This window comes from Grampus griseus, assembly GCF_964374135.1.
Source record: "Grampus griseus genome assembly, chromosome: 4".
Lineage (NCBI taxonomy): Eukaryota > Metazoa > Chordata > Mammalia > Artiodactyla > Delphinidae > Grampus > Grampus griseus.
The window spans coordinates 114,775,510-115,063,867 of NC_138997.1; the positions used below are offsets into that span (position 1 = coordinate 114,775,510).

The 288,358-nt window shown below is 39.3% G+C and overlaps 2 protein-coding genes and 1 long non-coding RNA gene across 5 annotated transcripts; 1 reads left to right on the plus strand and 2 right to left on the minus strand.

Annotated features, from left to right (window-relative positions):
- Positions 1-29,480: 29,480 nt before the first annotated feature.
- On the minus strand, positions 29,481-193,140 carry LOC309822157. Its single transcript, XR_014296710.1, has 3 exons — positions 193,092-193,140; positions 94,604-94,716; positions 29,481-29,536 (listed from the first exon to the last, which is right to left on the minus strand). It is a non-coding gene; the product is annotated as an uncharacterized lncRNA (long non-coding RNA).
- On the plus strand, positions 65,537-174,856 carry ENPEP (glutamyl aminopeptidase). The gene is made up of 20 exons (XM_082653865.1): positions 65,537-66,353; positions 80,448-80,589; positions 82,842-82,973; positions 111,499-111,619; positions 113,937-114,091; positions 114,521-114,634; positions 119,060-119,194; positions 121,037-121,102; positions 126,088-126,153; positions 126,290-126,441; positions 143,210-143,289; positions 153,274-153,410; positions 153,535-153,590; positions 160,383-160,533; positions 161,860-161,933; positions 162,045-162,149; positions 162,238-162,408; positions 164,289-164,429; positions 172,972-173,050; positions 174,080-174,856. Exons 1-20 carry the CDS (start codon positions 65,713-65,715, stop codon positions 174,224-174,226), a joined length of 2,865 nt encoding a protein of 954 aa, XP_082509991.1. The 5' UTR covers positions 65,537-65,712; the 3' UTR covers positions 174,227-174,856.
- Positions 193,141-219,206: 26,066 nt separating the features above from the next.
- PITX2 (paired like homeodomain 2) lies at positions 219,207-238,949 on the minus strand. 3 transcript variants are annotated; one of them, XM_082653380.1, is made up of 5 exons: positions 238,629-238,949; positions 234,772-234,827; positions 234,167-234,304; positions 222,862-223,067; positions 219,207-220,443 (listed from the first exon to the last, which is right to left on the minus strand). In XM_082653380.1, exons 2-5 carry the CDS (start codon positions 234,815-234,817, stop codon positions 219,880-219,882), a joined length of 954 nt encoding a protein of 317 aa, XP_082509506.1. In that variant the 5' UTR covers positions 234,818-234,827; positions 238,629-238,949; the 3' UTR covers positions 219,207-219,879. The 3 variants fall into 3 exon arrangements, with proteins under 3 accessions (XP_082509506.1, XP_082509507.1, XP_082509505.1); XM_082653381.1 differs by lacking the exon at positions 234,167-234,304 and having other exon boundaries at positions 238,629-238,945; XM_082653379.1 differs by lacking the exons at positions 234,167-234,304; positions 234,772-234,827; positions 238,629-238,949 and adding an exon at positions 223,922-224,150.
- Positions 238,950-288,358: the final 49,409 nt, after the last annotated feature.

A 288,358-nucleotide genomic window follows, 5' to 3' on the forward strand; every position in this document is an offset into this window, starting at 1 on the left:
GGGGGACTTTAACACCTCACTTACACCAATGGACAGATCATCCAAACAGAAAATTAATAAGGAAGCACAAGCTTTAAATGGCACAACAGACCAGATATATTTAATTGATATTTTTAGGACATTCCATCCAAAAACAGCAGATTATACTTTCCTCTCAAGTGCGCATGGAACATTCTCCAGGATAGATCACATCTTGGGTCACAAATCAAACCTCAGTAAATTTAACAAAACTGAAATCATATCAAGAATCTTTTCTGACCACAACACTATGAGTTTAGAAATCAATTACGGGAAAAAAGCGTAAAAAACACAAACACATGGAGGCTAAACAATACGTTATTAAATAACCAAGAGATCACTGAAGAAATCACAGAGGAAATCAAACAATACCTAGAGAAAAATGACGATGAAAACACAACGATCCAAAACCTATGGGATGCAGCAAAAGCAGTTCTAAGAGGGAAGTTTATAGCTATACAAGCCTACCTCAAGAAACAAGAAAAATCTCAAACAATCTAACATTACACCTAAAGGAATTAGAGAAAGAAGACCAAACAAAACCCAAAGTTAGCAGAAGGAAAGAAATCATAAAGTTCAAGGCAGAAATAAATGAAATAGAAAAAAAGGAAAACAATAGCAAAGATCAATAAAACTAAAAACTGGTTCTTTGAGAAGATAAACAAAATTGATAAACCATTAGCCAGACTCATCAAGAAAAAGAGGGAGAGGACTCACATCAATAAAGTTAGAAATGAAAAAGGGGAAGTTACAACAGACACCGCAGAAATAAAAAGCATCCTAAGAGACTACTACAAGCAACTCTTTGCCAATAAAATGGACAACCTGGATGAAATGGACAAATTCTTAGAAACGTATAACCTTCCAAGACTGAATCAGGAAGAAACAGAAAATAGGAACAGACCAATAACAAGTAATGAAATTGAAACTGTGATTAAAAATCTTCTAACAAAAGTCCAGGACCAGATGGCTTCACAGGTGAATTCTATCAAACATTTAGAGAAGAGCTAACACTCATCCTTCTCAAACTCTTCCAAAACCTTGCAGAGGAAGGGACACTCCCAAACTCATTCTATGAGGTCACCATAACCCTGATACCAAAACCAGACATAGATACTACAGAAAAAGAAAATTACAGACCAATATCACTGATGAATATAGATGCAAAAATCCTCAAGAAAATACTAGCAAACAGAATCCAACAACACATTAAAAGGATCATACACCATGATCAAATGGGATTTATCCCAGGGATGCAAGGATACTTCAATATATGCAAAGCAGTCTTGAGTGAAAATAACGAGCTGGAGGAATCGGACTCCCTGACTTCAGACTATGCTACAAAGCTACAGTAATCAAGACAATATGGTACTGGCACAAAAACAGAAACATAGATCAATGGAACAAGAGAGAAAGCACAGAGATAAACCCACACACCTATGGTCAACTAATCTATGACAAAGAAGGCAAAGATATACAATGGAGAAAAGACAGTCTCTTCAATAAGTGGTGCTGGGAAAACTGGACAGCTACATGTAAGAGAATGAAATTAGAACACTCCCTAACACCATACACAAAAATAAACTCAAAACGGATTTGAGACCTAAATGTAAGACCAGACACTATAAAACTCTCAGAGGAAAACATAGGAAGAACACTCTTTGACATAAATCACAGCAAGATCTTTTTTGATCCACCTTCTAGAGTAATGGAAATAAAAACAAAAATAAACAAATGGGACCTAATGAAACGTCAAAGCTTTTACACAGCAAAGGAAACTACAAATACGATGAAAAGACAACCCTCAGAATGGGAGAAAATATTTGCAAACGAATCAACGGACAAAGGATTAATCTCCAAAATATATAAACAGCTCATGCAGCTCAATATTAAAGAAACAAACAACTCAATCCCAAAATGGGCAGAAGACCTAAATAGACATTTCTCCAAAGAAGACATACAGATAGCCAAGAGCACACGAAAAGCTGCTCAACATCACTAATTATTAGAGAAACGCAAATCAAAACTACAGTGAGGTATCACCTCACACCAGTTAGAATGGGCATCATCAGAAAATCTACAAACAGCAAATGCTGGAGAGGGTGTGGAGAAAAGGGAACCCTCTTGCACTGTTGGTGGGAATGTAAATTGATACAGCCACTATGGAGAACAGTATGGAGGTTCCTTAAAAAACTAAAAATAGAATTACCATATGATCCAGCAATCCCACTACTGAGCATATACCCAGAGAAAACCATAATTCAAAAAGACACATGCACCCCAATGTTCATTGCAGCACTATTGACAATAGCCAGGTTATGGAAGCAACCTAATTCCCCATCAACAGACGAGTGGTACATATATACAATGGAATATTACTCAGCCATAAAAAGGAACCAAAGTGAGTCATTTGTTGAGACGTGGATGGATCTAGAGACTGTTATACAGAGTGAAGTAAGTTAGAAAGAGAAAAACAAATATCGTATATTAATGCATGTATGTGGAACCTAGAAAAATGGTACAGATGAACTGGTTTGCAGGGCAGAAGTTGAGACACAGATGTAGAGAACAAACGTATGGACACCAAGGAGGGAAAACTGCGGTGGGGTGGGGATGGTGGTGTGCTGAATTAGGCGATTGGGATTGACATGTATACACTGATGTGTATAAAATTGATGACTAATAAGAACCCGCAGTATAAAAAAACCAAACAAACCAAAAAAAACAACTAATACTAAACTTTCTTTGATTATTTGATCGAAATATGTTAATATAAATGTTTCAGACATTACATGAAATTTCTAAAAATCTTTTATGTTCTGGTATAATGTTATAAGTCATAATTCTAGTTATTGCTTTAAAATGTATATCACAGAAATAACTAAATTTTCTTGTCAATTGCATTATTATGAACTTTCATCAAATCTTTAACCGTGGTCATTTTTAAGTCTTTTGTCATTTACAGACAGTTCTGGGTGTACTCTGATGCTTTTGCAAAAGTGTTCCTATAAAAGTGTTTCATTTTCAAGGAATTCATGGAAAAGACTCTGATGAGTACAGGTTTCTGGTAACTGAGTATACTGCTGAACTGAATGAATAAGCATTTTCAGAACTTTAATGGAAAACTGATGAATTCATAAAAGTGCTAACAAAAGATCAAGATGGAAAAAAAATTAATTACATGGGACTGAGTGACCTGATGAGGATGATTATAATTTTTGTGACTTTTTGTTTGAATAAAAAAAAAAATCCCACAAGGACTCAGAGGCAAAAAATATACAAATCAATTTTCACTGCAAAGTAAAAGCTGTTACAGTGGAGGATTACTGGACTGAATGTCAATATTATGACATAGTATGAGTGTGTTTCCTGTTTGGTAATTGCAATCATTGTTGCTTTTGTTGTGGTCATCCATTTACAATGCTTGGTGTCAGTTTATTTATCTCTTATAAAAATAAAATACAGTGTGTGTGTGTAAAAAAAAAATAAAATAAAATACACTCTCAGATTAAAGAGTTTCACAGTAAAAAACTTTGAAAAGTAGAAAATAAGACTAGCAAAAGATATATCAGATGAATGTAATAATGACAAAATAAAAAACAGGTATAGAAATATTCATATCACACCAATTAGAATCAAAGTGAAAAGCATTAAAAGGAAAAAAGCAATGTTTCATAATAATGAAAGAATGATTCCCAAAAGATAACAATAGTTATGAGATTTTATGCCTCTAAGTGCACAGTACTGAAATAAAACAAAAGCTGTTGGAAATACACGGATAATTGAACAAATCCACAATCATACACATACTTCTTTCAAAAATTGATAGATGGAGTAGACTAAAATAATAAGAAATGGTTAAAAATTTGAATGCTAAACTTAACTATCCTGACCTTATAGCCTAATACACATTTTTTCAACTGTACATAGTACATTTTAAACCTTGACACTGTACTGGGCTACAAAAGAAATGTCAACAAAATTCCAAAAGAAGAAATTATATAGATAATTTTCACTGGCATGATGAAATAATGTTAAAATTAATAACAAAAAGATTTCTAAAACTAAAAAAAAAGAAAACTAACAAAACTATATCTTTGAAAAATTTGAAAATAAACTTTAAAAAATATGAATCAAGGAAATTCTCAATGTTTAGAAATTAATAATGGGGGCATTATATATCCATAGAGTTCAGCTAAAGCAGTTTTCAGAGATAAGCTTACAAAAATAAATCCAGTTACAAGAAGGAAACCTCTGAGAGACCTGATTACATTTGCTAATCTACTCACTCTTACACTTTCCTAGACAATTCTTTCTCCTCCTCTTATTATTTCCTCATTCTTCCAATATTTGCTCCCTAGCCTCACTTTCAGCTGCTAACCTTGCTTCTGATTTCACTGGAAATATCCAGGCAATCAGAACATGTTCCCATTCCAACATCTACCAACCTCCCTGTTCTCCACCCATGAGCTTTGCTTTGTCTCCTCTCACTTTGAATGAACTGCCTGTGCTGCTGTTGAAGTTGGCATCTCCAAATTCAGCTCTCATCTTCTCATCTCTCCAGTAATTTCCCCCTTCCTCTCCTGTATCATCAAGTTTTCCCTCTCACTTAGATCATTTCTATTAGCATACTAATATTAGTTATTATCTTCCACCATCTAAAAAGAAAACAATCCTCTCTCAACCCTATATTCCCCTCCAGGTATGGCTCCATTTCCTTATTCTCTTTTACAGCAAAGCTTCTCAAAAATGTTGTCACGACTTTATATCTCCATTTCCTCTCCATCCATTCCCTAGTGAATCCACGCTCCAATTAGTATTGTGGTCCTACCATTTCACTGAGCAACTCTTATCAAGCTGGCCAATGACCTCTATGTTTCTAAACCCAATGGTCACTTCTTGGTCTTTACCTGTGACTTGGACAAACATCTTTGCACACTTATTTAATTACTTTCCTAGACTAAATTGCTCACAGTGGGATTGCTGGATTGAAGGGAATGCATAATAAAATGTTGCCACATATTTCCAGATTGCCTCCAGAAAGCTTGTCTGACCAAGGGAACAGATTTCTTAATCCCAAATACCCTTGATAATATGAAATATTATGTATCTTCTAAGCTTTTGGCAATATGATAGTTAGAAAATTATACCTAAGTTGTCTTAATTTGCATGTCCTTAGTGATAAATGTGGTTGAGACTATTTTAAGATTTATTAACCATTTATGTAATTTTGGGAATTGCTTGTTCATGTCCTTTGTTTTCTATTGGAACATTCATCTTTTTCTTATAAAAGTATTCTAAAGTTATTAGCATGATGCCAAATATTTTCAAAATTCTGTCCAACGAAGTTTTGTTAGAGCTCACTTTATAAACATGCATGGCTGAAGGCTAGCAGGGCTAAGTGACTGCACAACAAGTTAGTGGCAGGACCACAACTGACTCTAAGGGACCTGACTCCCAGCATAGGGCTTTTCCCACTTTGCCCCCACTGCATAAAAATAAGACATAAAAACATTAACATGTCAGTCATTGTTTTATTGGCTTATGGAAGCGAAGAGTAGATAATGTTATTTACCAATATTTTAGGATGTTTCTCATGAAGCCCTTAGAAGTCAGAAATTCTTGGCTATGTATTGCTAAGTTCTCTGAATCCCAAGGTTTTAGATATTGCAGTTTTGAATTAGTCAGAATTCTTTGGGTTATAAGTGACAGAGAACTAACTTAAATTAGTTTAAGGTAAACAGAAACATTACTGGAAAGATCCTAGGGCATGTCACTACCTGTGAAAAGGGCTGGCCTGAGATTAGGGTTTAGGACTTTGATCACTAATAGCCCTTCATCTCCCACTGAGTCCTTCAACCTTGAAGTACAAATGGGAGCCAATAGCTCCTGAACCTCACGCTCTTTGATTTTGACTTACTAGGGAGGGGCCTACCCATAACTTCTCTAGTCTTCAGCTTTTAAATGGCAGAGAATGATTATAATTGGTCAGTTTCTATCTGGTGTCCGTCCCTTGACTATAAGAACACAGCAGCACCCATTTAAGCTGTGTGCTCAGAGCGGAGAGGCACATTTCCCAGAAGAAGCAGGGGAGCAATTCTGTTAACAGAAGTAAATGGCACCTGCCACTATCCCAGTCTAGGTAGATTCATATGTTAATCTTCTCATTCCCAACCTTTTATTTTTCTATGTCAAATATACCTGCTAATCTAGTTCAGGGATAGCAGATGTTGACTGGTTAGTAATGGCTGTCTCATAGACCTGGATGAGAACGGTTCTGAGACCTCAGGGGAAGAGAGTGCTCTAATCAGTTTGTTATGTCTGCCATAAATGTGAGATGGGGAGGGGTAGCATTTTCCTTGGGTAGTTTTTGTACCTATTCAAGCTCTCCCTTGTAAATCTAATCAAAGGTTTAAAAAGAAGTGCTTCATTTTTTCCCCCGGTAAGTTGCTGACACTGAGAATGTGTTCTGTTGAGAACTGGACCTCTACCTGTCTCTCACCTTGTCAGTGTTAGTCTATCAACAGTAAGAAATGAGAAGAGGGGTGGGCATGATGTAGGCTGTATGAGTATGCTATTGTGGGTACCTGCAAAGACTGCTAACAGAAAAGTAAACTGCACAAGATTCCACATTCATTAATTCTTCCTTATGTTTCTTCCAAACTTTTATTCAGCACCCCTCCATGACAGACGCTGTGCTAGGATCTAGGAATACCAAAGAGAAAAAGAAATAGCTCCTATCCTTAAGGTTTCATCTGTTTGTGTTGAAACCTAAGTCGATCAAAGAGTTTCAACTGGTCAAGTAGAGTGACTTGTTTATCGCAGCTTGGGTGGTGATTCAGGAGCAGAGGGTGGGCAGCTAGAGCTAGACGGTGAAGGGGGGCTTCTCTGAGGGCTGATACCTGAGCAGTTTGGAAGGACAAGATGACGATGCAAGAGAGGTTGTGAAGGAGAATGAAAGGGCATCCCAGAGGAATTTGAGAGGGAGCACATTTAAATGTCATGGAGGCAGTACACTTTGTGACATGTAGAGAGGAGTTTTACAGTTTTACAGCAAGGTTGAAGGTGAGAGTGTATCTAAAGGCGTGGCAGGAATAAGATTAGAGAGACAGCCGAGGGCAAAGCATCAGAGGGCTTCCAATGCTAAACCAAAGAGTTTGACCTTTATCCTAGAAACTCTGCAGAGCCTTCCAGGTTCTTCCAGATTTGTAACTTAGAAATAGCTCTGGAACTCTAGAGGATTTGAATGAATTGAATAGGTGGAAATTGTTGGCAGGGAGACCACTTCAGAGACTCTTGCTGGAATATAGCCAAGATAAAGATAACAAGGTCCTACCTAGACCTGTAGCCTGGAAAAGGAAACTTCGGAGCAGGTTAGATTAATATCAGGCAGGCCGAATCCTTGGGACTAGGTGACTAACTGGTTGGGGTTGGGAGTAAGGAAAAGGGAACCATCTAGGTTGCTCTCCTGCTTCTGACGTGGACAAATGGCAGAATGCTGATGCCTGGTCCCAAGATGGAGAACACAGGAAGAGGTGCTTAATTGATGGTCCAGTATAAGTTAGGCCTGACTTTTAGAGGAATGTTTAATTAATCTCAACTAAAGCCTACAAAAGCTGCTGATAAGCCTACATTGTTGATGCAATTCTATTATTTTAATTATCTAAATTTGCATTTGTGTAGATGTTTACATTTTCAAAATTCTTTTTTTTTTTTTTTGCGGTATGCAGGCCTCTCACTGCTGTGGCATCTCCCGTTGTGGAGCACAGGCTCCGGACGCGCAGGCTCAGTGGCCATGGCTCACAGGCCCAGCAGCTCCGCGGCATGTGGGATCTTCCCGGACCGGGGCACGAACCCACGTCCCCTGCATCGGCAGGCGGACTCTCAACCACTCCGCCACCAGGGAAGCCCCTAAAATTCTTAATATATACTTCATCATTCCAGTAATAGGAAATTAGTGGAAAGATCTCATGGATCTTTACTGGAAAGATCTCCTAGAAGGGACTTTTCGCCCTTTGTTACTGCTTCCCCAGGTAGCAGTTTACAGAAGATCATTAAAGAGTCCTGATAATCATTAATCAATGATTTGGAGTTGAAGTTTCCAATTTTGTATTGATGGAAACTGAACATTAAAAGGCAATGATGTTGACTAACTGTAAGAGATCACTTCTTTTTAGATGACTCTAATACGTGACATTGAATTTTTCAGCTTAAAAAGGCTTTACATGCTAAGTATTTGCCTTGTGTTGGTTTCAACAGGGCCATCTAAAAAGAATGAAAGTGTCAGATTCCCAGTGCAGCATCAGAGCCTATGTAATAAAGCTCCCTCATAAAGAGCTGTCACCTCAATTAATAAAGAGGAGCCTACCCTCTCCTAAGCTAGAGACAGAAATCCAGCATCTTCTAGGATCTGTACCTTCTATTCTTCTCTGTCTGATATACTGACCTTTAAAAGATAAAAGTCTGTTGTTTTGCATGTTGGCTGAAATCCTCCCCACTCCCTGTGAGGATATAGATTTGGGGATAAGCAGAATCAACAGTGAAGAGTCTGTGTGCTTTACTCATGTGGATTATTTCTTTGGCCAAGAATGCTGGTTGCATCCCCAGCTCTAGCCTCCTTCTTTTCCTTAGCAACAGACTGTATTTGGGACAGCCATGTACCAAGCTAAATGACAGCATTTCCAAACTTACCTTGCATTATGGGTAGGCAATCAATGAGATATTTGAGGAAAGGCATTGTATGGCATTTCCTGGAAAGCTCTTAAAGGGGCCTGATTCAGCTAGGAGAAACTCCTTTTAGCCTTATAATAACAAACTGCCCTAATTTTTAAGCCACTGTAGTCAGGTCACATTGCAACAGCCAGAAGCAATTCCTAACTGGTAAGATTACATTAAGGATTGAAAAGAGTAGGATCCAGTCATTTAAATTGTGTTTCAATTCTTGTCTGAACCCTGAGGCAAATACTCACAGCATCTTTATGTGATACAATAGGGTAGATTCTGCTATTCACATCTGAAATGTGAGTTACAAGGGTCCCAGGGTGTGTGCCTTTTATAAGTTCCCATGGGTAAGGAACAGAAATTCTTGCCAAGGTGGAACCGGGGTCTTGCGTTACCAGCTTTTTGTTTTTTCACCAGATCTTTCAGTAACTAAAACAAAGTAATAAAGAAGTCTCATCATAAAGCCAGTTTATCTAATAGATTATTGGTTTATAATTACCATAGTTGTGTTACAAAGCACCTGTGAGGGAAAGCAGAATGGAGAAGTAGTTAAGAGTGCGTTTGGAAATCCCAGCTCACTCACTCACCAACTACAGGAACTTCGATCAGGCACTTAAAAAAATCTTCAGTTGCCTTATCTAAAGTGAAAATAATGATAGCAACCAACTCAGAACATTGTTGTAAAGATTAAATGAGGTAATAGATGTTCAGTACTTAGCCCTGAACTTGGAACTTAATGACCAACTAATGTTAGTTAGCTACTATTAGCAATGTTTTAGTTATAATTAGGTTCAGCTACAAGTAACAGAAAGCCATCAAATAATATTAGCTTAGACAAGATAAAAATTTCATTCTCTTCAATGTAAAAGTCCAGAGTTTCATTATACATGCCTGGAATGGGGGCTCTTCTCCATGAAGTTCTTCCTCCAATTTAAATATTATCTATACTATGCATCTTCACTTAGCCAAACCCTAATTTCTTCATAGTATATCTTTAGTAACTTAAAAAAATTGTGACTGTAAAGAACAATGTCAAAATATTAAGCAATTAAGATGATGTGATTAGAGGTGGGGAGGGATTAGAAATCTATATATGGCATCATCAGAATTGAAGTGAGAGGTGAAGCTTCTGGAGTTTGAAACTGGATATGATCAAGTCTGCCAGGAAGAGTTTTTAGAGAGAAAAGCAGAGAGTCAATTATTATTTGAAGAAATCATTGTTAGGGCGTAAGAGGAAGAGAGGAAATGTGCAAAAGAGTAAAAGAATGAAAAGTGAATATTCAACCCAAATTGTTTATTTCCAGACACATATAAACCCACTTTTTAGGAATACATGTAGATGCAATAAACCCAAGAACTGAGAAAGCAGGCAAGAAAGGGAGAATGTGAGATTCAGTGTGATAGTTACCTGGGGTGGAATGAGGCTGAGAAATCAGATGGAGGGGACTATGTGCTTATCTGTAGCAGGTTATGGACAGAGCCCTAGATTTTGGTTTCAGTAAGTGGTGGTTTCACAGGTACTTATGGACTTGGCCAAAAAGTTCATTCGGGCTTTCTGTATCATCCTATGGAAAAATCCAAATGAACTTTTTGGCAAACCCAATACTATTACTAATAACTCTTTTAGAAAGGTGGATACCAGAAAAGATATAAACTCTAACAGATCAATTATTACAGAAGAAAGAGCTTCCAAGACAGGGAAAAGATCACAGTTATGATATAAACAAAAAAGATACACTCTTAAAAATAAATTTAACAAGAAATATGTAGTCTTAGCACCTAGGAGATTAGGGTTTACAAGGCAGTTTTAGAAGTGGTGCTGGGACTCCCCTGGCGGTCCAGGTGTTAAGACTTCATGCAAAAAACACAACAACAGAAGTGGTGCCATTTCTCCGGACTCTGCATCCTCACCCAGGAGAACCAGGTCAAACAATTCTAGGATCTCTTTCAGCTTTAATATATCATGTCTATAGAACTTTCCCTGTTCAATGTCTTCAGTGAACTTGACTGTGGCATAAGCCATGTCATACGTCACATAAGACTTATGTGAGTCATAAGTCATTTCCATGACTTTTCACTGCCCCCCATAAATATCTTGCATAATTCTCCAGAACACAAAAAACACAAAAAACAAAAAACAAAAAAACATTGCTTTTAAAACCTTTTAAAAACAGGGAGAAGAGTTCTTCATCAGCTATCCTTGGATTTCTCTATTTTATTGGGGGGAAATAAAGGTCTAAGTGCCTGGGACTTGGGATCTCTCCTGATGGCTAGTATGATTTGTGGTGCTACATTCCTCCTGGCTTTATATGCATATACTTTGAAATTATAATGGAAGGTGGTTGTTGTGTAATAGAGAGGAAAATATATTTAGATCAAAAGAACTATGTTTAGGGACTTCCCTGGTGGCACAATGGTTAAGAATCCGCCTGCCAATGCAGGGGACACAGGTTCGATCCCTGGTCCGGGAAGATCCCACACGCTGCAGAGCAACTAAGTCCGTGTGCCACAACTACTGAGCCTTTGCTCTAGAGCCCACGAGCCACAACTACTGAAGCTTGTGCACCTAGAACCCATGCTCTGCAACGAGAAGCCACTGCAATGAGAAGCCTGTGCACTGCAACGAAGAGTAGCCCCCGCATAGCAACGAAGACCCAACACAGCCAAAAATAAATAAATAAATTAATTAATTAAAAAAAAAAAAGAACTATGTTTAAACTCCTGCTTTGCTGGTTAATAGCTATTTGACCTCATGTAAGTCAGGTAACTACCAAACATCAGAGTCCTGGTCTATAAAGTAAGATAATAATGCAATCTTTTCAGGATTGGTGTGAAACTGAAAGGAATAACATGATGTCACTTTATAAAATGTAAAAGTGCTATACTCTGTAAACTGTTTTGCTGGTAGATTATAAAAAGTCTACTTTTAAGTGATGTTTGGAAAGCTGGACAGTTACATGTAAATGAATGAAGTTAGAACACTCCCTCACACCACATACAAAAATAAACTCAAAACAGCTTAAAGACCTAAATATAAGACATAACACCATAAACATCCTTGAAGAGAACACAGGCAAAACATTCTCAGACATAAATTATAGCAATATTTTCTTAGATCAGTCTCCCAAGGCAAAAGAAATAAAAGCAAAAATAAACAAATGGGACCTAATCAAACTTAAAAGCTTTTGCATAGCAAAGGAAACCATCAACAAAATGAAAAGACAACCTATGGAATGGAAGAAAATATTTGCAAACAATGTGACCAACAAGGGGTTAATGTCCAAAATATACAAACAGCTCATGCAACTCAATCTCAAGGAAACAAACAACTCAATCAAAAAATGGGCAGAAGACCTAAATAGACGTTTCTCCAAAGAAGACATACAGATGGCCAAAAGGTATATGAAAAAGATGCTCAACATTGCTAATTATTAGAGAAATGCAAATCAAAACTACAATGAAATAATATCTCACACCAGTCAGAATATCTATCATCAAAAAGTCTACAAATAGGGCTTCCCTGGTGGCACAGTGGTTGAGAATCTGCCTGCTAACGCAGGGGACACGGGTTCGAGTCCTGGTCTGGGAGGATCCCACATGCCGCGGAGCAACTAGGCCCGTGAGCCACAACTACTGAGCCTGCGTGTCTGAAGCCTGTGCTCTGCAACAAGAGAGGCCGCAAGAGTGAGAGGCCCGCACACTGCAATGAAGAGTGGCCCCTGCTTGCCACAACTAGAGAAAGCCCTCGCACAGAAGTGAAGACCCAACACAGCAAAAAAAATTAATTAATTAATTAATAAACTCCTACCCCCAACATCTAAAAAAAAAAAAAAGTCTACAAATAATAAATGCTGGAGAGGGTGTGGAGAAAAGCAAACCCTCCTACACTGTTGATGGGAATGTAAATTGGTACAGTCACTGTGGAAAGTAGTGTGGAGGTTCCTTAAAAAAAAAAAAAAATAGAGCTACCTTATTATCCAATAATCCCACTCCTGAGCATATGTCCAGAAAAGACAAAAACTCTAATTTTAAAAAGATACATGCATCCCAATGTTTATAGTAGCACTATTTACAAAGGCCAAGACATGGAAACAACCGAAGTGCCCATGATTAGACGATTGGTTTAAGGTGATATACATATATATGTATCAACACATTATATATGTATATGTGTATATATATGTGTGTGTGTGTGTGTATATATATATATATATATAAAATGGAATATTACTCAGCCATAAAAAGAATGAAATATTGCCATTTGCAGCAACATGGATGGACCTAGAGAATATCATACTCAGTGAAGTCAGAGAAAGAGAAATATATGATGTCACTTATACATGGAATGTAAAAAATAACACAAATGAATCTAGTTACAAAACAGAAACAGACTCACAGACATAGAAAACAAACTTAAGGTTGCCAAAGGGGAAAGGGAGGGTAGGAGGGATAAATTAGGAGTATGGGATTAACAGACACAAACTACTATACATAAAATAGATAAGCAACAGGATTTACTATATAACACGGGAAACCATATTCAATATCTTGTAATAACCTATAATGGAAAATAATCTGAAAAAATATATATAACTGAATCACTTTGCTGTACACCTGAAACTAACACCATGTTGGAAATCAACTATACTTCAATAAAAAGTCTGCTTTTAAGACTTCCTAGGTATGCATTTCTTACTTAAATAATGAAGTATACTATTGCCTATGCAGTCAATGCCAGCTTGGCCCTACAGACCCATAATTGAGTGTTCTGGATTCCAGATTTTCAGGGTGTCTAATGCTCTCTCTTTCTTTCTCTCTGCTATTAACAGATGAGTTTATGAATTCCAATGTCTCTCCTGAATTGTCCTCCAAAATATTTGAAAAAGATTGCTGCTTATTTGCAAAGTTATTACAAAATAGAAAGACTACATTTCTGATAAAGAATGCTCACATGCTTAGATTTTGCAAACAGTGGGATCAATACTACTGGGATTAGGGTTTCCATCACCATTGCTTGGAATGTTATCAGACTCAAATGCCTCTGGGCATCAGGGCCAGGCAGGCAATAATTTACAATCCCCAGAGTGAGAACATTTAACTTTCTTCTTAATTGAGCAACAAAAACACAAGCACAAGCTCAAATGTTACCTGGCACTTTGGTTGATTGGGAAAGAGAGAATGGGATGGAGGTGGTATGAAATGCACTCCAAATGCTTCTCTAAAGAGGAGTGGCTGATACTCGGTGACAGCTGATTGTTTCCAATCTGATTTTTCAGAAAGGATGAGACGTCTTGATTTTTATGATATATTTCCCAGTTTTAAACTGTTGGTTAACAACTCAACTTCCAATACTGACCAATAATATTTGTGGGGGGAAAATGTCCTGTGCTGGATTCCAGGGGGCCAGTTAATGACTGCTTAGGCTAGAGAGATGTGGTATTGGGGCAAAACATAACATTTTTTTGCCATGAATAAGAACCTCTCACATTTCCTGTCTGCCAGAATTCTCTCTCTCTTGTTTTAGCTCTCATAAAACTGAATCTATAATTGTGTTCTCTTCTTAACTAGAAGGTAAAGTGGGTTGGGCAAGAATTAGATTTCTGAGGCCTCCAGGTCAGTGTTTCTTAAACATCAGTTCAACGGAAAATTTTTCTAAGGTCTCACCCACAGAGATTCTGTTTCCTTGAATCAAAGGTAAATCCTAGATAACACACTCTTTTACAGCCTCAGGATGATTTTGTTGAAGAATGATCCCATATGACACTTTGAAAAATATTGCCTTAAAGTAGTGGTTGTTCCATCATTTTCCTCTGCTGGCAAGGTCTCATGGACTATTCAGTTTACACAATCTCCATACATAAATGTGCTCACTCAATCTAGGCTGGTCATAGACAAAGAAGACTAATGTTTTGCACAATGCTCCTTCCTCCCCCTTGATGGGGTGGGAGTGGAGGTCGGTCTGTGACAACTGGCCTCCTTAAACCCACTGCTCCAAATGATCTAGCACAGAGTGGGGTGCATTATAGCATATAATTTTTCTTTATTGCTAATTTATTTTCGAAATTCACTGTTACACCAATGCAAGATTTTAAAATCTTCAGTTACAGGAGAGTATGTCAAGTTGCTTTCTTGTTTTCCTGGATTCTGCTAAGAATTCATGTACAATCTGAAACCTCCCCAGCATATTAACTAACACAAAGCATTGGAGATGCAGAGAAACCTTCAGTCATGGTTCTAGCTGTTTCTGAAAAAACCCAGTTTTGTCTGCTGTTATTTCCCAGGATGAAATTTCTTTCCTCAGTAAACTGGTGCTGTGTATTCTTTATTTCACATTGAAAGTAACATTTGTGTAAAGCAGCAAATGATTTTCATTTCATTATAAACAGAGATGCAGTTTAAATCTGCCAAGAGCTGAAGTAATAAGTATGCAAGCATGAGCCATTCAGTTTGTAAATATTCATATGGGAAATTCTATGCCACCTTCATTACCAACAAAGAAGAAATATTGCGAGAATTAATCGCTAATTCTGACCTCTGTCTAGCACAGTAATAAGGGGGAACAGGTAATTTGATTATTAAGTATAACTTTCTTTACAGAATCTGTGATATTAAATGATTGCCCAACACTCCATCCCGTCATCACTGGCCAAATCACTAATGTCGAATCTTTCATTATTAATGGACCACTTTGACATGGAAATTCACAGGCTTTCTTTTTATGTATGAAAGGAACTTTCAAAGAAATGCTCACCCAATTCCAACAACAACCTAGAAGGAAGGTTTTATTCCTCATTCTACAGGTAAGGATGCTACGGTTCCATGAGGCTAAGCAAGTTTTTCAGAATTGCAAAACAAGTCAGTGGAAGCGCAAACAGTCCTTAGGTTTGTTTGATTCCAAACTTAATGATTTCTGTAGCCGTACCCTGACAGAGTGGTTACTCTGTGGGACTTTGCAGAGGGCGTATCAACTGAAATTCTGGTGTTGCAATTAACAAGGACCAACGAGATTTTTGCAGTGGGTAATTCAGAGTCGATGGGAAGCTACAGAGCTAGGTGGGACCAAAGAACCAAGACAGGACCTCAAACACTCCCCAGATATCTAGACAGCAGGACACACTCTGGGACATACTTTTCAACCACTTTAGAATGAAAAGCTCCAAAAGTTGTTACTGTCATCATCTTAATTCAGTCTGCTTGTAATTCAAAGTCCCAAGAGAGATTCCTATTGGCCCAGGTGGAATTATATGCTTCTTGGCTCGGGGAGGGCAGAGATCCTGATTATAGTAGTACCAGGATTGCTTATACCTGGGAGAAGTAATTCCCACAAAAGGAAATAAGGGTGCTCTTAGGAAGGGGAAGTGGGTACTGAGATGCCCCCTTCCCTGCAAAAAGTCAACAAAAGTCCATATACAGTTGTCCTTCAGGACATTAGCCTCACATATTACTAAGAATAATCCTTAATTTCACTTAGTAATCTGTTATGCAGATTTTATATGTGGATTTTCTCAGATCTGCCATAAATTTCTTTTAATATTGAGCTATTACCACTGACTCATAAAATCTCTACCAGTAATTTTTACATAATTAACTTATGCAAAAAATAGTACTTCATTTGATCTAAATGACCCCTTTTGAGATTCCAACAGTGTCTGTATTCAGAATGTGACAACTTATGCCTCTAATTCATAGCCTTTGTGATTTGTAGAGTGTAATGATGTCATATCCCATCCTTGTATGTTCCTATCACATTTCTGGTCTTTGGCGCATCCCAGTCAGCTGCAACAGGATGAGGTGACCCAGTGACAGCCAAGCAAGATAGAGCCCACCCACCCAGATGGGAACAGGCAAAGAAAGCATTGTGTCCCAAATGTATGGCAAATGGTTTTAGCTTCCAAACGAAACTGGTGGAGAATCGTGATGAGAAATCTAAAACAGGAGATACCCTGCCTTTGTAGGCAGGTTGAGAATCAATTTCAGAAAAGTTTATCAAAGGTAGTAAGGTTGAAACTGTTAGCTGTGGTTCAGGAGAAAAAAATCAAGTCCCGCTAATGAATGAATAGCCCCAAAGCTACCAGGCTGTGCTCTTCAGTCAGTCCTTCAACCTGATTATTTTATTTGCTCTTCTTTGACTTTACTGGATCCATTATATCTTTTCTGAGGTGTGGCAATCACAAGTTCACATAATAACTGAGGTACGAATCAGCCATGTTTGTGAACAAGGCTGAGATGAAAATTTTTCTGGGAATTTTTCCCATAAAACTTATGGGCTTATTTAGCCCCAATAATAATAGCAGAATATCTGACTGCTGTGGGGAAGGGCAATAAATTATTGATGGATATAATGCTTCCTAACTCCTATTTTAAGAATCCCTATTCTTGAGACATTATTTTGTAAGAAAATTTAGATTATACTCCACCTATGTTTTTTCTCACCTCTTTCCTAGCCTTTCAAAGTTCTGAAAACTTCTGGCCATGCATTTGACAATTCACTCTTACAGCGGACTGCACAGTGGTGCTCAAGGCTTCTACTGGGCCAGCAGGCATGATTTTTTTTGTCATTACTATGTTTTTATTTCAACAATTCTGTATTTTTTCATATTGAATATTTTTAAGTTATAATTGCCTGTTCCTGCTTTATGTTTCCAACATTCTAACTTATCTTTATATTTATTTAAAATTACATTATACTTATAAAATTATACTTATTCAATTAAAATTCCCATTCTGTCTGTTCTATTGTTCTGCTTTCTCTTGAATAGGGTGTTCTGTTTATTTTCTGTCTGTTACATGGCTCTGTTCTTCAGATGTCACATAATTTCACACTGTGAATTTATCTTTATTGCCTTGAACAAGCACAGTTCCATAATAATACTGTGATTTTTAAAAAATATATAAAACACTTGGAATAATGACTGGTGAAGAAAGCACTCAATATTGGCTAGCTATGGTGTATTCTCTTTCTATGGCTGCATAATGGTTACCCCAAAACAGCAGCTTAAGACAACAACCATTTATTATCCCATAGTTCTATAAGTTAGAAGTCTGGACGGGCTCAACTGGGTTCTCTTGCTCAGGGAATCAAAGGCCGAGATCAAAGTGTTGTTTTGGCTCAGCTCTTATATCTGGCGGTTCTAGGAAAGAATCAGCTTCCAGGCTCATTCAGGTTGTTGGCAGAATTTGGTTTCTTGCTGGACTGAATTCCCTTTTTGTGCCTGCCATCAGCCTGACTGCTCTCAGCTTCTAGAGGCCTCCCTCAGTTACTTGCCCGTTCCTCCATCTCAGAGCCTGCAATGGCACATCAAATCCTTCTCATGCTTGGAATCTCTCTGACTTCCTCTTTTTTGTTTGTTTTTATTTTTTATACAGCAGGTTCTCATCTATTTTGTACATGTTAGTGTATATGTATCAATCCCAATCTCCCAATTCTTCCCACCACCACCCCCCCCAATCGCCCCCCCACCCCACCCCGGCACTTTCCCCCCTTGGTGACTCTGACTTCCTCTTTTGATGAAGAAAACTCTCTGCTTTTAAAGGGCTTGTGTGATTAGATTATGGCCAGCCCAGTAATCTCCCTTTTGTTTAATTCAAGTTAACTGATTAGTACATTAATTGGCTAGGGCTACCATAACAAAGTACCAGAAACTGGGTAGTTTAACCTACAGAAATGTATCATTTATAACATTCTCAAATCAAGGTCCTGGATGCTTTAGATCCTTCTGAGGGCTGTGAGGGAGAATCTGTTGCAGGACTCTACCTTGGCTGCTGGTAGCCTCAGGCATTTCTCAGCTTAATAGCTTTCTCTCTGAGTCTTCACATCACCTTGCTCAATGCATATCTGTCTCCAAAATTTCCTCTTTTTTATAAGGACACAAGTGATATTGGATAGGGCCCACCCAAACAACCTCATCTTCACTTGGTCATCTTCAAAGAACCTTTTTCCAAATAAGTTCACATTCATAGACACTGGGGATTAGGATTTCAACATCTTTTTAGGGGACACAATTCAACCCATAACAATTAGTAACCTTAATTACATCTGCAAAATCCTTTTTTTTTTTTTTTTTTTGCCCTATAATATTACATAATCACTGGAGTAACACTAGGGGTAGAGGTCCTTGAGGCCATCCTAAAATGGTTATTATCATTTTCATTTCTTCTTGTGCTTATCTATCAAAACATTTCTTCAGAACAAAAAGCAATATCTTCCAGACAGTAGAATACAGAGAATGTCTAGTTCTGATCATGTAGGGGGCTGAATGTTGAAACTATTACGTCACTTTCAATTCTCTTCAGTTGTTGCTGATGTTAAAATACTATAGCTTGCTTTAAAATTGTTATTTTATGTTAGGAAATATATATTCCAAATACAGAGTAGTAAGAGGTTAAGATATTCAGAGCTATGGTAATCATCACTGTACAAAGTTCTTTTATTATTTGTTGAATTTTAGTTTACATGGATGCTAATTGCAGTTGCTAAAATTTCAGCAGTGTGTGATGCCCAAGGAGTCCCTTTGACATTAGCAAAAATACATTTAAAGATTTTAGGACTTATATACAGACCTGGTAAATGTCCAATACTAAATAAAGTTAGCAGTGCTTTGTATAGCTTCTAGGTGAATTGCTTTTTATTTTAAAGAAAACTATATAGAAGAATCTATAGATGGCAATATGAATTAAATTTGAAATGTGTAGTTAGGATATTTTATTTCTTAGGGTCTTGATAACTTGGTAATTAGTAAGCACTATCTTTTTAGGAGGAAATGGAGTACAGTGGTTGTATTTGTTTGCTAGGGCTGCCATAACAAAATACCACAGGTTGGGTGGTTTAAACAACAGCAATCTATTTTCTCACAGTTCTGGAGGACAGAAGTTCAAGATCAAGGTGTTGGCAGGGTTGGATTCTCCTGAGGCCTCCTTCCTTGGCTTGCAGATGGCTGACTTCTCACTATGTCCTCACATGGTCATTCCTCTGTGTGCCAGCAACCCTGGTGTCTCTTTGTATGTCCAAATTTCCTCTTCCTATAAGGACATCTGTTATATTGGATTAGGGCCCATCCTAATGGCCTCATTTTAAGTTAATCATCATTTAAAAGACCCTGTCTCCAAATATGGTCACATGCTGAGGAGTTAAAGGCTTCACCATATGAATTTTAGGGTGACACAATTCAGTCCACAACAGTGGTTAAGCTTGTGGGTTTTAGAATCCGTGAGACCTAGTGTCAAAAGTCATGCTTTCACCACTGTATCAGTCAGAATAGGCCATTTAGGCTGCTGCCATACACAGCGCCAGTAGAGACAAAGATTTCTTTTTCGCTCACACTACATGCCCAGTGTTGATTTGCTGGGGTCTCTGCTCTGCATTGTCCCCACTCCAGGACCCAAGTTGACAGGGATGACATTAATAGCTGAAAGACTGATGGCAGGTGGAAAAAGAACCATGGTAAATTTCACATTGACTCCTCAAACTTCTGTTCAGGACTGACACACATCACTTAAGTTCACATCTCACCAACCACAGCAATTTACGCAGCCATGCTTAACTTCAAGGAAGGCAAGGGAACTGGGGAAACAAAATCTGACAAGTGCCTGAAGGAGACAAAAACTGTGAATAGCCTCAATATCAATGGAAACCACTTACTAGTGAGTGACATTACGCAAGTTATTTAATCCCTCTAGGCCTCATTTTCCTGAATTAGAAAGTGGGACAATACTAATATTAGTACCTACTATGTGAGGTTCCCATGAAGATTAAATGAGATAATGACAAAGATGCACTTAGCACATCCTTTTGGACGCACTTGGAAAGGGTGAAACACTCAATAAATGTTAGGTACTATTGTTATTACTATAAATAATATTAGAAATTTCCTCAGATAGGATGAACTATAGAGATCAAGTCAACTCTCTTTTTATAAATAAGGGATCAGAGGCCCAGAGTAGATAAGCGACTATCAGATGAAATAGAACCCAGGTGCGTGAATTCATTACTTCAGCCTACCATCCTCTATACTGTGTTGACTTTCACAGTCACTCTAAAAACTATATATATATATATGTATACACATTTATATGCATTTATTTATTTATATGGACTATAATGGTAATTTACAGAGTTTGGGAAAGTTCCAGATCCTTTAATGGACTGGAAGATGAGAAGTGCTTCAGGCAGAGCCTCTTTATTAATAGGTTAGTCGTTGTGAGATGGGGACAGGAACCCATAGGGAAGAAACCAGATGAGTGTTGAAAGTGAGAAAGAAATGAGAAGAAAAACAAGCTGTCAGATTTGGCAGCTGGCACCACTGCTCAAGAACAAGGAGTTGCCTGAGCTGACAGGTGTATATGAACTGAAAATAGAATACACTAGGGAAAAAGGAGCTTTACAAGTGTCCACAGCTACCCTCCTCACATACATGATCCTTTCACAACATATTTCCTGAACTAATAATTTCAGCAGGGAAGTGGTCTCTCTACTGGGAATAACAAACAAGACATTTTCAACAGCTCCTTGGGCGCAAAGTGCGGTCTGCTCTTTGAGGTATCTTGCAACATGCCCAGGAGAGAAGCACTTAACTCTTGCATGCTTCTTCCAACCCGCGAAAAACATCAGCACTGTAATTTAAAAGTGGGGGCTATCGAAAAGATGTGCTGACATTAAAAACTTTAAGGAACAATGCTGCAAATTTTCTGAGAGGGCCAGAATTATCTGGAATAAATTTGACACAGGCATACTCTCATTTGAAATCAGGCCAAGTGACCTGGGTTGTAACTCTGAACTCCAACCTTTTTGCCATGTGACATTATACAAGTTACTTAACATCCCTCAGCCTCCATTTTCCTATCCATAAAACAGGGATAATCGTAATACATACATACCTCATGGGGTTGCTGTAAAGATTACATAAGGTTGCTGTGAAGATTAAATGAAATCCATCACCAAGAACATGAGCTAGAGTCATTAGCCTCATCATCATTACACTTTCAGGGTCTCTTCAGACTCAAATGAACATTTTCAAAACTAATTTTTTAAAATAAAATTTATCTTTCCTTTGTAAATCTGACAGTGAATATAAAGCTTTTTAGTTTAATGCTTAATGATTTTGTCAGTTGAAATAACTCTTTCAGCATCCGAAAATTATGTTGATATTCAGGAAAATATTGTTTACTACATTCTGGTTAGAAATCTTGTAGTAAGTTCTCTCAGTATGAAGGCAGCCTGATTCAGTGAAAAGAATACTACATCTAACCATCGAGAAACCTAGATTTTATCCAAGAACATTGTCACTAAACAGCTGGGTGGCTTCACACTAGGGCCTTAACCCTTAGTCTCCTTTTTCATAAAATTTAGTAACTAATGAGGCACCAGTGGGTAAGCAAAGAAGTTTCAAGAGAAGACAGTGTCAATTTGAACATTTGTAAGAATAATAATACCTCTAACCAAAATATCAAAGTCAGAAGGAAAAACTAATCTGTTGTAAAAAAAATGAATTTGTTTTTAAATATGTCAAGTTTAAGGATGCTGGTGGAGCATTTGATTGGAAATGTTTAGAAATCACTTGGAAACCTACAACTGGATTTCGGCAGCAAAGGCAGAAAATGTCAATGTTAGGACAATTACTTAAACAGATACTTGACATTATTAGAGTGGTGATAATGTTGATGATAACTATGAAGATACAAAAAGAACTAGATGGCTGACAAATTATACTTGGGAAGAATAGTAGGATTAGAGGGGTCAGACGGGAATCATGACAGTGCAGTGCCATGAATATAAATGTAGATGCCTCTGTGGCCAGGAAGAGATGTGTGAAGCGGCAGGGGAGGTCCATGTGAACTTTTGAGGGCCTAAAATGACTAAATACAACCTTTGCTTGAAAAAAAAAGAAACGGAAGAAAAACTTTGGGCCTAACTGGGGACTGAGTAGGCCAGCAGCTTCTAACTCTTCGCATCAAGGGAAGAGAACATCAAGAAAAATCTGGAAACAAAATGTCAGTTATAACAGAAAATCTAAAGCATGAGACTTGAGAGTAGAAGCTTATTGAATTTTGCCCTTGATAAATTTTATGTAGCCTTCGACAGTGCTGATTCCTCAGTGGAGTGGACTGGTTAGAAGCCATCTTGTTGGGAATCAATGGGAAGGTGACTGATGAGGAAGTAGAGACAAACAGCATGAGTTCAGGAGTGAGAAGAAGGAAAGAGTTGGTATGGTTGGCAGTCAAAAGACATAAGAAGGATGGGGAGAGAGAAACATGCCCTTATGGAGTCAGAGGGAAGGGAGCCCATTTTGAGAAAATGGTTGCAATCAGATCACAGAGTCCATGTAATCAAGTGGAGCAAAACTCTGAAATGTTCTAAAACAGTGATTATTCTTTAAATATTACTCATTTGGCAGGACGATCAGCTCAGAAGCAAACTGTTAAAAACAATTTCCCAGCTTCTAGAATGTATCCATATCATTTTAAGGTAAAGGTAGCCTCCACCTAGACTAATTTATAAGTGTGCTGATGTTAAAAGGTGTGAGATTGTTTTATTAATTTGAATGGGTGGCCTTTTCCTCCCCAACTTTTTGTTTAGCTAGTTTTAACAAACCCCAGGGAGCCTTGTTTTCTCAACAGCTGCTCCTGATGTTGGCACTCAGTGACTTCACAACCTTTTGTAACCAGCCTTTATGAGAAGGGGGAGCTAACAAACTAATTAGACTGGTAGCTTAAGAAAATACAAAGCGTGGTACGCACCCACACCAAAAAGGCTTACATGCACAAAAATTGAGTATTTAGGCTTGTCCAACCATCCCAAACTGCTAACTACAGACTTTATGTCACACTTGGAAAATTGGTTCTGTTTTGCTCTGTTTTGTACTTTGGCACACTCTAGAGAAGTCTGACATATCTGTGGAATAAGAATTACATTTGGAACGACGAGATTTACATTGGAAAAATTATGTAGGAGAAGATACGGAGATATAACCCAACCATTTGTCATTAATAGAAACATGCAAATTCGCAAAATAGCAAAATTTGCTTTAGCTGTTAGAATTTTGAGAACTTTAAAAAGGGTTAACTTCTTGTGCCATATAAAGAAAAAACACATGTTTTTTAGTTGGCTTGTAAAATATGATATTTTATGGCCAGCTCCTATAGAATTGTCTTTGATGAACCTATCACATCAGTGGGTTTGTAGTTGTCAGTGTCAGAAGAGCGGCCAAAGAGAAGATACAGTATTTCTCAATCCATCAGCCACCTGCATCAGAATTACCTAAGCTTATTTATTTATTCTTTTAAAATGCAGATTCCAAGAATTCACCCCAGATCTACTACTGAATCTCTGTGAGTTTTGAGAATTTACTATTTTAAGAAGCTCCCTGTGATTCTTATGAAAATTAAAGTTTGTGAGCTAGATTTCAAAACACACCACCACATTTAGATTCATCACTGCTGAGAGGGAGTGAATATCGGCATATCCTTTACAATATGCCAATTTTTTCTTGCAATTTTTCCACCGAATTAAAAAGGTACACATCTTTTGACATAGCAATTCTATTTCTAGGAATTTATCTCAAGGAACAACTAGACAAACGTGCAAAGACATATGTAAAAAACTATCCATTACAAAATTGACTATATTAGTAGAAAAGTGTTAATAATTTAAAAGGCTATCATGAGATTTTGATTAAATAAACTACATACACTTATGTAGGATTATTATGTACAATGTTCTAAGCACTTCAGAAGCTGTAAGTCATTTAATCCTTATAACATTATGTAATATAATATAGTATAAGATGTTAATATAATAATGTAATAATATTATTACCCCCACTTTACAGATGACAAAGCTGAGACCCAGAGCAGGTAAGGACTTGTCCAAGATCACACAGCTAGCACACAACAGAGACAGGACACAATGCCAGGCAGTCTGTCTCCAGAGCCTGTGGCTTCACCCTGCACCATCTGCTTCTTTCAACATTCTGCTACCTTCACGTAATGATTATATGGAAGAAAACATTTTACAAAAAATTATGTTTGATATGATCATATTCATGGTGAAAATGAATATTTATATCTGCATTTTGAAATGAAAGATTTTTATGAAAAGGTAAAGAAAAGAATATACATTAGAGTAGGTACACCAAATTGAAGATAATGATCTGTAAGTGGAATTATGGATGTTTTCTATTTTTCTCCTTTTGCTTGTCTCTGATTGCTTTTTCCTTTTTATTTTTCAGTAATGAACATATACTGTTCTTATAAAAAGAGAAGAGTAATATGTGAATGGGCCTACCTAGCAAGCAAATATACTGTAAAGCTTGTGCTTTTTTTAAGAGTGGACTTTAAAGATAAACTAATTGAATTATAAACAGAGAGCAGGAAAAATACACTTTTAGATTCTCCTTCCTCCATGAGTCCACTGCGTTTCTAGCAGGTGTGTAATCACAGGCTTCTTTTTCATGAGCAAACTAGTATAAATGGCTTTGTTTTTCTTTTACTACTAAATTTTTAAATGATATATATATTTATTTTATTTTTCAACATCTTTATTGGAGTATAATTGCTTTACAATGGTGTGTTAGTTTCTGCTTTAAAACAAAGTGAATCAGCTATACGTATACATATATCCCCATATCTCCTCCCTTTTGCGTTTCCCCCCCACACTCCCTATCCCACCCCTCTAGGTGGACACAAAGCACCAAGCTGATCTCCCTCTGCTATGAGGCTGCTTCCCACTAGCTAAAGCTATCTATTTTACATTTGGTAGTGGATATATGTCCATCCCACTCTCTACTTTGTCCCAGCTTACTCTTCCCTCTCCCCGTGTCCTCAAGTCCATTCTCTACATCTGCGTCTTTATTCCTGTCCCACCCCTAATTTCTTCAGAACCATTTTTTTTTATTCCATATATATGTGTAAGCATACGGTATTTGTTTTTCTCTTTCTGACTTACTTCGCTCTGTATGACAGACTCAAGGTCCATCCACCTCACTACAAATAACTCAATTTCATTTCTTTTTATGGCTGAGTAATATTCCACTGTAAATGTGTGCCATATCTTCTTTATCCATTCATCTACCGATGGACCCTTAGGTTGCTTCCATGTCCTGGCTATTGTAAATAGAGCTGCAATGAACAGTATGGTACGTGACTCTTTTTGAATTATGGTTTTCTCAGGGTATATGCCCAGTAGTGGGACTGCATGTGTTTGTTGGCAATCTGTATATTTCTTTGGAAAAATGTCTATTTAGGTCTTCAGCCCATTTTTGGATTGGGTTGTTTGTTTTTTTGGTATTGAGCTTCATGAGCTGCTTGTAAACTTTGGAGATTAATCCTTTGTCAGTTGCTTCATTTACAAATATTTTCTCCCATTCTGAGGGCTGTCTTTTCGTCTTGTTTGTGGTTTCCTTTGCCATGCAAAAGCTTTTCAGTTTCACTTGGTCCCATTTTTTAATTTTTGTTCTTATTTCCATTTCTCTAGGAGGTGGGTCAAAAAGGATCTTGCTGTAATTTATGTCAAGGAGTGTTCTTCCCATGTTTTTCTCTAAGAGTTTTAGAGTGTCCGGTCTTACATTCAGGTCTCTAATCCATTTTGAGTTTATTTTTGTGTATTGTGTTAGGGAGTGTTCTAATTTCATTCTTTTACGTGCAGCTGTCCAGTTTTCCCAGCACCACTTACTGAAGAGGCTGTCTTTTCTCCATTGTATATTCTTGCCTCTGTTATCAAAAATAAGGTCACCATATGTGCGTGGGTTTCTCTCTGGGCTTTCTGTCCTGTCCTATTAATCTATCTTTCCGTTTTTGTGTCAGTACCATACTGTCTTGATTACTGTAGTTTTGTAGTATAGTCTGAAGGCTGGGAGCCTGATTTCTCCAGCTCCGTTTTTCTTTCTCAAGACTGCTTTGGCTATTGGGGGTCTTTTGTGTTTCCATACAAATTGTGAAATTTTTTGTTCTAGTTCTGTGAAAAATGCCAATGGTAGTTTGATAGGGATGGCATTGAATTTGTAGATTGCTTTGGGTAGTACAGTCATTTTCACAATGTTGATTCTTCCAATCCAAGAACATGGTATATCTCTCCATCTGTTGGTATCATCTTTAATTTCTTTCATCAGTGTCTTATAGTTTTCTGCATACAGGTCTTTTGTCTCCTTAAGAGACAAAAGGTAGATTTATTCCTAGGAATTTTATTCTTTTTGTTGCAACGGTAAATGGGAGTGTTTACTTAATTTCTCTTTCAGATTTTTCATCATTACTGTATAGGAATGCCAGAGATTTCTGTGCATTAATTTTGTATCCTGCAGCTTTACCAGATTCATTGATTAGCTCTGGTAGTTTTCTGGTGGCATCTTTAGGATTCTCTATGTATAGTATCATGTCATCTGCAAACAGTGACAGATTTATTACTTCTTTTCTGATTTGGATTCCATTTATTTCTTCTTCTTCTCTGATTGCTGTGGTTAAAACTTTCAAAACTATGTTGAATAATTGTGGTGAAAATGGGCAACCTTGTCTTGTCCCTAATCTTAGTGGAAATGGTTTCAATTTTTCACCATTGAGAACGAAGTTGGCTGTGTGTTTGTCGTATATGGCCTTTATTATGTTGAGGTAGCTTCCCTCTGTGCTCACTCTCTGGAGAGTTTTTATCATAAATGGGTGTTGAATTTTGTCAAAAGCTTTTTCTGCATCTATTGAGATGATCGTATGCTTTTTCTCCTTCAATTTGTTAATATGGTGTATCACATTGATTTGCGTATACTAAAGAATTCTTGCATTCCTGGGATAAACACCACTTGATCATGGTGTATGACCCTTTTAATGTGTTGTTGGATTCTGTTTGCTAGTATTTTGTTGAGGATTTTTGCATCTATGTTCATCAGTACTATTGGCCTGTAGTTTTCCTTTTTTGTGACATCTTTGTCTGGTTTTGGTATCAGGGTGATGGTGGCCTCATAGAACGAGTTTGGGAGTGTTCCTCCCTCTGCTATAGTTTGGAAGAGTTTGAGAAGGACAGGTGTTAGTTCTTCTCTAAATGTTTGATAGAATTTATCTGTGAAGCAATCTGGTCCTGGGCTTTTGTTTGTTGGAAGATTTTTAATCACAGTTTCCATTTCAGTGCTTGTGATTGGTCTGTTTATAATTTCTAATTCTTCCTGGTTCAGTCTTGGAAGGTTTTGCTTTTCTAAGAATTTGTCCATTTCTTCCAGGTTGTCCATTTTATTGGCATATAGTTGCTTGTAGTAATCTCTCATGATCCTTTGTATTTCTGCAGTGTCAGTTGTTACTTCTCCTTTTTCTTTTCTAATTCTATTGATTTGAGTCTTCTCCCTTTTTTTCTTGATGAGTCTGGCTAATGGCTTATCAATTTTCTTTATCTTCTCAAAGAACCAGCTTTTACTTTTATTGATCTTTGCTATCCTTTCCTTCATTTCTTTTTCATTTATTTCTGATCTGATTTTTATGATTTCTTTCCTTCTGCTAACTTTGGGGGTCTTTTGTTCTTCTTGCAAATCAAATGCGTTAGTTATAGGTAGGCTACTCGGTGGTATAATTTAGGAGAAGCTCAAGACTTATTGCTCTGAGCAGGAAAAACTGCCCTGTAAAATTTGGCTATTAGGGTTAAATGGTTTTTGAAGTTGTTTTTGATTATCTACAAAGGCATACACAAAGTTGACACACCCAAAAGCAACACTGTAGAGTGGAAAATTACTAGCTTGTAAATCAGAGTAACTGTTTGACTCTTCTTGCCACGTCCTCATGTATAAAATGGGGACAATGATACCGATCTCTACAGATTATTGGGAGGTGGTAATTAATGCACAGGAAATTGCCTGCCACATAATCAACTCATAATAGATGTTAGTTTCTTTTCCCTTGAACAATGAACATAAGTGGAATATCTACTGACTTTTCAATGCAGTAGAATTGTTTTTCATTTATTCTGAAAATATTTTTTAACAAGTCAGGGTTTGGGCATGAAAATAGATGCCACTCAATATATTCCAAGTAAGAGTATTTTTAATGCAGGGAATTAGAGGCTTACACAATGGTTGGAAGGAAACAAAGGTCAGGGAGGCTGTCAGTGGAGATCTCAGCCTGTAGCACCACAAAGTTCTCAAGTGCTTTCACCAAACACTCTCTGAATATGAAGAACCTCTGGGAGGTTCCCACCAAACCCTCAGGCTGCAGGACTGATGCACGTGATTCTCAGGAAGCTCACCTGGCAGCTGCTTAGACAAGTTCAAGATGAACAAATCTCCTATTCTGAAGAAGTTTACCATCTGAAACTGTGACCCAAAACATTTCTAACCTTATTTATCAATATTTCCCTCCTCATTGGCTCTTTTGACTCTGTGCCCCAGGATTCTGCACTTCATGCTAGTTTCTCTACATAAAATGCCCAACATGATAAATCAAAATGCTTCTCATGTTTTAAGTCCCAATATAAATTCAACTTTCCCCATGAAGTCTTTGTTCATACAATGCCTACCATCACCCCTCTGAATGTAATGTAATGAGTCCCCGTTCCAATGACCCTGTGGTTCTGTACCATCTCTTGTGATTTTTCTATACACTGGTCAGAGCTGGGATGCAGGTAGAAATAAGGGACTTACTAATAGGAAATAAAGGACTTAGGTGTTTAAGGATGAGTTTGGAACAGAATTCTGTAGAAAGAAATTCAACATGGCTGCTTGCTTTTCATAACCAAGGCCAAACTCTCTAAGGAATTAGCACATGTGTCTTAAATTTCCTACCTGAGACTGTGATTAAAATGGCTCCTTCCTCTTTTGTCAGCAGTATACCATGGGTTCTGGAAAAGAATAAAATTATGCGTGCTTCTTTAACCGCATTCCATAACTCAGACCCTCACTCTGTCAGTCTGGACTAATCTACACCTGGAATCAGTAAATAATGAAATAGTAAATACTCACTACAGCACTCTACTATTGCCAGGCTCTGGTCTGAGCACTTTACTAAACAATGTGTTTAATACAACAACCCTATGAGGTAGGTACTATTATTGTTCCCATTTTACAGAAGAAATTCTGAGGCCCAGAGAGGTTAGATAACTGGCCTAACATCACACTGCTAATACGTGACAGAGCAGGATTCAAAGACAGGCAGTTTGGCTCCAGAGTTAGCTCATCTAATCATATTGCGGGCAAGTAGGGTTTCAACATGTGAATCTGGGGGGAACATAGAGTCCATAAGAACAGGTGAGTCTGATGCATGACCAGTATTAAGAACCACCATATTTTCTGCAGTGTTTGTAGAGATATAGAAACATTCCTTCTTAATTACACAAATATTACACAAAATTTTAATTAAAAGATTCAAACAATATGGAAGTATATGGAGCAAAACAAATATGGATACATTTCCACTCTATCAATCACTTTGTTAACCTATTTCAGGTGTTTCTAGCACACAGTCTTATATCCACCGATTAAAACAGTTCTGTGAAGTGAGAATCAGATTGGTTAAAAGGCAAGATGGTAATTCTGTCAAGATGGATTGTATATATCCACTGGTGGAACATTTTGTATCTTTGGGCATCCTGTCCCCTCCACATGCTGATATCATTATCTTTCATATTCAGAAGTTCCTGCTGATTGTGTAGGTGCACAGGCAAGGTTGTGGAATCTGCCTTGTGACTCGTAATAGTTCCCTTCTTGATCTGTTCCTTGCTTAGTCATTCTTGGCAGGGCCTGTTGCTGTTTGCAGCTCTGCCTCTCTGCCTCAAGGGCTGCCTATAAGTCTGGCTTAAAATAACTTACCTTTTCTCTGACTTCAGTAAGAGACAGTGACCAATCTTCCCCAGGGTCTCCAGCCATTGCTGCTGAGGAGCTCATTTTGAATTTTCTGACACTTATGCTCATCACCCCACCCCGAGACTGGAGATACAGAGAATGAGGTACAGGACAGAGAAGGTCACTCACAAGCAGACCCTGACTGTACTGTAGCCTGATTAAGGTAGCTGCCTACCATAACATCCTCCTTACAAGAATTCCCAAGGACTAAGGGGAGAGAATTAAGGCTCCCGCGCCAGCTTAGAGATTGAACCAGTAAGAGTTCAGGAAGAGTCAGTTGGTCATCCTAATTCAGTGACTTTGGTCTATAAATTCATTCATTCTACTCTGAAGAAGGTCATCTGGTACAATGTCATGGAGTTTCTTTAACCAGTGATATCTGGTCAACAAAACAAACCTTGTTAAAAGTTTTTCCAAGAAATAATGAAAAGCCTGAAAAGTGCTATTGTCTACAAAATAAGGTAGAAAAACTGAACAAGGGAGAGTTTCCATGTCCCATCCAGAGTTCCTAGATGTGCGGAAGATCTCCTACGTGCCTCTCGAGATACACTCTCCACTTTCCCTACTGCTCTGTGCCCTGGGACGCTCATCTGTACGGGCACATCACTGCTCGTGGATGGGGACAATCCACAGAGACCACAGGCAGTAGATAAGGAAGGACAGTAAAGTTGAAGTATTTATTCCTTTGGGTCCCTCCCTTTGGGGTCACCAGGGACAAGCTGTACCCATAAACCAAAGGTCACAATGCCACCTGGGTGGCCCTGTCAACACAGCTCTTTTTCTACAAATTTTCTCCAGCTGCTCCCTCTTCTCTCCCTTTCAGCCCTTGATGATAGCAGAGCCCTACTGTCATTGGCACTGCAGTACAGCAGTCTCCCTGGTAATATCTCTACACACTGCTTATGCCTTTGTAAATCATCCCTTAATTAACTCCTCTTCTTAAACTACCCTATTTCAGTGTGACATCTTTCTGCTGGGACCCACAGAAAGCAAATAGAGAACATCTTTGTAATTCTCCAAAATATCACAACAATGCCTGGAAGAAAACCAGCATTTTAGATTATATAAAGTAGGTAGACTGGAAGGATGAGCAACAATATTCTCTCTGTATGACTCCCAGAAAGACACGCTAATGGGGCCTTCACATGCTCTACACTTCTAACCATACCCGAAGAAAACTTCCCCCTTGTGAATACCAGCCCCAACATGATTCAGCTACTTATTTATCCTGAAATGAAATTCTCAGGTTTCAGTAACTGCACTTCAGTCAGACAACCACAGAGGTGTCCAATTTTTAAATGACCTTTTCTCATTTTATTGATGAGTATATTAAAGATAACAAATGTATTCATTTTTTAAAAACAACAAAATGTTGATCCCACCATAACAAAAACAAAAACAAAAAAAACCCAGAATTATCTACAAAATCATAACTTTTCGTGAGAGTTGAGGTAAGGAGGCAACCAAGGGAACTGAATTCCACAGTGAAAAGTCCCTCTGAGAGACAAGGATACACGAACTGATTCATCTTTGGCAAAGCATAGAGGGAAAGGGCGCTATAATAGAAGTGAGTAAGAAGAAACCAGAAAAAATTAACAAGTCCCTAAAGGCTGAGAGTGGGTTACCGGATCACTTTAGAATAACAGGAAGTGCCAGACATAGGGAAGTTTGCAATCGCATGCTTTCTGCACAAACCTCCACCAGATACTTATGAGAAAGAGTAAGGGCAGGGCAGGAGATGAGAACAAGCCTCCTCAATGGCACAGGACTGCAGTGGTGACCTGGTGACTCTGACGAACAGGCATAAAACACTGCCTGCTTCTGTGGACCCTCCTCTCATAAAAAATAAAAGCCTTAAGCTGCTGGAGGAAGGACAACAGACATTCTTACCCCTTCCCCCCAGCACCTGGGGGGTGGGTAGGAAATCCTCCTTGCTGCCCCTAAGAACGAGGCACAGACCCATTGCTTCTGTAGGGAGGATAGAAACAAAAGATATCTTTCCTGGAGGATGTGAAGAAAACAGTCTTGTACCAGTATTCTGCACCAATAAAAAAAGATTGGGCTTCCCTGGTGGCAAAGTGGTTGAGAGTCCGCCTGCCAATGCAGGGGACGTGGGTTCGTGCCCTGGTCCGGGAGGATCCCACATGCCGCGGAGCGGCTGGGCCCGTGAGCCATGGCCGCTGAGCCTGCGCGTCCGGAGCCTGTGCTCCGCAATGGGAGAGACCATAGGGGTGAGAGGCCCGTGTACCGCAAGAAAAAAAAAAAAAAAAAGTAAAGATTTAGTCCTGCTGGGGGAGGGGAAGGAATATTTCTCCTGCCCCAAACCCACCACAGATTCAAGGCAGAGTTTGGCTGCCACAGAACGTAAGGGAATGAATACTCAGAAGGACACACTTTTGAAGCCTAGACACTGAGTCTGGACCAGGAAAACCAAGAACTTCTACTACCCCCACTACAAGTCCACCACTGACTAATAAGCAACAGCTGGGAGAGGGGCAAGACCATGGACTGAGGCAGGTGAGCCAGAGTGAATAAAAGCTGAGGGTGGAGAAGAAATACCAAGAAAACTTCTCAGTACCCCAAGCCCCACACAAAGGACAAGGTAATGACAATCCGCTGGTGGAAGATTTTGAAGTCTCTGATTTCACTGAGGGTGACAATAGCAATAATGAAAGCCAAATCTTGCTTAACAATTTATTGACCGGAGACATATTAGTACGCTTTTAGAGAGTGATACAATTAACATCACTGTGGGAAGTTGTCAGAGCTTAAAATTGATCAAGGTTCATTATACAACTTATGATTGTCGTTATCATTCACATTTTGCTCTGTTAGGATTTTGTTCCAAACTTGTGTATATTATAAATGCAATTTTATTATCATAAAGTTTTCATCATTCTGGTGAATGCAGTGACACCTGGTCCGTCTTGTGGAATTTGTAAAAGAACCCACCCACAAAGAGCCACCTTGTCGCCTATCAGGTAAAATAAAAGAACCAATTCTAGAGGAAATAATACCCACAGGACTAAAAAAAAATGCTGCCAGAAAGTGTTAGACTCTGCTCTTCCAGGGGAAATTGCAGTGAAACACGGTATATTTGTAATAGATGTTCTGTTCTCCTGCACAGAGATGCCTGCTATACTGCCTATCACACTCTAACAAAATATTAGAATGCTTTAGTAAGACATGTACAAAGTTTCAAATAAATACATTAAGTGCAAAAAAAGTTGTTGATATTTACTCAAACGTGGGTGTTTCAATATTCACTTACATAAAAGATCGCTGGCCACAAGTCCTTAGTTTCTGCAAAAATCCCCCAGTCAATAATATATTAAATACTGACTAGATTGATTCAATATCCCATGCTAATAACCTAACAGAAGAAGAGTGACTATTCCTAGATCTGATGCTATTTAACTCAAGGTCTATTATTATTCAACACACAATGTACACAATACATTAAAAAAAAAAAAGACTCAAAAAAGCAAGGAAAAAAATGACACATTGTCAAGAGACAAATCAATTAACAAAACCAGAAACAATGACCTAGATGTTGGACTTCACATAAGGACTTTTCTTTTTCTTAACATCTTTATTGGAGTATAACTGTTTTACAATGGTGTGTTAGTTTCTGCTTTATAACAAAGTGAATCAGTTATACATATACATATGTTCCCATATCTCTTCCCTCTTGCGTCTCCCTCCCTCCCACCCTCCCTATCCCACCCCTCTAGGTGGTCACAAAGCACCGAGCTGATCTCCCTGTGCTATGCGGCTGCTTCCCACTAGCTATCTATTTTACGTTTGGTAGTGTATATATATGCCCTACTAGAGAATGGACTTGGGGATATGGGGAGGGGGAAGGGTAAGCTGGGACAAAGTAAGAGAGTGGCATGGACATATATACACATAAGGACTTTAAAATAACTATAAATAATTTGTTAAAGTACATGGTGGAAAAGGTGGGCAACATGCACAAACAGATGGAGAATTTCAGAAAGGAAATGGAAACTATAAAAAATACCAAATGGAAAAAAATCATGATATAAGAGATCAAGAATTCCTTTAATAAGCACAGCTGAGGAAAGAATCAGTGACTTTGAACACAGAAAAATGAAAATTATCCAAAATTAAACACAAAGACAAAAAGGAGTGATGAAACAGAAAAGAGCATCCAAGAGCTGTGAGATGTCATCAGTCTAACATAGATGTAAGTATATTCCTACAAGGAGGAGAGAGAGAACAGGGAAGAATCACTTAAAGAGATAATGCCCAAATTTTCTGAAATTAATGAAAGACAAAAACCCATAAATCTAAAAAGTACGGAGAACCCTGAACAGGATAAACCCCTCCCCCCCCCACACACACGCAGGCACATCATAGTCAAACCACTGGAAAAAAATAAAGAGAAAATTTTCAAGGCAACTAGAGGGGGAAAAAATTATTACATAGAGAATAACAAAGAGAAGAATGACAGCAGACTTTTTGTCAGAAACTGTGTAACAAAAGGACAGTAGAGCAACATCTTAATGGTGCTGAAAGATAAAAGCTGTCCATCCAGTGAAAATGACTTTCAAAAATGAAGGGGAATACTATCTACATCAGCAGAGTTTGCTTTCTGTCATTTACACAAAACCACTGAAAATTCACAACACTTGCCAAATTATACTGCATGATATACACTTGTATACTTGTACCCTATACTGTATTATGATCTACTCAAGGATAGGGACTTTTATTTATTTCTTTCTCTAGTGCCAAATACAGTGCCTGGCACCCAGAATGTGCTTAATAAGTGTTTCTGATTGATCAAATCAACTTAAATTTAAGTCCTAAGGTAGATCATTTAAATAATCCTTATTAAACAAGTATTTCTGTTGCCTACCATGTGCAAAGCAGCATCTGTTAAATTGGGAGTTAAAACAATTTATTGAGGTGTTCTGAGACTTTTTGAGTATAAATAATGTCTTCCTATCTTACCATCACTACTACTACTATTACTACTACTGTAATATGTTATGCCCATATTATGCAGAGTATAGTACAATGTGATCTAGTGACATGTAGATAAGGCAGGATTTCCTTCTGCAAAAGATTGTCAGTCTAAGAAAAGAATACAGAAAATATTGAGGCTGTCTCCACACATTTTGAAGCAATAAGTTTTAATTAAATTATTAAGTTGAGATAGTATTCAGCAACGTGATAGTCATAAGAATGATATGTATTTCTATGTCTCTATTTGTGATATAGGATATCCTAATTCAACTAACTATACAAGCTGAAGTGCTTCAGAAATTGTGCTATCACTAGTTCTGCATAACACTTGAAAAAGGGCAGGATAATAAAAGTGATAAAGTAGTAAAGACACCCAAACTTACACATTACAATTGTGTATGCATCTAGGTATACACATGTACATATGTAAGTTTCAGTCTCCTTGGTGTTAATCATACATTTTCAGTTTATTATATGATTTGTGCAAAACTGAATATAACTATACATTTACATTAACGCATGATTAATACTTTAAGTAACTTTCAGGATCATACATTCATGCAATTATTGAGCACTATTTTGTACCAAGTAATGTATTATCCTAATGTTGGATGTTATTATTAACAAGCCTAGAAGGTAAGTTTTCCATTGTATTAAAAACATGCAAAGCAAATGATTTGTATTGGTAAACAATATATGTCTATATGTATACTTATACACATTAATAAGCAGAAGATAATATTAGGACCATTTTTAAACCTTGTTTTAAAATAAGAAGTATGTTTTATTTTGGTATTGAAAAATGTCAAAGAACAATACAATAAACACCCATATAACCTCACCTAGATTCATTAAGTAGTAACGTTTTTGCCACGCCTGATCTCCTGTCTTCCCTCCTTTCCCCACACTCAGATCTTCTTTTCTCAACCATCCAAAAATTAAGCTGCATACATCAGGACACTTCGCCCCTAAATATTTCAGTTCTCAAGAGTAGGTGATTCCTCTACACACTTCACACAAGTACGACACCTGAGAAAATCATCGTTAGTTCAATAACAACATTCAACATGCAGTCAGATCCAAATTTCCTCAATTGTTGCATCCTGTCTTTTTTGCTGGATTATTTTTTCAGCCCAGGATCTAATCAAGGTTGATTTATTTCATTTGGCTGTTATGCCTGTTTAGACTCCCTCAATTTTTATCTATACCATTGATTCCTCTGTTTATAATATTAAATCATTTGAAGAGTCCTGCAGAACATTCCATATTCTGGATTTGTCTGTTTCCTTGTGTTTAGGTTCAAGTTGAACATTTCTGGCAAGAACACATTGTAGGTGATGCTACATACCTCCCATCACATAACATCAGGAGACAGGACTTCAGACTATCCCACTAGTGGAAGTGCCAAGCTCCATCACCTGGTTAATGTGGTGATCTCTCCATTATAAAGGCCCTAAATATAAAATTATATTTTGTCCCTTTGTAATCAATAAGTTATCTGTGGGCTCATACTTTAAAACTGAGAGACTATCCTGTTCTCCAAAGAATCTTTCCCCTACTGTTTAAAGTGAAACATCTATTCTTGATGATCTGCATCGATTTTTACACTGGGGGTCAGACAATCGTGATTTTTCTCATTCTTTCCGTCTTTCTGCATTTATTAATGCTTTAAATAAACACTGAATAAAATGATAAAATTTCATCAACCAAACAGTGTTTTAAATTTTCATCACCAGGCCTTAGTACTTCTGAAACTGATCCCAGCTGTCCAACTAGTTTCTCCAAGTTCAAATGTAGATGATGACATCCAAAAGTGTCTGAGATACCTCAGGACCTCAGCTCATTTTCAATTGGATGCCACCCTGAGGTAAGCCAAGCATGTTCACAAGTTGGGTTGGGTGTCACCCCCTCCAAGGAGCCGTTCCTCACTAACCCCAGGTGGAGACAATTGTTTCATTTGTGCCCAAGCTTTGCCCTGTATAAACCTCCTTGAGAACACCTCTGACACTTCCTTACACATAATTATGGTTGTGTTTATTTCCCTCTTCTGGATAAGCTCAGGGAGGACAGAAACCTTGCCTTATTGGTCTTCTTACCCATAGCACCTATGACGATGCTCAATGCATACTGCATTAACATTGAAGTCACACACGATCTACATCATGTAACAAAACCCCTGAGAGGTCAGTAGGGCACATGTCCCTTATTTATTTTATATGGAGAGCAACTCAGAGAGGTTAAGTGACCTGTTTTCAGGAGGCTGGTTTCCCGTCCAGTGATAGCAGACTACTGCCTATCACAATTGCTACTTGAGAATAAATGCCAGTGATACTCATCAGTGGTTTAGGGATTTCCAGAAATAGGAAAACACTTGTTTCTATCACAAAATGCCTTGCCCATTTTATCCAAACCTCCTTTTCTTGTATATTTTTTCCATTTTTCTAAAATTATTAGAGCTATCATTTATTAACTCATTATGCAAAGGTGAAACAGAAGCAAGGAAAGACTAAATAACTTGCTCCATCACATTCCTAAAAATCAAAGGGGGGCTTCCCTGGTGGCGCAGTGGTTGAGAATCTGCCTGCTAATGTAGGGGACACAGGTTCGAGTCCTGGTCTGGGAAGATCCCACATGCCGCGGCGCAACTGTGCCCATGAGCCACAACTACTGAGCCTGTGCGTCTGGAGCCTGTGCTCCGCAACAAGAGAGGCCGCAATAGTGAGAGGCCCGCGCACCGCGATGAAGAGTGGCCCCCGCTTGCCACAACTAGAGACAGCCCTCGCACAGAAACGAAGACCCAACACAGCCAGAAAAATAAATAAATAAACAAATGTGGGGTTTAAAAAAAAAAAAGAAAAGAATTTAAAATTAATCAATACAATCATAAATAGCATGTAGGTCAAATAATAAAGCATAATTAAAAAAAAAAAATCAAAGGGGCCAGGATTTACCCAGATGGTCCAGAGTGTAGGCTGTAACCCTCTCATGATGGTGCCTTAATCATTGCTTTCGAGCAGACCCAATGTCAGGGCCCCTGGCAAAGAACTACTTAGATAGGAATTATTACTCTCCTCATTTACATAGGAGGAAGTCAGTCTTAGAGAGGGGTCAAGCAACTTCAAGCAATAGCCAGTAACTAGCAAAACTAGACTTTTGAACACATGTGACCTTACTCCATGGCCAGAGCTCTTAACCACCGATCCACTTCCTCTTTAACTTGCTGCTTCTCCCATCAACGTTCAAGGGCACTCTCCTTCTTACACAATGGCCTTTATAGAGGAAGGGAAATCAGCAGTTGTGCCAAAAATAATAACAGGCAATATTTACTGAACATTTACTATGTTCCAGGAAGTGTTCTGAGTATTTAAAATGTATTATTACATTTCATCCTCATATTTACTCCCTAAAGTAGGTTTTGCTTTAATCATGGCACACACATTCTCATTTAATCCTCGCAACCAATATCCTGACAACCAATGATTTGTGAAAATCATTGAGATTTTATCTCAGGAGTACGACTGGTCCATGAAAATGTGCATAGAATATGCAACTTAAACAGAGAGCACCGCATAAGGACCGGTAGGGACGCTCCAAATTGGTTGTTCACAGAGCACTTTTTACTTGATGCAGTAACAATAAACATTAATCTAATGGCTTAAGAAAAACCGAAAAAATTATCTACCTCAGCAACAAGTTAAAAAGCAGAGCTCTGTCTTTTTTTTTTTTTTTTTTTTTTGATCACCAGTTTTGGGGCCTTATGATGAAACTACACTTAGTGGTATTTACTTAGTGGTATTTTCAACAAACTTTGTAGTCACATGTTTTTATTTAAAATTCTGTTAAATGCATATTGCCAAGTGAGAGAAGCCAATCTGAAAAGGCTACATACTGTATAATTTCAACCTTATGACATTGGAAAAGAAAAAACTGTGGAGACAGTAAAAGGATCAGTGGTTGTCAGAGGTTCCGAGGGAGGGGGAAGGAGGGATGAATAGAGAGCACAGAGGATTTTTAGGGCAGTGAAATCATTCAGTATGATAGTGTAATGGTGGATACATGTCAGTAAATATTTGTCTAAATCCATAGAACTTACAAAGAATGAACCCCAATGTAAACTATGGGCTTTAATTATTAATAATGTATCAATACTGGCTCATTGATTGCTACAAATATACCACACTGATGCAAGATGTTAATAAAAGGGGAAACTGGGGGTGGGGAGGATGGGGTATATGGAAATTCTATGTGCTTTCTGCTTATTTTTCTGTAATCCTAAAAGTGTTCAACAAATGAAGTCAATTAATTTAATATTATATATAATTATTATATATTAATATAAATATTCCTGTTGCAGATAGAATATACATATATATGTGTGTGTATATATGTAAGTTAGAAGTACATGAAGCTACTTCCCTCAGACCATCAAAATATCATTACTAATACAACTCCCCTCCTTACTGAGACAGAAACACCCCCTAGTTAGTTTTGCTGTGGGATATGGTCTTTCCTGTTGTCAACTCTGTGCAGTTCATTAGGAATAAATTTACAAGAAGTTAACTGAGAAGCCCAGTAAAGCCAAATTTAAGAATGTTTCACCATATGACACATGAGCATGTTGTAAACACTGTTCTTTCTTTGTCATACATCCCCATTCCTGTTGCAGATAGAGTACACACACACACACACACACACACACACACACACACATACACACACACACGCCAAAAGGATTTTGACTTCAAGACCCCTGGAGATTAAAGGACATGAACATGGCAGGTGGGCACAGAAGGTAATTAACCCTGAAAGAAGGACTAAAAAGAAATAGGAAGATTCTATTAACAAAGTTGTGTGCGTGTGTGTGTGCCCATTAGGCAGGAGAAGGCTAGGGGTGAAAGGTGGGGATGGAATGGAATTTTAAAATGGAAATAAGCCCCCCCCCACACACACACAAATACACACACACACACACATGCCTGGATCATATAAGAGTCTCTCTAGGGAATAATCTCTAAGAATGAAAGTGCTGGATCACAGGACATGCAAATCCTCAAATTTACCAAACAAAATCAAATTCTTTCTAATTTTATTCCTCCTAGTCTATAGCTTGCTTTAACATATTCTTTTTGGTATATTTTGAAGAGCAGAGGTTTTTAATAAAGTCTAATTTATAAACTCTTTTATATTTAATACTTGTTTGTATGTCCTAAGAAACCTTCACCTGTCCCAAATATTTTCTTCTAGGAGTTTTATGGTTTTAATTTTTCACTCAGTTCTCTAATCAATTCAAGTTAATTTTTTAATATAGTCAAGTATTATGGATCAAAATTCATTTTCTTCAATACAACTGGTATCTTCTATCTAATTATTTCAGTATTACTTGTTTAAAAAAATAAAAGAAAAACTATACCTACCTTGATATCTTTGTCAAAAATTGTCCATATGTATGTAAACATATCTAGTATATTCATTCTCTTTCATTGTTCTACACATCTATTCTTATATAAATACCTCACCTTTTTTGTTACTGTAGCTTTATAATAAATCTTGAAATCAGGTAGTGTTAAGTTCTCCAAAACTTTACTGATTCTCTTTCAAAATTGCTTTGGCTCTTATGGGTTTTGTGGTTTTATATTACATGTTGAATTGACATAAATTTCTATCCAAAAAAAGTCCATTAGGATTTTGACTGAGATTGAGTTGAATCCCAAGATCAATATAAGAGAACTGACATCTTAAAAATATTGAATCTTCCAATCTACGAACATGGTATATCTATCCATTTGTTTGGCAATTCATTAATTTCTCTCAATAAAGTTTTATAGTTTTCAGTGTACAGATCTTGCACATATTTTGATAAATTTATCCCTAAGTGTTTAATGTATTTGGAAGGTAGAGAATGGTACTTTTAATTTTATTTTTCAGTTTGTATTGCTGGCATATAGAAAAACTACTGATTTTTGTTTATTGGCCTTATTTCCTACGACCAGCTACATCAATTTATTGGTAGTTCCCTAATCCATTGTTCTCAGTTATCCTTGGCTCTGCCCTCCAGACTATCAGCTCTGCTTTCTGTGACATCTTTCCTTTTTGGTAAAAAAAAAAAATCTATGTTTGTAGCTGAATAGCTTTCTCAACTAGATTTCTGCTTCCTGCCCTCAGAAAACTGATGGACCAAGGGCCTCTTTTCATTCTGTATTGTCTTTCTTTCTTTACTCCAAACTGATGATATTTTCCCAACACAAGTCTTCCAAAAGCCCCTCCACGTAGCTTCTTATCATCCCTGTGTCATGGTCACAAGGCAGTGTTCTAAGAGGAGGACAGTAAAAGTTAAACTTTGTTCCAGTGTAACTGAATTCTCTCTCCCCTGTTCTGTGCTATTATTGTCTTATATGTCATAATTATTTCTTCGTACATTTTTATGTCTTTTAAAGAAGTTAAAAGAAAGGAGAAACATATAGTCTTTTACATTAATTCACATATTTACCATTTCTGATGCTCACTTCTGATGCTTTAGTTACTGTTTGATCTCATTTCCTTGTTTGAATATATCTCTATCCCCCACCCCACTTTGAACTATTATCGTCATACATATTAGATCTTTATGTGCTATTTGCCCAACAATATATTTTTATAATTATAGTTTCATGCAATGATATTTTAAATAAGAGAAGAAAAGAGGGAAAAAGTATATTTATACTGACTTTTATATATTTACCTATGTAAGTACCAGTGTTCTTTATTTATTGATATGGATTTGAGTTTCCATATTCTGTTTTTCCTTTCAGGCTTATTTAGTATTTCTTGTAAGCCAGGTCTACTAGCAACAAATATGCTCAGTCTTTGTTTATCCGTGATGTCTTTATTTCACCTTCATTTTTGAAACAGTTTTTGTGGTTAGGACTGGAACTGGTGTGAGGCAAATACGACACTCACCTTGGGGACAAAATTTAAGAGAAACCAAAAATCTCAGTAATCAAGAAATATATTTTAATGCAATATTTTAAAATCAAAATTGATGCAATAAAATCCATGAAGAGTAAAATATAAAATATTTTTATTTCATTCTTTTTTATGGCTGAGTAATATTCCATTGTATATATGTACCACATATTCTTTATCCACTCATCTGTCAATGGACATTTAGGTTGCTTGCATGTCTTGGCTATTTTAAATAGTGCTGCTATGAACATTGGGGTGCATGTATCTTTTTGAGTTAGAGTTTTCTTCAGATATATGCCCAGGAGTGGGATTGCTGGATCATATGGTAACTCTATTTTTAGTTTTTTAAGGAACCTCCATACTGTTCTCCATAATGGCTGCACCAATTTACATTCCCACCAACAGTGTAGGAGGGTTCCCTTTTTTCCACACCTACCTAGAGATTATCATACTAAGTAAAGTAAGTCAGACAGAGAAAGACAAATGTCATACGATACCACTTATACGTGGAGTATAAAAAAAATATAAATGAACTTACTTACAAAACAGAAATAGACTCGCATACATAAAAAACAAACTTATGGTTACCAAAGAGGAAAGGGGGTGAGGGATAAATTTGGAATTTGGGGTTAACAGATACAGACTATTATATATAAAATTGATAAACAACAAGGACCCATTGTATAGCACAGAGAACTAAATTCAATATCTTATTCAATATAACCTATAATAGAAAAGAATATGTAAAAGAATATGTATAACTGAATCACTTTGCTGTACGCCTGAAACATTGCAAATCAACTATATTTCAATAAAAATAAAAACAAACAAAAAGGAAACAACAGCAACAAAAAGAAAGTCCTTCTTCATTTCAAAATAATGAAAAAAAGTTCATAATTTCTTCAAAGATGTCTAATTTTGTCGTTTATGTGTTTAAATACTTGATTCATCTGGAATTGATTTTCGTGTAAGAATATTTTTTAATTATCCAGTTTTCTGAATATCATTTATTGAATAATTGGTCTTTTCTTATTGATTAGAATTGCCATTTTATAAAGAAAATTAAAGACAGGATCAGTATTACTCATTTTTCTTTGTCTCAGGCTCCCATAAGCTTGGCATGGCATGGCTGGATATAATTCTTCATTGAGAGATTTTTTCTTTTAGAATTTTGACGATGTTATGCCATTGCCTTTTGGTCACCACTCTTTCTAATGAGAAGTTAGCTATTCATATTAATATGGTTCTCTTGTACATGATAAGTTGCTCTTCTCTTGCTGCTTTCAAGATTTTCTCTTTGTCTTTTGGCAATTTGATATGTCCAGATGTTGAAATCTTTCTGTTTACCCCATGGAGTTCTTTAATCTTCTTGGATGTGAAAAGTAATGATTTCTATCAAATCTGAGAAATTTTCGGCTATTATTTCTTCCAAAATTGTGTTCATTCTCTCTCCTTTCCTTCTGGGACTCCCATTACACATATGTGGGTATGTAATGTATCCCACAGGTCTCAGAGGCTCTGTTCATTTTTCTTTATTCCTTTTTCTATCTTTTCTTCAGATTGGAGCATCTGTATTGACCTAGCTTCAAGTTTCCTGATTCATTTTTTCTGCCAGCTCAAATTTGCTTTCGAGATCCTCTAGTAAACTTTTCATTAAAGTTTTTATATTTTTCAACTCCAGATTTTCCATTTGCTTCTTTTTAAAAATAATTTATTTTTTCTATTGCTAATCTCTACTTGATAAGTCCCTGACATCATACTTCTTTTAATTCTTTAATCATACTTTTCACTAGTTCTTTGAATATATTTATGACAGTTGCTTTGCTTTGAAGTCTTTATCTTCTAAGCCTAGCATCTGGTCCTTCTCAAGATAGTTTCTATTGGCTTATTTTTTCCCTGTGAATGGGTCACACTTTCCTAGATGTATTTTTTTGCTGTCGCATAAATTTTGTTGAAAATTGGGCACTTTAGAGAATATACTATAGCAACTTTCAATTCTGATTTCTTCCCTGTGGAAAGCATTGCTGTTGTTTATTTATTAGTTTGTTCAATGACTTCCCTGGACTAAGTCTTGGAAGTCTGTTTCACCTGCAGTGTATGGGCACCAATGTCTCAGCTTTCTTTTCTTTTCTTTTTACTTTTAAATCTGGCTCCCTAGGATTTCTCCTGAATTAGAGTAACTCAGTAGGCAGCTAACGATTGATCAGAGATTTTGCTTAGAGTCAGTAAGGCTTCTACCCTTTGCCATTGGCTCTATGTGTGGCTTGGGGAATGCTTTGAAACTTCAGTCGGTTTAGAAATTTGTTCCTTATTTTACTTTAGCATGCATAAGGCCTCACGGCCCCATGTTCAGCCAATGATAACTAGATAGCTTGAATGCTTTCCAGTCTCTCCTGTGTGTATGTATGTCCTTGTGCACACATGCAACCTTCCTGAGCTCTAGGGATATGCGGGAGCTTATCAAACCCACTTTAGCTATCTCATTTCCTAGATCTCCTTGTTAAATTTCTGGCTGATCTGCTGATCTGTTACTTGTTCCAACCAGTGTGATCTCAGACTAACTGCAATGTTGGCCTTCCTGCATATTTGCCAGAAAGCGTTATTTTTATCAATACCCCCTTGGGCATATGTTTTTTGCATTCTGTTCCAAATCAATTGGCCCATTCAGGCACTTAGACTGCCTGTTCTCACAGTGTGCGCCACTCTGGTAGACTCTGTGCTATGGAGTTGATGGGGTATGGAATGCAGAACGGAAGTACCCCCAGTCTAAAACTCCACAGACTCTCACAGTTCTTACAGCACTTCAGTCATTTTTCCTGCATCAATACTGCTTAAATTGTGTGTCTCTGGTCAATTTCCAGAGTCTTTAAATTATTGTTTTTGAAAATTTTTATCCAGTTTTATCATTACTTTTTTTGCAGAGTATGTGCTAAGCTTCCTTCTGGAGAAAAGAGAACCTTCTTTATGAGGTTCTGTCTCCTGCGAGGCTTTTTAAGACTTAGCCCTTGAAGCCACACAATGTCACCTCTGCTTTATTCTATTGATCATAGCAAGTCAGAAGGGTAAACATATTCTGAGGATGGGGAAATAGGCCTTACCTCTTGATGGGAAGAGTGATAAAAAGCTATAGTGCTAAGTGGCAAGCATATAGGGACAGAAGAATTATTTCAATCATCTTGCCATGCCAGCAATCTATTACATTGTGAATAGATGGAGACAGAGATAAAATAGAGAGAGACAAAGATATGGATAAGGATATAGATATGGATTTAGACACAGATATACATTTAGATCATTATATCCTTATCCTTATCTAAATACTTAGTGAAAAGTGAAAAACATGTTAAAGAAGAGACAGAAGTAAAAGGAGTTGTTAAAAATAAAGCCTCTATTTTATTTTATTATTTTTTTAACATCTTTATTGGAGTATAATTCCTTTACAATGGTGTGTTAGTTTCTGCTTTACAACAAAGTGAATCAGTTATACATAAACATATATCCCCATCTCTCTTCCCTCTTGCGTCTCCCTCCCTCCCATCCTCCCTATCCCACCCCTCTAGGTGGTCACAAAGCACAGAGCTGATCTCCGTGTGCTATGCAGCTGCTTCCCACTAGCTATCTATTTTACATCTGGTAGTGTATATATGTCTATGCCACTCTCTCACTTTGTCCCAGCTTACCCTTCCCCCTTCCCATATCCTCAAGTACATTCTCTAGTAGATATGCGTCTTTATTCCCATCTTGCCCCTAGGTTCTTCATGACCATTTTTTTTGTTTGTTTTTTAGATTCCATGTATATGTGTTAGCATACGGTATTTGTTTTTCTCTTTCTCACTTAATTCACTCTGTATGACAGACTCTAGGTTCCATCCATCTCACTACAAATAACTCAATTTCGTTTCTTTTTATGGCTGAGTAATATTCCATTGTATGTATGGGCCATATCTTCTTTATCCATTCATCTGTTGATGGACACTTAGGTTGCTTCCATGTCCTGGCTATTGTAAATAGAGCTGCAATGAACATTGTGGTACATGAATCTTTTTGAATTATGGTTTTCTCAGGGTATATGCCCAGTAGTGGGATTGCTGGGTCATATGGTAGTTCTATATTTAGTTTTTTAAGGAACCGCCATACTGCTCTCCATAGTGGCTGTATCAATTGACATTCCCACCAACAGTGCAAGAGGGTTCCCTTTTCTCCACACCCTCTCCAGCATTTATTGTTTGTAGAATTTTTGATGATGGCCATTCTGACTGGTGTGAGATGATATCTCATTGTAGTTTTGATTTGCATTTCTCTAATGATTAGTGATGTTGAGCATTCTTTCATGTGTTTGTTGGCAATCTGTATATCTTCTTTGGAGAAATGTCTATTTAGGTCTTCTGCCCATTTTTGGATTGGGTTGTTTGTTTTTTTGATATTGAGCTGCATGAGAGCTGCTTGTAAATTTTGGAGATTAATCCTTTGTCAGTTGCTTCTAAACCCATGCACATATGGTCACCTTATCTTTGATAAAGGATGCAAGAATATACAGTGGAGAAAAGACAGCCTCTTCAATAAGTGGTGCTGGGAAAACTGGACAGCTACATGTAAAAGAATGAAATTAGAACACTACCTAACACCATACACAAAAATAAACTCCAAATGAATTAAAGAACTAAATGTAAGGCCAGACACTATCAAACTCTTAGAGGAAAACATAGGCAGAACACTCTATGACATAAATCACAGCAAGATCCTTTTTGACCCACCTCCTAGAGAAATGGAAATAAAAACAAAAATAAACAAATGGGACCTAATGAAACTTAAAAGCTTTTGCACGGCAAAGGAAACCATAAACGAGACGAAAAGACAACCTTCAGAATGGGAGAAAATATTTTCAAATGAAGCAACTGACAAAGGATTAATCTCTGTTTTATTTTCTAAAAATTTTTATTAGAGTACAGTTGATTTACAATGTTGTGTTAGTTTCAGGTGTACAGCAAAGTGAATCAGTTATACATATACATATATCCACTCTTTTTTAGATTCTTTTCCCATATAGGCCAGTACAGACTATTGAGTAGAGTTCCACTGCAATGAGACAGAAGACACTGTATTTCTGGAAACAGATTTACTTGAAAGTAACAAACTATTGGAATTTTTGAGGTTTGCATGTATGGGCAATTCTGTTCAAATTGGTACAATCTCTTTCTACCACTCCCTCTCATTCCTTTTATGAACTTTAGGGAAAAGTATTTTTATAGATCTAATGTTTTACATGGCTTTATATATAGTTACAACTATTTTTGTGTAACAGGCCCTAAATCGTTACATTCAAGTGCAAGCACGTCTGAATACTAAGGTTTTTGGAAAAGACAATCCAAATAAAGTTTCATCATGTGAAATCTACAAGTAAGTAATTTTAATTCTACATCAAGTTAAGTCTTGTACAGACAGCATTTATTTGTATTACACCCCATATTTTTCCCACAGGAAACGTTTCACATGCTGATGGTGTTTTTATTTTTAGGAATAGAAAAGGGTAGATTTGAGACGTAAGTGAACTGTGCTCAATGAGTTAACTCAATGTGTAGAACAGTGCTTGGCACATAATAAACCCACACATGTAGTAGCTACAACCACTCAGAATAGTGGCAGTAGATAAAAAGGGGTTATGGATTGGGTAAGAGTTGCAAAGTCATCTCAATAACTTCCTCTTTGTCACTCATGACAAAGCAAAATAATACATGAAGTTTAGTGGAATCTGAAGGCAAAGTTTAAACTGGGCAGAATTTCCATAAAATCTCTATTCTAGGATTATTTGTTCCTTTTTATTTGGTTACTTTTTTCTAGAAACATTTTAGCAGATAAAGAGCTAAGAAATATACCTCAACTTCTCCTATGTAACTGGAGTGTTTAAGTTTCAATTTGGAGCATAACTATCCATTAGGAGCAATAAGAGATAGTTTAAAGTATAACACACACGGCCACACTAAAAGGAACACCATAGTCTCTTCTCTGCTAGGTTCTCCCTCCCTTGATATGCCCCCAAATCCCTCAGAATGCTTACTTATTATGAAAGACCAGCCATGTTTGCCTTTGGCTTGCAGATAGAACCAGAATTGATTGTATCCTCTCTGAGAATGATGAACTCCACAAAGGCTATGAGAAGCTAAGCGTGCAGAATAGGCTACATGGCTTCTGCCTGTTAATGCAGCTGAAACCTGTAGAGTCCAAGAAAATTCTCCATTCACCACAGCCTGCACTGGAGCATGTTACTACTGCCTTCATAGTGATGGTTGCTGCAATCACCAGAGTGGTTCTTCAGGTACAAGATAGGAAAGTCATCACACAGCCATAATGTTAGCATTAAAATTGGTCTGAGCCTCCAACGTGACAGTTCTTAATTCACTCAGACCACCCTAAGTACAAAGGCTCCCTACCCCCTACCCCACCAAGGTGGATGACTAAGTTGGGAGTGGTTCTAGTGTCTGCGACCCCACAGACCCAAAACCACAGTTCCCCCTTGACTATACACTCAGACCAAGGATCAGCTCACCAATTCTGCCTCTTTCTACCCTCATGGAAACTTTTTTCCCTAGGAGCTTCCATGCCTTCCCTCAACCCAGTCATTATACATGGATCCATTAATTTTGAATAGTTTCTATTACCATGTCTTCACTAATCTTTTGCTTCTGCAGTGTCTAAGCTACTATTTATCTCATCCAGTGTATTTTTCAACTCAGACATCATAGTTTTTATCTCTAGAAGTTCAGTTTGGCTATTTTTATTTTTTCCATGTCTACTTAACTTTTTTTAAACATAGAGAATACAGTTATAATAATTGTTTTAGTGTTTTTATCTGCTAATTCTAATATGTCAGTTCTGGTTTCAATTGATTGATTTTCCACCTATTTAAATATTCTAATTTCCTGCTTCTTTGCATGCCTTGTAATCTTTGATTGGATGTCAGACATTGTGAATTTTATCATGTTGAATGTTGGATATTTTTTTATTCCTATCAATATTGAGCTTTGTTCTGGGATACAATTAAGATAGTAGGAAACATTTTATCCCTTTGGGTCTTGCTTTTAAGATGTATTAGGTGGGACCAGAGCCATGTTCAGTGTTTGGCTAATTTTTTCCCACTGCTGAGGCTAAACCCTTCTGAACAATCTATCTTATGTCCTGGGCACATTGAGGTTTTCCCAACTTGCCGGCTGGAAAAGGAACTATACCCAGCCCTGTGTGAGTGCTCATACTCATCTCTCTAAGTCTTCTGGGGGATTTCCTTGCCTCTGATAGTTTCCTCACACATATACAGTAATGAGTATACTGTTGCATAGTCAGGGGAACACTCTGTATATCTCTGGATTCTCCCTCCTCTTTAGTACTCTGTTTTTTGAGCTCTAGCTGCCTTTGTCTCCCTGGATTCTCAGCTCCATCAACACAACTCAAGGAGTCTGCTAACTCCTCCTGTGTTCCTCCTATTTGCACCACAGCCTGGAAACTCTTTTAAAGCAGTAAGCTGGGGCAAAAGTAGGACTCATCTAATTTGTTTCCTGTCTTTCAAGGATAACTGTCTTATGTTGCCTGATGTTTGGTGTCCTGAAAACCATATAATTTCATGTATTATTTTCCTTTTCTTTGTAGTTTCATATGGAAGGATAAATTTGGTCCCTATTATTCAATCCTGGCTATAAATGGAAGTACACCCAAATTTTGAATATCAGACAGACTTCAATAATTTTCCATCTTGAGAGGAATGATTTGAAGAAGTGGCACTTTGAGAATGTCTAAACAAGACAGGTTTATAGATGGCAATCTTATTGGAAGAAGGGACTTAAAGCTGTGTTTGCATAGCAGATTACATAATACTGAAATAATCCACAGTCTATCAAAAAATGAGGGAGATTATGGGGAGGGGCATAAACCTGGTTGGTTTTGCCTTCGGGTTGGGGTCTCCATCTCTTTTTTACCAATACAACTCTTGGGATTTTTAGGCAAATCTGTCCTAAATCTTTACATCAGGTTCAAACACCATATATGAAAAGTGTTTACCCACACATAATTAAAATTCTACCCACCTCTTCTCAACAATTCAACCCATGAGAAGGAGAATGCCTCACAGAACATAAAAACATAGCAAGTACTTCTGCTGTGGAACTTTGCACAGTCTGCCTGCTTACTTGCGGATCTGGCGTGGAATACAAAAGGGACACACTGTGGGCTAGCTCAGGAGTGGGATAAAGCTAACAAGAACACCCCTGCTGAAAATACATGGTCACGTTTGCCAGATTTATTTCACTACCCATACTTCAAGTGGATACAAAGCAGCCCAGCACATGCCTACATGAGGCCTGGGTGATTCTCCAGAGCAGGGCTGTAGAGAAAGATATCTTATTCTACCTGCCATGCATGAAGATGCACCAATCTAAGAAACCCTCGCTCCCCCTCTGAGTTCTTACAAAGGCTACTGTCTAAAGCAGATATTGTATTTTTCAAGAACCTATACTCACCCACATGGAAATTAATTCATCTTTTAATTTTTAAAATAACTTCACACAAATGATAGTTTTAGGTGCTTCAAAGAATACAGAAGTATCTGACAAGGAAGTGCCTATGATCTAGTGGGGAAGTAAGTCATTTATCTATTAAGAGTAGCACAAGGGAAGGAAAGGTAAATAAGAGGTAAATAACAATATGAAGTGCCAATAGAACAAATGTCATGGGTTATAAAACAAGTGGTAGAGAAAACAATCATATTCTTAAGTTCAGAGGGATGTGTAATCACTAACTGGGTTGGTTTAAAAAGGTCTCATGGAAGAAGTGGGACTTGTGATGTGCTTAATAGGATTTCGGTAAACAGATTTTGAATTTTTTCTTCTACAAGGTTCATTATGACTCATTTTGTTATAACTTTCACTTCACAGACTCACCTTCAAAGGTAAAGGAAAAGTTTCAAGAAAGGGAAGGTGTAAACAATTATAAAATTCAGCACTCCCTACAGTAGAAACTCTAAAGCATTACATCCTAGAGACAGCTGAATCCCAGCTTCTCCTGGGCTCTCCAGCTGTGGTGGTCCCACAAAATAGCTTCTAAACTCTTCTTTCACCAAGATGGGGAGGAAGAGACATCGTTCATAAGGCAGGTACTGTTTCATTGAGTATGTAATAGCGCGAAGAATCGCCCATCATTCTGATCATTACCTGATTCAGTGAACGTGACTAAATGAGACAAAGTTGTTTCGATACTGCTGTGTATGTTCATGCAAGATTGGTAGCATCATTTTTCTGCTGTCTGTGGAAGTATCCTATAGACTGGATGCTAGAAAATTGCTGAATGTGGAACTGCTTGTCAATGAAGCAGAGGGAGTGTGTTATTTACTCCTCCCTCCCCCAGGACACAGAAAAGCAATAATGTTCTACATATATCAAGAGAAGTGTTAAATAGAGCTAGTGAAAGTTAAGACTCATGGAATTGGACAAACGAAAAAAATTAAACCCATGAAGAAGGTAAATATAATGCTGCGTGCTCTCCTACAGCACAAAGGTAAATTGGGGCAAGTTAAAGAGAGGTACATGCAATCAGGGAGGTGAAAGCACTGAAAAGTGGTCATTACATTTAGAACATAATAGATGAACCCTCCAGTGCATGGCTTATAAGTGAAAGCCAAACATTCTCTTGGATTATGGGACCTTTTCCTGAACTGCCTCGATTTATATCCAAAATATAAAGTGTAATTTCAAAACATCTTAAATGAAGTTTGGCAATGTATTTCATAAAATTATTGTCACCATTATAATTAATCTTCAGATTGAAATTTAAGGAAGTCGTCTTTTTTTTTTTTTTTTTTTTTTTTGCGGTACGCGGGCCTCTCACTGTTGTGGCCTCTCCCGTTGCGGAGCACAGGCTCAGCCACTCCGCGGCATGTGGGATCTTCCCAGACCGGGGCACGAACCTATGTCCCCTGCATCAGCAGGCGGACTCTCAACCACTGCGCGCCACCAGGGAAGCCCTATCATATAAATTTTTGAATATTATGAGTGCATAGAGGATTCAAAGATATTTTTTCAACTATAATGCCAAATCTTTGTCATTATTCCAGTGCAAAATACTTTAAAGTCACTTCTGTGTGAAGAATAAGTATTGATAATTAAATCCAGGAATTCCACCTTTTTCCTTTTAGAAATAACTACCAATATGTAAATAAAATAACATTTCTATGCTATTGACATCAGAAGTGGAATTATATATATGCATTATGAATACAAAGATGGATACACATCCCAGGGTGTGTTCATCAGGCAGAGATGTGTGAAATGAAACATGTGAGAATCAGAGAACTATGTAAATTAATATTGTTTAAGTCACTGTGTATAACAGCCATGCTTGTGTTTTACAACCTCAAAAGACAGAGATAAATGAAAGCAACAAGACATAATAATCGCTATTCCATATTGAAGTCAAAAGCCTTAAAAATGTTTTTAAGAACTTCATGTTAATGTTTCATTCATGTATTGCCAATTTTATTGATTGCCTTCTATGTGCCAGGTACTACGATGAGAAAAATTATTAAATATTGCAAAATAGTTAATCCGATAACTAATGAACATTGACTTTCACTAGATGTAGTAGAAAGAGCGTTGGACTGGGTGTCTAAATGTGGCTCTGCCTTCACCTGGCTCATTGACCTTTGAAAGGTTACTTAGCCTCACCCTGGGTTTTAATATTCTTATCTATAAACTAGATCATACCTAAACTGCAATGCAGCTCTAAATTCCCATGTTCTTATGAAAGATAAATTTATCTTTATTTTTAAATAAGTTATGGTTGAATACAATTTTAAGATGAATTAGAAAAACTGGTTAGGCTGTGATGCTAATGAAATCATGCTAATTTCCATAATTGCCATTTTGACCTAAGTTCTAAAGCAGACTCAGTACTAAGTCCTACTGACCAACCTTGCAGAAAAATGCTGTGATTCAGGGGTAAGGCATAGATGTGATAGATAAGTGACAATCCAACTAAAAGCACACACCCTGCTGATGACAGCACCATAGTTTCACCTTTGTAGACCAAAGAACAACTGCGAGATTCATGGATTTAGGCTGATTTTCCATTACAGAAACTAACAGTTTTCAGGAACTTGTTGAAAGTCAGAAGGTAAAAGTGGAATCAGGACAATTGCCCTTTTGGTGGTGGCCTGAAAAGGCACTGACAGTTCAAGAATGGTGATAAATAGAGGCTAAAGGAATTGGGAGAAAGGACTTTCCCTGCTCAAAGATAGAAGGTCCTGAGCTGCAGATCCTGCAGCCATTTTTGGAGCCAACAAGGCAAGGTACTGTGTATGATTCAAAGCCAATTTTTGTTTAGATCCCCAAACAAGAGATATTTATTTTGTGCCTGCCATGTGCTGGCACACTTCTAGCAATAGGGATACAAGAAAAAGTTCCTACCCTGTGGAGCTTATATTCTACTTGGCAAGACAAACAATACACATTAATGAAAACCTAAGTGAAATATCTTAGTGGAGAGAAGGCTATGAGAACTATGATGTAATGTAATGGGATAGACAGTGTGAAAGAAGAGGGAGAAGGGCAGTGATAATGAAGCTAAGGTAGTCAGCGAGGCCCTGCCTGAGGAAGAGGCATTGGAGATGAGGCATGAATTGTGAGAAGGAGGCAGCCTTACAAAGGTGTTGGGGAGACATGTTTTAAGTAAGGAAATAGTCCCAAAATGGGACTCCGGAGCGTTTAAGGAACAGAAAGTTCTTGAAAAATGGAGCCTGAGGGATAAAAAGAAAAGATATCTTGGAGGTACTTGCAGGCCGTAGAAAAGTGTCTCAATGTTGTTTCAACTGCATTGGGAAGCCATTGAAAGTTGTAAGCAGGGAAATAATATGACTTATATTTTTAAAAGATTACTATGCCTTGGTGTAAATCATATTGTTCGGAAATGAGAAAAGTAAACTTTATAAAAAAAATTTTAAAAATAAAAAAAATTCATAAAGCTTTTCTTGAAGAAAAAAATCTGATTTTAAAACGTGAAACATTTGCTTTATCTACATATGTGTCTGAATGTGAAGATGTCTTTAATAAAGGCTTAATAAGGTATATCTGTTATTTGTCTGTCTTGTAATCCATGTTGTAAAACACAGTCTCCAAGGGGAGGAATAATGCTTAACAATGTCTGAAAGAGGGCCTCAGGATGGGCGGGGTGGGTGAGATGTGGGAAAGAAGATTGGAAGGAAGTGGATAATACATGGAGTGGAAATCTCAGCCGAAATAGGAGGTCAGCAATCAAAAATGTGATTTATGGAAAAGTGCAAAAAGGGGAACCCACATAATTTAACTTATCCTAATAAACTGGAAATATGAAATGATGACAGGAAATGGATTTGTACTTTCTAGAGACAGTATAAACATCTCTTCTTAGTTTATTTAACTTAATGGATCAAGATTTAGGAGGACAATTATTACACTACAGGGAAGTAACAGATGCAGATAAATATCTAGATTTTTCCATGAAAGACTTGACCCTGTATAACAATATGTATATGCGTGTTTTTTTCCTAAATACTAAATAACATATCTTCAGGAAAATACTCTACACAAACAAAATAAGAACAATAACACAAAATTGCAAAAGAAATTTCCCATAATTTTATATATCACCAAAGAAAATCACTGCTTTTAACACTTTGATTTATGCTTTCCAGTCTTTTTCTATGTATACATATTTTACAACAGGAGTTTCATATTGTATATATCACTTCGTTGTCTGCTTTTATCAGTTAATGTAAGGCCACATATATTACATTTTGTGCATTTTCTTTTTTTCTACCATAAACCTATATTAGATTCTAATTAAAACAGTTATATGTGGTATCATAATCAAAACTGGTTAATATTCTAGAGAGAAAATCTGAGAAAATGCTGTTATATAAACAGTTCAATTTTAAATTTATAATTAAAAGAGGAAATTAGTTTCTCTTTCAACTTAAATTTTATCTGATTATCACTCAACCACTCACTCTACCTGTATAATATCTTCTACGAATTTGGCACCATGCAATGCAGTGTGCATGTTGGGAAGGGGACTCTCCCAGTGTCCTGACAGGCCTGACGACCAGAAAAATAAGTAGGTCTTATGTGTTGGCTCTTGTAGTACATTTTTACTTAAAAACAATATTATAAATATGATTTGTTGCTTAGGCTAGCTGCAAAGACCTAGATAGTCCATAATGTACCTAAAATAAAAAATTATTCATGGAGAAGTCTGGACTAGCCCATAAATAGTACTAAATTCCTTCTATTAGATTTGGAGATAGCATGGTATGGTTAGTAGTAGCTGAGACCCATAATAACTAACTCATAGCATTGCTGGATGCATTAAAAAGACAGCAAATAAAAGACATCTGGTACCAAGTATGTACCATGAAGGTTGGTTCTTTTTCATTCCATTTCCTTCTTCCTTCCTTCCACCTGAATGCAGTTACCTTTACTTCCATTTGTTTCTATGGTATTCTGAAGTGCCAATAAACTGACCTTTGGAAAACAAAATAGGGAGTTGCTGTACCTAAGCCATCCCTAGAAGCAGTGTGGAACCTAGGGTAAATCACTTTATGTGCATCCCCCTCACAGTACAAGTCTGTTCAGGAAAAATCAAGTCAAAATAAATATTTAGAGCAGTGGTGATGGAAATAAGTATAAACTATGAGCATGTAGGTGAATAATGTTTATACGTGAAATTATTGAGAGAGAAGAATTGAAGAGAGAAGGCACTTTGCCTTGGATACGGCCTTAGGACTCGATAAAAATAATAGCAAATGGCACAGCATTGTTCTACATATGTCCTTCTTCTCCTTCTGAGTCACTACAGCATACTAGCAAAATCATCCTAAAATGAGGGGAGGCCAGCATGGGGCAGTCATGGCTAGCTGACCACCAAAGACACATGCTCCTCTCCTGAAGGCTAGAGTCGTTGTTGCCGCCTGCCTGTCCCAGCCCCTTTGCTTTTATGAAGAGCTGTGTGACTAGTTCTGGCCGATGGTTGTGACTGAAAGTAACTTCCAGGCTAAGGTGATTAAAAATCCAGTATGAGGGCTTCCCTGGTGGCGCAGTGGTTGAGAGTCCGCCTGCTGATGCAGGGGACACGGGTTCGTGCCCCGGTCCGGGAAGATCCCACATGCCGCGGAGCGGCTGGGCCCGTGAGCCGTGGCCGCTGGGCCTGCGCGTCCGGAGCCTGTGCTCCGCAACGGGAGAGGCCACAACAGTGAGAGGCCCGCGTACCGCAAAAAAAAAAAAAAAAAATCCAGTATGAGATCCTCTTGTTCTCTTCTCTTCCTGTGGCAACCTTGGAGCCATACATTGAAGAGGGCAACACCACAAGATGGAAGGAGCCTGAACTCCTGACTTGGAGGAGTGCTATCTAGGAGAGCTCACTAACAAAAATATCCACTTTGGATATGGCCTGTGTGAGAAATAAATAACATACTGGTACTGCTTGTTTGGGCAGTTAGACTACATTTACTAATACACAGAATAATCGGCCATTTGAGGACTGGACTAAAAATAAATGACAAATGAATGACATCTAGTGTGTTTACAGGAGGTAAAGAGGATTGACCATTTTGGTCCATCTGGATCAGTGAATGTTTGTTTACTTGAGAAGAGAGGTAAGCTGGGTCCTGAGAATGATTAAAAAGAGAAGAGGAAGGAAAAAGGGAAACCCAGGCAGGAGCATCAGCACAAGCAAATGTGTCATGACAGCAGTGGGTAATGTATGTTTGCAAGATAATCAACAGACCAATTTGGCTTGGGGTAAATTTGAAAAAGGATTCTGAGATGTCAGGAACTTTCTGGAGTGAAGGGAATTGGGGCTTTGAATACCATGTCATGAACTTGATCCTGTCGGTGAATGGGACTTATTGAAAAATTTTCCATAGTGCTACGGGGATGATTTTAGGAAGTTGCGAGGAGACAGGAAATAGGAGAGCCAAAAAAAAAACAACAAAAATAAACACTAAAAAACCACCACCAACAACAAAAATAAGAAAACAGAACAAAAAACCTTAAGTTGAGATGCTGGGAGGATGGACAGCAGGTAGAAAATAAGTAAGAAGCACAAACTTTCTGCTCTTCTCAGATTTGTCCTTCCCCTCTCCACAGATAAGATCTATTCAGGCAGTGTTTGTGCTCCTTGCTACGTGCCTGCAGTCTTTATTGTCTAGCCGACAGCCATTTCTCCGTTCTTATTTGCCAACAAATATCCTGAGTTTGCGCCAGCAATGTGTGCCGTTCTAGAGATAAACTGGTGTTGTTTCAAGTCAGTCTTTCTATCACATACCTCTCCACCAGGTGAAGCTACAGAAGGGCCAGGTGAGTCAGGACTCCTGAATGAAATGTCAGGGGAAGCCTGCTGAGGACCGCTGGGAAATTATTTTCTTAACTGATAAAAGGAAAGAACTCTTAAGGGAAAGAAACTTACTCTTTTCTTCCACCCTCCACATCTTGCTTTTGAAAGTGATTGTCATAGCCGTAACTGTGACAACCAGCTTGGGATCCCATAATAAAGGTGACGGAATGAATAGATAGTCATATGTTAGTTTCCTGATGACATTACAGAGCTGCCAAACCAAGATGCTACTCCCTACCTCCAGACTTCTTGTTATGGGAGGTCATTTGACGTCTTTATAGGTTAAGCCATAGTTAGCTAAGTTTTCTTTACTTGGAACTAAAAGCATCCCTGACTTATACACTCCAAAAGAAATTCTATCTCCAAAAGACATCTGAAATTTTCATATGCTCCAACCCATGGTAGGCTATACCTGATGATTTCACACTTGGAGATGTGTCCGAATCCCGAATAGAGATTTTAAGCAATCAAGCTAACCGTTGCAATATATGCATATAAATATCTTAACCACAGATGCAAAAGATATCAGATAAACCAAGAATAAAAGTCACCTGAAAGCCCTTTAAAAGCTAATGAAAATCAAGACATCAAAGGAAAGTGTCTAAATGTAGAAGTTAAATAATTCACCAGATTACCATCAATGACAAGAGCAGAAGTAAATGAGGCAACGTATTCAGAAGATAGAAGGAATTGTTACATCCACAAGAAACAGTATTATTATAGTTATTTGTAATTATCCAGTTATATTTATAGTTATCCAGTATTATTTTGCCCTGGATTTGCAACATCCCTGACCAAGAAAAGCATCTAGAATTAAAGCTTCCAAATCAAAAGTAAATATAAATTTCCCCCCAGATATAAACTTAATAAATGATTCAGATAAATTCAGTGGGAGTCATGATTTTTTTTTTTTTTTGGCCATGCCACGCAGCTTGCAGGATCTTAGTTCCCTGATCAGGATCCAACCTGGACCCACAGCAGTGAAAGTACTGAGTCCTAACCACTGGACCGCCAAGGAATTACCAGGAGTCATAATGTTTTTATAGAAACACATACATCCTATTCACTGAAGAAATAATTTGTGGACCCTCTTAACAAATATTCCATGGTGAAGGCAACTGGAAAATAAATGTATAAAAATCCTTTAAAACCTTGAGTAAGAGCTATATATGCTCCCGAAGAACAAAAACAGAGTTCTTAAGTGTATCTCTAGAAAATCAGAAGTGAATGAAAGAAGAGAGTATGCCTTGTCCCAAAAGCCAATATTCTATCTTATTCCAACACTCTTTCTACTTGAGAAAAACTCTTCTACTCTGAGACTGTTTTCATTTGTATTCTTAGTTAGTGCTTTTCGATCAGTTGAAATATATGGCACATTGTGGTTCTCAATAAATGTTTGTTGAATGAATACCTAAAGACTGTTGTATTAATTTCCTGTGGCTTCTATAACAAATTACCACAAGCTTGTGGCTTAAAAATGGCAGAAATTTACTCTCTCACATTTTTGAAAGCCAGAAGTTCAAAATCTGTATCACTGGGCCAAAATCAAGGTGTCAGCATGGCGACTCTTCCTCCAGAAGCTATAAGGAAGCATCTGGTCCTTGTCTCTTACAAAAGCTTCTAGTAGCTGCCAGCATTCCTTAGTTTGTGGCTGCATCACTACAATCTTCAAGACCAGCATCTTCAAATCTTTCTCTGCTCTATCTTCACATCACCTGTGTGTCTGTGCATAAAATCTCTCTCTGCCTCCCTTTTATAAGAACATGTGAGATTGCATTTCAAACCCACCCTGACACCTGATAATCCCAAAATAATCCCCCCATCTCAAGAGTCTTTAATCACATCGACAAAGACCTTTTTTTTTTTTAAACCATGTACAGTAACATTCACAGGTTCCAGGGATTAGAATGTGGATATGTTTTAGGGGCGCAATTTTTCAGCTTAAGGCACAAGCATACAAAGAAAGTAATAAACAAAAAACAGAATATATGCCAAGAAAAGAGAGCTCCAATAGAGAAACATTCCGTTGCTCATATGGATGTCTCGGATCATCTTAATGCAGCTAAAATCTTCACTTCCAAAAAAACAAAAATTAAAGATAACTTTATTAAAATTAATGTGGTACCTAGAGGGGTGGGATAGGGAGGGTGGGAGAGAGATGCAAGAGGGAGGGGATATGGGGATATATGTACACCTATAGCTGATTCACTCTGTTATACAACAGCAACTAACACAACATTTTAAAGCAATTATACTCCAATAAAGATGTTAAAAAAATTAATGTGGTAATAAAGAAATTTTCAAACCAGTCAGTGCTAATAAATAAAAATTGGAAAATTACAGGCCTTTCCCCTGAAAGAAATAATATTACTTAAGATGAAGAATGGGTCTAATAGAATTTTTGTGCGGAACGAGATCCAAAATCACCATTACTAGTATAATTCACTTGGATTCTTTGTGGGATAAAAGAACATTGGTTGAGATATTTTCTCTACGCCAACATTATTTTTGCAGACTTCTGCAGATAGGAGAGGAGAGAGAAGAAAATATTGCCAAGAATTTTGACAATACAAAAGGCTGAAAGGAAATGTTGAATGAATTAAGCATTTCAGGGAGTTTTAAAACTCAGACTATAGAGCTATTGTTTAGTGCACTGAGAAAATTGATAATTTTGAAATTCTTAGAACAGAAATCTAGACTATATTATCACTATTATTTTTCTTCTGCTGTTTCTATGTCCTGCCACTGTCTCCCAACGTATTATTGCACATTAGGGAATCCAATATAAAAGCAGTTTAAAATTATAGAAATAATAAAAATCCTTTCATTTTATTTTCTTTGCTTTTCTGAATATTTTCAAAACTTCTATTGATACATTCTAAGAACAAAGCAGGGGTTTACACACATGTCTTTACGAGTATTTATTAACATTTGTTTTAATGTCCACATTTTAAAGTTTATCCTAGAATTCCTTATCCAGTAAATATTTGTTGAAAAGTAAATATTTATTGAGTTAATATATATTTTTTGAGTGGTTGAATATTTGCTGAATGACTGAAAGGCAAATGAATGAACAGTGGCTCACAGACACTTTTTCAGAGGTAGGTAAAGTACACCAATTCTACCTAGAGCCATCCAAATGAGAAACAGGAATGTGATTCTTGCTTGTGGCTTATGAAACCCTGGTGCCCACGGACTATGTAGGTGGGGAATATCATGAGCACAGTCTGTGTGTCCAGAAAAGTCTACAGAAGGATTCTCAAATCAGTCTGGAAACAACAAAAATAGAGAAGACATAAACGTATTGTTTCTTTTTTTTTTTTTTTTTGCGTACGCGGGCCTCTCACTGTTGTGGCCTCTCCCGTTGCGGAGCACAGGCTCCGGACGCGCAGGCTCAGCGGCCACGGCTCACGGGCCCAGCCGCTCGGCGGCATGTGGGATCTTCCCGGACCGGGGCACGAACCCGTGTCACCTGCATCGGCAGGCGGACTCTCAACCACTGCGCCACCAGGGAAGCCCTGTTTCATTTATTTTTATTTTTTATTGAATTATGTTTGAATGTATTTTGGAAGTTTATTCTCATCAGTTTCTCTGAAAATGTTTCTTCCCCTCCTCTTTCTTACCTCTTGACCCTCTTCCTCACTCTTTTCCTCCTTGTCTTCCCTACTGTGTAGTTCCTCTTATTGTGCTACCATTGGACAAATTCATCATTATCAACCAACAAAAGTTAGATGTGGCCTGATGAACACCTTCTGCCTGACATCTGCAGCTATTTTCAGCTCTTGGAAAAAGTCAGAAGAGATCACTTAGGTCTTAAGACCAACTGAACGTTTTAAAACAGTTGCTGAGACCACACAAAAGATGACGAATAGAAAATAAAATAAAATATAATTGACCAGGATCACAATGAACATTGCCAATATGGATTTAGAATGCATGGTCGTCCAAATCAAATGCAATGGTACTCTCCTTTTGTAATTCCAACTAAACCTTTAAAGTTTGGAAATACTTGGATTGACCATGGGGTTTATAGAATTGACATGGTTGATAATTGAGACCCTGTGGCAAGATGGAAAGAAACTCATTCTGATTCTCCCTGTTCCTTATATAATATAGCCCAATTTGCAGATTCTGCTTCTTCTATTGTGATTCTAGCTTGCCATTTTTGTTTTTTCTCCTGAACCATTCAGCTATGATCAACTAATAGGAGTGAAGAGCCAGTCAAATAATCACATTGTGGTGTTAGTTATTGACAACATTTCTGGTGATGCTCTGAGTTCTCTGGTCAGCCAATAGCACCCCATGTACATAGAAGGGTATGTGTAATTCCTGAGACTTAACAGAAGAGCTTTAAACTGAAGCTCCAAGTGAAAAAGGGAGGTATATGCTGTGTATTCAGTATTATGGTGGGTCTCCTGCATCAATCTACCTGCTGTGGGAAGGAATTAGCCAGGAAGTTCCTTATCTTCTCAAGATCAGGAATGATTTTCAAGTCCTCACCTCCAGGGAACTTCTTTCTAGTCATTATTGCAATTTGAACTGAATTTATTTTATCTCAACATTTCTGGCATATTATGCCCACTAACCCTTCCCATTCTGGATTCTTGGTGTTCTTTTTCCTCCTTTTTATTTATACATTCATTTGTTTATTCAAAAAGCAATCAATGAACATTTATTGAGTGTCCTATATGGGAGAGATATTGGATTGGTACTTGGGGTACAAGATGGTAATACACATTGTCAAAAGCTATGGGGGAGTGTGGTTTATGATCTACAGTGAATGGCCGTGCATTCACTCCTCTGGCTTGAACCTACATGGAAACTGACCAGAGGCAGCCTTTCCAAAGTAGTTAGATGTAATGTAGATTTTTCAACATAAGATTAATCAATATAAACTGTTTAACTAGGTGAGTGCCTATGATGGTTCGTTGGTCTCATTATAGGAGTAGATTCTGTGTGTGTGTGTGTGTGTGTGTGTGTGTGTGTGTGTGTGCGCGTGCGCGCGCGTGTGTCCTGCCAGTGGCTGCCTTGACCTTCACTGTGGATTGGATCTGGAACAAGGGCTTTCAAGATCAAGAGCCTCCTGCCACAGACTCAGTGTTCCAGTGTCAGGGAAAAGGACAGCAAGAACTGCTGCAATGGAGTGCAGCATTACCAACTATGAAAGCTGGGGCTTTATATTTAGTAAACCCTAATATGGTGACCCCAAATGTGTTTAGTGCACAGGCTGGCTCTGCTACTCTCACTTGTCTGGCTGGACGTTTTACCTCTATCACCTCAGGCAACCCTAATATGCTGACATGGATAAGATGTGATGTCCTTCACTGGATACAGGCGGCTCTTTTAGGTTGGTACTAATAAAATGCTGTGGTTGGGTCTTAGACTAAAAATTTATGCACGTGTTCACACACACACACACACACACACAAAGTACATGGATTTAAGGTATTTTATTTCTGCTAGCAAAAAATTGCATTTATCTATAAATAATGAACCGCTTATGGTGGAATTTCAGGTAAAACAGGAGAGATATTTGATAGCAGGTGGCCATTCTCAAACCCCCTTAAGTGCACCTTATTCCAAAGGTCTATTATCTTCTTTGTTCAGTTTAGTGCAAACATGGGACCTGGTGATAAGACTGCTGTCTTTCTAGACAAAATTGAGTTTAAGAGTTTTATATATGTTTGCCTTAGCTGAGATTTTTAAAAAATGCTTCCAGTTTAATATAATTTTATGTACATTCTTCAAAATCCTTTTCTTTTTCATTTTTTTTCAGTCATTATGCTGAGATAAATTTGATCCACACTTTCCTTTTAATTTATGGAGAACACATTAAAATATTTGCCCTGTGAAACATTTAGTGAAACATCAGATGATATTTCTGATAAAAAAGGGATTTCAAGGCTAAAGTTCATAAAGTTGATTTACCAAAATTAAACATACTATGATTAAAGTTTAGGATTACTTCAGAATGTGAAATTAATAAACAAGATGAACCTATGATTTAGAAAAATATACCCCTCTTGCCTTTAACTTTATTTCTCTTACTACCATTTTATGAGAAAACAATAGAAACGCGTACAGCAAAGTCGACCCTTTCATTCTTAAAATCTTCTCTTTTTATCCGTGTGTTTAATTTATAACTTGGAACAGTTTAAAGTAGGATTTTTCAGAGTGTGGGAACACAAGACCCTCAAAAGGTATCTCACCAAACAAACTCTCTCATCAACTAAATATAGAAATCACACAATAGTATATCCTATCTGGGAGATTCACAGTGTGATGGTAGTGCCATCTGGAAGCTCTGGAAGAATGGAAAGTAGTGAAAGAATATTCTTAACTCTATCTACCGCAGCACTGCCTGCTTTGCAATTATATCTATTGATATTATCCATGGATTGCACTTTGGGAAATATTGACCAAGTTTTTCATGGTTACTTAACCCTTAAACATATTTCCTCTTCAGAGAACAGAGGCAGTATAGTTAGATATTTGGATTTTGGACTCAGATAACCTGAGTTCAAGCTCCAATGCTGTGACCTTGAGCAAATGACTTACCTCTTTGAATGTCAGTCCTTCCACCTCTAAAATGGGCATCATAATAGTATCAGTCTCATAGAGTTGCTGGTAAGTCTTAAACGATAACGTCTATGAAGTACCTAGCATAGTGCCTGGCATATAGAAAGCTCTCTAATTTTTTATATTTATGATTGTACTGCTACTATTAGAGATGGCTTGGATGTATACATCTTAGCTACTCATAAACATGGAAGTCATTATTGTGATTTCTATCATCTTGAGCTTTTCATTCAGAGGCAATAGGTTTGGGCTGGTAACAGATCTTTCAACAGCCAACTTTGCATCTGGAATCTCCTCCAAACCTCATCTACCACACTCTAGGCTAAAGAATTCAATCTCACTTAGATAAGATTATCTAAGAGTTTAGTTATTTAACCTAACAAGTTAATCAAGTTTATCTTCCTTGTCCTTCTGTCCTTCCAACCCATTACTTTTCTGTCTCTCTTTTTCTTCTTATGCTTTTGAGCTCCAGTACTGCTTTGACTAATTTATGTTTCCTTTTCTCTTTCATCCAGCATCAACTGAACTGATTTAGGGTGACCTGGCCATGTTTTACTAATCCACCAATTCAACAAATATTTACTCACTACCTAAGTGGTCCTTGAATTTATGTATCACTCTGTGCACGGAACTCCAGGACCTGACTTTGGCAAAAGGCAGAATCTGAATGTTTACATAAGATGAGGAAAAAGAATGAAAAGAAAACACAGCTACCTAAAAAATAGCTGAGATGCAAAAAGCCCTTTGGTTAGGAGAGAGAGACTGCGCACACAACAGGAAGAAGCCACAGACTCAGTGGCAAAGGGTGAGATTTTCCATCACAAGTACACCTCTTCCCAAACGTTCTCTCCTCGAAAGCTGCTGACAGAGCTTTGGCAAAGGATCATCCTCCCACTGGCTGATAAGCAAAGCCCTGTTTTATATTTAACTCACTCCAGTAGGAGGGGTGGAGTGGGGGATGCGTTGTTTGTAAGAGGAGCCGTGACAATATTCTCGTCAGTCCTCTTCCTCCAGCTCAGCTCCTCTTCTGGAGTCCTTACCCCACCCCCTTGATTCCACATTCATCCTTGAGTGTCTAGTGGGAACGTGAAGGGAGAGGAAAAGATTCAAGCAGCCAGAGAGAGAGAGGTGTGGGAAAGGCGAAAGCAGGCTGCCAAACCAGGGAATTCCTTCCAATTGAAAAAGGAAGACTGCTGACGTTAGTTAGTTAAATTTAACAACCTTTTATGTGTAACATTTGACTTTGGAAACAAAAATGATCTTGGAGGAGGGAGAAGGCTCTAAGAGATACTGCATTAAAAGGAAACATGTGGCCATCATCTGTGCGGTGGTGGTGGGTGTCGGATTAATAGTAGGACTTTCCGTGGGCTTGACCAGATCGTGTGACTCTACCGACGGAGGACAGGGCACAACCCAGGCTCCTTCCCAGAGGCCTCCCACTTCGAGGCCTCCCACTTTGAGCCCTCCACAGGACCAGGGGGTCTGCCCTGCCAGTGAAGATGAAAGTGGAGGCTGGAAAGATTTCAGGCTGCCGGACTTCATCAACCCAGTGCACTACGACCTGGAGGTGAAGCCCCTGTTGGAGGAGGACACGTACACGGGCAGCGTGAACATCTCCATCAACGTGAGCTCACCCACCCGGAACCTGTGGCTACACCTCCGGGAGACGAGGATCACCCAGCTCCCGGTGCTGAGGAAGCCCTCTGGGGAGCAGGTGAAAGTCAGGCGGTGCTTCGAATACAAAAAGCAGGAGTATGTGGTAGTGGAGACAGAAGAAGAGCTTGCACCCAACAGTGGCAAGGGTCTCTACCAGTTGACCATGGAGTTCGCCGGCTGGCTGAATGGCTCGCTCGTGGGGTTTTATAGAACAACATACGTGGAGAAAGGACAAATCAAGTAAATTTTTTAATTTTTTTTTGCTTTATTTCTCCAAAGCTATATATTTGCTTTCCATTTCTTCTCCTTCCCTTTCACTTTCCACCTTTCAATTATATTGATGGTCTGATATTTATCTAAACTTGGTTTCATTTCTGCCTGTTCATCTGGGAAGCAAAAATTCTTGCCCATTTATATTTTCAAAGCCTACCACAAAATTTGAAAGTATTGAATGAGCTGCATGGAGTCTAAAAAATCAGTGTAAGTCCTTTATTTCATCAGGAAAAATCATAATATACTGCATTCTATCCTTAATATTTACATGAACTACCTCAAACTTTAAAAATACATGTGTCTGGTAAATTTCACTGGTGATATTCTTGGGCTATGTGGCAATGATTTTAAAGTGAACTTTTAAAATTATATCACACTAAATTTAAGTGAAAATCAGTAAATATCAATTATAATTTTGTCTGTTTTATTGGAGAAGAAACATTGAGAGTATGTAAAATTCACGCAATTGTTTTTGTGTTTTCATTTAGGAAGGAAGGTAGGACTATGTCTTTTTAATCTCATATGGCCAGAACCATGTTTTACAGATAAGCTTTCAATAAATACTCATTGAGTCCATACATTAGTGGTAGCACACGGATAACTCTTCAGGCTTATTATCTATCATGCAGTATGCAATGGTTATGCTAAGCCTTAAGCAATTAAGAACATAAATATATCCCCCCCACACAGCCCTCCTAGTATACATGTATATATACTTGCATTCCCTGAGTCTAGCCAAATGGTTACTTGCCTTGTCGCTCAATCAGAGGCTATTACTAGAGCTTTGTCAAAGGCATAAACTCTCTCAATGAACTCAAAAAACCTTCACTCTGCAGGTGTGGTCCTTGCATCAGAGAGGAAGGCTACACCTGAGGTAACACTGAACTTGAAACTGCTTTGACCTTTGCCTACTTAGACTCTGAACAAGTAAATGATTAAGAAACCTTATATCACTGTTCAGAGTGAGACTGAGGCCAGCCCTCTGAATATTCCTTTCCTATGTTGTTTTAAGCATTTTATAGAGCAAAGCAAATCTTTTGGTCAGAATTCTTCCTATTGTTTGTCAGAGAGACCCAGGGATTAAAATAAAATATTATACATTCTTATCTCACTGTGCAGTACAGCAATAAACTGAGTAGAAATGATAGTCTGAAAAAATATTTGGAGGGATCATGTTCATATAGATACTGTATCTTAATATTACTTGCAAAAAACAAGCTTCTTTATTGTTTACATATTCTTTCTGTTTATAAAAATTACAAATGTTGAAAGCATAGAAAATTATAAAAAGGAAAAAAAGAACCTATAAATAATTTCACCACCCAGTGGTTAGCCCTGTTAAAACACTAATGTATATTCTAAATTTTTTTAGGTAATCAAAATTGTAATTATATTATGTCTACATATCTCTCTGTCCATACACATTTTAACTGAATATACTGTAAGCATTTCCCTTTGTTAAATATTTTCAAGAATCTGATTTTAAAGACTGTGCAATATTTCACTGCATGAATGCAGTTATTTTTTTAAAACCAATTCCCTAATGTTGGACATTCAAGTAGCTTCCAGTGTTTTATTACTATAAACAAGTCAGAAAGAACATAGTTGTAAGTACCTAAGTGTGTATCTGTTTATTTTCTCATGTTAGGATATAGTCCGAAAAATAGAATTGCTGGGTCAAAGGGTACAAATATGTCAAGAAACATGTAACATTTATTTTGTTTAATTATTTCATAAATAAGACACATTCACTACAGAAAACTTGAGAAACAGAAAATTATAAGGAAAAAAATCCATCTATAAGTCCATCACTCAAGCATAGTCATTGTTAGCAGTTAGGCAGACATTCTTCTAGTTATTTTTTCTGGATACAGATAAACATGGCATTATTATGCTGTATATAGTATTGTGTAACATGTTTTTACAATATATCAACACTTTAACATATAATTTGGTATTCTTCCACAAATGACTTAATGGATATATGATAGCCCATTGTACCAATAAAATGTAATTCATTCAACTTTCCCATTAGATTTGGGCACTTAAATTGCTTCTACTTTTTTACCTATAAACACCTATAAAATGTAATGAACAGCCTTATAAAAAACTATGAATAGTACTTTCTAATATTTCTATAGGAAATTTCTTAGGAAATTGGCTCAAACTACACATGTACGAGTGCATGCATGTGTGTGTATATATACACACATCTACACATATATAACACATGTGCATGCACATGTGTATATGTGTGTATCTCCAAACTGACTTTCAAAAATATGTCCCAAATTACATTTCCACAAACAATGAATGAAAGAACTTATTTCTCTGAGCCTTACTAACGATAAGATGATTTTTTTAAGTGTTTGCAATTTGGTAAAGTAATAATACTCTAAAGAATATCTACTTTCAAGAGATTCTAAAAATATGTTAGTGTAAAGTGAAAACAAGTCAAAACTTTTAAATGATTATTGCTGAGTTTAAAACTGCTTTTTGGGTTGTGAAAAGAACAGAAATTGCATCTGGGTAAAGCCATCAAAATACTTTATAAAATTCTATACACTACAGGAAGGCCAAAAAATATGGAACACAGTTCCATTAATAAGTTTCTGTTATATATTTTATAAATACAAAAAATTACTATATGCTAAAATATATATTATTCATTCTAACTCTTTGGATTATTTTACTGTATGAGTTAGTTTTATGATAAGATATATACTTGAGAGATGACATTCTGAAACTTAGCTGTCTTAGTTGCTAAAATACTCAGAAATACTAAGTGACGCAAGGTTGGGGAGGAAGGCTGGTGCTCAATTAGGCTCCCATGGAGGACTGGTGTCACCAGGTTTGTCTGTTTTCATTGGTAGCAGATGAGGCTCTTACATTACACAGGATGCAGCCAGTTTTGCACTGCACACATGGTTTTGGAATGGTTCTGGAACATAATAACCTCATTTAGGCTCAATGGAATACTTTTTGTTTTTCTTATTCTGAAATATTTCAAGCATATGAGAAAAGTGCATTGTTTTCTTTCAAGCCTGTGAATAACATTTTGACAGTGCAGGCCTCTTTAGTGGGTCTCATCTACAGAGTGCAGAGGAGGGCCACAAGCGTGAGTTCAGGGGGAAGAGCACCGTCCTTTCAGATTATAGAGTGAACTTTGTAATATTTGATGCTCATGCAATTTCAAATGCCATCAGAGTAATACATTTTATGTACACCATCAAGATTATACTTTCCAACCCTTCTGCCTTATTGTAAAATTAACTCCAGGATTGAATATATGCGGTATGGGATATGACCGTCGCAACCACAGTGCAAATAAACATTAGTGCACTCAACAGTAGCCAAAATTACTTGATTTCTGTAAATACAACCGACACTTGAACTTCACAGAGAAGAGACAACTATCTGAGCTTCTTTCCCTCAAAATTCAGAGGCAAATGGAGACTTGGAGAAGGTAGAGCAAGTTTAGAGTTCCCTAGCCATAATAACCGTATCATCTCACCGGGGAGACAGCTATAGTGAGGGTCAGGAGAAGAAAGTTTGGGAAACTTAACAGCCACTTTTCCTACTCTCTGGTCTGTTCCTTCGGGTCTGAGGAAAACTACTTCGAAGGACTGGAACCTTTGGAATGTTTTCCTGCCCACACCACCAAACCATTTCAACACTCCTTCTCAAGTTATGTAGGATTTCCAGTTGTTCTCAGAGTTCCCCTCTACTCACATCTCCGAAGTATATAACAATATTCTCTCCTCTCCAAGGTTCAGCATTTCCTTCTCTGCATTTGGATTGCTCTTACACAGCATTTCCTAATTATCTGTTCCAGAGAGTTCTAGTTGCATGGGATATTAATAGATACTGTCAGAAAAATGCAAGGGAGGGATTCTGTGGCCAAGTTTCTTTGGGAAATAATACTAAACACAAAATTATGTTAAAGTTTTTTAAACTTTAAAGTTTTTTTAAAATGGTGGGACTTTTCAGAGACTTTTATATGATAATGTTCATTATGAACCTCTAGAAGCTGCCATAGTATGTAGTTTCCCAACTGCATGAGACTGTGGAATCTTCTGTGGGTCCCTGAGAGTAGGGTCCCTGTGTCTCTCTTGTTCACTACCTAGCACACAGAGAGAACTTAATGATTATTAAATGAATATATAGAAATTTTCATATAGGCTCTCACACTAGTGTCCTCTGGAACATGCTGGGACATGCTGCATCACCACAGCCCCTTTCCCATAGAGGAATCCAATTTCCACCAATGACAGCTCCACCTTCCCACTCAGTCAGGATGGAAAACTTCCCATGGTTCCTTTTCTCCCCGTCTTACCAAAGGCAAGAGAAGTCAGTAGAATCTTTTTTTGACTTAGGAATGCAGTCTTCATACTTTAAGGACTGAGAACCATTGGAACTGACAGGAATTGCAAGAAGAATTTAAAAGAGGGACACATGGTTTCCGGTTTGGGTTTTCTGGGTTTTTACAGCATTGCTGGGATTGAAGTTGAATTTTGATGTAATGGTGGGATTTCAATAGGCAGAGGCAAGCAAGAAGGTAAAAAGCAGGCAAACAGGAAAGGCATTAGGTCAAAAAAGCATAGTCGGGAGAAGAAATAAGTTTGTAGGAGAGGTTTATATGAAGAGGCTAGCTAGAGATAACTCTGGAAAACCCACAGGAAAAAAAAAAGTAAGGATATTTAATGACAGGCATTATGCAGGAAAAGTTAACCAATGACTATTTACATGGGGAGGAAAGAACTAAATCTGTACATGAGTATATGAGAGACACTGCAGTTATCCAGGAAAGAGAAGACGATGAGGATCAGGTAGGACAGTGATTTCAGGACAGACAGAAGAGAACATAATGGAGAAAATAGCTTGCAGGTAACGCAGTCAGGATTTGAAGACTGACTGGCTGTGGGGAAGAGATGAGTTATAGATTTAGGATGCTCCAGATATCTGATCTGATAGCCCACACCTTTCACTGATATTGAAAACAGAAGAACCAGGTTTAGAAGGGAAGGTCATGAGTTCGGTGGCCGATGTGTTGAATGCCTGTCAGACATCTAGGAAGAGATGTCTAGTAGGCACTTGGATAATTAAATCTGAAGCACAAGGTTAGGGCTTGTGATAAAGATTTAGCAGTTAAGTGGAAACAGAGCAGAAATCATTGAGAAGGTCATAATTGTGTGTGTGTGTGTGTGCACGTGTGTGTGCATTATATCCTCACGCACAGATATGTATACTCATTTGTAGTTTTGATCTTGAAATTTTAATTGTATGTCAGTTTATTCGTTATATTGATATGTCGAGCTATCAGTATGCCCATTATCAACAAAGAACAGCTTCAGCAGGGGTGTCTTGTTTACTTGTTGCAGGATGCATAGTAATTTCCTTTATTTTGGAAGCAAGGAAACAAGAAATTTTACTTGACCTTGAGTATCCTCTGCATAGAAAAAAAGCATTTGGAAAATAAATTTAAATAATTAATTGGTTCAAACCACCATAAAAATAGGTTGGAGGGGCTTCCCTGGTGGCGCAGTGGTTGAGAGTCCGCCTGCCGATGCAGAGGACACGGGTTCGTGCCCCGGTCTGGGAAGATCCCACATGCCGCGGAGCGGCTGGGCCCGTGAGCCATGGCCGCTGAGCCTGCGCGTCCGGAGCCTGTGCTCCGCAACGGGAGAAGCCACAGCAGTGAGAGGCCCGGGTACCGCAAAAAAAAAAATTGGTTGGAGTTTGAATAATCTAGATGGGTTGTCTTGCACTGATCAGCTCCTCTACTGAATTCTGGAACCCTTTACTAGTCTGCAAAGATACTTCATTGTGGCTGCCTCGCCTGCATCAGCAGTCTTTCATTTAAGTTTTTCACTCAGACCTTGCTGTTTATTTTTCTGGCTCAAGATATTAAACTGCTGAACATAGCCTGAGAGTCTTCATTGGAAACAGTACGCCAGATGATTTATGAGGTAATCAAGTAGCTGGTTTTTTTAAAGTTGATTCAGAGTGAACGGTTGGTGCTTGCAATCATTACTTCCTCTCTCTTCAGCGTTCTCTAAGGTCAGCTTGATCTGATGCACTCAGAGAAGTCAGAGGAATGCCTTCCCTTTTGTAAATTAACAAGCTACACAGAATTATACTTTTAATGTGCTGGGTCTAGTAAGTGACTTACAACACAGAGAGGCCCCTATGTAAAAATGGTTTACCTCAGCACATTTGCCTGGCATTATAATTATTTAGGACATAACCAAGAGTTACTCCTGAACATACTGTGAGATTAGCCAGGCCTTTTCCATTAATTTGCAAACCAATTCATCTAACTTTAAAAAGAAGTTTTAATCACTGAATAAAACCTCCCCAAAGAAGTTGTGATCTAAAATGGTTTTGTATTGCTATCTCATATACGTTGTTTTCAAATCTGCATATATTTAGAAAACTTTGGTAACTCTGGATGGAATTTAGCATATACAAATAGGGCCTTTTTAAATAATTGAAGTATAGTTGATTTATGATATTATATTAGTTTCAATATTTTTATAGATTATACTCCATTTAAAGTTACTATAAAATATTAGCTATATTCCCCGTGCTGTACAATATATCCTTGTAGCTTATTTATTTTATACATAGTAGTTTGTACCTCTTAATCTGCTACATCTTGCCCCTCCCCCCTACCCTATCCCCACTGGTAACCACTAGTTTGTTCTCTATATCTGTAAGTCTATTTCTGTTTTGTTATATTTGTTTATTTTTTAGATTCCACATATAAGTGATAACATACAATATTTGTCTTTCTCTGTCTGACTTATTTCATTAAGCATAATACCCTTCAGGTCTATGCATATTATTGCAAATGGCAGACTTTCATTCTTTTTTATGGCTGAGTAATATCCATTGTATACATAGATACTACATCCTCTTTATCCATTCATTTGTTGATGGACACTTAGGTTGCTTCCATATCTTGTCTATGAACATTGGAGTGCATGTATCTTTTCAAATTAGTGTTTTCATTTTTTTTCCAGATAGATACCCAGGACTGGAATTGCTGGATTATATGGTAGTCCAATTTTTAGTTTTATGAGGAACCTCCATACTGTTTTCCATAGTGACTGTACCAATTTGCATTCCCACCAACAGTGTACCAGGGTTCCCTTTTCTCCACATCCTTACTAACATTTATTATTTGTGGTTTTTGATAAAAGCCATTCTGACAGTTGTGAGGTGATATCTCACTGCTTTGATTTACATTTCTCTGATAATTAGTGATGTTGAGCATATTTCTGTGTGCCTGTTCCCCAACTGTATGTCTTCTTTGGAATATTGTCTATTCAGGTCTTCTGCCATTTTTATTCAGGTTGTTCATTTTTTGGGTATTGAGTTGTATAAGCTGTTTATATATTATGGATATTAACCCCTTACTGGTCATATCATTTGCTAATCTTTTCTCCCATTTCATAGGCTGTCTTTTTGTTTTGTTGATGATTCCCTTTGCTGTGCAAAAGCTTTTAAGTTTAATTAGATCCCATTTATTTTTTATTTTGTTTCCTGTGCCTTAGAAGACAGATCTAAAAATATATTGCTACAATTTATGTGAAAGAGTGTTCTGCCTATGTTTTCTTCTAGGGTTTTATGATTTCTGGTCTTACATTTAGGTCTTTAATTTATTTTGAGTTGATTTTTGTATATGGTGTGAGAAAATGTTCTAATTTCATTCTTTTACATGTAGTTGTCCAGGTTTCTGAGCACCATTTATTAAAGAAACTGTCTTCTCCCCATTGTATATTCTTGCCTCCTTTGTCATAGATTAATTGACTATAAGTGCGTGTGTTTATTTCTGGGCTCTCTGTTCTGTTCTATTGATCTACGTGTCTGACTTTGTGCCAGTATCATACTGTTTTGGTTACTGTAGCTTTGTAGTCTGAAGTCTGAAGCCAGAGACTGATATCTCCAGCTTTGTTCTCTTTTCTCAAGATTGCTTTGGAAAATTGGGGTCTTTTGTGGTTCCATATGATTTTCAGGATTATTTGTTCCAGTTCTGTGAAAAACGTCACGAGTATTTTCATAGGGATTGCATTAAATCTGTAGATTGCTTTGGGTAGTGTGGACATTTTAACAGTATCAATTCTTCTAATCCATGAACCTAGGATATCTTTCCATTTCTTTGCATCACATTCAACTTCCTTCATCAATGTCTTATACTTTTCAGAGTATAGGTTTCTCACCTCCTTGGTTAAGTTTATTCCTAGGCATTTTATTCTTTTTGATATGATTTTAAACAGGATTATTTTCTTGCTTTCTCTTTCTTTTGGTTCATTATTAGTCTATAGACAAAGCAACAGATTTCTGTATACTAATCTTGTATCTTGCAAGTTTACTGACTTCGTTTATTAGTTCTAATAGTTTTTTAGTGGAGACTTTAGGGTTTTCTATATATAGTATCATGCAAATAGTGACAATTTTACTTCTTTCTTTCCTATTTGGATGCCTTTTGTTTTTTCTTCTTGTATGATTGCTGTGGCTAGGATCTCCAATACTATGTAAATAATTGACAAGAATGGGCATCCTTGTCTTGTTCCTGATTTTAGAGGAAAAGCTTTCAGCTTTCCACCACTGAGTATGATGTTAGCTGTGGGTTTGTCATGTATGGGCTTTATTATGTTGAGATATGTTCCCTTTATACCAACTTCAATGAGAGTTTTTATCATGAGTGGATGTTGAATTCTGTTAAATTTTCCTACAGCTGTTGAGATAATCATGTGATTTTTATGTTTCCTGTTGTGAATGTGGTGTATCACAGTGATTGATTTGTGGATCTTGAACCATCACTGCATCCCTGGAATAAATCCTATTTGATCATGGTGTCTGATCCTTTTTATATATTGTTGAATTCAGTTTGCCGATATTTCATTGAGGATTTTTATATCTATATTCATCAGAGATATTGGCTTGTAATTTTCTTTTTTTGTAGTATTTTTGCCTACTTTCAGTATCAGAGTAACGGTGGCCTCATGGAGTGAATTTGGAAGTGTTCCCTCCTCTTCAATTTTTTTAGAATAGTTTGAGAAGGATAGATATTAGCTCTTCTCTATATGTTTGGTAGAATTCCCCTGTGACACTCTCTGGTCCTGGACTTTTGTTTGCTAGGAGTTTTTTTTTAGATTGGTCTGTTCAGATTGTCTATTTCTTCCTGATGCAGTCTTGGAAGATCTTATGTCTCTAGAAATTTATCCATTTCTTCTAGGTTGTCTAAGTTATTGCTTTATTGCTGTTCATAATATTCTCTTATTTTTTTAAATCTCTGTTATATTGGTTGTAATTTCTCCTCTTTCATTTCTTATTTTGTTAATTTGGGTCCTCTCTCTTTTTTCTTGGTGAGCCTGGCTAAACACTTATAAAGTTTGTTTATCTTTCCAAAAAAACCAGCCCTTGGTTTTATTGATCTTTTCTATTTTTTTTCAGTGTCTATTTATTTCCTTTCTGATCTTTATTATTTCCTTCTTTCTGCTGGCTTTGGGCTCTGTTTGTTCTTCTTTTTCTAAGTCTTTTAGTTGGTAGGTTAGGTTGTTTATGTGAAACTTTTCTTATTTCTTGAGGTAAGCCTGTGTTGCTATAAATTTCTCTCTTAAAACTGCTTTTGAGGCATCCCATAGATTTTGGATAGTTATGTTTTTATTTCCATTTGTCTCAAGGTATTTTCTAATTTCCTCTTTGATTTCTTGATTGACCCATTGGTTTTTTGTTGTTTTTTTTTTTTGCGGTACGTGGGCCTCTCACTGTTGTGGCCTCTCCCGTTGCAGAGCACAGGCTCCGGACGCGCAGGCTCAGCAGCCATGGCTCACAGGCCTAGCCGCTCCGCGACATATGGGATCTTCCTGGACCGGGGCACGAACCCGTGTCCCTGCATCGTCAGGCGGCCTCTCAACCACTGTGCCACCAGGGAAGCCCGACCCATTGGATTTTTAGTAGCATGTTGTTTAGTCTCCACCTGTTTGTGTTTTTCCTGTTTTTCTTCCTGTAAATGATTTCTACTTTCATACCATTGTAGTCAGAAAAAATGCTTGATATAATTTCTATCCTCTTAAATTTGTTGAGACTTGTTTTGTGGCCTAGCACACAATCTATGCTGGAGAATATTGCATGGGCTCTTGAAAAGAATGTGTATTCTGCTGTTTTGGGATGGAATGTCCTGTAGATACATATTAAGTCCAACTGGTCTAATGTGTCATTTAAGACCACTGATTTCTTAATGGTTTTCTATCTGATGATTCTATCTGGATGACTGTCCATTGATGTAAGTGGTGTGATCAAGTCCCCTACTATTATTGTATTATTGTCAATCTCTCCCTTGTCTGTTAATCACACTCATATTCCCAAATTAGTTATCTGGCTTATTTCTGAGGTGTGACTAAACTGAAACATTCTTGCAGAGAGTGACTTTTCCTCTTCCTTTGCCTGGGGAAGAAATCAGAATCCAGAGGAATTCAAAAGAAAAAAGCAGCTGACTAAACATGGGGTTGGAGCCTGGTGGATCTTCTTGTAAATCCTTAGTACACTGGGGAAGTATACAGGCTTCTTTATATTCTGATGCATCTGCAATTCACTACAGTCTACATGTGTTAGAAACTTCAATTGATTAGTTAAACTGTTATCACAACAACTAATCAGTAATACTGAAGAATAAATTCTTGGCTGGGACTTTTTGGGTAACTTTATTTTGAAATAATTTCAAACTTAACAGAACAGTTACAAGAACAATACAAGAAACTCCTAGGAACACTACCAATTGTTTACATTTTGTCCTATTTCCTCTCTCCCCAGCAACCCCATGTCTCTGTCTCTCTCTAGACCTTTAGAGTATATTGAAACATTGTCTCCCTTTACCTCTTCACATTCAGTATATATTTCTTAAGTACAGGGACATTTTCTAACATAACCACAGTACAGTTATCAGAATCAGAACATTTAACATTGATATGATAATCATCTAATCCACAGTCATAATCAAATTTCATCAATTAACCCAGTATTTTTTTCCCAGTCCAGTATCCAGTTTGGATTCATGCAATGCATTTAATGTCATGCCTTTTTAGACTCCTTTAAACTGGAACAGTCCCTTGCCTTTCTTTGTCTTTCACAACCTTGATATTTTTGAAGAGCACAGGCCAGTTATTTTGAGAATATCCCTCAGTTTTAGTTTGTCTGATTTTCCTCATGATTTAAAAATGCAAGTCAAGCATTTTTGTCAGGAATTTCAGAGAAGTGATACTTAGTCCCTCTCACGAAGTCGCATCAGGAGACACGTTATGTTGATCTGTACAATTATTAGTGATCTTTGATTACTTGTTTAAGGTGGTATCCAACAGTTTTCTTCATTGTAAAGTTGTAATTTTTTTATATGTAAGTAATTTTCAGAGAAAGTGTTTGAAACTATTCAGATATTCCTTTCCTCAACAAACTTTCATCCACTTTGTTTTGGCATCCACTGATGATTTTCTAAATCCATCATTCCTCCTAAAATTATTAGTAGGCAATCTACTGTAAAGAAGAGCTTTCCTTTGCCCCACTTATTTATTTATTCATGTTTTATCATGGATTCTTATTTTAATCAATAGTTTATAATTCCATTACTTATTTTGATGTTCCCCCAGATCTGGCCAGGGGTAGTCCCCTCCAGCTGACTTTTGTGTCCTTTTGACTTATTCTTATGATTCTTTGAAAACTTCCTTACTTTTTGGCAAAGCAAGATGTTCCAGGATCATTTTGGACCTTTCTGATCCAGCACTGGAATCAGCCGTTTTTATGAAGAGTTCTGGTTCCTTTTATTGGAGAGTGGTAATGGGAACTAGTTGTGCTCATTGCTACAAGCTTGTCATTTCTTCTAGACAAAACTAGGAAATACATGTCTCTGTGTATTTTTATATCCATTTACATATATAGATACATGTGTATGTGAAAAATCATTGAGTATACACTGAACCTGCAGTTACAGTTCAATACCAAGGTCTAGTCTTCCCTTTTTTACAAATTTATAACTCTCTTCCCCAGCTGTGAGAAACCTGCCTTCTGTTATCCTCATTTTTTTTTTCATTTGCTCAAGCTTGGGATACAGAAGAGATTGTTTCTGAACTGTTAACTCATGCCACTGCAACAATCCAAATCTAAACCTATTTACTGGAGCTCAATATTGATTTAGTTATTTTTAGGTAAAATTTATATACATTAAATGCACAAATCTAATGGGAACAATTCAATGAATTTTGACAAATGCACACATCTTTGTTAACCACACCCATAAAAAGGTATAGCTTTTTTTTTTTAACATCTTTATTGGAGTATAATTGCTTTACAATGGTGTGTTAGTTTCTGCTTTATAACAAAATGAATCAGCTGTACATAAGGTATAGATTTTTTCAGTCATCCCAGAAAGTTGTCCCCCTCAGTCAACAGTGTCCTAAAAGACAGACCTTTTCCAGTTTTATTTTTTACAGATTAGTTTTTTTGGCTGAGTTTTTAACAACTAATTTTTATATCCAGAGGGGTTTTAAAAGAAATTCAAAAATATTTTAATTTCTTGTAGTTGGATGTTGACCTATGACATATTATTTTTTATATAAGTTAATGTATATAATGCATCCTTGAACCCAAATGAAATGAAGACACTTACCATGGTCTCTGCTGACCCCTTAGTCCCTCCAGTTCACTGTACTTCAGCTACACTGGACATCTTTCAGGTCTCAACCACATTAAATTCTTTTCCACTTTAGAGACTGTGCACTTGCTGTTCCCTCTGTTAAGGAAACACATTTTCCCTAATCTTCACCTGTCTGGGTTTTTCTCATCATTCGGATCTCAGCAAACCATCACCTACTCCAAGAGACTGTCCCTGACTACTCTACCTAATATTGCTCACCACTTTTCCTGAGTCATTTTCTGTCACTTCCCCTGTTTCATTTTCTGTATAGCTCTTAACACTCTCCTTATTTATCTATTTATTTATTTATTCTTTGTTATTCCCTCAGAACCTAGAATAATGCCTGGTAGATGTGTGTGTGTGTGTGTGTGTGTGTGTGTGTGTGTGTGTGTGTGTGTGTGTGTGTGTGTGTGTGTGTGTGTGTAGGAAGGGGTTCAATTAATATTTATTGGATCAATGAACAATGTAACAATTTGTTATTCTTTATGAAATATGTTCCTTAGTCTCTGAGAATTCTGAAGGATGAAATATTTTCCTTACACAAATTATTAATGAATATAAGTCAACATTTCTTTCCTTTTACACTTTTTACTCTGCTTACTCTTCTAATGAGCAAATGTACAATATCTTACTGTAATATAACTACATGTAAAAAGTTTACATTCATTGATTTGTTTTGAGCAATTACTCAGAAAAAAATATTTCCACTTTGAAATGATGGAAACATTAAACACTAACATTTTAGCTTAATAAGCATTAAGTTAGAGCTATAAAGGAATACTGTCTCTTTCCAAAAGTGGACTCTAAACCTGGCCAAAGGTTGCTTCACTGGGAGATTGCTCAGGGACTGACTTTGCATGAAAATGAAAACTAAGGGATTTGTCCCTGGTGTAACATAAGTAAGAAAGAATGTACTATTAGGGACAGGAGCTGTGGACTCTGGAATATACTCCTCTACTCCGTGACAGGACACAGCTGTTCACACTCACAAGGACAGGTACAAGCAAGCCTTTGAGTTTGGCTTTGTGTTTATCTACTTGTCGCTTGATGGCTTTAGGATGGAAAGAGTGATAGCTCAGAAACGGATTGATTTTTGCTCATTTAGAGTTCACAGATTTTTAGTTATGGCAACAAAATACCTAACTACTCATATAAAATATCCGAAGCAGTTCCTGAATTTTCATTTATTTGTTAACCTAACAATTCCAGGAAAGACTTTGACAACTATTTGATAGTTTTCTGGATGGAAACTCATTTTAAGAAATGCAGTAGTTATAATTACATAGCTGATTCTTTTCTATAGGAATAGAAACATAGGGGCTATCAGAAGAGGCAACATATATTTTGTTTGTGTGTTTATTTCTAAGGAGCATAGCAGCCACTGATCATGAACCAACAGATGCCAGGAAATCCTTCCCTTGTTTTGATGAGCCCAACAAAAAGGCAACTTATACAATATCTATCGTCCACCCCAAAGAATATAAGGCACTTTCAAATATGCCAGTGGAGGTGAGTATTTTACATTTTTTAATTTATGCAGATAGTCTGTTTATAATATCAGGTAAATTACCTGCTTTGCTATGAAAGAACCTACTGAACTCTAAAATAAATGTGCTCTAATAGCTTATTTAGAAGCTCGAAAATACATTTGGGCAATCTCTTTTCTTTGAGTACTAGACATCTTTAATTCAAGATATCACATTCCAATCAAAACACCATGTTAGGTTTTCTAAGCAAGAATGGATACAGCTGGGTTCTGCTTAAATGAAAGAAGCCCCTAATCATGACAAATTAAAGGCAAACTAATGGAATTACAGATTTAAAAATATTCAAGGGCCTAGTTACTATTCTTGGTTTTCAGTTGAATATAAACCCAGTTTTTAATAGAGGGCTACCACAAAAAATCATCACTTAAATATTGGAATATAGCCACAACTCCAGGCAACACCATGCCTATAGGTATTCTAGTGAATAAGAAGTACTCATTAAATGTTAAAAAAAAAAAACAGGCTGCAATAAGTTCTGTTTGTATAATTATTAACATGACTCTTTCCTCTGTTACTGCTCCTCCTCTCCAGAATGGGTAACGCAGTTAACTAAAGCATCATTACCTCAAGGTTGAGGTTTATTATTCCTTATACCTTTGACATGTAAAAGGATGAAGCTTGGGGCTTCCCTGGTGGCGCAGTGGTTGAAAGTCCACCTGCCGATGCAGGGGGACACGGGTTCGTGCCCCGGCCCGGGAGGATCCCACATGCCGCGGAGCAGCTGGGCCCGTGAGCCATGGCCGCTGAGCCTGCAGGTCTGGAGACTGTGCTCTACAACGGGAGAGGCCACAACAGTGAGAGGCCCGCGTACCGCAAAAAAAATAAAATAAAATAAAAGGGTGAAGCTCATCCTTAGATATAACTGTCACCTATCTAATACCAGAAAAGCATTGTGCGTACTTTACAACTCCCACCTTTCTGATCCACTTTGTGAAATATCATCACTGAAATTCATCCTCTTTAATTACAAATATTCCTTGAAAAAGCAAACCAAAGCTTTAAGAAGGTTAAAAAGTAAACTGTTGGTGTAAGTTTATCAACTTTTCTTCTGGTGTCAGACACCTGGGCAATTGGGTTTTGATTGGAGAAGAAAGAGGAAAGGATAAACCTAAACTATGACACTCTAATCCAGAAGACTGGATCAGAATAAAATGCCATCAGAATTTTTTGGCATAGAACAGAGAAAATGAAAGTGGGAGGAGTAAGAATGCAAACTTTACTAACCTCTGTTTACAGTTTCCTCACATGACCTTTTTGTTTTGCAGAGTATATACTTCTTCACTTTCACCTAGTTCCAGAAACTAGTCCTGGAAGAAGGTGAATAATCTGGGTCCTTAGGAGATCGAAACTACTACTAGGTTCTTATCATAGAGTAACTTTGCTGGGGCTCCAACTCTTCTCTATAAGCATGTGCACATCATGCTTGCCTTGCCGATGATGCATCAAGTTCTAGTCTAGCCTCCCTCTCTTAAATCCTTTTTTAAAGCTTTCCACTGTAGAGTAACTCACTGTGTGGCTGCAGGGCATGTGGAAATGTTTAAACAATGGGTAGCAGGAATCAGGCAACTATTCATGGATGAAGTATTAGGACTGATGACTGGCTGAGAGAGGAAGGCAAAGCTGGCATGGACAGAAAACCAGACAGATGGGGTCGGTAGTTGCATGAAGTAATGCAATCCTTCTCTCTCTCCACGGTAACCAAAGCAGTGACTTTAGTGACCATACCCTGGGTCTCAGATGGAGACAACCAGAGATGAAAAAGACAACCTGACATCCTGCTATGCCTGGTACAGCTATTACCCTCTTGCACATAGTCAAATCAGCAAATACCTGCTTAGTTCGTTCTGTGTGCAAGGCACTGAGCACTAGCCTGTTCTTCATTAAGAGGCCACAGTACCTGCTCAAATATTATGGCCAGGATTGTGTGTTCAATGTAGAAAGATAAACTCCTGTCCAGTTTATATCACAAAGTTGTATTTCTCCCTGAGAAACCTCATATGGTATATAGTTCAATCACTCTTTCACAGTACTAAAAATAAAATGAATTTTCCTCTAGTTTTTTTCAACATCACCAGTTAGGGGTAAAATTTCTTTTTACACCTAAGCTTTGACAAAGGACTTCTGACTGGAAAGCTAGGTTTGGAGCAATTTTTTGTTTGTCTTGTCCATGATTGATCTTTTTATAAATAAAAAATTATCTTTTGCTTTCAACAGAAAGAAGAGTCAGTGGATGATAAATGGAATCGAACAACTTTCCAAAAGTCTGTTCCCATGAGCACTTACCTGGTGTGCTTTGCTGTACATCAATTTGACTCTGTAATGAGGATATCAAATAGGGGGATACCTGTGAGTACCATTATATATTTTTTAAATTTACCACGTATGCATTTGTGATTTTATAATTTTTTTGAATAGTTTTTTTTTTTTTTCACACAACAGACCAGAAAAGCCCATTAGTCACCAGGCTCTGTGAGCCTGATGATACACTGAATAATATAGGAAAATGTAAGCTGAAAGGACCCAGGTGAAAAATAAACAAACGAAACAGCCATAGGAATGGATAGTCTTGAATTATTTAAGGTGAAAATTCACTATAAGTCCAAAGCTAGCTCCTAAGTATATCAGCACAAAGGTATTAAATATTTGCACATGCTTAATTTAGTAAAATGATTGGGTGTATGTGTTTGGGGGTCCCAGATGAAGACCAGAGGGAGAGGAGGAAACCAGAGGGAGATGAAAATCCTTCAAGTAACTAAGCACTGAGGTGTCTGTGGTGCCATTCCAATGTGTAATTCAACATAGGACAACAGCAAAGTATCAAAAAGCATTTTCTAAAAGTGTAAGAAAATACAAATAAGCTTTTTTTAAATCAAAATGATGAACTGAATAATTTTCTTAGAAAAGTAGATTCTAAATTAGATTCTAAATTAGAAAAGTAATTCTAAATACTTTTACCTAATTATTTTTCTCTTTTGGGGGGCCCCCAATTTGCTCATGCCCTGAACACTTGCTAAGCTGTCTAACGGTTAGTCTGCCTCTGTGATACATATTATATATATAAAACATTATAATCTTTGCAATATAATTTTATAAGGAAGAAATCATCGCTCCTACTTTACAGATGAGAAAACTGAAATAATGAGTTTAATTAATTTGCTCAAGATCACCCAACTGGCAAGTGGTGGAGACTCAAATTCCAGATTCTTTTCAAACAATGTGCCCTGCTAAACGTTCTGAAATGTGATATTCTGAAAAATATCTTTACCTCACTGGAGGGGAGAGATGCTCCTCCCTCCACCCCATCTACAGAAGACAGGCAACCAGAGTTTCCCTCCTGCAAAAACCTGTGGGGTTCTTTTCTTCACAACTGAACAGAACCTTGCAGGAGAACTTAAAGGCATCTAATGTGAATGTCAATTCAAGGTAAATTCCACCTCTTTGGCATTTGACTGGCTCCCTACCCATTCACTCTAAATTGAAATCTAGCCCTTAACATCCAAGCACAAATGCTCCAGTACAATTTCCCACTCCAGAGGGAATTACAGGAAAACCACACTACTTATATCTACTTGAAAGTAACATCGGTGGGAACCCACACCAGTCTCACAGTACTACATTCTTAGAGCTAAACAGACAACCTAAGACAGACATATGAGGAAAACAAGCAACATAAAAGAGAAAATCCAAGACCAACAGAAAAGCACAGTGTGAGTAAATAAGAATAGTTAGAGAAACAAAAAAAAAAAGCCATAAAAAATTAAACATATTCTGACAACACAACCTTTAATTATTACACTCAGAGATTCAAGAAGATATGATCACCATAAAATAAAAACAGGAAACTATGATAAAACAATCAGCAATAGTAGTCAGAGTTTAAAAAAAATAATTTCCAAAGCATGACCTTGCTCTAACCTCCAGGAATTTGTTGCTAATTCCTTCAAAAACCAGAACCCAATAAGCGAATAGCTTTAGTTCCTGCCAACTTCTTTGTGTCTTTATCAACTCCACGGAGATGCTTATATTGTTTGAAGCCCTGATACTTTTCGTGGGTTTTCCACTTTTATATTGCAACTATCATTTCTGTTTGTTTGCAGTGGGGGTACATTAAAGCATCAATATTCTGCATGATCTAGAGCCAAAATCTCTATATTACTTGTTCAGCTAAAAAAAAGATTAAGCTAGTTACTTTTTGTGTAATACAACATTTTTAGTAGAAATTTCATGAATCAAAAAACTATTCTTATCCACTCTGTTTCTGACAGTATTATTCTGGTATATTTATCACCTGCTATTCATAGTCAGATTATACTGTGCAGTCCAAAAATCTATAATACCCTGACTGAACTCACCATTCTGGCAAGAATCCTTTATGTCAGTAAATACTGAATCGAGGCCTATGTTCTTCTTAACTGTCTACCTGGAGTAGCAGATATTAGTACTTGAACCATTCACTATGCTTAAAATGTCCTTGTTGCTCATGAAGATTAGAGGACCCAACCCTAAAAAATTGTTAGGAAAAAAGGTAACCAAGTTTGGAAAGTAGCTCAAAAGACTTAACTCTGCTTATTTCCTTTTTTGAATATTAGTTGCATTACATTTTTTATTGAGATATAGTTGGTTAACAATGAAGTTCAGATGTGCAACATAGTAATTCACAACTTTTAAAGGTTATACTCCATTCATAGCTATTATAAAATATTGGCTATATTCCCTGGGCTGTACAATATGTCCTTATAGCTTATTTATATTACACATAGCTGTTTGTACCTCTTAATCCCTTACCTGTATTTTGCCCCTCCCCTCCCCCTCCCCACTGGTAACCACTAGTTTGTTCTCTATATCTGTGAGTCTGTTTCTTTTATGCTATATTCATTAGTTTGTTTTATTTTTCAGATTCCACATATAAGTGATATCATACAGTATTTGTCTCTCTCTGTCTGACTTATTTCACTAAGTATAATACACTCCAAGTCCATCCATGTTGTTGCAAATGTCAAATTTTCATTATTTTTTGGCTGCGTAGTATTTCATTGTATATATATATACACCACATCGTCTCCATTCATTTGTTGATGGACACTTAGTTTGCTTCCATATCTTGGCTATTGTAAATATGCTACTATGAACACTGCAGTGCATATACCTTTTTCTTTTTAACATCTTTATTGGAGTATAATTGCTTCACAGTGTTGTGTTAGTTTCTGCTGTATAACAAAGTGAATCAGCTATATGTATACATATATCCCCATATCCCAAATCAGAGCAAGATCCTTTCTGACCCACACCCTAGAGAAACGGAAATAAAAACAAAAATAAACAAATGGGACCTAATGAAACTTAAAAGCTTTTGCACAGCAAAGGAAACCATAAACAAGACAAAAAGACAACCCTCAAAATGGGAGAAGATATTTGCAAACAAAGCAAATGACAAAGGCTTAATCTCCAAAATATACAAGCAGCTCATGCAGCTCAACATCAAAAAACAAACAACCCAATCCATATACCTTTTTGAATTAATGTTTTTGTTTTCTCTGGATATATACCCAGCAGTGGAATTGCTGGGTCATATGGTAGTTCTATTTTTAGTTTTTTGAGAAACTTCCATACTGTTTTCCATGGTGGCTGCACAAATTTATATTCCCACTGACAGTGTACAAGTGTTCCCTTTTCTCCACACCCTCTCCAGCATTTGTTATTTGTGGTCTTTTTGATGCCAAGTTTTCAGAATGAGTTTGATTTTTATAACATTTTAATGAATTTTTTAAAAATTTCTTTCTTTACTGGAAGGACTATTCTAAATTAAGGTCTCTTAATCTTCCCTGAAGGAATGTATTTAATTCAGGAAGCCACAGAAGATTGCTAATGATCCTTATTCTTTATTTAAATATACAAAAATAAAAAAGAGGACTTCCGGGAAGATGGCGGAAGAGTAAGACGCGGAGATCACGTTCCTCCCCACAGATACACCAGAAATACATCTACGCATGGAACAACTCCTACAGAGCATCTACTGAACGCTGGCAGAAGACCTCAGACCTCCCAAAAGGCAAGAAACCCCCCACGTACCTGGGTAGGACAAAAGAAAAAACTAAACAGAGACAAAAGGATAGGGACGGGTCCTGCACCAGCGGGAGAGAGCTGTGAAGGAGGAAAAGTGTCCACACACTAGGAAGCCCCTTCGCGGGTGGAGGCTTCGGGAGGCGGAGTGGGGGAGCTTGGGAGCCGCGGAGGAGAGCACAGCAACAGGGGTGCGGAGGGCAAAGCGGACAGATTCCAGCGCAGAGGATCGGGCCGACCGGAACTCGCCAGCCGAGAGGCTTGTCTGCTCGCCCGCCGGGGCGGGCGGGACTGGGAGCTGAGGCTCCGGCTTTTGTCGGAGCGCCGGGAGAGGACTGAGGTTGGCGGCGTGAACACAGCCTGCAGGGCGTTAGTGCACCGCGGCTGGCCGGGAGAGAGTCCGGGGAGAAGTCTGGAACTGCCGAAGAGGCAAGAGACTTTTACGTCCCTCTTTGTTTCCTGGTGCACGAGGAGAGGGGATTAAGAACGCTGCTTGAGAGAGCTCCAGGGACGGGCGCGAGCCGCGGCTAAAAGTGCGGAGCCCAGAGACAGACATGAGACGCTAGGGCCGCTGCTGCCGCCACCGGGAGGCCTGTTTGCGAACACAGGTCACTAGCCACACGCCCTTCCGGGGAGCCTGTGCAGCCCGCCACTGCCAGGGTCCCGGGATCCAGGGACAACTCCCCCGGGAGAACGCACAGGCGCGCCTCAGGCTGCAACGTCTCGCCGGCCTCTGCCGCCGCAGGCCCGCCCCACACTCCGTGCCCCTCCCTACCCCCGGGCCTGAGTGAGCCAGAGCCTCCGAATCAGCGGCTCCTTTAACCCCGTCCTGTCTGAGCAAAGAACAGACGCCCTCCGGCGACCTACACGCACAGGCGGGGCTAAATCCAAAGCTGAGCCCCTGGGAGCTGTGAGAACAAAGAAGAGAAAGGGAAATCTCTCCCAGCAGCATCAGAAGCAGCGGATTAAAGCTCCACAATCAACTTGATGTACCCTGCATCTGTGGAATACCTGAATAGACAACCAATCATCCCAAATTAAGGAGCCGTGTGGATGAAAGGCTCTTGGTGCTGCAGCCAGGAGTCAGTGCTGTGCCTCTGAGGTGGGAGAGCCAACTTCAGGACACTGATCCACAAGAGACCTCCCAGCTGCACATAATATCAAACAGCAAAAATTTCCGAGAGATCTCCATCTCAACGCCAGCACCCAGCTTCACTCAACGACCAGCAAGCTACAGTGCTGGACATCCTATGCCAAACAACTAGCAAGACAGGAACACAACCCCACCCATTAGCAGAGAGGCTGCCCAAAATCATAATAAGTCTACAGACACCCCAAAACACACCACCAGACGTGGACCTGCCCACCAGAAAGACAAGATCTAGCCTCATCCACCAGAACACAGGCACTAGTACCCTCCACCAGGAAGCCTACACAGCCCACTGAACCAACCTTAGCCACTGGGGACAGACACAAAAAACAACAGGAACTACGAACCTTCAGCCTGCAAAAAAGGAGACCCCAAACACAGTAAGATAAGCAAAATGAAAAGACAGAAAAACACACCGCAGATGAAGGAGCAAGATAAAAACCCATCAGACCTAACAAATGAAGAGGAAATAGGCAGTCTACCTGAAAAAGAATTCAAAATAATGATAGTAAGGTTGATCCGAAATCTTGGAGATAGAATGGACAATAGAATGGACAAAATGCAAGAATCAGTTAACAAGGACCTAGAAGAACTAAAGATGAAACAAGCAACGATGAACAACACAATAAATGAAATTAAAAGTACTCTAGATGGGATCAATAGCAGAATAACTGAGGCAGAAGAACGGATAAGTGACCTGGAAGATAAAATAGTGGAAATAACTACTGCAGAGCAGAATAAAGAAAAAAGAATGAAAAGAACTGAGGACAGTCTCAGAGACCTCTGGGACAACATTAAACGTACCAACATTCGAATTATAGGGGTTCCAGAAGAAGAAGAGAAAAAGAAAGGGACTGAGAAAATATTTGAAGAGATTATAGTTGAAAACTTCCCTAATATGGGAAAGGAAATAGTTAATCAAGTCCAGGAAGCACAGAGAGTCCCATACAGGATAAATCCAAGGAGAAATACGCCAAGACACATATTAATCAAACTGTCAAAAATTAAATACAAAGAAAATATATTAAAAGCAGCAAGGGAAAAACAACAAATAACACACAAGGGAATCCCCATAAGGTTAACAGCTGATCTTTCAGCAGAAACTCTGCAAGCCAGAAGGGAGTGGCAGGACATATTGAAAGTGTTGAAGGAGAAAAACCTGCAACCAAGATTACTCTACCCAGCAAGGATCTCATTCAGATTTGATGGAGAAATTAAAACCTTTAGAGACAAGCAAAAGCTGAGAGAGTTCAGCACCACCAAACCAGCTCTACAACAACTGCTAAAGGAACTTCTCTAGGCAAGAAACACAAAAGAAGGAAAAGACCTACAATAACAAACCCAAAACAATTAAGAAAATGGGAATGGGAACACACATATCGATAATTACCTTAAATGTAAATGGACTAAATGCTCCCACCAAAAGACACAGATTGGCTGAATGGATACAAAAACAAGACCCATATATTTGCTGTCTACAAGAGACCCGTATGCTAACACATATATATGGAATTTAAGAAAAAAAAAATGTCATGAAAAACCTAGGGGTGAAACAGGAATAAAGACACAGACTTACTAGAGAATGGACTTGAGGCTATGGGGAGGGGGAAGGGTAAACGGTGACAAAGCAATAAAGAGGCATGGACATGTATACACTACCAAACGTAAGGTAGATAGCTAGTGGGAAGCAGCCGCATAGCACAGGGAGATCAGCTCAGTGCTTTGTGACCGCCTGGAGGGGTGGGATAGGGAGGGTGGGAGGGAGGGTGACACAAGCGGGAAGAGATATGGAAACATATGTATATATATAACTGATTCATTTTGTTGTGAAGCTGAAACTAACATACCATTGTAAAGCAATTATGCTCCAATAAAGATGTTTAAAAAAAAAAAAAAAAAAATGAAGCAACCCTGTAAATGTTAATAATGAGCAGATGAAACCAGAGATGAAAGAACATATTTACACAAAACAATAAGAAAGCATTTCTGTTAATGAAGTTGTTTGAAATGAAGAATAAATGAAAAACAGAGTCACAGTGTTTACAATGTGGAGACTACATTAAAGAATAAAACAGAGCTATAGTAAATGGACTGAGAAATAACAGAAATGACTATGATTTACACATCTTGATTCTGATTCTCTGTAAATTCTCCAGATAGCAAGTAGTTACGAGGCAAGCAAATATCTGCAGAGCAATGGGTTAGAAAGGATCTCAAAGGTCATCTGAGCACCCTTCCAATCACTGAACTGAATCCCATCTACACAACCAGCACAAGATCAAGAGCTTCCTAAGGACAGGGAATGTGTCCTTTATGTTGTATGCCCAGAATCTAGTACAGTGTTGGGCACATTACTCTCTTGTAGCTGTTGAATGAATGAATGAATGAATGAATAACCATTACAAGGAGACCATTCAACATATGCCTGAACAACTCTAAGTGGCTGGGAACTATGGACATTTCAAAGCAAAAATTATATAAAAAATCTGTAATCGTAAACTGTGTACAATCACAAAAATGTAATCTAGATCACTGCTTTCCAATGGAAATATAATGAAAGCCACAAAAGAGAAAAAAAATAAAAATAAAAATAAATAAATAAATAAATAAAAAAGAATATAAAATTCTATGAGATAAGTTAGATTTTTTAATGTTTATTATTTGTTTTGAAAAATTCTACTGCAGGAATGATAATCACCAAGCATCAAACAACTCAAATTTTGAGTTAAATGAGAAGTAAGCTGTCAACAAATGTTTTGTGTAACGTAAGTGACGATGCTGGGTTTCTTCTCAAACAACACCTCATGGCAGCTGACCTCTGGAACTCAAAGTTCTGAACACATTGTGAAACTTCAAAGCCACAGCGAAATTACAGTCCTTAGTCACCCAAACTTCAAGCCAAGGTTCTGCATATTTATAATAATTTATCTATGCATAAGGGGCAATCTAAAATTTAGGAAGTGTATATCACATTCCTGTGATAAAGCAGTCACAAAGAAAAGTTGAAAAAACCCCAAAGTATCACTATTCTTTTCTACTAAGTATTCCCCTTCCCCCAAATTTCTGCCTATTGCTGGAAGAATATTTAGAAGAACATAAACTTATAAAAAATTAAACACATTGATGACCTCCTGTAATATCAACCATGTACCTTAAACACACATTTATAGAATTAAAAACAATATCAAGTTCTTTTCTCTTTCTCATCCTGGCTACATCAGCATTGATAATAAAATTGAGGGTTCCTCCAATCAGAATGTTTTATCAGTCTTTGTTGAGCACATACTATGTGCACAAGGAAGATGCTAAGCCCTGAAGGGAGTGAAATATGCTAAGGTACCTGCACTTCAATTAAGATGTGAAACAGAAGTGGTCACCACTGTCCAGTGTCTCCCAACTGTGTTTTAAGGTCTCTGCTGATCATGCCATTTTTGAGTGCCAAAGATCTCATCTTCTGCTTTAGGGGCCCTGCAAGGGTCCTGGGCCATTTAAAGGGGTGTGTCTATTTGGAACAGTAGAGATAAGATACAAAAACCTCAAGAGATGAACAGGTGCTAACTCTGCTGGATGATCGGCAGTGGAAAGGCAGACTGTTGTCAATGGGGAGAGTGATCATACATTTTTATCATTTATAGAATATAAATAATAGAGAAGGCGTTACTAATTATGCTGGCATAAGAGGTGTAAGCAGATAAGCAGCAGACTTACATTCCTGGGACATTCTGGGCAAACCTGGATGTTTGGTCACCTTTGTCAATGGAAGATGCTCAGCAGACAAGGACAACAAAAACATGGACACAGGACACAGCAGACCTGCAGGGCTGCCAGGTGGTAGTGGGAACCCTGTAGGCCCTGACTGGGCTTCTGACTAGGGTGATGGTGGTAGTGGTGGGTAGCATCTGTTCAATCTGATTCCTTTCTGTTCACATGGTCTTCCCAAGTTCAGTGCCTTCACCTCAGACTTTAAGACACCCTTCCAGAGCCTTGCCCCTTCAATCTTAGTACCCCTCTCCTGGGGTACTAGTTTATTGAGACAGAGCCCTCTGGACGTCCCTCCAGTCTCTTTCCAATCTATTGTTACAGTATAAACATTGTGGTCTGCTTTTTTCCTTGCCTTCTGTTTTTATTGCTAAAATCCTTTTTAACCAGGCTCTTGCAAATTAAAACAGTTTGGCTTTCAAATTTATTGTGTAGGCATGAAAAGCCTATTCTGGACTTCAAAAACTTAACTTCTATTTTTTCCCCCTTCATTCTCCTAGTATTCCTAATGGTAATGTGGATACCACCCACATATAAGGAAGTGCAGACAAAGAAAATTACAGAGGTTAATCATTCAATGTATTATCTCTAATGATACTAATGTTCTTGATGGGACACAGAGCTATCATGTGTCAAGAATTGCTTATGCATTAGCTTATTAACTGCTCACATTATCAGACAGGTACTGTTGTTACCTCTATTTTGTAGCTAGGGAAAGTCAGGTTTCATTCTTAGGAGTAGAGAAAAGAAGAAGTATGATACAGTAAAAAACAAACTTTGCGCTGAAGTTTAGTGTCAGTTTTGTCTTACTTCATTTTTCTCATGTACACATTTTTCTCACGCACACAATGTACACAATGAGGAAGTTTATTTTTAAAACTCTTCCAACTCTAAAATTTGAAATAGAAGTATACAATCCTTACCTAAAACCTTTGTGTCTAGTTGTATGTTTGACATCAGAAATTTTCAGATTTGTGAATGGTAATATGGTACGAATATTGAGTATTATTGAGTAACTACAATGGGCTCTGGGGCAGCACCTTATAATCAAACAGTAGTATTTCTGCAGCAATATTTTTTAGTGAGAAAATAAAAATTATTTTTAAAAACTCCTATCAGTTCAGGTCAGATGCTACTGACAAATTTGTTTGCTTAGAACATATAAAACAACTTTTGATTTTCAGAACTCTTTGGACTTTATAATTGTGAAAACTGGGCTAATGAAAGGATTGGGGTAAAGATATCATCAGTGATGCAAAACATTATATTTTATTATTATTAATAGTGCCAGATTCATAGAATTGGTGTGTAGAGTGAGACATTGCATGGTAAGTGCTTATCACATTACCTGGGAATTTTTAAGTATCCAGTAAGACTAATAGTTAATCATAATGATTACACATAAAAGAAGTGACAGCAACCAATTAGAATAAATTCTCGTGGACTTACATTCCATCTCTCAAATTCCTGGAGACCCTTAATTAAAAGGACAATATTAACAACTCTAAAAGCGTCCTTTACAGTAGGTTGCCATATGATAAAAGAATGGCAACAACAACAGTGATAAAGCAGATGTAAGATGTATCACACCTCCTAAAAGAATAATCAGCTGCATATAAGCTTCAGAAAGCACAGATTTTACACCTGACACTAGCTCAATAGATGCAGTGCTTTGAGTTATGACTAAAAGTACCCATGGACCTCCCTGGCAGCCCAGTGGTTAAGACTCCGTGCTTCCAATGCAGGGGGCATGGGTTCAATCCCTCGTCAGGGAGCTAAGATCCCAGAAGTTGTGCAGTGTGGCCAAAAATAAATAAATTTAAAAAATAGTATCCAACAGTGGTATATCTAGGTAACTTAATTCACTTAGGAAACTTAGTATCTTTAAAAACTAAATATATGCATTCAAGTTAAGTTCTTGAAGCCTTACAAACTTCATATATATATATATATATAGTTATAAAGCTTATATAAAAACCTTTATATTTAACCTTTAATAGAGTCTTTGAATAATAAAGGCATATATGACTTTTCAGAAAGTAAGAAGAAGAAACAATATGCATGCATATCTCCTTCCTCACCCCATGCTATTTCAATATGGTTATCACAGGCTTTAAAAAAGTCATCTCAGTAAAGCAAGCACGTAAACTAGAATGATAGTAATTGTTACAAAGCAATGACAATTCAGGAGTAATTTACTGAATTTTGTCATGGACAGAAGTGCTGAGGCTCAGCAAATGAGGGAGGTGGGTAGCAGCTTCTACCGACGCCCATAGAAAGTGATCTTTAACATAAAAATGTTTCTGATATATGGCAGATAGGACACACAGATATGCTTTGCCTAATAATGTTACAAGGTTAACAGGCTGTATCTATATATTCTGTGATTGCTTAGCTCAGTTGATCAAAGCAGTGGTCATAAAATATGATGGATTATATATCAAAATAAGGGTCATCGATCACATGTGATCTGCAGACTGGCCAGACTGTAAAGACAGAACATACTTCTCTGTGGTGTTGAGTTTCTCAGAAACAAAAAAGGAAGGCATTGCTTTTATTTGGATCGAATTTACACTAACACCAATCCTATTTAAGGACACTGCATTCCTGTTGCTGCCAACAATAGAAATATGGAGAGGAAGAAAAACCTGATTATATTGTCTCAGAAGCATTCTGATTGAAGGGAGTCAATCAACCAGCATGGGCAATGTAAACATATTGACAGAAAAAGCACATAGTCTTTCTCCTCCCCATTGCTCCACCTAAGGTGGGAGACCTCACTGTTATCTCTTCTTCCTCTTTTTCAACCCTCTTTCGCTCTCCAAATATTACACGCAACACAAAAGTACAGAGTGTGTACACAACAGCAGAGTGAGGCAAGAGGAACTACCCTTTCTGAAGTTTTTAACAGAAGAGAACAGATGTGGTGGAAATTCTGAGAATCTCAGTTTACAACATGACAATGCTATATGAACGTGATAGTTTTGATTTCACAGGGGGCAATTACCTTCTCTCTGTTCAGTGGCCACCAACTGGATCCTTAGTTTCACTTAACTTCTTGGAAAACGCATGTTGTTCACAAAGAGAACAGGAGGGCGGTGAGGAAATGTATCACTTCTTCTAGAAAGCAAAAATAAATAAATAAATAATAAATAAATAAAACAAAACAAACTTTAAAAGAAAGGGGATGATAAATGAGTGAATTTTGTAGCCTTCGGAGATGAACACTTCTTTACTTAGACAAATAAAGCAAGAATGTCAATCACCCAGTAGCTTGGGAGAACAGTGAGTCAGCAATAGTAATTTAAGGGATTCTTTTTATTTATTTTTTTATTATCTTTATTGGAGTATAATTGCTTTACAATGTTGTGTTAGTTTCTGCTGTACAACAAAGTAAATCAGGTATATGTATACATATATCCCCATATCCCCTCCCTCTTGAGGCTTACTCCCACCCTCTCTATCCCATCCCTCTAGGTCAACACAAAGCATCAACCTGATCTCCCTGTGCTATGCAGCTGCTTCCCACGAGCCGTCCATTTCACATTTGGTAGTGTATATATGTCAGTGCTGCTCTCTCCTTTCATCCCAGCTTCCCCTTCCCCTGCTCAAACCCCGTATCCTCAAGTCCGTTCTCTACGTCTGTGTCTTTATTCCTGCCCTGACACTAGGTTGATCAGTACCGTTTTTTTTTAGATTCCATATATGTGCGTTAGCATATGCTATTTGTTTTTCTCTTTCTGACTTAACTTCAGTCTGTATGACAGACTCTAGGTCCATCCACCTCATTACAAATAACTCAGTTTGGTGTCTTTTTATGGCTGAGTAATATTCCACTGTATATATGTGCCGCATCTTCTTTATCCATTCATCTGTTGAAGGACATTTAGGTTGCTTCCATGTCCTGGTTATTGTAAATAGTGCTGCAGTGAACACTGTGGTACGTGTATCTTTCTGAATTATGGTTTCCTCAGAGTATATGCCCAGTAGTGGGATTGCTGAGTCATATGGTAGTTCTATATTTAGTTTTTTAAGGAACCGCCATACTGCTCTCCATAGTGGCTGTATCAATTTACATTCCCACCAACAGTGCAGGAGGGTTCCCTTTTCTCCACACCCTCTCCAGCATTTATTGTTTGTAGATTTTGTAATGATGGCCATTCTGACTGGTGTGATGTGATACCTCATTGTGGTGTTGATTTGCATTTCTTTGATGATTAGTGATGTTGAGCATCTTTGCATGTGCTTTAAAATTCATGATTTAATGTGGTTTTATATATATATATAATTATATATATATATTCAAAAACTACCATTTTATTTGTTAAAGCATACCATTATGCCATATTGAAGCACTACAGTGTTTTTGTTTTCTAACATCTTTATTGGAGTATAATTGCTTTACAATGGTGTGTTAGTTTCTGCTGTATAACAAAGTGAATCAGCTATACACATACATACACTCCCATTTCTCCTCGCTCTTGCATCTCCCTCCAGGCCTCCCTATCCCACCGCTCTAGGTGAACACAAAGCACCAAGCTGATCTCCCTGTGCCATACAGCTGTTTCCCACTAGCTATCTATTTTACATTTGGTAGTGTGTATATGCTCACGCCACTCTCTCACTTCGTCCCAGCTTACCCTTCCCCCTCCCCGTGTCCTCAAGTCCATTCTCTACGTCTGCATCTTTATTCCTGCCCTATCCCTAGTTTCTTCAAAACCATTTTTGTTTACATTCCATATATATGTGTTAGCATATATTTCTTTCTCTCCGACTTACTTCACTCTGTAATACTCCATTGTATACATGTGCCACATCTTCTTTATCACTTAGATTGCTTAGATTGCTGCCATGTCCTGACTATTCAAAATAGTGCTGAAATGAACATTGTGGTACATGACCCTTTTTGAATTATGGTTTTCTCAGGGTATAGGCCCAGTAGTGGGATTGCTGGGTCATATGGTAGTTCTATTTTTAGTATTTTAAGGAACCTCCATACTGTTCTCCATAGTAGCTGTATCAATTTACATTCCCACCAACAGTGCAACAGGGCTCCCTTTTCTCCACATCTGCTCCAGCACTTGTTAGTAGATTTTTTGATGATGGCCATTCTGACCAGTGTGAGGTGAAACCTCATTGTAGTTTTGATTTGCATTTCTCTAATGATTAGTGATGTGGAGTATCCTTTCATGTGTTTGTTGGCAATCTGTATATCTTCTCTGGAGAAATGCCTACTTAAGTCTTCTGCCCATTTTTGGATTGGGTTGTTTTTTTGATATTGAGCTGCATGAGCTGCTTGAATATTTTGGAGATTAATCCTTTGTCAGTTGCTTCATTTGCAAATATCTTCTCCCATTCTAAAGGTTGCTTTTCATCTTGCTTATGGTTTCCTTTGCTGTGAAAAAGCTTTTAAGTTTCATTAGGTCCCATTTGTTTATTTTTGTGTTTATTTCCATTTCTCTACGAGGTGGGTCAAAAAGGATCTTGCTGTGATTTATGTCATAGAGTGTTCTATGTTTTCCACTAAGAGTTTTATACTGTCTGGCCTTATATTTAGGTCTTTAAACCATTTTGAGTTTATTTTTGTGTATGGTGTTAGGGAGTGTTTTAATTTCATTCTTTTCAATGTAGCTGTCCAATTTTCCCAGCACCACTTATTGAAGAGGCTGTCTTTTCTCCATTGTATATTTTTGCCTCCTTTATCAAAGATAAGGTGACCATATGTGCATAGGTTTATGTCTAGGCTTTCTAGCCTGTTCCATTGATCTATATTTCTGTTTTTGTGCCAGTAGCATACTGTCTTGATTACTGTAGCTTTGTAATATAGTCTGAAGTCAGGGAGCCTGATTCCTCCAGCTCTGCTTTTCTTTCTCAAGATTGCTTTGGCTATTCGGCATCTTTTGTGTTTACACACAAATTGTGAAATTTTTTGTTCTAGTTCTGTGAAAAATGCCATTGGTAGTTTGATAGGGATTGCATTGAATCTGTAGATTGCTTTGGGTAGTAGAGTCATTTTCACAATGTTGACTCTTCCAATCCAAGAACACTGTATATCTCTCCATCTGTTTGTATCATCTTTAATTTCTTTCATCAGTGTCTTACAGTTTTCTGCATATAGGTCTTTTGTCTCCTTAGGTAGGTTTATTCCTAGATATTTTATTCTTTTTTGTTGCAATGGTAAATGGGAGTGTTTCCTTAAGTTCTCTTTCAGATTTTTCATCATTAGTGTATAGGAATGCAAGATATTTCTGTGCATTAATTTTGTATCTTGCTACTTTACCAAATTCCTTGATTAGCTCTAGTAGTTTTCTGGTAGCATCTTTAGGATTCTATGTATATAGAAGCATGTCATTTGCAAACAGTGACAGTTTTACTTCTTCTTTTCTGATTTGGATTTCTTTCATTTCATTTTCTTCTCTGATTGCTGTGGCTAAAACTTCCAAAACTATTTTAAATACTAGTGGTAAGAGTGGGCAACCTTCTCTTTTTCCTCATCCTAGTAGAAATGGTTTCAGTTTTTCACCACTAAGAACAATGCTGGCTGTGCGTTTGTCAACTATGGCCTTTATTTTATTGAGGTAAGTTCCATCTATGCATACTTTCTGGAGGGTTTTTATCAAAAATGCGTGTTGAATTTTGTCAAAAGCTTTTTCTGCACCTATTGAGATGATCATATGGTTTTTATCCTTCAGTTTGTTCTATGGTGTATCACATTGATTGATTTGCATATACTGAAGAATCCTTGAATTCCTGGGATAAACACCACTTGTTCATGGTGTATGATCCCTTTAATGTGCTGTTGGATTCTCTTTGCTAGTATTTTGTTGAGGATTTCTGCATCTATTTTCATCAGTGATATTGGCCTGTAGTTTTCTTTCTTTGTGACATCTTGTCTGGTTTTGGTATCAGAGTGATGGTAGTCTCATAGAATAAGTTTGGGAGTGCTCCTCCCTCTGCTATATTTTGGAAGAGTTTGAGAAGGATAGGTGTTAGCTCTTCTCTAAATGTTCAATAGAATTCACCTGTGAAGCCATCTGGTCCTGGACTTTTGTTTGTTGCAAGATTCTTAATCACAGTCTTAATTTCAGTGCTTGTGATTGGTCTGTTCATATTTTCTGTTTCTTCCTGGTTCAGTCTTGGCCGGTTGTGCATTTCTAAGAATTTGTCCGTTTCTTCCAGGTTGTCCATTTTATTGGCATAGAGTTGCTTGTAGTAATCTCTAAGGATCCTTTGTATTTCTGCAGTGTCAGCTGTTACTTCTCCTTTTTCATTAATAATTCTATTGAGTCTTCTCCTTTTTTTTCTTGATGAGTCTGGCTAATGGTTTATCAATTTTGTTTATCTTCTCAAAGAACCAGCATTTAGTTTTACTGATCTTTGCTACTGTTTTCTTCATTTCTTTTTCATTTATTTCTGATCTGATCTTAATAATTTCTTTCCTTTTGGTAACTTTAGGGGGTTTTTGTTCTTCTCTAATTGCTTTAGGTGTAAGGTTAGGTTGTTTATTTAAGATGTTTCTGGTTTCTTGAGGTAGGACTGTATTGCTATAAACTTCCCTCTTAGAACTGCTTTTGCTGCATCCCATAGGTTTTGGGTCACTGTGTTTTCATTGTCATTTGTTTCTAGGGTTTTTTTTGTTTGTATTTTTGGGTGTTTTTTTTTGCGGTACTCGGGCCTCTCACTGTTGTGGCCTCTCCCGCTGCGGAGCACAGGCTCTGGATGCGCAGGCCCAGCAGCCATGGCTCACGGGCCCAGCCCCTCCACGGCATGTGCGATCCTCCCGGACTGGGGCACGAACCCGTGTCCCCTGCATCGGCAGGCGGACTCCCAACTAATTCGCCACCAGGGAAGCCCATGTTTCTAGGTATTTTTTGATTTCCTCTTTGATTTCTTCAGTGATCTCTTGGTTATTAAGTAGTGTATTGTTTAGCCTCCATGTGTTTGTATATTACAGATTTTTTCCTGTAATTGATATCTAGTCTCATAGCATTGTGGTCAGAAAGGATACCTGATATGATTTCAATTTTCTTAAATTTACCAAGGCTTGATTTGTGAGCCAAGATATGGTCTATCCTGGAGAATGTTCCATGAGCACTTGAGAAGAAAGTGTATTTTGTTGTTTTTGGATGGAATGTCCAATAAATATCAATTAAGTCCATCCTTTTAATGTATCATTTAAAGCTTGTGTTTCTTTATTTTCATTTTGGATGATCTGTCCATCGCTGAAAGTGGGGTGTTGAAGTCCCCTACTATTGTGTTACTATCAATTTCCTCTTTTATGGCTGTTAGCAATGCCTTATGTATTGAGGTGCTCCTATGTTTGGTGCATATTTACAATTCTTATATCTTCTTGGATTGATCCCTTGATCATTATGTAGTGTGCTTCTTTGTCTCTTGTAATAGTCTTTATCTTAAAGTCTATTTTGACTGATATGAGAATTGTTACTCCAGCTTTCTTTTGATTTCCATTTGCATGGAATATCTTTTTCCATCCCCTCACTTTCAGTCTGTATGTGTCCCTAGGTCTGAAGTGGGTCTCTTGTAGACAGCATATATACGGGTCTTGTTTTTATATCCATTCAGCCACTCTATGTCTTTTGATTGGAGCATTTAATCCATTTACATTTAAGGTAGTTATCAATGTTGCTATTACCATTTTCTTGTTTTGGGTTTGTTATTGTAGGTCTTTTCCTTCCCTTATGTTTCCTGCCTAGAGAAGTTCGTTTAGCATTTGTTGTAGGGCTGGTTTGGTGGTGCTGAATTCTCTTAGCTTTTGTCTGTAAAGGTGTTAATTTCTCTGTCGACTCTGAATGAGATCCTTGCTGGGTAGAGTAATCTTGGTTGTTAGGTTTTTCCCTTTCATCACTTTAAGTATGTCCTGCCACTCCCTTCTGGCTTGCAAGTTTCTTCTGAAACATCAGCTGTTAACCTTATGTGGATTCCCACGTATGTTATTTGTTGCTTTTCCCTTGCTGCTTTTAATATTTTTTCTTTGTATTTAATTTTTGGTAGTTTGATTAATACGTGTCTTGGCATGTTTCTCCTTGGATTTATCCTGTGTAGGACTCTCTGTGCTTCCTGGACTTGATTGACTATTCCCTTTCCCATACTAGGGAAGTTTTCAACTATGATCTCTTCAAATATTTTCTCAGTTCTTTTTTTTCCTCTTCTTCTTCTGGGACCCCTATATAATTCAAACGTTGGTGCATTTAATGTTGTCCCAGAGGTCTCTGAGACTGTCCTCAATTCTTTTCATTTTTTTTCTTTATTCTGCCCTGTGGTAGTTATTTCCACTATTTTATCTTCCAGGGCACTTATCCATTCTTCTGCCTCAGTTATTCTGCTATTGATTCCTTCTAGAGAATTTTTCATTTCATTTATTGTGTTGTTCATCATTGGTTTGCTCTTTAGTTCTTGTAGGTCCTGGTTAAACGTTTCTTGTATTTTCTCCATTCTATTTCCAAGATTTGGATCATCTTTACTATTATTACCCTGAATTCTTCTTTAGGTAGACTGCCTATTTCCTCTTCATTTGTTTGGCCTGGTGGGTTTTTACGTTGCTCCTTCATCTGCTGCATATTTCTCTGTCTTCTCATGTTGCTTAACTTACTGTGTTTGGAGTCTCCTTTTCACAAGCTGCAGGTTCGTATTCACATTGTTTTTGATGTCTGTGCCCCGTGGGTAAGGTTGTTTCAGTGGTTTGTGTAGGCTTCCTGGTGGAGGGGACTAATGCCTGTGTTCTGGTGGATGAGGCTGGATCTCATCTTTCTGGTGGGCAGGACCACGTCCAGTTGTGTGTTTTGGTGTGTCTGTGAACTTATTATGATTTTAGGCAGCCTCTCTGCTAATGGGTGGGGTTGTGTTCCTGTCCTGCTAGTTGTTTGGCATAGGGTGTCCAGCACTGTCACTTGCTGGTTGTTGAGTGGAGCTGGGTCTTAGCGTTGAGATGGACATCTCTGGGAGAGCTTTTGCCGTTTGATATTATGTGGGCCATGCAGTCTCTGGTGGACCAATGTCCTGAACTCGGCTCTCCCACCTCAGAGGCTCAGGCCTGACACCCGGCCGGAGCACCAAGACCCTGTCAGCTACTCGGCTCAGAAGAAAAGGGAGAAGAAAAAGAAAGGAAAAAATAAAATAGTTACTAAAATAAAAAATAAAAAAATATATTATTAAAAATAAAAATTAAAGACGTAATAAAAAAAAGAAAGAAACAAGAGAATGACCAAACCGAAAAACAAATCCACCAATGATAACAAGTGCTAAAAACTATATGAAAAAAAAAAAAAAGAAAAAATGGACAGACATAACCCTAGGACAAACCATCGAAGAAAAGCTATACAGACAAAATCACACAAAGACGCATACACGTATACAATCAGAAAAAGAAAAGGAGAAAAATATATATACATATAAAGAAAAAAGGAAGAGTGCAACCAAATCAACAAATCTACCAGTGATAATAAGCTCTAAATACTAAATTGAGATAAACATAAAACCAGAAACAAATTAGATGCAGAAAGAAAACCCCAAGTCTGCAGTTGCTCCCAAAGTCCACCACCTCAATTTTGGGATGATTCGTTGACTATTCAGGTATTCCACAGATGCAGGGTACATCAAGTTGATTGTAGAGATTTCATCCACTGCTCCTGAGGCTGCTGGGAGAAATTTCTCTTCTTTGTTTGCACAGCTCCTGGGGTTCAGCTTTGGATTTGGACCCACCTCTGCATGTAGGTTGCCTGAGGGCGTCTGTTCTTTGCCCACACAGGACAGGGTTAAAATAGCAGCTGATTAGGGGGCTCTGGCTCACTCAGGCTGGGGGGGAGGGAAGGGTACAGAATGTGGGGAGAGCCTGTGGCAACAGAGGTTGGTGTGACATTGCACCAGCCTGAGGCGCACCATGTGTCCTCCTGGGGAAGCTGTCCCTGGATGACAGGACCCTGGCAGTGGCGGGCTGCACAGGCTCCTGGGAGGGGACGTGTGGATAGTTACCTGTGCTTGCACACAGGATTCTTAGTGGCTGCAGACTCAGCCTTAGAATCTCATGCCCGTCTCTTGTGTCTGCGCTGATAGCCACAGCTCACGCCCACCTCTGGAGCTCGTTTAGGCGGTGCTCTGAATCCCCTCTCCTCGTAGGCAGTTCTGGACTTTTTCCCAGACTCTCTCCCTGCTATCTGTGGCGCACTACCCCCTTCAGGCTGTGTTCACGCAGCCAACCCTAGTCCTCTCCCTGGGGTCTGACCTCTGAAGCCTCAGCCTCAGCTCCCAGCCCCGCCTGCCCTGGCGGGTGAGCAGACAAGCCTCTTGGGCTGGTGAGTGCTGGTCGGCACTGATCCTCTGTGCAGGAATCTCTCCACTTTGCCCTCCGCACCCCTGTTGCTGCATTCTCGTCCGTGGCTCCAAAGCTTCCCCCCCCCGCCCACCCCTCATCTCCGCCAGTGAAGGGGCTTTCCAGTGTGTGGAACTTTTCCTCCTTCACAGCTCCCTCCCTGAGGTGCAGGTCCCATCGCTATTCTTTTGTCTCTGTTTTTCCTTTTGCCCTACCCAGGTAGGTAGGGAGTTTTTGCCTTTTGGGAAGTCTGAAGTCTTCTGCCAGGGTTCAGTAGGTGTTCTGTAGTTGTTCTACATGTACATGCATTTTTGATGTATTTGTGGGGAGAAAGTTGATCTCCACGTCTTACTCCTCTGCCATCTTGAAGGTCTTCTGAGGGATACTTTTTAGAAACTCATCCTTTAAATTATTGGATCTTTCTGCTGTTCTTCACTTCTGAGAAAATATGGCTAAAGTTGTATGCATATATCCATCATTACTATATCATACAGAGTATTTTCACTGCCCTAAAAATCCTCTATGCTCTACCTATTCATCTCTCCACCTCTCACACCCCAGCATGTCATCAACTGATTTTTGTGTGTGTGTGTGTGCGGTATGTGGGCCTCTCACTGCTGTGGCCTCTCCCATTGCGGAGCACAGGCTCCGGACACACAGGCTCAACAGCCACGGCTCACGGGCCCAGCAGCTCCACGGCATGTGGGATCTTCCCGGACTGGGGCACGAACCCGTGTCCCCTGCTTCGGCAGGCGAACTCTCAACCACTGCGCCACCAGGGAAGCCCCACTGATCTCTTTATTGTCTCCATCTTTTTGACTCTTCCAAAATGTCAAACAGGTAGCCCTTTCAGATTCATTTCTTTCACTTAATATTGATAATATGCATTTAAGGTTCCTCCCTATTTTTCCATGGTTTCATAGCTTCTTTCTTTTTAGCACTGTGTAATATTCCACTGCCCACAGTTTATCTGGTACATGAAAGAAATCTTGGTGCTTCCAAGTTTTGGCAATGACAAATAAAGCTACTATAAACATCCTCATTCAGGACTTTTTTTTTTAATTAATTTTTTATTAGTCATCCATTCTATGCACATCAGTGTATACATGTCAATACCAATCTCCCAATTCATCACACCACAACCCCAACACCTTGCCGCTTTCCCCACTTGGTGTCCATACGTTTTTTCTCTATTTCTGTGTCTCAATTTCTGCTCTGCAAATGGGTTCATGTGTACCATTTTCTACGTTCCACACATATGCGTTAATATACGATATTTGTTTCTTTCTGACTTACTTAACTCTGTATGACAGTTTCTAGATGCATCCACGTCTAAAAATGACCCAATTTCGTTCCTGTTTATGGCTGAGTAATATTCCATTGTATACATGTACCCCAACTTCTTTATCCATTTGTCTGTCGATGGGCATTTAGGTTGCTTCCATGACCTGGCTATTGTAAATAGTGCTGCAATGAATACTGGGTTGCATGTGTCTTTTTGAATTATGGTTTTCTCAAGGTATATGCCCAGTAGTAGGATTGCTGGGTCATATGGTAATTCTATTTTTAGTTCTTTAAGGAACCTCCATACTGTTCTCCATAGTGGCTGTATCAATTTACATTCCCACCAACAGTGCAAGAGGGTTCCCTTTTCTCCACACCCTCTCCAGCATTTGTTGTTTATAGATTTTCTGATGATGCCATTCTAACTGGTGTGGGGTGATAACTCATTGTAGTTCTGATTTGCATTTCTCTAATAATTAGTTATGTTGAGCAGCTTTTTATGTACTTCCTGGCCATCTGTATGTCTTCTTTGGAGAAATACCTATTTAGCTCTTCTGCCCATTTTTGGATTTGGTTGTTTTTTTTAATATTGAGCTGCATGAGCTGTTTATATATTTTGGAGATTAATCCTTTGTGCATTGATTCCTTTGCAAATATTTTCTCCCATTGTGAGAGTTGTCTTTTCATCTTGTTTATGGTTTCCTTTGCTGTGCAAAAGCTTTTAAGTTTCATTAGGTCCCATTTATTTCTTTTTGTTTTTATTTCCATTACTCTAGGAGGTGGATCAAAAAAGATATTCCTGTGATTTATGTCAAAGAGTTTTCTTCCTATGTTTTTCTCTGAGAGTTTTATAGTGTGCGGTCTTACATTTAGGTCTCTAATCCATTTTGAGTTTATTTTTCTGTATGGTATTAGGGAGTGTTCTAATTTCATTCTTTTACATGTAGCTGTCCAGTTTTCCCAGCACCACTTATTGAAGAGACTGTCTTTTCTCCATTGTATAACCTTGCCTCCTTTGTCATAGATTAGTTAACCATAGGTGTGTGGGTTTCTCTCTGGGCTTTCTATCCTGTTCCATTGATCTATATTTCTGTTTTTGTGCCAGTACCATACTGTCTTGATTACTGTAGCTTTGTAGTATAGTCTGAAGTCAGGGAGTCTGATTCCTCCAGCTCCACTGTTTTCCCTCAAGACTGCTCTGGCTACTCGGGGTCTTTTGTGTCTCCATACAAATTTTAAGACTTTTTGTTCTAGTTCTGTAAAAAATGCCATTGGTAATTTGATAGGGATTGCATTGAATCTGTAGATTGCTTTCGGTAGTATACTCATTTTCACAATGTTGATTCTTCCAATCCAAGAACATGGTATATTTCTCCATCTGTTTGTGTCATCTTTAATTTCTTTCATCAGTGTCTTACACTTTTCTGCATACAAGAATTTTGTCTCCCTAGGTAGGTTTATTCCTAGGCATTTTACTCTTTTTGTTGCAATGTTAAATGGGAGTGTTTCCTTAATTCCTCTTTCAGATCTTTCATCATTAGTGTAGAGGAATGCAAGATATTTCTGTGCATTAGTTTTGTATCCTGCAACTTTACCAAATTCATTGATTAACTCTAGTAGTTTTCTGGTGGCATCATTAGGATTCTCTATGTATAGTATCATGTCATCTGCAAACAGTGACAGTTTTACTTTTTCTTTTCCAGTTTGTATTCCTTTTTTTACTTTTTGCTTCTCTGATTGCCATGGCTAGGACTTCCAAAACTATGTTGAATACTAGTGGTGAGAGTGGACATCCTTGTCTTGTTCCTGATCTTAGAGGAAATGCTTTCAGTTTTTCACCATTGAGAATGATGTTTACTGCGGGTTTATTGTATATGGCCTTTATTATGTTAAAGTAGCTTCCTTCTACGCCCACTTTCTGGAGAGTTTTTATGATAAATGGGTGTTGAATTTTGTCAAAAGCTTCTTCTGCATCTATTGAGATGATCATATGGGTTTTGTTCTTCAATTTGTTAATATGGTGTATCACATTGAGTGATTTGCATATATTGAAGAATCCTTGCATCTCTGGGATAAACCCCACTTGATCATGGTGTATGATCCTTTTAATATGTTGTTGGATTCTGTTTGCTAGTGTTTTCTTGAGGATTTTTCATCTATATTCATCAGTGATATTGGTCTGTAATTTTCTGTTTTTGTACTATCTTTGGTTTTGGTATCAGGGTGATGGTGGCCTCATAGAATGAGTTTGGGTGTTTTCCTTCCTCTGCAACATTTTAGAAGAGTTTGAGAAGAACGGGTGTTAGCTCTTCTTTAAATGTTTGATAGAATTCACCTGTGAAGCCATCTGGTCCTGGACTTTTGTTTGTTAGAAGACTTTTAATCACAGTTTCAATTTCATTACTTGTGATTGGTCTGTTCCTATTTTCTGTTTCTTCCTGTTCAGTCTTGGAAGGCTATACCTTTCTAAGAATTTGTCCATTTCTTGAAGGTTGCGCATTTTATAGGAACAGAGTTGCTTGTAGTAGCCTCTTAAGATGCTTTGTATTTCTGTCGTGTCTGTTGTAACTTCTCCTTTTTCATTTCTAATTTTATTGATTTGAATCCTCTCCCTCTCTTTCTTGATGAGTCTGGCTAATGGTTTATCAATTCTGTTTACCTTCTCAAAGAACCACCTTTTAGTTTTACTGATCTTTGCTATTGTTTTCTTTGTTTCTATTTCATTTATTTCTGCTCCAATCTTTATGATTTCTTTCCTTCTACTAACTTTGGGTTTTGTTTGTTCTTCTTTCTCTAGTTCCTTTAGGTGTAACGTTAGATTATTTGAGATTTTTCTTGTTTCTTGAGGTCGGCTTATATAGCTATAAACTTCCCTCTTAAAACTGCTTTTGCTGCATTCCATAGGTTTTGGATCGTTGTGTTTTCATTGTCATTTGTCTCTAGGTATATTTTGATTTCCTCTGTGATTTCTTCAGTGATCTCTTGGTTATTTAATAATGTATTGTTTAGCCTCCATGTGTTTGTGTTTTTTACGGTTTTTTCCCTGTAATTCATTTCTAATCTCATAGCGTTGTGGTCAGAAAAGATGCTTCATATGATTTCAGTTTTGTTAAATTTACTGAGGTTTGATTTGTGACCCAAAATGTGATCTATCCTGGAGAATGTTCCATGCACACTTGAGGAGAGAGTGTAATCTGCTGGTTTTGGATGGAATGTCCTAAAAATACCAATTAAATCTATCTGGTCTGTTGTGCCATTTAAAGCTTGTGTTTCCTTATTAATTTTCTGTTTGGATGATCTGTCCATTGGTGTAAGTGAAGTGTTAAAGTCCCCCACTATTACTGTGTTACTGTTAATTTCCTCTTTTAGAGCTGTTAGCAGTTGCCTTACGTATTGAGGTGCTCCTATGTTGGGTGCATATATATTTATAATTGTTCTATATTCTTCTTGGAGTCATCCCTTGATCATTACGTAGTGTCCTTCCTTATCTCTTGTAATATTCTTTATTTTAAAGTCTATTTTATTTGATATGACTATTGCTACTTCAGCTTTCTTTTGATTTCCATTTGCATGGAATATCTTTTTCCAACCCCTCACTTTCAGTCTGTATGTGTCCCTAGATCTGAACTGGGTCTCTTATAGACAGCATATATATGGGTCTTGTTTTTGTATCCATTCAGCAAGCCTGTGTCTTTTGGTTGGAGCATTTAATCCATTCACGTTTAAGGTCATTATCGATATGTATGTTCCTATGACCATTTTCTTAATTGTTTTGGGTCTGTTTTTGTAGATCCTTTTCTTCTCTTGTGTTTCCCACTTAGAGAAGTTCCTTTAGCATTTGCTGTAGAGCTGGTTTGGTGGTGTTGAATTCTTTTAGCTTTTGCTTCTCTGTAAAGCTTTTGATTTCTCCATCAAATCTGAATGAGATCCTTACTGGGCAGAGTAATCTTGGTTGTAGGTTCTTCCCTTTCATCACTCTATCATGCCACTCCCTTCTGGCTTGTAGAGTTTCTGCTGAGAAATCCTCTGTTAACCTTATGTTAACCTTATGGGAGTTCCCTTGTATGTTATTTGTCGTTTTTCCCTTGCTGCTTTCAATAATGTTTTTGTCTTTAATTTTTGCCAATTTGATTACTATGTGTCTCGGCATGTTTCTCCTTGGGTTTATCATGTATGGGACTCTCTGTGCTTCTTGGACTGGGTGGCTATTTCTTTCCCCATGTTACAGAAGTTTTCAACTATAATCTCTTAAAATATTTTCTCAGGTCCTTTCTCTCTCTCTTCTCCTACTGGGTCCCCTATAATGCGAATGTTGTTGCATTTAATGTTGTCCCAGAGGTCTCTTAAGCTGTCTTCATTTCTTTTCATTCTTTTTTCTTTATTCTTTTCCACAGCAGTGAATTCTACCATTCTGTCTTCCAGGTCACTTATTCGTTCTTCTGCCTCAGTTATTCTGCTATTGATTCCTTCTAGTGTATTTTTCATTTCAGTTATTGTATTGTTCATCTGTTTGTTTGTTCTTTATTTCTTCTAGGTCTTTGTTAAACATTTCTTTCCTCTTCTCAATCTTTGCCTCCATTCTTTTTCCAAGGTCCTGGATCATCTTCACTATCATTATTCTGAATTCTTTTTCTGGAAGATTGCCTATCTTAATTTCATTTGGTTGTTTTTCTGGGGTTTTATCTTGTTCCTTCAGCTGGTACACAGCCCTCTACCTTTTCATCTTGTCTATCTTTGTGTGAATGTGGGTTTTGTCCCACAGGCTGCAGGACTGTAGTTCTTCTTGCTTCTGCTCTCTGCCCTCTGGTGGATGAGGCTATGTAAGAGGCTTGTTGAAGGTTCCTGATGGGAGGGACTGGTGGTGGATAGAGCTGTCTGTTGCTCTGGTGGGGAGAGTTCAATAAAACTTTAATCCACTTGTTTGCTGATGGGTGGGGCTGGGTTCCCTCCCTGTTGGTTGTTTGGCCTGAGGCGACCCAATACTGGAGCCTACCCAGGCTCTTTGGTGGAGCTAATGGCAGACTCAGGGAGGGCTCACGCCAAGGGGTACTTCCCAGACTTCTGCTGCCAGTGTCCTTGTCCTTTGGTGAGCCACAGTTGCCCCCTGCCTCTGCAGGAGACCCTCCAACACTAGCAGGTAGGTCTGGTTCAGTCTCCTATGGGGTCACTGCTCCTTCCCCTGGATCCCAATGTGCACACTACTTTGTGTGTGTCCTCCAAGAGTGGAGTCTCTGTTTCCCCCAGTCCTGTCGAAGTCCTGCAATCAAATCCCTCTGCCTTCAAAGTCTGATTCTCTAGGAATTCCTCCTCCTGTTGTCAGACCCCCAGGTTGGGAAGCCTGATGTGGGGCTCAGAACCTTTACTCCAGTGGGTGACTTCTGTGGTATAAGTGTTCTCCAGTTTGCGAGTCACCCACCCAGCAGTTATGGGATTTGATTTTATTGTGATAGCGTCCCTCCTACCATCTCATTGTGGCTTCTCCTTTGTCTTTGCATGTGGGGTATCTTTTTTGGTGAGTTCCAGTGTCTTCCTGTCGATGACTGTTCAGCAGTTAGTTGTGATTCCGGTGTTCTCGAAAGAGGGAGCAGAGCATGTCCTTCTATCCTGCCATCTTGAACCAACCTCAGGACATGTTTTAAACTCCTTTGGGTAGACACAAAGGAGCACAATTCTTGGGCCATATGTTAAGAGTATGTTTAGTTTTGTAAGAAACTGCCAAACTATCCTCCAAAATGGCTGTACCAGCTTGCATTCCCCCCAGCAATGTATGGGAATACCTATTGCTACACATCCTCACCAGCATTTGGTGTTGTCAGTGTTTTGGATTTTGGCATTGGAGTAGGTGTGCTGTGGTACCTCTTTGTTATTTTAATTTGCATCTCCTTGATGACATATGATGTGAAGCATCTTTTCATATACATATTTGATATCTGTATATCTTCTTTGGTGAGGTGTCTTGTTTAGGTCTTTGGCCCATATTTTAATCAGGTTGTTTCCTTTCTTCTTGTTGAGTTTTAAGAGTTCTTTGTATATTTTGTATAACTGTTGTTTATGAGATGGACCTTCTACAAATATTTCCTCCCAGTCTGCGGCTTATCTTCTCATTCTCTTGACATTGTCTTTCAGAGAGCAAAAGTTTTAATGAAGCCTAGCTTATCAGTTATTTCTTTCATAGATTATGCCTTTGGTGGTAAAGCTAAGAAGTCATCTTCATATCCAAAGTCATCTAGATTTTCCCCTATGTTATCTTCCAGGAGTTTTATAGTTTTGTGTTTTACATTTAGGTATGTGATCAATTTTGAGTTCATATTTGTGAAGGGTGTTAGGTCTGTGTCTAGATTTATTTTTTTGCAGATGGATGTCCAGTTATTCCAGCATCATTCATTGAAGATACTGTCTTTGCTCCATTGTATTGCCTTTACTCCTTTGTCGAAGATCAGTTGACTATATTTATGTGGGTCTATTTCTGGGCTCTCTATTGTCTTGTACTGATCTATTTTTCTATTGTTTTGTTAATACCGCATTGTCTTGATTACTGTAGCTTTACAGTAAGTCTTGAAGTCAGATATTATCAATCTTCCAATATTGTTTTTCTCCTTCAATATTGTGATGGCTACTTGGGGTTATACATGCTTAGAATTGGGGAGTAAAAAGTCTATACTTGGTTTGATTTATAAATTATGTCATGGCATAAAAATAATATCCTAGATACTTAGAGATGTAGCTTATCAAGATTTGGCTTATCAAGATGCCTCCCTCTCAAGAAAATTTTGAGTCATTGTATTTTAGACTCTGGAAGTAGAATAGTTAATATATCAAAGGGTAGTGTGGGTAGCAATGGATAGAAAAGCAAATGGAAAACACATATCTAAGGGCTCTTTAGATGAGAAAAAAATCACATGCCTTATTTCTTCAAAGACGAATTACACAAAGCGAGATAAATACATAGATACACAAATATTAAGAAGACAATATATGTTCTAAGTAGAAAAAAGTAATATTTAAAAAATATACTGTACATTATGTACAGTATATTTTATTTATATATTATTTATTTATAAATTATTACATTATTTATAGTCATTGAAATTACTTAGTGAGTTATGCGGTATTCTTTTCCTTTACATATGAGTCTCAGAGACATGAAGCGATTTGTCCAAGACCATGCAGAACTGGGATTCCAATTAGACTTCCCTGGCTCCAAAGCCCACCTTCTTTGTACTATGTCATGTATCATAGTTTTTGTGTTTTTTCAAATGAAAATTTTCACTGAATTTTTTTTATTTTAATAGCTCACTATATACGTCCAGCCAGAGCAAAAGCACACAGCTGAATATGCTGCAAATATAACTAAAAGTGTGTTTGATTATTTTGAAGACTACTTCGCTATGGATTATGCTCTTCCTAAATTAGGTGAGAACCATATTTTATTTTCTTGTTTTTAATATTGCTTTTGTTTTCACTTAAGTTAACTCATTTCCTCCAGCTTTAGCATCCTTAGTTAATGGTCATCCCTTAGTCTTTTCATCATATGCCTATACTATGTATCTAATACTTACTAGATGCTGAAAGATTCTTTCTGGATTCCTCTAAGAATAATGTCTATACTCTGTTCTTACCTGATGAATGTATAGTATTTTATTTCCAAATAAAGATTGAAGTATATACATAAAACTGCAGACATTGATAATGATGGAACCAGAAAGAGCAACCTAGATCAGCTGATTTCAAAATTAGTACCCATCCCAATAGCTTACATTAATAAATAATAGGGATAAATAATGCTGTCAGAGTCCCATGTACTTCCAGTCTTTCCACTGTTGTACAAGACTAATTCTAGATTCTTCAGCAGTTAAAATGAACTGGTGCTCCTTCCATAAGTATTTTTTCTAATAAGGAGGATGTGGGGAACATGTTTTCTTTTTAAAATAAAAATAGTGCTATAATCAAAATGGTATGGATATGACACTTCTATCAACAGCAGAAATGCTTTAATAGTAAGCTTGAGTGGTATTAGCAAAGACTTTAAATGTAACACCCATATAGATGTCTGTAGGGATGAAATGAAGGCAACAAGAAAACCAACAAACCAACAATCGACTTCTCTATTTCTGTTTCTTCCCTTACTTTAATAAATTACCAATGCAAAGCAACTGGAATGTCAAATTCTCTACATGGGAATGTCTGTGGCTCTGAGCAACTTTGTGGATGCTCCGGGTTTTTTTCTTTTTTTTTTTATTGCTTAACAAATATTAGAGAAGGAAACAGGAAGAGAAACAACTTTCCACAAAATCAGAATAACATCTAATAAAATGTTAATCACATTAATTTAAAAGCCTTTTTCTCTTTATCTCTCTTGTACCACCCATGATAACCTGGAAAGTGGAAATCTCACAAATTTATTTTTCTGTTCTCTTTTCTTCCTCCCTCTCTCCCATATTCTTCTTCTTCGTACTTTTATATGCATTTTCAACTCTTTCAGAATTGACTCTTAGACTTTCCTCACAATTGATTACTGCATTTATCCACCCCCTAAATTAAACGCACTGGAATTAATTAATTATAATGTCAATACTCACCAAAGAAATGAGGTTTAAAAAAATTCCTTTTGTTCATGGGTTAGGTACAAATTACACTCTGTAACATTATGGAGAATACTGGCCCTTGGGGGAAATATTTCTCCAAACTTTAAGAGGTACTCTGTGACAAAATAACCAAACCTAAGAATGAAAATAACACTAAAAGTAAACTACTGCTGTAATTCTGACCTCCATTTAAGATGTATCCATTTTCATTCTTTTTATAAAAAGCTTTAAGAATCTTTATTTTAACCATAAAGAAAGGACCTTTTCTTTATGTTAGATGAAAATTTAATTTATTTTCATTTATGTGCCTAATTTAAATTATATGTAATAATAAATCCCATGCTTATTATAGTTCATTAACTGGAGAAGCTGCATTCTGTCCACCAATCCAACTGAAACTTTTCTGTTTTGGGATTTAACATAGAACTGATCAACACTGCCTCTTTCTGTCAGATAGCATGTCTACCATTATAGGTCCCAGCAAAAATAAGTACTAGAAAGTCTAGATTGAATTCAACATTTTAGACCTGGAAGGGAATTTCCAGAGAATATAGTCAATTCCATGTTGATCCAACTAATTTAATACATACATACAAGTGGATGGTAAGCTATTCAATTAGTAGGGAATCTGGTTGACCACAAATTGTACAGAATTAGGGAAAAAGTGGAATTTTGTGTTCTCTAATAATCTGTTTCCTTGGACAGAAATATATTTCTACACACTTGGAAGCTCTGTACTTCTAAGACCTCATTTGAAAACTTCATTCTCTTATTCCTTACAGCATACCCCCCCAAACAGAAGATTGGTATTATCTAAGTGAAAGTCATGGGGGAAAAAAGCAAATAAAAATGAAATACAGAAAGGAACAAAAGACATAAAATTATAGAAGACTTGAACAGAGCATTGCCAATAGTATTCTTAAAAAATAAAAGACACATTGATATCTGGAGCCAACAGGAAGAGTTCCATGGATATTCTGAGTGCATTAAAGACTGAAAAGTTTACACAAATAGATGATTGTTTTTCACTCTGAGAAATTATTTTTAGTCTTTTAAAAAACGTTCACCTGAAGAACTTAATTTGGTAACAAGTGTTATGAACAAAATGGAAAGAATGTATTTCTCACTGGACTCTTTTTCCATAGATAAAATCGCTATTCCAGATTTTGGCACTGGGGCTATGGAGAACTGGGGACTCATCACTTACAGAGAAACAAACCTGCTTTATGACCCTAATGAATCAGCCTCATCAAACCAACAGAGGGTGGCCACTGTGGTTGCCCATGAACTTGTGCATCAGGTATAGAATCTTAGCACCAACTTAGCTTATTTTAAAAAGTGGCTTAAGACCACAGGAATGATTGAAATTATAACTTAGCAAATAAAAAGTAGCCAACCCAGAAAATCCTGCTTGAAAGTCTTTCTTACTGCTAATAAACATTTTACCATAAAGAAACTTTTAAGACACATTGTTCTGCCTTTAGTAAATACACAAGGTTTTCCTATAACTTTAAATATTCCCAGTACTACCAAAATGAAGACAATAAGGAGAATTTCAGATCACTTAAAAACCAGGAGAAATAAAGCAGGAAATAAATGCTAAGTATGATGTCTGCCACTTTTGTGTCAAGTGACAAAATTTGCATGAACAAATGAATGTACTGAAATTTTCTAGGCCTTTCTACCAAAGGCATGAGAATTTAACCCTCTTTCTTGCTTATAATTTCAGTGGTTTGGAAATACTGTGACCATGGAATGGTGGGAAGACTTGTGGTTAAACGAAGGGTTTGCTTCCTTCTTTGAGTTCCTGGGAGTAGACCATGCAGAAAAAGAGTGGCAAATGGTGAGCCCTAAACATATAAGTTCCAAATCTCTGTTTTCCTCATGTCAAGCTGATTGAAGCCTTTGGACTATGACAGTGGCCCTGAGTTTGGGGCCAAGTGCAGTATTGAATTGGGAATTCCATTGGGAGGCTGGGGTGGAACCAGCTACGTCCACTGAACTACACCATGCTCAGAGCCTATGCCCAGGCCCTAGAGGGCAATTGACCACCACGAGCCAAGAATGTGGTTGGTAGAGTCATTCAACAACACGTGCCAGGGCAGGAAAAAAATATCTAGCTTAGACAATGCCAACTCTGTGTTCAAGAAATTATCTGTAGTGCTAACCCTTTGAAAAATGCCCAAGCCTAATTTTATAAATGACTTCCCTTACACAGGTTGCTGAAATGACACGGTAAAGAGATAAACGCATAAACTTAGTAGTTAGACTCAGGTTCAAATCTTGCACACATCATTTCTTAGATGCATTACAGGGAATGTGACCTCGAGCAAGTTACATATCCTGAGTCAGTTCTCTCCTCTATGAAAGAAGAACACTGTTCTCTGTATTGTAAGCTTAAAAGCTTCCAAAATGTACATGTAATTACTATTATTATTCTGTGTCTCTGAGGGGCCTGGAACAGAGGTTTCTATGAACTCTGAAGATATTTTTCCCAAAAAGCTACACCTGTTTTCATCTGTATTTAGGTGGTGTATTCTTATCAGTTTGTATGTATAAAAGTGTAAGTGTGTGGTTATGTGAAAGTAGCATTGCAGGAGGTTGTGTACTGTATAGACTACTGCCCTCCACTGGATACAATAAGAAGAGTGTTAGATGCTCGCAGCCCTTGCCGTTTTCACAACCTGCTTTAAAAAGTGAAAAAAGTTAAACTGGTGAACGCAAAGTCCACCAATTTAAGTGTAAATCTCATTCAAAACACCTTCACAGAAACACCCACAATAATGTTTGAGCAAATACCTCGGTACCATGGCCCCATCAATCAATGTGACATAAAATTAACCATCCCAAATATCTAAAATTTAAAAGACTGATAATACCAAATGTAGGTAAATTTGTGGAGCAATTTCAAGTCACATACATTGCTGGTAGACATGATACAGTCACCCTTGAAAATAGTGTGACCACTTCTTATAAGTTAAACATACATTTATCATATAATCCAGCAATCCTACTCCAAGAGACATGAAAACACTTGTCCACACAAAACCTGCATGTAAATGCACATAATGGGAATATTCATAATAGCCAACTGCTAGAAACAACTCAAATTTATAAATAAATTGTAGCATATTGATACAATAGAATACTACTCAACAGTAGAAGGAGCAAATTACTGGTAAAGTAACATTGTGGATGAATCTCTAAAGCATTTGCTATGTGGAAAAAGGCATCTGTGAATGACTACATACTGAATGAGTCCATTTATTTGACATTATAGAAAAGACAAAACTATAGGAATAAAATATATATCACTGGTTGTCAGGGACTAAGGTGAAAGGAGGAGACAGACTGAAAAAGGATTCAAGGGAACTTTTGGGGGTAAGAAATTTTTCCATATCTTGACTATGATTGTAGTTAAGATTGTTTATATCTGTCAAAACTCATCAAACTGTCTACTTTAAGAGGGTAAATTTTAATAATGTAAATTATATTTCAAAAAACAACTTTTAAAAAATGGACCAAGAAAAGCATTAATTAAATTATAAAATTAATTAAACAATTAACTTCTAATAAATGTCTTCAGGTTATAAAAACTGAAATTACTGAAAAAATGTTCAATTAGTATTTGGTATTGCATCCTTATTATTTTCTCATATCACAAAAGTATACTTTGAGAACAAGTCAGTCTATAAATTAAAACTGAAAGATAAAAAAAAGTGAAAAAGTTAATTTGCAACAATTGCTTCTTTAAAATTTAATCTACATTGTGGTTTTTCAAGGATGGAACTATTGACATTTGGGCCAGATAATTCTTTGTTGTGGGGACTGTCCTGTGTATTGTAGGGTATTTAGCAGCATCCCTGGCCTGTATCTATTAGATGCCAGTAACCCTCCACCCCAGCTGTGAAACCAAAAATGTCTCCATAAGATGGTGTGGAGAAAACAGAACCCTCTTACTCTGTTGGTGGGAATGAAAGTTGGTGCAGCCACTATGGAAAACAGTATGGAAGTTCCTCAGAAAACTAAAAATAAAACTACCACATGCTCCAGCAATCCCACTCCTGGACGTATACCTGGACAAAACCATAAATCAAAGAGATACATGCACCCCTATGTTCACAGCAGCACTATTCACAATAGCCAACACATGGAAACAACCTAAATGTTCATCAAAAGATGAATGGATAAAGACGATGTTGTACATATATACAATGGAATATTACTCAGCTATAAAAAAGAATGAAATAATGCCATTTGCAGCAACACGGATGCAACTAGAGATGATCACACTAAGTCAGTCAGACAGAGAAGGACAGATACCATATGATATCTAAAATATGGCACAATGAACTTATCTACAAAACAGAAATGGACTCACAGACATAGAGAACAGACTTGTGGTTGCCAAGGGGTAGGAGAGGGAGAGGGATGGACTGAGAGTTTGGGGTTAGTAGATGCAAACTATTACATTTAGGATGGATAAACAACAAGGTCCTGCTGTATAGCACAGGGAACTATATCCAGTCCCCTGGGATAAATCATAATGGAAAAGAATATAAAAAATAATGTATGTATGTGTATAACTGAGTCACTTTGCTGTACAGTAGAAATTAGCATGACATTGTAAATCAACAATACTTCAATTAAAAAAAGAGAGAAAACAAGAGAAAAATGTCTCCACATATTGTCAGATGTCATCTGAATGATAAAATGTCCCCTAGTTGAGGACCATTCCTCTATGTTGAAAATCGCTGATTTCATAATTTATTGAAATTAAACTATATAAATGAAAAATTATTTTGTCCTGTATTTTCTATAAAGTAACATTTCTTATATCAAGATGTATTGTTTATGTAATATATTGTATATGTAATATTATAACATTCCATTTTTAGTGTTTCAAAAACAATTAAATATTGGAAAAATTTAGTATGCAGTTCTTAAATGAAATTTAATCATACGATCCAACTCATTCATTCTTCATCTATTCATTCATTCTTCATTCAGTGAACACTACGGAGGACCCAAAACTGAATAAAACACACTTCCTGCCCTTACAGAAGTTCCTAATTTAGGGTCTGGTGGTGGAGGAAATAGATAAACAAAGATACATTGTAAGAGAGCTTGATAAGTACCACAATAGTGGAGTCTCATTTTACAGGTGAAAAATCTGATGCCCAGGAAGGTAATGTACCTTCCAAATGTCACACAGACAACTGGTAGCACAGCCAAGATGAAAGTCAAATTTCCTGACACTGAGATTAAGATCCTTTCTTCTTACCTAAACATTTTAGGGGAACAAAAATTAAAATCCAAGACAAAATTACCTTGATTGACAGTCATCACTTGACAATAGTATCTTGCCTATTATAAGTGGAATTCACAAAATTGGAAAATGTAAACTAATATAGCATGCTCCTTTTGGGAAATATTTTTGATTAAGTAAGATCAATAAAGCTTTTGATTTTTATTATTAGTGATTTAATAGAACTAGATTTCAGAATCTAATTGATTAAGAATCAAAATAATAACAGCAGCTAGTGTGTTAGGTTTTCACTCTGTGCCAGGTACTATGCCAAATGCCTGTCATGCACTATCTCATTAAATCCTCTGCACGTTTCTAAAAACGTAGCTGCCATCATGGGTGAGGGAAATTACTTAAACTCACATGTCTAGAAAGTGGAGAAACTGAGCTTTGAACCTAGGAAGTTTGACTATAGTGCTAGACCTCTCAAACACTCTATTTTGCTGAGAAAACCTAGGACAGGAATGAGAAGGTAATTATTAGAACTAAAGCAAAAGTTAATGTTTTCTTCAATTAATTACGAATCATCCAAATTCCAATGATTAATGGAAAAAGACCCCTAAAACAATTGTTGACAAATCAACACGTTTCCTCAAGTCTCAGACAAATCTGTGGGGTGGTATCATCATTCTTACTGCACACATATGAAACAGGGCTTGAAAAGTTTGGCTCATGTCTGAAAGTCACAGAGAAGTAGCAGAAACAGAATTTATAAATGCTTCTGTCTTCTTGGCCTGCCATATAGGGGTGAAGTCAAGGGAATTATAAGTAGAAGGGAATGGAATCAGTATAGAAAAATCAGTGCAAAATATGATTAATTTGAACACCTAATATTTGTTTTAAATAATATGAGTCATTTATATTTATTTCCCCCCAATGTGTATTATATAAATGATATTTTGACATATAAACCACTATAAAGGAAGTGCTAGATTTCTTTGGTTCATTCTGTCATTTCAGCGTGATCAGATGCTACTTGAAGAAGTATTACCTGTACAAGAGGATGATTCTTTGATATCTTCACACCCAATTATAGTCACTGTGACAAGTCCTGATGAAATAACATCTGTTTTTGATGGGATTTCCTATAGCAAGGTGCGGAAAATATAACACTGTTTTGAATGTCTTCCTGTTTGGTGGTTCTTTTAGTAAATGCCTAAAAATGGTAAGAATGGTTATACTATGTTAATGGGCTCTGGGAAACAGTGTAGAACTTATTCCAAGTGCTGAATATTCAACAGTTTGTAATTTTCAGCGGAAATGATCAATGCTGGTCATTGTCACAGAATTGTGAAGCAGATTTTTAAAAGTTTCTCTTTTTACTTTTGTTTATAACAGCTATCATTCTGATAACTGAACATTTACCCTTTAGGCATCCAATTTAAAGTTATTTGACTTGATTTTTTAAAACACAGTAAATCTTCTCTTTCTGCCATGTGGTCAATGAGAAGTGCCATATATGTGGACACCTTTTCTAGTAGAATGCTTCCAGGAAGCACTTAAATCCAATTCCGTTTGAAGGAATTACTTTCATCCGTTTTTATATACGATTTAAAGATAAATTTGTTAGCATGTCATAGATGGGGCATTTTTATCCAGTAAAATTTTATGAAAAGTTGCTAATAACCCATAGTGACCTGAAGCTTTATGCTACCCATTTTTCTCCCACAACTTCTCCTGCAGCTTCTCCTCTAAACATATTCCACACCTGTATGCAACATATTTTAGTCGATTTTCCACTCCAGCCTCTTGTGGTTTACCCACTAGGTTAAGTTGTTCAAAAGCCACTGCAAACTAATACATTTTACTGTCCTGGGGATACCCAAAGTTTTATTTAAGACAAAATATTACAATTATGAAAATGAATACTAGATAAAATTGGCTTTAGTGAAAAAGCCTTCTATATATTAGTATTTGAAGTTTATAGCATCATATTTTTTGGCTTTCCCTCTCATATGTTCTCATGGCATTATTTCAGGCTTCTTTTATTCATTTTTCTTTTATATTGTCAATGATTCTTTTTATCTTTCTGTTAAAAGGAAAATCTCTAATCCACTTATAGTATATTCTAATAATTCACATAGAGACATTTATATTTATTAAATCAGCTTCTTCCTAAGTCCTAGATATTCCATGGGTATAAGGTATTAGATCAGAAATAAATACATGTTTCTAAGCCTTTAGCTTTATATTAGGTACAAAAATAACATATTTTAATAAATTACAGTAGAAATTGCTAACTTAAATGGGGAAGCAATGTTTTTCTGGTCAGTTACTTGAAAACTGATTTTTAAATCTATGAATAATGCATTTAAAATTAATCTTATAACATATGAAATGCAAGTAGACAGCGGAAGTATTCATCAGACTCTTCAGACTAAATAAAATCAAATGAGATAAACCACTTTGGAAGAGTAGCATTTTATGCCTAAATTATATACGTAATCTATATTAAACTATTTGACCAGATTAATTCCTCAATTGTCTACCCCTCTCTGTTAAAATATAGTTATTTTTCCCAAATATTCCAATATACTTAAGAAGTAGCCAGAATTTTATCCTGAAGTTGCTTTCCTTGTTCATCAAAGAACATGACTTTTCTAAAACTTTCTCCAGTTTCTCTTTCATTAGGAAAGCCCCATCTACTGGTTCATGTGGTGAAGTGCAATCATTATTTGAACCTTGTTACTGAAACGATGGCCATTTTATCAATTTCTCCTTGCCTTTCAGTTATTTTAGAAGCATAGATACAGGGGGTATGCCAAGTGGTATTTTCATCCTAAAATCACAAATTGATAGCCATATAATTTAGCATAATCATCTTAAAGACATTATCTCACATATACGATCATGAAATACTAGTCACAATAGTGATCACTGATATTTGTTTCTTACATATCCTTTATTAATTTAACTTGCCATTCTTTTCCATCATAGGGAGCTTCCATTCTGAGAATGCTTGAAGACTGGATAACACCACAGAAATTTCAAAAAGGATGTCAGGTATGATTTATTACTTTTAATATTATTAAAAAACTACACTGATATATGGCTGATGAATGTTAAGATATGTGATTAATTAAGGACAATTCCCTTTTTACTTTTCTTTTCCTTGCTCAAGGATAATATTGCAGAACACAAAAAGGTGATCACATCCAGGTTATTACCTATGTTGTATCTGTAACTGTCATTTAAAACAAAAGTTTCATAGAGAAGTGAAACAGATTACTTATTTTTTTACACCATTTACATGTGTATTAGCTCAGTCTGCCATAACAAAACACCATAGATTGGGTGGCATAACAACAAAAATTTATTTTCTCACAGTTCTGTAGACTAAGAAGTCCAAGAACAAGATGCTGGCAGACTCAGTTTTCGGTGAGAGTTTTCTTTCTGGCTTCCAGATGGTCACCTTTTTGCTGTGTCCTCACATAGCAGAGAGAGAGAGAACCTTCTGGTGCCTCTTCTTATAAGACACTGATCCCATCATGAGGCTCCCACCCTCATGATCTCATCTAAACCTCACCCTAAACCTCCCAAAACCCTCATCTCCAAATACCATCACATTGGGCATTAGGCCTTCAAAGTATGAATTTGGGGGGAATACAATTCAGTCCATAGCAACATAATATAAAAATTTAAATCTATCTATAAAGCTCTTCCATTATAGTTTTTAAAAGGACTTTTCCCTTATTATTAGATTATAAAATGGTTAACACACATATTCCTATTATGATAAAGTCAGTGAATAAAGAGGGCCTGCTTCCGTTTGGAAAGAGAAATAACAGTCAATTCCTTAAAGCATTTCACACATCCCACTTAAGCTTATTCCTCCAGTGGATGTTTCAATTCCATTGCTGTTCTTCTAGACCATAAGCCAATTCTCTCAGGGTTTTATATTATCTATATTACCACCATTGCTACAATGTCCCTGTAACTGTCCTGTCTGCAGGTTGGCTCTGTTGTAGCCTAGGGATGGAACAGTCTTCCTACTCTTTCTCTTCCATCTCCATCCCCCCTGCTGTGACATCCCAGGTAGTAGGCAGAGCAGCGCTGATAGTATCCAATCCATAAAATAGAAAATGGGTGAGAGCAGTGCCCTGCTAGCTTTCCCAAAGGGTACCAGTACTTCCTTTGGATGTGATTCCCCAAGACAGTGCCTGCCCACCATTCCTACAGCTCTCACTACTGCCAAGTCTTCTTATGTGGCAATCAGCATTCTCCATAATACCATAAAAGGAAATGGTCCCCTTCTACCCAATACTTAAATTCCTAGGTGACTATTAAAGTAAAAAATAAGACCAGGATTTAGGAAATATTCAGGGAGCACATCAGTACATTTTACTACTTTTGTCCATGAATAAAATATTCTGTGTGCACATTAGGTGGAAAGAGAGAAGCTATGTGTTTGTTCTTAAGTGTACATTAGAACATCTTGTAAACTTTTCATCAGCTTCAGACTCAAATTTCATACTTCTCTAACTGTAACCACCTTTTGTGAGGAACTGTGTCTTCTATATTTTTGCATATAGTAGGAGAATGCATTACAGATGTTAGAAGATCCAAAAAATGCCTCTTGAATGAATGAATGGTCTATAATAAATAATATAGAATATAAAAATAAAGACAATTCATTTTTAAAAGTAAATTAAAATTTCATTTGCATAGTTTTCCTTCTAAATTAAACTGATGAATAACACGTTCTTGGAATCTTCAAAGTGGACTTCAAATTAAATAATTTTTCATATTAACTTTTTTTGAGAAGTACCAAAAGAGTCTTTAAAAGAGAATACCTATTCTAATAATTTAATAATACTCTTGCATTTTATTTATCTCATATCTGTGATATAATTAATTAAAAACCCAGTCCAGTCTAAAACTAATATTTCTCACGTTAAAACCATCTTCCTCCACCCTAACTGCGACTACAAACGGCGCTAGAATGAATAGATACTAATTTTCATATCATTATAGTGCTATGGAATTAATTTACAAAAAGACACTGAAACACTCATTTTTTGCCTTCAATCTTCAAACACTAGCTAATATCTGAAAATAGTATATGATCAATATAGGCCACACTCAATAAGCTCTCAAACCAATTGGAACATCCCTTCACATAATTCTAGTATCCAAATGTATCTCTCCTTGATTTATCATCATGCTATGACTGCTGCCCCTAAACCCCACAATATGTGACACTGTCCAAGACTTTTCCCTTGCAAATACTAACTTTCTACCAAAAGTGACTCTTCATTAGCTAACCTGGTGTGGTGCTAACTCTGGGGATGGCCAGCTCTCTGTTCTCTTTCATGCTCATCACTTTAACCCCAAACCCAATCTCAGACAGCAAAGTAGGTACAGAGTGAGGGGAATTAAGAGTAAAACCAGGGCTTCCCTGGTGGCGCAGTGGTTGAGAGTCCGCCTGCCGATGCAGGGGACACGGGTTTGTGCCCAGGTCCGGGAAGATCCCACGTGCCGCGGAGCGGCTGGGCCCGTGAGCCATGGCCGCTGAGCCTGAGCGTCCGGAGCCTGTGCTCCGCAACGGGAGAGGCCACAACAGTGAGAGGCCCGGGTACCACAAAAAAAAAAGAGTAAAACAATCAACTGGAAAATCTTTCAGGCTGTGCTTGTATGTAAAAAAGCATATTAAATTATGGAGCATTGATAACAATGTATGGTCATGAAATAGAAGCTGAGAAATATATCCATCCTTTCTTTTTCTCCTAGTATCAGTAGTATCGCTGATAAGACAGGAATGGTTCAACTGGAAAATGTCCTGTCCCTTCCTGAGATACTAGTCATAGGAACACTGTTCCTTTCCTTTGTGCACACTGATACTAACTGAGGGACTATTACTGGGGGACCTAGGTCATCGTAAACTTTTGACTGAAATGACTGCATCGTGATTATGCAAGGTGAAGAAGGAAATTTCTTAATATAGAATATTCAAAAGCACTAATCTAGACAAAATAAAATTAGTTCCTTTTAATATACTGTTTATATAAGCCTCTACATAAGGTGAAGCAAGAAACTGCAATTTAAAAAACAGTAACAATAACAACAGTGACGAAAACCACACAAACTGATCCAGGATTCAGAAGTCTCTTCACCGTAATCTCAGGCAAATCTCTTCACCTCTCTAGACACCAGTTTCCTTCATGCCCAAAATGTGAGAGTTGTATAAAATAGTATTTAAGGTTCCTTTCAGTTCCAAGATTGCATGTTTCTAAGTACAAGTCACCATGAATATACAAACTCCTCTAAATTAATTTTAAGAAGATACTATTCACTAGAAATCATCATTACCAGGTAGCTATGATTATAATTATTACTATTCCGAGCATCCAATTATTTTACTAAGAAGGAATGAATGATCTATGCAAAACTCTGGAACGAATACCTAAATTTGATACAGAATCTGTGCCTTTCATTTCTTCTCCCTTCCTTCGCCTGCCCTCCAGTGGCAGTGCTGAGCAGTGAACCAATCAAAAGAACAAATATGAAGGCAGCATTCCAAACTGGCCTCAACCCTCTCCCAGGCATCTTGGAGCAGTCCAGATAATACTGTTTTATCTCTCTATGCCTAAAAAGGGGAATTTAGAAGATAACAGGACTAAGGTATAGCACCTCCTGAAAATTAGAGCAACTTAGAGTGAAAATGATATAAGCAAAGTCAACCACTAGTTATTTTCTTTGAAGGTTCAAAGACCACTTAAGAAGGTTCGATTTCTATCAAAGACTTCCACATTTTAAGCAGGACAATTCTAGAGCATAACAGAGGAGTTATACAGCAGGAATTCTGGAAGGTCTCCTGGAGAACTATAAGTAGTGCCCAATTATGAAATTAGAAGAAGACAAGGAATTTTCTCTAGGGATATCATATTATGCCTGAAAACTCATATATAGAGAGGTTTTGTGACTAGAACTGACAAAAAGGGAGACTTGCAGTTAAAAGATTTGTATTTTTAAAATATTTGAAAAATGAAATCTTACTCTTTAGAGTGAATAATTTTCCCAATTTAGCCATCATCATGATTATTATTATTCAGAAGACTATATATTCATTTATTTAGAGCAGGAGTCTGCAAACTACTATTACAGCTTGCAGGCCAAATCCAGCCCACCACCCATTTTTGTAAGGTCTGCAAATGAAAATCACTTCTACAGTTTTAAACGGTTGGAAAAAATCAAAAGAGTATTTCATGACATGTGAAAGTTGTATGCAATTCAAATATCAGTGTGCATAAATAACATTTTATTGGAAAACAGCCATTCTCATTCACTTACATATTATCTATGACTGCTTTTGTGCTACTTGGGCAGAGTTGAGTAGTTGTGACAGAGACTATATGTCTCACAACACTTAAAATCTTTATTATACAGCTTTTTACAGAAAAAGTTTGCTGAGCCTTGGCTTAGAGCCAAGCTCACCAGTTTTATCTTTGCATATCACTTCAATCACTCATATGTGATGGGGTCATCTAGTGTTGGAGATGAGAAAACACTACTGGTGTAAATAAAGGTACGGGATGCAGCCAGCAGTGGACAGGTTAACACCAATAAGTGAACATCATAGAATTATGGATCTTTTTTCCTAGTGGATCAAAAATGTTTTGGACTGTTGACTGCTTGCTAAATAGTTGACAGTCCTTAAGCATCTTATATTGGTTGTCCTGAAAAAATTAAACTCTTTCCCTCACCTGTTCACAATTCCATTAGACTAAAAAAAAAAAACAACAACAAAAAAGAGAATTACCTCATTAATAAAAAATATTCCTTATGCTTTACAAATAAATCGTTATTTGTACAGTGTTTTTATAGGTTACAAAATTTTTCGAAAAGGGCGTATCATTTGATTTTCATTCTAGGTACATTTGCTATATTATTCATTAGAGCGAGACATGTTGAAGGGTTCAGCTCATGTTGTGGAAGTATGGAAAAAGCAAACATTGACTTTTGAAATACTTGTTATCTTTCACATGCAGAGTTACTTGAAAAAATACAAATTTAAGAATGCCAAAACTTCAGATTTTTGGGCAGCACTTGAAGAGGTAAGGAGGAGTATATCCTCAAACATTTCTTTGATTAACAAATGATTTATCAATCATTTCTTTATCTGATTATTCTATCCTTTTATTTCCCCTTATTTGTTGATTGATTATTCTCTATTTTTTAAAAAAATCTTAGGCAAGTAATCTACCAGTGAAAGAAGTAATGGATACCTGGACCAATCAGATGGGTTATCCTGTACTTAATGTGGAAGATATGAGGAACATCACACAGAAACGCTTTCTGTTGGACTCGAGAGTTAATTCTTCTGAGCCACATTCAATTTTGGGGTAAGAATCTATAACGCATTTCAGAAGAAAAGCAGAAATTTGATGGAAATACTGGCCATTTGCTTAGACCTTGCTCTTCAGTACCTGATGCTTAAGCACAGTGTCTTTAGGGAAACAAAGGCACTCAGAAATAGCTCAGTTGTCTTCAGGTTCCAAATGATGGACTGAGCACATGCATGCAAGTACAATTCTTCCCAGAAATCACTGAATAAAGAAACAGAAGTACTAAAAGAAATAAACTCAGAGAAGCAAAGAAAATAGGAAGGGCCAAATGCATCATAAAATTCGAGATGAAGAAAAGCAGAGGGAGAAATATAGACAGAAAACAGAGGAAGATGCAGCCAGATAAAAAGAGACTTTCAGTAGAGGTGGAAGCCGATTCCCCCTATCCGTAGACAGGCTCTGGGCTCAGTGTCAGCACTCAGAGCGGAAGGCAGGAGTGAGGCTGAAAACAGGGCAATTAATTTGAAGTCTGGATTCAGGACAGTTGTGCCAGCCAGACCCCTACCCCTCCACTTTCCCTTCATTGACTGCCATTCTTTCCTCTGCATAGAGCTCTCAAAAGTCTGGCAATGACCCAAGGCAAAAATCCAGAGGGCTTTTTTTCCTAAAGAAATTGACCAAGACGTAGAGGAGAGCTAAGGATTTCCATCTGGTTGGGACACCCAAAGTAAAGCTTTCCTCCTTGTGGCATTTGTAGTATGAATGGGCTGGAGCTGCCAGCTCCCCTCATACATACACAGAGCCTCTAGTCAGACTTCCTGTTCAGCGGAGAAGTCAGTTTCAAAAATATACCTCCCTTCTCTACTCAGCCATAAAAAGAAACGAAATTGAGTTATCTGTGGTGAGGTGGATGGACCTAGAGTCTGTCATACAGAGTGAAGTAAGTCAGAAAGGGAAAAACAAATACCGTACGCTAACACATATATATGGAATCTAAGAAAAAAAAAAAAAAAGATCATGAAGAACCTAGGGGTAAGACGGGAATAAAGACACAGACCTACTATAGAATGGACTTGAGGATATGGGGAGGGGGAAGGGTAAGCTGGGACAAAGTGAGAGAATGGCATGGACATATATACGCTACAAAATGTAAAACAGATAGCTAGTGGGAAGCAGCCGCATAGCACAGGGAGATCAGCTCAGTGGTTTGTGACCACCTAGAGGGGTGGGATAGGGAGGGTGGGAGGGAGGGAGACGCGAGAGGGAAGAGATATGGGGATATATTTATATGTATAACTGATTCACTTTGTTATAAAGCAGAAACACACCATTGTAAAGCAATTATACTCCAATAAAGATGTTAAAATATATATATATACCTCCCTTCTCAACAGCAGAAGGGTTACATACAAGACACCAAGAATAACCAATTTAGTCCTTCTTTCTTAAATATGAATGATCAAGGATCGCAAGACACATGAAAGAAATCTAAAAGCATAAAAGGTAAAATCTCACATGAACAAACAAGAAACCTATCTCTGGGCTTCCCTGGTGGTGCAGTGGTTGAGAGTCTGCCTGCCGATGCAGGGGACACGGGTTCGTGCCCCGGTCCGGGAAGATCCCACATGCCGCAGAGCGGCTGGGCCCGTGAGCCATGGCCGCTGAGCCTGCGCGTCCGGAGCCTGTGCTCCGCAACGGGAGAGGCCACAACAGTGAGAGGCCCGCGTACCGAAAAAAAAAAAAAAAGAAACCTATCTCTATAAGAGACATAATTAAAATAAACTTATGAAATATATTAAGAGATCAAAGAAGCTATTATATCCATTAACTAAGAGCAGAATGTTTTCGAAAAGACAAACTGAGAATATAAAAGAGCTATGAAAGATTAAATTCTGGTTGTGAAAAAAATTAATAGACCAACTAGAAATAAATTTGGGGAATTCCCTAAAAGTACAAGACAAACACACATAGAACTGGCAAATATGAAACAGAAGACAAATATGGAAAATCTAGCACCCAACTAATAGAAGTCTCCCAAAAAAAAGAAAATAGAGAAACTTAAGGAGCGAATTGTACTAAAGAAATAATAAAGTGCACAAGGATTCTGATTAAAAGGCCCCATTGACTACACAGTACAAAAAGGAAAAAAAAACACCAAAAACATACCTAGCTATAGCCTCATGAAATTTCAGAAAACAAGGGTACATGAGTTAGTGTGGCATTAGACTTCTTTACAACAACTCTGAACTCAAGAAGAAAATGAAGCAGTCATTTAAAACGTGGATGCAAAAAATATTTTCAACCTCTAATTCTCTAGGCAGTTCCCTAAACCAAACGTATAAGCACAGTGAAGACATTTTCTGACGTGCAACCCCAGAAAATGCTTTCCACACAGCACTTCTTAGAAAGTTACTAAAGCTACATACAGTCCAGGGGGATTGGAGCCTGGAGAGAAAAAAATATGAATGAATCAAAAAAAGAGGAAGACATAGGATCCAGGAAACAGTTCATCCAACCTAGGAGAGCCATGAAAGGAAATGCAGACCAACAGCGATCCAGTGGGCTCACAGTGCCGCAAAAGCAGGATGACTGGGGCTGAGTTAGGTGATCCCCAGGGAAAAGAGAGTATAATTGGGAGGATGGCGGAATTGGGGAATTGGTGAAGGCCCATCAGTCTGGCCAACTATAAAGAAGAAAATTAGCAAAAAACAAAATCAAGGCTGTATGTAAAAACTGTGATCCAAAAATATGAAGCAGGTAGAATGATTTTATGCCATTGATAAAGTATAAGGAAGAGGAGTCTATTTTACCCTTATGTTAGGGTGTTAGGGGAAATCTGCATTTAAGGGACTCAAGGGCCATGAAATCAGACCATTGAGAAGGAAATATGACTCCAACACACTTCTCGGCCAGCAATATGTATAGAGCATAATTTCATTTGTGTTATTCATTGTCTTTTGGCTTTTATAATCAACCAATGGATAACATGTTAATGTTTGTTATAGTGACAGGTTAGATTGTAAATATAAACAATCTTAACACTGTAACAAGAAAAAACAGCTGACAGAAGAAAGGAGGTGGAAGAGGAAGAAAAGGTGGAAAAAAAGGATACTGGATACTGGTTCAGTGGTGGACCGAAGCTGGCTTTAATCCCAACTCAGTGACATCATTCCAGTAGCCCGAAATTGGTCATGATGTGAGTTAATGGAAATCAGCAAATACTACATTCCACTTCCCACACCTGCCCTGAGAGCTGGTTGTTAAGCATTTATCGGCACTGCACAAGATAACCTTATTCTACAGTTAGGAGAGAGTAACAATACTAAAATTTATAAAACAAAAAAAGGCAGTATGGGTATATTATTTAAAGGAACAATTGTAACCTATAGAAAGTCTAATAATAATAATTTTGCTTTATTATAATTTGAATGTTAAAGGGGGAATGAAAAAGAAAGTAGTATAAGTGAACTAAGTCACCCTCTCTCATGGGTGAGTTAATAAATACTATCTAAAAAATATAGAGGTATTTAGAGTTACAGTATTAGACATCAGAAGAACTAAAACCAGAAGCATTTAAAAGGGGCTGCTTCTGAGAGAGGTGCTGGTCTGTGGAAAGGGTGTAGGAGACAGTGGCTTTTCAATAGTGGTTTTCCCAGTTTTTGATTAAGGATGTTTTTATTTACAATGCATAAATGAAATTCTCCAAACATTTTAACAGCAATTACACACTCAATCAATCAAATTATTTTGCATATATCATTTATAAGAGACTTCTAAACATCACCACTTAAAATTTTATTAAATTCCATTTATAATTTCAAATATAAACACCGAAAGACACAGGTTTATGAATCTAATTTCTAAAGAGTTTTCTATACATTTTTATGAATCTAACAAATTAAAAAACATAAATATAGTATATCAAATTTCTTGGGCATTTTCAAACACATTAAACCTTAACAACCAAAAAGGAAAAAAAAGAATCAAACCTTTAACTTTACAAAATCAGAATTTCCTATTACATGAAAAGATGCTCAACATAACTAAATATCAAAGAAATGCAAATCAAAACTACAATGAGGTATCTCCTCGCACCAGTCAGAATGACCAGCATCAAAAAGTCTACAAACAATAAATGCCAGAGAGGGTGTGGAGAAAAGGGAAACTTCCTACACTGTTGGTGGGAATATAAATTGGTACAATCACTATGGAGAACGGTATGGAGGTTCCTTAAAAAACAAAAAATAGTACTACCATATGATCCAGCAATCCCACTCCTGGGCATATTCCAGAGAAAACCGTAATTCAAAAAGATACACACACCCCAATGTTCATTGCAGCACTATTTACAATAGCCAAGACATGGAAGCAATCTAAATGTCCATCAACAGAGGAATGGATAAAGAAGATGTGGTACATGTATACAATGGAATATTACTCAGCCATAAAAAAGAATGAAATAATGTCATTTGCAGCAACATGGATGGACCTAGAGATTATCACACTGAGTGAAGTAAGTCAGAGAAAGACAAATATCATATGATATCACTCATGTGGAATCTAATTTAAAAAATGATATAAATAAACTTGTTTACAAAACAGAAACAAACTCACAGATTTCGAAAACAAACTTATGGTTACCAAAGGGGAAACATGCAGGGGAGGGATAAATTAGGAGTTTGGGATTAACATACACACACTACCATATATAAAATAGATAACCAACAAGGGCCTACTATATAGCACAGGGAACTCTATTCAATATTCTGTAATAACCTATATGGGAAAAGAATCTGAAAAAAGAATGAATATATGTATATGCATAACTGAATCACTTTGCTGTACACCTGAAACTAACACAACATTGTAAATCAACTCTACTCCAATAAAATTAACAACAACAAAAAAACCTCACCCAAATCAGACTTTTATAGGCATTTAAACATGACTACTGAGTTAAGGTATTCTAAGAATGTCAGATAAAATTACAAATCCAATACGTCATTTCCTCTAATTTGCCAGATTTTTCAAACATACCAAATATTGTAAAAGCTGACAAAACACGTGCCACACAGCCAGTGATTTCAAAACTTATTACACTTGTATGACTACAACTTTTACAAAAGTATTAATAATATAGCCATTTCTGTATAACTAACTAGTTATTTCTGTATACATTTCCGGGATGCCAACTGGTCCCAAATGAAGAGAACAAAATCACGATCTCAGGTCGCCCCCCCAGCCACTGTAGCTGGCCACAGGAACCTGGGTGTACCACTTTGGGGATGTCATCTCCGACCTTCATCGCCCAGCTGAGGCCCCTCCTAGACAGGATCCTGGCTAAATGAGAGCAACACCTTGGTCCCCTGGACAACATTCCAATTTCACCCATGCCGATTTTAATTGTCTTTTAACTTCTTAATATGTGCTTTGGGTGGAGAGAATTTTGCACTCACCACACTCCAGGTGGCCTCTAATCTCCACTACCCGATTTCCACCGAAAAGACCTTTCACCCTCTTCCTTTTTTAATAGTCTCACTGACCTCATTTTACAGTCACATATATAAATCATCACAAGATCAATTATTCAGTAGCAATTAATATAACATGAGGAAGGAGAAATATAGTGTAGAAGGTGTCTCAGGAATCGTTTAATAACTATAAACTGGTTCTTTTACAGTTATTGTTTTATGTTCTAGCAAATTAAATTGGCCCATTTTAATACTGCTAGAGCCTTTGGATACTAAAATTTTTAAAATATTTCTCTCTTGCAAAACTAGCTTCCATTTGGAAGTTTCACAGTAATTATTCTCTCCTGCCATGTGCCCACTTATACGCTGAGCCTGAATTAATTGTGGGACAGGAGGTGTGGTGGAGTAGAGAGGACTACAGAAGACTTTCTTTCTTGAGGAAGTGATATTTAAACTGAGTAAATTGGTGTTGGGGGATGACTGTCGGGGTTTTCAAAACAAAATGCAACATATATGAAGGCTCTAAAGTTTAAAAGGAGCATTATACATGTAATATGCAATGCTTACTGAGCATTTACTAAGTAGCTGGCACTATTCTAAGTACTTCAGTGTATTTTATTATAACAGATAGAGAACTTTAGGCAGAAAATTTTTAAATAACTTACTCAAGGTTGCACAGAGTGTAAGTGATGGATCCTCGGTTTGAATGCAGGCAGTCTGGCTCCAAGAACTGGACAACAGAGAGGCACTGGGAAGACTGGTGGGAGATAAAGTTGGAGGGGAAGGCAGGGGCAGGCATGCAGACCACGTTAAAGATTTTGAACAAAAGAGTGTGAAAATTCAAGGATGTTAAGGAGAGAACTGGCAGGATCATGTTTACATTTTTCAAAGTTCCCCTCTGGCTGCACTATGGAGAACAGATCAGGTGGGACAAGAGTGGATGCAGGGAGACCAGTTAGGATGATATTGTAGCTAGTGACCCATGTGAGAGGTGATGGAGTTGATGGGGCCTGCCCTAGGAGAACAGCCAGGCTGGGGATATGTGGCATATGTTCCAAAGATTGAGTTGAGCTAAAATTTCCAATTAAAGAATAAACAGGGCTTCCCTGGTGGCGCAGTGGTTGAGAATCTGCCTGCTAATGCAGGGGACACGGATTCAAGCCCTGGTCTGGGAGGATCCCACATGCCGCGGAGCAACTAGGCCCGTGAGCCACAACTACTGAGCCTGCGCGTCTGGAGCCTGTGCTCTGCAACAAGAGAGGACGCGATTGTGAAAGGCCCGCGCACCGCGATGAAGAGTGGCCCCCACTTGCCACAACTAGAGAAAGCCCTCTCACAGAAACTAAGACGCAACACAGCAAAAATAAATAAATAAATTAAAGTCTTAAAAAAAAATTTAAAAAAAAAAAAAAAAAAGAATAAACAGTGTGCAGGGAATTGAATCGGATGAATTTACAGAGAACAATCTCCTTTTAAAATACTGTTCTCATCTTGCTCTATATAGCTCATACCCATATTTCTAGAGAACTGAAAAATCTTTATAGACCCACTTTATGATACTGTACTACAGGCAGCAGGTAACAGAACCTGTTTCCTGATTTCCAATTCAGGGCTTTGGGAATTGTTACATGAACAGCACACTCAGGTGATTCCAAAAATTCAAATTGCCAAAAACTTTCTGTCCCTGGCATCGAGAATGAAGAACACTCAAAATTATTAAATTAGCTACTTCTAGAAACTGGTTGGCCAGAAAGACAAGATCCATCCTCATCCACCAGAATACAGGCACTAGTCCCCTCCACCAGGAAGCCTACACAACCCACTGAACCAACTTTAGCCACTGGGGACAGACATCAAAAACAACAGGAACTACGAACCTGCAGCCTGCATAAAGGAGACCCCAAACACAGTAAGATAAGCAAAATGAGAAGACAGAGAAACAAACAGCAGATGAAGGAGCAAGATAAAAACCCACCAGACCTAACAAATGAAGAGGAAATAGGCAGTCTACCTGAAAAAGAATTCAGAATAATGATACCAAAGATGATCCAAAATCTTGGAAATAGAATAGAGAAAATGCACGAAACATTTAACAAGGGCCTAGAAGAACTAAAGATGAAACAACTAACGATGAACAACACAATAAATGAAATGAAAAATACTCTAGAAGGGATCAATAGCAGAATAACTGAGGCAGAAGAACGGATAAGTGACCTGGAAGATAAAATAGTGGAAATAACTACTGCAGAGCAGAATAAAGAAAAAAGAATGAAAAGAACTGAGGACAGTCTCAGAGACCTCTGGGACAACATTAAATGCACCAACATTCAAATTATAGGGGTTCCAGAAGAAGAAGAGAAAAAGAAAGGGACTGAGAGAATATTTGAAGAGATTATAGTTGAAAACGTCCCGAATATGGGAAAGGAAATAGTTAATCAAGTCCAGGAAGCACAGAGAGTCCCATACAGGATAAATCCAAGGAGAAACACGCCAAGACACATATTAATCAAACTGTCAAAAATTAAATGCAAAGAAAACATATTAAAAGCAGCAAGGGAAAAACAACAAATAACACACAAGGGTATCCCCATAAGGTTAACAGCTGATCTTTCAGCAGAAACTCTGCAAGCCAGAAGGGACTGGCAGGACATATTTAAAGTGATGAAGGAGAAAAACCTGCAACAAAGATTACTCTGCCCAGCAAGGATCTCATTCAGATTTGATGGAGAAATTAAAACCTTTACAGACAAGCAAAAGCTGAGAGTTCAGCACCACCAAACCAGCTTTACAACAAATGCTAAAGGATCTTCTCTAGGCAAGAAACAAAAGAGAAGGAAAAGACCTACAATAACAAACCCAAAACAATTAAGAAAATGAGAATAGGAACATACATATTGATAATTACCTTAAATGTAAATGGATTAAATGCTCCCACCAAAAGGCACAGATGGGCTGAATGGATACAACAACAAGACCCATATATATGCTGTATACAAGAGACCCACTTCAGACCTAGAGACACATACAGACTGAAAGTGAGGGGATGGAAAAAGATATTCCATGCAAATGGAAACCAAAAGAAAGCTGGAATAGCAATTCTCATATCAGACAAAATGGACTTTAAAATAAAGACTATTAGAAGAGACAAAGAAGGCCACTACATAATGATCAAGGAATCGATCCAAGAAGAAGATATAACAATTTTAAATATTTATGCACCCAACATAGGAGTACCTCAATACATAAGGCAAATACTAACAGCCATAAAAGGGGAAATCGAAAGTAACACATTCATAGTAGGGGACTTTAACACCCCACTTTCACCAACGGACAGATCATCCAAAATAAAAATAAATAAGGAAAATGTTCATTGCAGCTCTATTTACAATAGCCCAGAGATGGAAACAACCTAAGTGCCCATTATCGGATGAATGGATAAAGAAGATGTGGCACATATATACCATGGAATATTACTCAGCCATAAAAAGAAACGAAATTGAGCTATTTGTAATGAGGTAGATAGACCTAGAGTCTGTCATACACAGTGAAGTAAGTCAGAAAGAAAAAGACAAATACCGTATGCTAACACATATATATGGAATTTAAGAAAAAAATGTCATGAAGAACCTAGGGGTAAGACAGGAATAAAGACGCAGACCTACTGGAGAACGGACTTGAGGATATGGGGAGGGGGAAGGGTGAACTGTGATAGGGCGAGAGAGAGTCATGGACATATACACACTAACAAACGTAGTAAGGTAGATAGCTAGTGGGAAGCAGCTGCATGGCACAGGGATATTGGCTTGGTGCTTTGTGACAGCCTGGAGGGGTGGGATAGGGAGGGTGGGAGGGAGGGAGACGCAAGAGGGAAGACATATGGGAACATTTGTATATGTATAACTGATTCACTTTGTTATAAAGCAGAAACTAACACAGCATTGTAAAGCAATTATACCCCAATAAAGATGTTAAAATAAATAAATAAGGAAACACAAGCTTTAAATGATACATTAAACAAGACTTAATTGATATTTATAGGACATTCCATCCAAAAACAACAGAATACACATTTTTCTCAAGTGCTCATGGAACATTCTCCAGGATAGATCATATCTTGGGTCACAAATCAAGCCTTGGTAAATTTAAGAAAACGATATCGTATCAAGTATCTATTCCGACCACAATGCTATGGGACTAGATATCAATTACAGGAAAAGATCTGTAAAAAACACAAACACATGGAGGCTAAACAATACACTACTTAATAACGAAGTGATCACTGAAGAAATCAAAAAGGAAATCAAAAATACCTAGAAACAAATGACAATGGAGACACAATGACCAGAAATCTATGGGATGCAGCAAAAGCAGTTCTAAGAGGGAAGTATATAGCAATACAATCCTACCTTAGGAAACAGGAAACATCTCGAATAAACAACCTAACCTTGCACCTAAAGCAAATAGAGAAAGAAGAACAAAAAACCCCCAAAGTTAGCAGAAGGAAAGAAATCATAAAAAGCAGATCAGAAATAAATGAAGAAGAAATGAAGGACGATAGCAAAGATCAATAAAACTAAAAGCTGGTTCTTTGAGAAGATAAACAAAATTGATAAACCATCAGCCAGGCTCATCAAGAAAAAGAGGGAGAAGACTCAAATCAATAGAATTAGAAAAGAAAAAGGAGAAGTAACAACTGACACTGCAGAAATACAAAAGATCATGAGAGATTACTACAAGCAACTCTATGCCAATAAAATGGACAACCTGGAAGAAATGGACAAATTCTTAGAAATGCACAACCGGCCAAGACTGAATCAGGAAGAAACAGAAAATATGAACAGACCAATCACAAGTACTGAAATTGAAACTGTGATTAAAAATCTTCCAGCAAACAGAAGCCCAGGACCAGATGGCTTCACAGGTGAATTCTATCAAATATTTAGAGAAGAGCTAACACCCATCCTTCTCAAACTCTTCCAAAATATAGCAGAGGGAGGAACACTCCCAAGGCCACCATCACCCTGATATCAAAATCAGACAAGGCTGTCACAAAGAAAGAAAACTACAGGCCAATATCACTGATGAACATAGATGTGAAAGTCCTCAACAAAATACTAGCAAACAGAATCCAACGGCACATTAAAAGGATCATACACCATGATCAAGTGGGGTTTATTCCAGGAATGCCAGGATTCTTCAATATACGCAAATCAATCAACGTGATACACTATATTAACAAATTGAAGGAGAAAAACCATACGATCATCTCAATAGATGCAGAGAAAGCTTTCAACAAAATTCAACACCGATTTATGATAAAAACCGTGCAGAAAGTAGGCATAGAGGGAACTTTTCTCAATGTAATAAAGGCCATATAATCACAAACCCATAGCCAACATCATCCTCAATGGTGAAAAACTGAAAGCATTTCCACTAAGATCAGGAACAAGACAAGGGTGCCCACTCTCACCACTCTTATTCAACATAGTTTTGGAAGTTTTAGCCACAGCAATCAGAGAAGAAAAAGAAATAAAAGGAATCCAAATCGGAAAAGAAGAAGAAAAGCTGTAAATGTTTGCAGATGACATGATACTATACATAGAGAATCCTAAAGATGCCACCAGAAAACTACTAGAGCTAATCAATGAATTTGGTAAAGTAGCAGGATACAAAATTAATGCACAGAAATCTCTGGCATTCCTATATACTAATGATGAAAAATCTGAAAGTGAAATCAAGAAAACACTCCCATTTACCATTGCAACAAAAAGAATAAAATATCTAGGAATAAACCTACCTAAGGAGACAAAAGAGCTGTATGCAGAAAATTATAAGACACTGATGAAAGAAATTAAAGATGATACAAATAGATGGAGAGATATACCATGTTCTTGGATTAGAAGAATCAACATTATGAAAATGACTCTACTACCCAAAGCAATCTACAGATTCAATGCAATCCCTATCAAACTACCACTGGCATTTTTCACAGAACTAGAACAAAAAATTTCACAATTTGTATGGAAACACAAAAGACCTAGAATAGCCAAAGCAACCTTGAGAATGAAAAACAGAGCTGGAGGAATCAGGCTCCCTGACTTCAGACTATACTACAAAGCTACAGTAATCAAGACAGTATGGTATTGGCACAAAAACAGAAAGATAGATCAATGGAACAGGATAGAAAGCCCAGAGATAAACTCATGCACATATGGTCACCTTATCTTTGATAAAGGAAGCAGGAATGTACAGTGGAGAAAGGACAGACTCTTCAATAAGTGGTGCTGGGAAAACTGGACAGATACATGTAAAAGTATGAGATTAGAATACTCCCTAACACCATACACAAAAATAAGCTCAAAATGGATTGAAGATCTAAATGTAAGGCCAGAAACTATCAAACTCTTAGAGGAAACCATAGGCAGAACACTCTGTGACATAAATCACAGCAAGATTCTTTTTGACCCACCTCCTAGAGAAATGGAAATAAAAACAAAATAAACAAATGGGACCTAATGAAACTTCAAAGCTTTTGCACAGCAAAGGAAACCATAAACAAGACCAAAAGACTACCCTCAGAATGGGAGAAAATATTTGCAAATGAAGCAACCGACAAAGGATTAATCTCCAAAATTTACAAGCAGCTCATGCAGCTCAATATCAAAAAAACAAACAACCCAATCCAAAAATGGGCAGAAGATCTAAATAGACATTTCTTCAAAGAAGATATACAGACTGCCAACAAACACATGAAAGAATGCTCAACATCATTAATCATTAGAGAAATGCAAATCAAAACTACAATGAGATATCATCTCACACCAGTCAGAATGGCCATCATCAAAAAATCTAACAACAATAAATGCTGGAGAGGGTGTGGAGAAAAGGGGACACTCTTGCACTGCTGGTGGGAATGTGAATTGGTACAGCCACTATGGAGAACAGTATGGAGGTTCCTTAAAAAACTACAAATAGAACTACCATATGACCCAGCAATCCCACTACTGCCATATACCCTGAGAAAACCATAATTCAAAAAGAGTCATGTACCAAAATGTTCATTGCAGCTCTATTTACAGTAGCCCAGAGATGGAAGCCACCTAAGTGTCCATCATCGGATGAATCGATAAAGAAGATGTGGCACATATATACAATGGAATATTACTCAGCCATAAAAGGAAACGAAATTGAGTTATTTGTAGTGAGGTGGATGGACCTAGAGTCTGTCATACAGAGTGAAGTAAGTCAGAAAGAGAAAGACAAATACCGTATGCTAACACATATATATGGAATCTAAGAAAAAAAATGTCATGAAGAACCTAGGGGTAAGACAGGAATAAAGACACAGACCTACTAGAGAATGGACTTGAGGATATGGGGAGGGGGAAGGGTAAGCTGTGACAAAGTGAGAGAGTGGCATGTACATATATACACTACCAAACGTAAGGTAGATAGCTAGTGGGAAGCAGCCGCATAGCACAGGGAGATCAGCTCGGTGCTTTGTGACCACCTAGAGGGGTGGGATAGGGAGGATGGGAGGGAGGGAGACGCAAGAGGAAAGAGATATGGGAACATATGTATATGTATAACTGATTCACTTTGTTATAAAGCAGAAACTAACACACCACTGTAAAGCAATTATACTCCAATAAAGATGTAAAAAATAAAAAATAAAAATAAATACCTGAACTGGAGAAGCCAGTGGTGCTCACCTTGTTGAAACCTGTTACCAGCCTCTCCCCCTGGAAACCTCACTCAGCTCTTCCACAGTAAATGAAATTCAGAGAAACTGGATATCTTGCTGGAATGCAGGTTCTGAAAATTAATAGTTCATGCCAAAACAAAGGAAAATTTGAGGTCTTAGACCCAATGAAATCAGTCAGGGAGTGTCTGTATTTCCTTCTTTATCTTTATTTTGGAGAGGAAAGATTATGATGGAGAAAACTTCTCTGTTTTTCACTCTTTCCTCTTCATAATATATGAATGATTTGAAACTTAGATCTGACTTGTTATCAGGTGATAATTCAATTACATAAATCAACATAATTTCTGTGATCATTCTGTTAACCATAAATTGTTTTTTACAGTTACTGTTTTATGTTCTAGCAAATCAGACTGGCCATAACACTGCTATTTAAGAGTGTTTGCACATATAAAATTTAAAAAATATATTTCTTTCTTGCGAAACAAACTTCCATTGGGAAAGCTTCACAGTAGTTGTTCCCTTCTCTTTCATATCCACTGATCTGTTAAGCCAGAGACATAGCCAACACTGTTTTTAAACCTGTGGGATTACATTTTTAAAGACTACTCCTGGGTTATAGATTCCTCTCCACACAAACAAAAAACTTTATTACCAAGGGAACTAAACATATCAACAGGTCTAAAATCATTTTTAAAGTTATAATAAATCTTTAAATTGTATTCATCAAGATTTAGAACATGGAACCATATTAACATTTACACTTTTCTCTAATTTTTTTTTAGTTTTAACCTTCAGAGACTTTAAAAAATTTTTAGATTCATAGATGCATGATTTTTAGTGACCATTTATCATAAAGTCAATCTATGTGTTCCCTGTTTTTTAAAAAAAAGTTACAAGTTATATATGCATAGGAAAATAAACCTAGAAAAGACAGGCTATCCTCTTGAGAACATTTCTTAAAAATCTGTAGTGGCTCTTGAACAAATAAGAGAGAAAAAGACATTATATAGAAAGTTATCATTCCTTATTTTTCCATTTGATTAAAAAGTTAGATCATAATAATATAATCTAATTATAGATTAGATTATATGGGGCATAATGCCCCCAGAAAGGAATTCGTTTTTTCTCCAACCCTAGTGTTCACCTGCTCTCTGTTCAGGTATATTACTATCTGGTAGACAATGTTAAGTTGTATTATAAACTAAATGGTCTCTTCCCTTTTCTCACTGCTTAAATATTCCAATATTAGGGAATTCTTACTGACCAGAAACTTTTTATAATTTAAATGGACCACACATTTGTAATTTACTGTTTTACACTATGGCTTCAACCATCTCTTAGAAATGGGCCAGTTTCACAGCTCCATCAGGGATAGTTCTCTATGGGACAAGTTTACATGTCTTTGGCAGTCCAGTCAATGTAAACCGGTGGAAGAATGGTAGTAGGTATGTCATGTTGGGGCAAAGTCAGTTTCCTTAGTGAAAATTAGATTGGCCATATTTATACTGTCAGAAACTGTTATATTGTTAGATATTTTAAAAGTGAATTATACCTTTAAAAAAATTAAATCTGATACTCTTGAATTTTAGAAAACATATAGGAAACTCTATCATTTCATTTATGTCATTTCTATTTCTTGACATTTTGTACTCTCCAATCTATAATTGTACTCACATTAGATCCTGTAAGTGGCTCCAAAACTATAAAATTATATAGCCTCAACCCTGCATCCTTTTTTGTCTTATGATGCTCTTACAGACCTCAGAGTAATATTTTTTACATGACCTTAGCAGTATATCTTATGCCTACTCTTAGGCACAGCCTAGTCCCAGAGACCGTGTCTTAGAGGGGACAGTGGAAATGTGAAATCCTAACTGTGCATACAGTGTATCAAGATACTCCGTACTCTGTTGTTTCAGTCGGGTTGGCATTGGGGAAAGGTGAGGAGGAATGAAATGTTAGTCTACATGGCAACACCACATCAGCAGAGCAGTGAAAGAGTGCAATCTGTAGGTAGAATGTGACTTTAAAATAATGCTTCTTTGTCTATCTGTCGAGAAGCTCTGGCAATATTACTAGTCTATCTAAACTACAGACAGACTTTACTAGACTACAAGTACTAGTCTAGTAAAGGGATCGTTCTTAGGTTGGCTTCACTAAAATCAGACCCTGAGGTGATCATTCAAGTGAAAGTGACTCATTAGGAAGTCTAGGAAAGGCTGGTAGGGGGATTGGCAAGAGGGATATCAAGCAGAAAAGGTGCAACAATAAACAGGTTCTGTCCAGGGTGACTACCCTGCAGGGAAGTTCTAGAGACAGTGCTTCAGTGTGGTCCTGCAGATGGGGCAAAGAACATTTCCATGCCCATCCATCATTGGCTAAGGGCTGCATCCAAGGATGTAAACTCCCAGGAACTTCTAGCTTTCCTTGCTCAGGCAGCCAGAGGGCAGTCCTCTAACAGAGAGACCCAGGTGCTGGCTGTGGGCAGGGAAAGCATAATGGAATCCAGGGTGTACAAAAATGACAAAGAAATTCAAGGGGATAAGGGTGGAGCACTGACAATTTCTCCTATAGGATCCAAGAAACAATTTATGTACTGGTTCTATGAAACTTACATCCAAAAACATTCCACTGCAATAAACTCCTTCAAGAGCGCTAGGAAAAGTTCAATCTATAAAACATTTCACTAGTTAGACAACAAAGGATGACTTCTTTCATATAGATGGCAAATATATATTCTCCCTGAATTACATAAATTTTATTGTATCTTGAAAGGGAGAAATATCATTCCCCCATTCTCTATTAGGGACTTGAATGAACACAGATGAAGAAAAACAAGGCCAACTCTGAGTTGAAACCTAAACCCAAACACAGATTCATCTTTTCTCTAGATCTCCTGTGTTTTCTGACTGGTAAGATATGATATGAGAACGATCTAAAAGACATTTAAGACCTCTTTTATGAGATTTCAAGACTAAAATGTTAAGTATATATTGTATCAAAGTACAAAGCTAACCTCCTCCCCCCTGCTCTACAAGAAAATACTAAGAAGCTAAAAAGAACACTAAAACCCACTGAAACATGCTTGCCTGGTGAGTTTTCTTTGCAACACACTGGTTCACATGATTGTAAATAGGAGATATTTAAAGAGCATGATAAGCTTTAAGGGATGATGGTGGTGGTGTCATTGCAACATAATTTCTAAAATGCATTATTTCCTTCACAGCATTTTAATATTGTCTTCTGAATTCTAAAAATGTATTGTGTTCCTTGACAGAAACTATAGCATATTAAAGTCTGTGCAATTATGTATGTGAATGCTCAATTTTATATGTGTTATATTTATGCAATATCTTTATTCCAAAGCTTCAAGCCATTTTTCTTGAAATAATCTTCTTCATCCTTAGCTAATTTTTGATACAAAGTTCCAAATTTTAGAGATTTATATAAATTGAAAGCAATTACATAGCCTATCTTTACCACAAAAGAGTACTGTATTAACTGTATTAATTGTATACTATACACTGGACAATTGCTTATGAGGAAAATATGCTTGTCTATTGCTTTTTATGCTTGTCTATTTTTACTTTGGAAATGTTTTTAGTTTTTAGTAATAAAAGTTAAAATTTTTCTTTTTAAAAAACTTTAGTTACACATGGAATATTCCAGTTAAATGGACTGAAGATAACAAATCAAGGATTACATTCTACAATAGGTCAGAAACAAGAGGTAAATATCATCAATTGATTTATTTCTTCTTTGAATTAATGTACTACATTAAATGAATAGAAGTGTAAAGAAACAACAATAAAGATGGAACTTATAATGTAAACTTCAGCAAAAAGAAACCTTTTAAGTAATTAACTGGTGAGCCAAAATCCTTATCTATAATAATGAGAACTTTTTTACCTTAAGAAATTCTTTGTAATGATTTACCATGACTGGTACAATAAATACCCATATCCAAAGGAGAAGGGTCAGATACCCAACCACTGGAAGATCAATGTATCAATTTTCATCCTTTCTTTGCTCTCTTCCTTCTTTCCTCGCTTTTTCTCCTTCCTTCCTTTGTTCCTTCTCTTTTCCTTTCTTCTTTTTAAATATCAGATAAGCCACTGAATTTCTTAGAATGTTATGTAACAAGCCTGACTTTTTAAATGCTGCCATTAAATTGGACCTATCATTTTTTCAACTAGCATGACATTAGAATCTTTAATGACTCCAAATCATTTTTTCTAAGCTGTCAAGTTGTCACCAGTAGCTCAAGGCATTACCTATATCTATATCCATCCATCTAACCATCTCCCTAAGTGAATGACTTGGCACTTGCCTGTGTTAAATTCAGCTGTGACTGTTCTGCTCACTTAAACCAACTAGAAATATATTTCTGTATTCTATCTCCATTGATTTGTCTTTTCCCTTCTTGAAAAATTTTAGAGTTACATAAAAACATGGGAGACCTTATCACATGTTCTCTACTACAGATCGCTGAAAACATAAGACAGGTTTTAGCAACCATCCCAGAAGAATCTTGCTTTTTATACTTTTGCTATTGTGCTTGTTTTGTGTTTCAAAATCACTTCTTATCTAAGACAAATGAGACTCTTCTTCATCCCTTCCCATGAGGACTTGGTTTCAGAATAGCATTTGGCATGGACTTTCCCCCATGGCTTCTCAGGGATAAAAGTAGATCATCTATCCTCTAATTACATATGCCTATTTGCTCCTGCAAGATATTCTAAAATAGTAATTAATTTCCTCTGGCAAGTAAGTTTTTACACTATTTCCAGTAGATTTTTTTAAAAAAACAACTTTATTGAGATATAATTCACATACTAGGAAATTCCCCCATTTAAAGTGTACAATCCAATGGTTTTTATTACATTCACAGACACTTGTAACCATCATCACAGTAAATTTTAGAGCATTTCAATCACCTCAAAAAGAAACTCCATATCCTTTAGCTATCAACTCCTCTATTCTCCTATAACCCCAGCCCTAAGCAACCACTAATCTACTTTCTGTCTGCATAGATTTGGCTATTTTAGACATTTCACATAAATGGAATGATACATGTAGCATTTTGTGATAGCTTCTTTCACCTAACATAATGTTTTCAAGTTCATCCATGTCATAGCATGTATCAGTACTTCATTCTTTTTTATTGCCAAATTATATTCACATCATATTGATATTACAAAGGTAGTATCATATTGATACTACCTTTTGTTTATCTGTTCAACAGTTGATGGGCATATGAATTGTTTCTGCCTTTTGGCTGTTATGAATCATATTGCTATAAACATTTGTGAACAAGGTTTTATGTGGCTCCGATATAGTTTTTTCAGCTTTGGTTTTTACTTTTACTATAAATTATTTTGTGAGTTTTAATTTTTACTATAAACTCTACCAGCTTTGCTATAGTCGAGGTAAGACCCCTTTCTGTTGCCTTTACAACAAAACTTTCTTTTGGTCATTTAGGCTAACCTTAACTGATGTAGTCAGCAATTTCTCTTGAATTCTTTTAGAATACCCAGATCAATGCCATTTTGTCTTAGTATTTTATATAGGATAATTTTGTGTTTGAGTACCAAGCTCTATCTTTTGTGGGCCGTCTTCTGACCATTTTCTTACTCAAGTACATTACTCAAGCCAAAGGAAAATGGAGAAGACAGAAAAAAAGTTTAAAAAATGTGCAATAGCACCGATAAAAGGCATAATAAGGCTAGGATTCCCTTGGGAGGTTTTCAGTGGATCTGGTTTAAATATTACTACATATTTTCCCCATTGGTCACCATTGGTTAACTGAGGGTTGGGGGAATGTCTGGGAAGCTGCTTGATTTGTTGTTTACAAATTTAAAAGCATGAGTAATTTATATACACTAACACAATGTACCTAGCATTTTCATGAAATGAGGTTTCCACAAAAGTAAATTTTCCAGATAACTAAAGCTTATTCAAGTGCTTTGTAAAATAGGTTTCAGGAGTTAACAATAAACATTCTTCTTGTATGTATTATGTACTTATTAGACAGAATATTTGAATAATGAATTAAATAATGAATTAAATTAATTATTTCAAACAAGTATTTACTGAGAACTAACTTATGGGCCAAACACAGGGATAGGTATGGAGATAATGCTGGGTAGGGGGGAACCCACAATCCTTACCTTGTGGTAATTACTGTCTAGGGAGGGTGTGGACGAGTCAGGCAAACATAATACCATGTCATAAGGGCCTGGTGTGGTAACAGCCAAAGGCACTCGCAGGAGAAGCACCAGCGGAGATTTAGGGGTTGAGCAAAGTTACTAAAGAAAGGGACATCTAGTCTCAGAGTTAGGGGGGGCTAAAGGTAGAGTTTAAGTGGATGACAGGATGGACTGAGTGTAGACTAAAATAGTGCTACAGACAGAAAATGCTAGTATGAAAGTGAGAAAGCAAAGGGCTCTTAGGGGAAGCTCTATCCCTCTGTCATTACATTTAAGACATTTTTTGCTGTAATTATTGACTTTATTTGTCTCTCCCCTCTCTGTAGAATATTCCTTGAGAAATGGAGCTTATTTTTTGTTGTTGTGTGGTTGTTCTATATCTCCAGCAGGTACCTAGTAATTGTTTATTGAATGAATGAAGTGGCTCTAGTGTTCACAGAGCTTTGATGACAAACCTATCTTTATCTGCAACTTCAGAATCATGACTGGTCACTTAGCCAGAAGCAAACTAGACATCTCTTCCTACTTCAAAGTGCCTGCTCCATTTTTAGGCTATGCAATAAGTTCCGGTTTCCTGTTTGGGGACATCTTCAGCTCTCAGCTCAGAGCACAGATGACAACATGTCCTGAGTGTACTGAATGGGCAATCAGCTCAGGTTACCAGCCCCACCTCCCTCTTCTCATTTTCTTTGGTGATTCATCAGTTAGAAATTTCCCAGGCAAGAGTGGGACTTCCCCTAAGGTCGTTTATTTACATTTGTGTTACACACGGTATTTTAAATTAAACATGTACTTTATAACAAAAGAAGAGGATCTCCATCTCAGATGCTTCTCTGGCTATTCTAACCTACCCTGAATAATCTCTCCTCTCATTGTTGAGAGTATATTTTATGCTGTTAGTTTCATCAATCCTTGTTCTTAGTATTATTCCTTAGATTTTAAGCAGCAGCATGGTTATTTACAATTCATATGCTCTGTCTTTTCTTTTTAAAGTAAATTATAAGCTCTTTGAAGATACCAACTACACATCATACTCCTTGTCTCCTGCTCCCCTATTCCCAACAAGGTTCTGTGTGCATCCTAAGAGTTACTAAGAGTTCAGGAAGTCCTTGCTTAATGAACGTTTGTTTGCCTGCAGACCGCTGTGCTTCTAGAGGCTGACTGTGTATAGTAATGCCTCTATCTTTAGCATCAGCTACTATTTTGGCTACTGTCAGTGCATCTACATTTAGTAGTATGCCACCTTTTTGTTTCTAATCTGTTGCTTTCTAACATTTCGAAGACTTGTAGATTATCACATGATATCAGACAACCAATCTTGCTAAAACATAGTATTTAAAAATAGGGATTTGGGACTTCCCCGGTGGCACAGTGGTTAAGAATCTAACTCAGGGCTTCCCTGGTGGTGCAGTGGTTGAGAATCTGCCTACCAATGCAGGGGACATGGTTCGAGCCCTGGTCTGAGAAGATCCCACATGCCGCGGAGCAACTGGGCCCATGAGCCAACCTACTGAGCCTGCGCATCTGGATCCTGTGCTCTGTAACAAGAGAAGCCACGACAGTGAGAGGCCCGCACACCGCGATGAAGAGTGGCCTCCGCTCGCCGCAACTAGAGAAAGCCCTCGCACAGAAATGAGGACACAACACAGCCAAATAAATAAATAAATAAATGTATTTTAAAAAAAGGATCTGCCTGCCAATGCAGGGGATATGGGTTCAATCCCTGCTCCGGGAAGATCCCACATGCTGCAGAGCAACTAAGCCCGTGCACCACAACTTCTGAGCCTGCGCTCTAGAGCCCACAAGCCACAACTACTGAGCCCACGAGCCACAACTACTGAAGCCAGCACGCCTAGAGTCTGTGATCCACAACAAAGAGAAGCCACCACAATGAGAAGCCTGCGCACTGCAATGAAGAGTAGCCCCCGGTCGCTGCAACTAGAGAAAGCCCACGCGCTGCAGCGAAGACCCAACACAGCCAAAAAGTAAATTCATTCATTTTTTTAAAAAAGGAAAAAAAATTTTCAATTGCTTTAAAAAATATTTATAAAAAAATAAATAAATAAAAATGGGGTTCACAAGCACATAGGGTCTAAAAGACAGTTTAGGGCATAGGAGGTGGAATAGATTTTGTGATGACTGTTTTCATAACTCTTTCAGATTGAGGATGCATTCTGGATGGTTTAGATAACCAAATTCTGACTATCATATAAATATTACGAAAATTTGATGGTTGTTATACTTAAATATTTCATATCAAAATAATGATGGGCATATATTTTTTAACTTAATGGCAAATAGGGCAGGGGAGAGAGAGAGAGAAACTTTCTTCATTCCTCCAAATTGAGCCTCATGGAATCTTCGAATTTTGATTGAATCATTACAGATTCCGTTTTGCAGATTCAGAAGCTCAGTTTGTTTAATTCAGCCCTGGTCAACCAAGTCTCAGAAATCTTATTCACGTGAACCATACATATAAGAATGCTAATTTGTTAATTTACACAAATAAAAACATACTGGCCAAGGTGAAACAGAATGTTCACTTCAGCTAATTAGATATCTCTTCCAGGAAGAAAATTTACTTAATAAGGGTACATAGAGAGTTGGGGTATATTAATTATTTTAAAGAGGTCATAAGCTGTGACTGCTTTGTATATATACTGCATTAACTAGGGGAGTCTAATTATTGCATTGAGAGGCTATCAGGGGTGGCTCCATGCAATAAAAATTTCTTATTCATGCAACACTCCAATGGAGGTGTTCCTGACCTACCATCTCTCCTAGGTAGCTCACTCTCAGATAATGACTTAGAATTCCTGGCTTTTTCTTTCTCATGGCTCCACCTCCTCCCTCCCCTTGACCCAATCTTGGACTTCTCTGCTGGATCTTTTTCTCTTTTTTTTTTTTTTTTTAATTTTTTATTTTACATTGGATTATAGCTGATTAACAATGTTGCAATAGTTTCAGGTGCACAGCAAAGTAACTCAGCCATACATATACATGTATCCATTCTCCCCCAGACTCCCCTCCCATCCAGGCTGCCACATAACATTTAGCAGAGTTCCCTGTGCTTTATAGTAGGTCCTTGTTGGTTATCCTTTTTAAATAATTCTCTGCTGAATCTTTTGCATCTGATCAGAATACAGAGGAAGATAATGGAGGGACCAGAACTAGAAATGCATCTATTATTTCTCCCCACACTTTATGTCTCGGTGTCAATCATATGTTGCCACCTAACTGCAAGGGAGGCTAATAAATATAGTCTAGCTGTGTACCCAGGAGGAAAAGGGAACAGTATGGTAAACAACCAACAGGTTTCTCCATATACACTATTCTCTGTAAGAGCAGATCTGTCAAATGATCTGGAACACATGTACCAACTAAGTTGGGCACCTGCTTTCCTAGGCAGACTAGGGACACATCAACGGATCTTCACTATCCAACTCTCCTTTGCAATTATTTCTTCACAATCACCAAAACCATTGCCTATGATAATCCTTCATCACGATAGTCAGATTGCATTTTTTCCCGATTCCTACTTATTATACATTACATATTAATCCTACATCTTTCTTTTCAGGGAGATTCTCTAGGCTACTTGCTGAGATTTAGACGGGACTCTATAATTATTATTAACACAATCAATAATATTTCCTTGAATAAGTAATTTGTTGAAAACATTGTCACAAATGGAACCAATCCATTTGTACAATGGGTCATGTTAGTCTTCGTTTCAGAGATTAAGCTTTTCTTCCTTGACCCCAAATTCCTTTTTTTTTTTTAAACTGTAACTAGTCAGAATACTAGTGGAATTTTTTAAAGATATTTTTGATGTGAGACATTTTTAAAGTCTTTATTGAATTTGTTATTGTTATTGTTTCTGTTTTATGTGTTGGTTTTCTGGCCATAAGGCATGTGGGATCTTAGCTCCCTGACCAGGGATTGAACCCGCACCCCCTGCATTGGAAGGTGAAGTCTTAACCACTGGACTGCCAGGGAAGTCCCCCCAAATTCTGACAGTGCATCCTACTTGAAATTTTTAGGTCTCCAAATATAATTTGTGTGTAATTAGTCAAAAAACACTACTCTTGTGTATTTCAGTTGTTTTACTACTAACTGATACACAAATTTAATAAGATAGATATAAACTGTCATTTTACACAGAAAAATAACTTGCTTAAAGGATCGATGCAACACAGTATTTATGTCCACAAAGAAAAATGTTTCCTTCTCTAAAAATTTCAGGCTGTCACAAGCTGTCTAGTTGACTGAAGCTTGTTACAATTATTTATATAAAATAGTCTATTAGAGAATTATTATGGATGCTATGTTATTGAAATCTGAGTTGAAACTAGCCTCTGGATGAAATTTTGAAAAGATAATTATCAGACAAATAATAGAAGGAAACAATTTTTCTAGAAAGAGCCCCTACCCAGAAAGAATTCGTTCACCACTTTTATGTGTAAAACTAGCAAGAAATAGCACAAAACAATTTATAAACTGAATGATAGAGTACTATATGGCCATTAAATTTAAATCTTCATATATAGAAAATGAAATTGCAAAGTGCTTACAATATAATTTCAAATGAAAAGGATTAATAATAATAAACACAGTAAGGTTCCAGTACGTGTATTGTGTGTTCATATGTACATATGTATGGAAGATACATACATGCACACAAGATAAAAACATAATGTCAACTGGTGGTGGGTAATTTCTGTATTCTTCATTATACTCTTTTTGTATTTTCCAAATACATATTTGGAACCTAAAGAACACATACTACTGTTATAATCAGAAAATTCTTAATAGTAATTGGAGAAACAGAATGAAACATACACCCTTACTTCTATGCACCACCTGGAATAGGCATCAATATTTTAGTCCTATTTACTTCATTATGTAACTAAACAACCCAACAGTATTTTGTTGTTGACAACTGTTCCAAGAGTAGCATGAACTTGGAAAGTCTGGTAACTACTGACTTCCTGGATCTCAGCTTCCTCATCTATAAAGTGAGAAAAATCACTGTAACTCTAGACAGGCTTAACTAGGTATATATAAAGCACACTTTATAAAATACTGCAGTATTTGGATGGATTGCCAGGAACTTCTCAACGTTATTTATATTTGCTTTGCTATTTATAGAACTGGCGGCATATCCCCTTTCATAATAATGGGGATAGCTACCATCTGTTGGACACATAACTATGTGACCAACACTTTACCTATGTTATCTTATTTAATCTTCACAACAGCCCTGTGAGGGATTTTTATCCCTACTTCCCTCATGATGAACTGAGACACAGAGAGGTCAAGTGATTTGGCCAAGATCACACAGCTAGTAAGTCATAGAGCAATGATTTTATCCTCAGTCTCTCAGACTGGAAAGTTCATGCTCTTTCTCCTATAATATATGGCTCTGTGCTTAAGCAAGAGGCTGTCCTCCCAATACAAACATTCAAAGTGTATGGCTGCCAAAAGATTAGCTTCCTTTCAACAACATGTCCATGGGAGGATGACAAAGAAAGATAAATACTATATGAGTGAGGTAAATGTTTATAATTTGTCAAGAACCTACTCTGAACGTTCCTAAAGAAACTTTATTGAAGAGTTTACTTATATATTATGGAAAACTACTGTGTCCTGGATATCCTCCAAACCTTGTGAATGCTTCCAAAATTTAAATCATCTTTCCTCCCAAACTGACTCATCTTTCTCTATTCTGTAAGGGCAACACCATTATTCATCCAATCATGCAAGCTATTTTTCCCTCCTCTAACTGTCCTCATCAACTCAGAAAAAGGACAGTGTTGATTTTACCAGTGATGTGTCCCTTGAACACATCACCTATTTTCATCATCTCCACATTAGTGTAAGCCCTCATTCTCTCTTGCCCTAGATTATTACAGTAGACTCTAGAATCTCCTTCCAATATCTCCTTCCCATACCACCATCAAAATTATCTTTCTAGAAACAGGCTGGAGCATATTATTTCCCTGCTTAAAAATCTTCTCTATTCTTACCATCTCTCAGAAGATGGACTTCTTGGGCTTCCCTGGTGGCTCAGTGGTTAAGAATCTGCCTGCCAATGCAGAGGACACGGGTTTGAGCCCTGCTCCGGGAAGATCTCACATGCCGTGGAGCAACTAAGCCCATGAGCCACAACTACTGAGCCCACGTGCCACAACTATTGAAGCCCATGTGCCTAGAGCCCATGCTCTGCAACAAGAGAAGCCGTCGCAATGAGAAGCCCGCGCACTGCAAAGAAGAGTGGCCCCCGCTCACCACAACTAGAGAAAGCCCGTACGCAGCAACAAAAGACCTAGAGAAAGCCCATATGCAGCAACGAAAGACCCAACGCAGCCAAAATAAATATAAATAAATTTGAAAAAAAAGAAAAAAAAGAAGATGAACTTAACACAGCTTGTGGCTCTTCACACTGAGGCCTCACTTTTACTTCCAGCCTCATCTCCTATTTTCCAATATCACATCCCACATTATCACTACATTAAACTATTTGAAATTATTTAAATATACTAAGTATTCCCACATCATTATTTAAATTGCATATTGTCCACACAAACAAAAGAGTATATAAGTATAAAAGTACAGGATGCTAACGAACATCCTAATGTTCGTTCGCTAATGCTAACAAACACTGGTCATGTCAGAGCACAACTATTATTTTGAGTAGTTTTTACTTAAAACATAAGTCTTTGTTCCTCAATGTTGAACTTCCAAAATCTATATCCTAGAGTCCTATGTAAATTCTGAATGCTACTTCAGAAAGTTAATTTGGTAAATCCACTGATGAAAAAACATTGATGTAATCAGCTGAAATAAGGAAGCAGAAGACTTTACAAAGATAAATAAAATTGGGAGGACGAGCATGAAATGGACCACAAAATCAAGAATGTTTTATCTGGATTTTAGTCCTATTGCAAGCCTTCTTGACATTTTAAAAGCACTACTGACCGTCAAATCATTGCTCTGCTTAGCAATCACCATTTCCATCAATTTGAATGTTGATTTTAATAAACAAAGTATTCTTTTAAATGTTTACATTTTTATCCCCTCCCCAGGCTGCCCCAGTGAATATTCTTTGTGTAGTTAATCCATCACGATTAAGAATGTATGGATTACCCCCAAAGGGCATGGACTTCTCTGTCTTTAACCATCGCTTTACTTATTGAAGGATTGACAAGCACAGAATTATTTCACCCATATGACAAGCTTCTGCCAGTAAGAAATAATAATAAGTCACAAATTACAGGACACTTATTTACATTACTTATTTCTTTTTCAGCTCACACACTACAATGACATGTTAAAGTTAGGCAACTAAATAAGAATTAGGCTTTGGGGCTTTGGATCCAAATCAAACTTGACTCCTTGAGCTAATATTTCTTTTCTTTGCTTTTTACCCTCTGGGTCTAATTTCTCTGTGTTTATAGTATGTGCAAACATGTTTCTCATTAGTGTTTATTTACTACCACAGGAATCACTTTGAACTCTCCTAAACCTAGTGGAAACACTTTTCTCAAAATAAACCCAGACCATATTGGGTTTTATCGTGTAAATTATGAAGTATCAACTTGGGAATGGATAGCTACCAATCTTTCCCTCAACCACAAGGTAAGAATAGCAGGTTGTGAATTGTTTTCTTTTTGTTCTAAGAACAGCATCATAATGACATTAATTTTCAACACGTTTCGTTTTAAGATTCATGTTTCTTACCTTTTTTTCTTTCTCTTCCCAGTACTTTTCTTCTGCTGATCGTGCAAGTCTTATCGATGACGCTTTTGCCTTGGCAAGGTGGGTTTTGGAATGAGATTCAATCGTTTAAAATACTGTGGATCTTGTCATAAATCTTTTTAAAAATGAATTACAACAAAGTACTATAGTTTAAAATATCCGAAGCCACTATTTACATTATTTTTTTCATAACTTTTTTAAAACTAATATGAGCCTTATAGCTAAAATATTGATATCAACTCAACATACACAAAAACTCACCTACCCTATTGACTTTAGATAGGTTTGTCTAATCAGAGTCCTTGAGCTAATTAGGAGTGACACTTGCAAATGCACAAAAGTGTACTGTCATAATTTGATTTATTAAAAAGACGAACAGTGTGTTTCATTATCTCATCTCTGTGAGCCCAAGCCCATTGTAAGATTTTATGGTTAGAGTTGTCAAATCTTATTCAGGTCACTGGGGTAAGAAGTATGAGACATAGCGCCCTAGGATTGAATTAAGGTACTGTTTAGGAAATTTGAATTTTTTTCTCATGGCCTGAAGGTAACTTACACTTAGAAAAAAAACAACCTACACTTTGAAAAAAATAATCAACATAGATTGGGGTAATGTAAGAGTAGTAACCACAGTACCTTTGAGACATTTTTCTCAGGTAGTCTAACACTAGTAATTCAACAAGTATTTTTTGAATTTCTGGCACTTTTGTAGGAGTTAGGGACACAGCCAACTTGCTCTGCTGGCTTTGTAGTGGCCTCATTTTAGACATAAGCAAGGTACTGAGAATGAGATGCTAGTTCCTCAGGAAGCCTCATGGCCCCTTTGTCTGGGTTAGGTGTCCCTTTTATGGGGTCCTGCATTTCCGATAATATTATATTGTCAATGCTTATTAATTATCCATCTCACCCACCAAACTGCAAGTTTCACAAAGGTAGGCCCCTAGATCATGTTCCTATTCATTTTATCCCCAGCTCCTAACTGTGCCTGGCCCCTAGTAGATGTTCATTAAATATGAGCTGAATACATGGCTGGAAGGATAGTATAGCAGCACTAAAGGCATGGGAGAACTATTTTACATGGACTCCCTAGATAGTATACTAGAAGTCAGAAAACATTTGTGACATTTTTAAGGAGGGAATTTATAGGGTTAAAAAACAAGCTCTCAAACCAGGTTAAAATCCTGGTTCTGAATAACCTCGAGAAAGTTTCTTAACCTGTCTCTGCTTCAATTTTATTGTTAGTAAAATGGAGATGACCTTATAAGACTCTCGTGAGGAGCAAATGAAATAATGCACATGAGGGACACCAAACATTGTATGGTCTTTAGGAAGTGCTCAGCAGATTGTATTACTTGATGAAAAAGCATCCACCATTGTTTAGTAGCAGCAAAGAAGCATTTAGAAAAGCTCTTATGAATTTGCAATCTAGATTCCCTTTGTAGGTAATAGACAACTTGATTCTCTTTGGTGAATCTCCAAGTTTAATCTCCTGGATATGTAACAGATTAATTATTTTCATTATGCTATGGTATGTCAATCACTCATTTGATAAATATTTATTGAGCACCTACTCTGTACCTGGTACTGTGTAGACTGGGGAAATTAAGTGGTGAAAGAAAATGATCAACATTTTAGGGAATTTACTGACAGTCCAGTGGTTAGGACTCCGCGCTTTCACTGTGGAGGGCACGGGTTCAATCCCTGGCCAAGGAACTAAGAGCCCGAAAGCTATGTGGTGCGGCCAAAAACTTAAAAATTAAACATTTTAAAACATAATAGGACCATTTAGATTTTTTTTTTCAGGAAAACTCTCTCCTGTGAAAACATAGTGATCTCTTCCAAAGCTTAGAATCTTGGCTGTTAGAAATTACACAGAGCTGTAATAACCTTATGGTTTAATTTCCATCACAACACAATGCAGACAGTTCTTTTGCTTTAAGAAGTGAAAGCCTCTTGAACAGCTTTCTCTGAGGAACTGTGTACAAAGCAGATAACTCACACAATTGAACGACTCTCTCACATTTGCTCAGCTCCTTGGCCATAGCCCATAACATTTTGAAGAGCTTCAGAAAGGCAGAAAGTGAAACAAATTTGAAAGCCAAGAAACATGTAGAATCACACAGCCACCAATCCAGAAAATACCTTAGCTATCACCTGAAATATCGCCTGAGCTATTATCACCCAGTTTCCTTCTGTAATGCATGAGGTAAAAGGGACTCAAAGAGAAACAGACCCCACCTGTGCTGGTTAGAGTCCGGTCCAGATCACTCTGAAACTTTGCAGAAAAGCAGAAATGCGTACTTAGATGGGTAAGTGCATGTGGTTGCGTTAGAATTTACACAGTTCTACTCTGGTATTCAAAAAGAAATGGAACTATTGTTTCATCAGCAAGACTAAAAGGGCGGATCTAAAAACAAAAATATGCTTGATACCCCTGCCCCCAGGTTTGAGGAGCTAGTACTCTTACTGCCTTGGATGGAATATCCCGCTGGGCACATTTGTTGAAGATAAGGAGTAAAAATTCACCCAGTCACTTCTGAGTCCCCACAACAGACTCACTTCAACTATATGCCCTGCCCAGTAAAACCCTCAAACGTTCAACTTCATGTAAAGTTCCTCCAGCCCCCAGCTCAGGCTAGTTTCAGGCCAGCCCCCTGCAATGGGAATAAAGCGCTTGATTTCCTCTCCGTTTTGCTGCATGGAACTTCTGCTTCTCACCATGCTGCCTCTGACTCCTCCAGTGTTAAGGCAAGGAGAGCAGAAGGAGGGCAGATGAAGGCAAGAAAGATCCTGACATGCTGTCTACTTCTGGTCCTCTCTGAACTTCGCAGATGTTTAACACTGATCCTTTTCCTTGTGTGGTGCTTTCGCGGAATATGTACCATCCACACACATTCCATGGCCAAGGGTCTTTCTCCTGCAGTTCTTTGAGGTGAGGAAGTGAAAACCTCTGAACCGCATCCAGTCTACAGGAAGTATTCATATATCCTTTCCCCTGACAAGGTCTGGAAGGATGGGCAACCTCACGCAGTCCTGTATCTTCACTCCGATGTCAGAGCAGTAGCAACCACAGTCTCTCATCCTTTAGATTTCTTGGGGTATCAGACACCAGACCACTGTGCCCCCAAGCTCTAGGGTACACAGATAAAACTCTTCAGGTGGTTCCATTAAAGCCCCTTTTCTAGGCTTCATGTGAGGGGAAAAGCATCCTACACCCTCCTGTCTCCTGTGGGAGGACAGCATTCACAGTACACTGACAGAATCCTCCAAAAGCCCTCTCCTGAAATGTCTCCCTCTCCCCCTTTGCCGCTCCAATCTCTTTCGCAGGCTGGTAGTGGGCTATCAGCTAAGGGTCACAAAAACCTGTTCCTAACCATGTCAGTCCTAATTCGATGGGCCTGCGTCTTACTTTGGAGTGTAGGTTAAGGGGCTTGGTTTGGAGGCCTTGCCAAAACGGAGACAGAAAAAATCCTTTTTTTGTCTACCGGTTACAGATTTTTTACCTTGTCAGTAGCTTATATGGCACTCTGCAGCCCACTGTGTGACAAAGAGAGTGGGTGAGGAACAGCACAAGGGAAAGCAGAGTGCTGGCTAGCAGGCACATGGGAGGGACCAGGAGTCCCTAGGCAAGGGCAGAGTGGCAGAAAGGATGGCTTCAAAAGCCCCCTAAGCTAAGGATCCAAACAGACTTTCAGTCAGGCTTCAAGGTGTAGTGGCTCCAGTGCTTTCCAAGGTGAGGGCCAGGTTAGCAAATAAAGACCACAAGGTGGACATCAGCCACGCCGAGATTACAGACTTCTAGGTACACCAGATTTACCATTTCACAGGTGCTAACAGAGCTGACCAGACCACAACACAGAACCAGATAAGCAACTTTCCCCACCCTATCAAGGACTGCCTTTTAAAGAAGGGAGAAGTAGGGGAATGCGGAAAGACTCCAAAAGGGATCCAGCTGATTGCAGAGAGACTGTTTTAAGCCAGAAATCTGAATTTAATTAGTAAGTTAACATCGAGAGACCAGACACATGGGAAGTTTTCAAAAGTCTCCACACCATCTGAAGGCTCTGCTGAAGAACGAGAGACCATGGGGTCAGTTCTATCCACATAACCACCTCTCTCAACCATGTCTAATGTCCCATTCGAAAGCCATGTTTGGTAAGACACTATGTTTAATTTGAGCTTCTTGGAGAAGGACTGTGCAGTCTTTCCAGGTCACACCAGAGGAAGCAAAAACAAACCTTTTGTTCCAGATTCCCCAATCTTCTGGGTACCTCAGGCCAAGACAGGAAAGTAAGAATTCCCTCAAAAGACCTCTTTGTTTTCTTCTTCTTCTTTACAGCATTTTGTGAGAACTTTAAGTTTATAGCCTCCATCCTCTCCACACTATAGATTATAGGACAATTCTAGGATTTAAGTTCCTCAGGTTGGACTCTTACTATAAATGGAAGATTTCTGAACAAGGAAAATTCTCAACCAAATCTGGCTTTCAGAGCTGCTGCTGGTCTACGAATTTAACAGAGTTTGAGACTCAAAGCTGAGTAAAAATGCTGTCTTAGGTTGAGTTCCCTCAAAGCAGAGTCTGAAATGGAGGTTCCCGAATAGGTGGTTTATTGAGAGAGTACTCTCGTGAGATAGGGAGTGCGAGAAGCAGGCTGGGGCAGGGAAAAAGGCTGAGCGACAATATGGTCTCAGCTGGAGTCTAGCTTTGCCAGATTCCAGTAGGAAGCCGTATCCATGAATTGTACTACAGAGTGGATCCAAGCTGAGGGAAGCAGGCTGGCCTGTTGCATTCCTAAATCAGACAATTAATGGCCAGGGGTGGGGGTAGCATAACCTTTTAAGCCAGATGGATGTATCTGGTCAAGCGCTATTCTCTGAGGAAAGTGCAGCTATGAGCCAACGCAGCACTGTAAGGGGGTCTGGGAGGGAAGGGCACTATACATGTCTTTGTTCTAAAAACAGATTCTTCACTCGTCGTCCCAGTAGTATCAGCGTTGCCTAGGAACTTATGAGAAATGCAACTTCTCAGGCCCTACTCCAGACCTGCTGAATCAGAAATTCTAGGGATAGGGCCCAAGGGTATGTGATTAACAAACCTTCCAGGTGTTACAGATACATGCACAAACTTGAGAATCATGATTCTAAATGATACTGCTCTTCCTCGGAAGTATCAAATACCACAGAGTAACATGATTTGTGGGAAATGAAAAGTGCATCAACTTAATTCTCGAAATATTATCTCTATAATAACCAGCAAAAAATTCACTCTCAGTCCAGTGTTCTGACCATGTGACTCAAACCTAAACAAGTGATACCAAAGTGGAACAACTGCATAGCTATCAAGTATGTTGAAAAAACAAGGCACTAGGATAGGATATTGATTTTTTCAACAGTTAAATATATAGTATTTCATCAGGGCCTCTAACCTTTGGATCATTGGATTATTTCCTTACTTCTACTTATGCTAATTTAGCCAATTCTTTTGGCCTTTGTAACCAAGACCCACTCCTTCTAATCCTTTCACCTACTATAAATGTGCAGCCCACGAGGTTTCTAACCAAATTACCTGCCATTGTTCCTGAACTTTCATTAGCCTTTTCTTTAATTTGATCCTCAGAGCAACAATTATTCTTCATAAGTAGTCTAAGAAAATACTGACTGAACTGTTGCACAACTGACTGTTGTGCTATCCACCCGGGAAAATAGAGAATCATTAAAATTAGAAAATTCTCAAGTTTCAACCATCAACATAAAACCCTACAATTTTTTTTTTACTCAATAAACATTCTCAATAAAACACTCCATTTCTCAACATTATTTATACTTTTATTAAGACAGGCTGAATGCTCCAAAATATAAATTCTTCTAAATAAGATCAGGAACTGAGAAAATAGAAGAAATCAGCTCTCTGAACTGAAAACAAACTGTATCATATCACATTAGTGCAAATCATATGATACCAAAGGTGTTTATTCTTATCTAGCTCTCCAGTACCAGTTTAACTTATCAACTCTCAGGGGAGAAATCAAGATATGGTTACATTATTTGCCATTCACAAAAAATTACCTCAAATATACTAGCACTCAATGCATCAGTATTACTTTCTCAATAATTTAAAGTTTATTCTTTAATTTTAACTTTCAAAATGTAATTTGGAAAGACAGGATTCCTATCTAAGATTCTTTCCAAAACCTAGGCTGAAATTTGAGGCATAACAGATTTCTGAGAACATTATTTCAAAAGGTTCCAAAATCTTTTCTGAGGAGGAAGAAATCGAACTCTTTAAACTTTGAAATGTCGATGGTAACTTCACTTTTTTGAGAAACAAAATCTATTTTTATTTATCACTATTACTGGGAAATGTATAAAAAAGGGAGATGTTTTTATGGTAAATATAAGTTCAATTGGAATGTTTTAAATATTCACAATTCTCGAGTACTGTTATATTTCCTATTCATGTCAAATGTAAAAAAATTCAATACAATACACTTATAAAGGTGCATTTGTATACTACAATCAGCTTGTGAACCTAAAATTTAAAAGTTTCTATTTGTCAATATTAACTGTATAGCTAAATGGCTTTCGTTTTATCTAAAATTCTGCCGTAGCAATTTTTCAAATGCACACCTTAATGTTCTCTCTTCCCCTTTATTACTGAATATATGAAAGCTCTAATACATCATTGTGAACAAACCTCTTTGATTGGGCCTTAACAGTAATGCATTTTCTTAATTGTTTAATGGAAGGGTTCTCATTAACATTGAAGTCTATGATCCCCATATTAGTACTTTCAGTCGAAGGAAACTAGTCTGTGGTTTTTAATTTACTGTGGGCTTTCTTTTTCTTTCTTAGAGCTCAACTTCTAAATTACAAGGAGGCTCTGAACTTGACCAAGTATCTCAAAATGGAAGAGGAATTTTTACCATGGCAGAGAGTCATTTCAGCTGTAACCTATATTATTAGCATGTTTGAAGATGATAAAGAGCTATACCCTATGATTGAGGTAATGTTAATGCTATATCTTATGAAAGGAGATGTTTAGCCATTAGCAGAATAGGAAGATTTCTGAGAGAAGGAGCTCGTGGGAAACACAAAAGCATATCTTGCCTGCCAAGTGAAATCAAAGGAAATTATAATGACTTGACTAATCAAATCAAAGAGATGCTATTTGTTTTTTCAACTTGAAATGTATCAGTATTTCTGGTTCAGTATACCACTTAAAGGTGTATTTTAGTGTTAGAAGCAATACAATAGTTAATATTTTATTTAAAATAAACAACATTTTAGGGGCTTCCGTGGTGGCGCAGTGGTTGAGAATCCGCCTGCTAATGCAGGGGACACGGGTTCGAGCCCTGGTCTGGGAAGATCCCACATGCCGCGGAGCAACTAGGCCCGTGAGCCACAACTACTGAGCCTGCGCGTCTGGAGCCTGTGGTCTGCAACAAGAGAGGCCACGACAGTAAGAGGCCTGCGCATGGCGATGAAGAATGGCCCCCGCTCTCCGCAACTGGAGAAAGCCCTCACACAGACACGAAGACCCAACACAGCCAAAAATAAATAAATAAATAAATTTAAAATAAACAACATTTTAAACCATAGATACAAACTAGATCCTATTTTTAATGGATTTATCTATGTTAAAATGAATCTATTCTCATCAAAATGACATAATTTTTCCTTATTCTTACTGCTATTATTTCCACATTGAGATTTTATTATAAGATAGTCATTCTAAATGCTTTTCTTGGCTTTGTGATTTCTGCAGCACTTTTGCAGGACACTTGTAATTTTAAACAAATTCTGGATTCCAATCTCTAGCTCTTCCACTTTCTTTATGAAAGAACTTGGACAAATGCTTTCATATTTGTGAGTCTTTGTTTCCTTTGTACAATAGGAATGTCAGCAGTTGGCTGCCTATGGTAATGGAATAGTGAGAATCATATAATATAAATGTCATTTTTAAATCCTAAGCCAATATACAAATATTAGTTATCATTTCATCGATACTTGAGCAATCTTCCTTAGTGAGGTAAGTATGTCAGGTGTTATTCTATTTATTACACATGTTAACTAAGAAGTGGAGGTTAAAAGGGGCTTACCCAAAGTTCTATAAAACATTAGAGAGTGATCCAGGATGTTCTTATGTTCGGGACTGAAGTAAAATTACAATGTTATAAAAACTTTAATACATCCCTTTCCTAGGACAGGCCCAAAGTTCTCTGAGCTAGTGGGGGAAAAGATTACCACAGGGAACTGTAGATTATAATAAACGGGAGACTGTTGCTAAATAGTAAATTATTACTCACTCTGCATGGTGCTTTTATTTCAGAAATACTTCCGAGATCAAGTGAAGCCCATTGCAGATTCTCTGGGATGGAATGATACTGGAGACCACCTCACAAAGTTATTTTTTACCTTTTTAAAAATTAATATTCATTTAGTATTCATTTGTATATGTTAAGACATGTTGAAAAGTGGTCAAGGCCCCAGTTCTGTGTGTGTTTCTTTTCTTAGATTACTCCGTGCCTCTGTATTAGGGCTCGCGTGCAAGATGGGAGACAGCGATGCCTTGAACAACGCTTCCCAGCTATTTCAGGCGTGGCTAACTGGGACCGTAAGGTGACTGTTCACCATGTTTTCATTTCTGGAAGACTTTAAACTGAGAAATGAGGAATTAAAATCTCTGAAATACTGTTTCTTCTTCTAGTCTTCCTGTAAATCTCAGGCTTCTGGTATATCGGTATGGAATGCAGAACTCTGGCAATGAGACTTCATGGAACTACACTCTTCAGCAATACCAGAAAACTTCATTAGCTCAAGAAAAAGAAAAGCTATTGTATGGATTAGCATCAGTGAAGAATGTTACTATTTTGTCAAGGTAAGCTGGAACTTTTGAAAAAATTACGTGTATTGGTACTTGATAATTTATACGTCACAGTCTCTTTAAAATGCTAATTATGGATGATGTTTCCAAGAAAATCTATTAAATAGTTATTTTCCTGGCAAGAAACAAAATATCCCTGTAAGAGTTGCTTAAAAAATAAAGACATGTAATCTCATATAAAAAATTCTGGAGGTAGGGAGCTTCCAGTTGTGTACAGTGGTTCAACATTTTCATCCAAGACCTAGGCTCTTTCTCTTTCTTTTCTGCCATCCTCTACATGTTGGACGTCTTATGACTTCCAGAGCTCCAAGCATTTTGCCTTCACACAAACACATTCAATGGAAGAAGGACGGGAGCAAAAGAGCTCCTCCTCACAAGGCTCTGTCTTTTATGATAAGAGGTCAGTTATCTCCACTTCCCCTCATAATCCAGAACTAGGTCACCCTTGATCATTCTGGGTTATACTCTGGATCTACCATTTGATCATTTGCTGACTAGGATGAACTTGAATTCCTTTGACTGATTTGGGCCAATCATGATACTCTGAGGATGGGGTAGTAGTTTACCTTCCCTAGGATCAAGGATACCTTGACCCAAGCCCAGAACAAAACTGGTCTCTGTCAGCAGAGGAGTGTCTGCCACAACATGCATAGACACACACCCAAAAGGTATTTACATTCCACTCAGAAGGTACAAAGACTGCTTGAAGCCCATTTATGAATGTTCTCCCACTCCACATCTATGTCCCAAATCAACTAGCTTCTGCCTTTTTTATTTTTTCCTTAGTTATGGCTTCTGAGTTATTTACTTCATTCATTTAAACAACACTTAAGATGTCCTTTCTATGTACAGGTATATAGATTGTGGGAATAAAAATGAACAAGAATGAAATCTATCCTTGAGAAACTTAAAGGTTCCTGGGAGAAGCAGAATATAAATAGTAAATTACAAGGCAATAACCAATCTGTAAGGACTACCAAAAGCAGTTTGCTTTTACTTAGCAGGGCTAACAATACATTTTCACCATCTCACCTTAGGGCTATATGTGAATTCTTCTCTCTGCCCTAAGATATCAAGAACTTGATCATCTTGACATTCCACAAAACATTATATTGATTCATTACTTTGATGGCATTGTGCTAATTGTATATGATGAGAAAATTAGCAAGTACTTAGATGCCTTACTAAGACTCTTGTGAACTAGAGGATAAGAGATAAATTGTACAAAATTCAGGAGCCCACCACACCAGTGCAGTTTCTGGAAGTTTACCAGAGCACGTTCAGATATTCCCTCTGGGTACAGCCACGGCATAAATTTAATAAAAATCTATTGATTTGGTCACTTAATTTATCTTGCACTTATTGCATTATACCATAATTATAGCCAATTAATCCAACCATACAAGTTACATTAGAAAGTTGTTTTTTACAATCTAGGGAAGAGCAAATAAGACAACTGTAATCCCATATAAAATAATAATATAAGTACTTTCCTTTAATTTGCTGGGTTTTGGGGGGTTTTTTAGTATAATTGAATAACCAGGTAAAATGGATGAAGTACTTCTATTAAATAAATACAAATAATTTTTTAAATTAATAGTTGAAATTGTGGTTGTTTTTAGTACCTCCAAAATAATTTAAATGTTCCTAAAGTTTACATTACACTAGTCCTCAAAATTATAGGTTGTTCTTTAAAAAGTTAAATATTTTAGAAAATATTAAATTCTGTTTTATCATTTGTCTTGCTTAATTGACTGTGTCAATTGGTGACTCAAGAATTGAATTACTGGAATGAAAGCGATGTTCTATTGGAATTTAGCTAAGGGTGAACACTAAAAGTTCATTTTGAATTGTGTTTGTTTGGCTTCTCTTAGATATCTGGATTTGCTCAAGGACTCAAATCTTATTAAAACTCAGGATGTGTTTACAGTCATTCGATACATCTCATATAATAGCTATGGGAAGACTATGGCCTGGAATTGGATACAGCTCAACTGGGAATATCTAGTCAACAGGTGGGATGATCAGATAATGGTTTATTGTTCTGTCTGATACCATCTACAAGTTCTTTCTTTTTCTCTTTTCTGTGTTTTCTCTGACATCTATACGATATCTGAAATGGCATATTATCAGAGGTAAGGATCATGGTATTTTCCTTCCAGGGAAGCAATGTACTAGTTAATTTTAAGCATAATTCATTTTCTGGAAAGTAGTGTTTCCAACTGATCAACAGAATTTTGAAATCTGCAAAGATGACTAAGCATTATTTTTAGTTTGGTTAAAACAAGTTAATTCTGCCTATTGTGCTAGCACCTAGCATAATGCCAGGCACATATTTAGTTCTCAATTAATTTTTTTTTTTTTTTTTTTTTTTTGCGGTACGCGGGCCTCTCACTGCTGTGGCCTCTCCCGTTGCGGAGCACAGGCTCCGGACGCGCAGGCCCAGCGGCCATGGCTCACGGGCCCAGCCGCTCCGCGGCATGTGGGATCTTCCCGGGCCGGGGCACGAACCAGTGTCCCCCGCATCGGCAGGCGGAATCTCAACCACTGCGCCACCAGGGAAGCCCTCAATTAATTTTTAATGAAAACGAAATGATAATTCCTGGACCTGGGTTCCCATTAGAGCCCTACATCTTACTGAGTTCATATGGATAACTTTTGCCACCCTTAACCAGATAATTAAGCTTTAGGTATTTTGAAAATTTCTTTTTTTTTAAATTATTTTTTATTGGAGTATAGTTGTTTTAAAATGTTGTATTAGTTTCTACTGTACAGCAAAGTGAATCAGCTATACATATACATATATCCCCTCTTTTTTTTGGATTTCCTTCCCATTTAGGTCACCACAGTGCATTAAGTAGAGTTTCCCTGTGCTATACAGTATGTTCTCATTAGTTGTCTATTTTATACATAGCATCAATAGTGTATATATGTCAATCCCAATCTCCCAATTCCTCCCTTCTTAAAAGCAAACTATATTTCCCGGGCAATAGCAGTTTTAAAATAAGGAGCAAGGACAAGAGATGAGCAAATGAGCTAAAGAGATGCTTTCCTAAATTTCTTATTTCTTCCGCCTCATATGGAAGAAATGTTGCTACTCATGGTCTTGATCCTCTAAATTTAATGCTTATTTCCATTAAAAAGATACTTCTTTGACAGAGTATAAAATATAGATTATATGTCCCAAACAAATATGTAAACACTGACCAAAGAACTATACCATCTATAATCCCCATACCAAGAAATGGCCTGTGTCATCTCCTCCTAATCTCTCCTGTCTTCCCTTCAGCACTGCCTAGTGCATAATGACCACCTTATCAGAAATATTAACTGCAAAGATAACTTTTTATTTCTATACTCTTTTCTACCCTACAATTAACCAGTGTGCCATTATGTTCATTCACATTTCTTATCCTTCTGAGATCCAAATTATATCTCTAGCTCTCAGCAAAGATACCCTACATTGCTTTTGCTTACTTGTGATAAATTTTTGCCTTTTGTATTATTGCAACTATTGAATGTAACTGCTCATCCATTTCTATGAAGATTGATTGGCATGCTTGTGTATGTGTGTGTGTGGTGTGTATATGATGCTCTGTTCATCTGTTTATAATTGTTTCAATAAACTAATTTGGTTTAGAATTAATAAATCTACCTATTGAAAACATGTTATCTGGACGTAATAGTTCATATTATGCAAGGTAGTACTTTCCATTTTGAAAGATATATGGCTAATGACACGTACTGTGTATTTTGTTTTAATCGAAAAGACTACGCAACTTTTTTTTTGGTACATGCTGTAAGAAACCTATGTAGATTAAGAAAAATGCTTACTATTAAATTATTGTGAAAATATAAGTAAATAATATTCTATTTTACATAATAAAGTGGGCACTTCCTTATTGTTTATTAAACAGAATATTTCTCAAGGCTTATTTGAATTGCTGTCATGTGAGTTATTTCAAATAATGCATATTTCATTTTTAAAAATTAGCTCATTGTTATCTCTTAAAAATTAAGAAGTAGAAAAAAGAACAGGTGTTACATTGCCATAAAGTCATAAACAGTTGGCCTTAAAATAAATCTATTAGACCTAATGTTGAAATTTTCAGGAAAAACAAAATGATGAAGTATTTGCAGTGCTAGTTCCAAAACCCTCTCCCAAGGCTTTTAATATTTCTTCATAGTCTAATGATCTAATTCTCATATCATTTCAAATAGCCTAAAACATAAAATTATATAATAACCACATATCAGATACAAAAAAGCCCAATATTAATTATGGTTAGTTTGAAAAATATATAATTTCCCCATTAAAATTGGATAAGACAAATTAAACAGAAATGATCCAAGCATTAGCCAAATATTTTCAAACTCTTAAATGTTTTCCAGACTTCAGAATGTGTGGTTTTATTGCCTTTGTTTCTGAACAAGTTATTGTCATCTTAAAATAAATAAGCTGCTTTTTTATAAAGCTTTTGTTACGTGATTTTTATGACAGCTGATGGCCACACCACTAATGTCCTTTCCACTTTAAGACTTAACCACAAAGTTCCAAAGATACTTCAGAAATTATTATTTGCTTTTGTTTATTCCATTAAACTCTTACATGAAACTATGAAGTTGAACGAACTCAATAAGCCAATATAGAGTGGTGTGATAAAGTTTGATTTAAATTTATGACTATGAATGAAAAATTAAGTCAATGGGACATGACTGAAGTCATTTAAACAGTATCTCATAAACAAGATAATTTAATAAGCACTTGACTAAAAGTTTTAAGTGCATCAAAACCATTTCTTCTGGATAACATAATAGTACTTACATAAATATTAAATCCAAGAAGATTATTTTTACATAATTATTTTTCAAAATATTTAAGATATAATTAAATCCTTATTTTAGTTTTAAAAGTAATCAAATATGATAAATATACAGCATATTTCCCCTTAAATGGTACACTTCATATGATGGTTTCTTGGAATGAACATATTTTGTTTTTATATTTCTGATATTTATACAGGTAGTTGCAGTTTTTATTCAATCTATTCATTGCTAGTTTCTAAATATATTCTTCAATTTTTTTTCACAAAGAACAAAACAGAAGAGGAATATTATAGAAATTATAGAAAGTCACTGGAAAAACTGTTTTCTTACCTGTAATAACAGACTTTCTTTGAATCTGTAAAATATCATTACAGGAACTTAGTCTGATTTCCTTTTTTAAAATCTCAATTTTCTTATTATAAAATAGGTGTGTATTGTTTTGCACAAAATGCAGATAAGCAAAAATAAGGATACAAAAATCACCCATAAACCCACCACCTAAAAATAACCTCTGTTGTCACACTGTTTCTCCTTGAGTCATTTTTCTATGGCTGTTCATTTATTTACAGAAATGGAATTATATTAGACATATGGTTTTTATTTTGTTTTGTTTTGTTTGTGGTATGCGGGCCTCACACTTTTGTGGCCTCTCCCATTGCGGAGCACAGGCTCCGGACGCGCAGACTCAGTGTCCATGGCTCACGGGCCTAGTCGCTCCGCGGCATGTGGGATCTTCCCGGACTGGGGCATGAACCCGCGTCCCCTGCATCGGCAGGCGGACTCTCAACCACTGCGCCACCAGGGAAGCCCAGACATATGGTTTTATAACCTGCTTTTTCTTACATTATCCTATATTGTGGATATCTTTTCATGTCTTTAAGTATGCTTCTTCGATGTTATTTTAAATTCTCAGTCATATTTCAATGTGTAGATACATCTTAGTTTACTTAGCCAATCTCCATCTGCTGGATAATAAAATTGTTCCAAACTTTCCACTGTATAAATGATGTACTCATGAACATCTTTGAAACTGAACCTCTGTTCTCTTTGAACATCCTTGAGAATTTCCTTAGGATAAAAATAATAGTAGGGCTTCCCTGGTGGCACAGTGATTGAGAGTCCGCCTGCCGGTGCAGGGGACACGGGTTCGTGCCCCGGCCCGGGAGGATCCCACATGCCACGGAGCGGCTGGGCCCGTGAGCCATGGCCGCTGAGCCTGAGCGTCCAGAGCCTGTGCTCTGCAAGGGGTGAGGCCACAGCAGTGAGAGGCCCGCGTACCGCAAAAAAAAAAAAAAATAATAATAATAGTAGAAGTAATATTGCTGTGTTAAAGGATGTGTTCATTTTTAGAGTTTCTGATGAGTGCTGCAAAACTGTCATCCACAACAAAATTTACTATTAACTTTGACTATTTTTCCAACCCTTGACAATACTCAGTGCTGTCATTTTAAAATATTCTTGCTAATTGAGTACGTGAAAACTAATATCTCATTTTAAATTATAATTCTTTCATCCTGTAAATATTGTGGAGCATCTACTATGTGCTAGGCACAGTGCTTGGTACTCAAAGTACAACAGTATACAAGGAGAAACAGATCTGGTTCTCTGTTCTCATGGAGCTTAGAGTCTAACAATGAAGATCAATATTAAGTAAAGAATCACACAAATACATGTAGTACAGTTAAAACTGTAATAACTACAAATAGAAGAGGTTCAGGGCACACCGAAAGAGTGTAATGGGGAAACTGACCAAGTCAAGAGAAATTGAAGGTTAAGGGCTTTCCTAAGGGAGTGATGATTGAGCTGAATTCTGAAGGAAGGACAGGAGTGAATTATATGAACAGGAGGCAAAGCTTTCCTGGTTGAATGCCTACTATCAGAAAAGAGGAAAGATAAGGGCTAAGTTTTTCAGGGTCACATTAAGATTTGGGCTTTTGTTCTAAGAGCAATGATAAGGTCACTACAGGGTTTTAAGTAAGAAAGTAAAATGATCAATTTTACTCTGAAAAGAAAGCTCTGGTGGTAAAGTAAAGCACAGACCGGAGCGAATCTGAGGAAAGCAATTAGAGCTATTGGAGTAGTCCCAGAAAAAGACAGTGAGACACTGTACTATGGATGTAATGGTGAAGATGAAAAGATAAGAACATTTAGAATTTGGTAGATTAGAAATGGGAGGCAAGTGAGGTGACAAGAATAAAATGTCTAAATTTCCAGAAAAAGTTTGCAGAAGAACCATGAGTTCAGATGTATCTATCTATCTATCTATCTATATATATATGCCTTTTGAGTCTCCTTTGAGATGTTAAAGCAGAGATTGTTTCAAGGAAGTTAGAGTCCCTTGCCAAATGCTGCTTAAGGTTTGAATAAATCAAAGAATAAAAATGCTCACTAAACTTATTGGTAACTCAGAAAGAGTCTTTCAGTGGAGTGGTGGGGGCAAAACTCAAATGGAAGCAAATAACGGTCAGTAGTAAGACAATGGAGGCAAGAAATGTAGAGAAGCCTCTTGAAAAGTTTGACTATGAATGGGGAGGTGAGAGAAGATATTAAGAGAGCGATGCTAGATCAAGGGAGAGGATCTTCCCTTTTTTTATATGGAAGATATTTTAATATGTTTAATATACTTAAAAGCTGATGAGACAGATCCAGTGAAGAGTGAGAGATTTAATATGTAAGACAGGAAAAAGATTTTTTAAAAATTAATGTTTTTGAGAAAGTGAGGGAGAAATAGGAACCAAAGCACAGATGATAGAAGGAAAACAGGTATATTTATATGTTTGTAAGCTAAAAGATGTAGAGGTTACTATGTATTTTCTCCGTGAATTAGAAGACAAGATCATCTGAGGAGGAAGGGAAGAGGGAGAGTGTTTGGAGGTTTTAAGAGAGTGAAAACATTTGCAAAAGGCAATTCAAAGAGGAAGAGAATGAGTTGACCAGGATAATGCAGGACTGTCAATGTGAAGGGCCCATTTAAGATTGACAGCCATGAATTTATAGTATATGTATATATACATATACTATATAGTATATAGTATATATAGTATATAGTATATATATATAGTATCTATAGAATATGGGGAATGTTGGGTGACCTCCCTTGACAGAATGTGTCTACGTGGTACAAACAAAGGAAATGAGCAGTTAATTTCACCCAAAGCTGGAGTTTTGCCAGACTCAAATTACTGAAATATAAGGGCGCTTAGGGCTTATGCAAAAATGTTACTGAAAATGGTAGACCATGGAATCTAAACTATATAAGGAAACAAGTGAAAGCAAAGGAAGAGCTGATGATCCAGAAGAAAGTAGGGGTAGGGATGGTCAATGGGTCAGAAATCCAGATAACGTCAAAGAATGGTCATAGTGGAAAGTGAATGGTAAATTATGTCATGGAGCATGCATAAATTAATAATTTTAGAGTCAGAGTACCTATGGATAATCACAAGGTATGATGATGGGAATTGGTGGCTGGAGTAGAGTGGAGAAAATACCATTGGAAATGAGGAGGTCAAGAAACTAAGGCGCTAAGCTGTTATATCTTCATCCATGTGGACCTTGAAATCATGGCCTGAAGTAGAAAGGATGATAGGAGTCAGGTGCCAAAGTGTATCATAAATGAGATGAAGGGGAATAACTTGAAGGAACAGAGGTTCTTAAAGAGAGAGTGGAGGAATAATGGTTGGGAATCCACAATGGGGAGCATGACCACACCAATTCCCTTTCTGACCTGGTGCTATGGAGGATGTGGGAAAATAAACATTCTCCAAATAAGTAGTATTCCCCGTAAAGGGGCAGTTCCAGAGGGTCAGGTGGCGGGTTTGAGAGGTTGGGCAGCTCTAGACAGCTAAGTCAGAGGCAAGGAGGTACACACATTGTAAGGACAGTGTTGAGCATAGATGACTGAGATTCTTACATTTTGAATAATGGCTGATGACATTAAGTAAAGGGAAACTGCTTGCCTTAGATTTCTAAGAGAAGAAAGATGAAAGACATAATGGATTTAAATTCAATGGTGTCTGTGATAAGAGTGAACACTGGACCTAGTATACTGAAATTGTGGATAATTATTAGAACATTTCATCTGTTTCCATTAATACATTTTCTCTTTACGTTTCTTTTGAAAACTGCTGATTCATTCCTTCACTAATTTCATGTTGGCATATTTCTCCCTATTACCAATCTGTAAGGGTTCTTTTTATAGTGAAAATATTTGCCATTTTTAAAACAAAATAATAAATTTTTAATTTTATGGCAGTTTTTCTTTAGTATAAAATTTTGTAATGTGTATGTGACAAACTTTATTACTTTTTATTTCACGATTTCTGCTTCTGTTATGTGATAAATTTTAAATGTAAAATTTCTCCTGTTTGTTTACCTCTTTATATATTGATATATTTTCCTTTATCTTTCCCCAACATTCCAGCAGTTCAAGGTTTATACATAATTCCTGTGATTATTTTTCTTACACTGTGATTAATTGGGATGAAATTTTTACCTGTATTACAATGATTTGTATTTTGGTCTATAAAGAAATTTCTGATTCTTGTTCTTTAAGAGAGAAAATGCAAAAGAGATAGGAATAGAATATTATCTCGAAAGTGCTATCTTTGCACCCAGCTTCAAGTGTCTTTGCTTAGCAGACTGATATAGATCATAACCCCAAATATGCAAGCAGCTAATAAAGCTTTTTGAAAGCAGAATAAATAGCCTATATTCAAATTCCTGTACCTGCAGGAAGACAGGAAGTGTTAGTTAGGATAAAGGTGATAGAGCTATTCTGCTGTAACAGAAACACAGAAATGCAGCAGCTTAAAGGACATAAATAATTATTTCTCACTCAGGTTGGTCTCCTGAAATGAGCATTCCAAGTTGTTAGGGTAGTCTGACCTTATTCTATCTGTGTGGTTGAAGTTTGGAAAAAGGGGAGGGGAAAAAAAAAAAAAAAGTCCAAGGCAAGCAATTTCCCTTTACTTAAGCAAGGAGGTGGAAGTTGAACATATCACTTCTTTTTTAAAAAAATTAATCATTTATTTATTATTTTGGCTGCATTGGGTCTTCGTTGTTGTGCGTGGGCTCTCTCTAGTTGTGGCGAGCAGGGGCTACTCTTTGTTGTGGTGTGCGGGCTTCTCATTGTGGTGGCTTCTCCTGTTGCGCAGCATGGGCTCTAGGCACACAGGCTTCAGTAGTTGTGGCTCATGGTCTCTAGAGCACAGGCTCAGTAGTTGTGGCACACGGGCTTAGTTGCTCCGCAGCATGTGGGATCTTCCCGGACCAGGGCTAGAACCCGTGCCCCCGGCATTGGCAGGCGGATTCTTAACCACTGCACCACCAAGGAAGCCCCGAATATATCACTTTTGTTCATATTCCACTGATGAGAACTAGATCACCTGTCTGCACCTAGCTATGAGGAAGGCTGAGAAATGTCATCTGACTGTGGTTCTCATGTGTGCAGGAAAAAAGGAGAACAGATTTGGGGAATGTAATAAGCAGTCTACCATCTCTGAGTAAGTGGTGTGGATATGTCTACAAAAAGAAGTGTAGAATTTGCTGAGAATTTCTCCTGAATTGGATTTTAAATTAAATATGTTTACTTACTCTGTTTTGTACTTTCTGTACTTTGAAAATTACTTTTTTAAAAACTCCCAAAATAAAAAGGATATGTCTGCATTTAGAGAAAATATTTAAAGTTCTGGGCACTTACATACCCTTTTCCTCCCCTAAATTTCTCTTCAGATATACACTCAATGACAGAAACCTTGGCCGGATTGTCACTATAGCAGAGCCATTCAACACTGAACTACAACTCTGGCAGGTATGAAGATAAATTCCTCTATACTTGTCAAGGAAGGAACAGAATTAATTTTTTTTCTAGGAGAAGTGATATTTTCTCTATTCAGATCCCAGAAGACAAGAAAAAAGAAATAATTCTTATATATAATTAAATGTACACCTAGTTTTTTCTAAACTGAAAAAAATTCAAACAACCAAGAAATAAATAAAGTTTAAAAGTTGAGAAACGTGAGGCCTTGGGAGGATTAGAAGGCTCCATGAAACCATTTGGTTTACCAAAGCATGAACAGTATGTCTCCCCTTTCCAGGTAAATGTAATCTTGGGATAAGCTGGTCAAGATTTGATTCCTTTCTGAATTCATAGTTTTGGAATTTCAAAACTAAGCCCAAATCTTTCAGATTTCAAATATCTCAATTCCCAGGGGGGTAGGGAATGTTCATTAATGTTGCACAAATAGAGATTGTATGAATTTTCAGTACCTGTATTAGATACTGGAATGTTACATTCCGCTGTATTAAGAAACAGAATAATCCTTATTTTTATAAATAACAAATACTACTATGGTGGAGTTTGGGGGAGGATTTTGGAGGGAAGAGGGAAAACGAACCAAGTTTAACAGATATTTTTTGATGAGCCCTCAATAAATGAACTGAACGCGTATTAAAATACTCCAGATTCCTGGAATGAAAGGCTAAGCAAAGCCATCATTTCACAGACCAGATTTTCCAGGGAACACCTTGGGGAATGTGCAGAAAATTGAGAAACCCGAAGCAGCAGAAAGAGCATGCCAGCCACCAGTGTGCTGCTCTCCTTCCCCAATACATCAGGGCCTTTTTTGTGTGACATGCTGCCAGGTGTCCAAAAGCCATGGGTAATGATTGCTAATCTGAGAGATGGGCTCAATCTAAATGATGCACCAGAAAATGTATCTCAGTGTTATTCAGTGATACTGAATGTCCAGGAAAGAAGGAAATAAATCCAGCGTGTAAAGAAAATCCTTGAAGAATAATTGGGCTTAAAATTACTTTCTTATTTCCTTCTCTTTTATAGATGGAGAGCTTTTTCAAAAGATATCCAGAAGCTGGAGCAGGAGAAAAACCTAGGAAGCAAGTGCTGGAAACAGTGAAAAACAATATCGAATGGCTAAAACAAAACAGAGACACCATAAGAGACTGGTTTTTTGATTTGAATGGTTAATGTGTTCAAATTATCGTATTTTAATTTTGTGACTGTATTGTTTCTCCCGTTAAATATTTGGTGGCCTAATTTACAAGCACTCTGGAGGGAGTCTTATACATAGATACTGCTTTTGCTAAGTACTTTAAATTGTTCCTCTTTGTTTATGAAGATACTAATAGAGTAGTTAAGGTACTCAGGGATTTCTTCTAAGTGTACTTCATAGGAGATTCTTTACAAACTGAAGAGAATTTAAGAGCCATTTTAATGTCTTTAAATATCATTCTTTGTATCTTAAATCTGTGAAAATAGAACAATTTGGTCTTAGCTTTACATTTTTTGTACCAAAGAAAAACCACTTAATCTTCTCTCTTGATTGATTTTTAAAGTTTAAATACCAGTACTTGAGGGACCAATAGTATCATCTTAATCTTTATTTTATTATTCAGAATTACACAGATCTAGTATCATTGTATTCACATATGTTTTTACTCCTTTAAATCCTATCAAAGTAACCTGGGCTTATATTTTACTCTAGGATTGCATGAGTTAGCCAAAGAAATGCCTGACTGTTGCCTTTGTTCCCATAATATCAAAAAAGAACTCTCCTCTCCTTTTAAAATAAATTTGAACGATTACCTTGAAAAAATACATTGTTTTCCAGTGTCACTTTACTCTTGAATAATAATGACTGCAGCATCCCCCAAATAGTTTAGCTGGAGGCAAATAAGATTCAAGAACCCAGTCTTTTTCATGCTTGGTACTCTGTCATCTTGCTCCATTCCCTACAAAGCTCCTTCAAATAAGCTATGAAATTAAAGGGAAGATAGTGCTTAACTCTACTCCATGGATTTTAGGGGAAAAGGGCTAAATAATTGGAAACTGATTAGGAAAGAGAGAAGGCTGATTATTCCATAAAACTATATGGAATTAGAATTTAGCTTTGACCTAACCTAGCAATCTAAGTGTGAAAATGAGGAAACCCATGGATGTCTCCAACATGACTCTGCATATGTGAGGATATATCTTCTTATATATAACTTTTATGCATAAATCCTTAGATCCTAATCCATACAGAATAGCACTGATCAAATTTATATTCATGACTTGATTAAAGACATCAATTTTGTAGAAGCTGGTGGCAAGAACATGTTTAACATGGCACTCGATGCCTAGCAGATCCACAATACAAGTCCAATAGGCAGAAAAGATGGTAAATTACTATGTTCCAATCTGCTATATCTGGAAATCTAAATTTATTTGGAACCTTCAGAAGTATAAGATAATTTAAGATTGGTTTGATGATAATTGAAGCACATGGGAACAATCAAAATCTTTGCTTTGACTTTACATAAAAATGTGCCCTAATCAAGGACTCTCAAATTTTGTAACCTTTCCTATCGCTGTCTCTTAATTATCACTTTTCAATCCACATAGCTAAACTGGCAAATTCAAATGTAGACTGGAGGGGAAAAAAAGACAAAAAAAGAAGAAATTTTCAGACTAAAACTTTTAAAGTATTATTTTAAATTACTTCAGAAGAAAAAAACACATTAACATCATAAATCATCAGGAAAAAAAAAAAATCCCTAACTTCAAATTGACCGCAATCAAAACCAGCACTTGAAGTCTATGTATTGTATCAAGTGGACAAATAAGGAAGTGGGATCGTTTATCCTTCTGCTTTATGTAATAAATTCTTAAAAGAAAAATATAAATTTGAGGGGGATGGTAAATGAAACAGATTCCAACTTGCCTACAAGTCATTCTGTTCCATTCTACTTTAAGCACTAAAACTGAGAATGAATTGCTTAGTTCTCTTTAGCCCACGTGAAAAAGAACTGTGCACACTTTGCTATGACACCACTAGCTAATCAGGCCTTTCTCAAACAGCATCTGGTTTTTAAAAGGCTGATGACCAGTAGACAGATCTATGCCAAGAACAGTTTGCTACTGTGCTTTCTTGGTTGTGTCATGATTTTTACAACGAAAAAATTTAGTACATTGTATCCAAAATTAAACCACGGTAAACCATCAACTTTAAAGAATTAATTGGAAGAAATGATCAGCAAAGTCATGTAGCAAGAAGCAGTGCCAGTAATAATGATTGCCTCCCCCTAGGCAGTTTATTTCTATATTGCAGATCATTGCTGTGCACCCCCATAAATATAAAGTAGGAGTTTAAATAATAAACTATGAATATAAAAGTGACCAGCAGGGAAGTTCTGGGAAGCAGAGATATACAGCTGGGTTGAAGACAATGGTACTCCTACAGTTACCCTCCATGTTGGTGAAGTGTTAATCCAAAAATAGATAAATATTAGGTGGGAACAAAAATCTAGAATGGTAATTCTCAAAGGGGATTAAGAAGCAGGGAACAGAAGGAAGAAAGCAGGATAACCAGTGGAGCTTTCCAAAGCTTTGCTAAATAATGATAATAGTGATAGTAGTAATAATACTAATACTCTAATAATATCAACCTCCTTTTTATACCAAGCCCTGTTCTACACGCAAGCACTCCACATACATCAATTTATATATTTAAACTTTACAAAAACCCCATGAGGTAGGTACTGTTAATATCGCCATTTTACAGATGGAGAAACAGACAGAGAAGTAACAAAACTTGCCCAAGGCCAAAAAATAGTATCTGGCATAAGCCAGGATTTGAACCTAGTCAGTTTATCACCAGAATCTATGTACTTAACCACATATTAAAGTAGAAACATGCATTTTAAAATTAAAGTGACCTGAGTTTGAATCTCAACTACTTGCCTTTAATCTCTCTATTGTTCAGTTTCCTCATCTATAAAGTGGGGATAAAAATAATCACTACCTCACTGCGTTGTTGTGAGGATTAAATGCAAAAATACATGTAAAGGACGCATGTATGGGAAATGATAATCACTCAACATTAGATGCTATTATTGTTACTATTATGATATCGCCTAGTCCCCATTTAAGACACCCGTTTGGAGAATAAAGTTGGGTTCAGGAATAACCAAACCTAAGCAACTAAAGGCACTAAGGAAAGGCAGTGTGTCAGATTATGTTATTGTTCATTAATAGTCACTGGCCCTCCCTGGGGAGAATTCCATTATCTTACCCCACTGAAGTCTAACATGGGTATGTTGCTTTTGGCTGGTGAAATATGAATAAAAGTGATCTATGTTGATTTCAGGCAGAAATATAAGGAGTCAGCACATGTTTTGCCATTTTTCTTCTGCCACCCTACATCCAGCAATGTTTCATATAGAGGCTGCTCTGTTAGCCTGAATTTCAGAATGAAAACAATGAAACCGAAAATTGGTTCTTTGAAAAGAACGACAAAATTGACAAACCTTTAGCTAGGCTGACCAAGAAAAAAGTGAGAAGACTTAAATTACTGAAATCAGGAATGAAAGAGGAGGCATCACTACCAAACCTACAGAGATAAAAAAAAAGAGAATATGCATAACCATACCCCAACAAATTAGTGTTGTCAACAACTTAGACAAAATGAACAAATTCCTAGAAAAACAAACTATCAAACTGACTCAAGAATAGAAAATCTGAACAGACCTATAACAACTGAAGAGATTGATTTAGTAATAAAAACAAAAACAAAAACAAAAAACTTCCCACAAAGAAAAGCCCAGGACCAGATGCCTTCCTTAATGAATTCTACCAAACATTTAAAGAAAAATTAGCACCAATCCTTCATAAACTTGCAAAAAATAGAAGAGGAGGGAACTTCTCAATTCATTCTATGAGATCACAGATACCAAAACTGATACCAAAACTAGGCAATGACATCATAAGGAAAAAAAACCCCAAACTACAGGTCAACATCCCTTTCGAATGTATACACAAAGATCCTCCACAAAATATTAGCAAACTAAATCTAGCAACAAAGAAAAATGGTGAAAGACCATGACCAAGTGCCAACTGGAATTTACCCAAGAACGCAAGATTGTTTTGACATATGAAAATCAATCAACATGATATACTATGTTGATGGAATAAGGACAAAAACCACATAATCATACCAATGGTGCAAAAGAAGCATTTGACAAAATCCAGCACCCTTTCATGATAAAACAATCAACAAGCTAGGAATAGAAGGGAACTTCCTCAACCTGATGAAGGGCACCTATGAAACACCAACAGGGGGCCTCCCTGGTGGCGCAGTGGTTAAGAATCTGCCTGCCAATGCAGGGGACACGGGTTCGAGCCATGCCCAGGGAAGATCCCACATGTCATGGAGCAACTAAGCCATGGGCCACAACTACTGAGGCTGCGCTCTAGAGCCTGCGAGCCACAACTACTGAGCCCATGTGCCACAACTACTGAAGCCTGCGTGCCTAGAGCCCATGCTGCACAACAAGAGAAGCCACCGCAATGAGAAGCCTGCATACCGCAACGAAGAATAGCCCCCGCTAGCCGCAACTAGAGAAAGCCCACGCACAGCAACAAAGACCCAATGCAGACAAAAATAAATTAATTAAAAAAAAAATAAAGAAACACCAACAGCTAACATCATACATATAGGTAAAAGACTGAATGCTTTGCCCCTAAGATCAGTAACAGGACAAGGATGTTCTCGCTTGCAACTTTACTTAACACTGTAGTGGAAGTTCTTGCAAGGGAAATTATGTAAGGAACAGAAATAAAAGACATAGAAATTGGAAAAAGGAGAATGATCTTTATTATCACATGACATGATCTTGCACATAGAAAATCCTAAGGAATACACACACACACACAGACACACAAACATACACATGATTACCACTAAATGTGTTCAGCAAAGTTGCAGGATACAAGGTCAATATATAAAAAGTAATTGTATTTTTATATACTAGCAATGAAAAATAAGAAAATGAAATTAAAATTAATTACATTCCAAGACCATCTAAAAGTATAAAATACTTAGGAATAAATTTAACAAAAGAAGTTCAAGACTCGTAGACCTAACACTAGGAAACACTGTTAAAAAAAAGTAAAGATCTAAACAGACAAAGACATCTCAGGTTCATAGAATGGAAGACTTAATACTGTGAAAACGGCAATACTCCCCAAATTGACCTACAGATTCAACATGATCCCTAAAAATTCCCAGCTTGCTTTTTTGCAAAAACTGAAAACCTGATCATAAAATTCGTATTGAAATGAACACAGAATAAATAAAAGAATCTTCAAAGTAAGAACAAAGTTGTAGAACTCACGTTTCTCAAATTTAAAACTTACTACACAGCTACAGTAACCAATACAATGTGATACTGCCATAAGGACAGATATATAGGTCAATGGAATAGAACTGAGAGTCCAGAAATAAATACTTATGTATATGGTCATTTGATTTTTGACAAAGCAATACAGTGGGGAAAAATAGTCTTTTCAATAAATGATGCTGGGAAACTGGATATCCACATGCAAAAAAATAAAGTTGGACCACTTTCTTACACCATACACAAAAATTAACTCAAAATGCATCATAAACCTAAAAAACTACAAAACTGCTAAAAAATAAAAATTAAAAATGCAAGTAAATCGATCAGGAAAGTGATGACAACCCTATTTGTAAATCAAATATCTGATTAGGGACTTGTATGCAGAATATATAAAGCACTCTTACACTCAATAATAAAAAGACAAATGACCCATAAAAAATGAGCAAAAGAATTGAATAAATATTTCTCTAAAGATAAACAAATATCCAGTAAGTATATGAAAAGATGCTCAACATTACAAACCAATAGTGAAATGCAAATTAAAACCACAATGAGATACCACTTCACACCCACTAGGATGGCAATACTAAAAAAGACAGACAATAACAACTGTTGGCAAGGATATGGAGAAATTGGAACCTTCATACATTGCTTGTAGGAATTTAAAATGCTGCAGCTGCTTTGGAAAAGTTTGTCAGTTCTTCCAAATAGTAGACATAGAGTTAGTGTTGGACCCAGCAATTTTACTCCAAGGTATATATCTAAGAAAAATGAAAACATATGCCCACACAAAAAGCTGTATGCAAATGTTTATAGCAATATTATTTGTAATAGTCAAAAATGAAACAAATCAAATTATGAATGGATTAAAAAAAAGATGGTATATACCTGTAGTGCAATATTATGGAAAAGGAATGAAATTCTGATACATGATATAACATATATGAACTTTGAAAATCATTTAATTGTACACTTTAAACGGGTGAATTTTATGGTATTGTATCATGTCTCAATAAGATGTTTTTAAAAGCCACCCAGAAATTGAAAATAGAGAAAGAATATCCCCAAATACACAAAATCAAAACAGAGATACCATTTTTCACCTACCAGATCAACCAAAACTAAAGAGATTGGTAAAATTCACTTTGATGCAGGGATGGGGAAGTGGCCCTCTCACCACAGCTGGTAGCAGTGTGGATTGGAACAGTGTTTTAAATGGGAATTTGGCAACATATTTTACAATTTTAAATATGCTTTTCCTTTGACCCAGCAATACAGCTTCTAGAGATTTATCCTTTAGATGCTATATAAAGACATTCACATGGTATACAGGGATGAAAGGATTTTCACCTCAGAGCTCCTGAAAGTGAAAAACTTATAGCAGTTACTAAACTTGTTAAATAAATTATGATGTTCCCGTACACCAGAATAAGATACCAGCATTCCCATTCCCATATGCTCTACCTTCTCCTCCATTACAGCTGAGCTCCTAGCTAAGGCCAATGCACTAGGTCTCATCTTTGTTCAACTTCCCAAAGCACTGCACTAATAAATCTACGTCCTCTCTCATACCATCAGTGTTTCCTTATCTACTGGATTCTTTGCATCAGGAGGGAACCATGGTATTATTTTCCCCCAAAATAACCTCCCCTCCCAAAATCTCTTAACCCTATTTCTCTTTCCAGATCTCTCCTACTTACTGCAAATTTCTCTAAAGAGTTGTCCATTCTTTTTTAGAGGAGAATTTAGCAGAGACTATCAGATTTTAAATGGGTATGCCATCAGACCTAGCAATTCCAATATCAGGGATCCCTTTTAGATAAATACTTAGAGATATTCATTTATTCATTCAACCGATATTATACAGCATTTGTTATGTCCAAGATTTTATCAGCAAATAAAAGACAAAAACAAAACAAAACAGAGTTGTCTAGGTTCATCTAAAATTTCTCCCTTGAGCCCATTCTAATCGGGCTTTAATCCCCACCATTCCACTTAAAGTGCGTTTGTGAGGTCAGGACTTGCTAAATTCAAAAGTCAATTCTCAGCTAACTGATATCTGACTTAATCCAAAGTTAAATTTTAAGACTTCTAGACAAATGAAATGGACTATATATTCTTCAGATAACCTCTCAAAAATACTATTTTCAACTGAGTTTTGATGTTTTATCAAAATAGTAGTGAGTCTGAATACAGATTTTCTCTCCTGTTATTTTAACAGACAAACTGAGAGAAATGTTGACATATTCTTATGAAAGTTGAGAAGCAGCTGTATGAACAGACTTCCATTCCAAAAGTAGAACCACTGTACAAAGGTAAGATTTTCCCAGATAGATAATTTTGCATCTAACACATAGGCTAATTATTAAGGTCCAAAATTATAGGATGTAGAGCATGGCTCCAGTTGTTTTAGCCTGTAAAAGATTTAAAGAAAATATTGCTAAGCTTCCTCCTCAGCTATCTTCTCTTAGGGGAAAAAATAAAACAACTCTTGATACAGTATCATAAAATCTATAACTTTAATTAATATACCTTTGCAATCAACACTTCAAGATAAATTAAAGATGTATTATAATTGGAAGGATCTATGTCAACATTATGACAATGATTATCCCTGAGTGGTGTAAATGATTCCTACCCAAGGAATTAAAGGTCTAGGTATAAGAATCAATAAAAGCTCAAATAAATGTATGCTGTTCCTGAAAAATTTACCCACAACATGACAATAAGGAGATTCAATGCTCTGATTTTTCAGGAACGTCTAAACTTGAAATACTTCCAGGAGGAAGCTATAAAAAATTTAGACAAAATTCCTGGTAAACTAACACATGCATAATTTGGGGTAAGTAAAGGGCTGTGCTTTTTTTTTTCTTTCAAATATACAGTGATAGACTACACTCTGGATCCAGCTAAGATCAGTCAATGACTGTATATAAATTATCAAAGTTTAGGTTAAACTTTTAAATCAAATGTGCAGTCATAACTTGAGAACAGAACAGAGCAACATGGGATCTACAACATTTTCAGCAGTTAGCTGAGAAGAGTCCTAGTGGTCAACTGGGATCTGATCTTCTAACCTCATTCACCAAATTCATGCTGCATGTAACACTGCCCCAGAATCTACCCTAAGTTCTGGTTCTGACTGCCATGCTTAGATTCTCTCACGTGGACGTTTTTATTTTCATATTTCATGTTGGTATTGGGGAAGGAGGGTCTTTAATTTGAAACAATAAAGAATAAGATTTAAGTATACAAGTTCCAACATGGGCACTTCGATTTCATATACACCTTACAGATACGGCCATAGTTTTAGTTGTGCCTTGTTTTGTTAACTGCCAATATTTTTCAAGCCAGACACTGTCAATAGATAATAGGAAATTATAAATATTAAGTCAAGGGTGTAGCTATCCACAAAGCAAACTCAAGAATTAGGGTGATAAGGACTTCCCTGGTGGTGCAGTGGTTAAGAATCCGCCTGCCAATGCAGGGGACATTAAACTCTAGAGCCCGCGAGCCACAACTACTGAAGCCCACGCGCTCTAGGGGCCCCCGTGCCGCAACTACTGAGCCCGCATACTGCAACTACTGAAGCCCCCGTGAGCCTGGAGCCTGTGCCCTGCAATAAGAGAAGCCACCGCAATGAGAAGCCCGTGCAGCACAACAAAGAGTAGCCCCCGCTCACCGCAACTAGATAAAGTGCGTGCACAGCAACAAAGACCCAATGCAGCCAAAAAAAAAGAATTAGGGTGATCTTTGGATTATTTCAGAGATGGTAGAAGAGAAAGATTCTTTCTCGAAGTTTTCAAGACTATTGATGCAAGTGCTATAAGTCCCTAGGAAATTTCTCTGGCAAGAATCCCTTTTCTTTCTCCCCAAATGTTAGAAATGAATGTATTTCCAACACCTAATGTGTCCTTCAATGCAGAGGTATCTTCTAACGGAGCAAAAGTACTGACACTTCTCTGCCCCTTTACTTCTCCCCTCATATTTAGAAGTAGGACCCTTCTCTGTCTCTTTACTCACTTCTCCCCTCATATTTGGGGCATACCTGGGTCAATTCATACTTCTTTTCTCTTCTAGGAGTCTACCTGTCCAGAGAGTGCAATGTTCTGATACGTTTTCAGAAATAAAACAAACTTAGCAATAAAGGCTCCCTGTGGGGTAGGGGAAGTGGACATGAAGTTGCCCAGGGAGTCGTGGCAGAGTGGTGCGTCTACCTAATTCTCTGGGTTTGTTACTTTTACTGCTTACGAAGCTATGTCCTCCAACCTAGTCTTTATCTATAATAACTCCTTATTTGTCTCAGTTGGCTGAGAATTCAGCTAGGAGGAAGGAGGCATACAAACTGTTGATGGATTGAAACTTGACACCAACATGGAGTCCATCCCAGGGCTGCACGAAACTATATCTGCTCAACCACATCAGCTAACCGATGTACTATGTGAGGTTTTTAGATAAAAGTAGGGCTGTTTGACTAGCATTTTTCAGAAATATTCCCGATTTTCTACTATTTGCCTCTGAAGATACATCTTTAAATGTATATTAGTAAACAGAAACTGTTAGCTTTAAACTGATATTTTAAACAAAAGTTGGCCTTAAACAGTAATTTAAAGAGTTGGCCAGACTTCCATGATGGCGCAGTGGTTAAGAATCTACCTGCCCTGATGAACATAGATGCAAAAATCCTCAACAAAATACTAGCAAACAGAATCCAACAGCACATTAAAAGGATCATACACCATGATCAAGTGGGGTTTATTCCAGGAATGCAAGGATTCTTCAATATACGCAAATCTATCAATGTGATAAACCATATTAACAAATTGAAGGAGAAAAACCATATGATCATCTCAATAGATGCAGAGAAAGCTTTTGACAAAATTCAACACCCATTTATGATAAAAACCCTGCAGAAAGTAGGCATAGAGGGAACTTTCCTCAACATAATAAAGGCCATATACGACAAGCCCACAGCAAACATCATCCTCAATGGTGAAAAACTGAAAGCATTTCCACTAAGATCAGGAACAAGACAAGGGTGCCCACTCTCACCACTCTTATTCAACATAGTTTTGGAAGTTTTAGCCACAGCAATCAGAGAAGAGAAGGAAATAAAAGGAATCCAAATCGGAAAAGAAGAAGTAAAGCTGTCACTGTTTGCAGATGACATGATCCTATACATAGAGAATCCTAAAGATGCTACCAGAAAACTACTAGAGCTAATCAATGAATTTGGTAAAGTAGCAGGATACAAAATTAATGCACAGAAATCTCTGGCATTCCTATATACTAATGATGAAAAATTTGAAAGTGAAATCAAGAAAACACTCCCATTTACCATTGCAACAAAAAGAATAAAATATCTAGGAATAAACCTACCTAAGGAGACAAAAGACCTGTATGCAGAAAACTATAAGACACTGATGAAAGAAATTAAAGATGATACAAATAGATGGAGACATATACCATGTTCTTGGATTGGAAGAATCAACATTGTGAAAATGACTCTACTACCCAAAGCAATCTATAGATTCAATGCAATCCCTATCAAACTACCACTGGCATTTTTCACAGAACTAGAACAAAAAATTTCGCAATTTGTATGGAAACACAAAAGACCCCGAATAGCCAAAGCAATCTTGAGAACAAAAAAAGGAACTGGAGGAATCAGGCTCCCTGACTTCAGACTATACTACAAAGCTACAGTTATCAAGACGGTATGGTACTGGCACAAAAACAGGAAGATAGATCAATGGAACAGGATAGAAAGCCCAGAGATAAACCCATGCACATATGGACACCTTATCTTTGATAAAGGTGGCAGGAATGTACAGTGGAAAAAGGACAGCCTCTTCAATAAGTGGTGCTGGGAAAACTGGACAGCTACCTGTAAAAGAATGAAATTCGAACACTCCCTAACACCATACACAAAAATAAGCTCAAAATGGATTAAAGACCTAAATATAAGGCCAGAAACTATCAAACTATTAGAGGAAAACATAGGCAGAACACTCTATGACATAAATCACAGCAAGATTCTTTCTGACCCACCCCCTAGAGTAATGGAAATAAAAACAAAAATAAACAAATGGGACCTAATGAAACTTCAAAGCTTTTGCACAGCAAAGGAAACCATAAACAAGACCAAAAGACAACCCTCAGAATGGGAGAAAATATTTGCAAATGAAGCAACCGACAAAGGATTAATCTCCAAAATTTACAAGCAGCTCATGCAGCTCAACAACAAAAAAACAAACAACCCAATCCAAAAATGGGCAGAAGACCTAAATAGACATTTCTCCAAAGAAGATATACAGACTGCCAACAAACACATGAAAGAATGCTCAACATCATTAATCATTAGAGAAATGCAAATCAAAACTACAATGAGATATCATCTCACACCAGTCAGAATGGCCATCATCAAAAAATCTAGAAACAATAAATGCTGGCGAGGGTGTGGAGAAAAGGGAACCCTCTTGCACTGCTGGTGGGAATGTGAATTGGTTCAGCCACTATGGAGAACAGTATGGAGGTTCCTTAAAAAACTACAAATAGAACTACCATATGACCCAGCAATCCCACTACTGGGCATATACCCTGAGAAAACCATAATTCAAAAAGAGTCATGTACCAAAATGTTCATCGCAGCTCTATTTACAATAGCCCGGAGATGGAAACAACCTAAGTGCCCATCATCGGATGAATGGATAAAGAAGATGTGGCACATATATACAATGGAATATTACTCAGCCATAAAAAGAAACGAAATTGAGCTATTTGTAATGAGGTGGATAGACCTAGAGTCTGTCATACACAGTGAAGTAAGTCAGAAAGAAAAAGACAAATACAGTAAGCTAACACATATATATGGAATTTAAGAAAAAAAAATGTCATGAAGAACCTAGGGGTAAGGCAGGAATAAAGACGCAGACCTCCTAGAGAACGGACTTGAGGTTATGGGGAGGGGGAAGGGTGAGCTGTGACGGGGCGAGAGAGAGTCATGGACATATACACACTAACAAACGTAGTAAGGTAGATAGCTAGTGGGAAGCAGCTGCATGGCACAGGGATATTGGCTCGGTGCTTTGTGACAGCCTGGAGGGGTGGGATAGGGAGGGTGGGAGGGAGGGAGACGCAAGAGGGAAGAGATATGGGAACATATGTATATGTATAACTGATTCACTTTGTTATAAAGCAGAAACTAACACACCATTGTAAAGTAATTATACCCCAATAAAGATGTTAAAAAAAAAAAAAAAAAAGAATCTACCTGCCAATGCAGGGGACACAGGTTCGAGCTCTGGTCCAGGAAGATCCCACATGCCACAGAGCAACTAAGCCTGTGCACCGCAATTACTGAGCCTGCACTCTAGAGCCCACAAGCCACCACTACTGAGCCTGAGTGCCACAACTACTGAAGCCCGGGCGCCTAGAGTCCGCACTCCGCAACAAGAGAAGCCACCGCAATGAGAAGCCCACGCCCCGCAACAAAGAGTAGCCCCTGCTCGCCACAACTAGAGAAAGCCCGCGTGCAGCAACAAAGACCCAACGCAGCCAAAAAAAAAAACATTAAATTAAACTAAAAAAAAAAGAGTTGGCCAAGTCCTAACTGAATTAGGCCTTAAACTTTATCTTGAAGGATGAGTAAGATACAGCTAGAGGAACACAACAAAGTTGGGGGGAAAAGGCCAGAGTTTTTAATAAACTTGATATAATGTAGAAGAGAGGAAGGGACGAGGATCACAAACCTGAATTTATGTATAGGGTCCAGAATATGTGAAGTCCTGAAAGTTAACTTGAGGCCTTTATCCCATAGGCAACTAAGGAAACTGTCAAGAGTTCAGGTAAACTACTTCATGGTACTGCTGCCTCGGCATCATTTTGTTTGACCAAGTGGCCTAGAGGGACCTTAAACTGATACAAGCCCCTCATGCAAGCACACACCCTAGATAACAACCCACAAAGTCACAAATTAAGTTCCTGATATGACTCCCTCAATAGCCCTTGTAACCAACAGTCTACCCTCCTCCTAGGACCTTGTGTGTTTCTTAGATAAAACCCCCATGGAACTTACCAAAACCCTGCTTTCGGTCGGAACTGACCAATTCTGCCTTAGCCCAGGGAACCACAAAGCACTCCACCCATGAACCCTTACGAAAGCATGTTCCCCAGCTCCTATTGTTCTGTCCGCACTCTGCCTTGACCTCCCCATGCGGCCCCTCAAGACATGCCTTGTATTTCCTCCAGGACCTGTGAGCAATATACTCCTCTCTTCCAGTTTCTCTACTGGTCTGTTGTACCATGATTCACCATCCAGCACCCTGTGCTCTACTTAACAAATTTTACTTTAACAAAGTCATGGCAGAACCACTAAAATTTTTTTAATAGAGAAATAAAGTACTGAAAATAGGGCTTCCCTGGTGGCGCAGTGGTTGAGAGTCCGCCTGCCGATGCAGGGGACACGGGTTCGTGCCCCGGTCTGGGAAGATCCCACATGCTGCGGAGCGGCTGGGCCCGTGAGCCGTGGCCGCTGAGCCTGCGCGTCCGGAGCCTGTGCTCCGCAATGGGAGAGGCCACAGCAGTGAGAGGCCCGCGTACCGCAAAAAAAAAAAAAAAAAAAAACTGAAAATAAAGAATTAGAAATACTAATTTGATTTTTCTACTGTAAGGTGTTTAGAAGTAGAAAGAGAATCAAGTACAACTAAGTGGGAAGTTTGAAGTGGTGAGAGCCTCACTCAACAAATTGCCTTCATTTCCTGCATCACCAATTTTATTTAAAGCAAAAGCCTATGACTAGTCTCTACTTGGTCACCTACTATTCACTCATCAATCCACCACATCATAATTTTTGCATCTGAAATGGTTCCTGCTAAGTCAATGGGCATGTTTTCATTCCTTATCTTACGTGAACAATCATTAACAATCAAGATAACTGACCACTCCTGTATGAGTTTGCCAAAGCTGTCATAACAAAGTACTACAAACTGGGTGGCTTAAACAACAGAATTTTGTTGTCTCATAGTTTTGAAGGCCAGAGTCTGAAATCAAGGTGTCCGCAGGGTTGTTTACTTCTGTGGGCTGTGGAGGAATGATCTGTCCCAAGCCTCTCTTGATGGCTTAGATAGCTATCTTCATGTTCACATGGCACTCTCCCTGTGTATCTCTGTGTTCAAATTTCCCCTTTTTAAAAGGATACCAGTCATATTGGATTAGGCTCACCCTAAAGATCTCACTTTAACTTGACTACCTCTGTAAAGACCCTATCTCCAAATAAGGTCACATTCTGAGGTACTGGGGGTTAGAATTTCAACATATGAATTTTTGGGGTGACACAACTGAACCCGTAACATCCTCCTTCTTGACATCCTCCTCCCTGGGCTTCCTTAGAGCTCTCTCTCTTTCTCTCATACATTTCTGACCACTCTTTCTTGTTCTTTTTCTGGTTTCTCTTCCTCCACCTGCCCCTTAAGTGTTGATGTTTCCCAGGTTCTGTACTCCTTCCTATTTTTTATTCCACATGTTACCCTTTGGGGTGCCACGCCTGCATGACTTTAACTGTTGTATATACAGAGATGCCTCCAAAATCTATACCTGAAAAATCTATATCCCTTACATTTGTCAAATCCCACAGAACTTTACAGTACAAAGAATAAACATTAATGTGTGCAAATCAGAAAAAAAAATCATTTAGGAGGTCAGAGGATCCCAGATTGAATACAGAATGTGACCAAAAATTACAAATTTATTTACCACCTCAATGAATGGGGGGGGGGGGAAATATGCTGACCTCTGTAACTGTGAAAATGAGTGGATTCTATAAGACTAAGGGCAGAAGAAACTATATATAAGCACTGTATTTTAGTTGATAAAGTTGTTTCCCATAGAAGTTCTGGTTAACAATTCTGACTCTGCTATACATATCTGGTGGAACTGAACAATTCAGCAAATGGATGGCAGATGGTGGGAGCCAGGTTTTGCACTATGGGAATGAGAGGTTACAAATAAGGAAGGGAAGGGGGCTAGAATGATCCATGTGATAAATGGATTCGAGTTTGAGGCATCAGTATGAACTCATGTTTAGCTTCATACGGAGACAGATGGTTGCATACAGAGATATTTATAGATATGTGTATATAGAGAGGTCAGTATACACACATAGCTTTCCTTGTTCTGTCAGCTGACAGACTAGAAGCAACAACACCCCAGTAGTACTGAGCACATTTAGCACCCATATCTTGATTTCTAATACTGTTCTCCAAGAAAAGAAACCAGGACTCCTTGGAAAAATGGCTGATCTTAGGACTAGGGCAGGAGGTATACAAGATGAGTCTGGAGCATCTTATAATGCCAGAAAGTAAGGAAGTGCTCAAAAACAAAACAAAACAGCGCATCACCATCATGGAGGTATGTAAAAGAGAGAGACACAGAAACCAACTGAAAGAGCTCCCAATGGCCAAAGCTGGACTAACTGATAGATGAAGTAGTACTGAATTATAACCCAAAGTATAAAATAAATAACCATGAGTCCACACTGACATAAATAAGTGATTAAATAAATTAATAAATGGGGAAGAGTACACAAATATCCTGTACAGAAGTCCACATAATTGATGTAGATACTCCACCCTCAAGGAGGTGGAGCATAGCTTCCCTCTCCTTAAGTGCAGGCTATGCATAGTAACTTCCTTCTAAAGAGTACAGCATGAAAAGGGAGAAAAAAGGCAACTTTAAGGTGGAGACCCTGGCAAACACTACCTCAGCCAGGTGTTCCACGTCGACATCACTGATAAATCATGCTGTTAGTATACACCTTTGATATGATGTGATGAGGTGGCACGTCACGGCTCTGGTCCTTCTCCCCAAATCCAGAACCCTCATCTAATCATAAGAAAAACATGGGGCAAATTGCAACTGAGGGACGGACTACAAAATATTGATACCTGACTGGTACTCAAAACTGTCAAAGGCATCAAAAACAATAAAAGTCTGAGAAATTGTTACAACCAAGAGGAGCCTCAAGGACATATAACAATTAAATGCAATATGGTATCCTGACACAGAAAAGGAGCAATAGATAAAAATGAAGGAAATCTGAATAAGTATGGAACTTAACTGATGAAAATAAAATTTAAGAACTATTTATCAAATATATGAATGATTCCTTAATAGTACCCTTGTTCTTGCTAAACTTCTTCAAGCACGATGAATTAGAAAGATGGCTTTGTCATCAACCAGACCAGATCTGATCTCAGCTTCACCCCTCGATAGCTGTTGGATCCTGAACAAGTTATTTTTATCTTCACTAAGCCTATCTCCTCATTTTAAAAAGGTGCTAATATCTGCTCCATAAGACTTGTAAGGATAAAATGAAATAACTGTTCATAAAACACCTAGCACACCTAGTAATTGGCACATAGCAGGAGCTCAATAAATGCTAAAATCCATCCCCTTTGCAAGTTGCAATGAGACCTGGAAGTCAAAAAGGGCAGGTCTTGTATATCATGTTGAAAGCTGAATGTTTACTTTAAAACTCATGTTTCAGCTTAATACTTTGCCATATGACACTTAAGTGGTGGATCTCACTTGTCAGAAATTAGAATATTTTGAATGCAATATGCCTCTGATGAGAAATAAAGCCTCTCTCAGCTGTCGGAACTTTTCATAAATCTTCACCTTGTACTCATTCGTTCTTTGCTTATTTGAGACCTAATTATATCTTGCCTATTTGAAAAGTCCTTTCTGCATATCCCTTATTTTATTAAAAAAGACAGCGGGTAAATGACAATAACCATTTAATTCACCATAATGGTTAATAAGAAAAGTGATAGACACAATGCATTTTGGTCATGAATTGTGCCTTAATAAAAAGCGAGTTTTCTTTCTAACTGCATAAAAGGAAATTCAGTAATAGCAACCAAAAGCAACCCAGGCCTACCTACATACCATGCTGAAATACAAGAGTAAAAGCCAAAGGTAAGAGTGTCTTCCTTCTATTTGGATACCAACAACCAAACAAACAGAATTGATATGAGCCCAAAAATATATGATAATAACAATATTTCTTAAAAGAAAGAACTGTTAGTGGGAAAAAGACATCAACATGTGAATAGCAAAGCAATGCAATTTCCAAAGTAGTAACTTCCCGTTCCTTATTGACTGTGATTAGTCCTCTCATGTTAAGAATTAAGAGCAGCCTCTAGTGGCAGGTTAAGGATTTTACAGAATGCCCTCTCAGAAACCAAAATGCCTTCTAGTTCTTTTACTATTCAGTCTGAGCAGAAAGTATCAATACATTTCGTCCAAGGAATACGGGGAAGCTCAGAGCCAAATATGCTAATCAACTTTAGCCAATAATAATTTCACCCCCACTTTGAGTCTTAATAGTCATTTTATTTGTATTCTTTTCCGTATGTGTAGTTTTAAAAATCAAATCAAATTCTTTGTAGACAGAGATAGACTATTAACTGAATGGGCTATATCTGAACCATTGGCGGGGGGAGAGGGGTGCCGTATTTAACTGTAAGGAACGAAAGGGCTAACAAAACCTCAATGAAGACAGATAGATTTGATGAAATGAAGTCCAATTCGTACTTAGCCTTTCTATCTCCCTAAATCAAGGGTGATCAAAAGCAGAAATATTCTGAGGAAAACAGAAATATCTTCTCCATCTGAGAAACAATGAACTTCCCTGAATCTCATTTCATCTTTTCAAAGGGGGCCCTTTTCTCGGACAGTGCAAGAGAAAGGCCGGGAATATACCAAATAAATGTCTTCTGGTTTTATACCCCCGCCCTTCTCCTTCCTCTGAACTCTTACACACTCAACCAAACCCTTGATTTCTCTCTACTTATGAAATTTAAATAAATAAGTAAATAAAATGTTCTTCCTCCTCAGTTACTACTACAAAGGCACCGATGTCACCTTTGGACACTCATCGTCACTCAACGAGCGGTGCTGGGATGTGAGGTTTGCCCATAGTGATAGCTCAACCGCTTTGGAGCAAACCAACGTTCAACACTCCACACAGGGACAACCAGAAAGCTTTAAGTACGTTCAGGGGCAGCCATTCTTTAAGTTTCCACAAAGGACAGAGCCCGGGAATTGGGAAAGTCACTGAGAGCTGTGACACGAACTGCAGACTGCGAGTAAGACGGAGGTCACTCTCCGCCCAGTTGGACGTAGGTCGTCTCCCTCGACTTGTAATCAGGCCCCACCGTTTGGGAACGTGTGGGACGGCGAAGGCCGCAAGCGTCGCTCGCCTTCCCGGTGTATGGATACCCTTCCCGTTCTCTGAAGCCTAGAGCACCGTCTGCTCCGCTCCTTCCTGGCCCGGCCGCGCCGGGGTCGCGACGCGACAGGACGCAGGCTGGCAAGGCCTGAGCCGAGCCCGGCGCCCGCACACCCGGCCCGGGGCCCGCCTCGCCCTCCACCGCCCACCAGTCCCAGGCCGGCCTCGCGCGCAGGACCGCGGGCCTCCCGCTCCGGCCCAGGCCTCCTCCAGTTCAGAGCGCCGCTCCACCTCGGAGCAAGGAGCAAGAGGTGCGCGCGGAGAGGCCGGGGGCGAGGACGAAGCTGCAGGCTTTTCAGAATTAGTGGCGCAGTTGGCCTTGGAGGGAAGGGAGGAAGGCTCGAGAAAGGCAGAGGTGACTGAAACCCTGAGCATGACCTACCTAACTGGGCTGCCGGCACCGGAATCCCCGCTTCACCCAGCGGGCGAGCGGCCGAAGGGGGCGCGGGCGCGGTCGGCGGCGGCGTTCGGGGCGGGGCTTCTGCTCCGGGGGTCCGGGGAACACCGGGAAAAGCCGGCCGCAAGGGTTCGCGAGACCACGGTTGCACCTAGCCTGGGCTCAGTCATGTCTCCAAGGAAAAGTCGCTACTGGTTCCTTCACTTGAGAAAGAAGAGAAATTTGTAAAACCTTGACAGGCCCCTTAACGCCCATGAGTTCCTCCTGAAATGACTTCCAAGAAGAGTTAGTCATAAAACAATATTACCTTCTTTCATATAATTAATATAATCATTTAATTTTTAGAGTTTCTCTGTTTGTCTTTCACAGGTGCTTTCAAGTAAATCAATCTAGAATATATTTTATTATATTTTATTTATTAAAAATTCCTACCTCCTCATGGGAGTGCTGCGATGATAAATTAATGTTTGCTAAGCACTTGGAAGGTGAAAACTACATAAAACTTGATGGAGTCACTCTGTTATTATTGATACAGAGAATAATATGATGGGATTGGTAACCCATACCATCTGTTTTATTAACTGAAATTACACTGTAAAAAGGTTTTGCCTGTTTAGGCAAAGTGGTCAAGTAGAGAAATAATTATCCAGGTAATTCAAATTCCCCAGAAAATAGAATCCTGCTTTGAAAGAAAAGTGAGTCTCCTGACTGATTTCGTTTTGTTTTGCTCTATTATTATTGTCACATTTAAATTAATTAGTTGTATAAATGTAATCACCTGCATGACTTCACAATTTTAATTTCTCCTTCCTGTGATTTAAAATGAATTATTTGAAGGCCAGGCAGGTCTTGCATTAACAAACTGAGAATTAAATGGTGCTCTTCCTTTCACAGCAGCCCGACTATTTTACTTTATTTTAAGGTATTGTAATAGAAATTTAAATGAAACTCCAAAGAATGTCAAATATTTTTATATCTGTATCATTGGTTGCACAGCATTTCTGACTAGCAGAGAGGAAAAAGGTTAAAAATGTCTAATTTTTCTGAGGTATATGGCAATCAGAGCAAAGACAGGCAGTATGTCTAGAATTAGATTTCTAGTTAAACTTACTCTACCATAATCTAACTATTAGGACAATTGCTTTAAATCACCCTCTTTACTTTGCTGAAGTTAACATGGTCATAGCCCTGGAGATAACTTGGCACCAAATGTGTTTCAAAGTAATCCGAAGAGTTTTAGAAATAAATTATCTTTTCGATGCAGGTTTTTTAAATGTAGTGTTCTGAAATATCCAGAAAGCAGCTCTAATTGATCATTATGAAACTTCCCTATATTCAAGCACAGAAAACATTAAAAGTTAATACCGCAAAAGCAGGCCAGACCACTATCATCAACCTAATAGTCATTATCATTTCTATCATTTGTTAAATTACTCAGTGCAACCGTGCCAGAGATTGAAGTAATACTGTGAATTCACTAGAGGGAGCAATTCTTTTTAGTAAATTAGTATTACTTATTATATATTTAGTAGTCCTAGAGTAGATCTGGACATTTAACATAATTTGAGAATAAAAATATGCAGATTCAAGAAGGAGATCTCAGCGAAGATGTACTGTCATTTCAAGAGCTGTTTAGAGGTTTTCTTACAGCATCTGATGAGAAAAGAACTTGAAAACACAAGATAAAGTCCAAGGTAGTGATCTTCAAGCTGAACATCTGTCAGCATTTCCATTTTGTTTTAATTTTCACACATTCATACTTTTAGACCAAAAATTACTGCCTATTAAAATTGGCATAGCATCTGATCCATTAAAAGTTCACCAACAATCACAGTAACAATAGCTAGTTTCCAAGTGTCTGGAATAAGTGCAAATAAACTCCAGATTCAATTAAACAAAGACACTTACTCTAGTTAGCAATATGTGACAGATGTTCAGACCTATTCACATTTCTATTATACATTTCTATTTTTTAGCTGTTTGTGACTTGACATCAACAGTTCATTTACATCCTATTTGATATATTTCATGCTTGGGATTTTAACCAGAAAAACATTTATTAATTCCATATTAATTTAAATATTAATTTAAAATTAATATGAGTTAATAAATAGTATTTATACAACTGTGCCTAACTGTATAAAGTTTTGAATTACCTATAAAATGTTAATGTTTAATGATACAGATTTGACCCTTGAAAACAAAATATACTGAGTTATCATTGAATTAATGCCAAACTTAATAATACTAATGATGCTAATTTTTTTAATATTTGTTTTATTTCATTTGTAAAATAATTAATTCAATTCCTATTTAGTGAATTTCTACCTGGTGCTGGATACTGTTAGAATCTGAGGATACAAAGATATATAAGATCCAGGTTAGCTCATAATTTAGTGTTTGTTTTTAAGAAAAAATTTCCCCAATAATTTAATTACATTTATGTTAAATTAAAAAAAAACCCTATGTCCTTAAAAAGTTCCCTCAAATCCTTTACTGAAAGGAATGGCATTTCTGCCTTTTTTTTTTTTTTTAATCAGTGGGAAACCATCATAAGAGCTCAGAGCTAAAGAAAAGTTTTAGAGTCTTATGTGACATGTTTAGACTATAAGTGATCAATATTAGCACCTCCAAGTCAAGTATTTACTAGTATTTATTTGCATGTCGATGGGCCAGATGTTCTCCAAACTGCATTCCCCAAAACACTTTTTAAAGAAATGCAGTCTGAATACTTGTGCTATTGAATTGATGGTTTTGATCTTGCTTTACTTAAAAATGAATAAAGAGGATAGGTGACCCATGAATCCCTGGTAATGGTCAGTGTATTCCACACTGAATCTCTCTTCTTTTCCATTATACCATCTGAAATAGTATGTATTTATTTCTTCACTGTTGTTTTAATGCACGGAGTTAACCATAGGCTTTTATAGCTATAATAATGTATCAAAGTCTCTAGGAAATTATATTCTAAAATATGAAGATGCATGTTCTTTGTTGCACTGATAGTGTTATTTCAAATATTATCTTACTATGAATTAAACTGTAAATATCAGAGCCACAAAGGAAGAACTGTAATTAATATATTAAGGCTAAGGATTATACAAGTTGAGAATGAATTAATTTTAAGTCAAACACTGAAAACTTACTTTAAGCTGTGACTTAAAGAAAAGGGATATTGAACTTTCATAAATATTCTGTATGCCAATAACAATGAGACATTTTGATATTGGCATATGATTTATAAAGATGGTTGAGAAAATAGAAATCCATTCATTCTACATTTTAAAATTTATTTTCTTTTCAAAATTATAGGGAATTCCTTGGCAGTCCAGGGGTTAGGATTCCACGCTTCCACTGCAGGAAAAAAGATAAAATAAAAATTATATGAGGTTAGTTTCCATTATAGGAAATAAATACATAGCTATAAAAAATTATACTCCATGTACAAAGACATTCAACGTTTTAGTTAGTTTATATTATAATGTCCTTAACACTAAACCTTCATAGGTTAACAATGCCTTTCGAATTAAAAAGCCTGCAGCCTTTCTAAGAAGGGAAATAAATACATTAATTTTTCAGTAGTTTAAATATTTAGCATTGTCACATATAAGTAGCCATCCAGTATGAAAAGTGGGTACTCCTATCATTATCAGAAATATACTTTCTTATACATTTTCTAGATTCTAAACCCAGAACAATTCAGTTTTTAAACAAACTGAATTTAATTGCAATATATGTTGAAAATGAGTGTTCTCCATTCTTCTTAATAATTAAGATTACCTCATTTACCACCACAAAAACAAATTTATACCTATTTGGAAAGCCTTGTCCCTTTGCTTTTTGTGTATTTGCAGTTTATAAATGTTAATCCCAGTGGATCCCAGGGACTGGTGAAGGCTCATAGGCTAGAAACATTTTGTAAGAAGTGAAAAAAGCAGACATTCCCCCTCAGTTATAAAGCAAAGAACTTAAGAACTTTGAACTACAATCTAAAAATCTTGGCATATTAACTAAGAGTTTGAAAGGCAAGTATCCATGTTCAAATGTTGATATATTTATGAATACTTTGCCTTATATATTTTTCTACTTAATCTATACTGGTAATATAAAATAAAAATAATGATGATGGAAAAATAACTTGGGAGGCTTAGCCTCGGGGATCAATGATAAGAAAAGATGTTGAACATGAGCTTTTCCTAAGACAGCAACCTAAGAATGGGCTTTTACATTCCCTGGGAAGAGCTCAGGACACTGAGCCTGTGTAACATCAAAAAAAATGTTTACTTTAGGCTTAAGGTTGGCATTTTAATATGCATTATTCAGTGAACATACGATCACTGTCTTAATAAATTTGAGAAATGAAACTTTTTTTAAAAAGTATTTCACAATTATCAGAATCTTCCTCTTCAAAGCACAGTAGATAACAAATCAGTGTTTGCATAACATTCATATATGTTCTACATAAATATTAATCCCAATTTATAGATGGTAAAACTGAGAAAAGATTCCTTAATAACTTCAGAGACAATTGGAAAAGAGTATAGTTTTGTTTACCACATTTCTGTTTAAAGAACTATTATTACATTAGACAAAATTATCTAATAAATAAAGTGTTGCAGGCATATTGTTTTTATAATTGTAAATATTTTCCCAGCGGTAGTTCCTAAGATATTTTTTAAGGATGAGGATATCAACTCATCTTCTGTGTATGTTTTTGTTTTGTTTAAGTATAGTTGACTTACAACATTATATTAGTTTCAGGTGTACAACATAGTAATTCAATATTTTTACAGATTATACTCCATTTAAAGTTATTATAAAATATTGGCTGTACTCCCTGTGCTGTACAATATATGCTTGTAGCTTATTTACTTTTTACATAGAAGTTTGTGCCTCCTGTGTAGTTTTTATTTTTATCCCTCCAGAAAAAATAATATAGCTCTTAAGAAACCCCAAAATTGTGAGGATTACATTAAGAATTAAGAATCCTCAGATCTTTTCTGAACTCTGTCATCAACAATTTTATGACTTTGCTTAGTTGATTGAAAGCTTAACACTTACAAATATGGCATATAATGGATCCTCTGGATGTTCCTCAAACAGTAGATAATGAAATGACTCCCAGTGGAGAAAATGATTTTTGCTTACCTTCTTTGTACCTTGTGATATGCAAGTTGACTTTGAATCTTATAAATCAATCTAATCCACAAGGTTCTGCTTTAAAGTGAGGCCAAAACTAAATGTGAATCTTAGCTTCAGAAAATACATCTATCCCAGAGAAGTTTTTTTTTTTTAATCTTCAGGACAAATTAGGATCATGGAGGTATCTTCCTTCTGTAGTTGTCCCTCTGGTTTGTTTCTAGAGGCTCACGTAATTGGGAAAACAATAATTACATTCCATGGATCTGCAAAATGTCCACTGTGTCACCTGTGATGAAACTTCTACAAGACTTTGGAAGTTTGTGGAAGGGAGTTCCTATAAATCTGCTATTTATTGCAGGCAACTGAATAAATGTATCTTAGATCAGCTCGGAAAGCAGCCTTAAAGACATTTTGCAAAGTTCATCCAACATCCTAATCCAGTATTTTTCTGTACTACATTTTTCATAGGTGATAATCTAGCCTGTGTTTCAACTCTTCCTATGAAGAAATTATTCTTCTGTTAGAGAATTGGAAGCATCAAAAAATGCTTCTCTGTGTTATTTGAAATCTACTGTTCTATAACTTTTAGCCTTTTGTTCTCTTTCTGCCCTTTTAACATAGGATATGCAGGATATATCTATTACATGTTTCTTGTGCTCATGCTTTAAACACATGTACAGAGGCCATGTCACCTCTAAGTTTACTCAAAGGGTCACCAGCTGTTCTTAAGGACAAATCACTAGTTGTTTTCACGTACTCTTCATGTTATATTTTGTTGTCTTCACTATCCTGATAGTCCTTTAGTGCTCTCTGTGTTTGCCAATGTCTTTCAAAGTGTATGACTCAAACTATATACAGTACCTTAAATTGATATAAGTCTAGAAGTGAACTATTACCATAGTTGATATGGAACCTTTGTTCAATTGATGCAGTTGAAAAACACAAAATATTTTTAAGCAGTCATTTATTACCTCATAAGATTGTAGTTCATGGTTTTAGTTATCTGTTGTTTCATAAAGATTACCCCAAAATTTAGTGGCTGAAAACAACAATGAACAGTCATTATCTTTCACAATTTCTGTGGTTCAGGAATTTGAGAGCAACTTAGCTGGGTAATCCTGATTTAGTGTCTCTCGTGAGGTTACAGTTAAAATCTCAGCTAGATCTCCAATCCTCTGAAAGTTTGATTGGGGCTGGAGGATCTGCTTCTAAGATGGCCCACTTATATGGCAGTCAAGTTCATGCTGGCTCAGTTCCTTACCACATGGGTCTGCCCTTAGGGCTGTTTGAGTGGCCTCATGAAATGACATGATTTCTGACTTCCCCCAGAGTGAGTGATCCAAGAGAGAGCAAGGCAGAAGACACAATAACCTTTATGTCCTAGTCTTGGCAGCCACATATTGTCATTTCCATAATATACTACTGGTTACACAAGTCAGCCCTATCCAGTGTGGGAAGGGAGGGACTACACAGGGGCATGAATATCAGGAAGCAAGAATTATTTGGGGGCCATGTTGGAGGCTGACCCTGGAGTCCATCCTCTATCCCTCATCCCACAGTTAAATTGTACTCACACCTTCTCAAGACCACCAAAAGTTTCATCCCGTTACAGCATCATCTCAAAGTCTAGAATCTTGTCATCTCAACCAGGCCCAGATGTGGATGAAGCTTTCTGGGTATGGTTTCTTGAACATAGCTCCTTGAGAACAGCTCTTTGATCTGAAGACCTGTGATTAAAGAGGTAAGATATCTGTCCACCCACAACCAACGCCCCCCGACACCTGACATACAATGATGGAGGAGGAATAGGTTAACCATTATACATGTTCCTGTTCAAAGGGCAAAAAGCAAGAGGAATATAGGTCCATAGTGATTCTGTAGTCCAGCTAGACAAATATTGGAGGTTCTTTCATTAGAACTTATTCCTACTGCCTCTTGGGAATGATTTTCCATGAATCTTGGCTCTGACCTTTAAGCTCTTGGTTTCTGCCTTCTGAATTAACTTATTTTTCCATGAAAGGTAGCCTACGTTTGAAGCTGTGTAATTTTCTCAGTCTGGTTCCTGCCTATACGTCCAAAGGCTCTTTTCCTTTTGTTCTATCTCTGTTCCTTTCAGTCCAAGCTGCTGATGTTTCTAACAATTAAGTATTTTTTAAAAATTTGCGGGTCTCCTGTGAATCTTACTGGGGTTTACTCCATCATACAAAAGCCACACCTAGAAATCTGTTTGAGATAATCCCTATCTACTCAGGGTTTCTGCTGAGATTACTGATGGACGGTACCCTAAAGCTTCCTAGAAGCCCTAATGCCTGACTGACTAGCTCTCATGAGTCATAATCTTAGATCTTTCTCAGATCTTAGCAAAGGATTTTACAATCATATCCTCGGCTTCATTTTTATGCTATGATTGCCTGACAGTGCCTGGATTTGATCTTTGCTCAGAAGCCATTTCTTTGTTTTTGCATTGTTTCCCATCTTGAGAGGCTGGAAATTTTCAAGACTAAGTCTTGGCTTTCTTTTTAGTTTAACAATCCGTCCTTTAGCTTATCTTCCCCCTCTCTCCTTTGACCATAAACAGCAAGAAGAAATCAAACAGCACCTTTAACACTCTGACTGAAAATCCCTTAACTAGATCATCTATTTTATTAGATTCATTTACCAGTTCCCACATCACTGCAGGTGATATTGTTGCTCAAGCTTTTGCCACTGAATTAAAAATATCCTCTTTCGTCCAGTTTCCTATAACATTTTCCTCACTAGCAGCCTCCTCAAAGGCCATCAGGTTTATAATAACAGTCTGTTCAAGATATTTTCAACTTCCACTAATACTTTCTTCAACATCCTTTTAGTTTCTACTACTGCCTAATTCCAATGCCTCTCCCTCATTTTTAGGATTTGTTATGCAGCAACCCACTTCCTAATATATTATCTATTAATGTGTAGCAAATTACTGCAAAAGTTAGTGGCTGAAAGCAACCGTATCTCAGTTTAATATCAGTTTCCATGCGTCAGGAATTTGGGAGCAGCTTAGCTAAGTGGTCCTAGTTCAAGGTCTATCATGAGGTTGGATTCAAGAGAGTGGCTGAGGTTGTAGCCATCTGAAAGTTTGACTGGCACTGTAGGTTCTGCTTCAGAGATGCTCCCTCACATGTCTGGAAGTTCATACCGAGTGTTGGCAGACAGCCTCAGTTCCTCACCACATGGATTTCTTCGTAAGGCTGCCTGAGTGTCCTCATGACATGGCAGCTACTTCTCCCCCAGAGAAAGTGATCCAAAAGAAAGCACAGCAGAAGGTGCTATATTTTTTATGCCCCAGCCTTGGAAGCCACACATCATCATTTCCACAAATCCTATTAGCTACACAGGTTAATCCTATTCATTTTGAAAGGGGATTGCAAGATGTGAATTCTAGGAGCCTGAAATAATTGGGGTCATCATGAAGGCTGGCTACTATGTACACTAAAATCCCTGATAATTTAGTTTTAAGGAGTTTCTGTAAGTCAACTTCATCACTTTGGTTATTTATTGATTTTTTTAAATGTAAAAATTACCCATATCTATCATTGAATTCCAATTGTAGTTTCAATTCTGTATTTCAGCCTATTCAGATCTTTTTGAAAAAAGGTGGACAATCTAATGACATTTAGGGACCTTTTGTCGAAGCCTGAATCCATATCGGACTATCTAATGGTGTGGATTTTTGGATACAGTTGACAAATAAATGAAAAGTTTTTGGCAAGCTTTTGGCTGCCTTATAAATCATAATAGGTTGCCAGCAACTTGAACTCTCAGTAAAATCAGCCTTGGTTGAATGTGTCAGTTGGGGAATTTTGTACCAGGAAAATCTGGACTTCCTGATGGTGGGATTCCAAAACTGTATTTCTCCCTATCTGCCTTGCCATGATTCCTTTTCTTGTTAACCCAACTTAAGAAATTATTCTTCAAATACATATCATTTTCAAATGAATATCATTTCCATATTTCTGCTAATGGCATCATCATTCAGCAGAATAACTGAAGTTTATAACTTCAGAATAACTGAAATTTATAACTCAGACACTTGAAGTTTTTCTGAATTTGTCCTTTCTCTAAACTGTCTCATTCAATGTAGTTTTTGGCTGCCTTTCTCAGTTCTATCTCCTCTTTTCTCTCTATCATACCCCAGTTTAAACCATCTAGTTTACTTCTTGTTGCAGTCTGGTTACACATCCTTGCCACATCAACTTACTAAAGTACAGCATCTCTCCATTCATTATACTGCACAAAAACCTCACTCCCATCTGCTCAGTGCCTGCACAGTGAACTCCAAACTTCTTAGTCTAGCTTTCAATGATTGCCACATTCTAGCCACAGTTTAGCTTCCCAGCTTTATCTTCCACTACTTCCCCAGGCTGCATTATTCTTGGTTCACCAAACTCATCCCACAGCTACTATTAAGTCTTTATCATGCTTTTCCCTCTGCCTGAAATGCTCTCCCTCCAATTCTATTAAAACCCTACTCATCTTCAAAGTCAAAATCTACAGGAATCTCAAGCATGATGTCTTAATCCTCCCAACCAGAAGTATGCTCACTCTTTCTGAAAGTCCAAGATACTTTGTACCACCCCTAAAGTACTTACTGAATTCTAACTTAGGTTTCAGTTATATGCTTACATGATTTATCTCTTCTTGTTTATCTTAAACTTTCTACCTACATAGGTTGTATCATTCTATGTGTAGTAGTTAGCACATCTGCATTACTTAGAGGTGGTTGTTTCTGAGTTGGAACCATCATGGAATGAGTTGAGTAAGTATTATAAATTGGTTTGGGTCAATGAGTAGAAACAACAGTATAGTGTAGTTAAGAGAAAAACCTTTGGAGGTCAAACAATCCCAGATTTAAATTTAGTTTTACTAGTTTCTAGTTAGGTGATTTTAGGCAAATTAATCTCTTGGCACCTCAGTTCCCTCATCTGTAAAATGGGAATAGCAGTGCCTATTTCATAGATTTGTTATCATAATTAAATGAGGTGTTGGGTATAGAACACTTATCTTAATAAATGGTTATTAGCTTCCTATCCTCTATTGTTTCTGGAACAGTCTTACAACAGTGTTCAATAACTTTTTTTTAAGTTGATTTATAGTAATTTTAAATTTTATTTTTCAGAGATAAAAAATGAATGCAGCATTATGGCTGATGTCAGATCAAACCATCCTAGTATTTTCTTTTTTTTTAACATCTTTATTGGAGTATAATTTCTTTACAATGGTGTGTTAGTTTCTGCTTTATAACAAAGTGAATCAGTTATACATATACATATATCCCCATATTCCCTCCCTCTTGCGTCTCCCTCCCTTCTACCCTCCCTATCCCACCCCTCTAGGTGGTCACAAACCACCGAGCTGATCTCCCTGTGCTATGCAGCTGCTTCCCACTAGCTATCTATTTTACGTTTGGTAGTGTATATATGATTATTAGCTTCCTATCCTCTATTGTTTCTAGAACAGTCTTACAACAGTGTTCAATAACTTTTTATTAAAAAATTTAGAAAACAAAACATTATGAATTATATGTTAAATATATGTGTATATTTAACAATTAAGAAAAACATTAGAAGGGTATAGAATACAGGGTAAAAAATGGAAAAGCAAAATAAGGAATCAAGAAATTACATTGTTTTAAAAAGTGAGCAAGAAGGAATTTAATTTTTGACACAGACTTATAGTCTTAACTCTACAGAATATGCCGGGAATTCCTTACACTTTTCCAATGGGAAAAATCTAATTACCCATTCTTAATTATAACAGTTCACATCTTAAATTACATATAAAAATGTTTAAACACTTTAGCTTATGGGAGGCCCAGTCAGCCTCCAGAATCTCAGCCACTGGGGAATTTCTGTGCTGGACCACCCACTGTGAAAGTGAAAAGTTGGTACCTTTGCCAGTGTGGAAATTTCTTCAGAAGAAAGCTCTAAGCTGTCATAACCATTTTCCCCCAGGAAGACTGAGGGGGAAAAACACATGAGAAATTACTGGACAAACACTACTTGTCCAAGTTTCAAAGTAATAATCAAAGTTGGAATTAATGCCTTTAACACTGCAGCTCTCCCAAACTTAAGTCTGTTTATATAGATTTGGGCTGACTTGTTGTCAGTCCGCTTCTTTGGAGGACACAAACTTACATGAATAAAGCTAGAATTTCAAGGCAAGTCACGCTATTTAGTTATAGTTTAATTTGGATTTTTTGTTCATTTTTTATAGTCTTTTTCAAGATGTCTTTAGAAACAAGTCATTCAAATAGTAATACTGAAATAGCATTTGCATTTGCAATCTTCTTTCAAGTTTCTTGGGATAACCTTTTATTATGAAAGCAAAAGAGACACCCAAATGGTGATTAAACCTGGAGAAGGTATAGAAAGGTGCACAGAATGAGTCTTTGCTCATAACTTTCCCATTTCATAAAGACTAATATTTAACATCTTTTGTATTAAAGGTGTTATCTCATCTATAATTAGGAACAGTCTGAAAATCTAGGGTCTTAGACTAATGCAGAACAGATGTTTGTGAAAGTGCCTGAAATATAATAGACCTTCAATAAATATTATTGTGTTGGCAAAAAAGCTGGACAGGTGTGTGTGTGTATGTGTGTGTGTGTGTGTTTATGTACACAACTCTCCTTCTTCACCCCCTGAATACTTCCTGAGCAGTGTTAGCAGAAGGCCACTAGAAGATGAGATTTTCTACTTACACTGGAGCCCCTGAGGACCCCAAAAGGCTATCTCAAATCACGGATCCAAAAGCACCTTCTTCTGCTCTCCTCAGGGAAGAAGACTTCATGGGGGTCGGGGAGAGGACACTGTTGAAGCAAAAACTCTTTGGGTTGCAAGTAACAGAAACCAAATCTGAGCTACCATGGGTGAAACAAGAAATATACTGACCTGAGCAGCAAAACCTCAGGAAGGGCATGGATCTAGCTGGACCTCCAGGATCACAGGAACAGGGACATGGCTAGACTTTCTCCAGCCAGCTCTCATTTGTGCTTTTCTGAGTCAGCTTTCGGTCTTACTAGACACTACAACATTCTGCCCTGGAGAACCTGGCTTTCGACATCTCATCTCTTCATCATGAAAAAGACTACTTCTCTTCTTTAAATCTCATTTGAAAATTCTCAGGGAAGGACAAAAGATACCAGCCTTAGATCATATGCCTCCTCCTATGAACAGAATGACCAGTTCTATAATCGGCAGCCTGACTAGAACAACAGAGTTTGAATAAAGAGAAGAGCAGTTCCTCCAAAAGGAAGACAGTTCTGCTTCCAGAAGACGGAGTGAGATGCCGGACAGACAAAAAAATTATACTTAAAATTATACATTTAAAAATCAGAATTACATTTACTAAATATGAAATTAAAATACTTTTCAGGTGCTTATTATTTTCTATAAAAGTATTTTTCTGCCTCTTGGTATTTATCTCATATTTCTTCTGTCTCAAATGTTTTTCTTACACAGCATCATTAAGTCCTACCCTTCAAATCTGTACTTAAGATTCACTTCCTCGGACTTCTGATAAAATGTGGAAAATTGAATATATTTGTTTATCTTTATTTTCCCCCAAATGCATTTAAAATGGCAGCAAGAAAGGAAAAAAAGAATAAACCCCTAAGTGCAAAGAAGAAGGGGAAAGACTATAACAGATGAAAAGTGACAAAAACTTTCGGAAGATGGGAGGCAGTTATAGTGTGTCTTAGTTATCTTTTGAAATGTAACAAATTACTCCAAAACTTAGCATCTTAAAACAATAAATATTTATTATCTCACACAGTTTTGAGGGTCAGGAATCTAGAAGCAGCTTAGGTTGCAGTCAGTTGTTGGCCAGGGCTGCAGACATATGAAGAGCTGAAGAATCTGCTGCCAAGCTCACAGAGATGGCTGTTGAAAGGAGGCTTCGGTGCCTCACCATAAAGCTGCTGGTGAAATACTAACTACAGTGGGGAAAGGTGTACTAATACAATAGAGAAGCTAACAGACACCACCTTAATCAAGTGATCAATATAACGTCACCAAATACTGTCTAAGTGGACATTGTGTGCCTAAGAACACAGCATCACTCCTGTGATATTCCTGAATATCATAGGATATACGCAATCTGAATCTAATTATATGAAAATATCACTCACACAGAACAAATTGAGACATTCTTCAAAAGAACTGGCTTATAATCTTCAAGTGTTAAATTCATGGAATTGTGTTACGTGCTTTGATACAGCTGTGGGAGCACACAGGAGCGGCACCTTGACCTAATTCAATGCCAAGATGTAGGAAGGCCTTTTCCAGAGTAAGGATGTCTAGGCTGAGATCTAGAGTCAGCCTCGAAAAGGCACAATGGGAGTGAAGCAGGTTGTAATGTACAAGACCAAGGAAAAACCACTTGATCATATGCCAACTGATGTCTCTGTGTGTGCGTATCCTTTCTTTAATATACAGTAAGAATGCTCCTTTTCCTATCGTATCTAACATGTCACATTTCAAAATATCTTAAGAGGTTGTGTCTATTGCCTTAGTCTAAGAAATGTGCCTTGAAATGCATGTGAAAAGTGAAGAACAATTTTACCTTTGATTGGCTTAGTCACTATAATCATTTTTTCAAACACTATTCATCTCAAAAACTAAGCAATATTATTCTCATAGCACTTTTCATATATTTCCTTAATATATGTGCTTTTTTAAGTTTTTTTGATGTGGACCATTTTTTAAATAACTTTATGTCTATATCTTTTCTTGAGATTTATTTTTTATTTATTTATTTAAGTTATTTTTGGCTGCGTTGGGTCTTAGTTGCGGCATGTGGGCTTCTCTTCAGTTGTGGCGTGTGGATTTTCTCTTCTCTAGTTGTGGCACGGGTTCCAGAGTGCGTGAACTCCGTAGTTTGTGGCACGCAGGCTCTCTCGTTGAGGCACGCGAGCTCAGTAGTTGTGGCACGTGGGCTTAGTTGCCCCACCGCATGTGGGATCTTAGTTTCCTGATCAGGGATGGAACCCATGTCCCCTGCTTTATAAGGTGGATTCTTTACCACTGGACCACCAGGGAAGTCCCCTGATGTGGACCATTTTTAAAGTCTTCATTGAATTTGTTACCGTATTGCTTCTGTTTCATGTTTTGTTTTGTTTTGGCCCAGAGGCATCTAGGATCTTAGCTCCCCGACCAGAGATCAAACCTGCACCCCCTGCATTGGAGGCCTTAACCACTGAACGGCCAGGGAAGTCCCTATATGTGCCTTTTATGAATGGCATTTTCTAATCACATCAACAGAAAGTGATACCGAAGACTAAATTCTTTCACAGTGGCAGTTTGCTTAGTAGTTGGGAGAGCAAGCCTCTTGTCAGATTGTGCCTAGTTTGAGTCTTATTCTATGCTCACCTCTGCCATTCTTTAAATGGGTAGCCTGAGGCTAGTTACTTCTAAGCATAAGTTTTCTCATCTGTCAAATAAGGAAGTAATAGTACCTACTTTGTAGGGTTGTTGTGAGAACTGATTGAGGTAACATATGAAAATCACTTAGCTCACTGGCTCATAGAAAGTACTCAACAAATCAGATCTTCTGTATCTATAGTCACATTTAGAAAAGGTTATATATAAAATAAGGTCAAAACATAATGGTAAAAATATATGTAGAGTGCTATCAAAATAATATTGGCCCACTGTCTTATGAGTGTGTAGATAATTTTTTAAAATGATGATTATAGTGCCTTAGCTACCCAAAGATATTTGTCTACTCTATCACATTTTGTAAGTTCCCAGGCATCCTCCCCCTTGATTTTGTGAATCCCCAGTCATCTAACCCTCCCTCGAGTGCCTCCTAAGAAACAGCCAGACCAGGGCTAGTGATTCTTCAGTAGAAACCGGGGTCTTTGAAAGCTCTATGGGCACTGCAAAACCCACTTCATTGTAACTCCCTACCATCTCAATCCCTACATTTACTTGTTTGTTCATATATGTATTTGTTTGCATGTTCATTTATTTAGCTGGATAAGGCAAAACATTGATTTTTCTGGTATAATAAGAATTATTAAGTGCTTCATAGGTGCTTCATCAAAAGTAAAGCCACTCTCTCATGGGTGTAGTGATATGTGTTTATTGTTTATGGTAGCCGCTAGAAAGTGGGAGTGGATGGGATAAGTGATCTAAGGAATATTTTGCCACCAACAAATTAATAAAAAATATTTGAAGCTTACTGGGCAACAATTAGCAGAGATAAAAATAACTATGGTTTGTTTAACTTATGACTTTAATTAACGTCTAATTGGGTTAGCAATTTTTTGTTGTTTTTCAGTTGGCCAACATTCTTAACTTCTCAAGTTTCTTTGTCTTTAACTATAAAACTGAAAAAACAACTTAGTCCAAGTATATATATATTTATTTATTTATTTATTTATTTATTTATTTATTTTATTATTATTTTGTGTGTGTGTGTGTGTGTGTGTGTGTGGTACGCAGGCCTCTCACTGTTGTGGCCTCTCCTGTTGCGGAGCACAGGCTCCGGACGCGCAGGCTCAGCGGCCATGGCTCACGGGCTTAGCCGCACCGTGGCATGTGGGATCTTCCTGGACCGGGGCACGAACCCGCGTCCCCTGAATCGGCAGGCAGACCCTCAACCACTGCGCCACCAGGGAAGCCCCCAAGTATATTTTGATGCACTGCATTTTACTGTATATTGTGAATAGTGAAACTGTTAAAACTGTAAAATAATTGTGAGAGTTGGAGATCACAATCTCGTAACTAGTAAAGTGATCCTAGGTTTTGACATTGTAAGCTGGAAAAATTCTGTCTTCTATGTGTCTTGATGCCCCCTCCACACACACACACACAGACACACACACACAAATCTCCTGTCTCCCTTTCCACACACATGCCCAAAGCTATATATATTTTAAATCTTTATTTTAATAAAGATATATTAAGAAACATTAAAATATATACAGTATTGTATGAACCCTGATGAAAAATGATGAATGATATGATTCACCATCATAAAAATGTTGACATAAAGGTAATAGTAGTGATGATAAAAAAGATTAAGATGAAATTTCTTCTGTAGAATCCTTTTACATGTCTGATTTATTGAGAAAAGTTTGGAAATGAATTAGAATTAATCTGAGATTTAATTTATGCCAATTCAATATATTTTAATGTCTTTGAACTTTGATTTTTGTAAACAACGTTTTAATTGCACTGTTTGATGCACTGGCATTTATTGAGCATCTACTATTTACCAAGTATTATGCCACACTCCCACAAAAAGCTTAAAAGAAAATGACCCCCCAAATCTTAACTCATATTAAAACGTCCCACATGGTAATTAACAAAGGCATAGTATAGACAAAAGGTAGTTTTCTGCAATGGAATATTACTCAGCCATAGAAAGAATGAAATAATGCCATTTGCAGTAACAGGTTGGACCTAGAGATTATCATACCAAGTGAAGTAAGCCAGACAGAGAAAGACAAATATCATACGATATCACTTATATGCGGAATCTAAAAAAAAAGATACAAATGAACTTATTTACAAAGCAGAAATAGACCCGCAGACTTAGAAAATCAACTTATGGTTACCAAAGGGAAAAGGGGAGGGTGGATAAATTAGGAGTTCGGGATTAACGTATACACTTGACAACGAAAAAAAACAAAGATAGTTTTCAGGTGTGGGAACAATGAGTGCCCAGAAATGAAATTTAAAAAGTAAAAAGGAGGGCTTCCCTGGTGGTGCAGTGGTCGAGAGTCCGCCTGCCAATGGGGAGACACGGGTTTGTGCCCGGGTCCGGGAAGATCCCACATGCCGCGGAGCAGCTGGGCCCGTGAGCCATAGCCGCTGAGCCTGCACGTCCGGAGCCTGTGCTATGCAAGGGGAGAGGCCACAACAGTGAGAGGCCCGCGTACCGCAAAAAAAAAAAAAAAAAAAGTAAAGAGGAAGAGAGATGTGAGAATCAGACTTACCTCCAACAGACATGTTGGAAGACATAAGAAAGGAAAGGACACAGAGGAGGATGGAAATAGGGCCGCCCTTCTGGGAGGAAGAAGACTTTCCATCAAGTTCTAATCTGAACGTTACAGAATGCCAATAATGGTGTTTCCCAACCATGAAAGGAAGAAAAGTCACCACAAGATACTGCTAAGATAATAACAATAGGATATAACACAAGAAAAATAAATATTTTTATATGGAAAGATTCAGAAAGGAACTTGCATCAGCACATAAACTGTACACAGGACTATATCTGTGCTCTCCTGGAACACATAATTTGGACAATGTGTGCAAATCCAGAGCTGGTAGTTTCAGGCAGAGAAGGAGCTTCCAAAGTGAGAATTAGTAAACTGAACTGAGATTTACCACTTTGGCAGTCCCAGTGCTAAGGGTAATGCTGCCTGGGATGAAAGGAGTGTGCTCACTGACCCTTCCGGGATATCCAGAATGCAATGGGGCTTTTCAAAAGAATGGTGCACAGTCCATCAGTTGCCATGAAAAGATAGATTTCCGTATTGCATGCTTTACCTATTGGCCCTGACACCTTTATTGTTCATTTAAGCACTCGATATTTATGAATACAAATGGTTTACAGGTAGACTCTTGATTGGATAAAACAACATTTCCTATCTGGAAGAGTAAACACTACAAACAATCTGAAGCCTTAATTCAAAAGAGGAGACAAGCAGAGGATAATCCGGGAGCAGCTAGAATTCTGAGGAGAGGCTCCTGAGATGGAAGAAGGGCAAAAAGGAGGACATGAAGAAGGCAGGAAATAAAGGGAAGGTAAAGAAAAGGGATGTGGAGAGGTACTGAAATTTCTCCCAACCATGAAGCTGTACTGATACCTCTTCCTATTCCCCTGTTCTCTGACAAGGCATTGTGTGCGAATGCAGGTCCAGGAGAGGCTCAGGGTTGCCAGGCTACTCTAGCTACTGTGGCCTCATCCTCTCTCCACCTCCACTGTGGCACCCCATCCAGATTCCTTTCTTGTCAAACTTGTTTCCAATCACCCAAGCCCTGTAGTCTGTGACCTCTTGGTCAAACTGTCTGTTACCCAGGACACAAATAGATTGAGGGTGTCAGATAACATGGTAATTTAGTGGGGGAGAAGACAGTTTGAGTGAGCACCACAAGACCCTCTATAATACCCCTTTCCCCGAACACACACACCTTTAAAAGTAGATGCCCTTTATCCACCTATGTTTCTCCGTGTGTCTAAGTCACTGGAGGGCAATTGACTGTGATTCATACCTTTTTAAATTTATTTGTTTTGATGTGTTCACTCTCTCTGGGGAGCTAACTGGCAGAACATTTGAGTCAATCCTCCTTTTCTTGGGGAAGAGGGGTAACACAAAGCTGGGTGATGACAAAAGGGCTGTATTGCTCTATGGGAATCACATAGAATTTTGTGTGCACTGAAGTTAGAGCAGTGACACTACATGAAGCAATGCATATCCTGTGAACACATCTTAAATTCAAAGCCATTTCTTCCGGAACTGATTAATGTCCAACAAATACTCATACATGATACTCACCACGTGCTTGTTACCTTCTGATTCTCTGAAGAAACTTGTTCTCCAATATCTCAGTTGCCACCCTCCCCCTGTCCCCTGAAACTCTCAGGATCGCTATGCACACACTGAAGGAGAAGCAGTGGCCTTTGAGGAAGCTAAGACATGACCATGAGGGTAATGGAATGATGCAGAGTTCACCCCAGACATCCACGCTACCACGGCCACTTTATTACACACCTAATACAAAGATTTGGGTGAATGCTCTCAGTAAAAATCATGCTGCTTCAATGAACAGATCAGAGGTAGGGTTGTAGGGTGAGGTGGAGGTTACCTGTTCAAAAATATTTACCCAGAGGTTATTATGGGTCAAGCACTCTAGTTTGAGTAAAGCAGCTATTTTGCATAGAATTAAACAAATCTTCTTAAGAGGTAGAAGAATTGTTCCACGTGTTGGCTGGCAATTCCTGAAAGCTCTTGTAACATCACATCTTTCTCGGGTTTGCACCCACTTTCTCTCTTTCCTTGAATGGGGGAGAGGGAAAGAGGGAGGAGAGAGAGAGAGAGGGAGAGGGAGAGAGGTAGGTAAAGGGAATCACCTTCCTATTCAGGAATATGCTAATGTTTCCAGGTGAGGCCACAAGAACTCAGGAGGTGCACTACTTCTCCAGCTCTGTTATCTTTTCATAAGTTCTGTACAGTTGACTGGGCAGCTGGGTCTAGCACATGTCAGTGCTGAAGTACCACTGTAACTTTCTATTATTTATGTTTAAAGAAACAAATAGGTCTGAGTTAGGAAAGAAGCAGAGTCCGGGCAAGGGCGGGTCTGGGTGGGACCTGAACCTCGGCTTTCAGCCCGACCTCCGGCCAGGGCTTGCGCGCGGTCTCAGCCTCGGGACCAGGCCCGCGCCCCTTGCGCCGCCCACCGCTCGCCTCCACTCCCTGCCGGCAGCCGCTCCACTTCCTACCCACCCAGACGTGCCTCCCAGGGTCTACCTGGAGCTTCAGGGCTGGCAACCGACCCGGGAGTCGACCGCTCAGCCTGGATTCTCGATCCTGTGGGCTGCGTCTCCTCCTGGAACTGCAGCTGCTCCCACTAACCTTTGGAAGAGAGAAAACGCTGTTCCAGACCTTTCTGTGCACCTCAAGTGTGAGAGGAAAGGGCGCTCGCTTGTGTTAGAAGACCTAAACTTCGGCTACTCAAATAGAAAGGCTGGTCCGAGAACCCCGAACCCTCCCGCCCCCACTGGACCTCAGCCGCCAGCAGCGGTCCTTGGGAAGTGGCCGCCAGAAGGGTCGGTGCATCGGGCCGGGGACATGGCTGGGGCAGCTCTAGGCGCCGAGCTCGCTATAGGTCCTCTCTCCCAGGATCGGATAGATGATTCATTTTTATATGTAACGTTTTACCCCACTCTATAGCTCTGGCTGGTTAATGTTCAACCCGGGGCTTCGAGAGGCAGCTCGAGGGAAGCAGACAGGGACGACCCGTGCAAGGTATATGGCCGCTCGGGAGTGAAGGCGCAGAAGCCCGAGAGAGGGTGAGGGCGATGTGGCGGCGGGCTCCTCCGGCCTGGGCCTCCCTAGGCCGACTCCGAGGGGGCAGATAAGCGGGCGGATCCGCGGCCCGGGCCCAGCGCGCGTCCCTGGAGGCGCAGCCGGGAGGCCGCGCCCTGGACAGGCCCCGACCGCCCACGACGCCGACGCCCAGGCCCGGAGCGGCGCGTGCAGGGGCATAGGGCGCGCGGGCGCGAGGACCGGCGCTTCGGTCCAGCGGGCTCGGAGGGCGGGCTGCGGCGCCCCGGCCGCCCGGATCCGACGCTCGCCTGGGTCGGCAGGCTGCGGACGCCGCGGGAGGAGGGAGGTGGGCGCGTGGAGGAAGCTGCAGATTCGATTCCTGTTTTGTTGTCCGGAGGGACGTGCAAACACCAGCCCGGGGACACGACAGGAGTCCCCGGAGTTCCGTAGGTTGCCCTCGGGGCCGCTGCTTCTCCGGGTGCCTCTGAAAATACCGTCAGGGTCATGCGAGGCAGCACGTCTTGCCACCGCCCTTCTCCCACGTCGCCGGCCAAAAATTGAACATTAAGATAAAGCAGCTGTTGTGGTCAATAGAAAGCGGTAGGACACGGTCGTGCCCAAGCCACAGGCCGGGTGGCCAGTGAGGCCCAAGGCGATGCCGCCCTCGGGGGCACGTTCACTTGGAGCGGCGGCGCCGCGGGTCCTCCTAAGGGCTGGGCCGCGTGGCCCCGAGGAATCCAGGGGTCCAGGAGGCCCCGGTCCGCAGTCCAGGCTGCCATCCCCTGGCGCTGGGCAGTTAACAGGCTGGCGGGGCTGCACGGGGGAAGAAGGCTCCGGGCTGGGGAAGGGAGCTTCGTGCCGGGAGCTGCAGCCCAGAATTTGCAGGAGGCTCCCCCCCTCCCAACCCCCCGCCGTCAGAGAAACTGACAAACAAGACTCTGCCTCATCCGATAAGAATGGCTCCTACGATTTCACGGATTTTAGGCGGGGGTGGAGGCGTTGAGGTTAGGAGAGCCCTGTGAATGAACATCGCCGGAGGCCCAGGGTCCGCAGAAGAAGGGTTTTATTTGACTTTCTTTTATTTGATATTATCTTATTTTCTAACAAAGTGACCAGTCGTTTGTCGCCTTGGGCTCTGCAGGCAAATCCCCTTCTGTGGCGCTGGGGACAGCCTGCAGGGTCTCTGCCTCTGCCCACAACAGCGCTCCCGTCCTCCCGTGCCCACACACAGCGGGGTGAATCAGTCAGACTCGCGGTCCATTCAACACAGGCGGCCGCGTAAAGTGACACTAGAAAGGCCCTGCCAGTTCATCCGAGAGGACCAAGAAAGACGCCACCAAGCTTCAAATAGGTGCAGTAACCCCGCCCAGAGGAGCAGAGTTGAGGGGGCTGCTGACACTAGCAGAACGGGGGAAAGCACCCAAGAACTGGGTTGCCACCGGTCGGGGTTCCAAGTCACATTCCGTATGCTCCTCTACTGACTTCTCGGGGACAGCGGAAACGGCTCTAGGTCTCATCTCCCCGAAGGGACTAGGATAAAGGTTCCTGCCCACGACTGATTGCGGGGGCGGGGGGGAGGTGGGTCTGGGAATGGTGGGGGGCGGGGGGGAGTAGGGTGGTCCCGCGCTGATGTAAACTGGTGGCCGAGTCAGAAGATTTTACTGCTTCTGGACGGAGGAAGCACTGGGAGAGGGAGTCTCGGAGCTCTAAGAAAACCACACCATGCCTTAGTCCTGGTACAACAGGTCACAGCATCAGGGGATCATTTTCTAAGTTGATAGAAGACAAGCAAGCAAGTCAATAAACAAAAACCCCACTTTGGAGTGGATAAAGAAAACAGAAGAGAGAAAAGATAGGGGGAGAAAAAGACAGGGAAACAAGGGGTGGGGCGAACACCCTAAACATTTTTGCAGGAAAAACAGAATAGGAGAACTGGCTCTGGAAAGATCCATTAAAGTCAGGGGATGCAGACACACACCCTGCTCAGGGAGGGCCCAGTGAGTCCGAACTTCTCTTAGCCCTTTTGAGAGAATTAAAAAAATGCAGTCCTCCACACAACCCTTAAAAGTAAACACTTTTACCATATATTCATTAAATGTTAAAAAAATTTTTTCTTTTAAAAGTAGATGGTTCTTTTAGTCATTCTTTGGCTGAGTAACTTTGGTTTCCAATATCTCCTGTTTTCTACAACTGCCATTGAACCATTAACAACTCATTGTTACAACAGGAGTAGCAATGATTTTTAAAGGTAATTAAGTAGAATTAAATACATCTTTAATGGGATATTTTATGTCTTGCAGGCCTTCTGTAATCTTCAAACAAAATCTAAAATCAACATTTACATAAAATGCATAAAATAGCACAGAAGTGAATGGAGTTATGCATCCTACACACAATAAATTCTGTTTTCTATCTTTTCAGATAGAATGTCAACAATGAGAAGGCCTCCTTTTGGGGGGTGGGGTGGGGCCGGTGATAAATAAACTTTTATGATCAAAGTAAAAACCTGAAAAAGTAAATTAGTAATGTGTCTAAAATCGGGTTGCTATTTAACCCATTTAAAAAACATCTCGTCTTCAATGATCATTTTCTCAAGTTCAGTTAAAATGCAACTGTCAGATTAGGGAGGCTGGGAGAAGGACAGTTTTAAAAATTTCCTTCTGAAAATCTGCTGTAAGAAATTTCTCCCGTTTACTTCCCGACCTCTCTTTCCTCAGACAGCCACGTTTCTGGCTTCCCCGCGTGCTTAGATTAACTGCAGCTTGCAAAGGGGTTTTATAAGACAATCAATAGGGACTCTATATTCATAAAGGCCTCTGATCTGATTACACCTTTTATTTTTTTCATTCCTCTCTCAAAAATTTAAGTCGGCGAGCCTGGAAGTCCCAGCGTTGCAGCGCCTGTGAGAGGCCGGAGGCTGCGGAGCACTGGCGACGGCGGCGAGGGCGCCCGTGGATTAGGATGTGGATTGCAGGACAGACCTTTGTTTGGTCACATTCTCGACGGGGCTTGGGGGGAGGGTCGTCCTCCTTCGAGATCGCGCCAGATTTTTATAGACTCGCCTTAAAAGAACTCGCCGCTCTTCGTAGAGTTAATTTATGGGGCTTTCGAGGAATATTGGAACTTTTAAGACGCTCTTTATTTTTTTCCCATTAGTATTTTCTGGTTACACTCCTAAAGGGACTCCCGGGTTTCAGCACCTCGCAGGAAGAGGGTGGGAGTGAGAGAAAGAACGGGGCCAGGAGGAGAAGGGGAGGATTTGCCCCCTAATCAAACTGCCTACAGGGCCCAGGCTGCCCAACATATTTTTTAAAATTAAATTTCTAACCATGTTGTGGGCAGTAAAACTCAGATTTAGGAACTGGGAGGAAATTGAGACAAACGAGGGCTATATCTACCTTTCCCCAGGTTTCCACCCATTTGAATTCAGTATTAGGGGAAGGAAGAGTTCGGGGCCTTAAGAATTTTAAGTTTAAAAAACGAGGACAGACCGGAGAAAGGATTAGAGTAACAGGTGAGGGGGGCGGGGAGGAAAAGCCCTTGGACCGCGTATTGTCTGCGCGGGGTTCCAGCCCCCCCCCCCCCCCCAGTCTCTGGGGCACAGAGGTGGGCGGCGAGAGCTCAAGGCCTGAGATGCCTGGGCTCCCGGGGGCCCGACCTCCCGCTCGCCATCTTTGATCCCAAGCGGAGAAGGTTGCTGTTCATGCTATAGATTGCCTTAAAGGTTCCTTTAAGCACTTTAATACACAACTAGCTCAGAAATCATTAAGAGACCTAGAGAAGGAGAAAAAAATACCTCACACTCACCGGTAATAAGTGTTGACATGCAGCAAAAATCGATTGAGTGGAACCGAGGTGGTGGCAGTAGCGATGGCTGTAGGGGAACCAGCGTGGGAGCGGGAGGGGCGAGGGAACTAGGCTTTTCTCACTTGAAGGGAAAAGGAGGTGCGGAAAGGGGCCGAAGGGCCAGCGAGGATGGGTGTGGGAAGGGGAGGTGAGGAGGGTAATTCTCCCTTCTGGAAGTCCTGGGAAAGAGCTGAGGTGGGAGAAAGGGCCTCTCATCAGCCCCGAGTCTCCGCCCACAGCCCGCACCACTCAAGTCGGGGAAGTGACAACTCTTCCCAAACCTCGACTTCCATTTTTGTTTCCTGCAGATTTGATTGATTTCCTCGAAACTGAGTTCTGTTTCAGCAAGCAAACTAGGCCGAGATCCACGTCCTGCACCCAGCGCTCCCAAGTCGTTCTTGGGCCTGCAGACGCAAATCCTCCCAGCAGGTCTCGTTAGCGCTTCCAGGCCCCCATCCCCAAATCCCCTCTCCCATTCCCCTCCCTCGCCGCCCCTCCCCCAAGCCCGACGGAGGCTCTGGGAGGCCCGGACTGACGAGCCCCGCGGCTCCAGAAGCCAAAGTCCGCCCGTGGGGACCGTTTTCCTCTCCACTGCTCTCAAGTGAACAACAAGGACGGAGGTGACCCTCGTCCAAAGGGCTTTTATCTGCCCTCCACAGCCGCGTGATCCCACCGCAGGTCCGAGGCAGAGCTTAAAAAGGAAAGAAAGAAAGTTAATGTGCATTAAGCACTGATCTTAAATAGGGGACATTATCTGCGATCTCTTTAAGTGGCAGCAGCACTCCCATGCAGAACAAAGACTGAGTGTCTGAGCTCCAAAAGCTTATAGGTAAAGTTTCAGTCCGATAAAAGCAACTTAAGCGCAAAAACACAGGTTTTCTCGGCCCCAGAAAACTGGCGGTTACTTTTTGCTCCCGATTCCCCAGCCAGGGTGATGTTTGTCTTTGCCCACCGCGGGGGGGTGGGGGGGAGTGACCCGAAGAGCAAAAGACCTCAGAACTACCCCTCACCCTCACGCCTAACACACCGACCTCCCTTGAGCCACGGTGATGACTTCTTTAGGACTAAGTCGTATTTGCTACTATTTGTTAAAAAAGTAATTTCACATTAAAAAAAAAAAAAGCTGAAAACCACCAACAAAGGAAGAATGGGTGCTTAAAGTTCTTTTAAACCCTCACACCAAACTCATTCCCCGTTTAGATGTCAGAGGATGGGAGGCAGGACCAGGGCTGTAATTCATCTTGATTTGCTTCATTCTCCGGCAGTTTGCAAACTATAATCCTGCATAATTTCAGGAACAAGCAGCTTTAGAATTAATGGGTCAATATTATTTAAAACAAAACACGGGGAGCATGACCTTTGCCTCAACTACATATTGCTCGACAAGACTCAGGAAACTCCACTCTAACCTCTCAACCCCTGGGCTCTTTGAGAAACTAAAGGGCTGTGGTTATTAGAAATGGTCTTTGTTTCTTTTAATGTCTCGAAAGGATTTGGAAATAGTAATGTAATATAACATGAAGAATCTCTCTACTTAAGCCTGAGAGGTAAACGTGGAGGCCTAAATATTTTGAACTGAAGGTGTTTCCTTGTAAACTTATAGACGTATTCCTCTTGAGAGGAATGTATATAAATTGTAGATGTATACATACACACATACTTCTCCAGAACAATTTAGTGGATGTGCAGGTTCCCCCCTCCCCAAAGGAGTAAACTTGAGAGTCATTCCAAGCTAATGTACTTTCTAAATTTCTTTCCCCTTTCTTCTTTCCCTCTTATATTGCTAGCAATAATGGAATCCTCTGGGTGCAAGCCAAAGAAAAATCTGGGAAACAAGACCAGACTTCGCAGCCACCCCGCCTTTTTTTTCTGAGAGTACCTCTTTTTTCTTTTTAGTTTCTGATGAATGACTATAATTTATTTCTACCAAATTTAAATAAGTACTGCTGCCTTGTGTATTTAACTAGGCAGGCAGAGGGAACTGGTTTGTTTAGGAAGCAGTGACTGAGAAACCCTGGCCAGGCGACAGAGGAGGGCAGAAAGAATCCAGACCAATTTGTATGCAGTATATTTTACTCCCATGAAATAAAACACATTTTTTTCATATTTGCTGAAAAGTAAAACAATAATATTGTACGAAATGTTATACACAGGGTAGGTTGTACATAGCAGTTTCAGGAACATCATTGCATCCACCAGAGAGACTATTCTAAAACTGATATTCACACATTTTTTTATAATAATAATATGTTAGAAACATACAGTGTGGCATTTCGTATATACATTCCTTTGCTCGCAAGCAAAAAATCCTAATCGCTTCTGTATAACATGCTTTATTTTAAAGCCTAACCTTTAAAAACACTGTTGTGATATTACTAACAACTGCTTTTTATAAAATTAATTTGACATTTCGATATATATACATCCTTTCAGTCATTTTAATGTTAACAACGCTAAACTTAAAAAATAACAAGCTTATAGTAATGTTAAAATGTCATATCCAGTCAAACATTTGTGTGTGTCCTTGCAACTGTTGGAAATACTTTTTAGTGAAAGATGTCAGACATTGAGGAAATTCCTTTGAAATCAAAGGAGCTCTCTTTAATTCAGTGGTTTCCCTTTTTCTCTATATCTTCTCTCTCTCTCTCTCCCTTTCTTTAGTGCCCACGACCTTCTAGCGTAATTCCCAGTCTTTCAACAAGGGCAGAGCTGCTCTATCCGGCACGGTCCTAGAATCCCGGCGCAGTGCGCGGCTCACACGGGCCGGTCCACGGCGTACTGGCAAGCACTCAGGTTGGACGCCGGGTTCTGCACGCTGGCGTAGCCGAAGCTGGAGTGCTGCTTTGCTTTCAGTCTCAGGCTGGCCAGGCTCGAGTTACACGTGTCCCTATAAACGTACGGAGGAGTCGGCGGCGCGTAAGGACAGGCGGGCGTGGGCACCGCGGAATTCAGCGACGGGCTGCTCAGGTTGTTCAAGTTATTCAGGCTGTTGAGGCTGGAGCCCGGGACGCCGGTCACCGCTGAGGGTACCATGCTGGACGACATGCTCATGGACGAGATGGAGTTGGGTGGGGAGAACATGCTCTGGGATGACAGGGGGTTGACGTTCATAGAGTTGAAGAAAGGGAAGCTCTTGGTGGACAGGGAGGCCGACGTGAGGCCCTTGGCGGCCCAGTTGTTGTACGAATAGCCCGGGTACATGTCGTCGTAGGGCTGCATAAGCCCGTTGAACTGCGGCCCAAAGCCATTCTTGCACAGCTCGGCCTGCTGGTTGCGTTCCCGCTTTCTCCATTTGGCCCGGCGATTTTTGAACCAAACCTGGGGGTGGAGGGCAAGGGAGCAAACAGACGCCACAGATCGGATTAGTAAAACCTAGATCCAGGAAAGCACCAGCAACCACCCCCGCTCGAACACACACCCGCACACCCTCCCCGCCACAGTTCCCCACCCCCACCCCACGGCCCCGTGCCCTAAGCTGCCAGAGCCCCGTCCCAACGCAGGGGGCCAGGCCGGTTCAGGCCTGTGAGCCCGGGCTCTGAGTTGTGCCACAAACCCCAGCACACCGCCTGGCGGCCTGCGAGTGGCTTATTCACTAACCCACGTCCTCCTCAGGGTCCAAAAACACTTACTGCAAAATAAACTCAGAGCAGCGGGCTTTCCGCCCAACCCTTCCCCGGCCACCTTGCAAACTTGCTTGCATTCCAAAGCCACAGTGATGAGGGCAAGGGGCTGGGAGGCCACCTCTCTCTCCTACAACTCCTCCTCCCCTCTCGAATCTCCACCGCCACCCCCTACTCCACGGAACGTGCGCCCTCAACAGGCGCCAGGCCACGACCCCCTTCCTCGCCTAGCAAAATAACCAAATAAAAAGTAAAAGACCACCTCCCCGACAGCTAATTAAACTCCGCGAGCCTGGCGTGTAAATCTCCGGGAACCAGGGAAGAGTCGCTTTGCAGCCTTCCCCTCCCTTCGCTCCAGTCCTTCATACCCTCCGCCCACCCCAGGCCAGACCCGCGCGCCCGGCGCTGCTCCGGCCGGGCCCGGCCTAGTCGCTGGGCTTTGCGGGCGGCCGCCCAGCCCCGCCAGCCCCCACCCGTGTCCGGTGGCCCAGACGCAACCCCATTCTCAATCCACATCGGGCCCGCCCGTAGCCCCAGACGGCGGTTATTGTGTATTGGAGCGAGGCCTGACCCGAGATTTCCGAGCTGACACCGATGATGTTTCACATTACACATCTCAGCCAGGCCCAGCCACCTAATCCGCTTTTTTCCCCCCCTTTTTCCCTTTCATTCTCGATTTCCTTTTTATCCCCCTTCCTCTTTGCACCCGACAGCTATAAAAAGGACGCCTCACTGCCCACTCGGCTGGACAAGCAGCGGGCCTGGAAGGAGGTAGTCCCAGGGAGCCTGAGCGCAGCGCTGCGGCGGCAGGAACTTGGAAGGGGCTGCTGAGAAGTCGGAGGGGGTGGGGGGAGGGTTTTCCGAAGGATTCCGGAGACCCCATAGATTGTGTTTTCATTTTAATTACTTGCCATTTCTACCCTGGGCCGTCTAAACTTTGCCCAGGCGAGAAGAGTACGTGTGAGGCCCGATCCCCAGATGCGCGTGAGAGCTACGAAAAACTGACCTTGTGCAAAAAAACACGCGGTCCGGGCCTGAGCCGTAGCTCTGCGCTGTTAAACTAAAACCATTTCCAACTTCAACCTGGCTCATTTATCCACTAGCACAGCCTCATTCCCTGCACACATGCCACTCAGAGAGTGCCTTCGGTCTCTCGGCTTTGGGAGTGCATTTTGGTCTCATTTCATCATTATTGCTAGAGTGTTTTCTTCTGTTTTCTCAGCTCTAACTGGGGGCTCTTTTTCTATCCAGAGCATTTTTTTTTTTAACAGCAAAGCCTCTGGCTCCTGCTATGCATGTTTTCTGCTTCCAGAATCCTAACAAATTTGGAGTTTTCCACCGACCAGCACAAACCAGGATATTGGGTAATTTAAGTTCATTTTTGCCAATCCATAAAGTACAGATTTGCTACAAAGGTAAGCCCTTTCTTTAATAAAACTATTATGATTGGGAGGAAGGGTGTGAGTAACAGTCTCCTGAGAAAAGATAAATAAACCAAACCGAAAAGTCTTTCTTCTTTTCTTTCTAAGAGGACCGGCAGGGTAGCAGTTGTGTATTAAAACTGCTTCCGCAGATCACAAAACCAGGGGATAGGGTGTGGAAGAGATCTGAATGGCAGAAAAACCGCAAAGACTGTGTAAGGAGGGAGAGGAGAGGAGAGAAAGGGCCGGGCTAGGCCTGGCGCGGAAGTTTTCCAGGGAGGGCAAACCCCTGCGTGTCTCAGGCGGGTTTTCCTTGTTAAAGGCGCTCAGGTTGGAGCCTGTCTTCGGCTCCTGGCCTGGGACGGATCTTATTAGCGCTCGTCTGGCGAATACAAGCCGGGAACACAATGCCCTGTGTAGGGGAATGCACGCGGCCGCGTTTGGGAGCGCGCAGTGGGTCGGGGCGTGGAGCCGGAGCCGCTCCCGGCGCCTGCGCCAGGCCCGCGGCCAGTCTCGGAAGAGGGAGCTGTAACCTCGCAACTGGGGCCGCCGTGAGAGGCCATCTGCCTTTGCAAAGGCACCCACCCGAGCCCTCCCGGACAGCGCTGCCTTCCACACTCTCTCCCGGGCTACAGGGCCGGCATCCCCGCAACGCCCTCCCCGCTAGCCCTCCCAGCCTCCGTGCGGGCTCCTACCCGGACTCGGGCTTCCGTAAGGTTGGTCCACACGGCGATTTCTTCGCGCGTGGACATGTCCGGGTAGCGGTTCCTCTGGAAAGTGGCCTCCAGTTCCTGCAGCTGCTGGCTGGTGAAGTGAGTCCGCTGCCGCCGCTGCCTCTTCTTCTTGGACGGGTCTTCGGCGCCCACGTCCTCATTCTTTCCCTGCTGGCTCTTATCTTTCTCTGAAAACGAAACACACAGAGGTCCCCGTCAGCATGCCCACCTGCTACCCGCGAACGCCAACTGGACCAGGCGGCAGAGGCCGGGGAAGAGCTGGGCTGCCTGGCGGGGGAGGAGGGTGTGGAGCGGCCGCTCCGGGCCAGGGAAAGAGCTGCGTCTGCAGGGTGTGCAGACGTGAGTGTGGGTGTGCGCGCCCCACCGCCTCTCTTCCCCCAGCGCCGCACGTTTTATTTACACGTTTATCTCACTGCGACGGCACACTCATTTTTATAGCCTGTGCTTTCAGGTATATTTATAAGCTTCTGCGTGGACACACCAAATCTCCCGGGACACCCACACGCGCGCGTTTTACAGAACCCCCTCGTAAAAAGCTCAGATTTCGATGCGGTTTCGGAAGGCTAGGAAAAGTAGGCTTCGGGATTCGGCGAGGCACCCAAGTTCCTCTGCCCTTTAGGAAAACCGCCTGTTCTTCTGAGGCGTAGTTTCACAAATATTTTTCTAACAAGCGGAGCTTCTTGGTAGCTGAAAGCCGAGAGCAGAACAGGGGACGCATGGGGGCTCGGGGAGCGGCCTCTGAATGTCCTCGAATGGAGATACTGGGATTTTTGTGACCCAAAAAACAGAAAGGAGGCCAGGATCGGAATAGGGAGGGCGGCAGAACTGCCCGCGTGGATCGCGCCACCCCAGCCGGGCAGTCCAGGCAGAGCGAACGGGACGAGGGGTCAACACAACCCTGGCACCAGAAGTTCTGCGGGGAGCGGGCTACAGGACCACTCCCACCACGCCTCCCCCAGGAGGGGCCGACTTCCTCGGGGGCGAGAAGGGCCGAGCGGCGCGGGGCCACGCGGCGCCTTACCTGCGGCCTCGGGGCTGGAGGTGTCAGAGATGGTGTGCACCTCCAGCCTGTGCTTGGAAGAGTCCAGGGAGCGGGTCTGACCGGGAGCCAGGACCGAAGCCATGGCCAGCGGCTGGGGATGGTGACAGGAGGAGGACGAGGAGGCGGCCAACAGCTTGGTCCCTGCTGCTCGGTGCTCAAAGTGCAGCGGGCCTTTCATGCAGTTCATGGACGAAGGAGCGCGCCGCCCTACGAGTCCTGGGCTGCCGCCCGGCCGAAGCCCCGCCGCCGCCGCCGCCGCCGCCGCCGCCGCCGCCGCCGCCGCCTGCTCCGCTTCCCGCTCTAGGCGCGGAGTTTCCTCGCGGTGGCCGCCGCGGGCAGAGCAGGGAACACAACCCCGGCAGAGTCCTCGAGCCGAGCCGCCCGAGTCCCCTTCGGAAGGCTCAAGCGAAAGGGTCCGGCGGCCGAAAGTCAGCGGGCCAAAGGAGATATGGGGATGTGGGTAGGAGAGCACGGTTCGGAGCGTCTTTGGGGAGCAGGCTTCCAAGCTCCAAAGCGAAACAAGAGTGGGCAAAGACCCCTTTCTTCCCTCCCTCCCTCCCTCCCTCCAGTACCCCTCCAATAAGGAAAGCTAACGCCGCCGTTTGCGCTCTGCCCGCCCCCCGCGCGGCAGCCCTGACAGCGAAGTGTCAAGAGTGACAGGGACAGGTAGCTGTTACTAGATCTCCTGCGGCGGCGGCGGCGGCAGCGGCGCGGGCCTCTGGGCGCACCCTCCGCGGTGCGCACACGCACACTCCCTCGGGCGGTCGAGCTCGAGCCCGGCCTCGCCGCAGCTCAGGTCCCAGTACCCAGGCGAGCGACGGACCAGCTCTGCGGCTCCAAGCTTCCCTGTTGGCCTAACATCTTAAAACCAGAGGCGGGCTTCCTGGTGCCGAGACGTCACTCGGCCGCTGCCCTCCCCAACCCTCCCCGCCTCCTCCCAGACCCTTCGCCGGCTGGAGTGACGTGACTCCGCACCAATCAGGAGCCCCCGAGCCGCGACCGAGGGACAGTCCGGTCTGCACCTATCAGCTGTGCGGGGCCGGGCTAATACCTCGCTGTGCCCGCCGAGTCTACACCCGGCGGCTCCCGGGAATTCTGCTCCGGCCCGGCCAAAGACGATCCGGCTTTTAGTTCTGGTGGGGAGGTGGAAATATGCGGCTGGGAGTAAAAGGCTCGTCAGAAAGAAGCGGAAAGATCGAAGGCTGAGAGGTATAAGGATCAACAAGACACCCAGCCACCCTCCCCTCCTTCCTTTTGTGTCTCACTACATTCATTTCCCACCGAGAGGTGTTTTTCTCCCCCGTATGGAGAGGAGACATGCTACTTAAAACCAGAAAAATTTCAGAACACCAACAAATCATCTCTCCGATCTTAAATTTTCCAAACAGTCTGTCAAGTGAATGCTGCGGAGCTAATCTGAAGAAGCTTTACTTTAATTGCAAAGAAGACAGAGCCAAGAGAGGCTAATAAATTAGAATTCGAGAAGCAAATGGATCCGTCAAAAGAAAATTACCTTGACTTTAAACGAACAACTGTTTGGTGGTTCACTCTGGATTTATACAAGAATAAAAAGTCGCCTCAGATCACGTTCTCTGTAATGCTTATTAGTCCCCAGACAGAAAACACACAATAGACTAGAAACTCTAACCCAGCATTTTCAAAATGCTGAAAGCTTATCCATTCTACTTAACATTGATTCAGACACATATCCGAGAGCTTTCAAATTCCTTATACACTGTATTAAGCTCATCCTAACCCGAGAGAGCCACGCTTTAAATTCAACTCTCTTGTTTACTTTGTTACCAGATTCAAACCCATAAAGCCTGTAGAATCAACAACCTTGAGCTAATTATATATAAAATATGCTTTAATGAATTTCCATACAATTAAGAATGTTGCCAAATAACCAATTTCAAGGATAATTTTTAAGTCATTTTCTATTCCTAGGAGCTCCAGGCTGTCTTGAATTGGTGGAGTCCATAGGCAGAGGCAGTAGGTTGTCGGCAAAAGCCTAGGAGAACATTCAGCAAGGAAAAGCAAAGCCTTGTTCATTTATTTAAAACAAAAGGAAAAAACACCTTTGGGGACATCTAAATCTTTACAGCTCTATTTCCAAAGAAATTAAAGAAAGAAACTCAAAGTTATCATTCAAAATAATTTGTGAAAGTCCTTTTGTCCTCCGGCTTAGGTCAGCTGGAGAGCACAAACTAATCTCCCCTGGGTTTCTGCATTGATGATTGCTTTATTGTGGAGTTAGTGTTATCATCCCTGAATGTGTATTTGTTTGACGTTACAGTCAATGATTTGCAACACCAGTATGAGGTATCTTCAGAAAACTCCCTCCTTGTCCTTGTTCCCAAGATTGGGAAACTTTTCAATCTGAGGCAGAGTGGACGAAGCAGACTACAAATACGTTTGTAACCTATGTGTCTCTCCTTTGCCCTGCTCCCGCTTCCCCCCCACCATATCTGCAACTCCTCCCCCATTTTAAACAAGCTTGAGAGCAGTCCAAGAACCAAATGAGAATTCTTCAGTCTCTCCCCAAAGTATCATGCCACTTTAAGAAGAATTTAGCTACAAGGAGGAACTTTCTTCATAGGAAGCTTTAAATCAGCATTTCTGGTTTTAACCTTTTATTCCAGTTAACCCCATTCCATGCATACACACACCTGCTTAGAGCAGAACACATCCTCATGTGACAGGTCTGCATTAGCTGAGGCTCATACGTCCAGCTATATTAGGTCCTGAAATCTTATCACTAAATTATACATGTTACATAAGCAGCCTGTTGGTAAAGAAGGTTAAATTAATTTACATTCTGCTCATTAACTGGTGCTTAAATGATGCATTTTATCCCTGAGATTTGGTGGAGAATCTCCTTCTCAGACCCCCCAGTGTTTCACTGAAGACAATGCTCTTACATTTGTAGTGGTTTTTAATCTGATAAGACACTAATTTGCTTAAGTCTTTTAAATAAGGGTTTTAAATGTTTCTCACCATTTTCTTATTGAATTTCCTCTAATTCCCCCAAGACCATAAAGTATATGTGTAAAGTAAATATTTCCTCCCATTGCACTGCCAACTGATGACCTATAAGTCAGTCAATATGAATCCAGCCCTTTTCTGCCCAATGTGTTTACTAATCATATTCTAGTATCTTCTCTTAAACCTCAGCATAGCTGCAATCCCCACAATACCATACGCTCAAGCCTTCATATCACAAAGAAACTCAATCACATCAAAGAATGAAAGATTCTCCTCCATAGTGAGCATACTTTTTTTCCTTGTCTCTTCAACATTCAAACCCTGGAGTTGCAATTTTTGGTGGAGGCTCTGAGTGGTTTTCAAAACTCCTTACTCAGGAGAGCTGAGAAGCTCCACAGAGCCATGTAGATTTCTAAGCCCATCTCTCATTAAACCCATGGAATTTTGATTTAAGCTCTTTGGCTCTGTTGACTAACAGAACTTTCCTCAAGGCAAATACAGTATGAAGGACCTAAACCAACCTCCAAAGTGGGTGAAAAATCTAAGGGCAAATGACAGCTCCCCGTAGTGCCAACGTGTGGAAATGCTGGTGATCAGCCTGAAAGCCTAAAAAGATAAGGTATCTTAAACTATATTGATCCATTGCAAAGTCAAGTGGAGAATAAAGAAAGACAAATTACTTGAAGAACTCTGGTTACGCAAAAATGAAATCATATATACATACGCATATATCTATCTATAGATAGAAATACACATACATAATATATCCCCCCCCAAGAAAAACCCCAACTGAGGCAGGGAGGTATTTCTTTGCATTTTTCTAGCCAGAGTTTCAACTCTCTCCTAATCTTCTAATCACTTCACACACTCTGAGTTTGGGTGATACCCTTTCCAGCCCCAACAGCGTTCACTCCACCGGTGGTAGGAGTGCTCCAACATGAAAAGTCTAGATGAGGAAAAGCAAGTATGTAGTGGGGAATGAAGAAACATTTTTCAGTTAAAACTCTAGTGGTGGTGGGCAATTTTTAGATTTAATCTACAAAAAACCTGTGGGTGCAAATGTATAGGCAATACAGATGACAAAGGAGCTGGAAGTAAGGGAACCTTAGGTATTCTGTCAGTTCAGAGCTACTGTTACCCGCCTGTCCCCCACTCTTCTTTGACTGGTCCTAGAAATTACTATGACTTCAGCCTCCATCACAGAAATTGCCAATTCAGAAAAAACCCAGCATGGTCGGTTCGGGGAAGCTGGAGGTGCTGCACAGTTGCGGTGGGGAAAGGACAGGAAGCCCAGCGCGGCTTTGGGTTTTCCACTCAGAAGAAATCAGGGATCGTCTCAATCGGGTTTTCTTGCTAAAGAAAGACCCTTGAGGAGGGAAATGTGTGACACGGGGTCAGGCGTGTTTTGAGCTGGTATTTGCCACCGATTACCAGCCTTAAGGTCTTATTTAATTTCACACTCTTCAGGGTTAGTTGCACAAAGGCCCTCTGGCCATTGCGGCGAGAATGGGTTGGGTAGCGCCGCCAAACTCTCGGCTGTGGCGGCCGGGATATGAACTGGGACCCAACCAAGTGACCCTTGACTTCTGGGAAAAAAAAAAAAAATCTGTCCTCAAAGCTCACCTGGAAGATGGTTCAGTTAGATGTCTCCTTGCGCTGTCAGGCCGTAGAGGGGTGGTAGTCTCGCTCCCGTCCAGGCCAGCTCAAGGACGAGACCCGCCCGGACTCAGGTCGGAGGCACGTGACAGGCGTGAGTGTGTGTATGCGCGAGCGTGCGGTGTTAGGCGCAGAGGTCAGAGGGAGACCTTGCACCTTGCCCGGAGAAGTGGCTCTGCCTCCCCTCCTTCCCCTGCCTGGCTCTTCTCTGCCCGCAAATCAAGCTGGAAAGGGCCGCTTCACTGTCCTCCCCCCACCCCAGTCACGAAGCCGAAGCACCCAGAAATTAAAGGCTTTATTGTGGCTGATTCCGCCTCCCCCATTCCCTAAATGGAATAAAAAAGTGCAGGTTTGTAAAAAGTGGCGGATTCTTTTCGGAATCAGAAGTCTGTAGAGGTACTGAGCAACATCCGTCCTCTCTGGGTCCCTGCAAATGGTCCCCATATTTCCGTTCCCACACTGTGGCTTCAAGTTTGGGATAGCTGGCTGCTGGGCGGTTCTCTTCACCCCACACTGGCGGGTGGAGAGAAGAGCGAGAGATTCGAGGGGGCTCGGGGAGGTGGGAGGACTACCGCAATCACTAAACCCACGTGCTGTAATGCCTTTTCACATCAGCCTGTTAATGCTACAGGTTTATTAGGGGCTCATTTAATCGTCGAACTGCAACTAGTCGTGGAAAAGTAAAATAAAGAGAACGGTATATTTGTGTATAGAGGTAAGAGAGAGATAGAGGAATGAGATAAACATCAACATCTAGGTCCAGACAGATAGAAATGACAAGGGACTAACTAAAGTTACTTAAAAAAAAAAAGTGGATTGAAATGCTCCTCTTTCTCTTTTCTCTATTTTCCCTCTTCAGCTCATGTCCCGTCTCCCTTTCTATTTCTCTTGTTCCCCTTCTTTCTGTCTTCCCTCTCCCAGACATGCTGGTAGCTAACATTCAGCATTAGTTGTCATGGTGACCATAAATCACATAAATCCAAAAATACCCACCTATAATCTGAGATGAAGCTTTTATTTCCCTAGTGAAATAATATTTTAAAAACTGTCAGCTGACAAAAAAAAAAGGAACCCACCTCATTGTCGTAACACAAGTAATATATTACTTCTAAAGGTTTAAATTAAAATGTCAGCCTGTTAAAAACATGCTGGGAGAATCTTGGGCACTCTTCATGTCACATCCTCACAATGAAGTTGACTGCATCACTCCCTATCGCTGTTTAACACATACACGTAATTTTGCCTGCTCTCTCTCCTTCTATTCATTTCTTCCCTCCCTTCCCAACTACCTTAGTCCTCACAGACTGTCTGCCTTAAGTTGTAAAAGAAAGGAGCGTCCTCAGGATCAGAAAGGAGCTCAGTCCTTTGCCTGAGTCTTCTGAGGACCTTGTATGTTGGTCCTCTGTTATCAATCACTTCCTTAAATGAAAGATGGGTGCCTTGGGGGAAAAGGTGCTGGTCAGGGCCACAATGGGAGAGACTTTCTAGAGGAATGGAGAAGAGAGAAAAGCGGAGGGAAGGACTGGTGGGGAAAAGACGGAGTAGTGGAGAACTGAGCGGGGCGGCCAGCTTCTGTGATTACGTCTAGCCCAGGAAAGGTATGTATATTCTCCCACTCTTGCCTTTTTCTCCTGAGAGGAAACTTTCCCATTTGAAGACGCTGAGCGGGGGGTGGGAGGAAGGAGGGTGGCGGCCGCAGTTGGGCCTTTTGTCTTCTACCTTGGGCTTGTTGTCTTTTGCCTATCTTTGGATTACAGGGTATTCGCCTAGATGAAGAGCCATTAATTACCCATTCAGTCAATATTAGGAAGACGACAAAGCTTTTTACATAGGATTAAGAAGACATCAGATTGTTCCATTAGTATATTCCTGCTCACGAATAAGCTTTCGTTATACATTTCCTTCTCCCCCGAGTCGCTCTAACAACTGCTGCATATATTAACAGCGGGCGGTGCGGGATGACAGTCGAGCCAGCCTCGCGAAACTTTGGGCGCGCACCGCGTCAGTACCGAGGAACGCGACCTGTAAAGACTACTACTGTGCGGGCGGAAATCCGCTGGGACTGACTACTTTTGGACAATTTCCCCTCTTGGGAGGAAAAAAAACCCACACAGAAAGGAGAGGCAGCTTCTACCGATAAGCTGCAGATTTGGCGTGGGGTGGGGTGTGGGTAGAAAAAAAATGGAATTCTCCCCTTCCCCAGCTCCGCGCTTCCGGAGACCTCACGCCTCTGCAGCACGCCCCGGTCCCCTGACCCCTCTTCGCACTAAGAGCCCTCCACCTTTCTAAACACCCCCCTTCTTTCTGACCACGCTCAAGCCGGAGCGCCGCCCCACGCAGCACCATTTTGCCTTTTGCTGGAGGTGGTCTGGGCTGCTTTCGCGGTGCTCCTTGTGAGCATTAAAATAGCTCTGTAACGGCGAAGGGAAACCAGGCGATTTGTTTTGGGGGGCGCGGGGGGGATACATTAGGAATCCACGGTGTATGTGCTCCGCAAGCATTTGGTGATTGAGTGAATAGGGCTCTGCGGCCGCCAAGGCGGCGGGGGTTACCGCGGGTGCTCTGAAGAAGACGGGCACCCGGCTGCTGCCGCAGGAGACGGTGTGTGTCGCGGCGGGGCCTTGGAGTCCCTGTCCCTAGGGAAGGAAGTCTGCGCGCACCAGACGCCCGGGTCGAACACTTTCAGCCCAACTGCTCTGCCAAAACGATTTAAAAATTAATGGCATCGCTGGGGGAGGCCCGGCGAAGGTACCCGCCCCCGGTCCGGTCGCGAAGCCAGGCTCGGGGACCGAAAGGCGGCAGCTCGGTCGATTCCAGCTGCGAATCCAGAGCCACGGCCCCTAAACTTTAAAGGTATTGACAGGGGAGGATCATTCCGTCCTCTTCCCGAAGGCGAAGACAACTTTTTGAGTTCCTCCAAACGGAGCTCCTTTCGGGACACCCAAAGCGGGGAAAAGCCAAGGACCTCTGTTCCAGGGGGATGTTCTAAGCGGGCCTCTGCCCCTTCTGTGTGGGGGATGCTGTTTAACTTGTCAACTCTTCCTGTCTTCACCTGCCATACCTAGCCACCCCTCTCTTCACCCTCTCTCAAACCCCTGGCTTTAGGGGATCTTCAGCCTACTCCCTGCCCCCTCCCGTTTCGGGGTTCTAGCCAGGCTGTGGGTATCAAGGGGATGGGGACTCGCTTGCGATGGGACGCAGAGGTCGGGCCTCCCAGAGGTCGACACTGTCAACTCCGAAAACGTTTTCAGTCTTCAATGAGGACACCGTGTTTTGGGGGGATGAGGGAGAATAGTACCAATAATAGAATAGCATGGCCCTTTTCGAAAATCGCATGTCATTGTAAACACTTTTCTTTTTAAAAGCCAAAAAAAAAAAAAGCAAATAAAAACTAAAAAATTAAGGAGAAAAAATCATTTTTCTCTTTCTTTCCTTCTTTCTTTCCTTCTTTCTTTTCTTTTCTTTTCTTTCTTTCTCTCTTTCTTTCGCAGGCTGTCGATAGGAGTTTGCATATTCCATAAGTTAAATTTACTTCTACTCAGTAAACGGGACTGTGGCAACCTTCCTTCTATGGCTTTGCCCACTCGTGTGTGACATTTTTGGTCTAATCCCATTCCCTAAACGCCAATAAAATCAAGAATTTCAGCATTTTTCCTATCACGTGTCTCTTCTTAATTAATGGCATTAAACATGTTTGGGCAGCAATTTTCCTCTTCGGTCCAAAAGGTAGAAAACAGACTTAGCTGTGTGGGGAAGAGCCTATCACTGCACTAAAATAATCCGGGCCTGAACATAATGGTTAAGAAAACAATCGTTTGTTATTTCTAGCTCTTTATTTGTTTGCTAATTACCAAAAGCGAACGCCCAGGAGCGCCTGCCTGAACGGTGACAGGAGCAGACAGGACTCACCGGCTCTCCGCCGCCTCTTGCCCACCTAGGAAGCCCCCATCCCACCTCAGGCTTCCCCTCCAAGGGGTCCTAAGCTCTCGTGGAAGCCACCTGTCCTCAGAAACCATTCCTGGGGTCAAGAAAACACTGGATTGGGGTGGGGGTGGGAGGAGGCATTTTGCATCTCTCGGCTCCCAGCGCTGCGAGAAATGTCAACCTCGGCTGGGCCGCGGCCGGCCCGCGCTGTGCGAAGCGAGACTGGGGAGCTCCCCTAGCCTGGCCGGAGCCGGCGCTGAACACGCACAAAGCATTTTCCCCGGGAGTCATCGCTGCTCTTGATTTTTAACCATATCCCAAACATACTCTGGTGTAATAATTTATTTTTACGACCGATTATCAAACAGAAGAAGAATTTAACACAATCTTAATGACAGAAATCACCCGACGTTATCTCTACATGGCCCCATTTAACCCCATGGGGTTAATCCCGGACAAGTGAGCGTTTAACTGGCCCAGCAGGAGGACTTAGCGATATTGCGCAGTGTCGAGGCCGTTGTGCTCCACACCACTTTAGACGTTTTATTCCAACAAATGATGCTTTTCTCTCCAATTCACTGGGAAGCCCAGTGCGGGGCTTTTGTTTTCTTCTCGGTAATACGGTTTGTTTACTTGGCGGGGAGTCCCAATTCGCTCCCCTCTAGCACACATTACATTTGTATCCTTACACTTTAATCCGGAAAGAGGGGGTTAGGGGCCGAGGACTGTGAGGGCTTTATCTCCTCACGTTATCAAAGGTCAACAACCTCCTAAGGATAGGCACTTATTTATTAAGGGGCCTGGAAAACACGGAGAATAGACGAACGGTAAATTTGAGTTTTTCATGTATTCCAAAGGAAAGGTTGTCCTCTCATCCCCTCTCTGTCTCTCTGTCTCTCTCTGTCTCTGTCTCTCTCTCACACACACACACACCTAAAAGACACGTTTCAATTCAACAAGATCTGTGCGTAGGAGACGTTTTAAGTTTGACACACGCCTGCACACTTTGAGCAGCAATATCCCTTGCCTCGTCCAGAGTGAAACCGATCAACCACACTACCAAAACCCGAGATCCCGCAACCAGCACAACAGGTAGGTTCGTGTCGACAGGGGCACACACTCCATTCCACCCTCGGCTGCTGCGCGCAGTTGCTGCCCTCAGGCTCTGCAGGGCTGTTGTCAGCTCGCCGCCGGGGCGAACCTACGCCAGCCCGAGCCTCGCGTGCTGGCCTTCCGCGGTAAACCCCGCGCCCACAAGCCTGGGAGGGGCGCGGCCGAGGGCCGTCGGTACGGGGTGGGCCCTGCCGCTGCTGCATGCAGTGGGACGTGGTGAGCGACAGAGGTCGCTGTTGGACCACTTTTCCACGCCAGCTAGCGGCACAGAGGTAGGTTGGGGGTGTGCACAGATCAGGCCACACATCAGGAGATGATCAGGAGAGAGCGAGAGGGAGAGGGAGAGGTGATGGGTCTCAGGAGTGCAGTATAATTTGGGGAAGGGAATTAACGTTCCTTGGACGGCTGCTTCCCATCCCAACCAGAGGCCAAGTTCCGAGCAGGCGCGCCCCGTCTGGCGGCCTCGCCTGCGTGCGTCTCACCCGAGCCCCAGAGGACCGGAGGCTGGTGCCCAGCGCGCGGCCTGCGCCTCGTTCTCGGCCTTACCATTGGCGCCGGGATGCTGCCTCGGGAAGAGCTTGCTGCTGGCCGCCTCTTTCCGGCTCTCGGGGGAGTCCGTGAACTCGACCTTTTTGATTTCGGAGTCTTTGGGGAAGAGGCATTCAACGGCCGCCGGCTGCACGCCTGGGCCACGCGCGCCCGCCCCACGTGCCGGGAGAGAGACGCCCCGGATGGCGGCGGAAAGTAGCGGGGGTCGAGGAGGTTGGGAGAGGGAGGCAGGACGGAGGAGAAAGAGGGACAAAGAGCAAAGACCCAGTTAGAGGAAAGAGCGGAGGACACTCCCGTCTCCCGGACCCTCTGGCAACCCGGCGCAGGGCGGCGTTCTCTCTCCGCGCCTCCCCGGCTGCCAGCAGCTCCCGTCGGGAGGCGGAGGCCCGGGGCTTCGACACGCGGCGACACGCTCCCTCTCTATCCACAACCCCCCACTGGGAGAGGCCACCGGCGTCCTGGTTCTGATTTCCTTCCTGCTCTGGCCGACCCCTCGGGGAAGCGCCCGTCGCGCGGCCTCGCCACGGGACCAGTGCCCTCTCGCCGCCCTCGCGTGTCGCGGTCTCCCGTCGGGTGACCCTGGCGGAAGAAACGACTCTTACCTAATTGCACACACGCCGACACTAGTTTGCGGCAGTTGGTCTCCATTCCCCGTTATCTGCAAAACGGAAGAGAAGGAGGGCTGTGAGAAGCGGCGGCGGGCGAGCGCGCAGGGCTCAAAGCAGGCTACCTGTGGGGCAGACGACTTCGACACTAGCTATTAGGCGCCTAGTCTGTGCTAGGTTTCAGGCGTGTTTCTCGAACCTGACAGTCTCTGGCAGCCCAGCCTCATTCCCACCCTTGCCCCCGGTCCAGGACATCTGAATGTTTACCAAAGAGGGGCGAGGGAATGTGCCTCCAGAGTTGCAGCAAATGGGTCCAGGAGCTCTTGGCCGATCAAGTCACCGTGTTCTGGGAACCTAGGCTGTGGAACTACTCACAGGGGAGTCTGTGTCAGGGGTTAAAAGCCCGTCTGAACACGAGGACAGCCTTAGCAGATACAAAATTTGGGGATGAGTGAAGAGGACTTTCTCCTTGGAGAGTTGCACGTGAAGGCCAGCACAGTGGCTGTCCGTTAGCTGAAGCCTAGTAAACATTTATAGAGTGCCAGAGTCAACTTGTTCCTGTTAGGTAACAGTTCCCCTCGATTTTCTGTAATTCTGAAACGAACAGGACTCCCTAGGCCTAGGGTGCTCCAGGAGCGAGCTGGCTTCGGGCCTCTCAACCATCAGGAGCCACTTTTCCATATTTAGCCACACTTTGCCCTGGAGATACTCACCCGGCCATTTATTTACCCTAAAGTATGATTTAAGATCGCAGAGCAGGGGAACGGGGTGAAGTGACTGAGATTGAGGAGAGCGTGGCAAACGTCCCCCGGAGGGTTTACTGCCCGCCGAGGACAGAGAAATAGCTCTGAGAGACCAGCTCCTCCAGTTCTCCCCCTTCTCCTCCCCGGCAAACCAGATCTTCTCCAAATTTCCAACCACAACGCAGCGAGCCAAGCGTTTAACGTGCGCCCCCTTCTCCGCCACGAGCAAACCGGGAGAGGTGGGTGGCGAGGGGCTCTGTCGGGGTGGGTAGAAGAGCCGCGGCTGCTTTAAAGACGGAAGGAAAGAAAGGTGCCCGCTCCTCAGGCCCCTTGGATCTCGGCGCCTGCCTCGCTCCACGCTACCCAGGGTACGCCGGCGGCGGAAGGGCCCACCTCACTCAGGTCCGGGGCTGGGGCTGGGGGGCGGGCGATACCCGGCTGCGCAAGGGGCGGAGGCTGGGCAGGGAGCTAGGGGGGGGTCTGGCTCTGGCGGAGTCGCATTTCCCGGCTCCTCGGCCTCTCCTGGAAGGAGCCGGGGCCCAGGGGCCTCTGGCCAAGGTCGCTGCCTAGAGGAGGGGCTGCCCCGCGCGGCGGCGTGGGGCTCCAGGGATGGGGACCGCCAGGCGGTTCCCCCACCCGCTAGCGTGGACGCGGGCGGGGGCTCTGCCGATGCTTGCGGGCCCGGGGGCCCAGAAGTAGCAGTTTGGTGGCTCCAGATTTAGTGATTCTGCAGTAAAATCACAGGATTAGTCCCTGATTGAGATGTCTGTTCATGAGATATTACAAAATTCATTATCACAGCTTTCTACTAACTCGATATGAAGTAACACAGATGGGATTTTATTAGTCCAGACTTCAAATGTTTACTTATGATAATTTCAGGGGAAATTTGCATGTCATCATCATTTCGATAATCTTTTTTTTTTTTTTAACTTCTGAATTGGCTGCATTATTAGCCGGTAGCCAGAGCTTTGCAGATGGTAACTGCAAATAGTTTTTATTTTTTTTAATAGTAAAATATACAAGAGAAAAAGATCGGGTAGCTCAGTGTAAAGTCAGTCAATTATTACACATTCTCCCCCCACTCCCAAGCTTCAGTGCTGAAGACCAAACAAAGCAATACAAAACAAATCTTCAAGAACTCCTCTCTAAAGACTGAAAAGAAGGTCAAGGCATGTTTCTTAGCTCACTCCTACATGTCCTTATGACTTGGGGATTTATTTTGCAGTCAAAATGAGTCCTGAAACCTGCTTTTTTTTTTCTCCTTCATATAATGACCAGGCTTACTAGATGAATTGAGTCTAAATATCTGGGGAAGGTAATTTTTAGAAAGAGACCTCCAATTCCTGCCTGCTGATCCTTAAACTTGCCCTGTCAAGGCAAGTCTTACAAGACAAATTTGGCTGCCGGATTTAGAGACTGGCTTCAATGGCTAATCTCACAAATTAAGATGAGCAACTTTTCCCGTTGGGAAGTTGTTCTCACCCCAAAAGTTCATGTCCTGCTTGGAATGTATACGCCAGGCAATCTTGTTTTGGCCAACGTGAGTTTTCTATTGTGAGCTTACTAAAAAGCACGACACAGCTAATGGGAGCACCCAGAGCCACACTGGCTAAGGCAGGCAGGCAGGCAAGCCCTAAGGAATAAAACAATTTACTTAAAAATTATTTCTGCTGACTGCCAAAAGATGAAATTGCAGGAATGAAATATAGTCCTAATAATTTCACATCCTTTCACATTTCCCTCCTTTCCATTCAAGTTGTTACCCTATAACAAAATCTTTAATGGAAAGTTTAAAAATAAACATGGCAAGAACATATGTTTTCAATGAACTAAATTAGTGAGATTAGTCAGTAAATTAATTTGCAGTGGGTAATCATTTAAGGAAATTAAAATACTGCTTAACATAGTTCTGTATTTTAGCAGTTTAAGCCTTCTTTTAAACCAATTAATATCGATGCTTCAGGAACACTTGAGGACAAACATGCTCAACTTGAGGAACAAAGCACCTGAATAATTTAAGTGTAGTTTTTCTGAGGTAGAGCAAAACATTCCATAAATGAAGTAGCTATTTCATTTTTAGGGAAGGTTTGATTGTTGAAACCTTGTATGTTTATTTTGTTACATCAACAAAAATCCTCAATCTATATTGCTTAAGTGCTTTGTTTCCTTGACATAACTGGTATTTGAATTTTTAGATGGATTTCCTCCAAAACGATATTAAAAGCATCTTTAATTCTTATTAATGGCCTAAAAAGAATGCAAGGAAATCTCTCAAAATCAAATTTTTCATAAAATATTTTAGAATGTATGAATTTCCTATATTATTTTAATTCATGATAGTAAATTTCTTTAAAAATTTAGTTTAGTAAGACATGCTACTTGCACAAATAGAAAAAAAGAGTAAAATAAAAATCACACCACCCTATGATGGTTTGATTTCTAAACTGCTTAGGAAAGTAAAATCATTAAATTGTATTAAAAAGAGAAACATACTTCTCAGATTTAGAATCATAATTTTTTTCTTGCTGGACGGTTGGAAAACAGTCCTGTCCCCTGCACCCATTTAAAATGTATCTCCCGAAGTGCAAGATTGGAATTGACTGGTAATCAATTTAAAGGATTTATAATCCGAAGTAATTGTGTGAGCTTGGCATTCAGGCCTGGCTCCCAGGTAATTCGCTTGGGCCTGAGAGGTCACTCACTGCCAGTTAAGATGGAATCTTTTTCCAATTGGTAACAATGGGAAGGGGGCTAATCTTCCAATAGCTGAAACTTTGTACAGAGCCCTTTATCTTGAGAATGCTAATCCTCAGTTTGAGGATTTGTCCCTGTAGTGTTGGCACCAAGATTTAAGGGAAGATACCTCCTTTTAAATGCCAGCCATGGTCTCGCTTCCCACTCGACTTCAGCACCCCGTAGATTGTTAGCGTCTGTGACTGGGGACGAAAGGAACAGGGCTTTGCGAGGTCTGTTTGCCAACTGCGTTACCTCGGGGGAAAGGCAGCCCCAAGAGCCACAAATCACCTACGGTGAAGATTCTCCAAAGTGGAACAAATTTCCAAACTCGCATTATCTCACATCCCTGCGGGAGAGACGGCCTCCACTTACCGGCTACCGGGAGAGAGCTGCTGTCTCCGCGTCCCGCCGCGTCCCGGAGAGATTTCCAGCGAACCGAGGCACGGGCTGCACCGCAAACGCCCGAAAGCCGGGCCGAGAGGGCGGCGAGGCTCCGGAGGGCGCCGAGTTCCGAGGGGGTCCAAGGGCGCGCAGTGGCCTCCGGAATCTAGCCGTCACTGGCCGTTTCTTTCTGCTCTTCTCCAGCTTTCTCGCTCGCTCTCGCACTCTCTCTCCCCTCCCTCGCTCTCATCCCTCTCTCTTCCCTCAGCTCCGACTCCCTGTGGGGAGTGACGTGACGTCAGCAGAGATTCCACCAAACTCCACTGCACAGTGGCGGGCTGGCGGGCGGGCGGGCAGCCGAGCCGGCAGCGTGGCGGGCGATCAAGGGGCGAGCGCAGCGCTTGGGCGAGCGCGGGGGGAGCCCGCAGGGGCGACGGGAAACGGGGCAGGGGAGAGAGGTGGAGGCCGGCGGGCCGCGGAGTCGGGAGCTGGAGAAGGAGCCGGGAGAGCGAAACAGGAGAGGGAGCCGGGCAGGGCGCTTAGACAGGAGCCGACTGAGCCGCAGGCGCAAGCACTCCCACTGTGGAAAGGAGCACAAGAAGGGAGGATGGGAAGGAGGAGAAGAAAAAGGAATCTGCGCCAAACCGGGAGCTCTAATAAATCAGAGGGGGAGCGCAAGGGCGTCGGGGAGACGGAAACGTACTCCTGGGGGGTGGGGTGGCAAACCCAGACGGGTAGGGAGGAAGGGATGGAGAAAGTGGCCCAAGAAATGGAACAAAGGACAGTGTACATGGGTTTATCTGGGGGCAAGGCTTGTGGGGTGTGAGTTTGAATGTGCCTCTGTGTGACCTTCTTTCAGGCCTGCAGGGTTGACGAAAGAGGTCATAGAAACCAGGGATTGCGGGGGACACTGGAGGCTGGAGAGAAGGCAGGCGGGGTGGGGTGAGAGAGGATGACTGAGGAGATATCCGGAAAAGTGGGGATGAGCGGGGGGTCGGTGGGGTGACTGGGTTTGGGAAGAGGGTGGGAGAGAGACAGCGAGAAGGGAGCGAGCAAGGCTAGTCAGCCGGGGAAGGCCGGGATGCCTGGCCCAGCACCACCAGCCGGGACACCGGGCCCGAGGTCAAGGCGGGTGGACCAGACGCGCAGCACCCGGTGTCGGCGCGCAGGTGGGCATGGCCGCGCACTGACCAGTGTGCACGAAGGGATTGCGCTGGACGAGGCTCGGGTGTTCACTGAGTCTAGAATTTCCTCTCCTGTACCTACACTCAACAAGTTCACTCCGGGTCACGGCTATCTCATTTTTTAAAATGACGAGGTTAAGGTTCCTGGCGAGCATGGTATTAAATTGCAAGAGATGATGGGGTGGGGGGGAAGGAAGCTCCCCTCAAATCAACATTTGCTCTTAAAAATCGAAGAACGTGTGAAGTTAGAGGGGTCACCCTCCCGCCCAACCCCGAAAAGTGTGCCCTACTTTTAAACCCTGATTTTCCGATTTCCAGCAAGAGCTTGTGTTTTGGTAGTGAGAGGATATTTTTGCCCTGTCCTGCCTTTGCGTGGAAGGACTTTTAAACACGATTCACCTGGAAGACCAGGTGCGAAGGCTTCTGCCAGGCATATTAGACAAAGTACTTTTAATCTCAAGGGCGTCCTGTTAATGTATGTTTTTGGAAAGTGTTGGAAAACAGCCATAGCTCCCAGTTCCGTATTCCCACCCATATTATTTCCTGCATAGGAGCAAAACTCAGCCAGGCCTGCCATTGGAGAGTCCCCCCTTTTGGTCCTCAAGAGAGGATAAAATGCCCTGTAAAAGTTGTATTACTCTTCCTAAATCAGTATACCAAATCTCATAATTTTAAGAAAATATAATGACATTGAGGGAACGTGTGTGAAATGTATACATTTTTGAAAGCCTGGCATTTAAAATAACCCAGGTCACCATATAGGTGCTGGGCTTTTCCTACATTTGGGGGCTGTCTGGAACATGTTATGTGTTTTCTTGAATTACTCCATGTTTTGAATTCATTTGAGTTAGCAGTAAAAACAGGCAAACAAACTCGCTCAATTTGTTTTGAGTGCTAAATCCCTTCACTTTGAAATAGCTAACAGTCGACAGATGGACTCATTTTATGGAACGGGTTAGCCTCTTCAGCCACGAAGAAAACTGACGAGAGGTCTACATTTTTAAGCCATTTCTAACCTCCACGTAACATCCGTGAAAACTCAAACTTTCTCTCTTTACCGGTGGAAATTCAAGACAGTTTTATTTAAGGGGAGAGAAATGAGGGGGGAATGCCCACGTGCTGTTTTTACTTTTATTTCTCCTCTGTCTCTGAGAATTTCTATTTCTGGTTTCTGAAATCTTGCTGAGGCAAGAAAATCAAATTTCTTCAAGTCCCACGACTGAAATCTAAGGTCACAGCATACCACATAATGTAGTCCAAGAAAAACATTTTCGTCTCTGCCCATCAAAGACTTTTGCTGCCTCCTCAGCCCCCTGAGTTATGGGTTAAATGTCTCCCTCCTTCTTTTCTTTTCATTTTATAGAGATTAAGAGATGCTCGGAGCAGAACAGCCTCGCCTGCATCTGGAGGCGAGGATGAGGCATCTCACGGAAAAGTGGGAAAAGAGTGAGAAAACCGGAGACGGGAAGATTCAGAGACGCGCAGAGAGACAAGGGGAAAGAGAAAGGGACTGCGCTGCAGAGACGCGCAGATAAGCGCGTGCCCCCTCCTCCCCCCTTTCAGGATTCAGAGGTTTGCAAACCAGGGCTGGGATGGAGGGGCTCCGGGAAGCTCACATTCCCCTCGTCCCCCTTCTGTCTGGAGTCTCGCCCGCGAGGGGCTGGCTAACCCCAGTCCCGGCCGCCGCAGACACCGCGCGGAGCTTTTGGGTCCTCGCCTCGCCCAGCGCCAGTGCAGCTGAAGTGAGCAGCTGGTGGGAAATGCAAATGGCTCCTGGAGAAATAGAAGATACAGAATGATTCTCATTCCCTCCTCGAGTGTGTGGAAGGAGCTGGACATACGTTTCACGCTCCTAATCCTTCTTTTACATTTTTAGTCATACTCCTATTAAACAACTAATTAATGCCCAGAACCACCAGGGAATACATTAGGCATGCAGCGGAGAGGCAGGGTGCTGGGGGGCTACAGACCACCAAGCTGATTTAAGACGTGGATTTCAGGTTTTTCCCTCTTCAGAGCAGAAATGGAAGAGTGGGCCGTGGCGATTGTATTTAGATTCCGATTACTTCAAATTAGAAGGGGGTGGAGGGAACGTCCAACCAAAGCAAGCAATTCCCTGCCTTGCAGATGTAAACAAGATTGTAGCATCAAAGGTACCAGCTCCTTAAGGGCCAGATCGCCTGGCTGGGAGCCGGGTGTGGGGAGACACTGGCCTTATGTATCAGTGAATTTCAAGGATGTTACACTTTTACATAAACAACTCCGGAGCCGATCGCCTGGTGAGACTCACTGTTCTAGAATATCTTAAAAAAATTTTTTTTCCCGGAAGTATATATTCTTTTAACTTTTCCAAAATTTTGAACTATGTCTAAATATAATAACCTTCCAGTAAACCAGTGCACTGGCCCATTTCCCCCAGCCATTCCTTCTGTCTTTTTGATGATTGGATTTAATGTGTGTGGGACACAGAGGATTAAACATAGCACACCGCCCCTCCAAATAAATTAGCATAGGAAGAGTGGTGCTGGCTACATGGGGTTCCGAAAATTTTTGTGAGATTCTGAATTATGCCCCTCCCTCTAATGTTTTGAAGCCAGTGACAGAACTGTCAGAATAGAATCGAATTGTGAAGCTCAGAGAGGACATAGCAGTTTGTGATCAAAACTCGGCAAAACCGAGGACAAGTGTGGGGCGGCGACATCCGCCACCTCACTCTCACGCAAGAGTTAGGATTTGGGAAAGGTACAGTATTATTTTCAAGCCCGCCTGTGACTGCCTGCGTGCCACCATTTACTTTCTTCATTCTGGATTATGATTTCAACCCTGGCAAGCAATTTCCCCAGCTCCTTATCTGACAACAAGAGAGTATGTAAATACCAATGGCTAGAGATGTTTAACTGCCTCAGACATTATTGATTTGTTGGCTGTTCTAAATTTTCTTCCCGGTCCAGGTCTTGTTTCCAAATTGTCTATTCAGGCGGCTTGAGGTGTCCCTCCGATGCTACAATACAATAATTTTTTAAAAAGGCATTTAAGATGAACCAATTGATTTGCATATAAATTAAAATTACTATGCGTTGCCTATTCTGGTGTTTTATAATCATTTCGAAATTAGTACTTAACCACTTGAGCTAAAAGAATATATAAATGTCTGTATTGACTCACTAATGAATTACCTAATTAAAACGTCTCCTCCTGATGTTGGGCTCTGGAAAGCTTGTTAAATCAAGACATATTAGGGAGAGATGAATATTGGAAGGGTAACAGACCAAGGTCTGGAACTCAGAACGGAGTTTCCGGTGACCCCAAGCTTTAATTCTGGAGCACTGGCCCTTTTCTGTTGTTAATGATTTTGTGCTTGTTTGTAAATAAACGAAGTGGAAGAAGCGCTCCGGAGGCCGCGATCGCTCTGGCCCTTTGCTCTGGCAGGACCTTCCAGCTCTGACTTAGAAGCGCTCAATCCTGGGAGAAGCTGGGCCAGCCCGGGAGGTGTGTGGCCCCGCGGGCGGCCTGGCCAGCCTGCTCTTCTCCTCCTGACTCTCCGGCTGGCTGGTGAACCGAAGCAGCGCTCTCTCCGCCTGATCCGAGAGCTGGAAGTAGAGCCGACATTTAATAGATATGCTAACTGAGCACTTACCTTCGTCCTGAGAATAGGAATAAAAGGTAGCTCTTCTTAAGAGAGGCGGTGCAAAGGCACGCTAGGAGTTCAGAAAAGGCTAGCAGCGGGAAATCTGTAGCCTGGGGGCTCGCCAACATCCCCTTTCATTTCAAGCACTTATTGATTTGCTGTTGTCATCTTTGGCGACGCAGAAGGACACTTGAAAGAAATTCTGATGGGGCTCTGATCTGAGAAAGGAGGTGACCTGCCCAGGCTCTCACCAAATTCTTAATTACCACATCAACTGCTTTTTTTTTTTTTTTTAATCCCCCATCCCACCTCCTTCCCCCGTGGCAACTGAGTTTGCTTATCCTGAACTTTTTAATTATTCAGGAACTTCCTTACCTCTCATTGGCTTCCCTTCTGCAGCAGTTTTCTATTCGAATCTCCCCCCCCCCCCCCGCCACCGCCCCCCATGGTAGGGTCTGTATATTGATCCTTCTGACCTTTGGCACATCTGGGCCTTCCACAATCTCTCAGTCTTTTTAGATTTGAGGTTGGAAGGCTCCACCCTCTCCACTATGTGCACATACTCAGAGATATGAAAACTTACACAGACTGTCCTCAAACCCAGGGGATCTAACAGATGTTCCCTTTTCAGTTGTCTCTTGAAATCTGAAATGCCTGCCTGATTTGAACTTGGATACCACTCTCTCTCTCTCTCTCTTACTCATTCCTCTTTCAAAGCTGTTTGAACAATTGTGCACATGTGCTGGCAACATCTCCACCTACAATCTTTACCAAACTGTGAATAAAGAGGAACTCATGCAGTAGATTGGTATACGGATTGCTTTAGTAATCAGAATCTCCAATTTCAGGATTCCTCAATCAACTCTGGTTATCATCCACATTGAATCATTCCAAGCAGGAGACCCACAGGAACCTGCACTGTGGAGCAGTGGGTAAAACCACAGTAAAAAGAATAATTTTAGGATCATTTCATTAGAATGCAAATTAGGTTTCTGGGTTCTGTTTGTAACCACTTAGTTTCAGTATATGCAGAATTAGGAAAAATATGTCAACATGGTTATTGGCAATAAAGAGGAGGAATACCTTGGTCTCATCAGTGAAAAGAAGACCCACAAAGTCTACAATTTTCAGTCATTCATTTCATTTATAATAATGGGAATAAATAAGACATAAACTCCCTTGTATATTTTATGTACATCAATCAATCTGAGTTCCCATTAAAAGTAGCTATACAAAATTTCTTTTAATTTCTGATAGCAACTTTAGAAGGTAAAGCCATAGCAGCATGGTGAACTGGGGGTAAATCCCTTGAGTTAACTGTTTCTGTAAGCTCAGAGGTGTAATATTGTTTGCGTGTGGCCTTTCTAGACTATCTGCTAGGGTTTGTTAGTTCTTACCAGACTTCACATCATTGTTTGAATCCACCTTCATTATAGGGCAAGTTCAGTCACTATGCTGATTTTGAAATAGACTTTTCTGCCAGTATAATCTTGATTTTCAAATAACAGAAATCTTTAGTTTAATATACAGAGCTCTCAGTTTTCACTTCCTTCAGAACTTCCAGTTTGATTGTTGCAAGTAATAATAATTTGTATGACTATATGTACTCCTTTTACTTTTTTGTGGAGTGGGTTGTGTCCACTAACACCACCACCACCACAGACAACAAAATATAAAAAGTAAGATCATTTTTGTATAATAAATCATACTTGAAATGCATCGGACTTAATATCGTCCTACAAATGTACCTTGTAAACTTTCTTGGACTTTCTAGCAACTGTTTGCAGCAATAGGAACAGCTTTTCTCACAGACGATATTCTCTTTGCTGGGTTCTCATTTCTGGAGGAGCGGCCTTTAGAGCAATGAAGGAGGAAGAGGACATTGGAGGTTGTCAGCCATTTCAGCAGAAACAATCCTGAGTTCAGTGAAGTGACCGATGCAGTGGTCAGATCTCCCACCCTGACTCTCTCTTAAATCGGAACACTGAGTTCCTCACTGTGGGCTCCTGAAGCACTTGGTGTATGTGCAGATTCCTACCCCTCATCGCGGTCTTCACCATGTTGCTCTATAGGTCTCTGGTTCAATGATGTTTTGTGGTTGTAGCTCTCGTACTTATTATCACAATCTCAACATTTAGGTTCTGATGCATTTATGTGAAAGTTGCTCTGTTAGTAAGCTCTAGCATACAGAAGAGATGGGACAAGTGAGGACCCACCAGAACTCTAATTCAGATATGTTTAAATAGCATTGACTGTAAAAAGTCTGGCAATGCTTCTGGCTCCCCAGATCTCTGCTCTAAACTTCACATGGACCCTGAGAAAAAGCCTCTGGCTAATGAGGCCTGATAAATTCTGAGTTTAAGAAGTAATAGCATTTGTATTGAGAACAGAGTGAAGTCAGGAAACCTGTTACATACCAAATGGGCCTGATCATTTGAATTGGTAATAATGGTAATAGCTAATATTTATAGAGTGATTAGTTTATTTTGCCATTGTATTGATCATCACATTTATTTTTCATACTAATATTGTAAGATAGGTACTGTCATTTTGCAGATGAGGACAGTGAGGTTTGGAGTGATTGTGTCATTGGTCCAAGGTCACCCACCTGGTAAGAGCAAGAGCTTCTAAGCACTGGAGTGCAGAATGAGTAGGAAACTACTTCAGATCGCGTAGGCAGTAAGTGGCACAGTGGGAATTTGAATCTAGATTTTGTCTATCTCCAGAGTCCCAAATATTAACTAGTACACAGAACTGGTGGTAACCATACTGGAGGGTCAGAAGCCTCTGAGGGAAAGAAATATAGAACTTCCATGTAGAACATGTCAAAAAACAAAAGGAAACTGCAGAGACAAGAAAAGCAAATATATCACCCGGGGGATGGAGAAAGTCAGAAATGTCTGAAGTTCTAGAGAGGAGGAAAAGAGAATTGACTGAATAAGAGACAGTAGGAAAGCCAAGCTCCAGTATTTGTCCTGGGCAGGTCATTCCAGGAAAGAGAAAGAGAAGTGCATGGATGTCTGTGAACAATAGGAAAATTAATGCTCAGATGGTCAGGTTGGCTTGAGCCTAATAAGATCTAGAAATCTAGTTTATAAGAACTCTTTCCCAGAGATTCCAAGGGAGGATAAAGTAACTGAATTGAGGTTTGAGTAGCTTTATCCTAGAACCAAAGAGAGATGCAAGTAAGGACTGAGTAATAAGAACATCCATGTTGTAGGAACATGCAAGTTGAGTGGGGAGTGAAGTCTAGAAAAACCTGTTAGGAATCTGGTTATTGGTCTAAACCTTGCCAGGCTCAAAGGAGAAATGAGATTTTACCTATCATCACCTACCTCTGTCTAGTTTGCACTCTAGTATCTCCATTACTAGAGTGAAGTCATTTGAAATTTTAAGTGAGATGACTTCCTGTGCTGAAGAAGAAACTTTGTGTGGAGGGGTGTGAGGAGACAAATGAAGGGGAGAGATAATGAACCCAAAGACACAGTTTGTGAGAGCAATGCTGGACCAGTTGTTGGTAGAATGTTAGCCAGGAGAAAAAGCCAGGGAGCCTTCTACCAGGTCCATTTCAACACCTCAGGCCAGTTACTAATCCCAAAGGTTATTCCCAATTCAAGCTTGTCCTTTTGTCAAAAATGAGCCAACATTGGCTCCATTTGGGCCTTTTCCAGATGGGATAGATAAATATAAGTGTATGTATGAATTCCCAATGTTATGAAGCACAGGAGAAAAAAAAATAGAAGAATCAACCCAGTTCCTTGTTTTCTGGCAAAAATTCTCTTATTCCTTTGTGATACGTGTAGAATAAGGAAACATGAAGAGAATGTTCATACAAAGAAAAGTGGTATGAGTTCATTTCAAGGGGGATCTCAACTTGTGCTGTTACAGGAATCCAGACTATCTCCTGTAAATGCCATGGTATTTTTGAAAAAAATTTGAGGACACACAGTCTTATTTTCCATCTCTGTCCTCTGGGTTCCATAGTATTATTTTTTTCCTAAACAGGGAAGAGAAATTAGGATCCAAAGAAAGTAAGAACTAGAAAGGATCTAGAGGATGCCCTCCTCCCTCAGCCTATGTTTAAATTAATCCCAGAAAGATAGCCAGTTACCCTTTTCAGCAAAGAGCCCCTTAAGGTCCTTTGGTAATGCATTTGGATGCTTCATAATTTCACATATACACTGTATATCTGTCGGAAGGAATGATGTCATGTCAAATAGCTCTAATGAATAGAGGGCATTTTTCCCAGACTCTTTCAAATTTTCCTATGTCTTTTACCCTCAAAAAACTATATGGAAATATTATTAGCTTCATTTAACAGATGGATAACTGTGTTATAGGGACTTTTAGAGAGGTACCCCTGGTTATGCAGCATGGTTTTGGAAGAACTAAATTAAAGTCAGAAAATTCTACGTTCAAGACTTTCCTAGCAGACACGTCACTTCTTGGGGCTAGTTATGATTTTTCTCTCTTAGTAACGTACACGTTTGATTGTAACTCTATCTGTCCCTGCTGTTTGTCTGCCTGTGAGTAGTTTATCTTTTAATCCATCAATTTATCTATCTCCTTGCTGTTTTTTTAATTCACCATAAGTTAACCAATGTTGATAAAATTTCACCCTTACCATGAGTGCTACTTGAGCGGATTGAGATGGTAGTCATATTTTTCAAATATCACATGTAATTAACAGCGCTGCCACTGTTTAAGTGCCATGATTTTGTTCTTATCTGGGAATTGTACACATATCACACCTTCTGTCATGAGGGGGCCCGCCTACACTTATTAGCACGTTTGATATTTATGCTGTCCCTTGGGAGGATGTTGATCATTTTGTTCATGTCACTCGTGACGTTATAACAACTGCCTTTTTGTTTGGATGTGTGTTTTCTCACAACTATATTTAGTTTTCTTTCCCAAGCCTGACTTCAAGATACTGAAGTCACTGATTCACTTTAAAATGTTTAAATTTCCTGTAAGAAAGTGTTGGAGTAATCCTGGGATGAGTATGATTTTTGATGCATTCTCCTTATCTGGATATAAAAGTTCTTTCTTTTTTTTTTTTTTCTTTTTTTGCGGGCCTCTCACTGTTGTGGCCTCTCCCATTGCGGAGCACAGGCTCAGCAGCCATGACTCACGGGCCTAGCCGTTCCGCAGCATGTGGGATCTTCCCGGACGGGGGCACGAACCCGTGACCCCTGCCTCGGCAGGCGGACTCTCAACCACTGCGCCACCAGGGAAGCCCTCTTTCTTTTTTTAAATCCAAATATTCCAAAATTTGGGGAGAAGTTCTTTTTCCTGAATGTAATTTATAAACCCAAAGCAATAAGATTCTTATTCATTTTCTTTTTTGATATTTGCTCTCCTTATTCTCCCCTGAATTATTTCTTTTTACTCTCAGATCTGCATTCACTGAAAGCATTTTGTATTATCTTCCTCTCACAGGAGAGCAGCTGTGAATTGTACAGGTTAAAGCTGCATCCTCTCAGTTCTTTATTCTTTTTTGAATAAATATGTAAATCATATACCCTTTCCTCATCCTCCATCATTTCCAAATCCACAAGAATATGTGGAATGGAGAGAAGAAAATCAAGAAAGGAAAAGGAATGACTTGACTCAACTAAAATGAGAAGAAAGCAGAGGCAGAATCTAGGATTGTGGTTCAACAAGATGATTCAGTTAATTTGGTAGATTCATTTTGTGGTAATTTGTTAAACTGAGTTCTAGATGATGGAAATGTGTTTCTCGATCTCTAATGGGCATAAACTGAGTTTTAAAAGGCTAACCAAATCTTTTAATTATATGCAAATAATCACAGAAAAAGGAAAGAAAGGAGAGATGGCTAAACAGATGTGGTAGGGGGCCGGGTTGGGGGACGATGAGAGAATTTTAGAGCCTACTTGTTTGCAGATTGACTTTAGGAGACTGTTTTTTGAGTATTTTGTTTCCCATATTAAATTTAAACAGGATTGCATTTTTTTTTTTTTTTTTTTTTGCAGTACGCGGGCCTCTCACTGCTGTGGCCTCTCCCGTTGTGGAGCACAGGCTCCGGACGCGCAGGCCCAGCAGCCATGGCTCACGGGCCCAGCCGCTCCGCGGCACGTGGGATCCTCCCAGACCGGGGCAGGAACCCGCGTCGCCTGCACCGGCAGGCGGCCTCCCAACCACTGCGCCACCAGGGAAGCCCAGGATTGCATTTTTTAATTGAAAATTTACTTCTAATTTCAGATGAAGTTAACTTCTCACTTCCTTAACCATTTTGTTGCCCATTATTTGTGTTGTAAGGAATATTATGATTTAGTTTAAATGTTGCTATCTTAGTTTTTTTCCTTTAAACATATGTTTTGGAGGTTTGAAAAAAGTAGGAAAGTATATTATTTCCAGGCCCTTCCAAAGATTATTTCACTGGAAAGCTATAGTCCAATTGCTGAGCTAATCCCAATCTCAGAGGGTTTGCAGGGTTTGAAAAAAGGCAAGGATGGGAGTCGGACCAGCTTCAAGGCTGCTCTCACTTTGCTTTACTACCGACCGAACCAGCAAACCTGAATCTTACACAGGTAGGGATATCTAGGAGAGTTCTTCAAAGGAGCATATGTCCCAGAAGTTCCAAGTTTGAAGGTCACATAGCCCATGTAGAATGAAGAGTCTTCCAGGACAGAGGAGCTTGAGGAGGGATGCTGGGATAGAAGCAGTGGAGCCCTTCAAGGTTCCTTCTCCTCTGTTACCATGTGCGGGAATCTTTGCTGCCCCCCTAGGAATCTGCTTCTGTATTCTGTTTATTACTGATTGGGTCATTGGCCTATGTGGGCCTGGCTATGGCCCATAGATAGTGAAAGGCAAAGACATGATGTGTGGAGTCAAAGATTTGGCAGAAAACAACCAAAACCAACATTTCTTTGTAAAAGTTTTTTTTTTTTTTTTTTTTTTTTTTTGCAGTACGCGGGCCTCTCACTGTTGTGGCCTCTCCCGTTGCGGAGCACAGGCTCCGGACGCACAGGCTCAGCGGCCATGGCTCACAGGCCCAGCCGCTCCGCGGCATGTGGGATCTTCCCAGACCGGGGCACGAACCCGCATCCCCTGCATCGGCAGGTGGACTCTCAACCACTGCGCCACCAGGGAAGCCCTCTTTGTAAAATTTAAAAATATATATTAATTATGTCTAAAATAGGATGAATTACTGATCTGGATAAAATTCTTGGATTTTAATTGATTCATGATGTCTGATTTCCTACCTCAGGTGATAAGCAGATATCTGAAAACTGTGAAACTGACGTTATTCTGGATCTTCAAAACAACTGATAACCAAGGTGACTGTGCTATAATAGCCACATTATTATTATTTTCTTTTTTTACTACTATTAGGTTTTAGTTGATAAGCATTACTCTTGAGCTGAAAAATATCTCACTGTTTTGGAAGTCATCGACTGTCGTTTTCATTACTATTCTGAACTATGCATTTTTTTGAGTTTTCTTATTCTTGCCAGAATTTTTTCCCTTTATGTTTGTGTTCATACCTATGTTGAAAAACACTAATGACAAATAAGCTGCCATAAAACACTTAAGAAAGCTAAATCAGATCTCTCTATCCTACTTAGAAGAAAAACAATTAAATTTTATGATAGAGTTTTGTTACATTTAATTTTTAACCCTTTTAAATTAAAAAACAGTTTAAAATAGTCACATAATTATGAACATATTCTCCCTGTCTGTACTCTGTATTCTATAGAGAGAGAAATGAATATGTGTTTAAATATTCCCAATAGGAGGTCCATGTAAAGCATTATGATTTTAAATAGGCCACCATGTATAAATGTGTGTATAAATATTTATGCACATATATACATACATTATATATCAACATTTCCTGTAAGTCCTATCTGCTTATAATTTTGACAACAAAGACAAAGAATAAGATGAATAATAATCAAAATGAGAAAATGCTTTGACTCAGTTAAAGAACTCTATAAATACTTTTAAATCACTTAAAATTTATTTATAAAAGATGTTGCCTCATTCCCTAATGAGCTCATGTAGTCCTTGTTTAATATCTAGCACAAAATTTAACTGCATACTCATTCAGTATAGGATAATGCTTAAATGTAAAATCAATGCTTTATATTTTAGCAAAGCATTGTGACGTATTGATGAATTGTAAAAGAACAAGCAATCCAGTTTAGACTCTCTCTGCCTCTCCTACCCCTAATCTCTTCATTCATAGAGGTAATTTTCCAATAATAATAAAAGCTATTTAGAATATATTTAATAAAGGATTGACTCTTAGTTTAAATAAGAGTAAAGTCCCTATGGTAAGATTCTTAGTAAGGGTTATAAGGGAGCTTTTTATTTTTCTTCCCCAAGAACACCTTGGCACAGTTACACATAATTAAAAAAGTATATGGCTTTAATCTGAAGCTGACTTTTCTTTGGAATAATGTTGGTGAGAGTTAATGAAAAACTCCTTTTCTCAGGCCAATTAAAAAAAGTAAGTGACATGGTCTTAGTAGCATAAAATGATATGTTGAAATATTTTTAGATCATGTATCATGTGCCAGGTTCAATCACTAGAATGTTTTGGCCCTGGGAAGGTAAAAATAATCCCCTTTCATTCATCCTAATACTCAGTGTCAAAAGAGCTGGCTAATTATTGTATTGTATTGAAACTGTTTTGAAAGTACAAGAAATTTGGAATTTATGAAAAATTTTATTTCTCCCTAAGAACATTAACTGTTCTGGATTATATTCAGGATATTTTGCTACTTGCTTTTAAAATTTATTTATATGAAAAAAAATTGGAAATCGGATTTGTTGTCCTCTGTCATAATGAAGAGAAGATTCCCAAGTGATTTGGCTACAGCTTGCTAAGCAGGTTATCTTGTAAAAACCAGAATGACAACAACAAAAAACACCAGGTAGAATGACGGGGCCCATTAGTGAAAGGCAAAATTAAAGAATATTTTAAAAGAAAGGCTGCTTTATTTTTTTTCAAGTATACATGTAGTAACCTGGGTCAGGCTCCTAAGTGCTGCCTACTTGAGCTAGTCGTGCTGCTTCAGCTTAATTTTTGTAATAGGGAAGAAATAAATAAGTAGATAAGCAGGTAGAGACAAATGAGTGAATCCAATTGATAGCTCTGAGAGCTCACTCAAATTTGTCAAAATTTCTATATTCCTATCAATTGTCTATATTTTTATTGTCTTCAAAATAGCTTCAATATTAATGCAGTGTCGAGGGAGGAGACCTTCAAGATGGCAAAGGAGTAAGACGTGGATATCACCTTCCTCCCCACAAATACATCAGAAATGCATCTACATGTGGAACAACTCCTACAGAACACCTACTGAAAGCTGGCAGAAGACCTCAGACTTTCCAAAAGGCAAGAAACTCCACACGTACCTGGCCGTGTGGCTGCCAGGGTATTGGTGTCAGGCTTGTGCCTCTGAGGTGGGAGAGCCGAGTTCAGGACATTCATCCACTAGAGACCTCCTGGCTCCACGTAATATCAACCCTCTAAACCTCTCCCAGAGATCTCCATCTCAACAATAAGACCCAGCTCCACTCAATGACCAGCAACCTACAGTGCTGGATACCCTATGCCAAACAGCTAGCAAGACAGGAACACAAACCCACCCATTAGCAGAGAAGCTGCCTAAAATAATAATAAGGTCACAGACACCCCAAAACATACCACTGGACGTAGTCCTGCCCACCAGAAAGACAAGATTCAGCCTCATCCACCAGAGCACAGGCACCAGTCCCCTCCACCAAGAAGCCTACACAACACACTGAACCAACCTTAGCCACTGGGGGCAGGCACCAAAAACAACGGGAACTACAAACCTGCAGCCTGTGAAAAGGAGACCCCAAACACAGTAAGTTAAGCAAACTGAGAAGACAGAGAAAAACACAGCAGATGAAGGAACAAGGTAAAAATCCACCAGACCAAACAAATGAAGGAGAAATAGGCAGTCTACCTGAAAAAGAATTCAGAGTAATGATAGTAAAGATGATCCAAAATCTTGGAAACAGAATGGAGAAAATACAAGAAATGGTTAACAAGGAACTAGAAGACATAAAGAGCAAACAAAGAGTGATGAACAACACAATAACTGAAATTAAAAATTCTCTAGAAGGAATCAATAGCAGAATAACTGAGGCAGAAGAACAGAAAAGTGACCTGGAAGATAAAAGAGTGGAAATAACTACTGCAGAGCAGAATAAAGAAAAAATAATGAACTAACACATCATTGTAAAGCAATTATACTCCAATAAAGATGTTAAAAAAGAAAAAAGAATGAAAAGAATTGAGGACAGTCTCAGAGACTTCTGGGACAACATTAAATGCACCAACATTTAAATTATAGGGGTCCCAGCAGAAGAAAAGACAAAGAAAGGGGCTGAGAACATATTTGAAGAGATTATAGTTGAAAACTTCCCTAATATGGGAAAGGAAATAGTCAGTCAAGTCCAGGAATCACAGAGAGTCGCATATAGGATAAATCCAAGGAGAAACATGTCAAGACACATATTAATCAAACTATCAAAAATTAAATACAAAGAAAAAATATTAAAAGCAGCAAGGGAAAAACAACAAATAACGTACAAGGGAATCCCCCTAAGGTTAACAGCTGATCTTTCAGCAGAAACTCTGCAAGCCAGAATGGAGTGGCACGACATATTTTATGTGATGAAAGGGAAAAACCTACAACCAAGGTTACTCTACCCAGCAAGGATCTCATTCAGATTCGATGGAGAAACTAAAAACTTTACAGGCAAGCAAAAGCTAAGAGAATTCAACACCACCAAACCAGCTTTACAACAAATGCTAAAGGAACTTCTCTAGGCAGGAAACACAAGAGAAGGAAAAGACCTACAATAACAAACCCAAAACATTAAGAAAATGGTAATAGAAACATACATATCGATAACTACTTAAAATGTAAATGGATTAAATGCTCCAGCCAAAAGACGTAGACCGGTTGAATGGATACAGAAACAAGACCTGTATATATGCTGTCTACAAGAGACCCACTTCAGACCTAGAGACACATACAGACTGAAAGTGAGGGGATGGAAAAAGATATTCCATGCAAATGTAAACCAAAAGAAAGTTGGAATAGCAATTCACATATCAGACAAAATGGACTTTAAAATAAAGACTATTACAAGAGACAAAGAAGGACACTACATAATGATCAAGGGATCAATTCAAGAAGAAGATAAAACAATTGTAAATATTTATGCGCCCAACATAGGAGCACCTCAATACATAAGGCAAATGCTAACAGCCATAAAAGGGGAAATCGACAGTAACACAATCATAGTAGGAAACGTTAACACCCCACTTCACCAATGGACATGTCATCCAAAATGAAAATAAATAAGGAAACACAAGCTTTAAATGACATATTAAATAAGATGGACTTAATTGATATTTAAAGGACATTCCATCCAAAAACAACAGAATACACTTTCTTCTCAAGTGCTCATGGAACTTTCTCCAGGATAGATCATATTTTGGGTCAGATATCAAGCCTTGGTAAATTTAAGAATATTGAAATCATATCAAGTATCTTTTCCAATCACAATGCTATGAGGCTAGATATCAATTACAGGAAAAATCTGTAAAAAATACAAACACATGGAGACTAAACAATACACTACTAAATAACCAAGCGATCACTGAAGAAATCAAAGAGGAAATCCAAAAATACCTAGAAACAAATGACAATGGAAACACGATGACCCAAAACCTATGGGATGCAGCAAAAGCAGTTCTAAGAGGGAAGTTTATAGCAATACAATCCTACCTCAAGAAACAAGAAACATCTCAAATAAACAACCTAACCTTACACCTAAAGCAATTAGAGGAAGAAGAACAAAAAACCCCCAAAGTTAGCAGAAGGAATGAAATCATAAAGATCAGATCAGAAATAAATGTGAAAGAAATGAAGGAAACAATAACAAAGATCAATAAAACTAAAAGCTGGTTCTTTGAGAAGATAAACAAAATTGATAAACCATTAGCCAGACTCTACAAGAAAAAAAGGGAGAAGACTCAAATCAGTAGAATTAGAAATGAAAAAGGAGAAGAAACAACTGACATGGCAAAAATACAAAGGATCATGAGAAATTACTACAAGCAACTATATGCCAATAAAAGAAACAACCTGGAAGAAATGGACAGATTCTTAGAAAAGCATAACCTTCCAAGACAGACCAATCACAAGCACTGAAATTAGACTGTGATTGAAAATCTTCCAAAAACAAATGCCCAGGACCAGATGGCTTCACAGGTGAATTCTATCAGACATTTAGAGAAGAGCTAACACATATCCTTCTCAAACTCTTCCAAAATATAGCAGAGGGAGGAACACTCCCAAACTCGTTCTACGAATCCATCATCACCTTGATACCAAAAGCAGACAAAGATGTCACAAAGAAAGAAAACCACAGACCAATATCACTGATGAACATAGATGCAAAAATCTTCAACAAAATACTAGCAAACAGCACATTAAAAGGATTGTACACCATGATCAAGTGGGGTTTATCCCAGGATTTCACGGATTCTTCACTATATGCAAATCAATCAATGTGATACACCATATTAACAAATTGAAGGAGAAAAACCGTATGATCATCTCAATAGATGCAGAGAAATCTTTCGACAAAATTCAACACCCATTTATGATAAAATCCCTCCAGAAAGTGGGCATAGAGGGAACTTACCTCAGCATAGTAAAGGCCACATATGACAAACCCACAGCCAACATCATTCTCAGCGGTGAAAAACTGAAACCATTTCCTCCCAAATCAGGAACAAGACAAGGTTGTCTACTCTCACCGCTATTATTCAGCATAGTTTTGGAAGTTTTAGCCACAGCAATCAGAGAAGAAAAAGAAATAAAAGGAAACCAAATCAGAAAAGAAGAAGTAAAACTGTCACAGTTTGCAGATGACATGATACTATACATAGAGAATCCTAAAGATGCCACCGGACTACTAGAACTAATCAATGAATTTGGTAAAGTAGCAGGATACAAAATTAATGCACAGAAATCTCTGGCATTCCTATACCCTAATGATGAAAAATCTGAAAGAGAAATTAAGGAAACACTCCCATTTACCATTGCAACAAAAAGAATAAAATACCTAGGAATAAACCTACCTAAGGACACAAAAGACCTATATGCAGAAAACTATGACACCGATGAAAGAAATTAAAGAATGATGCAAAGAGATGGAGAGATATACCATGTTCTTGGATTGGAAGAATCAACATTGTGAAAATGAGTATACTACCCAGGGCAATCTACAGATTCAATGAAATCTCTATGAAACTACCAATGGCATTTTTCACAGAACTAGAACAAAAAATTCCACAATTTATATGGAAACACAAAAAACCCCAAATAGCCAAAGCAATCTTGAGAAAGAAAAACGGAGCTGGAGGAATCAGGCTCCCAGACTTCAGACTATACTACAAAGCTACAGCAATCAAGACAGAATGGTACTGGCACAAAAACAGAAATATAGATCAATGGAACAGGATAGAAAGCCCAGAACTAACCCACACACATATGGTCACCTTATTTTTGATAAAGGAGGTAAAAATATGCAATGGAGAAAAGACAGCCTCTTCAATAAGTGGTGCTGGGAAAACTGGACAGCTACATGTAAAAGAATGAAATTAGAACACTCCCTAACACCATACACAAAAATAAACTCAAAATGGATTAAAGACCTAAATGTAAGGCCAGACACTATAAAACTCTTAGAGGAAAACCTAGGCAGAACACTCTATGACATAAATAACAGCAAGATCCTTTTTGACCCACCTCCTAGAGAAATGGAAATAAAAACAAAAATAAACAAATGGGACGTAATGAAGCTTAAAATCTTTTGCACAGCAAAGGAAACCGTACACAAGACCAAAAGACAACCCTCAGAATGGGAGAAAATGTTTGCAAATGAAGCAACAGGCAAAGGATTAATCTCCAAAATTTAGAAGCAGCACATGAAGCTCAATATCAAAAAAACAAACGACCCAATCCAAAAATGGACAGAAGACCGAAATAGACATTTCCCCAAGGAAGATACACAGATTGCCAACAAACACATGAAAGAATGCTCAATGTCATTAATCACTAGAGAAATGCAAATCAAAACTACAATGAGATATCATCTCACACCAGTCAGAATGGCCATCATCAAAAAATTCTACAAACAATGAATGCTGGAAAGGGTGTTGGGAAAAGGGAACCCTCTTGCTCTGTTGGTGGGAATGTAAATTGATACAGCCACTATGGAGAACAGTATGGAGGTTTATTAAAATACTAAAAATAGAGCTACCATAGGACCCAGCAATTCCACTACAGGTATATACCCTGAGAAAAACCATAATTCAAAAAGAGTCATGTACCCCAATGTTCATTGCAGCTCTATTTACAATAGCCAGGACATGGAAGCAATCTAAGTATCCATCGTTGGATGAACGGATAAAGAAGATGTGGCACATATATGGAATGGAATATTACTCAGCCATAAATGAAATTGCGTTACTTGTAGTGAGGTGGATGGACCTAGAATCTGTCATACAGAGTGAAGTAAGTCAGAAAGAGAAAAACAAATACCATATTCTAACACATATATATGGAATCTAAAGAAAAAAAAACTGTTCTTAAGAACCTAGGGGCAGGACAGGGCTAAAGATTCATATGTAGAGAATGGACTTGAGGATATGGGGAGGGGGAAGGGCAAGCTGGGCCGAAGTGAGAGAGTGGCATGGACATATATCCACTACCAAATGTAAAATAGATAGCTAGTGGGAAGCAGTCGCATAGCACAGGGAGATCAGCTCAGTGCTTTGTGACCCCTTAGAGGGGTGGGATAGGGAGGGTGGGAGGGAGATGCAAGAGGGAGGAGATATGGGGATATATGCATATGTATAGCTGATTCACTTTGTTATAAAGCAGAAACCAACACACCATTGTAAAGCAACTATACTATAATAAATGTGTTAAATAAATAAATAAAATATAAAAATTAATGCAGTGTCAAAATAAAAAATAATCAAAATAAACCATGTACTTCCCAGGCTGTTTAGTCAAAGATTTAAAGATCTTATTCAACATGTTCTTTAATTTTATCAGTAATCTTGAGGAATAAGCAATGAATGTAACTATTTCCATTATAAAGATGAAAAACATGAAATCAGCTAAATTTCTAAATGATTACCTAGACTACTTGCATGATTATTGCTGCACAGTTCATGTATATAAGCTTTGGGAGGCCATGGGCTACGTATTATTAATCTCTGTGTTCCTAGCACAATTCCTTGATATAACAATTGCTATTGTGGAATGGAAGAGTAAACGAATCAAACTGACAATCTGTCCTTGTGATGAAAATAATCAAGACTAAAAAGGACCTATTTGGCACTTTCGATAATAATAACTGAATTGGACCGAATTGTTGGCAGCCTTGTTCATTTAAAAAAAAATTTATTTTAAAATTTTATGTTTCACTCAAGTCAAATTGCCCATCTTGGGTCTGTTATATGGATACACAAATACGTCTTATCTATTGATTAATGGGACAAGCAGCTCTTTACCAGGCAATAGTGTGAGACTATTTTGTGCTCTTTAACATTATTTTGCAGTTAAATATTTCGTTAATTTAGAGTGACACTTCTCTCATTCTCAAGACTGAAGTAATAAGCTTTCTTTTTCATATGTCTATGTTTTGGATGATGATCATAGCTCATATGTAATGAGTATATTATACTAAGCAATTTATTATGTTGGTACTATTATTGTTCCCATTTTGAACGTGAAAAAACTAAGACAAAGAAGGACAGTAACTTTCCCAAGTTCTCACAAAAACAGAGAGTGAGCAAATAGTTACAAGCTGTGATGCAAACCCAGACCTGTCTGACTCCAGAGTTCAAATGTAAACACTCACTTCAACTGTCTCTGTCAATGAAGAGTATAATTTTAGCACGTGTACTTTTTGGAAACTTCATCATTATAGTTAGGAGCCATAGGAGTATTTTCTTGGATGACAGCTGTGGGAAAGACTTGGGCATGAAAAAAATCATCAAATATTAACAAAACACAAATTATTTCAGAAAACATTCATTATGCATCTTGATATCTTGGGGGCATAGGAAGTGGTCACAATATGTAAATTAGGGGAAGGTGAATGTGACAATGGAATAGGCTTCTCATTCTTAAGAATATGCCCTGTCATTATTTTATTCAAACCACCTCTAGTAGCAGATTAGAGTAAGAGTCCAGCTTTCAGCCTGGCTGTGGTGAGAAACAGAAGAGTCTATGTACCATTGCATTCAGTCTTTCCATGCACGTCCCAAATGTCTTATGAGATTCCTCTCCTGAGTCTGGAGAGGGGGCCCAATTTCATTTCAAGCGACTTCAGAATCAACTTCTCTGCTCCCACCCTGATCTTCTGTCATCTTTTTGTTTATATCCAAATATTCTTTGACATACATTCTACAGTTAGTGACAAAATAATTGCAAATCTGCTTCAGGCAACATTTTGGTATGAATAATTTCAGTTTAACCAATAAACAACTGTAAATGATAAGCTCCTTGCCTGGAAGGGTTGCCAACAAGAGGGAAAAGAAAAGTACAGGAAAGCAGGTGAAAAGTGAACTTCAAACACTTTCCAACTTTGTTTAAGGTCCAACCTGTTTACTTTCTCCTGGGCAGGGCAAACAGAAGAAACAACACATACCAGGCAGCTGCCACAAAATGTCTTCCATACCTTCTCTAGTCGGGGCCTCACCATTTTCCAGTGGAATATGCATTCTTATGGTTTTTCCTATTTTCCCCATGAGCAAACAGATTCTGGAAGGTTAAGTGAATTGTTCAAGATCTCACAGAGTTGGGATCAATCTCAAATTGAACTGAATGAAGAACTCACACACTTTCTTTTCCAGCACAATGTTCCCCTAGCACAGAACAAAATCAGGTGTCCCGAGTGGCAACTAGGCAGTTCTGCTTCAGCTTAGTTATGCCAGGTTTCTTTCTTCTCTTCCTCCTCCTTCTTTTTCTTCTTTTCCATAGGACAGACTTTGTATAAAAGAGTTTAATTTTGTGGGGACTTGTTAATTTTAGCATCACAGAGAGATTTTGGGGATTTGTTTTAGTTAATGTAATAGTTTATTTATCGATGTACTTATTTATCGATATACCCTTCCTTTTCCTGGCAAAAAGAAGGCATTCAACAGCATTTGCTGATTGGAAGACTAGCTGTGATAACATTACTTTTGTCTGTTTTCTAACTGTAGGCTTGCTGGGCTTTAAGATATGCGTGGAATTTTCTGTAGCATCATAAGATATTGAGGTTGGAAGAGTACTCGAAGAACATTTGAGCAATGCCTCATTTATAGATAAGAAAACGGAGGCCCTAAAAGGATAAGAGAATCATCCAAGATCACATGCATGCTTATCAACATTGTTGGGACAGGTACCCAGTGCTCTTTTCTGGCATGCTCCCTAGAGCATCACTATACGTCTCATTTTAGCATTTTTCTTGATGAGGTGAGTTCTAAAACAGTGTACAACTCCATTATATTTTTCCACTTACCCTTCAGATGGAGTAGAGTTGAATGGTGGTCTCCTAAAATATATATCCACATCCTAATCTCTGGAATCTGTGAATGTCAATTGATTTGGAAAAAAGGTCTTTGAAGCTGTAATTAAGTTAAAGATCTTGAGATGATGAAAGCATCCTGGATTAGCTTGGTAGACCCTAAGGCAGAAGGAGACTTGAGACTGGCTGAAGAGAAGACAGAGGAGAAGACAAGGTGAAGATGGAGACAGAGATTGGGGTGGTGTGGCCACAAGCCAAGGAAGCCAGGATGTGCCCACTAGAAGGTGGTAGAGGCAAGGAAAGATTCTTCCTAAAGTCTCTGGAGAAGGTGCAGCCCTGCCAACACCTTGATATCTGACTTCTGGCCTCCCAAAGTATGAGAGAATAAATTTCTGCGTTCAGCCACCCAGTCTGTGATAATTTCTATTGTAAATGAATTCGCTAAGTGATATAATGTGGCTTTGCTTCCTGTCAAACCTTCTACTTGGACATGATTTTCTTTTCTTTCGTTCAATTACTTAATCTTTCTGTGCCTCAGTTTCCTCATCTGGAAAGTGGAGATAATAATGGTACTTTCCTGATAAGCTTGTTCACCCTCAGTGAACTGAGTTAATCTGGGTAAAGCTTTTAGAGCAGTGCCTGCCACACAGTGAGAACTCAATAAATGTCAGCTATTATTATTTATTAGAGAGAAATGCCTCTGGTTCCTGACTTCTATGAGGAAGGATCACACCTATGTACTCCCAACCTTTTGACCAGTTTCTTACTTCTCTTGGTGATGTGTTTGCCTAGTGACAGCCATTATTCCAATTTCCTTGATTGTGGGGAGCTAGTCTATTAAAGTCCATGAGCAAGAGGGGATGTGGTGTCTTTCTTTTTCACTCTCCACTCAGAGAAATGGAGAGTGACTTGGGTAAGCAGGTCTGCCTCACGGTCTCAAACTTTTCCTCAGGCGGGCTCTGCTGAAGGCTAGACTGAGGATCAGAAGTGAACAAGTCAGTTTTGGTTCTCACAGTAAGCTAAGTCCTCTAACCTAGTCTGTATCGGTAATAAAGTTGATATTTTTGTTTATTAGCTGACTCTTTTGTCTTCTTATTTGTTCAAAACTTCTTATTTGTTGAAGTCCCTTGAAAACACCAACATGATTATTGTTAGGGAAAACTTAAGCCAGAATGGATGGAATCTTGCTCAAGGAAAAAAAAATCTGTGTCTAAGTAGGTGCCTCAAATGCTTCCCAGTGTTTGAAGGCAGAATGCAAGGTTGAGGACCCATGCTCCCCTCTACCTCCAATTCACCCACTGAACTAACTTGTTCTCTTGTCTTTCTAAAGCTTTATAAGTCAATCAGCAACGAAAGAACATCAAAAGTCACTTCTTCAAACCCACGTGCTCCCCTGACAGATGCCTTTAAGGATGCACTGACAATTCCATACTGCAGAATGAGAAAAATCCTGCCGCGGAGGGATCATAAACAGAAGATTTTTATTCTTGAGCAAGCAAAATGAAAATTCAGCAAACAAATGGAAGAATCAAGATAAAGACCTAAAAGATGAAATGGGGACGCGAACTAGATAAAAATGAACATAAAACAAAATCCTCTCAACGCTCAGGCAATTACACTGGTCCTGTGGTGAGTCAGAGTGAGCAAAATACTCCTTTAGAGGAAAGTGTTCCTGCTTGTAGGAATACGAACATCTTGCATCTACATATTACTTTATACTGCACAAAGTGCCCTCACATCTGTTTCCTTATATGAGTTTTATACAAACTCTATGGTGTTTGTAGAGGATTACAACAGATGTGAAAAAAAAAGGACACTCTGGGAGGTAAAAAAAAATCATCTGACTTACAGCTGATCAGATGACGGGTGTCTGATCCAATAACAGATGACAGTTCTCCGTCTTTTGTCACATTACCGTTTCTACCACTTTGGGTAATAGTTAGAGTAATACTTAAGCTGCTTTTTTTTTTTAGTGTTTTGGAGACTATGACTCTGCCAACTCTTATGACATTGAAAAAATTATATATCATTGTTTACACATGAATTCTGGAAACACATCAATTTTTCCACCAGTGCCTGAATTCAGAGGACTTCCCTTTATTGGTTTATAAATGGGAGATTTGGATTTGCTCATTTTTAAATAGTGGTCCAGAATAAGAGGACTGTCTGTTTAATTACACTCAAGGGTGTTATAAAGAGTGGTTCCACTGTTAAGGGTAGAAGATGTATGACTAGAAACAAAAAAATTGAAGGCCGAAAATGAGTTAGCTGTGAGTTTTACCACAGAAACAATCTTGTTTTTAGGATTAACTAGAGTCCTCAGATGTAGATTAATCAAGAAATTAACATGGTACTTAAATCACAAATATACATGTATTTTAGAAAGTAGTGGTCAATTCTTACCTTGCTGGGACTTGTCCTTACTGTTGGTAAATGGATGTCACCAGCAGGTTGTGCTGGAACTTCACCTATCAAGGTATCAAGACATGTTTCCCCCACTAACTATTTGACAAATATCTTCCGCTTGCTTGCTCCTGAGGGTGAAGTTCCAGAGGATACTGTATTCCATGCTTATGGATGGCAGTATCTGACAGGGTTCTCAGAATCTATGCTTGGTAAAGCCATCTGACAGTCTATCGCCCTTCTCCCCAGGTCTTTTTTTCTTAGCTTTCTGGTCTCCAGCAGGGAGTTGGGCCCACCTTCTACTGTAGCTGGCTTTGGGGGCTTGTTTCCTGGTCTCATTCCTATAAGCTCTATTTCCTAGAGCTGAGTTCCCTTCCCTATCTCCTTCATATTGCATTCAGATATCTCCTCTAGTCAATGTTATGGTCTGTAATTGACTCTGAAAATTAACATTATAGCAAATCCTGAAGCATTTCATTCTTGCATCAGCTCAGCTGAGATGCCTCCTGATCACTACTTTTCTGGCCTTAAGTTTTTGTTGTTTTTGGATGGTTGCTCTTTTGCCACATTTGGTGAAATGGACTGCTCATTTTCTGCTGAAATGGAAGTTGCTGTTCCTTCTCTGTGTCACCGCCCCTGCGCCCCCCCCCCCCCCCGCCCCGCCAAGTCTACTTGTTTCCTTCTTCTAGATGCAATCCCCTATACTCAAACATGCTCTTTTGCTTCTGTGGTACCTTTCACTTATGTCATTTTTTAGAGTAACCTCAACGATAAGAAATAGTGGGATATTACCTTAATAATAGCTTGCAATCAAGGGTATTGATAAGACTTTGTAATAGTGAATAAATATAGTAACTTTTTTTTGAATTTTATTTTATTTATTTTTTTATACAGCAGGTTCTTATTAGTTATCTATTTTATACATATTAGTGTATACATGTGAATTCCAATCTCCCAATTCATCCCACCACCACCACCACCACCCCCCTGCCAGTTTTCCCCCTTGGTGTTCATACATTTGTTCTCTACATCTGTGTCTCAATTTCTACCTGCAAACCAGTTCATCTGTACCATTTTTCTAGGTTCCACATACATGCATTAATATACGATATTTGTTTTTCTCTTTCTGACTTACTTCATTTGGTATGACAGTCTCTAGATCCATCCACATCTCTACAAGTGACCCAATTTCGTTTCTTTTTATGGCTGAGTAATATTCCATTGTATATATGTGACACATCTTCTTTATCCATTCGTCTGTCGATGGGCATTTATGTTGTTCCCATAACCCGGCTATTGTAAATAGTGCTGCAATGAACATTAGGGTGCATGTGTCTTTTTGAATTATGGTTTTCTCTAGGTATATGTCCAGTAGTGCAATTGTTGGGTCATATGGTAGCTCTATTTTTAGTTTTTTAAGGAACCTCCATACTGTTCTCTGTAGTGACTGTATCAATTTACATTTCCACCAACAGTGCTGGGGGTGGGTTCCCTTTTCTCCACACTCTCTCCAGCATTTATTGTTTGTAGATTTTCTAATGATGCCCATTCTAACTGGTGTGAGGTGATAACTTGTTGTAGTTTTGATTTGCATTTCTCTAATACTTAGTGATGTTGAACAGCTTTTCATGTGCTTCTTGACTATCTGTATGTCTTCCTTGGAGAAATGTCTATTTAACTCTTCTGCCCATTTTTGGATTGGGTTTTTTTTTTTTTTAATATTGAGCTGCAGGAGCTGTTTATATATTTTGGAGATTAATCCTTGTCCGGTGATTCATTTGCAAATATTTTCTCCCATTCTGAGAGTTGTCTTTTCGTCTTGTTTGTAGTTTCCTTTGCTGTGCAAAAGCTTTTAAGTTTCATTACGTCCCATTTGTTTGTTTTTATTTCCATTACTCTAGAAGGTGGATCAAAAATATCTTGCTGTGATTTATGTCAAAGAGTGTTCTTCCTATGTTTTCCACTAAGAGTTTTATAGTGTCTGGCCTTACAATTAGCTCTCTAATCCATTTTGAGTTTATTTATGTGTATGGTGTTAGGGAGCATTCTAATTTCATTCTTTTGTGTGTAGCTGTCCAGTTTTCCCAGCACCACTTATTGCAGAGACTTTTCTCCATTGTACATCCTTGCTTCCTTTGTCATAGATTAGTTGACCATAGGTGCATGGGTCTATCTCTGGGCTTTCTATCCTGTTCCATTGATCTATGTTTCTGTTTTTGTGCCAGTACCATACTGTCTTGATTACTGCAGCTTTGTAGTATAGTCTGAAGTCAGGGAGTCTGATTCCTCCAGCTCCATTTTTTCTCCTCAAGAATGCTCTTTGACTATTCGGGGTCTTTTGTGTCTTCATACAAATTTTAAGATTTTTTTGTTCTAGTTCTGTAAAAAATGCCATTGGTCATTTGATAGGGATTGCATTGAATCTGTAGATTGCTTTGGGTAGTATAGTCATTTTCACAATATTGATTCTTCCAATCCAAGAACATGGTATATCTCTCCATCTGTTTTTATCATCTTTAATTTCCTTCATCATTGTCTTATGGTTTTCTGCATACAGGTCTTTTGTCTCCCTAGGTCGGTTTATTCCTAGGTATTTTATTCTTTTTGTTGCAGGGGTAAATGGCAGTGTTTCCTTAATTTCTCTTTCAGATTTTTCATCATTAGTGCATAGGAATGCAAGAGATTTCTGTGCATTAATTTTGTATCCTGCATCTTTACCAAATTCAATGATTAGCTCTAGTAGCTTTCTGGTGGCATCTTTAGGATTCTCTATGTATAGTATCATGTCATCTGCAAACAGTGACAGTTTTACTTCTTCTTTTCCAATTTGTATTCCTTTTATTTCTTTTTCTTCTCTGGTTGCTGTGGCTAGGACTTCCAAAACTATGTTGACTACTAGTGGTGCGAGTGGACATCCTTGTCTTGTTCCTGATCTTAGAGGAAATGCTTTCACTTTTTCACCATTGAGAATGACGTTTGCTGTGGGTTTGTCGTATATGGCCTTTATTATGTTGAGGTAGGTTCCCTCTATGCCCACTTTCTGGAGAATTTTTATCATAAATGGGTGTTGAATTTTGTCAAAAGCTTTTTTGCATCTACTGAGATGATCATATGGTTTTTCTCCTTCAATTTGCTAATATGGTGTATTACATGGATTAATTTGCATATATTGAAAAATCCTTGCATACCTGGGATAAATCTCACTTGATCATGGTGTATGATCCTTTTAATGTGTTGTTGGATTCTCTTTGCTAGTATTTTGTTGAGGGTTTTTGCATCTATATTCATCAGTGATATTGGTGTGTAATTTTCTTTTTTTGTAGTATCTTTGTCTGGTTTTGGTATCAGGGTGATGGTGGCCTCATTGAATGAGTGTGAGAGTGTTCCTTCCTCTGCAATTGTTTGGAAGATTTTGAGAAGGATGGGTGTTAGCTTTTCTCTAAATTTTTGATAAGATTTGCCTGTGAATCCATCTGGTCCTGGACTTTGGTTTGTTGGAAGATTCTTAATCACAGTTTCAATTTCATTACTTGTTATTGGTCTGTTCATATTGTCTATATCTTCCTGGTTCAGTGTTGGAAGGTTATACCTTTCTAAGAATTTGTCCATTTCTTCCAGGTTGTCTCTTTTATTGGCATAGAGTTGCTTGTAGTAATCTCTTAGGATGTTTTGTATTTCTGCAATGTGTGTTGTAACTTTTCCTTTTTCATTTCTAATTTTATTGATTTGAGTCCACCCCCTCTTTTTCTTGATGAGTCTGGCTTTTATCAATTTTGTTTATCTTCTCTAAGAACCAGCTTTTAGTTTTATTGATCTTTGTTATTGTTTCCTTTGTTTCTATTTCATTTATTTCTGCTCTGATCTTGATGATTTCTTTCCTTCTACTAACTTTGGGCTTTCTTTTTTCTTCTTTCTCTGGTTCCTTTAAGTGTAAGGTTAGATTGTTTACATGAGATTTTTCTTGTTTCTTGAGGTAGGTTTGTATTGCTATAAACTTCCCCCTTAGAACTGCTTTTGCTGCATCCCATAGGTTTTGCATCGTCGTGTTTTCATTGTCATTTGTCTCTAGGTATTTTTTGATTTCCTCTTTGATTTCTTCAGTGATCTCTTGGTTATTTAGTAACATATTGTTTAGTCTCCATGTGTTTGTGTTTTATACATTTTTTCCCCCTGTAATTGATTTCTAATCTCATAGCGTTGTGGTCAGAAAAGATGCTTGATATGATTTCAATTTTCTTCAATTTACTGAGGCTTGATTTGTGACCCAAGATGTGATCTATCCAGGAGAATATTCCATGTGCACTTGAGAAGAAAGTGGAATCTGCTGCTTTTGGATGGAATGTCCTATAAATATCAATTAAATCTATCTGGTCTATTGTGTCATTTAAAGCTTGTGTTTCCTTATTAATTTTCTGTTTGGATGATCTGCCCATTGGTGTAAGTGAGGTGTTAAAGTCCCCCACTATTACTGTGTTACTGTCATTTTCCTCTTTTAGAGCTGTTAGCAGTTGCCTTATGTATATAACAGGTGCTCCTATGTTGGGTGCATATATATTTATAATTGTTATATCTTCTTTTTGGATTGATCCCTTGATCATTATGTAGTGTCCCTCCTTGTCTCTTGTAACATTCCTTATTTTAAAGTCTATTTTATCTGATATGAGTATTGCTACTCCAGCTTTCTTTTGATTTCCATTTGCATGGAAATCTTTTTCCATCCACTGACTTTCAGTCTGTATGTGTCCCTAGGTCTGAAGTGGGTCTCCTTGGATTAGATTGAGCCCTAAATCCCATGATGTGTCCTTATAAGAGAAAGGAGAGAGAGACTTGAGACACAGAGAGACACAGCGAACAGGGCTAGGTACAGAGAGAGGCAGAGAATGGGGTTATTATGCTGCCACAAGACAGGAAAGTCAGGAGCCACTGGAAGCTGGAAGAGGCAAGGAAGGATTTTTCCCTAGAGTGTGCTGACAGGGTGAGAGGATGCATTTCTGTGGTTTTAAGTTGCCAAGTTTGTAAGATTTGTTATGACAACCCTGAGAAATTAAAACAAAGGATAACGATTTTTTAAAAAAATTTAAATTAAGTTTTACTTTTTTGAGGTACCACTGGTTTATAACATTATATGTTTCACGTAACACTTATTTTTTTTAAATGAACAAATTGGAGATTCATCTAAGTTATAAAATGAAATTTAAACACAGACCTGATGATTTCTTCTTGGACATTGTGTTTATGCGACTTGAAAGAAGTCATTAAAACCATTACTCTGTCATTTAGAAAAAAGTCATTTTCTCCCAGAGTATATTTATCTTACTGGGATTCTTCTTATTAGTACATGAGAAATCCATTGTACTTAAATATAGGTATAAGTGTCTCTGAAGATTTATCAGCTGGCTAATGTTCATCAATGAAAATCAAATGAACAACTTTTGATTAATATGATACTGCCTTTCCTGGACAAATGGATGAAGTGTTTCACTCTCTTCAGAAGGAACTCAGGTTCTATAGCAACAAAAAATAGCAATTAGGATTGGTAGTAAAACAGAATGGCTACAAACACCATTTATCAATTTTGTAGGATGGCAAACACTATTTTAAGAATCAGTTATTAGGGGCTTCCCTGGTGGCACAGTGCTTGAGAGTCCGCCTGCCGATGCAGGGGACACGGGTTCATGCCCTGGTCCGGGAAGATCCCACATGCCGTGGAGCGGCTGGGCCCGTGAACCACGGCCGCTGAGCCTGCGCGTCCGGAGCCTATGCTCCGCGACGGGAGAGGGCACAGCAGTAAGAGGCCCGCGTACAGCAAAAAAAAAAAAAAAAAAGAATCAGTTATTAAAAGAAACAGGATAGCTGAATATTGGCATGCCAGTAAGTATATTGAACTGATTTGCCACTGGTAGGGATGAACTTTAGGTGCTTTGCGTGTGTGTGATTTATGTGCTTTATTTTCATAAACATTTTATTATTTCACCAACTAGAGACCCACTAGTTTGTGAACATGCTACTCTCAAAATGTCACCTGGAGAGTAAGGGAAGAGGATCTGTTCCCTTGTTAACTGGGATGCATTGGATCTCGTGCATCTCCCTCTTCTCTTTTCCCACTACCTGAATGACTTCCTGTGATATTTAGTACCTATGAGAATATAATACATATTTTTTTCAGGTGTACAGCAAAGTGATTCAGTTATATGTATATATATATATATATATATATATATATATATATATACACACACACACACATATATGTTCTTTTTCAGATTCTTTTTTCTTATAGGTTATTACAGAACATTGAGTAGAATTCCCTGTGCTAGGTCCTTGTTGATTATCTATTTTATATATAGTAGTGTGTATACGTTAATCCCAAACTCCTAATTTATCCCTTCCCCTCTTTCTCCTTTGGTAACACAACATTGTAAATCAACTATACTTCAACAAAAAAATAAAACTGCAAACAAACAAAAAGTTGTACAAGAACAGCAGCACTATAGGAAATATCTCCAGACTGGAAATTACCCAAATGCCCATTAACAGTAGAGTGGACAAACAGATTGCACATTCACATAACAAAACGATATGGCAATGGGAATAAATGGTCTATAACTACATATAACAACATATGTGAAAACAGTTGAAAAACATGATGCTTAATAAATGGAGATAGTCACACTCACACACATAAAGAATACAATACACATTTTTTAACATAACCTTAAGGATCTAATGATATGTCCCCTGCCTCTCAGCTTGGCCCCTCTCTCCCACCCCAGGTTGCACCAACCACAGGCATGTTTTTTCAGTTCCCTGAACGAGCCTGACTCTCTCACGTGCTATTCCTTCTGCCTGGAACACTCTTTCCCCAGCTCTTTGTCTGGTGAACTCCTATTTATCCTTCAAGTCTCAGCTTATGTATAATGCCTTCAGATAGGCTTTTACTTTGTTGCACTTATCATAATTTTTAATAGTTTAGTTTACTTTTTAAATAGTCTGTTTCCTTGTTAAATGTCTGCTTTTTGCTTCATAATCTCCTTAAAGAGTGTAGCTCTTGTTCTGTACTCTTTACCTCCCCTCTGTAATGTAGCCCAGTACTTGGGACATAGCAGGCACTCAGCAAATGTTTGTTGAATGAATGAATGAAAACAACATTTTTAGTGAGGTTACTGGATATACCTTAATAGCTCAAATTGCAACTTTAGACAAACGAGGGAAATAAATACAGTTATAATAAGAAAAAAAAAATCTAGGTTGATGGTAAAAGAAGAACAATGTTTCTCAATTCTGGCTGGTCATTAAAATCACCTAAGAAGATTTTATAAAATGATGATGTGCAGACCTCATTCCAGAAGTTCTGATTTATTTGGTCTGAGATGTGGCCTGAATATTAGTCTTTTTGTAAATTCTGATTCTGATATGTGGCCAAGGACAGAAAAACCGCTGGTGCAGATTCTGGGTGGTAACTAATAATAGAATATAATGTTTTCCTCTGATATCTTCTTTCATTTTATTGGTATTAATAATTTCATTCTAAGTATTCTGAACAAAGATGACAGTGATTGGAAGGAAGAAAGATAAAAATATAAATCATGATATTTGGTAAGTTCTCTTGACATAGATACCCACAGCATATTTTGTGTAGTGAAATATAAAAATGCCTTGCCACAAATCGAAATTAGATTGAATTAACAGCATTATACATTGGATTAAAAAAGAGTAACTTTGGTGACTTTTCTTGCAAGCAGTGATGTAAGCCTAAACTCTGGGAAAATGGAAAGTGTGTCAGAAAGGTCTACCTTATCTTTTGTTACTTTTTCAAGAAACTGATGTCAATTGGAGACAGAAAATCCGCATTTCTATCTTCCCATAAGTAGAGCCTAAGGCATTCCTACACAGTAAGATGTTACCATGCAGGAATGTCCTAGCTCTAACTATACAAATGTTCTGGAGGAACAAACACCATGGTTAGGTAGGAAACATGCTGTGCTGAGCAAAGAGGAGTGTGCTCTGGTGGAGAAACATGAAAAATGAGGACTCTTCTGAGCGCTCTTAAGAGTTCAGCCTAAGGGGCCCTTTCTCCCACGTTCCCACTGAAGCTTGCCCACACCTCCACTATAGCAATTAGCTGATTGCATTGTACTTGTTTGTATGTCCTGCCACGGCCTGTAAGCTCTTTGAGGTCAGAATGACACTTTTTATTTACTTTGGTATTTCCAATATTTTCCATCCTTCCTGGCACACAGTGGCCACTCATTTGCAATTTCTGAATAAACGGACTTTTGAGTCTGATAGACTTGACTTGTGTTAGCATCCTGGCTCAGTCATAACTGTGACTTTGGGAAATTTCCTTTATCTCTTGGGATGGTTATTTCTTCATCTGTTAATTAGAGATAACCTTTCAAATTTGTTACAAGAGTACTTGTTTTGGCCAGGTAGGGTAGATTGAATCATTGGCCTAATTTCTTCACCTCTCCCTAGACCCACAGCCTTTGCTCTGTAATCTTGGAGTTAGTTTCTCTCTACTTGGATTTGGTCATGTGTCTGGCTTTGGTCTATGAGGTGTTAGCTGATGTGGCATAAGCAGGGGCTGGAAAGGTGCTTATGCTACTGTGTTGCCATCTTGCACCTGTGCCGCTGATATGAAAAGAATTTTCTTTGGGAAGCTGCTGCTCCTTCAGTCTGAGTTTCATGATTAATACATGGATCCAGGCAGAGCTGACTGGACCCCAGCCCGCAGCAAGGAGCTAAGCCCAGGCAGACCCACAGCTACAGGCAGAGTCACCTTCACAGCCCCAGCCTGAAGTGAAGCTGCCACCACCGCCTGGCAAATCTTTGAGTCAAAATTAAATGCTACTTGTCATATGCCACTGAGATCCTACAGTTGTGTTATGCAGGAATACTTAACTAATATACCAAGGGTTCCCAGAAAGTAGACAAACTGAGGCAAAAGTTTAAGTGCTGCCCCTTTTAAATAAAGAGACATAAGAAAGGAGCTCAGTCTTAGGGAAACAGGAGTGAGGGGACAGAAGGGGAAAGAAGGAGGAAGCACAAATAACACACTTATAAGAGGTGGCTGATACCATGCTGTAATTAATGGTAGTTATTATTATTAATATTGTATGAGGAAGTGATCGAAATCTTTCAAAGATAATTCATGGAAAAGCAGGTCTTTATGTTTTGCTATTTTCAAAAGTGAAAATTTTGATTTGGGACATTGGGAAAGTGAGCACTGGCTGTTTTTTCTCACTTCTTTTACTTTTAGGTATTCCAGTTCTTTGCCTTGCAACATCTTTAACACGCTCTCTGACTTTGTAGATATATTTCTACATAAGGTCACTGGAGGCTCTGCAAGCATTTCATAAGTGAAATAAAAGCCTGATGTTTAGGGACTTCCCCGGTGGTCCAGTGGTAAAGAATCCGCCTTCCAATGCAGGGCACGTGGGTTCGATCCCTAGTCGGGGAACTAAGATCCCACATGCCGCGGGGCAACCAAGTCCTTGCGCCACAACTACTGAGCTTGCACGCCTCAATGAGAGAGGCTGCGTGCCGCAAACTACAGAGCCCATGGGCTCTGGAGCCCATGAGCCACAAGTAGAGAGAGAAAACCCACACGCCACAACTAGAGAAAAGCCCGAGTGCTGCAACAAAGAGCCTGCGCGCCGCAATGAGAAAGATCATGCATTCCTCAGTGAAGATCCTGAGTGCTGCAACTAAGAACCGACGCAGAAAAAAAAAAAAAAAAAAAAGCCTGATGTTTACATTGTATTATAACTGTAAAATGAAATAATTGACAAATAAAGAAAATAAGACTTTGGGTGATGTTGGAAACCGAATGCTTTCTTTCTTACCTTTGTACTATAATTTAGGAGAGGTGAGATTTAGGCTAGTGGTCTGAGATGATAAACTGTATAGGCACTAATTTTGATGAATTTATGACCAGATCTTTAGCAGAGTCATAATAACCAGGAATGCGATAATAAAACTAGGAAGAAGCAAAAAAGAAAATATTTGTGGTAAAGAACAAATTGATAAGCACAGCTTTTTAGACTGAATATTCCTGCTGCTAAGGTAGATCTAATTTAGAGTTTCTTTCTCACCAGTGGGGATTTGTATAAAGAAGGTACTTGAAATACTAAAATCTGAATACGTGTGGTTGAAGACAAAGATGTGTACTTCTGGGAAAAATTAACAGCATTGCTGTGGGGCTAACCAAAAACCAAAAGTTACATAAGGCTAGAGTTAATGGGAGAAAATGAAGACATTTAAGAGCCAGATGGAGCTTTGACCTGTATTGCTGGTCACACACCAGTTTCTTAAAAAGCCCCAACACACACTAAACTTGCCAGCATGTATTGAAAAATAAATGTGGTACAAGAGTGTTACATCTTGTATACCAAAGGATAAAGATAATACTTATTTACTGACATTTATGGCTAATATAATCCTTAGAGTGCTTAAATTAAATGTTAAAGTTAATCCTCTTTCTATAGTAAACCTCATCAGAATTTGGATGAGAGGACTCAGGGATAAAGCAAAGTCTTGGACACTAAATATCGTTTTCAAGAATTTCTTAAAAATGAATAACCTAAAAAAGGGAAATGGAACTTTCCATAGGACACATGCCTTTGGAGCTTATTTTGAATAGAAATTCTTTATTAGCAGCTACATAAGGAAGGTATATAAAGAGGACATTTTTTTCCTGCAAACTATAGATACTTTTTTTCTTCATAGATCTTAAAATGTGTTTTTCTTTTATGTTTATTCTGACTCACCAATAATGTTATTAATAATTTAAGCCCTGGTAAAGCACAGGTTCCAGAGCCCTGAGAAGGTAGCTTGTACTTAGAGGTAGGTAGCTGATTAAATGTTACTATAAGGTGGTGGGAAGGGAATGGTCCTGAGGTCAGCTATACCCCCCTGTGAAAATGTCCTACTGATGTGAACAAAACCCGACCCCTCCTCTCCCCTGCCAGCCCACAGTGGTCCCGGCGGGGGGCAGGGAGGGGGCAGCGCTGCTCAGGCTGGGCTTCCGGGACCCAGATCTAGGTGTGTGGAGTGACTGTCCCAGGTTGCAGGGCACGACACCAGGGACACTGGGGTTAAGGGCGGAATGGGAAGTAAAGGAACTGATAAAGCTGTCCGCTAAGGCAGATGGCAGAGAAAGAAAACGCAGAGCTGGAGAGAACTGGTGGGTGTGGATCTGATAACAGCAAAACTGAATGAGCAGGTTTGAAAGGTAGGGGCCTGAAGAAAGTTTTTAGAGGCTGTGACCTTGGCTGAAACTGCTTCAGACGGTCAAGCAGGAGTGTGTGTGCTGTGCTGGAGCCTTCCTCGAGCCTTCCTCTCTCTCTTGATTAGCCAATAGGCTTCAAAGAGAAGGATGGTGATGGTCAATCAGGAGGACACTCCAGGCTTACGAATCCGCAGCACTGTTCATTTGTAGACCATCATACACTTGCCTTGGGAGCAACTTTTTCAATAGAGCAGAAACAAATGCTTTGAAATAAGGGTGAAAAAGGAGATTGTGAAAGTTTTCACATTCAAACGCTAAAGTTTGTGGTTTTTATGCGTTTTCTTTTTCCCCCAAGCCACCGCACGTGCCTCTAAATGCTTTCTCTGCGGGGAAGAAGAACCTGTAGTCTGGTGGTCCCTCTTCCTCTCTGGTTAGGAGAGGGGCACAACCAGAGAAGCAAGGCTGGAGACTGTCAATGCAACCATGACCGCGACTGTGACCACAATGACCACTGTGGACACTGCCAAGACCAGTGCTACTGTTAGAAACAGGGCCTTCGTCCGCAGGAATCTACCCCTGCTTTTTCTGCGGGCCTCTCACTGTTGTGGCCTCTCCCGTTACGGAGCACAGGCTCTGGACGCACAGGCTCAGCGGCCATGGGTCATGGGCCCAGCCGCTCCACGGCATGTGGGATCTTCCCGGACTGGGGCACGAACCCGTGTCCCCTGCATCGGCAGGCGGACTCTCAACCACTGCGCCACCACGGAAGCCCTACCCCCCTGCTTTTTAAAATGTATATGTGTTTCAGGGAGTTTCATTTCAGAACGGAAATATATTGATGTGAAACTAAGATGGTAAATACTTTAGTAATGTGTTAAATCACCTGAAATTTATTTCATTCCTCTTGAGTCATTTTTGAGGCCTACATGGGTGCAGGGGTGACACTCCAAACACTCAGCAGACTGTATGGCCTGGGCCTGGCCATCGGGAGAGATGTCAGCAGGGCCCGGGAGCTCCCTGCTCTACCAGGCGCTACCTCTGGGGTCAGTGTCAGGGTTGCCCAGGGCAGGGAGGTGACACTGCTGGGGCTCAGAGCATCAACTATTTACCAATCAGTATAGAGGTATTTCCATTTTGTACCCACGGGTTGGCCCTGTGAGCTGGGTATTAGTCCTTCCTTATGCTCGTCCTCAGCCTGTGTCACTTTAATGAACTCCGTCAGCTCGTCAGCATTGCACTCTGCTGGACTGTTTATGTCCCCATTTCCACAACATGGGCTGTTTTTGTTGGCTTCTGAATAGTAGTTCCCCCATGCCTGTCTTCAAAACGTGTTCATATTAAGATATTCACTCAAAGGGTGGTCTGCACAGCTCTCAGTTTCTTACGTTATTCTATGGTTTGGGGCTCGGTCACGTTAACTCCTTGTATCATACAGAGGATTGAAAATCTAACATACCCAAAATGTTTTGAGATCTTCAGATGATTGTTAGGAGCCGAACATAAAGAGAAACTTTTCAAATTCAAATTCTTCTGACAACCTCTAGCTCCCCACAAATGGCTTGTGTGAAGAGCTGAGAGAGTGCTAACTGCCAACATGTGTTTTTGTTGAAATGTATTTGCTAATGTAAACAACTTATGCCTGCCAGTGGCACCCGGCACTGTCACGTGAGGCTTGCATGCTACTTGGAGAATGCTCCCCTCACAAAGATTAATACATGTAAATCTGTGACTCATACTTCTGTGCTCACATATGTCTCATGCAATTAAAGAGAAAGGCAACTCATTTACATTAGGCCAGCATTCGGAAAACGTCAACATTTGATCACTAGAAGCAGAAGGAAAAAAAAATCAATGAAAAATAGGGGGGAAAGTTCAGAAAAGGTGAATTAAATGATAGGTTTTTTTTTTCCCCTACATCTTTTAGTTTGAATTTTTTTACTGCGACTCTTTTTTTTTTTTTTTAAATGCAGAGTATGTTTTTCAAGTAGCTTAGCCTTGAATGTTGGGAAATGAAATGGCTTAGGAGCTGTTCTGCATGTTTAACTAGATAGATCATAGCTCTTGACTAACAAAATATTCTAAGGCAATGGTTCTCAAGCTTGAACATGTGCCAGAATCACCTGGGAGCTTCTTAAGACACAGCTTGCTGGACCTCCTCTGCAGAGTTTTTGCTTTAGTAGATCTGGGGTAGGGTCTGAGGCTCTGCATCTCTAACTAGTCCCCAGGTAACGCTGCTGCTGCTGGTCTCCAGGACTACACTTTGACAACCGTGGAAAGGCAGAGGTTATCAAGCTCTGATGCATAGCAGAATCACCTGGAGAGACTGGAAGCAAAACTCAAGCTGGGGCTCCATCCCCAGGCCTTCTGATCTGATTAGTCTAGGGCGGGTCCTAGGGAAATGGTAATTTTTAAAAACTCTCCAGGAGATGATAATGCCCAGCTGGTGCTGGGAACCACGGCCTAAAGATTAATCACTAGCATGGGATTTGTTATTGGATGATTTTGCCTGAATATTTGATGATTTTGAATCTAGGAGTAATGTTTGCACTCTGCTATAACCAGCTAGACGTTTTTTGAGCAACTATAAAATTTGGTGGAAGCCAAACTTATTTAAAAAATAAGAGCTACATTCGTATCACAATTAGCAGGTACTTTAAAATAATGACAGTTTCCTCCTAATTCAGGTGTGAGGAGGAGAGAAGGGTTGAGACTGGGGTCTTACCCCCTTTTCTCTACATCACCCCCTCCCACCTCACCCTCATCTCCAGTTTCTGAGCCTTCTTCCTTTTTTTCAAACTTTTGTTCAAAGGTCAGTTGGCTGACTGCTTGACTGTCCTCCGTGTAGTAGGTGCTGTAAACTGGAAAAGCTCTAAGAATGGCCATAAGAGAGCTCAAGGGCACCCTCTAGGGGTGGGGTGATTTATTTTACAAGGTACTGCTCTGGGAGTCAAATGACCAGAGTTCAGATTCTTACTACTATCTCAGCCTAATGGATCTGTGATCGTAGGAAAATCGTTTAATCCTGTTAAACTTCACTTTTCTTAACCATAAAATAGGGATAACACCTACCTCTTGTGAGTTTGTTTCAAGGCTTAAATAAAATGGCAGGGATGGGACGTTGATCTCCTTGTTGGCCACTGACACCAGAGCTCCCAAGACAATTTGAACCCACAGAAGGCACTTGATGAGTGTTGGTCAAATTAAAACAAAGTTTTAATTTGTTTTTTTTTCAGAACTGTAAAGTACTGAGTCAAAAGAATTACCCTGAGGAAGCATGCTCTCTAGCCTCAAGCTCTCTCTGTACTTCCCCTGCACTTTGGCTTACATCGTTCTTTGGCCTGTATTCAGCTCAACAGGCATTGAGTGTTTACAATCAGATGATGGAAGCAAAAGTTGATTTAAATGCATTCTTTCTCGCTGGAGTAAACATCTGATTATTATCACATTTCATTTCTCGAATATTCTTTCAATAAAGATGCAAAATATAGCCTGTTGACACCGTTCCTTTTCCAGAACTTCAGAGGTAAATCTTTCTTTCGGTTAGGAAAGAGCTGTTAGCAGAAGTTAGGAATGAAAGTCCTGAGTTTTATTTATTCCTAACAGTACTGTGGTACCTCATGCTTTATAAATAACCTTTATTAACTTAACATTGGCACGCCTCAGGTTACTGGTGATAATTAGGCCAACACAACATCTTTCTCTCTTCTAATAATAATTTTTCTGTTTTGTTATAAACTTGGACTGATAGAGTAGAACCAGTCTCACTGAATGAATTGGGGTGGGAGTTAGGGATGTCTCATTTGTCAAATTAGATGATTGTGAGAATGGAAGTGAGCCAGATTTCGCTGTAAGAGCAGTAGACTTGCTCTTTATACTATGCCAAGCATAGTAGACTATGCTTGGCAAAGGACATCATTGAATATTTCGGTTGAATAAGTTTTACCATGACATATAAAGTTCCTTGGTTAATGAATACTTGTTCAATATTAGAGCCAAGAGGATGGACATATGCATACATGTAAAATATAGGAAAAATCTTACTTATAATCTTACTTTATAAATTATTTTGTAGGGTATGTTATGTGTTGATGCCTTTGTGCAAAGCTGACATGTCGATCCTACCTCTTTATTTTTTCTGAACAGTCAGTATTAAATGAGAAATGATTACACCATAGCTACTTAAATTTTTCACGCTAAGTATTTATTTTTGAAAAGACAGAGCATTTCTATTATCATATAGGTAATGCTATGACATGATATTTTCTTGTATTGGTACAAACAAAACCCTCCCAAAACAACTTTGAAAGGAAATCCAAGATTTACAAAATGATTAGAAAGTTCTAGCTTTCCCAAAGCCGGGAGTCTCAGAGAAAGCTCCTTTCCTCTATCCTCATGTTCCCCCCCCAGCCCCCCACCGCCCCCACCTCCCCGCCAGCCTGGATTTCACAGGCAACAGCTTTTTTTGCAGTTGTAAAGTTAGCCTTCAAATATAAACCAAGGTCCTGGGCTCCATTACTGTTTCTGGCCAGAAAACTAGAGTCAGTGTTATCTCTAAGTTTGTGAAATTCAAAAAAAAACAGCTCTGTGGTGGCAGGGCTAGAATTTTATAGCCCGGGTAAGGAATGCCATTGAAGTTGTCAGACTCATAAACTTAAAATGTTTAGATCTTTTGGAGGGAGGCAGCACGGTGTGATGGTGGAGGTAAAGAGCACCAAGTCTACAGGACAATGTTTTGTTCCTAAGACTCAAATATTTTTACAGCTTTAGATCGTGTCTTCCACCCTCAGTTTCTCCACCCGCATAATGAAATAATTGTGAGAATTAACATACCTTTGCTTAAGGTCTCAGCTTAGATGCTACTTTCTCTTGGGAAGCCTTATTTGAACCTCTGATTTTCGGTTTGCTGCCTAATTTTTGAAAAACCACCCCCTGACACCCTTCCTGAAACTCGCTGATGACTTACCACACGGTTCCATGTTCGCCTGTTTACTTCCTTTTCTACTCCACTTCTTCAGCCGCCCCCCCTCGATCCCCCATCCCTTCAGATTATAAACTCTGGTCTAAAACTGGATTTTCACTGTTATCATTGCAGTGCCTAGCCTTGTGTCTAGGTAGTGGGACACTCAGTGCAGGTTGATTAACAGAATAAAAGAAAGAAAGAACAGATAATCTTCTTAGTGCCCAAGGACAAGTCTATGTAATGTAATTGTTACAAGATTAAACAATTTTTTTTTGTTTTTGCATGTGTATGTATGTGTGGCTGGCAAGTGAAAATAGTCTCATTAGCAGGGCTCCAGAAGAAAAGAGAAGGTCATGCTGGCGAATCATTCTTAACAGCCAGAATGATTCATGGAGGTATGTGAGCCTGGCACACACTCACGGCTGGAGTGAGGGGCAGGGCACAGCTGCTGTGGGAAGCTTTCTCCCTGCTGGATGGACAGCCTTTACCCACGAAAGGAGGGGAGGTTTCTTCTGTCCAACATTCATGTAGGACACACCATATGACTGTGAAAGGACTGGACAACCCACACTACTTCAAGTTAGCTGAGTTCGCCAGTCAATAATGCTAATGTTTATTGAGCATTTATTATATCCAGATACTTTTCTATGCACTTAAATGATTGATTCAGTTCATCTCAGAATAGAGATTATTATATTCCTCTTTTAGAGATTTTTTAAGACACAAAGAAGTGAGGTAAATTGCCTAAGTTCATCTAACCAGGAAATGGAAGACGTAGGCTTCAAACCCAGACAGTCAGCCTCTGGAAGCGTGGAACCTTCTTGCGATCCCACCTCTCGGTCGTAGGGCCGTCTGTGCTCTCAGCTAAGCGGCTAAGAGGGCCAGTGTTTCTATCAATCAGTCAGCCAACTGATCAGTCACTACTTGGGACTACATCTTGGTGCTGCGGGAATCATCAAAACAGTGGATGTCAAGTCCCTGTCGTGACAACTTTGCGGTCCTGCAATTCAGGCGCGTTCTTAGAAAACATTTCAAGACGGTATAATCAGGTGCTTATTTGCGTGGTGTGGTGAGTACCCTTCATGCCCAGATACTGAGAATCATTCCTGCCCTCCTGGGGATGACTTCTGAGGGAAAAGCGTTACCTACATGCATCCCTCACCTGAAATGATCCGAACTGCTGATCACCACGGCATCACTTCTGCTCCTTTGAGGAAAAAGGGTGCAAGAAAGACTGGCTTGATTACCCCTGAGGCAGGGGAGGATTTTTTTATGTGACTGGGAAAAGGATCAAAATAATAATGACGATATAATCCCAGTAACAACAGCAATGAAGCTAGCACTTATCGAACACGTATGTGCCATGCACTACTCTAATACGTATCTACTCATTTACTGATATACCTATTAGGTACAAGGTAGGTACTGTTATTATTTATATTTTGCAAATGACAAAACTGTGGCACAGAGGGAGAAAGCAACTTCGGCGTTAAAAGACAAAGTCTGGACTTTCATTTATTTTGCCTTAACAGTCATACTCTGTGCCAGAGACTGTTTCAAATGCTTCACGTATATTAACACATTTGATCCTCATAATACACCCATTTCACACACGGGGCAACTGAGGCAGAGGGCGATTAAGTCACTTGTTGAAAGCACACAACCTAGTAGTTCTAACCAGCGGCCTGTTTGATGTGAAAGCTTGATCTTGTAACCATTCTGCTCTTTAGTCTCTGCTGGACTTTTCTCTCATGACTTACCGAGACTGCCTGGGTTTTGTGATCTGAAAAATGACATCAACAACAGTAATACCTATCTTATAGGATTAGATGTGACGGCTTACGTGAAGTATTAGCACAGGGCTCAGGACATTGGAAAAGTTCAATGCGTGTGAATTTAGAATGTTACCAGACTTTATACATTTTTATTTACTTTCGAATTAGAACTAGGTCCAATCATTTATTTTTCACTTATTCGCTGGGTGGCTTGGGCAATGTACTTAACTTGTCTGTACTTCAGTGTCCTCCCCTGTAGAATGGAGGAAATTATTTGATTTAGTTAATTATCTCAGAGATTGTTGTGAAGATGAAATGAGACAATCTATTTAAAGAGCAGAGCTCTGTGCAAGTGCTCAATTAATGTTCACATCTATTACTAGGAGAAGGGAGGGCATGGAGTTGGGAGAGCCACAAAGAATGTTCACCATGGAGACTTCATGGTGTCCTTAAATATGGGTGACTCACTCACACAGCAGGCCCAAGAGTGGGGTCAGGAGAACCATTTGCCAGGAAGACCTGATCTGCCATCATCTCCTCAGAGCCCAGGAACCCAGGGAGCCCGTGTGCAGGAGCCAGGCAGCCCTGGGTTCTAGTCTGCTCTCTGTGCAGCTCTGGCAAATGATTGCATCACTCTCAGCCTCTGATTCCTCATCTGTGCAATGGGGATAATATCACTGCCTTCATGGAGTTGTCAGACGGGTCAGCTGAGATATTGTATGTAATTCACTCGGCACAGTGCCTGGCAAATAATCAATGCACCGTAAAGGTTAACTATCAGGGTTACTAAAAGTTGTCATGGAAGATGAAAAATACAGCCTCATGACTAACACAGTCGTGTAACCGTTTCTGACTAATACATGGCCTACTCCCACGCTCCTAAGGACTTTCATTACGCGGTTAGGCCGTTTGCTGTCCCGGCTACAAGTTTGGCCTTGGTCACAGAGTTGGGGAACTATGGAACTGAGAGAACAATGGGTAGAGTAGAACAAAATTATAGAGATTGTTCGGTTTGAATGTTTGCTTTAATAAATCAGAAAAATGAGATCATAGCATTTAAGGGACATGTGTAAGATCAGAGACCTGAGTTTTGGTCAGTAAGGTCAGAACCTGTGTCTTCTGGTTCCCATACTTAAAAATCTCCGTTGAAGTTAACAAGCAGATTTCTAAGTCATTTCAATTTTATATTGCTGTGGTGAGAGGTGCTAAATGCAGCTGTAATCACTTAAAAGGGTTAGTATGCTGACTGAGGTATTGGGAAGAATCTGATTTCATGAGTTTTTGTTTATTGAGGACTCATGATCCCACAAATGAAAGTTTTATGTGTACAAGTACTTCTTTAGAAAGTATGGTTAGAACAAATGTAGAGACCTCACTCAAGATATGTGAGACTATGAATTGCAAAAAATCAGAAACAAACAAAAATCCCCAAACTCAACCAAAAACTGTTTCAAAGTAGCAGAAGATTCCCTTAGACTTGAATGCTGTCTTTTACTAATCTCAAGAAAAAAGTTATACATTACCAAACAAACTATATCATTTCAAATTACTTAATAAGTGTTTCTACATGGGAAATTTATATATTACTTTCAATTTTTTAATTCATAGAAGATTTCATCAATTAGATAAGTTGATTTTTTCTGTTTTTAAAATCATAATTTAGAAATGGAGAATTGAGTAGATGATATGTTAATTTGCCTGCATTAATGAGGTGTCATCTATGGGATAATTGCTAAGTCTAGAATTTGTTTTACATTTTGAAATAAATTTCAGTTTTTATACCAATATTATTAATATTTCAGCCACAGAGAAATCACATGGTGCATTGCACAGTAAAAGGAAGAGTAATATAAGAGAAGATAAGAAAAAGTTCTATTTTAAATGTAACTCAAAATTACAGCCATGATCTCCAATGTCTTTTAGAGTAATCCTTTATAGTTTAAATACCATAATTGTTTAATTGAACATTATGTATTTTAAACTCATAAACCAAGTGTTCTTGTGTTGAAAGGTAAAATCCAATAATTTGTCCCATTTAAGATTATGTTTGACTGCAAAGAAAGAAAACACTCCAAAATCAAAGTGGCTTAACAACATAAAAATTGATTTTTCTCTCAGGTAAGAGAAACATAGATGTCGTCAGCATACAGTGCAGCCCCGAAGTCAACAGGGCCTGGACTCCTATCATCCTGCCTTATCCTCTGTCCGGAGTCTGGTCTCTGTTTATTGAAATCTGTTTCTCTTCTTCTTCCACAGTCATAGAATTGTAGCTGAGATGTGACTGTCCAGGTAGATACTGAATTTCCTAGTTTCTCTTGTAGCTGGATGTGGCCATGTGATGAAGCTCTTGCCAATGGAAAGTGAGGAGAAGTGAAACTGGCAGCTATCTCCTCTCTTGCCTAAGAGGACGTCTCTGATCCTGGCCTTCCGCCCTCCCCCATTCTGGCTTTGTCTGGACGGTGATAGTTAGAGTGACGTTGGAAGCCACACAACAAGGATGACAGAGTCACTATGAGCCTGAGTCCTTGGCTGATTGGAGCAAAACCGCCCATTGCCAAAGCCCTCGCTTCGATCCATTACACAAGAGAGAAGTAATCTGTTTTCTAAGTCACCAAGCCTGGATCTTCGTGGTTGCAGCACCTTAAACTCTCTTAACTAAATATCAACTTAGGTACGATTCACATTCTCAAGGTTACCTCATGGTCCAAGATAGCTGCTTGGGCCATCTGTGCGTGACAGTTCCAGTTGTCATATCCATGTTGCAAAGCAGGAAGAGGGAAGGCAGGATGACAAAAGCTCTCTCATCTTAGTCAGGTCCTTTCAGCAGGCTTGCTGGAAATCACCCACTTAACTGCTCACTGGAAAGAACTTTGTCCCATGGTCACACCTATCTGAAAGGGATCTTTATTTTGGGAGGCAATATACCCAAGTAAAAGGTCACAGTTTTATTCCCAAAAAGGATATTGAGAGTAAACAGCTTCCATTCTCTCCCACAGATGACTTTTTCAGGTAAAAGGTAAAGATTCTAACCACCCCACTGATCATATAGCCTTAATTATTTGACTCTGAAAAGTATCAATGAGGAATGTAATTATTCTTCTTATTAGAAATTATGCTCTTCATAGCAGTTGCTGTGTGTGTGTGTGTGTGTGTGTGTGTGTGTGTGTGTGTGTGTGAGATAGTATAAGCATTTTCGGGAAGAGAGATGGTGGGGTTTGTCAGTGGTAATGAAGCTGACAAGGGCCGTGCTCTCGCATGATGCTTTTTGTTCAAAGGGGAAAATACAGTTCCTCCAGGATTCAGAGAATGTCATCTTTCTCCCAGAGTTGGAGATGTTACAGATGTTGCAGCTTACCCTTGGGAGATGGCCTGCCAAGGGGATCTTACTCAGCTGATGAAATATGTTTCTGGATGGCTGTTTGTAGTGTGTTACACTGTAGAGGAGTATCTCTCTTCTTTTACAATTTATATTGTTAAGCCCTCAAATAAACTCAATGTAGGGATTTTCTAACTGGCTTCCAGACCCATATTTAATGCTGCCACATACAAGATGTTCAACGGTGCCCTTACAATGTAACATAGCTACTGGATGGTATGTATACATGCTCTGGACAGTGGTGAGAACCTCAAATTTCCCATCATGTGGGATGTCTTTCTTGGTATCTTTGCTGTGAGTAATATTAATCCAAATAAATTCCATGCATACATTCAACCCAGTTTTGATTAGAACTGGGTATGATTCATTTCAACCTCAGTTTTAGTGTCCTCTCACTTTATTAATGTAGTGACTGCTTAAGATACGTAAATGGAGAGAGACTTGAGAAATGTTCTCTTAACTGTCACTTTCAAACTATCATTAAAATAGACAGTAACAGTTTCATCATCTTTTCATATCTTCCAAGTATTAAAGTGATACCGTGTTCTTAGCGGGCCAAAAAGTACATGATTTCTCTAATAGTGTGCAGAGACCATTTATTTCTCATGGATTGATATTTCTCAATAAAGGTAAGGTTTCTTTTAATTACAAATTAGTTCTTAACACTTGTCTTAAAAGCAAGTGCTTAAAAAATATCAGTAGGGGCTTCCCTGGTGGCGCAGTGGTTGAGAGTCCGCCTGCCGATGCAGGGGACGTGGGTTCGTGCCCCGGTCCGGGAAGATCCCACATGCCGCGGAGCGGCTGGGCCCGTGAGCCATGGCCGCTGAGCCTGCGCGTCCGGAGCCTGTGCTCCGCAACGGGAGAGGCCACGACAGTGAGAGGCCCGCATACCGCAAAAAAAAAAAAAAAAAAAAAAATCAGTAATATATTCATGAGGCTAGTCACTCTGGAGCAGTGTCTTTGTAAGCTAATTTTGAGCTTGCAACTCTTATTTTTAGGAGTGGCCGGTGACTTAGTGGCTCAGAAACGGGGTTGCAGTTCAGGTGGAACAAGAGCCTCATTATTACAGCAAAGTGTGAGAAAAGAGCTGCAGTTGAGTCGAGGGAAGAAGGCGATGCTCTGTTTGCAATAACTCTTCAGGGCTGGATCTGTGGCTGAAATGGCTGGCTGTCTTCCTACATCTGCTTTCCCTTGTTTCTCTAATAGCAGAAGTTTTAGCTGGGCCGCCCATGCAACTAGGTGTACACAGGTGATGGTGTTCTAACCAGTAAGATATTAGCAAGAGTGCTGTGTGCAACTTCGAGACTGTGTCCTTAAAGGGAGAGAACGTGCATTTTCCTTCTCCTCTTCCTCTCTCTGCTGGCTGCAGTGTGGCGGGAGAACTGCAGCTGGAGCAGCTGTGACTGAGCCACAAGCTAGAAGGAGCCTGGGCTCCTGGTGCCATGGAACTGCCACACCTGTTGGATCGCTTGGACTGACACTTGAGAGAGAAATAAATGTCTATCTTGTTTAAGACACTGTTAGGTTAGGTCTGTCTACTACAAAAGCCAACCAATATACCATAAATACAAGGAGCATAGTCTTTCCAGTGGTGCAGTCCGCATGCCTCATGGTCCAGTAACAGATTCAATAACTTTTCGTACAGCTGAGCTTACTCACTTCCTCCTCATCTCCACCAGAGACTTCCACTGGGGCAGCAACTCTTCCTATTCAGTGGTAGGTAGAGCTGAATCCTAGTCCAAACCCATGTTTTTCTCCTGCTGACTAAGGAAAAAACATCCCAGGTTTCTGGAGAGAATGAGTAGATTTACAAGGCAACAATCTGGTCTGGGGTAGATTTCACGATCACTTCCAAGACTGATATTTTTCCTCCTCATGGTCTCCTGAGTCTCCCTTAGTCTGTGGTAGAAAGTACTGACCTCCAAAACCTCTAAGGTTTTTTTTTTTTTTGCTGTACGCGGGCCTCTCACTGTCGTGGCCTCTCCCGTTGCGGAGCACAGGCTCCGGACGCGCAGGCTCAGCGGCCATGGCTCACGGGCCCAGCTGCTCCGCAGCATGTGGGATCTTCCCGGACCGGGGCATGAACCCGTGTCCCCTGCATCGCCAGGCGGACTCTCAACCACTGCGCCACCAGGGAAGCCCACCTCTAAGGTTTTAACAAAGATGCTCTGCTCCTACTCTTGTTTCCCAAAGTTTGCTCTTTCTCAGTGTTAGACCCAGCATGGCCAAAAAAAATTCTACTCTAGTTATTGAATCGGCATGGGGCACAGAAGAAATCACATTTATTTGTATCATATCTACACGATGCAATCACATCTATCTGATTGATCTGACCCCAAGGCATGTTTTCCTATTGAGGTTTCACTCTCTGCTCTGTTTCTTCACACAGGGAAGTGTAAGAGGCAGTGTCTTGGTGGAAGAGGTCTCAGGACCCAGAAGACTTTTGAACGCATCCAGGGTGGGCTATTTACTAGCAGGGCTCTCCGATTCTCAATTGTCCTGGTCAGATGGGATTTTAATATTTTCCCTGAGTGCTTCAATAGACTTATTCTCTGAGGAACCTTTAGGTGCATGGCAACAGTGAGGATAAAAGCACCTTGAAAATCATTAAGTCCTATATCACTGTAAGTTAGGATGAGACTCCATGAATTTGCTCTTGCTGGCCTCTGGTGACGGTGTTTTTTTAATTCTCAACCGCAGATGTGAACTTGGATTACATTTCCACAGACAATCTAAGCACATCTCTCAATAATTCATATATGTTTACCCTCTTTCCTAGGAAATCTCCTCCCTCCCGACCCCCCAAACAGGTATCTAGATAATTTCTTCAAGTTACTTCTTAGTTTTGTCTATAGAAGATGATCTTACAGATCTAGGTCTTCAGAAGTACAAATGTTAAACCAATGGCATGTCAGAATTATAGACACATATCTGGGGTTAAGTATAGTTACTCTCCTTGGAAGGCAAGCTTCTGTTTCCTTTGAAGAAAGGAGCTAGTGTTGGTTGCTACTCCCTCTCTGTATCCTTATCTTCTGTTTCCCTCTTTTATAGTATTTGTTACTTAATATCGTCATTACGGGTTCACACTGAAGAGTAGCAGGTGTTAAGCTTTGTACCTCGGTAGGTATCCGGCATACAGTAGTTTTTCATTACATGAACGTGGAAAGAAAGAATGAATGAATGAAGGTAAATTGCTTATTTGGGACAGGCAGTACGTCAGGGACAAAATACAGATGAGTGTTTTACTGGTGATTAAATGACACTGAGTCAGTCTCACCCGTGTCACTGAAATTGAGACCTTGGATGTTTAGCTTTATAGGAGAGGCATAGGGGTTAGAGAAAAAAGTAAATGAAATCAGTTGCCGACCTTGGAGCAGGAAATACAGCATGGAGAACAGAGTTAAACGTCTGTGGAAAAGTAGTTTGGAAGCTTGGAACGGGTCTGGTGCTGTGTCAGGCTTGCTGCTGCAGCTCTGGGAAATATCTCGTTCAGAACCATACACTTCAGCCTCTGTAAATAAATCACTGAGAATTATTTATTCCTGCTGTGTC

Coding starts and splice junctions, on each gene's coding strand:
- ENPEP (XM_082653865.1), top strand. CDS start 65,713: ATGATCTTGGAGGAGGGAGAAGGCTCTAAGAGATACTGCATTAAAAGG. Junction 80,590..82,841: donor TTTCAAATATGCCAGTGGAG/GTGAGTATTTTA, acceptor TGCTTTCAACAG/AAAGAAGAGTCAGTGGATGA. Junction 111,620..113,936: donor TTATGCTCTTCCTAAATTAG/GTGAGAACCATA, acceptor CTTTTTCCATAG/ATAAAATCGCTATTCCAGAT.
- PITX2 (XM_082653379.1), bottom strand. CDS start 224,129: ATGAACTGCATGAAAGGCCCGCTGCACTTTGAGCACCGAGCAGCAGGG. Junction 223,068..223,921: donor CTCCAGCCCCGAGGCCGCAG/GTAAGGCGCCGC, acceptor TTTCGTTTTCAG/AGAAAGATAAGAGCCAGCAG. Junction 220,444..222,861: donor TTACGGAAGCCCGAGTCCGG/GTAGGAGCCCGC, acceptor CTCCACCCCCAG/GTTTGGTTCAAAAATCGCCG.